The sequence below is a fragment of the Myripristis murdjan genome, chromosome 2, assembly GCF_902150065.1.
Source record: "Myripristis murdjan chromosome 2, fMyrMur1.1, whole genome shotgun sequence".
NCBI classification, from domain to species: domain Eukaryota; kingdom Metazoa; phylum Chordata; class Actinopteri; order Holocentriformes; family Holocentridae; genus Myripristis; species Myripristis murdjan.
The window spans coordinates 7,974,886-8,259,910 of record NC_043981.1 but is presented as its reverse complement, the minus strand read 5'-3'; the positions used below and the strand labels follow the sequence as shown (position 1 = coordinate 8,259,910).

General features: G+C 42.0%; 20 protein-coding genes and 2 long non-coding RNA genes across 36 annotated transcripts in view; 6 read left to right on the top strand and 16 right to left on the bottom strand.

Moving 5' to 3' along the window:
- LOC115375878 (trace amine-associated receptor 13c-like) overlaps window positions 1-205 on the top strand; it is a 999-nt gene extending 794 nt beyond the window's left edge. Inside the window, exon 1 of the mRNA XM_030075464.1 lies at window positions 1-205. This exon is cut by the window's left edge and continues 794 nt beyond it. Within this exon, the coding sequence (XP_029931324.1) occupies window positions 1-205 (205 nt within the window).
- A 2,781-nt stretch (window positions 206-2,986) lies between these two features.
- Window positions 2,987-11,175, top strand: LOC115375432 (stomatin-like protein 2, mitochondrial). Its single transcript, XM_030074823.1, has 10 exons — window positions 2,987-3,144; window positions 3,984-4,136; window positions 4,322-4,421; window positions 4,692-4,750; window positions 5,381-5,482; window positions 5,578-5,712; window positions 6,250-6,394; window positions 8,020-8,099; window positions 8,207-8,335; window positions 9,272-11,175. Exons 1-10 carry the CDS (start codon window positions 3,103-3,105, stop codon window positions 9,380-9,382), a joined length of 1,056 nt encoding a protein of 351 aa, XP_029930683.1. The 5' UTR covers window positions 2,987-3,102; the 3' UTR covers window positions 9,383-11,175.
- Window positions 11,176-16,983: 5,808 nt separating this feature from the next.
- On the top strand, window positions 16,984-31,779 carry LOC115375423 (vascular endothelial growth factor C-like). The gene is made up of 8 exons (XM_030074815.1): window positions 16,984-17,231; window positions 21,562-21,829; window positions 22,379-22,569; window positions 23,531-23,661; window positions 23,766-23,869; window positions 25,101-25,235; window positions 25,883-26,084; window positions 29,629-31,779. Exons 1-8 carry the CDS (start codon window positions 17,130-17,132, stop codon window positions 29,738-29,740), a joined length of 1,245 nt encoding a protein of 414 aa, XP_029930675.1. The 5' UTR covers window positions 16,984-17,129; the 3' UTR covers window positions 29,741-31,779.
- On the bottom strand, window positions 18,213-24,301 carry LOC115375443 (uncharacterized). Its single transcript, XR_003929711.1, has 3 exons — window positions 24,211-24,301; window positions 23,503-23,645; window positions 18,213-18,466 (listed from the first exon to the last, which is right to left on the bottom strand). It is a non-coding gene; the product is annotated as an uncharacterized LOC115375443 (long non-coding RNA).
- Window positions 31,463-50,674, bottom strand: znf654 (zinc finger protein 654). The gene is made up of 10 exons (XM_030074808.1): window positions 50,518-50,674; window positions 48,252-48,397; window positions 44,942-45,023; window positions 44,054-44,189; window positions 43,306-43,508; window positions 43,021-43,157; window positions 42,435-42,576; window positions 41,898-42,179; window positions 40,699-41,373; window positions 31,463-31,535 (listed from the first exon to the last, which is right to left on the bottom strand). The coding sequence occupies exons 1-10, from the start codon at window positions 50,641-50,643 to the stop codon at window positions 31,479-31,481; spliced, it is 1,986 nt and encodes a 661-aa protein (XP_029930668.1). The 5' UTR covers window positions 50,644-50,674; the 3' UTR covers window positions 31,463-31,478.
- Window positions 50,675-51,947: 1,273 nt separating this feature from the next.
- On the bottom strand, window positions 51,948-64,761 carry LOC115372867 (cystathionine beta-synthase-like). Its single transcript, XM_030071030.1, has 15 exons — window positions 64,629-64,761; window positions 61,024-61,314; window positions 60,703-60,809; window positions 59,871-60,005; window positions 59,118-59,197; window positions 58,501-58,705; window positions 58,066-58,157; window positions 57,759-57,884; window positions 57,332-57,416; window positions 57,102-57,207; window positions 56,542-56,619; window positions 56,288-56,422; window positions 56,062-56,170; window positions 54,831-54,915; window positions 51,948-52,806 (listed from the first exon to the last, which is right to left on the bottom strand). The coding sequence occupies exons 2-15, from the start codon at window positions 61,305-61,307 to the stop codon at window positions 52,676-52,678; spliced, it is 1,758 nt and encodes a 585-aa protein (XP_029926890.1). The 5' UTR covers window positions 61,308-61,314; window positions 64,629-64,761; the 3' UTR covers window positions 51,948-52,675.
- Window positions 64,762-66,112: 1,351 nt separating this feature from the next.
- Window positions 66,113-73,713, bottom strand: LOC115372877 (splicing factor U2AF 35 kDa subunit). Of its 4 annotated transcripts, XM_030071053.1 has the most exons (10): window positions 73,609-73,658; window positions 73,163-73,316; window positions 72,153-72,240; window positions 71,081-71,147; window positions 69,895-69,961; window positions 68,803-68,852; window positions 68,075-68,173; window positions 67,667-67,800; window positions 66,521-66,613; window positions 66,113-66,423 (listed from the first exon to the last, which is right to left on the bottom strand). In XM_030071053.1, exons 6-10 carry the CDS (start codon window positions 68,830-68,832, stop codon window positions 66,303-66,305), a joined length of 477 nt encoding a protein of 158 aa, XP_029926913.1. In that variant the 5' UTR covers window positions 68,833-68,852; window positions 69,895-69,961; window positions 71,081-71,147; window positions 72,153-72,240; window positions 73,163-73,316; window positions 73,609-73,658; the 3' UTR covers window positions 66,113-66,302. The 4 variants fall into 4 exon arrangements, with proteins under 4 accessions (XP_029926913.1, XP_029926905.1, XP_029926900.1 ...); XM_030071045.1 differs by lacking the exons at window positions 69,895-69,961; window positions 73,163-73,316 and having other exon boundaries at window positions 73,609-73,713; XM_030071040.1 differs by lacking the exons at window positions 71,081-71,147; window positions 73,163-73,316 and having other exon boundaries at window positions 73,609-73,713.
- Window positions 73,714-79,879: 6,166 nt separating this feature from the next.
- LOC115373150 (uncharacterized) lies at window positions 79,880-85,471 on the top strand. Of its 2 annotated transcripts, XM_030071424.1 has the most exons (6): window positions 79,880-80,363; window positions 82,380-82,697; window positions 82,902-82,943; window positions 83,205-83,333; window positions 83,500-83,534; window positions 83,645-85,471. In XM_030071424.1, exons 1-6 carry the CDS (start codon window positions 80,258-80,260, stop codon window positions 84,008-84,010), a joined length of 996 nt encoding a protein of 331 aa, XP_029927284.1. In that variant the 5' UTR covers window positions 79,880-80,257; the 3' UTR covers window positions 84,011-85,471. The 2 variants fall into 2 exon arrangements, with proteins under 2 accessions (XP_029927284.1, XP_029927292.1); XM_030071432.1 differs by lacking the exon at window positions 82,902-82,943.
- A 5,218-nt stretch (window positions 85,472-90,689) lies between these two features.
- LOC115371546 (uncharacterized) lies at window positions 90,690-110,383 on the bottom strand. The gene is made up of 8 exons (XM_030068991.1): window positions 110,202-110,383; window positions 108,086-108,169; window positions 107,817-107,946; window positions 106,804-107,127; window positions 104,418-104,747; window positions 102,375-102,662; window positions 101,213-101,314; window positions 90,690-92,834 (listed from the first exon to the last, which is right to left on the bottom strand). The coding sequence occupies exons 3-8, from the start codon at window positions 107,884-107,886 to the stop codon at window positions 92,830-92,832; spliced, it is 1,119 nt and encodes a 372-aa protein (XP_029924851.1). The 5' UTR covers window positions 107,887-107,946; window positions 108,086-108,169; window positions 110,202-110,383; the 3' UTR covers window positions 90,690-92,829.
- A 2,791-nt stretch (window positions 110,384-113,174) lies between these two features.
- On the bottom strand, window positions 113,175-119,316 carry LOC115371565 (OX-2 membrane glycoprotein-like). Of its 2 annotated transcripts, none has more exons than XM_030069025.1 (7): window positions 119,213-119,316; window positions 115,652-115,990; window positions 114,170-114,478; window positions 114,020-114,058; window positions 113,823-113,922; window positions 113,555-113,596; window positions 113,175-113,294 (listed from the first exon to the last, which is right to left on the bottom strand). In XM_030069025.1, the coding sequence occupies exons 2-7, from the start codon at window positions 115,977-115,979 to the stop codon at window positions 113,225-113,227; spliced, it is 888 nt and encodes a 295-aa protein (XP_029924885.1). In that variant the 5' UTR covers window positions 115,980-115,990; window positions 119,213-119,316; the 3' UTR covers window positions 113,175-113,224. The 2 variants fall into 2 exon arrangements, with proteins under 2 accessions (XP_029924885.1, XP_029924877.1); XM_030069017.1 differs by lacking the exon at window positions 119,213-119,316 and adding an exon at window positions 116,820-116,923.
- A 2,396-nt stretch (window positions 119,317-121,712) lies between these two features.
- LOC115371554 (OX-2 membrane glycoprotein-like) lies at window positions 121,713-141,667 on the bottom strand. Of its 2 annotated transcripts, none has more exons than XM_030069009.1 (8): window positions 141,646-141,667; window positions 127,119-127,216; window positions 126,052-126,390; window positions 125,344-125,652; window positions 125,188-125,226; window positions 125,004-125,088; window positions 124,562-124,621; window positions 121,713-122,522 (listed from the first exon to the last, which is right to left on the bottom strand). In XM_030069009.1, exons 2-8 carry the CDS (start codon window positions 127,168-127,170, stop codon window positions 122,399-122,401), a joined length of 1,008 nt encoding a protein of 335 aa, XP_029924869.1. In that variant the 5' UTR covers window positions 127,171-127,216; window positions 141,646-141,667; the 3' UTR covers window positions 121,713-122,398. The 2 variants fall into 2 exon arrangements, with proteins under 2 accessions (XP_029924869.1, XP_029924860.1); XM_030069000.1 differs by having other exon boundaries at window positions 124,562-124,624; window positions 141,646-141,666.
- LOC115371577 (OX-2 membrane glycoprotein-like) lies at window positions 130,408-134,506 on the bottom strand. The gene is made up of 6 exons (XM_030069033.1): window positions 134,261-134,506; window positions 133,800-133,889; window positions 133,121-133,372; window positions 132,580-132,912; window positions 132,033-132,120; window positions 130,408-131,881 (listed from the first exon to the last, which is right to left on the bottom strand). Exons 1-6 carry the CDS (start codon window positions 134,298-134,300, stop codon window positions 131,830-131,832), a joined length of 855 nt encoding a protein of 284 aa, XP_029924893.1. The 5' UTR covers window positions 134,301-134,506; the 3' UTR covers window positions 130,408-131,829.
- Window positions 137,549-147,600, bottom strand: LOC115371587 (uncharacterized). Of its 2 annotated transcripts, none has more exons than XM_030069042.1 (4): window positions 147,025-147,600; window positions 140,626-140,937; window positions 138,977-139,034; window positions 137,549-138,632 (listed from the first exon to the last, which is right to left on the bottom strand). In XM_030069042.1, the coding sequence occupies exons 1-4, from the start codon at window positions 147,194-147,196 to the stop codon at window positions 138,446-138,448; spliced, it is 729 nt and encodes a 242-aa protein (XP_029924902.1). In that variant the 5' UTR covers window positions 147,197-147,600; the 3' UTR covers window positions 137,549-138,445. The 2 variants fall into 2 exon arrangements, with proteins under 2 accessions (XP_029924902.1, XP_029924909.1); XM_030069049.1 differs by lacking the exon at window positions 147,025-147,600 and adding an exon at window positions 141,349-141,495.
- Window positions 147,601-147,720: 120 nt separating this feature from the next.
- Window positions 147,721-159,324, bottom strand: LOC115371534 (motile sperm domain-containing protein 2-like). 2 transcript variants are annotated; one of them, XM_030068969.1, is made up of 15 exons: window positions 159,229-159,324; window positions 159,077-159,134; window positions 158,381-158,536; window positions 157,840-157,926; window positions 156,806-156,960; window positions 155,253-155,313; window positions 155,028-155,066; window positions 154,496-154,620; window positions 153,034-153,183; window positions 152,408-152,505; window positions 151,718-151,811; window positions 149,655-149,751; window positions 149,409-149,538; window positions 148,769-148,883; window positions 147,721-148,167 (listed from the first exon to the last, which is right to left on the bottom strand). In XM_030068969.1, the coding sequence occupies exons 1-15, from the start codon at window positions 159,292-159,294 to the stop codon at window positions 148,039-148,041; spliced, it is 1,560 nt and encodes a 519-aa protein (XP_029924829.1). In that variant the 5' UTR covers window positions 159,295-159,324; the 3' UTR covers window positions 147,721-148,038. The 2 variants fall into 2 exon arrangements, with proteins under 2 accessions (XP_029924829.1, XP_029924837.1); XM_030068977.1 differs by having other exon boundaries at window positions 154,496-154,617.
- Window positions 159,325-159,792: 468 nt separating this feature from the next.
- gemin8 (gem (nuclear organelle) associated protein 8) lies at window positions 159,793-164,645 on the top strand. Of its 2 annotated transcripts, XM_030074411.1 has the most exons (5): window positions 159,793-159,871; window positions 160,219-160,262; window positions 161,681-162,050; window positions 163,345-163,612; window positions 163,646-164,645. In XM_030074411.1, the coding sequence occupies exons 2-4, from the start codon at window positions 160,260-160,262 to the stop codon at window positions 163,602-163,604; spliced, it is 633 nt and encodes a 210-aa protein (XP_029930271.1). In that variant the 5' UTR covers window positions 159,793-159,871; window positions 160,219-160,259; the 3' UTR covers window positions 163,605-163,612; window positions 163,646-164,645. The 2 variants fall into 2 exon arrangements, with proteins under 2 accessions (XP_029930271.1, XP_029930263.1); XM_030074403.1 differs by having other exon boundaries at window positions 163,345-164,645.
- Window positions 164,646-165,825: 1,180 nt separating this feature from the next.
- LOC115372587 (neuronal membrane glycoprotein M6-b-like) lies at window positions 165,826-213,515 on the top strand. 2 transcript variants are annotated; one of them, XM_030070627.1, is made up of 7 exons: window positions 165,826-165,884; window positions 203,294-203,480; window positions 204,546-204,705; window positions 205,552-205,720; window positions 208,737-208,810; window positions 209,636-209,701; window positions 210,842-213,515. In XM_030070627.1, the coding sequence occupies exons 1-7, from the start codon at window positions 165,881-165,883 to the stop codon at window positions 210,992-210,994; spliced, it is 813 nt and encodes a 270-aa protein (XP_029926487.1). In that variant the 5' UTR covers window positions 165,826-165,880; the 3' UTR covers window positions 210,995-213,515. The 2 variants fall into 2 exon arrangements, with proteins under 2 accessions (XP_029926487.1, XP_029926480.1); XM_030070620.1 differs by lacking the exon at window positions 165,826-165,884 and adding an exon at window positions 181,226-181,652.
- Window positions 208,037-214,525, bottom strand: LOC115372600 (uncharacterized). The gene is made up of 3 exons (XR_003929462.1): window positions 214,440-214,525; window positions 208,656-208,946; window positions 208,037-208,290 (listed from the first exon to the last, which is right to left on the bottom strand). It is a non-coding gene; the product is annotated as an uncharacterized LOC115372600 (long non-coding RNA).
- Window positions 214,526-216,263: 1,738 nt separating this feature from the next.
- On the bottom strand, window positions 216,264-221,226 carry LOC115372969 (ras-related protein Rab-9A-like). The gene is made up of 3 exons (XM_030071142.1): window positions 221,073-221,226; window positions 218,831-218,864; window positions 216,264-218,093 (listed from the first exon to the last, which is right to left on the bottom strand). The coding sequence occupies exon 3, from the start codon at window positions 218,018-218,020 to the stop codon at window positions 217,415-217,417; it is 606 nt and encodes a 201-aa protein (XP_029927002.1). The 5' UTR covers window positions 218,021-218,093; window positions 218,831-218,864; window positions 221,073-221,226; the 3' UTR covers window positions 216,264-217,414.
- Window positions 221,227-222,987: 1,761 nt separating this feature from the next.
- tceanc (transcription elongation factor A N-terminal and central domain containing) lies at window positions 222,988-226,111 on the bottom strand. The gene is made up of 2 exons (XM_030071130.1): window positions 225,976-226,111; window positions 222,988-225,626 (listed from the first exon to the last, which is right to left on the bottom strand). The coding sequence occupies exon 2, from the start codon at window positions 225,619-225,621 to the stop codon at window positions 224,569-224,571; it is 1,053 nt and encodes a 350-aa protein (XP_029926990.1). The 5' UTR covers window positions 225,622-225,626; window positions 225,976-226,111; the 3' UTR covers window positions 222,988-224,568.
- A 36,175-nt stretch (window positions 226,112-262,286) lies between these two features.
- LOC115373694 (thymosin beta-12) lies at window positions 262,287-265,011 on the bottom strand. Its single transcript, XM_030072201.1, has 3 exons — window positions 264,866-265,011; window positions 263,432-263,544; window positions 262,287-263,250 (listed from the first exon to the last, which is right to left on the bottom strand). The coding sequence occupies exons 2-3, from the start codon at window positions 263,529-263,531 to the stop codon at window positions 263,222-263,224; spliced, it is 129 nt and encodes a 42-aa protein (XP_029928061.1). The 5' UTR covers window positions 263,532-263,544; window positions 264,866-265,011; the 3' UTR covers window positions 262,287-263,221.
- Window positions 265,012-266,216: 1,205 nt separating this feature from the next.
- On the bottom strand, window positions 266,217-278,492 carry LOC115373687 (ribose-phosphate pyrophosphokinase 2). Its single transcript, XM_030072192.1, has 7 exons — window positions 278,177-278,492; window positions 274,059-274,242; window positions 270,974-271,072; window positions 269,741-269,865; window positions 269,454-269,627; window positions 268,476-268,635; window positions 266,217-267,370 (listed from the first exon to the last, which is right to left on the bottom strand). Exons 1-7 carry the CDS (start codon window positions 278,296-278,298, stop codon window positions 267,278-267,280), a joined length of 957 nt encoding a protein of 318 aa, XP_029928052.1. The 5' UTR covers window positions 278,299-278,492; the 3' UTR covers window positions 266,217-267,277.
- A 6,296-nt stretch (window positions 278,493-284,788) lies between these two features.
- Window positions 284,789-285,025, bottom strand: part of LOC115373657 (histone deacetylase 4-like) — a 66,306-nt gene continuing 66,069 nt past the window's right edge. For all 5 annotated transcript variants that reach the window (XM_030072159.1, XM_030072152.1, XM_030072174.1 and 2 more), the window contains one exon: window positions 284,789-285,025. This exon is cut by the window's right edge and continues 236 nt beyond it. The gene's annotated coding sequence lies outside the window, so the exon portion shown is untranslated.

Genomic DNA, 285,025 nt, shown 5'->3' with positions numbered 1-285,025 from the left:
CTATCCCTCTCTTGCAGGTGAAGACACTTCTAACAGCCTGACATACTTTGCAATGTTGTCTTGGATCATGATGCTCAACTCTTGTATGAATCCTCTGATCTATGCCATGTGCTATCCCTGGTTTAGGAAAGCTGTTAAATACATCATCACTCTGAAGATACTGCAGCCTGACTCCCACAATGCCATCATACTGTCAGCCACCTGAAAACAATAGGGTTGGGCTGTGTGTGTGTGTGTGTGTATGTGTGTGTGTTGTGACAGGCATGAACAGTGCAAGCATTGCTGTGTTTTCAGTGTGAATGGCACCTTCGGGACCCAGAGGCGGAGGCCCTGGCCTTGAGGTGAGGCTGCAGACCTTCCCGCTCCCCATGAGAACAGTCGAGGCCGTGGCTGCAGTATTCCTGCACAAACACACCTCATTATAGACGTAGCAATATCAAGCATGGCCGCATTAGTCTGACAGCAAATAGATAAATAAATATATGAAAATTACACATTAGAAATACGCTAGCAAGATCTCATTTTTCTTCACATTTCTTTTTTCCCCTCATATTTTAATCATTGCTTGACTGTCAACACCATATCATATAAAACAATTACTACATACTGTGATGAAGCTACATGTCATGCATATGTATACTTAACAGAATATGTACATGCAAATGCATTATTTGTCTAACAGTGTGCCAACTTGTGCTTGCTTGTGCTTGATATAAACATAAGTGGAGACGTAAGATGTTACAACAGCGTATATGAATAAGTCATCTGCTGGTAGATTGTGATACAGTAAATTATAATTCATGCATTGCAATCAAGCAGGCTAATCAGTCGGCCTTGTTTCTCTCCTCAGAGTCCCTGCAGCCTTTGTCGCTCTGCTTCCTCATAACCCGAGTCAGCTTTCTGTTCGGCAAATTAAATTACATGAGGCTGAAGTTTACAGTTCAGTCTTACTTCTTAACACCATAATGTGTCTGTACTTTTATGCACTTTCTTTCTTTATAGCAAAATGAGGCCATATCTCATCTGTGCTGTCTGGGAGATTTATCTACATTTATCTATCTGTAGTCATTCTTTCAAATATATCTTCCTATACAAAATCTTGAATGAGCTCCCACAGATCAATAACGTCTGTTACAAAACTGAAACAGGCCCCGAAACCTGATCTGATGGAAAAACCTGTAGCCGCTAATTTCAGCTCACACACACCATCTGACTCCCTCCACCTCTCCCCTGCAGTGTCTGTGTCGCTGTTACGCTTTGTTTGTCATTTTGGTTTTGTGATTGTTTCTGTTTGAATTTGTATTATGTAATTTCGTCTTTATAATATAATATTTTCCGGTATAACAATAATAATAAAATTAAATTAAATGACATGAATCTGTGAGTTTGATCATTTTTCAGATTTGGGAAATCTGTGTCAGTCTTTTTTTTTTTTTTTTTGAATGAATGAATGAATGCTACAATCTTACCCTCATTTTCTGCTTTACACAGAGCTGATTACTATGAAAATTTTTACTGCTGGATTTTTTTTGTACTTTATTATGCTTAAATCTTTGCATCACTGCCATAAACTGCATAAAGTTATACATTAAAAAAAGTACATATATTGTGATGAAATTAAATGCACTTTAACCCCATGGATACCTATAATATATTAAATATATTTATGTTATTATTAGTCATTAGATTTTAATGCAATTACAAACTGTGCTTGTCAAACTTGGATAAATATAAGTTCAGATAAAAGAGGGGGACTGATCAGTGAAATCACCTGCTGGAGTTTCTGGTTGAAATGAAAACCTGCAGTGTGTCAGCTCACTGTGGTACATGGTTGCCTACCCCTGAACTAAAGTCTTTTAACTATTACCATCATTATGCATTTGTATTTTTACACACTTTTCTTAGCAAATTTTGTTAAAAAATTTAAAATCTATGCTCTATTTATCTTGTGCATTGTTTCAGATGGCAGTACTTCCCATTTTTTAAAAATGCAAATTACTGACTGTTTACCGAGGCACATCTGGCAGGAGCACTTCAGTATTTCTGACAAGAGTCTTGAATGGGGAAATGAATGTTAGACACTGCATTTAACCTCCAGTGGACAACAGAGGACTTTTTCAGGGAGTTGGAAAAACTGAGTGTGTAAAGGAAGACATTGCTGCTTTTATTTTCTGGGTAAACAAAATCTGAAAAACAGCAGAGCTGGAGATGCCTGCTGGCACACAGTACCTCTAAACAGCCACAAGGGGGCCTGGTGTTACACATGATACACACACTTGCTGCTTGGCTGCTCATGTAAGACTGAGCAAGCTGCACGTGGGAGGGGCTGTAAGCAGGTGAGAGGCATCCTGCAGCAACACTACATCATTATCATACACATTTTTTGACAGGCAAGATTTACACAGGAGGAAGTGAGAAAATATGAGACAGGAGGCTATTATTACAAAGTCAAGGCTGGAATATAAACATTAAAACTTGAACCACAAATATTACAGCAAAATTCTCAGCAACATATAATATACTGCAAGAACCTGCTAGGAATTTAATGGTCACAGGAGAACATATCACTGCTGACTACTACACATGTGCCCATAAAGATTATTCTGAGAACATTATAGTGTTTTTTCTTTTGGGATGCTTGTGAGTCTCCAGAGCGGTAGTGCGTGATAATGCATGTTAACTTTCGATGGTTAGTGATATTACTAAAGAAAGAAGACACAAGACATCACAAGAGGCAGAATCATACCTGTATTGTAGGAAATCCATGAGCATTTCAATTTTACAGAGTTGATCAATATAACGTATAACACATAATTCCACAATTCTTATATTATAGGTATAACATCTCATTTTATTTATTTATTGCTAATATATGCATGCATTATTTTTTCCTCTTTTCATAATGTTATTCCTTAGTTCCCCTTGCCCGTCGGTAGGTGGCGGTAGTGCGCCCGCCAGTTGTTTGCCAACCGCCAGTGAATGCAAAGCAGAAGAAGCTCGAGCCTGGCAGAAGAAGACATGACCCGGCGGAAGGACTGGCTCTGAGTCCAGCTTCAACCTTCACACTTAGACACATTTTCAACGTTTCCTCATATCTAAAGTATGTTACGAACGTTGTACCGGGCCGGCGGAGCGCTCTTGAAGGTGAAGCGTTTTTTGCCTCACGCGTTATTAGCGCTAAAATGGTCTTTTCGAGCTTGTGTAATGATGCAGTGCATGTTACTTAATGCTAGCTTAATGCTAGCTGTGGGAGCTAGCAGCAGTTGTCAAGTGAGGGGGGGAGATGTGTGTGTGTGTGTGTGTGGGAGCATCACTGTGCTCACCATGTGTCTGTCCCTGACACGATCAACCTTGTACTTTTTTTCAGGACTTTTATTTTCCAAGTGGCAGACAAGGTAGTTAGCATTAGCTGTTGTTGTCAAACTGGTCTGTCCTTCCTGGTTGCAATGCAAAGTTTTGGTTTCGTATTAAAAAAAAAAAAAAGACGAGACGTATCTACAGTTGCCTCATGATCTGTCGGATCTACTTTAATTTATGTTATAGTGGTGACAATACTACTTATTCATAAATGCATGGTTGTAGGCATTCATGAGTATTTGTAGGTGCCTCTTGTTCATGTGTCCTATCACAGTATATTTCTCCACCTCTGTTAGTAACTCATACTCTCTTATTCATTTATTTTCTCTATCTGTATACTCATAATCAGGGCTGCAGACTCTCCCAGCATGCACTGGGTGAAGGTGGGCAGGGGAACAGACAGTCACACACATTTCACTATGAAACACAAAACCCTTATTTCCACCTTAAACCTCCCCCGACACACATCACAGTCTTAAGACAGGTGGACAGGTTCAGAGCCCATCACAGGACAAACACACACACACACACACACACACACCCCGCAGTCCGCCATGCCAGCCATGCCCTAACCTCAGTAATGTAACGTGCTGACTGACATATTGTCTGCTTTTCTGTTTGTGAAGACTTCCCAGGGGACCGTGCCCAGGCTGTGGGTAACTCCAGCCCAGCGGCGATGGGCCTCCAGCTTACCCATGAACACCGTGGTCCTGTTTGTGCCACAGCAGGAGGCCTGGGTGGTCGAGAGGATGGGCCGCTTTCACCGGATCTTGGACCCGGTAAGCCCTCTCAGTCTTATTGAGATGTTTGGTGAGGAACTGGCTGCTCTGTCCACGTATTCATCTGTTTATCTGCTTGTAGATAAAGAGCAACACCCTCATTCACATCCAATTTTACACATTTGTCATTTTTTTTTTTTTTTTTTACTGAATCTAAGATCTTTCCAACTTTTCATTGACTGTAGGGATTGAACTTCCTCATTCCCATTCTTGACCGGATTCGCTACGTGCAGAGCCTTAAAGAGATTGTGATTGACATCCCTGAACAGTCAGCAGTGTCTCTTGGTGAGTAAGGCTGTTTACTGCCTCTGTGTCAAGGGAATTAAGGGTGTCATAATATCAAAATATCAAAATATTGTGTATTCATTTTCTTGGGGGCTTTATTGAGATTTACTGGTCAATATTTAGCAAGCAGAGATGAGTTCAGTCTTTAAAAGAAGACTTAAGTAACATAGTAATAAACTTTGATATTCATGATGATTATAGTAACAAACTGTCTAGTCACTTATGATCATGTATTTTACACATTTACATATCTTGTTGTATTTTCTACAGATAATGTGACGCTACAGATTGATGGAGTCCTTTATCTCAGGATTTTGGATCCTTTTAAGGTATGTTGGTAAGAAGATAACTGCTTCCAGTGCTAAATGTAACATCTGTATTCTCCCATCAGGCCCTGGTGACAGTTATCTACCTCCCACTGGGACTTGACTTTGCTGGGGCTTTTGTATATTAATGACCACCTTCCTGAACTGTATCCTGCTTATTTCATGGCAAATGGCATCAGTCATGAAACAAAATGCTGATTTAAATTTATATTATTACAAGCTTTGGTAATTTACAAGGTTCTGCTAAAAATAGTTCAACAGGACTGCAGCCAAAGAAATCCTTGTAGCTAGCATCTACTGCTACTCTGCAGCAAAACTCTGAAAATATTACTGTTTAGTCTCTGACCACCAATGAGTTGTGCTGCACATTTTGGATAAATCAAAAGTAAAATTGAAAATATATTCATGTTTTAAACCTAGGTTAACCATGTGTTTCTCTGCAGTAACCAAGGATTAGTGTATTTCTGACACAAGGTGGCGCCAGTGAATTTAACAAGAAAACAAAATCATGCAAAATAAACCACAGTATACCTTCATTGACAGATCAGAGTTGAACATTGAACAAATCCATCTAATAAGCAGATATAATACTCTTGATGGAGACTGAAAAGCCTTGTGTTTATGTCTGTGCAGGCCAGTTATGGGGTAGAGGATCCAGAATACGCTGTGACCCAGCTGGCACAGACCACAATGCGCTCAGAGCTGGGCAAACTCACACTGGATAAAGTATTCAGGGTAAGACACCGCTGTGCTCCATTATGTGTGTCACTTTGCAGTAGGTAATGACAAGCGCTCTAAACCTGCTGTCCTGTGCTTGTCTGCTCTCCAAGGAAAGGGAGTCTCTCAACTCCAACATTGTCCACTCCATCAACCAGGCGTCAGACGAATGGGGAATCCGCTGCCTGCGCTATGAAATCAAAGATATACAAGTTCCACCTCGTGTCAAAGAGTCCATGCAGATGCAGGTAAAATACGGCCATCAACTTGGTGTTTGTGACCGTCTGCTCAGTTTTCTCGCTTTGAAAAGCAGCGGCAAATGTTCGATTCCAGACCAAGCCCTTTGCCCTGCCTTTCCTGTCTCTCTCCACTGTCACTATCAATTAAAGAAAAATGCCAGCAAAAAAATAATCAACTTTGAAAAAACTCAAAATAGATGTTGTTGCACATCATGTTAGAAAAGTGTTGTCAGTATGATTGAAGTTCAAATTCAAGTTTATTTAGATCCCATAATCACAGCTGCAGTGTCAAAGGGCTTTGCAAAACCACACTTTACACCAAACCTCCTGACCTCAACTCTCATAGTGATCCAGAAAAACAAAAACACAAGAAAAATGTGTGAAATAATGAAAGAAATCTTGGGAAGAATCACAAAGTGACGGAGGCTCCTTCCAGGCCAGCCAGGAGTGCAGTGGGTGCCAACTGGGCAATTATAAGCGAATCAGTTACAATTAAATGAGTAACTCTAATGAAAACAAATAAATTGGATTTTATTTACTGTGCAGGTGGAGGCTGAGCGTAGGAAGAGAGCCACCGTGCTGGAGTCTGAGGGGACAAGGGAAGCCGCCATTAATGTTGCTGAAGGTGGCAAGCAAGCGCAGATCCTGGCCTCCGAGGCCCAGAAAGCAGAGCAGATCAACAAGGCAGCTGGTAAGTGCCACCAAAGCAGGGCTGGCCAAGAATCACAAATGCCTGTGAGTCACTCCCTGACTGACTGTCCCCCATTGTTGAAACACACAACATGCCAATGTCCACCTAATTAGACCAAGGCTTGAACTTTACTTGGCTAACTATAACTAGATGAGATCCACCAGGGCTAAGTCAGTGTGGGCATCTGTTCAGTTATGGAAATAGCTTGTTCAGTGTGACCATATTACAGTTCACTATCCAGATAATAATACTGAAGCATCCCAATTGGAAAAACTCCAGCTCTGGGAGGTAGAAGAAGATGAAAGGTGTGTCTGGCAGAAGGTTGAAGAGGACTGCTCGAGGAAGCCCCAGCAGGTCAGCTGCTCTGGCGAAGGAGAAGGAGAAGACGGAGCTCCCAGGAGCCGTGTAGTCCTCTGTCCGGTGCAGCTGACCTGCTGGTTGTTTGAGTAACTGCACGCCTCCAGTTCAGCTGTGCTGTACTCTACACGCCTTTGGAAACCAGCGCTGTTGGGCTCTTCTCTTCTGAAGTGCAGAAAGGCCTTGTAGTGAGCTGTTACTAAAACTGATCAGAACAAATGGTCGACAGTAACTCTTCTGGGAACTCTTCTGCACACACACACACTAGGAATGCGGATTTGCGGAGGAGAAGGAGTTCTGTTTCAGTGATGCGCATTGTAGTAGTGGTCCGGCTAAACCTGGCCTGCCTAGTCTTGTCACGATAAGATTGTATTTAACTGGAATTTTCCATTGACTTAATGGTGTGCATGATTCATATTTTCCAGATAATCTGTACATGATTATAGGTCTTGTCCACCTGCGTGTTTCTGATGCACAGTTCTTAGACTGTGGCCATACTTCACCCACAAAGCATTTGATTAATTTAATTAACTGCCTGCAGACGTCTGCACAAGGATCCCATTGCTCAGACATTAAAAAAACAATCCTGTGGGTGTTGATTGTAGTTGTACATTGGTTTTCTTCACAACTCTGACTTTTGTGTCTTATCAGACAGGAAGCAAGCAGCTGTGAGGGGCATCATTTACTGCTGACATTTGATCCCTTGTCTTGAAAAAAAGGCAGTTAATATCTCACTTGCCAGCATGCGATCACACCACTTTACACAAACTACTGCTTGACTGGCTTTCACTTCACTGCATCAGGCACATTTCAAGCTGAAACTCTGAGTTTCAGTAGCTGCTTGGCTTTACTTCATGCCATCAAAAGCAAAGTTGTGCTGTTACACTCCTTTTGCTTCCGTCCAGTGAATTTGCATGCATTGCCACTTCTCTTTTCTCCAGTAGCCTATGTGTTCTGAATGTAGGGTTACTCTTTGAGCAGATATGTAATGCTGTCTTGCACTGAAGGTATGTTAGATAACTACTGCGACTGATTAATTTCGTCTACTATGCAGCACATACTGGTGGTCATACAGTCTTTCCTACTTCCAGTTGCTCCATGTCGGTGCCAACACAAACTGAACAGAGTCAAAGTTTGAAATATAGCCTCCAAAATGACTTTAAATGAAACTGTGCTGGGGCGGCTGTTCATTTGTCAGGGCAAAGCACATAAATATGTTCAGTATTTGGGAAACCCTGGTGATCCTGGTCCTGTTGTGTTCCCTGCAGGTGAAGCTCAAGCCATCTTGGCCAAAGCAGAAGCCAAAGCCAAGGCCATTCGTTTGCTGTCAGAGGCTCTGGCTGAACAGGTTAAACACATTCTATCGCATCTTTTATTGTAGCATCACAAAATGACTGTAAGCTCTGTGTTCTTGAGCGTATTCACAATATGGGGTTTTGATTGTGTCCTGGACAGAACGGAAATGCTGCAGCCTCGCTGAGTGTTGCCGAGCAGTACGTCGCTGCTTTCTCCAACCTTGCCAAAGAGTCCAACACCGTCCTCCTTCCCTCGCAGACCGGCGACATCAGCGGAATGGTCACACAGGTATGGCTGCACCCCTGCATTTCTGTTCTCCGCTCTCATCTGTCACCTCTTACATTGAGGAATGTTTTAGGAATGAAACGGTTAACAAATTCCAGAGTATAGGAAAGTCACAAACGAAATTGCTGCTAGTCATATATTAGTCATATTGGCGTCTTGATGCTTCACTGTGTAACTCATTATTGTAACGTAGCCAGAGCTGGAGTTGCAGTCATGCCTCCAGGCCTGTAAATCAAAATTAGAGCACATAAGCGTACCATTAGAACAGGTAATTTGAAATTAGCATTTCATTGGGCTGCTTTGTTTTTCACTTGAATGCTACAGGCCAATATTGCACTTGCAACTCTGTCTTGTTATTGTAATACAGCCAACTGCATATGTTTCAGGACTTGAAACCCAGATTTTCTGTTTACTTTTTAATGTTTCTAAATCATTTTCAAATAAAATGCTGAATGGGAATTTAGTTTGTGGCATGCTATTGAATCAGGTATCAAAAATCGCAGATTTTTCCTGTCATTGATAAACACCCATATATTGTAGTGTCATAATATTCATGTTCCTTCTAAAACAAGTGCTCTTTTCTTTGTCATGTTTCAGTTAGAATGCAGTATTATGGCATCATTTCTAAATTAGTACGCTCACAATTAAAGCTTGTTCTAGTGGTTTAATGGTATTTACTGTGTGACTGGCTGCACTCAAATAACCTAAGAAATAAATGTGGCACTTGTTAAAGAACTACTACATGTGCTTCAGCTGATCACCACAATTTATTCAAATGACTGGTGCTAAAAATTGTTTCACTTCCATGTTAAAACAAGGAAGCTGTAACGGAAACGTTATGTCTGTACAAGAACTTCTTTCAATACAGTTAACTACTGATACATATCTTCAACCTGATCTATAATGGTAACAGTTTCCATCCTGTTCTCCCGCCCTCAGGCCATGACTATTTACGGCACATTGGCCAAACCGACAGTGAAGAGCATTAAGGCAGAGACAGAGCAGGAAAAGAGCGAAGAGCCCGCAGCCCAGTCAACATCGGCCCAATAGCGGAGGATGCCATAAGTCCTCTAAACTGTCACTGACACAGAAGACAGAGGAAGCCGTTTTCCAGAACCACGGGGCATAAAGGCAGCGCTGTGTGAGCTGCGTCACTGTCTGGTGCAGAGGACACATTTTATCTACTGCAGAGCACGGGATGCTAAGACCGAAGGACAGCAGAAAATAACATTTGAATAAACAGAGGGGATGCTTAGCCTTGTGGAGCTGGGAAAATCACATCTTACAGAGAGGAAATGCACCATTCATGCCACTGTTTAGATTGGTCAAAGGTTGTACTTGAATTCCTGAATTCAGTGCGGTGAATAATTGCATCTGTGGTCAGTTATAACTGCTCTGCAAATACGGTGTCATGTGGTGGTAGAGCTACACACAGACAAAACAGAATGGGATCTGGAGCTTCTCAATAGCCTCTCCTGATTTGAATGGATGTTCAGTGTCAGTAAAATTACTTCATTATGTGACTTAATATTTCAGTCCACATACGCCTGCCTCTTTTACAGATTTAACCAATATCACTCACGTTCTGGCTGGTCAGAATCAAGTCGTAATTGAATATAATTTCAAAAGGCAATTATTCCTGCTTATTATGTATTTTTGTATATGGCATTAAGCCCCTTTAAAACTGACTATCACAGATAGAGTTTGGGATATGGTTTAACTGAAACCTTCACAATGCGATTTCAATCTGTAAACAATCCTGAAACTAATGTGTGCTTTGTGGAGACTCGGTAAGACATAATGATATAAATCAATAGAGATGTTGCTATATTCAGCACTTTTCTCCATTCCAATGTTTGCTGCCAAAATAGCGTGCTGGAGTCAAGCTCCTCCCACTGCCTGCCCGACAGTTCAAAAGAAGCGCTGTCCCCTCCCATTGTGGAAAATTCACAATGAAGGAATCCATGAAGCAAGGGAGCGCAACAACCGAGGCAAGTGGTGGGACTGAGCAGAAAAGGCTGCATTCGGAGAAGAAATATAAGAAATGTAACAAACTCTTTGCATAGTCTGTCCGAGGCTGGCCTACATACTGTTGTAGCGCAGACTTTTGTGTGGCTTTGCAAAGAGTTTACATCTAAATTTTTTGCTGACCTCCTTACCATCTAATGGTCAGTTTAAATCGCAAAGTGCACGTTTACAACTGAAGTGACTTGACCAGAGACAGGATTTGGGATATGGTTTAACTTAATGTCAAAGCATGTGTGTAAGAAAACAGTGCGATTGTATAGGGACAACTTTTCTTTTAAGGAAGACGGGAACTAATAAAGTATTTGGGATGTTTGTGTTGGAGAAATGGGTCATACTGTCAGACGAGGAAAAATATATTCGTTGTAAAAGACTGGTTTCATCTGTTAAGTGGATTTTGGTGACTCCAAAAGTGACAAGCAGGTTGATTTCATGGGGTCACCAGGAAGCTGCAGAACTTTAAAACATGTCTTATTGAACTCCAGGTATTACAAAGAAGGAGCTGTGAACTTCACATGCATATGTGACCCTTTCACCCATCAGAATAGAAACTGACTCAAAGAACAGACATGGGTTATTTTGATAGATATAGATAGATATACTTTATTTATCCCAACCAGGGAAATTCTGTTTTGGCCTAAATTACCATCTAGAAAGACAACAATTCTGCAAACAACTTCAGACACCAATTTCTCCATAAAAGCAAAGGTAGAATAAGTTCAAATTGAGCCATAATGAATGCAATGGTGCAAACAAGAGCAGCCCGACAGAACTAAGAAACATCTCCAGCATTCATTCAGGATTCTGGCATCATCAGTTAAGGAGGACAACTTCAAGGAGTCAAACATACAGATGTTTTTGTTTTTTGTTTTTTTTTTTTCCGTCTAAGTCTGCAACAGAAATGTTTACAGGATTTCTGTTTTGTGTGAGTTGAGCTGATTCATTGGTTTGCTCTGTACATGGTGCCACAGAGAGCAATAAAAAAAAGATTATGTTACAAACATTGCAGCAGTATGGTTTCTCCATTACAAATCATCATATAGTCTATTGGCACATTTAAATGGTATAGATTGAAATGAGGCCAAACAGCGTGAGTCACAGTGTTGGTGTGTACGGGAACATCTCACCTCACAAGAATAAAGAGAGAGGAGTCGAGATGGCAAACAAGGACACAGGTGAGTTGGATTGTGCTTCACTAGATCTCACTCATCTCTGACATGTCTCCTGCAATCACAGCAGATATTTGGTCTTGCCTGTATGAACAGGGGCCAGGAGGGGATTTTTATTTCTCAAGCCAGCTTTTGTGAAAAGGTATTTGAAGATAATGGCCTCACCCAATACTTTAAACGCCAAAATTCTGGTTTACAATTTAGATATAGTCGGTGCATTTGATCCTCTCGGTTGTTCAGCCTGTCACTGTCTGAGTTATATCTACTGTTTCAAAACCGAGCGGTATTATTCACCATTTTTCTTGCCATCTTGGGCCAAACCAGATGAGCCAGAATCGCGGGTGGAATTTGAAGGCTGCTTTGATCCTGGTGAATGCAATAATATCAGTCAGAATTACTCCATGCAGGCAAACAGGCATATTAGGAGCAATCATTCACTGGTTTCCATTCCTAATATGCTCCTGTCACAGTTTTCAACGCGGACAAATTTCCAAAGATGAAAGCTAGGAGCGGGAATCTGCGCAATATATCAGATCTGGGACCACCAATACACTTACATGACTTAATATTAATAAATACTGCAGATATAACCAGATGCCAGGACTTAGTCATGTGTTGACAATTTATTTCGGATTACTGGAGCTGAATACAAAGCTCGATTTCAGAGCATTTCACTCATAATGCGATAAATGTCACAGGAACAACAAAGAGCACAGTGGCTTTGGAAATAGTAATAAAAAATTATCATGAGGAATCAGTGACATTGGCTGAATTGATTTCTTTTTATGTGAGTGTGAACCCTTGTGCATTAATCTTTTACAAGTACAGAGATTCTACAAAAAATGATTTTATGAGAAACAATGCAACCGTCTGGTCTCTCCCCAAGATTCAATTGGTGACTTTGCTCTAATTATTGCAACTGTAAGGTTTCCCTCCACTGTAATCGTAACTAGGCTGTTTTATTTTAACAAAGCATGCAGCTATATGGTTTCCCAGCTGATTGACTCTCTGGTCATAAACGCTACAACCTCTCAGATTCACATCAGCAGCACAAACCAGTTACGACCACTGTATGCACAAAACACCGAGATTAGCCAATCAGGAAATAAAAACCTAGAAATAATAAAGAAAGAAAATCCATTGCAATAAAAAGCGCTGTTGGCCTACAAAGTCACATTTAATCACATTTTAACATTTTTTTTTCCTGCCCAGCTCAGTATGCCATGAGGAATATAGCCTTGAATAAGTTCTTCAACAAAATGACTTTTTTTTGTTGTATTTTATTGCAATTAAGTGTCATCATACAAGGAAATAGTCCAAAGTGGAAGTTTCCCAAATAGCAAGTTTCAGGCTCCTAAAGTGTATATATTTATAGATGTCTGTAGTTGAATGAAACATTTCATATTTCATTTGTATTAAGGGTGCGTATCCGTATCATGAACTGAGTTTTGAATTCCTTTTCATCGACTCCATCAGCACCTGAGCTCAGAGAAAATGTTTTTTTTTATGGTGGAATCGAGCCTTTCTTCAGTGGAATATTTCTGTTAAATAAGACATCACACACTTTCTGCGTTTTTATGTGTACTTTACATTTCACAGGGGAGGTTCAAAAGGCACCTCAGACCAGGAATGACCCACCACTTGAATAATTAAAGGGAAGGGATGATATCTGATGCAGCGGGCCAAGGCTCTGGCTTTTTCAGCGAAGGCCTTGCAGTAGATGTAGTTAAAAATATGTCTAATTAGCTACTGGCAGAATCAGTAAAATGAACACATTATGGGCTCTCTGTTAGGCGGGAACATTAATCTACAGACATGTTTATTTTTATCTTAGCTTGTATAATTTATGACATTTTGATTTGTTAAAGCTGCCAAATCAGGGAAATAATTGAACAAGTCTAACCTTGCCATGTTATCACTGGTGATTTCCCATTCTGCAGCATTATCAGCCAGGCGACTGGCACACACTGGCACAGGAATGTTAATTTATTCCCCACTGTGTTACCTATTTTTGGTCAGGATGTTTTAATCTGGGGTGGGGTCACTTGCTTTCATCACATGACGTTAAGAGACTTGACCTTGATTTTGCTTTGGTTTGTTTGTTGTAAGCCTTCAAGTTACCATTTAAAGTATTGCTTGCATGAGGGTCATCAGAGTTTAATCAGGGAGGTTCAGATTCTTTCTTAAAACCCTCAAAAGGGAATGCAAACACATTTCCCGAGCTACATTTCTTGCAGCAGGTGAATTAGTTGTTCCTTTTCTTCCCTTTTGCACCCCAAAACTCCTTCATCACTTGGCCTGCGGGTTTGTAGGTTACTTGGTCGGTGCCAATAGAATTATAATGGCTAGAATAAAGCCTGTATTGTATACTAATAAATGCCCTTTCTGTCATCTCTAATTCTATGCTGGGAGCGTTCGGTTCACATGATGAAATGGAGAAAGCAATGACTGGAATGTGGAATTTGGTTGCACAGATTTCAACACATAAAGCGCACTGCAAGCAGACACTTGCCACGGTGTGTGTGTGTGTGTGTGTGTGTGTGTGTGTCTTTAATCCCTGCACAGGCTGGCAGCGATTGGCTAAAAAATCGGATGTTTTCTCATCCAAGCATTTCCCAGGCACACCTCTTTCTCTCACATTGTCTGCATCTAACTCACCGGCTCCATCTTCTCACTTTCTACTTTTTCTTTCCCTTTCTTCTTCCCCTCCTGTCCCTTCTCTCCATCTGTCTGTCTGTCTGTCTTACTGTCTCCCCATAATTTATTTTATGGTTGTCGGTAATTGCTTTTCACTGGAAGGAAAAAAAAAAAAAGGTACCATAATTTAGACAAAGTCTTGTGTGTGTGCGCTCTTTCTGCTGTTCACCTCTTCTTAACCCCCTCCTCCTCCTCTCCCAAAATGACACACAGACACACATGCACATAGCCTCGGGGCAGTATAGTTAAGGAGGTATGCAAAGTTTTTCTTTTTTAAGACCTTGAACAGTGGAATCAGAGGGAAAAGAATGGATAAAGAGCAAGCGAGGGGGGGAGGGGGGCAAAGCGACAGATAAGGGTGATACATAAAATGGAGCGTGATGGGGTGGAAAAGCAGAAAAGCTGCTTGACGTCAACGCTGTGGTTAACTTCACAGTTTCACAATAAACTACGTGTTTGGATTTGAGCCGCAGGTGTGAGGCCAGTCGGAGGATTTTAGTCAAGACTTTCTCTTTTGCTCTTACACACACAAACACACACACACAACTGGCCTTGAGAGGGAAATATTACTTGTGGTGGACGTTTTTAAACAGGAGAAAAAGAGAGACAGCGGTAGAGAAAGAGAAATGGGGGGAGCAGCAGACATAAAGCAGAGGCAGACAGAGAGAGAGAGAAAGAGAGAGACAGTAAAAGTATTAACAGCTCATAAAAAGGCACTTAGCTTCACTGTGGTTAGTGAAGTCACACATTCATCACCATTCACTGCTACTGAGCACACACACACACACACACACACACACACATACACGTCCTCTCACACATACACTACAAAAAAAAAAAATCTCATCTTCAGTGTTAAAAGTCTTGTTTTTCTTTAAATGTGATGAAATAATGCCACTTGTGTCCAGTGCAGTTTCATTTGTTTCAGTTTTTGTTTTTTTGGGTTTTTTTTTGCTGGGAACAAAAATAAATATGTTGAAACAAGACAGACTTTGGCAGATCAGCCCATGAAAAAAAAAAAAATCAAGAAAATGACACTTGAGTCAAGAAATGTCTGCAAACAAGTTGATTAGTACTGGAAACAAGGGAGACTACCTCATCCCACTGACGAATTTTTTTTTTTTTTTACACTGTTTGGAGCAACACACTGAATATGAGAGTAATTGACAGGATTTTTTTTGCAGTGCACACACACTTTCTCTCACACAGACACAGAGACACACACTTTCTCTCACAGACGTGTGTACACGCATAGTTCAGGGTCTTTACGAAAGCTCCTGCCATTAAAGGAGAGATTACAAAGAGGGAAGGATAAAGACGAACAAGATAAAGAACGTGTGAGAAAGGGAGAGAAAAGAGGGGAAGAAAAGAGATAAGGAACCAGGGAGTATAATCAGATTTTATCTTTTTTGCCCGCGAGGGTCAAACCTGAGATCAAAAAGGCACCGCGTGCCAAGAATAACCCCTCTGGTGGATTTGAATCACATATGAGGACAATGATGACATGCATTGTGAGGAAAATGGCATGCCAAGGCAGTGGCTATTTTGGTCAAACACTGTATAGCCTGCAATTTTAGGAAAAAGAAAAAAGCAGCATGCCAGTATAATCAGTTATCATGGCACGAATCATGTCTCTCAGATGCTTCACTCCGCCCACATGACACAGTCCCTTCCCGTCTTTTAGTTTTCCCATTCACTCCACTAGGACGTCTGCACAGGCTAAGCAGGACGCAAATCCCTCTTTCAGTCTTCAATCCGGTCGGACACGCACTTAAACCCCAAGCAGGGCACTTTTTCTTCTGCTTTTCTTTTTCAACTCCGTCTGAGCAGGAGCAGGATTTGGAGTAAGCTTTTCCACACAGCTCCCAGACACTTTCTTCTCTCTCTCTCTGATGCTTTGCAAAGGACCAGAAAGTTATGACACATATAGAAAGTTTGCTCCAGAGAGAACCAACTTCCTGTGCCTGAAGGGGTCAGAGGAAGAAAAGAAGAGAAAGATAAAGAGGCGACGATAATCTAAGAGAGAGACAGGAGGAGGGAAGAGGACAGCTGTTCTGCGGAGGGAAGAAAAATTCACAGAGACCGGAGGCGAGACACTGTGTGAAGGGCAAGGAAAAGATAAAGAGAAGAGAGTGAGGAGGACAACTAGGACTGAAGACACAAAATTGAGAGATAAACGTAGGGAGGGAAGGCGAAAACCAACGGAAAAACAGTGAAAAACAGATAAATATGCAATGAGGAGCAACAGCTACTTCAGAGAGATAAGCAAGAGGCATGCAATAAATGAAAGAGTGATAAGTGAAGTGACTAAGCGAGCGCTTTTGTGAATGAAAGAAAACTCATTTACTACACTGAGCTCAGCTGACCACTGAAAGGACACTTGAGATTTTTTTTTTTTTTAAATGGATGATCTTTAAGATTCTTTTGAGTTTGCCACTTTGATTTATTCTCTTTCATGCAAAAGACACTTCCATCTTGATGATCTAAAACAGCAGGGATGGAGGCACAGGACAAGAGGAAGGACACAGTCTGAGGAACACAGACAGAGATGAGAGGCTGCCCTTGAGAGCGACAAGAGAAGAGAAGAGAGGCTTTACTCATCATGTTTTCTTCAGCCAATTCAGCTAATTCAAACAGCCCCTGCCCCACCGGCAAGTTTGTTCCTGGATAGAATGAAGAGGGGACCAAAGAGATCCCAGCGGATTCTGTGAAACCTCCTCCTGCTCCTGGTCCTCTTCTTCACCTCTCCTTTGCCCTCCTCAATTCATCCACCTTCCTTTCACTCCACCACCACTAGCCGCCCTCCTCACCTCTCCTCTCCTCTCCTTCCCTTCCCCATCTCACCTCTCCATCCCCTGTTTTCTCAGCTCCTCTCCAATCCTCCCCTCTCCTCTTCTTTCCCCACTATGTGGGCACTAGTTATGCTCCTATGGATTCTTAAGATCAGTCATTTGTGCTTTGGACAAGACTACGTGGACTATTACCAAGCTGGAAACATGGGCACTGAGGTAAGACTTCATTTTGTGGTGTTTAATTTCTGCATACTCTGGCCCCAGAACCAGCACACACTGAGTGGGCTGAAACTAGATCCAGGTGTTAATAGTGAGAGATCTTTAGCAAAACACTGCCATTTTTCAAAATACCCACAAGACTGTGGTTCAGACCTCTGTGGAATTCCAAGGCTTTTTGTACATATTATTTGTCTGCGAGTCCCATTTCAGCCCCACGTGTGCCAGTGTTTTGAATCTTAATTCCAATATAAATTCCTGTACTGTTAAGATGCCTCTCGTTGCTGAGGAGAAAGAGCTCGTTTCTGTGGCGACGCGGTTTCAACAGGAAGTGTCCGTACCACGTGGTCTAAATACGTTGATTTAGGATCTCATTCATTAGTATTAGTAGTTTACTGTCTCTTGATGCTGACGCCGCTCCAGGGAATCTCATTTGTCCTGGTGTGACTGGGAGGTTATGGTGTGACATACAGTCTACTGCACAGCGAATGCTGCTTCTGGGACCTTCTGAGGCCACCAGGAACCAATTTCCCAGGAAAACGCTGGCATCCATAACCTCTAGTTCTGACAAAAAATGACGTCAGCACTTCTCTCTCGAAGTCTCTGTTGTTGAGTTCAGTGATTCCGATGAGTAAAAGTTGCAACACCGAAGGGTTTTTCTCTGCCAGTGACTCCATTTGTGATTCATGGAACACAGTTTTATTGACTGATGTGAAGCCAAAATAATGACATGACCTGCGTGATTGAACTGTACTTGCCGCCTCACTGAACACTGTATCCAGACACACTGGGAGTGATCGCAGTAACAATCCTTTCGAGGTTAAGCACTCTTGATGGATGAAGTTTGTGTGAGTAGCTGTGTTAAAACCCAGCATGTGAATATGGGAATGCATCTTCACTGAGTCTGATGAATGAATAAAGGTACAACAGCTGATCCAGACAGCGTTTATAAATTGCCACCTTTACTCTTTCATGCACATACTTGCGTGTGTAGGTTTGTATGACTGTGTATTTAAGATAGCTTTATAAATGCTGTTTATATTGGAAGACAGTCTAACTGACAAATGAATGGGTGTGTTCATATGAGTGTGTGTGTGTGTGTGCCAGCAGTGTGTGTGATGACACACCCCAGAAGATTGGCCAAATTCTCGCTGCCGACCGGCTATTCGTCCATCATGACCTCATGGTCCCACAGCGATGACCTCACGTCATGTGATCTCACGGCGGCCCACACACTTAGAGAGAGCGAAAGAAAAACAGAAAGAGAGGACAACCTTGAAAGAAACATAAAGAAAGAGTGAGAGAAACAATGAAAGCAAGAGGGGAGGGAGGGGGAGACTGAGAAAGACGTAAATGAAGAGGGAGCCTGCTACATAAACCCTCTGTCCTTCATGCTGTTGATATCATAAAAAGCTGGCTAAGTGCATAATTATCATTATCCATCAGCAATATGATAAGTTCTATTGTCATATCACATCAACAGAGGCGTCTCCTAGCAACCACATCTGGTCCCATTATGAAGGTCCACTGAAGAACTGACAGTATACAAATTACAACAAAATACCTAGTAACCCTGATAGAAAAATCATAAAAATATTGTCGTGTTGTGGAGAAATTAATTCAGTAATGCAATAAGTTAAAGGCAATGTTTTGATGAGGATTTGTTTTCAAAATAAGGTTACTGTCAGACAGTAAACTGCTTGCCTTTTTCACATGCCTCTATGCCAAAGGATTACAAGTTGTAGCTTGAAAAGCATCAGCTCAGTTAACCTGACGAAACAGTTTGGGTTTGTCAGCCCTGTGTCTAATTTAGCAGACAATAATGTGAACACGCAACTATTGCACACCACTGTCATCAATCAGATCTTTGATGTGCCAGGCCACACTGTCACCACTGCAGCTCCTGGCTGTGAATATGATAAGTCAGTGTCATTGTCCCCCACCCAATGAAATCAGAGGGAGGGGGACTATGTCCATCCATTTGTTATTCACACAGTGGCGTAACTTATAAATGGATGCTTGGATTTCCAGCAAATTTTGTGGCAAGGCTAGTCATGGACTAAAGAAGGACGTTCCAAACTTTTCATGCCCCTTGGCCCAAAGGGAGCATGGTAGTGGGCGTGACGTATTACGAGGCATAACTTCCACACTGACGCTAGGCACTAATGTGATAAAACAGTGAGAGGGTTTGTTAGATGCTTTGCATTGCAGGGTAGATGAGGAGAACGATCTCATTACTGGTGGCTGCCATGCTTAATACAGTCTACGACTGCTTGACCAAACCACTGAACCAGATTGGGAACTAAGTCACAAGGTGTCAGTGAGGAGTCGGGTCATTTCAGGGATACATCCTGCTGTCACTGTTTCTGCAAGATACATGAACTGGTGTGCAAATTATACATGTTTACAACAAAAGAGTGATGGTTAGCGTTTTAATTTTGGTGGTAGACTGCCAAGCTGTAATTTAAAAAACACAATCAGCTGTTTGCAGCCATTATTGTTAAACAGCTGTGGACTGCCAGTGTCTTTTGCCAGCAGAGTGAGAGGGAGAGACAACAGGAGATGAACGCAAAAGGATGTCTGATGCCTTTGTTCTGATGTGCCAGTATTCTTGTATGTTTTCTGCTAACTGGTTTCACTGTCATGTTTGAATACAGTTCCTGCTTTGGCAACAGTGTAAATTTACAGTGAATACATTATGAATTTGAGTTTACACAGAGAGGGGTGGGAGGCGGAGGGGAGAAATATGTAGAGGGACAGAAATAGAGAGGTAATGTCAAGAGAGACAGATGGCGAAGGCGAAACAGAGAGATTGGAGAGACTGGAGGGAGGGAAGAGAGCGATAAGAGAGAGATCTGGTTTCTGTACAGCTCATGCCAGCTGTGCCACTCTGCCCTTTCTCAGCCTGGGAAACAAAACAACAGCTCCAGTTCCCCAGGGTCAGAATTAATATGCGACGCTCAGAAGACAGGTTCCTGGTTGACATTTATTTCCGCGCAAATGACACAGCAGCGCCTTTTGAGCCAGTCAGGGAAACACTTAACCTTTCTTTTATATGAGCTAATGAGAGCAGAGTCATCGGTCTGCGTGACTGCTGGGAAATCATTATGCGAAGACTCTCAGCAGACGGGGACGAGATTATTTAAGCAGTAAATAACTCATTATCTGAGAGGCCCTATTTATAAAATAAATCCGCTCTGTGAAAAATGTTGCCTCCCCATCTTAAATAAAATGGTTGTGCACTACGCTGGAGAGTCTCCAGTCTGCCTTATCCATTCATGCAGGCCTAATGATGCCTTCAGGTTCTCCTTATAAACAGTGTAACTATGATGCATTCAAGTGCATTTAGTTGGAAATAACTAACTGGATCCTGCAATAAAAGTAGTTTTTGGTGGCTGTTGGTTCACCTAAGGAAAGGAAACACGTGGCACCAAGTGAGAAAAAACCATAATAGCTATATAACTGATTTTCTAATTCATTTACTTAAATAAATTACATAAAAACTAAATCATAAACTGTATGAAACAAATAACACTTTTCCACAGGATTTGATAAAACTAAATTTCTACATTTTTCTTGACCCCACTCCACTTGAAGATGAGAGTTCAGAGTCAGCTAGGATTTCAGTGCCTTGCTCAGCGACACGTCTGCAGGGTAGAGGCTTGAGGGACAAACAGAGAAAGAAAGATAGGAAGAGAGCGGAGAGAGAAAAGGAGCTGCAGACCCTGTAGGCTGCATGCATACTTGAATGCCACATCCACGTGTCTGTGTGTCTATGTGTGTGTGTGTGTGTGTGTGTGTGTGTGCAATTGAGGAGAAGGCACACTAACCCATAATAACTGCAGTAGCCAACAGCAACATGTTACAACACATTGGCAGCTGAGGTATTCCATGTTTATCCAGCTCCAACAGGGAAAGTTTACAATGGAAATTCTACAGTATCTAATAGTTTTTCTCCACACCGCAAAAAGTGTAAAATTACCTTGAATTCAATCAGATCACAATGTAAACAGACAGTTTGACTCATTGCTTTCACTAATGACACACGCATTCTCATTCTTTTTATATTATTGTTACAAAGAGGAAAATACCTCAGCTAACTTTAATCTGCACTGATTGAATTGCAAGGTAAGAGTGCCGTGTCCAATGCAGCAAAGCTCTGCAGTGACATATTTAAGGCCACATGTCATTTGAAGAAGGACGACTGAATGAATTTTCCATTATAAAACTCTCTTTGTTGCACAGCAGAAATGTGCCCTCTCGTCACCCCTCTTCTTCTCCCTCCTCTGTTCTTGTATTTTGCGTTTCACTCCGGTCTCCTGCCTTCTAGGCTCCGGTGTTGTCAGACGATCAGCCCCAGTTGGAGACAGTGACCGATGTGGATCAACTACTGCAGCTCTTATACCCCGAGTACAGGGTGCTTCAGCAATGCCTGAGGAAGAAATCATGGCACGCCACCTCCTCCTCCTCCTCCTCCTCTTCTTCCTCTCCTTCTTCTACCTCTTCGTCCTTTCCTCCACCCCACCACTCGAACGATGACGACCTGTGGGGTCGGCCGAGGGAGGTGGCTCTGTTCAAAGCTGACGGGACACTGGCAGGTAAAAACGAAGCCGCTTTCCAAACATACAGAACTCGAGTAGTAGTCTTCCCTCCAGTGTTCATGAAAATGGACCAGCGTTGCCAGCATTGAGTCTAAAATTTTGGATTACTGGACGTGTATAGCAACCATATGTCATTTGGACCTATAGTTCACTACCAAGCTAACAAAATCAATCAGCATCAGTTGGCAATCTCACATTTCAGCTGAAAATGTTGACTTTTGATAACAGTACCATCAGCAGGTAATTTGTAAATGGTAAAATACAACACAAAACTGCTTTGTTTTGGAGAGTCAACAGGAATATTTCATTTGATGGATGAACTTACATATTTTATTGTCTGGGGGACACAAATAAAAGCACTGACAGAACTGAAGCCTAGCTGGAAGGCATAATGGAAAATCATGGAATCTATGATTAGATTCATCACTGGATAATTTGCTGCCACTGGCCAAAAATTTCTAGTTGAAGACTCCGAAAACCCTTTGTGCTCAGATACAAACGGAAATTTGTGTGTGTGTGTGTGTGTGTGTGTGTGTGTGTTTCCAGTCATTCTAGAAGAGATCCAGCAAACGGCATGTCGGCCCAGAGAGGTGTGCGTCGAGGTCGCCAAAGAATACCCAGAAGCCACCAGTCAATTCTACCTCCCTCGCTGTGTGTCGCTGCATCGCTGCGGCGGATGCTGCAACAACGAGGCTTTTTATTGCACTAACACAAGTCACACGCTCGTCAACAAGACAGTAAGTGACGCAGCGGTGGCTTGGTTTAATCTATTCCATCACTTCTCAAAACGTATTACACAATTTTGGGGTAATTTGTCCTAACTTTATTCTACTTTCCTCACATGAAACCTGATGTTAATCCGCATCTGGCATTTGTTTATCTGTAAACTCTAACCCTGTTATTAATAATGCCAGTGATTATTGTTGTGTAGTATCGAGTAATGATGCTCCAGTACACCATGACACCGGTGCTCTGTTGTTGTGCGTCAAACTGGCTCAAGAAAGAGGACAGAAACCAATCTACCCTGTTATGCAACAAACTCATCTGTGTTATAATCCACCCCAGTGCAGTGGGACTTCTATTTGGCTTCAAATGGACATCAAGCCCATGCACACACACACACACACTTGCATAATCTCGCAATCATTACATAACCGTCTACACTTATGGCACTTAGCGAACACACTTACACCAATAATGATGAGTGCAACAGGAGAATAAATTTTCAACCCCTCAATTACTAGACCACCAACATTAAATTTAAGTAGTAGTCAGGAGCACAGGGGTCAGAGTGTCAGCACCCTGATACAAAATGGAACAAAATATTCCTATGACCCTACAATTATGGATAATAGAGAAGCTGGTGTTGCTGACAAGACACATTTAGGTCAAATGGTTGGCTTTTTCTGGTGATACAATGAATTTATATGAAGCCACAATTATATATGAAGTCCAAGAAAGAAAGGAGAAGATATTAGCGACTAAGGAAAGTGTTAACGCCGTGGCCGGAATACTATTTCATCGAAATGCCTGCAAGCCCCATCACGCTTTGTTTACACTGACACTTCACTGTGTATTACTGCGCACATACGGGAAAACACCTTGGATAAACACACACACATACCTACACACATTTACCGTCACACACACACACACACACACACACACACCTCTGATCTTCATCTCTCTTCCTGTCAGTTGATGGAGCTGTCCCCGCCCAGGATGGATCGCACTGTTGTCATGGTAACCTTCGTCAACCACACCTCCTGCGAGTGCCTGTCCAAACGGCCGCTCCACTCCATTATAAGGCGAGCTGCAACAGATCACTTGTGAGTGTGTGTGTGTGTGAGTTTTCATACATTTATGGGTCTTTGTGCATTTAACGCGGGCATCATACGTGTGTGTATGTGTGTGTGTGTGTGTGTTTTTGCAGGTGTTCTCCTCCCCAAGTTCCCTGTGCTTCAGGGCTATTATGGGACCCAGTCAACTGTGTGTGTGTCCCTAGTGACAGCAGTAACTACTCTGACAGCGAGATCGGTAAGTGTGCACGGTCTTGCATCATTTATCAGAAATCCGGGCTTTGTTATTTCCTCTTTCAGATTTGGCTCCGGTTTGGGCCTCAAACCATTTATCAAAACAAGTTAAAACGAGCTCACGGCTTGTTTTGCGAGCTGCGAGCATCTGTGTATATGACAGATATGACAGCTAAAAAAAAAACCGACACAACTTCTACAACTGAACTGGCATCACTGGTTACATACGCTTGGCAAAGACTACTGGAATGCTGCATCATCAACAAAGCCCAGCAAGTGAAAGTCCTGCAAACAATATGAAACATCTAAATTAAGCTCGCTCGCCTTGTACATGACACGATTTACCTCAAAGGGCAAAACAGCAGGGGGTTCGAGGTGGAGGGTCAAGAGTCTGCAGGTTTTTACTGCAACCACAGAATACAGCAGGTGAGCTCACTGATTGGCACACCTGTGATTAGAGAGGAGGAACTAATCAGAGGAATGATGGTGCAGAGTTTGGCTGCACAGAGAACATGCATGCCCTTGACCCCTCATGGCACACGGTTTGAGACCCTTGCAGGACATGTTACACACACACGCACGCACGCACACACACACACATCTCACAAAGGACCTTTTTAAAAGAAAACCACTGCCTGAAACTCGCAAGTGATTTTATTTTGTTGAGTTTTACTAGAATCAGGATAATATGACAAAATTGTCATCCATAGCTGAATAATGTATCCCACTCAATGGCTACGACTTAAAATACCAATGAGCTGCAAGCTGTGTTGTGGAAATTCGATATTTCCTTGTTAAAACTCTTACCAACAATCTTATGATAATATCTGAGCAGTAAGTGATATGAAATGTTTTGCATCAAATCGCCCCCAAGGGAATTTTAATCCAATTGACACAAGAAGTTATTTATTTATTTTTCAGATTGGATTTTTCTGGTATTTTACCTCAAAAATGGACTTAGCACTGGTGTCTTTGGGTTTACATTCGGGCAATAACAGTACAACTGTGGTTAGGATTTGGCAGCTAAAACAACTTTATTTAAGGTTAAGGTTAAGGGATAACAAGGACTTAATGAAAATCCTACAGTCTCTTAGTGACTTCAGCATGTGAACTGTAGATAATTGCCCTTCAAGCAACAACAAGTGATGAACCTTTGAACAGACGTTTTAGAATAGAAACTGACTAACTGGAAAATAAGGATTTTTCCCCCTTTCCTCTACATGTATGGGCTCCAGAGGTTCTGGACTCGGGGCTGCTGGCTCTCTGTGGGCCCAACAGAGTTTTGGAGGAGTCAACCTGCGAGTGCGTCTGTCGCAACGGACTCACCGAGGCCAGCTGCGATCCAGGCTGGAGACTGGACCACAACACCTGTGAGGATGGGCAAAGCTGTTGTAGATATTTAAAAAAAAAAAAAAAAAAAAAAATCATATCACAAGTAAAGAATTAAAATATTTCAAAAAGGCTGTAGTTTTTAAAAAGGGGTTATTTTTCTAGGGCCACATCTGGGCTTGGCTTCCTTTTTTCAAGAAGAAACTAATGAGAAAAACATTTCACAGCTGACAGGTTAAATTTACCAAAGCATTTTGATCTGTGGATGGGAGCGTGAGTCTGAATGCAACCAGGCAGGATTTAGAAAATCAAGCCAGAAATGGCACACACAGGAAAAGTAGGACAAGTTAGAACCTGAGCACAAAATATTTATCCCAATAAACTGAAAAGATGAATTGATGAAGTCTTTCTTTTTTTGTATTCATAAAAGGACAGCGGGTCTAAAGTCGGGAGGGAGTAGAGACAAAGACAGATTAGAGGAGACATAGCAGTGAAATCTCCCACAGGATTGAATATCAGGCCAGTGGGAGCACACGTGAGGTTTTAGAGGCATGAAAATTAACTACTAGACTATCTGAGCACAATGAAGTTTTCTTTTTTTTACTGAAATGTCCACCATATTGTAACCTAAACCCCTCTGTGCTGTTTTGCTCTCTCCTTCATTGTGCTGTGCTCTCTGCCTTTCCAGGCGAATGCCAGTGTGAGTTTCAAGGAGAAGGGAAGCGGTGTCCCCCAGGCCAGCGCTGGGACGTGGAGTTGTGTGGCTGTGTGTGTGAGGCACAGTGTCCCGGGAATCAGCCCCTCAACCCTGACACCTGCCTGTGTGAGTGCAGAGAGAGTGCACAGTCCTGTCTGCGGCAAGGCAAGAGATTCAACCGTAACACCTGCAGGTAAGCTACTGGAAAGAATCAGATCAGCTAATATCGATGAGCTAGTCTTCAAGTCATTGTGATGATAAATATCTATCCTGCTTAAGTGTCTTTGAGCAAGACACTGGATCACTTATTTCTGTGCTCTGCTGGACTCAGAGCGGAAGAGTGGGCGAAGCAAGACGACTACTTCTCCTTTGGGGGATTAACAGAGTACTCCCCCCCTAAAAAAATACATTCTTGGCCTTTGCTATCTAGGGCCCTAAGCTTTCAGAATGTCCTTCCTGAGCAGCTTAAAGAGCAAATCTGCACTAAATCATGTTATCTGAGCTATAAAAATGGTTATATGTTTTCCATATAGTGAATAACTTTCGGAAATAAGTTCTGAATTTGCTCCTGGAAGCAGAAAATCATTCTGGCATCAGTCTCTATGGGCTCTGAAACATGTTGCACTTCTAGCCACACCTGATTCCTTGGTGTCAAGGCAGGTATTTTGCCTCTGGCAACATAAAATTCTTTGTCAATCAGAAAATTGTTACTGCCCGCAAGTAGATGCGGCTGATCCATTATCACTGACACACCCCAATTTGTTCTCACTCTCCAATCAAATTTTTGGCATCTTTCAAAGTTGTGTGTTATGAGTGAATGTGCTCTTGTAAGAATCTGATGACTCAGTTAAACTCTGGGTAATAGTGTTTGAATTTGGTTTCCAGGCTATAGTCAAAAGGCCAGATGAGTCACTGGCTCCTGTGTTTTTTACTTACAAACTCCATTATTGCACAAAACTAAAATCCACACTATGAGGTCAACTTTAAACCAGAAATTCTGAAACAGTACTCCACTGGTAACTAGAGAAAGCTCATTGTACTACATAAAGGCATTTACTGGGGGCAAAGACACAACTGACTAACCTGTTGAGAGTCCCAGGACACGCTCCTTAAAACAGTTTCAAGAGGACTTAAAGTATGTCACTGGCAATGAAGGGCTTGTGCGTGATATAACACATCCACACCTACAATTCAGAGTTTTCCAGCAGATGCAAACTCTAAAAACAGGACTGTTGCCTGAGTCATAGTGACCTAAATTTATTTATTTATTTTTTTTGTAGCCTGGTTGTTATATATTTAGCTATTACTTGTAAATGGACCTCCATGATAGCACTACACATGGCTGCAAGATTTGTGACCCAACTAAAAAGCCTCTGTAAGGGGGAAGCAACTTCCCCTTTCCCCCCAAAAAGTGCCAGGGCCAAGTTCCTTCAACTCAGTCTTGGAAGAAGGTACCAGGAGCAAAACTAATACTGCACCACGCGAAAAGCAAACGATATGCAAGTAAGGAGGAGGTATCTAGCCATTCTGCAACAGTAAAACAGTGAATGTGGAACATGTTGAAGCTATCTTTATATTATGATTATCATTATTATCACCTCAGTTGCAGGGACTGTTTTGGAGGTCATAACGAAACCCCCAGGTCCAAAAGACAGACTGGCTTCTCTGGTGGTAACAGAGATAAGGATTCATGGTTCCTCAAAAGGGTCCCTGTGTTTTGGAGAGACTTACAGTGGAAAATAGATATATGGCAGTTCATCAGGGTACCTGTCCTGCTATCAGCTACCTGTCCCAATAGTCTTTGCTGGGACAAGTGGCCCTCTCCACGGTGCTGAAGGTGTTATCTCAGACATTTAGGCTTTGGAGTGCTACACAACCCCCAACTTATCCAAGTCTTCACCCCAAGTAGGAAGAACTGCAAGAGAAAGGGATAAGGAAGACTGAGAGAATAACCAGAGTCTTGAGAGAAGGGCTTCAGAAGGGAAGAAAGCAACAGACACAAGTCTCAATGGACATGTCATACATTCCACACTTGGAAGAAAGAACTCCTTCTCTCTCTCTTTTCTTTAGTTCACCCTCTCTCAGATGTTTCCATAACCTTTTATGGACATCAAGGGTCCTAAAAGTCCTACGCTGCTCTCAGCTGCGTGTATGTGCGTGCTTGCATGCGTGTAATGTTCCCACAACCAGCATGCAAGGGATCAACCAACCCTTGACCCTAAACTACAGGCCTAGAGAGAGACGGATAGAAAGAAGGGGGAGTCAAGTCAGAAAGATGAAGAGAGAGAGAGTGTGTGTGCTGAGAAGACTTGATGACAGCTGGCAAACCAGCTATCAGGCTGACAGGCGGGCACAAAGAAAAACATAAGCAGACATAAGCTTTGACAAGAGTGGCATCCTAGTAATCTCACTGTAAGTTATAAAGAGGGTGGTGTTGTAAAGCTGTGTGGCACGCTTCACTGAAATACATAAAAAAGGCCTTTCATACCAAAGGTTCTTACATTTTTCCAAGATGGGAGAGGCCAAAATGAAAAAAGGCGTGTTTTCACCCAGAGACACAATACAATTTATATTTACAAAACTTCTCTTTATTTTCACAGTTTCCATCTGTGACCATTTTGCATCTGCCCAAGTAACCACTGGGTTTAATTTGGGTTTAAAATCAAGATAAATCCCAGATAATTCTCACCACAAAACATCCTCTGTATCTTCTTTTACTGTTCATTCAGGGGATACAAAATCAGCAAACACAGTTTGTTTTTTTGGGGGGTTTTTTTTTGTCTGAGATCCATACTGATGAAAATACAGTGACAAAAGTCCATCTGGGACTTTTTTGGCCCTTCTCTTTGGACTAGATAGTCATATTCTCACATATGTAGTGTCAGTTTATTTTGTAATATGTGATTTGGTCTTTTATGTGCTGCAGAACACAAACATACAGCAAAACAGCTTTTACCAAAGTCAGGCTGCTTTTAGACTTTTTCCTGCACAATAAAAATAAACAAATAAAATAAAACGAAAATCCAGCATGTATACTTGTTCACTCCTTCCCTTACATCATACTTTTCATTGTTTGGTCTTTTTTTTTTTTTAGTTTGATTCAACATCTGGTCACAGGGGGTGGTACACTCATACACACCAGGGGGACTGTACACCTACTGTGATTTTGAAGGGGCCATTTCCGAGAATTGGCCATATTCCTGCTTAGTTTCTTGGGAAATGCACACACACACACACACACACATGCAAAGATTTGTATACACTAACAAAACTTGGATCACAGTTTATCCAAAAGGGATGTGGAGGGAACTGGATAATCCACTGCCTTACTCTAGGAAAATATAATCGTTTTTTTCCCTTGTCTTTTCTCTCTCGCTTTCTGTCTTTCTCCCTTTGCCTCTATGGTTTACTATTCTGTCTCTGACCATCTACTCCTCTTTCATGCCCCTCTTATGCACCATCAATATGAACCTTCCTCTTCTTCTGCCTTTCACTCCTAACAACCGATCTCCTTGTGTCTACAACTCTCTATTTTCTCATTCGTTCTTGCTTTCTCCCATAACTTTCCCTCTCCTTTTGTTCTCAATCTCTATCCTTTTCTGACATTTCTCTCCTTATATCTTTTTCTGTCACTCCTATGTCTCCATCTCCATCCCAACCTCCGGTTTATCTCTGCTCCCCCGGCTTCCTCTCCCATTTTTTCTGTCTCTCTGCTGTCCCTCTATTTCTCACTCTAGTTGTTACAGGTTGGCTTGCAGAAAGCCCAGACGGCTGTGTCAGAATGGGTTTCATTACAGCCATCAAGTCTGCCAGTGCATTCCCGACTACATGCGGCCTCAGTGGAATTAACCAATCACAGGACGACGAAGAAGCAGAACTGGCTGTCAGCGGACTGCGAACTGGGATTGTACTCGGAACAGCAATTTTCTGGCTTTCATCCCAAAGGCTAGAAACTCTTTGTCCCACCTGCCCAGTAATGAGGAGGGGCAGGAGGGTGGAACTCCTCATTCACGGGAGGGCAGGAGAGTGGAACGAGACAATAACATGTGGTATAGGTGAGTGGAATTGGATTTCAACGGGCTGCAAGCAGCACAAGGGCGGGCTGATGGCAACAATGTCTGTGCTCTGACCCTCTTTGTGAAAGAAAGAAACTCTCTGACCCAGTTTCCCTAAGGGACTATGCGAGAGGGGAGCTACCGTCTGAAATCAAAGACCAAAATGGCCAGGTGCGGCATGGCGGGCTTAAGCACTGAAATGACAGAAGACAGGCCCAATCACATAATGAGACAATTAGCTCAGACCAGTCACAAGGACATGGTGCTGAAAAATGACAAACAAAAGAGCGATGACTGACAATAAAACCTTACCGCCAATGAAAACAACATCATGGAGTGACCTTAGCCAAGAGAGGAAGACAGATATCTGACTGTGGGACTCTTTGCAAAGAGGGAGAGCAGAGTGGACCAACCTGATAGACCAGAAGCTTACTGAAAAAAGGACCACAGTAGGGAACTGGAGTTATAATGCGTGCGGGCATGTCCTGGCTTTGTTCCCAAAGCTTATTACAAAAGGCCTGACTGGAACGAACCAATCACAGCATGAGGGCAGACTGAAACAGGCTAGTGACAGACCCAATTCCTATGATGCAGCCGGTGTCCATAGCTGCTTTGACCACTACTGGGCCTTCAATTTAGTTGTCTGAGGTGAAGATGGTGAAAAAAAAAAATCTTTTGGTAGCATGTTCAGCCATCATTTGTGAGTCCAGCTTTCTGTGAACGGAGTGATGTTTAGGACGAGTTTTGTATTTTGTTTTGATTTGTCGCTTCCTGCTCAGAATAAAACCCAACACTCAAATTTCAATTTGGCATATAGGGCAAAATCTACAGCATCTCAATTGAGGGAGGATGATAAGCTCATCTATGTCACAACTCTAATTTGTGATTTAGGCTGACAATACGGGTGTGTTTGCATATGAAAAGCACGGAAAATCTAAGATTGTCCATTCAGATCAACTGTTTCCTGTGGTGGGATGTGCGTACCAAGTAATACCAGTCACACACCCACAATCAACCTCATTTCCCCATAAAAAGTTTGATTCTGAGTGTAGTGGGATTTTACGTCAGATCTTCTCATGAAATTCAACTACTCACATTCTCCAGTCTGTAAAATGCCTGTGTCACCTCTGTGTGTCATGCAGGGCCAACAGACTCCAATTTGTCACAGCAGATGATTAACTGGTTTATTTTAGTATCTATCAGGATACAGTTCTGGGTCTCCTCTTTATTTCACATTATATGCTCTCCTAAGTAATATTAATTGAAAATATTTATAATTTTAAGCATATTTAAAACACTGATACTTTAAGGACAAAATCATCTGTAGTTATAAAATATTTAACAATAGATATCATATGTTTTCCTAAAATTAAAGGAGCATTTTGGAATGAAACCCTTCATGACTTTTACTTAAGTCACTCGCTCGGTTCAGGTTTCAGTGTCTGTAAACTAGAGCGACTATTACAAATCAAAGAAAAGTGAAGGAGAACGGATGCTGTTGTGCCGATGTGTCTGTCCATATTTTTGTAATATCAGTGGTGATTGGGAATAATTTTAGTTTTTGTTTCTGCTTTTATACTAAAATTGATCTTAATAATTCTCCTGAACACTGGTCCTGTTCTTTAAACTAAATATTTTTTGTTCTTTTTTTTTTTTTAATTACCAGTTTTTCCCAGAAACACCTGCAATGTTTTTGCTGTGATAACTCGCCACTGCTTAATGGATGTGGGGGAAAACATGATTTCAAATACATTTTTCTTTATTTTTATGCCATTACCGAGTATTTAAAATAGTCCTGATTGACTCAAAGTACTGATTAAAAACCTTGACAGACTGAAGTGTACTTGTGTTCCTGTGTTGTTTCTTATGAAATGCATCTGTCAAAATACTGAGAACCACACACTCTTCATGTTTTACAAGTATCGTCAAATATCAGATATCCAGCGCTGAACTTGATCAAATGCTGCTTTGCACAGACTCCAAGTGGCAGTGCAATGATGGAGCAAAACTGTGAACTGATACATTACCTTTACAAGACTAATATGAGATGAATCAAGGTTAAAATGTGTGTCTGCATTCCTTTGAAAGATCTAATGCACGTACCCTTCAGCAAAAGCATGTGAAATATGCCATATGTTCATAACACCGCACTTAACTAATGACAATCCACTGAAAACAGGCACACACACCTGTGGGTAAGAACTTGACTCTTCTCTGTCGTCTCCAGTTTCTTCTCCCCCTTTTTCTTCATCCCCCTCTCTGTCTGTTCCTACCACAATAAACAATATTGATTCATATGAAAAACAGATCAGCTTTCAATCTGGCTCTAGTGTCTGTCTGCATGGGCTCTGAGTAAAAGGGTTTAACAGGAATCACCGACTTAAGACAGAAAGGCTCCGCCAGCTAAAACAAAGCTGGTGTTAGATCTATAGTATCTAAAGCTAGACATCCTAAAAATTCAAGTACTGAGACTTAAGAGGTGTAAATATCCACATTTCGGCTGCTCTACTGACAATGAGAGGCAGATTCCTTTACACCTACAATGAGGGTTATTTCATAGTAGTGCTAAGAGGCATGCACCAGAAAATGTGCTCATGTCGCTGTAAAATTACCCTGGTGTGTCTACAAAGTTTAAGACAGAGGAAATCTCAGCCTGAAGCTACAGTCAGCGCAACAGCAAGTCATGGCTTTTGGTTGCAGGTCTGAGTACAGCTCCTTTTCAATGCCAACCTTCTAGGCAATTAGTTGTAATTACAAATCAAACATTTAAATACCCTCAAGTCAGTGGCCATAATATACAAACTAATTCATCAATTTGACTATTTGCTCCAGGCCATTTTGTAAATGAATATGAGCATGTTTTAGCAATTAGATTAATAAATACATCATTTCAAATCCATGGTTATTTTTGCTTCAATCAAGAAATGAAAGGTGGAGTTGGTCCTGATTGGCACTCCTCCCTGAGACACTGCGTCAGTTCAGCTAATCAGTAAAATTTACAGCGCATTCCAGCCCCACTGACTCTCATATCATCTTGATAAGTGCTGACACTAACAGTATAAATGTGGACGACCAAACTTGTGCACATGCATTTTAACTGGATTTCGAGGGCTGACAGCTCAGGATGAAAATGGCTTGTTAAAGACCTGGCTTACCTGTTAACACTGCCAATTTATGCAATGGCTGAAAGTATTTTATCCCCCCTTGCAGCACTTTTTACTCTAGTCCATATGATTGTTTTATATGCAAAATGATGTATGCTGTTGCACTGGCATTACTTTGGAGCTTGTTAAACGACATGCCACAGGATGAACATGTGAGGATTTTCACAATTCTTTGGGATCAGTCCAAATTAATGTAATGCAGCTATGGCAGCTCACTGTTTTTAAGGTGGAAGTTGTGATCTATGTTGCCATTTTCTATGCTTCCAAGGCCCTTTTTTTTTTTTTTTTTTCAGCCCATGGGCTCTGCAACAATTGGTGTTACCTGTACCCAATAATATTGTATTTACTCCTCTTGGAATGGTTCAAACTGCAAGCTAAGACAGAATGTGGGACTTTCCATTACTTTGACAACAGCATAAATTTCTCCCATGTATTAGACACTCATGTTACAAGGCGGCAAATCAGATGCCATTTCAAATAAGTTTTATTTTTTACTTCAACAGGATATAAACCCAGTTCCAACACCCATATATATAAGCCATTCAAACTCTTCAAATATTTACAAAAGGTAGAAAATAAAGTGTATAAATAAATAAAACCTGCCCCTGCTCAGGAAAGACTCACAGTCTTGTGTGGCCTCCCAGTAACACTTATACTGTAGTAGTTTATGTCTACCAGCTCGGTTTCTCTTTGAAGCAAGCCTTGAAGAGAACATCCACCCTACAAGAGAAATCACAATGTTTCTATGGTCTTGGACAGTTCAGTCAAGATACATCAACATGGACAAACCTCTGTTGAAGTGAACAAAGAGCCAAAAGTCTTAATGTCAGCTGCTCCACTGACAGAATGTGTGACAACACAAAAAGCATACAGCATGATCATATGGGGATATGGGCACATCTTCTGTTTCATGGTACTTATTGCTAAATGAAATAGAGCTCATTTTCATGTTTGGTAGATCAAACAATTTAATGAGTCCATTAAAATGACTGATAAGAGTAGAGCAGCTCAGATTCATGACTCCCTCCTTGTTAAAGACAGAGCATACAATATATTATAGTCTGTTATTAACAATATAGTTTGCAAGAGCAAAAATCTGTTTTCTGAGTGATGAAATCGAGTGTCATGGTGCACACTGACCCCTACTGGTTACTCATGGTGCAGACAAAGTAATGCAATATGTAAATAAAAGCAGCAGAGATCTATCAACTCCATTAGGAACTGTGTATATGAAATAAAATTAGTCTTAACAAGAGAAATATACATACAAACTTCTCAAAGATCCATCAATTTTCATTTTTGATGCTTAATTATACATTACAATCCCAATCTTTTGTTGGAGTGCCAACAGACAACTGAAAGAAGTAAGTTTATCTCGTGAGGAAATGACAGAGTGCAAAAAGCAGACAGCATGATCTAATATTATGGCTTACTGATGCAAAAAATATGTGTACTAGCAAAAGCAGGAGCAGCCCTGTTGCGTCTATTTTTTTTTTTTTTTCACAGCTTTCAAGAGTCCAGACTTTGAGCCAGAATGCTTAATCTCCGTACCAGGTGATGTAGCTGGAATCATTAAGGTTGGTTCCAGGGCAGGCACTTCAACACTCGCCGTTCTGCAAACGGTCTGACTGGGATTCAGTTCAGTAGTCTTTTACCGATTGGCTTTTTCACATGTTCTGGCTATTTCAGGGCCTTGTGTTAACAGGCACACACTGTAGCATAAGTCAGGCATCCACTTGTCTCCTCTTGCAACAAATCCAGGTGTACAAGACTTTCCCCGCAATAATGAACAAGTCACTGAGCGCGTTGAGCTCTGTCAAGGTACAGTCCGTCAGATGGGCTCTATTCAGGTCCATGTGTCAGGTCATTATGCATCTGAAATATCAATTCTCTTCAAATCGACTGGTTGTCTTAATTGCCTGAAAATGTGAAAGAAAAAAAAAAAACAACAGTTGTTGATATGGAATAAAATGATGCATTATAGTCCTGTATATTTGTATTTTCCTGGCTGCACCTCTCCTAAGGCTCTGCAGCCATCATTTGTTCTGGCCTGATACTCATCTGCTTGCAATAGAAGTCTCATCTGTTCTATTGTTCAGTCTATACTGTGCTTATATCAGTTCTTTTAGTATGTCTCAATGTGGATTCATGATTTAATTTCTCTGCTTGCTTCATTGTTCTCTGCCTGCATATGCAGTATGGTGACATCGATGTAAAATTAACTTTGCATTTTTATGTCAAAAATTTTCCAATCAGAAAAATTCCATGCACAAATCATGACTGCCTACTCACCTTCATCATCAGAATCAAAGCCGAAGAGGTTTGAACATTTCTTCAGCTGGAGATGAGTCTGTAGCTCTGCTGCACTGCTGAAAGTAACAAAACAGTTGGCACATCGTTGCCTCTGCGGAGGTGCGATGGCAGAAGCCTGCTGAGAAGACAGATTGTCCTCAGAGGAGTGGAAAAACATTGACATCTCTTTTCTTCGTTTTGGCATGGTGGTGAATTTCTCATCAAGGTATGCTGTAGGTGGGAGACGAATGTATGGCCTCTTCCCATATGGAAGATGGCAGTCTGTAGGTGCTGGTTTAGCTTTTTCATCTTCAACATTTGCCACACGAACTTGAGGTTTTTGTGGTTCTTTTATGTCCCCAACTTGTCCATTCTCTATTACAGAATAACCAGGGCTGGCCATTGTTGAGGGTGGTGGCTCCACTTGCTCTTTTCCTACCTCACCTGCAGAGCCTTCTGCTATCACTGCCTTGGCTTCACTTGGTTCAACCTGCTGGACTGTAGTTTTCGGCTCATGCTTTTTTGAGATTGACGGGGTTCCTGGATCTTTGCTTGGGTGTTTTTTCTTGACAATCTTTGGGTCTCCTGTTGTATTTCTAACCTTGTGCTTCTTGTTTGCCTTGCTGGCATTAAAAGGAGTAGTTTTGCCCGCCACTTGTCCATTCTCTATTGCAGCATCACCAGGACTCGTACCTGTGGAGAGTGATGTTTCCTTTTTCGCTTTTCCCGCCTTGCATGCAGGGCCCTCAACTGTCGTTTTGGCCTCACCTGGCTTACCTTGTTGGACAGTAGTTTTTGACTTAGGCTTTTTAGAAGCTGATGGGGTGCCTGGATCTTTGTTTGGGCGTTTTTTCTTGACAATCTTTGGGTCCCCTGTTGTATTTTTAACTTTGTGCTTCTTGTTTGCCTTGCTGGCATCTAAAGGAGCAGTTATGTTGCCCACCTGTCCATTCTCCAATAGAGAATCACCATGGCTAATTGCTGGGTCTGGCGTTTCCCCTTTTGCTTTTCCCACTTGACCGACAGATTCCTCTAATACCATTTTGGCCTCACCTGGCTTAAACTGAGGAACTACAGTTTTTGACTTAACAGGTTTTTTTGAGGTTGATGGGATGCCCAGATCTTTGCTTGGGCTTTTTTTCTTGACAACCTTCAGGTGTCCTGTTGTATTGTTAACCTTGAGTTTCTTATTTGCTTTGCTGGCATCTAAAGGAGTGGCTACGCCCACCTCTTGCCCATTCTCTACAACAGAATCACCAAGGTTGGTAACGATGGAGGGTGGCGTTTCCTCTTTCACATCACTTGCAGGGCCCACAACTGTTGTTTTGGCCTGACCTGGATTACCTTGTTGGACAGTAGTTTTTGACTTAGGCTTTTTAGAGGTTGACTGGGTGCCTGGATCTTTAACCTTGTGTTTCTTTTGTGTCTTACTGGAGTTTACAGGAGCAGTTGTAGTATCTCTTTCTTTACCGACACAGCATTTTTTTGTGACATGCAGTTTCTTAGTGTTTCCCTTAGCTGCTATCTTCTGTGTTTCTTCTGCAGAGGTAGTGGGTTGAGGTGCCAATTCATGTAAACTGTTACCTGTATCAGCAGGCATGAGTATACTATCTGAGACATCCTTGTGTTTTACATGATTCTTCTTAATCTGCTTCTTGGGAGACAACTTAGATTTTGACTCTCTTAATTCCAAGATGCTATCAGTGCAAGTAGTTTTGACTAAATCTTGGATCTGCTGACTCTTTTCTTCTGTTTTTGGCTCACTGCTCACTTTTGACGCCCGCTTTGTTTCTGAAGGGCTGGAAGGCCTCTGAGCAGGTGTATGGCTATTCTGACCCTTCAGCAGATCAGTTTTCTCTTCAGCAGTGTCATCCTTCTGATTTGTGCCTGCTTTATCCTCACACAGAGCGTTCTTCAGTTTAGCTGATCCAGGTGGACATCCCTTTGTTTTGTGACCTTTTAGGCTTACTTTTACCTGCTTTTTCTTTAACCTATTCCTCACATTGCCATTTGTTGTTACTATTGAAGATAAGACTTTGCGAGTTTTGGGAATGGACAGACTTTTCTTTGTTAATTGCTCTTTTCTTAACTTCTGCCTAAATCTCCTCGCTGTAACGGTGGGGTGTGCAGAGGGGCCCTTGTTAGAGTGATTCTTTGTGACATTTGAATTTTTGGGCTGATTTCTTAGCTTCAATGCCTCTGTCACCAAAGCTGTTGTGGCAGTTGTGACAGGAGCACCCATATCAGGATTTCCTAACTTATTAGATCCCTTTATACTTTGATTACAATTTACAGTGTTGACAGGCATCACAGCAGTGCCATCCTTTGGTTTACGACCCTGTTTCTTCCCAACCTGCATGCTATTACCTTTGTTGCCCATTTGCAAAATTGCTTCCTTGACCGTTTGGGAGGGTTTGGAGGCATAGTGCTCTCTTTCATGTAGGTTCAGTGCCCACAGACATATAAAGAGTTGAGAACATCCAGGGAGGCAGCACACTGCCTGCAGTGGACTATGCCTCCTGGTGTGGCGTCTCATTTCTATTCCTGTTTTGAACCTGGCACTACAACCTCGATGAAGGCAGGGATGTCTTGGGGTGAGTCTATGTCTTTCCACATGGTGCTGGTAATGTTGAAAACTCCACAGAACTCTCATGCAAACACCACATTTGCTGTTTCCAATGCGGAATGCCAATTCTAAAGGTTTGACATCACCATAGTGATCTTCCAGAGCATGGTACAAGAGTGCAACACGGTTTCTAGATAGGTCTGAATACCAAGCACATCCATTCACAGGACAACAAACTTTCTTCTGTGTCTCCACAGTATTGTCTTCAGCAGTTCTCTTGTCTTGCTTTGTGTCATTCTTCAGGACCTTAAATGATTCTGTCTTCTCAATTTTATCCTCAGTGAAACAGATCAATTTGTTCTCTATCTGAATTGGTGTTGTAGAGGCACCCCCCTCTAGGTCTCCAGTTTCTGGAAGCAAAAGCTTTTCAGCTTCATCATTCCCTCGTTCTTGATAAGAGATCTCCTGTGTAAGCCCTTCCATTGTCTCGAAGTTCAAGGTGTCCTGTTTGTCTCTCATAAGCACACCTTGTGTTTTGCCTATATGTCCGTTTACCTTGTGAACACGACTTTTGCTTGTAGAACACACTGACATGTTTTGTTCCTTTTTGTTTATCTGAACATCCACTGGATTCCTGCTGGATCTTAACTGAATCCTGGATTCAGATGGGCTTGAATCTGAAAGGTTAAGACATTTAGGGCGGGCACCAGATTTCCTAGGTCTTCCTCTATGATGCACAGTAGATGAAGTAGTGGTCTCAGCTTTGGTAGATGTCCTGGGTGTGCAGATCTCTTGGGACTCAGAGATGCAGTTTTCTTGGCCTTTATTACTTGCTGGCTCTTTGCTTTTCTTTAGCTTCTCTATATGTTCAGACAGATGCATCATGGCGAGGAGGTCATCTTTGAACAACATTCCACAGAACATGCACTTATCTCTACGGTAGTGAACCATTGCATGTACTATCACACGTTTACCCTTAAACACTTTGTTGCAGAGGGTACAGCAGTACTCTAACTTGGATTCCTCTGATTCCTGTGGGGTTGCCATGGGATCTCCATTCACAGACATTTCCACAGCGATGCCCTCGCTTCCACCCTCCTCTTGAATATCAGTAATCACAGTGGCTCCCTGTTGTGTTACAGAGCAGCTGGAGGTAGTGAGTATTTCAGAAGGAACATCAGGCTTACTTTCAAGCACTGGAGTCACCTCCTCAGAGGCACTGTCCTCTTTTATTGGCTCTTTGGGGCACTCTGTATCCTGAACAAATGCTTCAGGTCCAAGTTCAGTGACCACCTCTGTTACTAACGTAAGAGCGCATAGGTCTTCTTTACTGCGCATCTCTTTAGGTACACAAGTAGCTTCTGCCCTTGATGTCTCTCTCAGAATACCCGAGTTCTCAACAGGGATAGTCTCTTTTTGAATAGTGATGGTGTCTGTATCCATCCTCTTTGCACCGTCTTTGCAAGGCATGGATTCTTTTGATTTTTTAGGTGAGATCTCCACGACAGCTGACTCAATTGTGCTACTATTTGCAGTGATATTTGACTGTTTTGTATCATTAGGAGTAGTGTAAGTCATAGTTTCTGTTAGATTATCAATACCCGAAGTAGACACGATAGTGACAAATGCATTTGGAGTGTTGGCTGTACTTTGGGCCAAAGGATTTTTGCCACTTTCAGGTGGAATGGAGAACAGGCTTAATTTCTGCCCACTGTTTCCATCAACAGGGGATTCCTCATGTCTAGCAATATCATCCCATGACTCTGAGCTAATCTGCACCACAGCTCCAATATTTGAAATCCTTTCTGCAGTTAAAATTGGAGGGACATCATCAGTAGGCACCATCTGAGAGATAGTATCTGCAACTGAGTTCTGTGATGGTTGAGCTGAAGGTGTGGTTTCAGAGACCCCCACTGTTGTTTGAGCTTGAGAGACCATATCCAACACTGGGGATTGAGTTAGTGCAGAGATGTTATTTGTAGCTACCATCTCAAACATGCTCTCTGCAGATAAGTTCTGACACACTTCAGCTGAAGGTGTGGTTTGAGAGACCTCTTCTGCTGGTTGAGCTTGAGATACCATATCTAACACTGGGCATTGTGTGAGCGGAAAAACATCAATATTAGCTACCATCTCAGAGATGCTGTCTACAGCTATGTTCTGAGACACTACAGCTGAAGGTATTGGTTCTGAGACCTTTTCAATAGTTTGAGCTTGAGAGACCTTATCTAAAATTGGGGACTGTGTCACTTCAGACCCTGCCTGAGTTTGTGAGGCAATGGTAACTTTCATCTCAACAACAGGTTTTTCACAAAGCTCTCCTGATGGAACTCTGGGCGAACTACCTTGCACAGAGGAGCGAGTGATCGTTGACACAGAGGCTTGAATGTTTGAAACACCTTTTCCCTTTTGTCGGCGTGCATAACAGTGCAACTGCTGTACAAATGTACTCGTGTCCCGTGCTCTAAGAACCACCTCTTTCCGATGTACAGTTTTCACAGGTTGTGTTGTGAAAGGAAGCTTCACTGTAGGTTTGTACAAAAGCATTTGAGGGTATCCTCTCTGTCTGTTGCAAGTGTCCTCAGTAAAAGTACCCATCAGTTCATTTTCTGGCTGAGAGAGCTCAAGAATTACATGTGCAGGGGAGGGTGGTTTGAGACAGCCTACAGAAAATCCTTTCTGATGCTTGGCTACATTTTCCTTTGCTTTCAGATGAGAGTTTACTGAAGTTTTGTGTTTTGCATTGTTCTTGACCTGACCAGATGTAGACCTCTTCACCACAGCGGTTCGATTCTGCTTTTGATGCTGAGGTTTCATCACATGCTTTTTGACCTTTGGAGGAGCATTATTCTCTTCGAGAGTTCCTGAGTCTTCCATAAGCCACCTGGGTTTTCTGATCTTCCGTTTTGGAGGATTCTTCTCTGATAGCCGTGTAATGCGTCTGTGTTCGCCATATGAACACTGCAAGGCTAAGTTCTCCTGTCTTTTGTCTAGCTGCCAAAATGATCGCCTAAAAGATTCAGACGACACCTCCTTCATAGATCGTGAGCCTTGGTTCCCCTTCTTCTTTGCTCCATGGTCAGACATCTGTGTTTTGCCTGGGCACATCTTAATTCTTTTTGGTGCCATGTGATTTTTGTCCTCTTTATGATGTACATCCTCTTTATGGTTCCGTTTCTTCGATCCTGCTTGCTGTGTCACTTTAGCTCCTTTCTGACAGTTGGTTGTACAAGGGTTTGAACGGAAAGTGGGCTCTTTGGTGCAGTAGTTAGGGACCCACTTTTCCTCCATGATTTCTTCCAGGGCAGCACTCACCACCTTCTCACTCATCAGCTTCAAGCAGTTCGTCCGCAAAGCAATGAGGTTCCAGAACTCAGGATCAAAATACAGGCCCTTCTTCAGAACCTGAAGAAAGACACAGAGCGTCAGTCGCTATGTTGTGTACCTAAACTTATAACCATTACATTTAAAACATTATACTTACATATTCTAAGTGCAGTTATGTAACCTATTATGGCTGCCACACTAACTATGACTGGACAATTTTCCTGATTTCACTTGTTTTTATAGGGCTGTATAAGGACATCATTCAGCACATTTTTGCCTAATGTATAATATGCCACTGTACGAAACAGTTGCTGACTATTTGTTTTGGTATGTTTTTGCTTTCAAGAAACTAAACACCACATAAAAAGGTAAGCTGAACAGAAAACTGAGTCCGAATATGGCCCATGGCCACCAAACAAATAGAATCTCCATTGGATTTAAGGCTTCCTTCAACATCCAACTTCAACAATTCAATGTCTGGTCTACATCCATGTATATGTTGCGTACTAAGGTTTCAAAATATTCATCAGAAGTTACATTTTAGAATCAAGAAACAACAATGCATTTCCTTTGGCATGATTCATTTAAAAAAGGCCCTCTACCTGCAGGGTTTCAAAGCGAACATGATTGCCAATAGGACTGGTCTCTGCATGATACTCCTGATCAGGGTGTGTGTAGAGAAGGTAGACCATCTTGTAGGCCTCAACAGTGCGTTCGAGGAAGAAAACCAGGAGAGCACATGCCCGGCACACCTCCAGATCGTTGGGCAGTAGGCTGGCAATAGTTTTGTAGATTAGGGACTTGGTGACAACATCACAGGGGAGGCAGGACTGCAGGGCATTAGCACAGAGCTCCACACAAAACTGGAACCCATCTTCATCCAGCTAAAAAGAAACACACACAAGGAGCCATGAAAGACTGGAATGAATTTTGAACTGAAATTTTCATCTAATGAAAGCGCAATTGTATTTCCACAATTACTGCTTGAGCACAGCTGCCAGCCAAATTCAAACAATATTCAAGCACTGTCATGCAAGTTCAGTTCCAATGTCTTTGAAAAAAGACGGTATTGAGCTTCACATTTAACATTTGTTAAAACTACATAGTTTTGCTCTAATATCAAAGCAAAAATGTCTCACCTCTTCCAGGATGACTCTAATGAATGGGAAGATTGAGTTGACATTGGTGGCAGACAACATCAGCTGGTGACTCTCCTCAAGGAAAGCTTGTTTGGATGTATTCAGCCGACTGTGGAGTTTACTCCATATTAAAACAAGGTCCCTGCAATGAAGACATTTCAGATGACAAATATTCTTACAAGATTACACTTTTATTTTATGAATTTCTTGTACTAAGATAGTGTCCCTACATATTTTCTGTGTAAATTCTATTTTTTTTTTTTTTACGGACCCTAATTTCTTGAATGAACTGGAAGACTGTAGAGTGTGTTCAGCATGATGCTTTGATGTATGCTGAGATATTTATTGCTCTATGCAATAAATATCTCAACATACAAGGGGATGTGTGACTTTATAAAATTTGCACTCATATCAGGACTTATTTTCTTTTCCAAACTTCGAAGACCAATGCAGACCCTCAAGTAAATTCAGTCAAGTTCATCATAATAACACAGTGATTTATGGCACTAAATGCAGATGATAGGACCTGGTTGGTCTTATATGTTCCCCTCTTTGAATATTTAACATTATAGCAAAGTTTACCTACCACAAATAGTACATGTCACCCCTGCAGAGCTGCTGGGAGAGAAAGGCTCTGCTAAGAGCTAGCAGCACTTCATCCTTTTCCTCACTCTCCAAGCTACAGATGATATGCACTGCATCCTTGCCATTGAGGTCGGCCACCTAAACAGAAAACAAACCAGACATCATCAGTTTCAACCTAAATTTATAAGACAGATTTCATAATTAATATATTAGTACAGCAGAGTGTATGCTAAAAAGCAACAACATGTGCCCAAACAAATTTCTATGTTCAAACCTCACTACCCACCTCTTTGAGCAGGTGGTCATGCTGGGAAGTTTTGTAAAGCCACGTGAGGTAGACCTGGAGGAAGAACAGGTGTTGCCCTGCTGTGGGGTGTCGAGCACAACACTTAGCCAAGGCCACTGCCTCACTGACCCGCTCACAGGCGAACAAGTAGCGCACCCGCAGCTCAAAGAAAACTGGCAGCTCAGAGCTGATATACCCGTCCACTGTGGGAGAGTCAGGCAAGAAAAGAGGCAGACATTCAGTGTATTTTCATATTGCTAACACTGCAAGTAATCTGAAGGACAAGGCAACAGCAGTGATCTCAGATTTTTCCAACCAAGATTTAGGTATTCTGTAATCTGCTGATACTGATCTGAATGTCTTGAGGTGACTCAAGACTTAACTCACAATTATATTCTGAATATAAGCACACAAATGACATCTTGTACAAGCAAGTACTATGAGGTTTGCTGAAAAAATCATGACAAAATTTGCTTTGCACTGATACTAGACTTATAGAAGGTAAGCACTGTCCACTGATAGCTCGTAAAGAACATAATGCATTTGGTGAAGACGAGGTGAAAAGCAAAGCAACACGCTGAGAGCAGTTGGCAGAAATGGCTTGCATTTGCATGTGCTGGGCATGTTTCAGTGAGTGAGTACATGAATAGAGTTATACACATTAAAAACAAAACAGAGTTAACACTGACACGTCGAGATAGGCATGTGATGACCTCAGAGTCAGGCAAAACAGAAACATTTTACCAACCTTCATTCTGAGGTAAATTGGATTCTGCTAGAATGGCCTGCAGGGCAGAGCTCGCCCACGGCCCGCCGCCCTGTACCAAATTCTTCACCTGATGAAAATGCACATTCTGATGCTTTGCAATGGCCAAATGACATTCCTGAAAGACAGCAGCAACATAATTAGTGACCCATTGTAATGTGATGTAACAATATTTTCATAAGAGAGTCAGGTAATGTTAGATAAAGGAGGCTCAATGTTCTTGATTTATCATGACGTTATGCCCTCAAGTTCTGAGGACTAGAAATGATACTGATGTGTACCGTGGCAAGTGGTAGACATCAGTACCTTCCTTTTTCTTTTCTTTTTTTGTGGCCTGGCCATGACCCCCTCCCCCACAGTTTCAAAAAATCCTGGAGGAAACCTTGATGTTACACCAAGTACTCTGAGGATCTGTAAATCATGTTGTTCAACAACATATTTAGAGCAACAAAAACAAAGGAGAAACAATTTAAAAAACATTTCTGGAATTTTGATACTTAAAAACTTTATTAAAAACTCGTCCACGTTCTAAATAAAGACGTAACTGAGATTCTATTCCACATCGGTTTCAAGAGAAACACCTGCAGCTTCTCCACTCATGATTATGCATTTACAGCCTAAACAATTTTAGCTGAATGTCTCAGCAACGGATGGCAGAAATGTAAACTAACTTGTTGCACACAAATAGGATCCTCAAGACTGTGTAGACATAAGAGGAAACTTGAAAAGTTGTAATAACCCAGTTCAGATATTATGCCACTGGGCACTGTTGCCCTTGCAGGTTAGTATACTTTATAATTAAAAATTTAAAGTAAATAATAAATAATAAAAAATAAAATGTGACAAAGACGGTCTGCACTTCATTCTCACCTGGAATGTAACAGTGAAGTGTTTGAGTGGGTCCTGATGGAAGTCCTTCTGATCAAAGAACAGCAAGAGTTCAAAAACACTCCTGTGAGGGGATTAAAAAAAAATACTGATCAGTTTTTATATATTTTGCAAAATACATATTTTAAAGATCTTGTGTATTCTCTAATGTTGAAAACACTTCATTTTAAACTCAAGGTTAGCTTGAGTTTGAAAAAAAGGATGGTTAATTTGTACATGGACAGGACAACTGTTGTGCAGTGACAACAGCAATCTGTTTAACATAATGCAGTGTTATTTTCAAATTTAATAATCTACACTCTGTACACTTTCATATGATGTTTAGCTCTTAGTAGAGTCTGAGAGTTTATGTAAAAATACTTTTTTTTTTTTTTTCAAATGTCAGCTTAGTGAACTGCCAATCACACTGTACTTAAAACCACTAGCCCTGACTTCTTTTGACCAAGGTAGACAAGAGCCTATGCAAAATGTGCCATTAATTCCAAACAAGTTAGATTTGGCATTAAAAGGACAAAAAAATGACATGTTTAAACATCAAATTAGATAGGTAGGTAAATGGCATTGTCTTTAACTCCCAAACAGCTAGAAGGCTGGAGTTGCCCAGTGGAAAACAGCAGACAAATGGATGTAAAGGGCTGCTGCAACATGAATATGTTTAATGGTATGAATCTGACGCAGTGTAGTAATAAAAAAAACCCGCATTCAGTCAAATTGTCCCTGGATAAAAAAAAAAGGTTTTAAAAGACCCTTAAGAACAGGATGACAAGACAGTGAAGAGCCTACAGAATAATATATCGCCTCTTAACTCAAGACTGTGATTAGTGTTTTCCACCCACATTCATGACAATTTGTACAGTTTGTACAGAGTGTGTACTGTTTGTGCATTCTTGATGAAATGTGCAAACAGCAAGGACTAAATTAGGCTGAGAACAGACCAAGCACACTTTTAGCAGCTGGGGGTGTCTTTTTCTGACCGTTTTCAATGTGTTTGAAGCATTTTGCAAGCTGCTTTTGTGCACTAGGCACCTTGCATTTAACCACTCCAGGTGTCTCACTTTTTTAAAAAGGATTTTTAGGGCATTTCTGCTTTATTAAATAGGCACAGTGCACCGAGACAGGAATGACTAGGCAGAGAAAGGGGATGACACACAGCAGCAGTCCCAGGACAGAAGTGAACCCAGGCCACTGCAAATAGGGCTTTGTCTCAGCAGTGTATGGTACATGTAAACAGAAAAACAAAAAATATGACTGGTTTCTCTATACAATCAATCATAGATCAAAATGGGTCGGATGCTCTTGGAAACAGGGAAAACAGAGTGCTTCAAACGAGAAGGCAAAGGGTCAGTGGGTTTGCATCTTATGGATCCCAACGACAGATAAAAGTTGATCAACCCGAATTTTGCTCAACCTAAAATATTGGTGGTACCATAGATCATCAAAATAAGTCATGCTGCCCTTGTTCTTTTTTCCCCATGGACCCAAGTTGGATTTTTTTTGTTTTGTTTTGATAGTTTGTCTGAGATGGATTTTTTTGGTTTGTTTATTTTGTTTGTTTGTTTCTCAGTTGTCATTTTTGTTGCTCTCTTTCCCCAAAAGATGCAAAACAAGTGCTCTCTGCCTGTCCATGTTTATGGCAAATAAGAGATCAGTTTCGAGTAACATTAGTTAACATGCTGCTTGACAAGTGAGGGACAGGAGCTGAGTATGGTTACCAAGCAACAGTGAGGAAAAAAATTAGACACTTCTGATGCCTCCCGAAGTGCTTCATTTATTTAAAAAAAAAAAAAAAAAAGGCAGTGTGGCACGCCTTGCTTTTTGCTCACTGTTAGTTCTTCTGGTTTGATCCCAGCCTTACTCCACAACAATGAAGGGAGTCACATCAATGCTAATATATATGTTTCCCACACACATTATAATTGGGCGCCCCGCCTAGGTATATTAACGGCAGTCCAAAAATAATTCAGCCCATTCAGGGTTTCCGATTAGCGACCCCTTGAAACAGCAGTTTGGTTTGCTGAGACGCAGACGCACACAGTCTTAAACATGTTCTTAGTTGGGCTGACTATCAAAATTTGGTACTTTTATGGGGGATTAAGTGCCTTGCTACTACAGAGTATTTGACAAAAGAGGTGTCATCCGATATGATCGAGGATTTAACCATTTTGTTATTAATGGTCTGCCTCAGCATGCAGCTCACCTGCTGCTGTTCAAAAGGAATGCCAGGTGAAAAAATCCAAGATGTGAGTTGTATTTTTTGGGCAAGTTTATTAAACACACTGCAGGCAGACAAACAAAAGCAACAGAGCCAACACACACAGGGAGGGGGAGTGAGACAGTAAGAGGTGGGGCGGGGCAAGCTGATGTGTGTGCAGTGAGGGACCACAAAGTGTAGGTGTGTGTGCGTGGGAGTGAAAACTGAAAGGAAAAGCAGGGTGAGCATGTTAAAATAGTTTGAGTAAAAACAATACAATAACAAGGACAACTTGTTAAAATTAAAATGGTGAAATAGGAAATACTAGAGACAAGCTAATGCACTCTTTGACAGATTTAGACAGATAATTGCATTCACACACCCCCACCCGTTATGGGAAGGTGAAGGGAGCTTTATGTGAGTTGGTATGGGATGGTGAGATGAGCTGTGTTGGGGGAGACAGTTTGGTGAAACAGCCCTGGAATGGGCTTAAATGAGGATTAAGGCAACTTCATGGAGGGCTAATGGATGGAGGCTGCATGGTTATCATCTCAGGGTTATTATCTCTTTTTTTATCGATACAACATGTTCTAAATATTTCTATCTTCACTGCTATGGTGTCCTTAAGAAATACTTGAATCACAAAAAAGTTTTACTGGCCAATTAAACTGAAAGACAGATGTAAACACACCCTTTCAGAGGTCAGGGTGTAGAATCAGCCATACAGCCGCACCCGTGGAACTGGAAAAATTTAATATCTGAGGCAGAGGAGATGTCTGGGTCCGCTGAAATACATTCTGTCTCATGTTTGCGCATCACGCCAGTGCCATGCAGTTTTCATTTACATCATTTATACTGTACTTTTTTTTTATACTAACTCTTCTCTAATATTTAGCAGGGTGCAGATTCTCCAGGCCTTCCTCATTTCACACCAGCAAGTTACTATGTTTAAAGATGAATTATTGAGTAAACCAGCCTTTTCTCGTTCTCTACTATTTGTTTACCAGAGCAAATGTCAGTTGAAAGAATGAATCAAACCGGTGCGCTTATCAACTATGCATGTGCAGACTCAAAGCAGTGGTCTGGGCTGCGTGTACTTACAAGGCCAGACTGCTGAGTGTGTGGAGAACATGGTCACAGTTTGACGAGAAGAAGGAAGAGGCTCGGACGAAGTAGCAGAAAGCCATCTCAAGGATCCTGAGCTGAGGCAGCGGCACCTGCCAGTGAGAGGTATACTCCTCCACCAGCTACAGAGAGAGAGCAAAACAATTTCACTCAAAAACAACACTGAAAGAATAGTGTACAGCTTGTAATGTGTCTCATTTTTAGCTTAAGATAGATTTATCGGCTGCAAGTGTGTTCTTTAATTTGATTATGCAATAGGTACAAAGCACAGCTGAGTTTATACCATACTTATTGACAGCTTTTTGGTGCTTTCTTCACAGTACTTATACTTAAGAATTACAAACGTGAGGAAACAGTAAAGACTGCTATTCTGTTCCCAAATTACCAACAACAAATAGAACACAAGTACTATTACTTTATGGGTATTGCTGGCACGGTTAGACAGTCTTTGATCAATCAATTTGCTCGACTGAAACCACCCACTGTGTAATGAATGAGGATTAGGCACAGTTCCCATCTTGACTGGAACAGCTACATCTTTGTCTCGCCCCTCACACGGACTGTAGCACAACACACCAACACAGAGAGGAGTCAGCAGCCTGCCCACAACTTAAGTGGGGTTTGGTGCAGCTTTACACCATACACACTTCTGAAAGTTGAAATCTGAATTCTCTGAAACCTAGCGTGCCAATATTGCCCTCTAATGGTGGAGATGCAGGAATGCCACTTTTGTGCCTGCTGGAAATTGTGTGGATGTTGACTGTGGTCAAGCTGCCCTCAGGGCCTCAGTTCACCCAGCACCACCAAAAGCTTCCAGCAAAATGAAACTAAAGCATGGCCTCCATCACAGAAAACAAAATCTGAACACTTGTTTGACAATTCGATCAAAGCACGGTGATGGAAAATGATCAACCATGCCTAATTAAGTTCAAGTTCAAAGCACTGCAGCCGTGTCTGTGCTTCTGCACCGAGTTCACACTTTGAGTTAAAGCTCAAAGGCTAGCTATGCTTTAAAAAAAAAGTCAAATTGCAGGCTCTGAGATGTATGCATCTGGAAATACTGCAGCATGTTATACTGAAACTTTCTTGTTACTCTGTAGTCTATTGGCTGTGTTTCATGTGTAAGCTATATTTTCTACTGGCTGTTTCTGGTGTGTGAGATGCACACAGCTATCATTAATGTTTCTCCCTTACTTTTGTTTACCCGTGAGATATATTTTACAACAATCAGCCAAGGTTGACATTAAAGTCTACATCTCACTGAGATGTACTAGTCTAGTTCAAAGACTGGGTGTGCTTTAAAAAGGGCCAGTTGCAGGTTTTGTGAGATTTATGCAGCTAAAACACTGCAGCACGCCATTTTCAACGTATTCTCCTGGTACTGTGTAGTCTCTTGACTGTGGCTGATGTGTAAGCTATATTTTCTACTGGCTGGGTTTGATGTGTGAGCTGTATTTGTACAGACCACTAATGTCTCGCCTTGACTTTTGTTTACCTCTGGGATACATTTTTCAACAATCCCAAGAGGTTAGCATTAACAATCTACATCTCATTAAGGTGTGCTGTGAAACTGGGTTAATTTCTCCTAACATCTGAGGGCTTCAGTGTGTGAGTGGCACATTTGGCGAGATTAATTTACTTGCGACACTCTGCAACACGCAACTTACATAAGTATTTACAACAGGGAGTGAGCCTGGTTGCGAAGTTCGGGTAGCTAAAAATATGTTGGGTAATGTTAGTAATCACATGGCAACCTTGTATACAAGATACCCAACAATTTCTTTGCTATTAAGTCCGTGAAGTGTCTAACACTCGTACTGTCCACCCATAAAAAAAGTTATGCAGGCTTTCTTGGGTCTGGTAAACATGGACCATGCTAACTAGCCTAACTTACAGCTAATTGTGAGCTAGCTGGACAACTGGCTAAAGCGATTAGCCAGGCTAGCTAGCTAGCGGTGCAGTTGGTGGCCCATTTCGCTTCCCAAATGTGATGAGTTGTGACTATTTGGGGCTCATATGTATTGTTAGCACGCCCCGTGATGCCAGACACAGCATTAACCAAGTGTTACGGTGCTCCATTTGTTTCCCACGGCGACCAGAGCTCATTCTTAGCAGCCAGATGCTAACGCTGCCGCTAGCCGTGCGCTGCGTTCAGCTGGCCAGTTCTGGGGGAGGGGAATTTACCTGACATGTCGTATCTTCGATAACAAACCAGTCAGCGAGTTCAAGTGCGGCTCCTTACCTTGCAGAAGTCTGAGCAGAAGGGTTTACTGTCGGCCTGCAGTTCATCACTTGGATAGCTGCTCAACAAACTCTCTAATTGTTTCTGAAACCTTTCTAACTCGAACACACTGCCCTCTTCCGCCATACTGCTAGTGGAGCCCTGCGCGTAGCTGCCGCACAACATACATCCCGACGGTCAAGGCTGCGTGTTGCATTGAACGCACTGATTGGATAGTGGCAACCTATACGGGTGCGCTTCTTTACCGCACCAGCGCACGCCGGTTGTTCCAGGAGAAAGACGCGGATCACATGGCTGCTACCAACACAAACACAGCTGGCTGACAACTATTGACACCACTGCTTTCTTTTTTAAAGCGGGTTCAACGAGTTTGCCAGGTGTTTAAAGGTGTTACAAAAATATCTTCAGGAATTAATTAATCAATAGCAATCATCAGCGTGGATGTCTGAATCGTAGAGCAAACATTTAGGTTTTGTTTTGCAGATTCAAATCACTGTAGCACGGTCTTTTCCCCTTGTTCCACACGCTTTGCAAACTGGAGGAAAGTGCTGCTATATTGCATACAAAAAAGAAGAGGAAATGTTCACTATGTGGTATTTTGTGCCATTATTCTTGATTTCCTTGGTCGCTCTAGTCATTTACATTTTTAATCATAAGGAGTAATTTAAGCAATGTCATTTGTCAATCACGATGGTGCAAAAAAAGTGCATCAGTGCAAAAAAACAAACAAACAAAAAAAAAACTATGATTTGCTCAGTTTTAATTCCTTCATTCATGAGCTAAGAAATGCATTCACCAGTTTGGGATGGGTTGAGGTTACAGGTTTGGAAAGTAAAGCCTAGAGGGCGCAGGTTTCCCCTCTTTCCAGCATCCTGAAGCAAGGAAAAAGAAATCATTAAGAAATCATTCAAAATATATCACTCTAATCTCAACAAATCAACAAATTATATACTGCTCATGGTGAAAGGTTTTTGACCGCTAAGTGTGCAGAGGGAGTAAAGACTTTTGCAAACTTTACTGGATTTTTTTAATTTTATTTTTTAAAATTGTGCTCCATGTTGACTGAAGGGAAGATTTCAGAACAAAGAACCCAAATAACTGCATTTAGAGCTAATTATGCATCAGTAGAAATTGTGCAAAAGGTCAAAAAGAGATGAGTAATTTTTATAAGCAGCTCTCTAAATGTGTGTTCACTGACTTCCTTTAACTTTGTGCAAACTGGTGTGTTAGTTGTCCATTCATCACTGTTTTGACACGGGCATACAGACAGAAGCAGTGAGTCATGTGCTGCATTCAAATCTGGCTTTGAATAAGGCTAATGTAATCCTTCTCATTTGGCACCAAAGGGAAAGCAGGGAAATTAACAGTCTTGTGGTTATCAGCGCAGTGTTACACTCACATTAACTAGGCTAAACACCTGCTTTTTTTCCTTTAATCTTTATTTAATAACATTAATCAGGGGGAAATCATGCATCATAAAATATTTCCTTGTGATACAGCCAAAGTAACACAGTCAAACATCAGTTACATTGTCGGTACAGCACAAAAACAAAGTGTAACACTGTGGAGCAAGGGGAGTGGGGAACCAAATTCAATAGCACCTAATTGTTTTAAGAAGATTACAGTATATTCAATGTGTATTTTTATATACTAATACACAATTAAAAAGCAGCATACAGTGAGCAGCACTGTAAATATACATATATATATATACAAGCAGAACTACAGACAAACAAAACTGCATTTATCATCCCTATAAACACAAGAGCAACACAGATTTGTAAGGGCCAAATATAAAAGGAAAGCTTTCAACAAATTAAAAACAGACAAAAGATGTTTTTAAACCACAAATCATAAACGTGATAAGCAACAATTAACTGTTTCAAACATAAAGCAATCACAAATTGACTGAGTGGTGTTACATTCTCCGACATATCTTGCTTTTATTTAATCAGACTCAATAAAAAGTGAGACAAACTGATTAAGTGGGGAAATAACTTACAGTACCTCAGTCAAAAACTACTTTTTTTGTGTGTGTGTGTGTTTTTTGGCCTTTGTGCGTCTATTATAACTTATCCTTGATTGTGTGTCTAAGTGTTAGCAAGTGCAAGAACTGCTCAGGCAGCAAATACTGTCTGCGTGTGTGTTATTCAGCCAGTCAGACGTCGTCGTTGCTCTCAGACAAGTATCTCTCTCTCTTTTCCCGGGCTGTGACGAAGTTCAGCAGGTCGATGGCCGTCACCACACCAAAAACCATCTGCTTCAGACTGGGAGAGCCGTCGGTCAAGTCTGGAGGGAGGAAAGAGCCAAAGAGATAGTGATGGAGAGGTCAAACAGAAAGAGGAGCAGCTTTACTGTCAAGTATCTTTATCCTGAACTGTAACCATGAACACACCTGATAATAATATATGGGTGGAAAGAAGAAATTCCAGTTTACCAATATTTTCACTCTTTCAAATGTAGAGTGGAAAACAGCACATTGCTTTAATATTCATGATAAATGATGATTTCTGCATTATTATTATTATTATTATTATTATTATTATTATTATTATTATTATTATTATCATCATCATCATCATCATCATTATTATTTGCCCTGCCATAGGATTGTCATGGAAATTTGTTAAAAGTTACATGTGGTGCAATGACTCAAATGCTAATTTATACTTAAGACTGTATGTGTCTTAAAAATAACAAGTAAAACCCCAGAACATATTTACATTTTAATTAACCAGTACAGTGCATACAACACTATATTCAAAATGTAAAAATAATAATAATAAATAAATAAAATTTTAAAAAAGAGTCAAATTCTATGTAAATCTGAATATTGCCAATACTGTGATGTTTTCAGTCTCTCTCCTCATGTCAGCTTCATGAATCATAAATTCAGCTGTAAAGAGAGCCTGATGCACACTCACACTTTCAAGTGTATTTACCTTACAGGGAAATACTGCCCCCTGTTGGGCAAATAAAGAAATTTAAGAAATAAATAAATGCACACTTGTTGCAAGTTGAGGGCATACGGCCAATATAGTTTGTGACCACTAGTGGCGCTGTAGTGCACTCCAGGAAAAGCAGGTCCCTGTTTTGTTTATACATCATGTTCTTTCAGCACACCACGATGATAAGAGCGACGTATTACACATGTCGATGTAAACAATGCAACTTCCAAACTATTCTATAACAAGGTTTTGCAAATGCCAGTTTGAGGTAGGAAATCCATTTGAAATGCAGAGTGGAAACAGCACAACAATTAGTCCATAGTACCACAACAAAACAAACACCTCAACATTAGAACAACCTAAACTCTATCAGCCCCTAAAACAATCACAGGTCCAGTTTTTCATAAGTTGCCTAAGTTGCACGTAACCTCCTTTCCATTTAGTAACCAATAAACAGTGCCAGGCTTGACTCTAAGTTAAATTGTGTTTACCTCCGACCTGTGGTAAATGTGAACTTCAGTCTCTGTTTATGCGTAACAACGTGAAACAATGTGTCCAGTGGCTTCACAAAACGTGATTACAGGCAGTTACACAATGCTGACAGGTGCTGCTCAGCCAGAAAAAGCACATTAGTGGGCAAGTTTGTCTGTGTGAGCAGCTGCCAAATAGTGAACTCCTTCCAAAATCAACCACATCCCTTTGGTCTCTGTCGCTTTGAACCTGGACTTTGATACTTGGTGTGTCCGAGAGCACAGTGTCCACTCAGCCCACTCGGATGGACCAATCTTGTCTGTGGCAGACTCACAGAGTCACGGGTTCAACAACACTCAGTGTGTGTCCACCAGCAGCCACGTGTATCTGAGACGTCACTGACCGCCACCCGCCCAGGTAATGTGCGTTCAAAGTAAGGACAGTGTTTGATTGTCTGAATGTGAGCATGTAGCACATTGAACACTGCAGGGCCAAGTATAAAAATGACTACCATGTTTGGTATTTATTTTTTTAAGGCAGAGACAGACAGGTTCCTAACCAAACATTTCACAATCTCCGCACCAACAAAAAATGTCATTGTTCGAATGAAATTATGTCCGTTGCCAGTTGGCATGACAAAGCAACGGCTTTCACACAATTTTTTTTATTTATTATAATTATTTTGCCCTGACTGCAAGCCTGGTGGATCGTTTTGCCCCCATTCCTTGGTACTTCATTTACAAATTCCTTATTATTTTCTTTCCATATGTGTGGGTAAACACACTGAAAATTCAAGTGTATGTTCAGGATGAAGACATGACAACAAAGTGTGTTTTGTGTGTGTGTGTGTGTGTGTGTGTGTGTGTGTGTGTGTGTGTGTTGGGTAGGACTCACATTGGATCTGTTCGTGTACCACCAGGGCGAAGTGGTCAGTCTCCAGGATGCGGGACAACTTCCCCAAGTTGTCAGTAAGACGGATCTGAGAACGACCATGAGGAACAGTTCAATAAATGCAGCAATCGATATTAATGCCAAAATATACATCAATACTGTGAAATGCAGTGCACTAGGGCTGCCTGATTAAAAAAAAAATCATTTGAATGTGTGTAGTACATAAACTGACACAGGGTATCATATTTATTTCAATCATTAAAGCCATGAGATTTTTACCAAATTAGGGGTTCAAGCATGTCAAGTGCCCTACTGGAGCTTTAAAGAAGTCTAGTAATGGGCATATCGGTCTTTAAGCAAGTTTTCTGAATCACAACTGGACTTGGTGTTAATTTGCACCCTCAACATCGTCCTAATCAAGCCAATTTGCAGCATGTGAACTGCGAAGTCTTGACTGAGCACATTTACCATATTTAAATTACAGCAAATACTGGGTATCAACCAACCAAGAGTCCAGAGACCAGAGCTTCTATTGGTCAAACACAGGCGCGTCATGCCAAATTTCAGCTCACCTAAACTGAACTCTGCATGAAGGCGAGACATGAAATTGCTATGCCACAGGAAACAAATTTAATTTTAGCCCCTCTAATTCCCTAACTGAATTAGAGAGAGAAAGTTTTTGCAGCACTAATGTGACTGCTGTTTTAGTTTTCAGATAAATTCAGTTCAGCTCATTCAGGTCAACCTTGAGCCAACTATTAGGATAATAACGTCCCACATATTTTGCACAGACAGTACCCTGAGGATATTTGAAGACAAACTCACTGAAACTGAATCAGATCCATATTTATGTCCAAATTGTGCAGCCTGAGCCACACACACATACACACGCACGTTGGTTTTGCTATCTTTGAGAGGATATTGTATTGACTCATTCTTTACAGCTTTCCCCTAATCTTACCTATAACCAGTTTATGCCTAATCTTAACCCCAACCTAACCCTAACACTAATTCTAATCTTAAACCTAACCTTAACCAATAAGCCAAAATTAGCCTCTCTCCTTTTTGGGGACCAACCAAAATGTCTTCATAACCCAAACTGTCCTCATTAAAAGTGGTTTCTCAATAGTAGTCTTCGCAATAAATAGCAAAACACACACACACACACACACACACACACACACACACACACACACACACACACACACATTCTGTCTTAAAAATGTTTCCTGACCTGTTTGAACTGCTTGTAAAGCACCTTGCTGACCGGGTCTGACAGCTTGACTTTTCCTGCCAGCACAGAGGCCAGCATGTTCCCTAAGGTCACCATGCCCAGGATTAACCTACACACACACACACACACACACACAAGGAGAAGAGACACACACAAGTGAGTGCTGTTGCTTTGGCAGGACATGAAAGGCAGGTTACAGGACTGCTCTCTGTGGCGGGACACACACCCAGCTTCGTCCACCACGGGCGCCTGGTCGAAGCCTTTTTCCTTGAGGATTTTGATGGTGTTCTGGCAGGTGACGGTGGGCAGGACGGTGAGGGGGGCCGACAGGTTCAGACCCTGCAGCTTCAGGTTCCACCACCTGAGAGAGAGAGAGAGAGAGAGAGAGGGAATTAACAAATGTACTTGTACACACAGGACACATGCTTAAGAAGGGGCTGTACGCTTTTGTCTAGAGAAGAACAACAAAAACACACATACCAGGGTTTGGTCACCATGATGTCCTCCTCCCTCAGGAAACCTTTCTGGACCATCCACTTGTCACTCAGGAACTTGGACCTTGAGGGAGAGAGCAAAAAGGCAATCATCAAATTTGCCTCATCTATATATAAATGTCCTGCGACTTTAATCAAGTCTACAAATAAGTGGTGCCGGCTGCATTTTTAGCCAAGACCAAAACTGGTTTCCATGTCTGTTTAATTTAATATTGTTTCCTGCTACTTCTGTATTTCCCGTGAGACTCTACATAATAAAAACATGAGTAATTTCTCGCCGTGCAAATTACTTCAACCAGTAGAGGAGAACTATAATTCAAGTTAAGAATTTTAAACTAAAACTAAAAACTAAAAAAAAGTCTAATCAACACACAACTTGTGCTCTACAAATATGTACTATAAATCCTAGAAAAAGATTCACCACAATGTATCTTTCCATTTTAAACATTCTGAAATGCTGTTTTCCTCAAGTGTGGTATATCAAGTACTATTTTTGTAAATCAGAGAATAGCACCGCCTGTTAATTGGGTGTGTGGTGATTCTCACATGTAGTTGCGGATGGAGTCTGGCAGGATGACCACACAGCGCTGACCCTCCTTCAGGTCTTTGGCGACCCTCACCGCCGCTGCCATGGCAGTGCCGGAGCTGCCTCCTGTTGAGGAGGAAAGCAGGTTAGACACAAGGAAAACAACAACAAAATGGGCAGAACCCACTTCATAATTTCACACAGATGTGAAATTCTTTGGGCAAAGTACATTAGCAGCATGTGGACCTACCGCACAGCAGGCCTTCTTCTCTGATCAGCATACGGGACATATTGAAGGAATCTTCATCGTTGGACTTGTACCATGTGTCTACTACCTGCAGACATGAAAATATCAATAACAACTGAGTGTGAGCAAACTAGAAATATATTTGACTCTGAACAGACAGTGCAAGGTGGGAGCTGACCTGAAATGGGGACTGACAAAACATGAAAATCTGTGGCAACATGAACACAACCCTACAGAGAAACTTGACCTGACTTAGTCATTGATTATTATGCTTTCAGTGAACAGTTTTTCATCCATGTTGGAATCTGTTATTTGCCTTTGGCACTTAGTAATTTTGCAAAACTGAATTGAAGCAAGTGAAATCAAGAGTTATAAAGACGGTGTGCAGAGAACAAAGAAAAAGAAATAGAAAAAGCAGAATGAAACGGACTTTTCTGTCTAAGACGGTGGGGATGAAGTCGTAGCCGATGCCCTCCACCTCGTACTGGGTCTTATCGGTCCTGTTCAGCTCATCGGGCTCAGCCAGGATGGAGCCTTCAGGGTCCACACCAACTATCTGCACACAGTACAAACACACAACATTCATTCATTCAAATCAAGAGGAGCAGAGACAGTATCTGCTGCATATGTTCTTCTTCCTTCCTGACCTGCTAAACAAATGAACTTTGATGACTTTACACCCTAAAGATATTTTAGAAAAGGGTGATTTGCTGCTTTTGGACAGAGAGGAGGCTCACCTTGATGTTGGGGCATCGTTCCTTCAGTTTGCGGGCGATGCCAGTGATGGTGCCACCTGTGCCAGCTCCTGCCACTAGCATGTCCACTTTACCTGGAAGGAGGGGAGGGTGAAGAAGTCAAGAATAAGACGGAGAATTGAGATGCATTTACAGTGAAGATGCTTTCATTTACTTGGAAAGACACAAGAAAATCCAAACACTGCATCAAAACTTCTTTCTAAGACATGTGGGACTTAGTGTATGTATGAATATTCAGCTCCAGTGTAAGGAACTCAATAGTTAAGTTTAAGGTTTAAATTTCAAAAGAACATTGCTTGTAAGTCCCTTTTCTTAAGTAGACTCTGTGATATTAACAGACATGATCTGCAGACCATGGTCCTCTCAGGTGCTGTTCACCGTGATGGAGTCTGAAAGCATCTTATAAGAGCTCCTTACCGTCACACTGCTCCAGGATCTCCTCAGCCGTGGTGTCGTAGTGAGCCAGCGGGTTGCTCGGGTTGCGGTACTGGTCCAGGATGTGTGAGTTGGGGATCTCGTTCTTGAGGCGCCAGGCCACGCCCACATGAGACTCCGGGGAGTCGAAGCGAGCGCTGGTGGGCGTACGCACAATCTCGGCTCCGAGGGCTCGCAAAACATCCACCTGAGTGACAAAACCATGAACTGTCAAAATATTAAAACCACTGACTCCTATTCCTCCTAAAATATTAGCCACACTTCATTTGGACAGTCCAGTGTTAACATTCAACTTTGTAACAGTGAAGTGTCACAAGTGAGTTGTGAGTTTATGCCGTTATCAGGAATTTATGGCAGTAAGGAGCCTCGACTGCAGAGTGTCTAAGGTTCATGCAAATAAAATCCCCCAACTAAAGAGGCCCACATCCTGGCTTCTCAGCGCATATAAATGTACCCAGTGACACCATGTGGGACTGGTGTCTCATTTTATATCTTAAAGAATTATTAATGTCATCTAGCTTCATGAGGTCAAACCCCATGAAGTGAAACTGTGAAAAGTGTGAAACTGGGTAGACAGACAGTCACAATGTATGGCTCACCTTCTCCATGCTCATTTTCTCAGGCATGACTATGATGCAGCGGTATCCTTTCACAGCAGCAGCCAAGGCCAGTCCAATACCTAGCAAACACACACACGCACACACACACACACACACACACACACACACACACACACACACACACACAGAAATTTACAATTGTAATCTACTATGAAGTGAGCACAGTACAGCTGTAGCCTAGATAGATTTTTTAGCGGTAGTACTTTCTAGTACAAATGTAAAAATAGCATCTTTTATGTGTATACATATTTTTGCCCAATGGCCTTTTCATTCATAATCCATGCATGTGTTTGAATACATTAGAGCTAATTCAACATTATCTTATATCATTTTTATATGGAGTCATACTGTAGTGAAATTATGATACCATAATGTGATTACAATCAGTGCTGTTGCCTAATTTCATGATTTGAACTGTATATGGATATGATTGCGTATTATTATTGCATATGGTCATCCAGCCAAAAGATTAGGTTTACTTGTGTTTTATCTGCTCGTCACATTAAAACCAAAAAGTTCCAAGGCACATTGGCATTAAGTGCATGTATTTGAGGTGTTTTAACTTTCCTCAAAAAGTTTTTCAGTTAGAGAGAGACAGTGGTTACAGAAAGTGGTCTGATAAGAGCTACGTCTAATCAGCATCTGCTTAGAGATGTATCTCTTCCATATCGCCTTCCTCAAGCTCACAGCTACACATGCATGCTGACACACACACATACACACATATATTACCTGTGTTTCCTGAGGTAGGCTCTATGATGGTGTCTCCAGGCTTGAGGACCCCAGCTCTCTCAGCGTCCTCCACCATCCGCAAACTGATCCTGTCCTTCACACTGCCACCGGCATTGAAGAACTCACACTTAGCCACTACACACACACACACACACACACACACACACACACACAAAGACAGGGGAAGATAAAACACACATATTGGAAGACTTAAAGGTTTGTCATAGAATTGCATTTAAAAACAATTTTTTTGCCATCGATTCAAAAAGCAAAGACGACCAATAAACCCAACATGATCTTCATTTGATCCAATTACAGTCCTGGGCATAATGAAACTCAATCAACATACACAATGAACTTGTTACTCAATCTGTGAACCATCTGTTGTAACCACTGCTGTGCTTGTTTACGTGATGATGTGCTGAGATATTTAACTCAGACACATCTATCCTTGGTAAACAAGAACTGGAAATCAGGGCCAAGGAAAAAGTTTATTCACACCTATAAGCACAACAATGAAACACCCTTGCATTTTAAAATCCCCTTCTTCCTGTCTATAAAATTTACCAAGCAGACTGATTCTGTGAGTCAAAGTTCAAACATCTTCACGCTCTGTGTCTTTTCTCTAATAAAATGCAATGAATGGTTCAGTGTTAACCAGTATTAGTCTATTTGTATTTCCAAATGCAGCTTAATGTTTCTTGTTACTGAATGAATTTTAATTCTGAATCCCATAGGGCTAGCTGTCATGCAACTATATTTAGTTCATGAGGATCTTATATTCATACTTTCAAATAAAAGAATGTCATGACTTGAAATTTCAGTGACTCACATATTTCACACTTGAGGCCAAAGGTTTTTGGGATCTTGTTGATGCGGACTAAGGGAGTGTCCCCGATCCTCTGCAGGATGTTGGGAAGAATGTTTGGGACAGCAGCTCTGGGAGGACACAGTCATGAACAGCATGTTTCAGGAAAGAGAAACAGATTTATATAGATACACTGACAAAACTCCCTCAACAAAATTCTTAAAATTTATTTTTCCTCTTTCTGCTAGTGAGGGAAGATAGTTCCACTTGTTGAGATGTCTCTCCTTACCGACAAAAAAAGACCTTAAGACTGAATTGAACACAATCCAAGACCCTGAGTCTTACTTAACACAGTGTGTGTGGGGGGAGTCGCTGTTGTTGGCGTCCAGGCTCCATGTGCATTTGCTGGCCAGGTCAGGCCGGATCCACTTCCTCTCCGCAGTGGTGCTCTGTGCATTCAGCTGAATGGGTAGCTCGGCCTCTTCCGCCTCAGGCAGCTTGCCCATCCCGTTGTGGGGGAACGCACCCTCACGCTTGGAGTCTCCATTGGAGTGGGCAAGCAGCTTGGCAGCGTGTGGGCACATGGGGCCCTTAACAGCGGTCTCTTTGGAGGAGGGAACGGAGGGCATGGCTTACCTGGGAAAAACACACAGGGGCTGGGGTTAAACTAATGATGCACAACAACATACTTCCCTTGTCACTGACTGAAACAACACAACGATGTATCTTTGCTGGAAAAAGACCCATTCGTGCACCACGTGGTTCTTTGTAGGTTTCTGATTGGTTCTTTGGTTAGTCAAGGTGACTGAGGTGGAAGTTGCTGCTCAGTCACTAATTAAACTGAGGCACAAAGGCAGATCTCCCCTTATTTAAGTATCTGCGCCATCTGCACAAGTAGTTTTATTTGCTTCAAATCGTTTAAAAAAACTCTTGTTACAGCTATGTAATTTACAAACTAACTATGTTTTGTACCTAAGTTAGTCAAAAACCTTTATTACAGCTATAATCATTAGGGTAATCAATATGCTCCCCTCTGTATGTTAATGGCAATAATTTTGTTAAGACTGTAAAAAGGTGGCAGTGTTAATAGTAAGCACAGTATTTCAGTTTTGAATCATTTGCACCATAATCTGATAAGTAATGTCAGACAGAAATCTGAGCATCGTTTTTCACAAGGTGCCTTCAAATGTATAACAGAAGCTTTTACACAAAATGTGGGAAGAGCAACCTTTCGACGTGATTGGCACTAAAGTGCTCAGCTTGGAAATAACAACAGCAACCTTAAACATCATGGTCAGCTTTAGAAATTTTTTGTTTTTTTTCCCAAGGGGTTTTATACAAAAGACCAAATATCAAAAATCTGCAGAATGACAGGGAGTGATTTTGCTGCTTTATTAGAAAGCAACCATTTTTGCCAACTTGAAACATCGCAACATGGAAACTTGGTTATCAGACTCAGACTTCAGATATACTTCAGATGTATTTCTGGATTTCCACTTGTAACTGACTTTAAAGAGGCACTCATATGCTACAAACTCATACAGTAAATAAAATGCAGTTTAAAGCACAAACAGCAAAGGTTCTAGTTAGAACCATTTGTCAAGGACGCCATTACCAGCCATGAAGCACAGGTGTCATATGGCACCAAAAGTGGCTCCCCTGTTATTACAAGCCAGCAAACCAGACTGGGTACTATTCCAAACCTTTACAGGTGATATCCACATGACCCTGTGTGGGCTGGGGCTGTGACACACAAATGAAACCCACTCCCTTATCCTGCCACCGGCACACAAAACAAAAAGGCAAACATGCTCGATCATGCATTACTAGTTCACCTGAGTTCACCTTTGCAGTGCAACGTGGTTCTCTGCCGCTCTTTCATCACCTGTTTTTTTTTTACAGTTACTTTCTCATGGTAAGTTGTCATACCAGTTCTGCTGTGCTTCTCGAACCAAGAACTGGGATGACAGGACACTCTAGCATTCATTCTATCTAACACAAAACATCAATTCAAAGGGTCTCTTTCCAAAATAAGATGTTTAAATTTATTATTTATGAAACAAAATTGTGCAAAAAGTGCTTCCAAAAAATGATATTGATTCACTTAGAATACATCAATAATAAACTAATCCTAAAGAAAATCTCTTTCGAAGAATCAAACTGGCCACCTACAGTAGTAATGCTTGTTGCTGAGACATCCCAAAATAACAAGCACTCTATATGTTTTCCAACCCTTCAGCCTGTCAACACCCCCTGACATAAACTCTGCTCATCTTGATAATAAGTAACCAATTCTTCTCCAAAGGCAAGCGATCCATTCGCCTCTCCGAGCTGAACACTTGAAGCGGTACCAGATGAACCCTCACTAATATGCAGTGCACACATGGAGGCTGGTTGTTCAAACAGGCCCCTCGCTGACTTGGACAGAATCAACAAACTACGCCTGACCGCCTCATTTCTAGATGAGCAGCACATATCAAACCAACCTCTTACATGGGACACACACAGCTAGCTCTGCATGGGCGGAAAGTTGTGCCTTATGACCAGCTGTAACCTCCAGAAGGAAATCATCCTACAGTAAATTACAACCTATGTAAAAACTCAAGTATATTAGTCAGGCATGACGCAATGCTGTTGTCCTTCAACCCACTGGTGTATCCTGCTTACATAGCAGATGAAACTGAAACAAGGTGGGATGAAGAGAAATTCTGGCTTCTTTCAACATCCCAGTCCCAAATAGCCGGTCGTAACTGAGGGTGTGTTGTGCAAAATAACCTGATGAATAATAACTGGCAACACCAAACACAGCCTGATGAAAAACCTATCAGTTCCATGTAGAGCAGAGCAGATTTGTGATATTGAATAGTGACTTTATCAGACTTATCCCTTGTAGTATCATGATAAGATTCTTGACTTAAGGCTCTTTAAATGCATCTGTGGTGGTCAAAAGTCATTTTAAAGTGGCCTTAACATACTTTGTGGTTTAATGTGATTTATTACAGGACTTTTTTTTTTTTTTTTTTTTTTGGACAGAAAAGACTTTTAGTCGGTTGAGTCAGAAGACTCAGTCCATAACAAGAGGAGCCAAAGTGTCAGGTCTATAGGACCAGAACAGCAGACTATAGTTACTCACTGAACCATAACCAATGTGAGCAGCAGGAATGCCGGCCATAGGAGCACAATGTAAAAATGCACACATGTCCACCTGAGGCTGAAAAAATTAAAAAAAAAAAAAAAAAAAACTGAACAGGAATCTAAAGGTTCAGAGCAAAATCTGAACATCTTTGAGCGGAAAATTACACTTGTACATCCACTTATTGTGTACAATTACGACAAATATCTATAGGAACCATACCAGAAATGATAGAGGCGCAGTATACATATTATGACAGCAAACTACAAGTTAGTGTGTTGGTACTGTGATATAAGGCTTGCTCTAGAATGAATACTTTTGCCTTTTATGTGCACTGTAACGCTAAGTATTTGTTGAAGTACAACTTGAATGAATGACGAAGACATTTAATGGCGTATTTTTCCATTATAGTAGCCTGTTACTTCTTTTAAATACGGATTTCGGCACTTTTCCCCCCACCAATGCATAAACCCACTATAGTTTACCAAAGTCTATACAGGACTGTCATAATGGCTTCCTGTTAGAGTAGAAAGGCTTTCAGAAATCAATTCACGTCCATTTGACTTAAAGTGTGTTGCCTTCACTGTGCAGTATGGGAATGAGAATCTACAGGCTTTGAACAAAAAACAGCTATCAAAACATCAATTAAAAATACTTTTACAGTATACAGTTGTTTTCTGATATTGTTAGCAATGTCTACCGGAACAGCGGAAAAAAGCTCAGTCCCGTAACGGTTTACTACTAAATATGACAGACCACGTGGTTGTCGGTCATATTTAAATGCTGCACTCCATGTGGACGACTGGTTTCCACTCACCTGGTGTCTTCACTCTGCCCGAAACCTGAACAAGTGACGGCTCCGGCACGGACACGGCAACAAAACTCGTGTCGAAGTGGGTGAAAAAAGACTTGAGTTTGATTCAAGCCTGACTAACACACTGAGGAGGAACTGGGCAAAGTTTGGGCCGAGCTCTGATTTGCTGCGCTGAGGGCGTCCATTAGCCGCGCTGCACCAATCAGAGCGCAGCACATTGCTCAACATGGGCTTTGGGGAAAACTATGTAAACATTATGAGACTCCACATGTTCAGCTTCACATTACATTAACACCGCAGGCAAGGCTGTCCGCGGACCCGGATGACCAATAACAGCAACTGTTTCATGCTGTGGAAAAGTACACTGCTTTTTGAAAATGAGCCAAATGACTTAATCATCAACAGCCTCTGGCTGTTAACTGCATTTTGGTGATTTTCAAGTTTTCATTCCGATTTATGGATTACACACTGATTCTGGGCTACTGAAACACATTTCAAAAACTGACTGAAAAAAGTCTTGTCATCCAAATGAAAAAAAAAAAAAAAAATGAAAAAGGCAGCTTGGTAGGCAAATTATACTGCAGTCTTAAAGGAGAAGTCCACCCAAATTGAAAAATTGGTCCATTTACCTTGTTATTCCTATATTTGCATTTCATGCTATATTAAATAAAATATAGGGGGTAGATACTGGATTAAACCAACAGTGAAACACTATGGTTGTTGGGCTCCAGAGGCTTTCTAATATGGAACAAGACTGAGATGAAAAAAAATCTAGATTAAATTGTTCCCTGTTCAACAAACAAACAGAGAGGTTAATGGACAAATTTTCATTTTTCATTTTAGGATGAACTATTCCATTGATTTCCTTATTTGAAGACTGTAGTGTTTACTATGACACACGCAGATAGTTATCGTGCTCCTACGGCTTATCACAGATCACAGGATTATTAATCAGAATAACAGCAACCATAACGATATGAGCTGGAGTCTAAAACTGTTTAAAATGTGTTGTTCAGTGTATACAGGGACAGTACAAAATGTTACCACTTTTCTGTTTCCCTGAAGTAACCAAACTTTTCAGACCGTAGAAATTCTTAATTTTTCACTGTGCATGCATAGTTTACTGCTACTGTACAGACTCCTTATACACATCACTCTTAAGTTGTACTACAGAGCCCCACTGGGGTGAGCTGAGACAAATAAAAAAATTAATCTGTACCCACAACTTATAAATCTGTGTACAGTTTACAAATTGTCCCGTGATTCATAATCCGTGCCCTCGGATTGCACGGGCAAATCTGTGTGCACAGATTCGTAATCCGAAGGTACAGTTTACAAATCTGTGCATGGATTATGAATCCGAGAGCACAGTTCGTAAACTGTGCACACAGATTTATAAACTGAGGGTACAGATTTACTTTATTTTTTCAGCTAACTCCCAGGGATTCTCTGTATTGAATGTTAATATATGCAAGTGGACCAAGTACAGAGTTACAAATGTGTTTTATTGCGAAAGCGACACAAGCTTGTCTTAAAAAATGAGAATAAAAGAAAACAAATTAAACACTTTGAATATTTCACCAAAAAAAAAGAAAAAGAAAAGAAAAACCCATCACTGGTAGGGGCAGGAGAGGAGGGAGGGGTATTGGTGGGACACTGGATCAATCTTGGCTTGGTTTAGAATCTCCCAGAACGTTCCCGGTCCCTTGACCTTCGCCGCTCGCGGTCCCGTCCACCTCCACGTCCACGATCCCTGGAACGGGAGCGCCGATCCCGGGAACGTGAGCGAGAGCGGTGCCTGGAGGGACAAGATGAAATATAAAAAATACTGCAAATGCTGCAAAATGATAAATCTCAGAGGACCACTGGGTACAGGGAGATCGCAAAATACAAACCTTTTCCTGCGGCGGCCGTACAGTTCCCTACGCAGTTCCCGGGATATAGGTTTGAGGTGCATGAAGTTGCAGAAGCCGCCTCGAGTGCACTCCCTGCCGGCAAATAGCACATGAAGGGTTCGGGTTAGGGTGGGCTGCTGGCTGAACTTTTGTTTGTGTCATGAGAAAAAGTTCACTTGCAGCCACCTGCACATGCTGCGCGGCCTGCCGGCACCCTGTCCTCCCAGCTGAGGACTACCTCAACTTTATCTGTATCACGACTAAGTTTATCCAACAACTGACAAAGCAAACAACATGCAGACTGACAAAAAGTCACAGTGAGTCATGCTGGAGAAGATCACGTTTACCTGTGTGTGTGTGTGTCTGTGTTTACACATTGCCTCTGTAGCTGGCAGCTTCACGCACTTAGCTGATTCCATTTCGCATAATATTACAGTGGATGCTATAATTGTGCATTTAAACAAATTCCACAGATATTACATTATCCCAGCTGATAATGTTATATAGGCTGCATAATGGAATACTGTGTAAAATGTATCATGTCCCTTTAAATGGGTTTAAAATACAATAAAACCTGTTAATGTAATTAAGTCCCTAATATGAAAACTGGTAACTGGTAGTCATTACATCACAAGTGGTGCAACATTTTTTTTTTTTTTTTATTGATGATGCAATAATAATAACAAAGGCTGATCAGGTAAAAACTTGAGTTGAGTCACATTATTTGGTCTGTGAGAAATTCAAACTGGGCTTTGCTGGGAAAAATCAAACAGAACTGATGGTTGCCAAAGTTTAACCTGACATCATATTAAAGATAAGCAGACATATAAAGTGTTAAATCATCTAATCATCAACTATGCTACTATGCTACACTATCAACTATACTGTGCCCTCTCTTATGATGTAGCCTAGTAATTGCCAACTAATAATGTGTCTTTTTCTTAATATATACGTTATTCAGGAATTTACATTTGTAGAGTTGAATACATTTTCAAATCATTAATGTAATATCTGCAGGATGATGGAATAATGTGTTAAAATGTAACACGTCCCTTTAAGGTTTGAAATTTTACATGTTACTGCATTATCCAGTAGTTCCTACATTATGAGTTGATACACACCTGACCAGGTCTCTGAGACACTCACCCCATTTCATACTGGCGACAGCAGGCTTCCCTGAAGTCAGTGACGGGCGACAGCTCTGCGTGGATGGGTTGGCCGTTAAACCAGCGGTTGTTCAGGTCCATGACTGCTTTTTCTGCGTCCTCCTCGCGACGAAACTACTCGCAGGAAACAAATTTTTTAAAAACTATTGGTAAATTTCCATCATACAAATCCAAAATACGAAACTAAAAGGGAATTGAAAAACTGACCAAGATGTTGATGGTGATTTTTGAAATCATGTATTATGCTGGTTTTCAGTCAGCTCACGAAATACATTTTATCAGTTCACAAGCATTCGTGTGACTCTCTTCAATTGTCAAGCATTTCCATCATCTATCTTTGAAATCACTCCATGTGCCACTCCTCCTGACTACACTCAGATTCACAGACCTTGACATAGACGTTGCCAACAAGGTGGTCTCCCAAGTTATCACATACGTTCATCTCCTCCACCTCCCCATACTTCTCCTCCATCTCTGTGAATACTTCCTGTGTACAAAGAAGAGTGGAAAACAAAAATTAATTTGTGCATCAGACAGAAACTATCAAGTGCTGAGTGATGCAGAGTGATGCTGCATGATGTGTAGACTCTTGTCTTTGGGATTTTCATGAATTCTTTTAAAATGTTTCACTTTGACATTTTATCTCAGTGCACCTGTAAAAACCTTGTCCGTGTCAAATGAGATTTTCATTGCATAATGGATTAGACTTTATGTTTCCACATGAGCCACATATCTTAAGTTTGTCTCTTGATTCAGAGTATTCATTTCTAGTCTAACCATTTCAAAGGGTTTGGACGTGTATTTTGCTGGGATTATTATTAAAAACAAAATCTTATCTTCTTAACACCAAAGGACAACCTGACAGTAAAAAATAAACTAATTTTGTTAAAACACTCATTTAGTCTCTGATCTCTATGTGAAAGGAGTAATAGCTGACTGCATGTTTCATGTTCCTGCTGTGTAATTATTTGCTCTTTAACCAATACATGACTCTTGCATCATTAAAATCTGGGTCGATATTGTTAACGTCATATGGTTCCTGCTAGTCTGCACGGTAACACAACATTACAAAGCAAACTGAGAACCTCCTGACTGAAGCACAAGCAGCAAACGCACCTCAAAGAACTCGTCGTAATGCTCCTGCATCTCCACATCACTGACAGCACCTGCATGGTTTCAATGAAACAGAGTCGAGACAGTGAGAAGGGCAGTGCTGGAAAAGGAAAGTTTTCAAAACAGATGTGTTACATCTTAATCTTTCAAATATCATGACTAGCAGCAGAGCATGGTGCTTTGCTGTGACTGCTAAACTTAAAACTTATCAAATTTACTAAGCATGCATAAAATAAATGGGCATCATGTTTCCAATCATGGATGTGTATGTTACTGGGTGCTACAGTGACCACCATCCCTCTTCCCCAGCCTTCTTTTAATAAATAAATTGGCAATTTGACTTTCACAAATGCAATATAAAAAGCTAGACCTGTCCCCTTTAACTGTTTGGTTGGAAAGGATTTATTCAACTAAGACTTCTTCTTTCCTTAATTTAAGAATGTTTACAAATACATGTTCGTGTCTTTTAATAAAATCTATCACCTAGTTCAAAATTCAAAACAGGGTGAGTAATTGCAGAAGGGAAACTGTGTAAAAAGATGACAATTTTATCCAAATTGACTATGAAAGGGACTTTTCAGCTGGCTCATGAGTGTAGTGACTACTGGATGACTAAGGATTTTTTAACTTGGGTGTAGCCCTAATCCAAATCTGGCCTTGCAGAATTGAAAGTAAAAACTGTACACTTAATGTGAAACAGTAACTGGTAAAGCAAAATAATACAATATGAAAAAATAAATTAAGGCTTTTAGGTCTATCACATCTGTTTCACATCAGTAAAAAAGGGAATGAGGGTCTATGCCAAAGCTGTGCACAAGATTGCACCACATTTCCTGAAGTACTTTGAGTTAGGCTGACAAAACATGCAAAACAGCATGTGGTCAGTTACAATTTAGGCCAAATAAAACCAAATGGTGTCTTGAGGGACTTAAATGTTTTATACAGGAAAAAAAGGAAAGAGTCAGAGGAGCCTAGTTTGCATGTTGCTACCCTGGGCCAAAGAGGGCCTTAGCCAGTTTCAGTGTGGGGAGGTGTGATACAGAAAATTAAGTGCAGTCAGTGCTGCAGGGTCCTGCATATGAAGGGAGAACTTACAGTGTAAACCATCAGCAGACTGGGCAGAGTTTTGAGGGTTACGGTAAATGTTCAAGAGGGCAATGGTCTGAAATACAAAACGTACACTTTTGTGACACAAATCAAGCAAAATATGGAGATGGGGAGGGAAAAAATTGTGATTAGATATTTGAAATCAGCTTTGAATTGTGGTCCTTAGGTATTGCAGCTCCTGAGTGCCAGCTAATTGTGTGTGGGGTGCTTGAAAAAAAATAATAAAATCAAGAGGTGTACAAATAGCTGAAAGAGAAGGGAACTTCTTTCAGGTGAATTCTGCCAGGGCATCAGATGAAGCTGCAATCACAAGGATCTCAGAAACAGCCATTCTTTTCTCTTTGGGGACACTGATTCACCAATAAATGACCTTAAAGTGTGCATATGTGTATATTATGTTTCATTAAAACTGGAACATTTATTAAATCTCAGTTGTCAAACAAAATCCCAGACTAAAGCCTGTATTGTTCATCAAAATCCTTCTAAATCCAAATGGTGCATACTTTAAATAAACAGGGCCCAAAGGGGGAAAAGCATGGCAAATTCTAAAATCCTTGTTTAGAAAAAGAAGTCAAATGTCAGCACAACAGAGCAGAACAGCGCCACAGTCTGCAAGTCAGACCAAAGCCTCCATAACCCATCACACACACACACACACACACACACACAGACACAGACACACACACACACACATATAGACACACATGCGCACACACACGCACACACCTACCTGTGTGAGAGGCTGTGCGTCAGCTCTGCTAGACTGGGCTCAGCATCATTACTGTGCACGCCTACGACACACTGCTCTAAGTACAAGTAATGTGAGGGCTCGGCTAAACTTCTGCTCATCTATTCAAATGTAGAGAAAAGAAAACGAGATGTAGGATTACCGGTCAAGAGTTTGTGCATTTCTGTTAAGTGACCAAAGAGGTGCATGAGGCCAAAGAAACAAAATCCTGAAGCAGAAAACTACAACTAGCTATAACTGAGCGTGCATATTGGACTTTGTATATAATGTGGTCATATGCTGAAACAAGGCTGGCTCTCCCACTAACAGGGCCGAGGCAGTCCCTCACACCCAGCCTGCTGTTATGTGAGCTATTTTTAAAGAACAGGGGAGGGAGAAAAAGAGGGACTTCTGCACCTCAGAGGCTAACAAATCTTTAAGACTTACAGCGAGAGGCGTCGGCCGTCTGTGCACTGTTTTGGGGATTACGGTAGATGTTTTGAATCAAGATGGTCTGCAGAGGGAAAAATAAAAAGATACAAGGTCAGAGAAGATTGTCTGATGAAAGTCTACTTCTGATTATGTCAATTTGGATGCCCGCTATGTCCAACCAGTGCAGCTTCCTTAGATCTTGAAATAGTGTACGATTTATAGAAGCTGTTAGCAAACAAAAGGAACAAAAAGAGAGAGTGTGTGTGTCTGGTTGCTTGTGGTCCACTGAAGGGTTAAGCTCAGCCTCGCACCCTGACATTCTCCTAAAACCAAAGTTGGGTTATATTGGCCTGTAAAATGGTTTCCAGGAAGTCTGCAGTGGCGTGAAGTTGGTGGATGGTAGGCAGTGCCACATTTTAACCATCTGTACATACAGGCCTAAGGCAATTCTTTTTCATAAAAACATTTAGTCTTTCAACAACTAGACCGTGCAGTGAACCAGCCCAGGTTCATCTTCGCAGGGCTGCTAAAAAGTGAGACTTCACTGAAAAAGAACAAAAACACAAAAATAAGAGTTCATAATTGCAAAACATGTGATGTGAAATGCAACTGCTAGCATTAGGAAATGACGATGAAAATCGGAAAATGACTGACATGCTGTGTCTATTGACAAATTACTTTTGCTACTGTTTATAAACTCAAGTGATTCATTTGAGACTTGAAAATGAAACTTTCTGTCATGTCAGTATTGAAAACGACATTTCATAAAGCTTAATTAGTAAAACCAAATGAACTCCACTGATAACTGTGAGGAAAATTCAGTTTACTGACTCTTACGTCAAATTAAACTCTGTGATTCTTTAAAGTTTTTAAAAAGCTGAGATTATGATGATATCTTTGTAAAACAGAACAACTTGATATAGTGTTCTGGAGTACACTAGTTAGATCAACAACATAATTCAATTGGTTAGTAGTTCATCAATCAAAACCTTTCACAAACAATTGAATAACTGTAAGCATGCTGACATGTGTTTTCCAAAAAGATATAATCTCATTTTAAAGAGAACAGCATCGCTGGAAGCCTTACCTGGCTGAAGGTGGGTTTGTTGTGCAATCTGGAGCAGCGGTCCCCATGTCTACACGCTCCGATTTTGAAATAGAACGAGCAATTAACCCTGGAAGAGATGCATGGCATCAATGTCAGGATCAAAACCAACCCCGTTACCTTCAAATTAAACACTTTTTAATCATTTAAGGTCAATTTGACCACAGCAACTAAAACCCCCAGCAAATTATTTTAAAATTAATACCCAAGTTACCCAAGTTTTTGTCAGACACTGTACAGATACTGTCTTTATGTGTCTTGTTGACAACGTAGCCCTTAATAGCCCTTTAGCCCCCCCAATACATCAGTTCTTGATGTATAAGGAATCATGTTTTTCCCTCCAAAATGCAAAATTCACTATCAGTGGTTCTCATAACACTGTAGCTGTGATTATTTTACTATAGGTGTTACTACAGGTGTTACAACGATACTACAGGTGTTACTACAATACTACAGGTGTTACTACAGGTGTTACAACGATACTACAGGTGTTACTACAATACTACAGGTGTTACTACAGGTGTAGTCATGATACAACAGGTGTTACTACAATACTACAGGTGTTACTGCAGGTGTGGTCATGATACTACTAGTGATATTAGAGTTGCAGTTATGATACTACCGGGGTGGTTATGATACTACAGTTGTGGTTATGATACTACTGGTGATATTGCAGTTGTGGTTATGATACTACAGGTGTGGTTATGTTAAGTGAGGGCCTTAAAGCAGAGGTAAGTGTCTGAAGATTATAAATATCATGACATAGTTCCTCGGTGTCATCCAAAACAACTAAAATAAATATGTGTAAGGTGTTGTTATTTCTTATATGTTTTATACAGCTAAAAGGGTTCAGACCCCACTCAAACACAACGTGTTTATGTTTACCCACTTCAACTTCTCCCAATTAAATTAGGAAAAGTCAATCAGTATGAAGCAAAAATGATGCTAATTATGTGTTTAGAGCCATAAAGATAACAGGAGGGCTGCCACACTGTCCTAGGTGCTGAGAGCTCTCATTCAGTCAAAAAGGGGCTGCAAATGTCCCGGGGACCTTCTGCTGCACTCCACCGGCCACTGCAAACAACACAAGCTGCTCCGCTAACACGCTAACCAACAAACTCGGGACTGGGGAGCTGAGGAAGAGACCTGTGATAGAAATGTGTCCAGTCTAATTCAAGTGCATGCAAACAAACTAAAGGGAGCGCTAAACGCGGCGTCTAATAGTTTGTTTAGCAGCAGACTAACACACCTTCCTGGGTTTCATTCAACCTAGTTAGCTGTCTCCCGCTAGCTTGACCAGGACATGAGGGGAGCTACGCCCACAAATGCAGCCTCGCAGGAGCCGCGGCGGCTCGTAAAACCAGACTATCACCTGCACACTTCCCACCCAAAGCTCTGCTTGCATGCACACCCAAATAAAACACTAATTTAAACTTACTTGTCTTTCTCTGTACCGAAAATGGATGCCAGGTATTCCGCCATTTCGGCTCGTTAGCGACGCCGAGCGGGCACGTCATACATAAAGCGACGGACAGCGCGAGGAAGAGCGCACGGTGGCGGTGACGACATCGACAACTTTTTTTTTTTTAATCGATTTATTTGATTAATTTCAAGTCAAGTAGATGAAGTCTACATGTTCCATACATTCATCAGAAAATGCTGCAAATATCCTTAAGTTAAAATAAATAAATAAATAAATAAATAAATTATAATGAACTGAAATGTAGAAGAAAGAAAGAAAGAAAGAAAGAAAGAAAGACAGAAAGAAAGAAAGAAAACTCCTCAGGTTCTGCTAACTAATTGGAGTAAATATGTCTTAGAAATGTAATAGCTTTTGCCAACTTGTGTTTTCAGAGATTTAAAGTTTACATAGTGGTCAAATATGTTTTAAAATCGGAATCTTTAAAATGCAAGAGGAGGACCATTATTTAGGCCAAATCGTTTTATGGATATAATTTTTCTAAAATGAAAATTACATTAATGATATAAGTTTCATCTGCTGAAAAATTGCGATTGCTAAGCATGAGTAATACATCATTCTTTGTTCATTCGTTTTTGTTTTGTTTTGTGTGAAATGATTCTGTAGGCCTAAATCAAACCAAGCAGAAGTAGCAGCTGCGCTGTTTCTGGACTCCACACATGTGCGTTGTTGTTCTGTCATAGTGTCAGGAACATAATGTAGGCCTAGCATTTGATATTCATTAGGAATTAATTCTCAGCAGCGAAACTTGGCCTCCAGGTGTCGCTGCAGCTCCTTTTCTTGTACATCTGAACAGGAGCAACACCTCCAGGCTGCTCCTCTGCTGTCCTGGCTGCCTGAAGCAGTGGCACAGGGACCACCAGGGGCCCTGAGAGGGAGACGAGGGGTCAGAGGAGAAATTCAGACTGAAATCAGAGCTAATTCACGACTTGGAAAGCTGAAATCCCATTTCATCACGTGGACTGGAATATCAGACAGACTTCTTCTTTTAAGAGGACCCAAAGCACCAAGACAGAAACTGCATTCCATGCCTGGAGGGCTTAGCAAACAAATTCAAACACACATCACAAGTCTGGGAATGATTTTGAGAGTCTGATTTAAATTTAAACTCTCATTTTAACAACAAGCATCCTTCTTTCATATTAGAAATATCACTTTATTCATATCTTTTTTTTTAAATTCAGAAACATGCAGAAATCCTCATTCATTCCTGTATCACTATTGTAATTCCCTCTTTACAGGGTTACCTGAAAAATATATAAGACATCTACAGCTAGTCTAGAGTGCAGCCACCAGCATCTTGACTAAAAAAAAAAAAAAAAAAAAAAAAAAAAAGGCTCACATCACCACACCACACTGGCTACCTGTACCTTTTACAATTGATTTTGAAGTTCTTTTGCTTGTTTGGAAAGCTTTAAATGACCTTTAAATCTTTTTTTTTCATGCTCCAGCCAGATCACTGAGGTGTGAAGGTTTTATGCTCCTAAACTGTGGGGCACACACACTCAGCCCCTGGATATCAGAACGACAAACTTACTTGGCATTTTTAAAAGGAAACGAAAGACCTATTGTTTTAATCAGGCTTTTATTTTGACATAATATTTCAACATAACACAGAACTGAAGAAGCTTCTTGGATGAGAAGTGAAACGTTGCCAAGAATCTACAAACAGGCCAGTTGATCTTCATTCTACGGAGCCCCTAAAGGGACATGGAGAATTTTTTTTTTTAGGTTTGTTTCTCGTGCGCACGAGATAGTTTCTCGTGCGCACGAGAAAACACATGGGGAATTTTTTTTTTTTTTTAGGTTTGTTTCTCGTGCGCACGAGAAACTATCTCGTGCGCACGAGAAACTTTCTCGTGCGCACGAGAAAATACATGGGGAATTTTTTTTTTTTTTACACGTTTCTCGTGCGCACGAGAAAACACAAGGGGATTTTTTTTTTTTTTTTTAGACATGTTTCTCGTGCGCACGAGAAAGCATTGGATGCGCGCGCATGCCTATATGACACGTCCTTCCGCTCCACGGCGTCAGCCACCACATAAACCTCCGGTTTGCGGCTACCGCAACAGCAGCAGCTGCCTTTTTCACCCGCTCCCTCCTTGATCTCCCTAAAATTACTGTGACAGATGTTAACCGAATCATTCAGGCTAATTCCGCCACAGCCAGCAAGAGAAAGGACAAAGGATTTACACTCTACGTGTCAAATTACGTCCAGAACTATGAAGGTAAGTTAAGTGTTTTACGTTATCCTCAGACTAGACTAGCATACATGTTAGCGAGTGGCTAACAACGTTAACCTTCAGCGGCATCAGCTGCACCAATGATGTTACTGTTGTAGTTTGTCCGGTGTCTTTTTGATATAACGTATTTAACCCATATCTACATGTTGATCACAGTTTCAAACAAGGCTCCGACAGGCTAACAGGTAGATGTCAGTGCTACAGGTCAGTGAGGAAGAGTCAGCCTCCTCACAGCCTGAGTGTAAGGGAGAGTCCTCATGCAGGTTCACTTCAAATTCCCGAGAAAACAACCTACTCACATCAAGTTTTTGTGAGACATACCATTGTGATAAACGTCGGTTCGGCTTACAATGGATTCAACTAGTCTTTATTTATTTATTCTTAACAGTTTATGGTATTTATAGAACAGGAGGCTAGAGAATTATAGGGGTCTTATCAGGTGAATGCTCCTGTTTATTTGCTTACACATCTACTCTTTATGCTCACTGTAGCTGTAATGTGTTGCAAATGCAGTATTTTCTTTTGTCTTAACATGTGTGTATTGTAACAGAGTGTACTGAGGGATTCACGTCCTGTAGAGCTGACAGCTGCCAGTGTTGGTGTGTGGCCGGCCCCGCCCTGTGGAACCACGGAGCAGCTCTCTTATACCAGACTGCCCACTACTCCCAGAAGAAGCTCACCTCTGTCCCAATTGTTTACACACAAGAGGACATGTTTATCCAGAGGATTACCTGTGACAATGATATCACAAATATCATGAAGGAGAGGGTTGACTTTTTCTTTTTTTTATGTCTTTCTCAGCATATATTTGTCTAATTAGTTTTCCACTATAAGGCAAACAGATCCTCCGCACACTGACGCAAACTTTTACTTAATCACTTTATTTCACTGGACTGTCTGTGTCAGTGTGCGGAGGATCTGTTTGTCTTAGTGTGTCGCACGTTCCTGCTGCCTTCCAGCACCTGACTACCTGTGGCTGTGCGAGATTTCATTGATTGTAGTTTTCCACTATGTTGACTGAATGAAATGTCATAAACCTCCAACTATGATTTGAATTAAAAACATACTGATTGAATTACAAATGGCTGGTGTTGATTAGTTGTCTATCAAATATACAGATATGTGCATATTTTAAAATGAAGTAATGAGAAAATATGACAGGCCTTGATACCAAAGTGTTTATGTCAAAGTACCAAAATGTTAACACAAAAAGCAGTAAAGTTGAAGTTACATTAAGTAAAACATACACATCAGTTGAAAAAGAAACAAGTATTTCAACAAATAGTAGTTAATTCAAAGTTAACAATGAAATATCCTTAGTAGGTGAACATACAGATGACAATGAAAGAAACAGTGATGTCATGTGATTGCATTGAAACTATTCTCCAAACGCACACAAATTATGGTTGTTGTCCATCCACAGACTTCTATGTTCTAGTACAAAGCTAGACAAATTAATATGGTACACTTCCAGCATGTAGTAGTCTGGCATAAAGACACACAACAGTGTTCAGCAGTTGTACCAGATGTTCGCTGATATTTGAACTTTCTCATCTTCTCTGTGGTAAGGATAGAGTTGACTAGCTTTGCACTTAACCATATGAAGGATGCAATGGTTACTCCTGTGAAAAAAGGGCAAAACAACGCAAAGGTCAGAAATTTGAGCATTGAGGTCAGAAAGGTCAGACACTGAGGTTTTCATCACCATGTAAATATACTGTAGGTCATTACAGCTAGTTGCAATCAGACTGGGAAATGTGTCTGCTTTTAAATCCTCATAAAACCAAAGAGACATTGTGATTCAAGTTTGACAGCATTTAGGTGATACAGTAAGTAACAATACAAACTTTATGCCTTAACCGGATCTGGGTTAATACCTTGCAGTGAGATAAGATAATTATTTAAACACACTATACACACCTACACACAAATACGACTGTCTAGTCAAGTTTAACAAGTTACCATGGTTCTTGGCTTGTGCCACCTCTGTTCTGACTCTGTGCAGCTGTGCACTGGTGGGACAGAGGTGAGCTTCTTCTGGGAGTAGTGGGCAGTCTGGTACAAGAGAGCTGCTACGTGGTTCCACAGGGCGGGGCCGGCCACACACGCCTTGTTTGAAACTGTGATCAACATGTAGATATGGGTTAAATACGTTATATCAAAAAGACACCGGACAAACTACAACAGTAACATCATTGGTGCAGCTGATGCCGCTGAAGGTTAACGTTGTTAGCCACTCGCTAACATGTACGCTAGTCTAGTCTGAGGCTAACGTAAAACACTTAACTTACCTTCATAGTTATGGAAGTAATTTCACACGTAGAGTGTAAATCCTTTGTCCTTTCCCTTGCTGGCTGTGGCGGAATTAGCCTGAATGATTCGGTTAACGTCTGTCACAGTAATTTTAGGGAGATCAAGGAGGGAGCGGGTGAAAAAGGCAGCTGCTGCTGTTGCGGTAGCCGCAAACCGGAGGTTTATGTGGTGGCTGACGCCGTGGAGCGGAAGGACGTGTCATATAGGCATGCGCGCGCATCCAATGCTTTCTCGTGCGCACGAGAAAGTTTCTCGTGCGCACGAGAAACATGTCTAAAAAAAAAAAAAATTCTCCATGTGTTTTCTCGTGCGCACGAGAAAGTTTCTCGTGCGCACGAGAAACATGTCAAAAAAAAAAAAAATTCTCCATGTGTTTTCTCGTGCGCACGAGAAAAAAAAAATCCCCATGTGTTTTCTCGTGCGCACGAGAAAGTTTCTCGTGCGCACGAGAAACATGTCTAAAAAAAAAAAAATTCTCCATGTGTTTTCTCGTGCGCACGAGAAAGTTTCTCGTGCGCACGAGAAACATATCTTAAAAAAAAATTTTCCCCATGTCCCTTTAGGGGTTCCGTATCATTCAACCCTACATGGATCTTTTAATTTCTATTTTCATCCTTGTGTCTTATGCTATTCTGTTTTATTTTAATGGATTTATTTTTTTACATGTTGTAATTATTAGTCTAGCATAATTTTTATTGTTTATTGTTTTGTTTTTGTTTTGTTTTTTTGCTTACACATCTTAAGATGAATTATCACTCATGTGAACACATTACACAATTTTTTTTTTGCCATGGTATCTTTGTATTATTGTAATTTTTTGTGGTATTGAGGTCAAAATTGTGTTACATAAAGATGACTGTTTTTTATTATTGTACTTCTAATTTGACCTTTGTGATCTCCCCACCCAGCCACAAAAACTTCTCAGAGGTGATTTCTTCGATGCAAAATCTTCTCAATTGAGGGCCTGTGGTCTGCTGTGTGTCTATTTTAGGGGTCCTGGTCATGCAAAATTCGAAAACACCCAACAGGCTGAAAGATAACCCGCCCACCCACATCAGCTAACAGTAACCACAGCAGTAACCCATTTTAGGGGTCCTGGTCATGCAAAATTTGAAAACACCCAACAAGTTGAAAGATAACCCGCCCACCCACATCAGCTAACAGTAACCACAGCATCACCAGTGGAGTCACACGTCCTGCAGGCAGATAAAGCCCCTCGTGACAGCATCCTCTCTCTGTTTAATTCATGGAGTTCGCTCATGAATGGGTTATAGTGCGACCCACGGATTGCCGGCTGCAAGAGGTCACGGCGACAACCACCTCCTCTTTGGCGTGCTCAAACTTTGTCCTCCACCGTGCACAAAGCCACTCACGCTTGCAGGGAGGTGGAGGTGGTTAAGATGATAGGGGGGCTGAGGAGAAAGGAAGTCAAGCGAAGACGATGAACCACAAACACTGCCAAGAAGTGACGAGGACAAAGTACAAACTTGGCTGCACGTTGCATAAAATTAGACGCGGGTTTGACAGAAGACAGTCGTGTGCGACAGTGATTAAGAAATTGAGATAAAGAACTGTGAGCTATTTATAGATCAGATCTTGCATTTGCTGTGGCTTAGCACCTGATAATTGCCCAGGGGGTTAAAGGAGAAGAGTAGGTGGCATTGGGGTTCGTCACAGGGAACCCCCTCACCTCAGAGGTTTCACAAAATTAGGCCCAAAACACCTGCGGAAGGCACAGCAGTGAAATTTTTTGGTTTCCCAGAATCTCCTCTCACCTTCCTCATTTCTGCTGCACCCACCAACCTACACATCACATTCACTGCATTCTTCAAGGAGAGGGAGGCAGAGGTTGGACGAGAGCGAGCAAGAGACACAGAGGCACAGACAGAAAGAGGAAGTGCGTGTCGTTCAGAAGCATCATCCCAGGCGACGACGACACTTCTCTTTACTGTGCAATCGACAGAAAGATGCACTCTGAGGAGCGTTTGGTGGTTGACTTGGCTACCTCTGGCCACAGTACGTCCAGTCCTGCTGACGCCTGCTGAAGGACGATGAGGGGTGGCTTTCCGAGCACTTCCACGATGAGGCCTGGCCCCTGTCGGACCGTCCTGCAGGTTACCGTCCTAGCAGTGCTCCTTCTCGTCCTGGGCGCTGACAGTAAGACGCTGTTTATCACTTATTATCCAAAGCATAGGAATTCACTTGCACATGCAGTATCACTTCCTTTCTTGTGTTAATAATGCATCATTTAGTTGGTCTGGATTGAGTTGTCGAGGGTCAGCTGAAGTGAAGACCTCTTAGATTCAAACAATAAAAATTAAAAACTGTGAAATAAGCATGTAATTTGATGACAGACAGCTCTTTTCAGCTTGTCTATGTACACTGTATTTCTCCCTATCAAATAAGCCATGAATAAATGCATAGTTTCGATCGCTGGCCTTACCCACTAGTAGATTACTGAAGGTCCTCCCTTCAATTGACAATTGGCAAATTTTGCACACTGCACCTTTAATTTCAGTTAATTTAAGTTGCTATAGGTTTTTAGACAGATAATGCTTGGAATCATTATTGTCTTAATACTGTGCTGCAGGGGTTATATAGGCCTGATGTCGGAAAAGGTGATGTGTGCCCGTTCACACTGGTTTTACACTAACTAAAGTGTGTGAGTGTAACTGTGACTGCATTACAAAGCAGTGTGCAGTCCCATACACAAGCAGTGGCTCATACAATCATAAAGTTAGACTGAATATGAAGGAGCCCGGAGTGTAATTTGAAAGCTGAGCCGAAGCTTAAAGTGTGTCAAGCAGGAAAAACAATTCACCTTGGGTGTGACCTGTGTGTCGCAGCATACAGCAGAGGAACACACAGCCTCTACTGGCTTCCAGTACAAGGAAAGATTTATCATGAATGGCTGCTAAACCCACAAACAGGCTGTAAGCTGTGGGATGTCTGTTTTGGATGCTAAAAATGCAAATTTCTGTTGTGTTTTTTTTTTTTTTTTTTCCTACAGTAGAGGGTATGTGGCAGACTGTGTGGGAACTTGATGGAAACAATTAGAGATACAGTTTATAAAAGTGAGGCATAATTTTTTTCTAGGCTTTTGCTATTACTCAGTATCCTTGCGAGTGGCTTGTCTGATCCTATTATTTTCCTTTACTTTTCTTCAAGTGTTGATTACCTCGCACTGATAAGACACAATTACAAAGTCTAGGCAAGCCAGAATTAATGCTGACACTACACATCCATCTCCATTTGGCATGTGTTTGTCAAATGATGTTTGTCACAGAACCTTAAAATCGAATCCACTTTAAAAAATATTTCCAAAATGATGCCAGTAATATACACATGCCAGCATAAAACGCTACAACTTGTATTTTATAAATGTAAGCTGGCCATCAACAGTAGTGTGATTCATGTATTTAGTATTTTTAGCTCAGGTTTGATAGTATGCACTGTGGATCCTTTTTTTTTTTTGTGGCGCAGTCTGAGGGTAAAGTGGGTAACATTTAATGATGACATGGTGTCGTACAGTTGGCCATATAGATTAAAAAAAAAAAATCATTATAAGGATTATTCCAAATCAAAGTTCCTTAGCCATTTGAACAAAAGAAAATCCTGTTTCAAACAGGTGTTTACAACCCTGACCCTGAGTGTTTCTATAGAGCCAGTGTGCTGTAGGTGGGGTTGAATCTCAGTTCCTTTTACCTCTGGCCCTCATGCAAATAGTTTTCCTACTCATCACAAAATGAAATGCCAACAAATTAGGGATTTTTTTCTCTCAATTTTTCTATTTAGTGTTATCTTTTTGTTCGTCATTATCACTTTTACTGAAGATGGTGGAAAATGTGACTTGACTTTCAGTCGTGTACCTCAGCGCTTCATGGTGCTTTTTTTTTCCTTTTCGTGCCACATGTACAGTGCCATTAAGAAGGAACTGGGCTCCATATGCAAATAGTTGCTCTTGGTAGCAGGTTTGGCACCATGTGGTGGTTTTGTACAAGAAATCTTCCTTTTGTGTCATGATTGAGATTTAAAAACGTCTTAAACTGGGTCGAAATAAAACTTAATTTTCTGTCAGCATTGGCTGGTATCACACTCACTAGCTATATTATCATGTGAGGATAAACTGACCAGTCATTTATCTTCTGTTTGTTGTAATTTTTCCCCATGCAGGTCAAGATTTGAGCTGTCAAGAAGCACTGAAAGTACGACGGGGCACAGTTCGTAATGTTTCACTTGGAAAAGAGCTTCAACTCTCCTGCCCATTTGTCTTCTGCAATGGTACACCACCAGAGATCTCCTGGCTTAAACTGGAGGAAGACATTCCCATCTCCATCTCTTCCACCAGTACCACTAAAACTCTAACAAAAGAGGGAAATCCAGAAGGGATATCATATCTGATTTTTCAGAGGATACACAGAAACGACTCAGGCCTTTATCAGTGTAAACTTGGAGCAGATGTGAGTCATTATATCAATGTCTCTGTCATTGGTGAGTATGACCCTTTCCACACAACAGGACAAACACCTACACTGTTCTTTACCAGCCCAGGAAATTCCATAACAGACATTTTCAAACCGCTTGAGAATGATAAACGGATAAAGCAGCACTTCATCCTGGTTTCATTTACAAAGTTTATCATATTAAATTACCCTCTGTGTTTCTCTATCTTAACGTGATTCTCACGTCTTTCAGATAATGTTGAGCCCACCACAGTTACATGGAAGAATGAAACAAGTACGGAAAGTTCACACACTTTTTCACAGTAATATTGGTGTTCCACGGTGTGATTTTTAATTATTTAACCATTCTCCTCTACAATAACGGCCTGGCCACTCAGCTGAACTCATAAGAGAAAAAAATAAAAGACATCATGTATGAGACATATGATAGAGACAGTAAAAATGCATTAATTGTAACAAATATAATGCCCTTGATTACATAAGCAGTACACAGCAGAAGAAAAACACTGAATGCCCCGTTCTCTTCCTTTTGCAGACAGCACGCCAAGTCCTGACGCTGACTTCATGGCTGAACTGTGGCCGTATGTGTACCCTGCTGCTGGGATTGTGGCGTTTGTCATCATTGTGATAATCGTATCTGTTGTGGTAATGCGCGGCTGTAGAGGTGAGAAGTTTGGATTTTTGATATAACTCAAACTCCTACATTGGGAATTACTTTATGCCACAGTGTAATGAGAATACATGTATCACACAGTACATATTGATAATAATGTTTCTGAGAAGAGTAAAATTTTGCTTGCTTTGCTTGCTTCAATGTGTCCATCATGCAGGGAAATCCAAGAAAGAGAAAGAAAACGAAAACCAGGTAAAACACAACAAAGCAAATAAACCCCCCCCCCCCCCCCCCCCCCCAGACATTTCATCCAGTTTCTGTTTCTGTTTTTTTAAAACTAAAAGATGTATCTTTGTTTGCAGTACATGGCAATTCCCATGTTTGAGCACTCAACGCCCGCCAGCATCCCGCCTCCCACTAGAGGAAGCCCCATTTCCCAGCACGCTTTGCCCAGCAGAGGTGCTGAAAGGATCTATGATAACGCACCATGTCAGCGACCTGCCCAGACAAGCGCACCATCCCTGGGAGCCAATCAGCCGGCGGCCTCAGGACACACCGAGCACGTCTATAGCATGAGCAAACGGAAAAGAGAAAAAAAGAAGAAAGCTGAGGAAGAAGAGGAGAATCCGGTCGTGTATGCCGCTCTCAATCACCAGCCAGCGGCTCACCCCCCGCCTCGGAGACCCAGAGAAGAGTATTCAGAGTATGCAGCTATCCGTGTGCCTTAAAGCTGCAACGGGGAAGATTTTAAAGAAAAAATAGCCCACCTGGGATCAACAGAATTGACCCATATACAATTTCATCAGTTTGGAAGCCCACCTGGAAGTCCAATTAAACAGAACTAAATTCAAGGTTAACCATTCAACATGGCCCTCAGTTTTGATATTTTTCAGTCAATATATTCCACAGGGACTTGACTACACACCAACTGGCAGATGTTTCTCCACTCCAAGCTACCCAATATGATGCAAAATGCAAGGAATCAGATTTTTAAAATGAGAATTTCACAGATTCCTGAATTTTCAGACTGAACTGTCAGGTATTCCTCGCTGTGTTTTGGAGCTGCCGATGTGTGGAGACGCCTAGAGCAGCTTTCACTTCTGCATGGTTGTTCTGGTGCTACTGGCGCTGTCTGATCCTAACTCATACAATGACAACTCTTACAATTTGATTAATTTTAACTGCACACAGCTAATATGGATTCCTTTGGGAGTGTATCTATGTTTCCAGGATCCTGTGTTCCCCTGTTCAGTATTCTGTTAACACATATAAATCCTAACCCTAATTCTCCAAACACAGAGCTGGGAAAAAGGACCCTGGGAACATGGAATCCTGGGAGAGCACATATATAGAACTGTGGAATATAGGACCCAGGGAGCATAGGACCCTGGGAACATGGGACCATGAGAACATAGGACCATGAGAACATAGGACCCTGGGAACATAGGACCCTGGGAACATAGGACCCAGGGAACATAGGACCCAGGGAACATAGGACCCAGGGAACATAGGACCACAGGAACATGGGACCATGGAAACATAGGACTTTGGGAACAAGGAGCCTGAGAACATAGGACCCTAGGAACATATGACCGTGGGAACATGGGACCCTTGGAGAACACACTGGGAACAGAGGACCCTGGCAACAGAGGACCACGGGAACATGGATGCAGTCAACATAGGACCATGGGGAAGTACATGAGTAGAGCTGAGGAATATTGGAGCCTGGGACCACAGGACCTTAGGAACATAGGACCCTGAGAGAATACATAAGTAGAACCGTCCAATATGGGACCCTGGGTCCATAGAACCTCATTCTCCCATTATGTGCCATAAAAATCCTGGGAACATAGGGATGACTCCATCCCAGTTTCTGACACAGATTTGAATGTTTTATTGGTTGTTGATTGGTCAGTAACAACACGTACTCACTTTAAAACTGTGACTTTGTGCCATTGCACGCACATGACTTGAATTTACTCCGTTGACTTAGATTGTGCGATGTTAGTTTATCACCATCATCACCATTTTCAGAACAGCATAATTTATTGTAATCTTTACAGTTTATCATTAGTTCCTCATTATTAGCCTGGCAGATTAGAGTGAAGTTAGTCTCCCAAAGCCAGTCTTCATTATACTTTTCCTTTAATTTAATAATCTTTGAGAATTAATGATTGTTTTGCCATAAGGATGAGTTTTAGAATGTAACTATGACATGATTTTTTTGTGCAATCAAACATTATTGTTAATTTGTCATTACCTCTGTGATTACTGTGCATAAAAATCATTTGAAATATGAATGACTGTGATGCTATCATTTCAATCTTTCTGTACTTTTTCCTGTAAATCAGTTTCTGAATGCCATAAATGTGATATTTGTCACTTGAAAAACCCCTGTAGTGGTGTGGGGTGGTGTGTGTGTGTGTGTGCGTGTGTGTGTCTGTGTATGTGAGTGTGTGTGAATGTCAGGTTGCAAGGAGTTTCCTGTCTTGTGCAGGTTAAAAAACCTCATGTCACACATCCTGTAACACTGTATACCTGTAAAATTCTGTTTTGGAGTGAATGTGTGCGCATGTATTTTGTGCATCCTTGCACAGTTGTGCGTATGTTACATGTTAATATGCTCAGTTCATACTGGGCGAACTTGATTCTACTTCACTTATATGCAGTATGTGCATTTGGGAACAGATACTTCAGGTTACCGTGAACAGGAAACAGGACTAACCACAAGTTGCACGAACTTACAGTCTACGTGAAAATAAAGCAGTTGTTATAAAGCAAAAGGTAAACAAAACAAAAGCCTCAGCACTCCAACTCAGCAGACTCCACGTCCACTTTCTTGTTCTTAGCACAGTTAAGGAACCATTTGGTGTGTTAATTAGCCATAGTGTTTCCCCTGAAACTCACTGAGAACTCACTGAGAACATTTGCGTCACAAATCTCCCAGCAACTGCAGTTGGAGCTGCCTCGGAGGTCAAATGGGGAATTTCTTTGCACAAACAATAACTAAAGCAACCATTCAGGCTTAAGAAAAACAGCTTTTCTAAGGTCTATGCCGACAGTGTAAACCCATTCAGTAACATTATGTTTATGGTCTCACATTCATTTCCATACTGTGAGTACTGATTTGAGTGTTACTATTGTATTTTGTCTTCTTCTTATTCTGACTTTATTGTTATAATATAGTGAGATGGACTGGAAATTAAATTTGGTTAGCCCGTCTACACCTGAGCATTGTTTGAGCTGAGATGAAGAGATCATTAAAGTCCGCAGCCAATAAATGCATAAATGTTTTAGTGTTTCTTCACAAAACGCAGTATCAAAACAGAAAATAAATAGTCATAAGAAGACCAGATATTACAAGAAAATTCTTATTTTTTAGATAAAAGTTGTAAAGATACAGTATGAGGTATTTCATTTATGAGGTTTTATGTGACAACCCAATTTGTTGTCTGATTTGATCAAGTCCTATTAGTGAAATAATAGTAAAATAGTGAACAGTTTTTTTTTTTTTATTTTTGTTTTACTGTTTTCAATGTCCATCAACTATCTGTTTAAATATCTGTGAGGATACGACTGATCACTGCGGAGAGCTGCAGGTGTGGCTGGAGAACAACACTTTTAACTTATTTTAAGATAATTTTGTGATTCTTGTAATGCTCATTTGTAAAGAAAGAATGTTTAGGAAGAGTCAAGCAAGGTGGATGCTGTTACTCTGAAACTTTTATTTTCACGTTTCAGTTCTGTTTTATGCCAAAAAAAAGCCCATTCATGAGGTCATCGCTAATCTTCCATACGTTAACAGAAAGCCTTTGTTTAGTTTTAGTTTCCGGATTTGCTTTATGCAAAAAAACCAAACAAAAACGCAGCGGAATTTCCAGTGGAGCTTCATGCATGACAACCTGCCTCCCACTCCATGTCCTGCAGATGCCAGCATCACACGTTCATGGTCCCGAGGGCATTCACCTACAGCAATTGAAAAGTGTGTGCTGCACCTGAATGGGCTGCTTCCATCACTGTTTATTTTCTAAAGCCCAGTGTGTCAGTGGATCAGCATTAATCTCAACCTAATACATGCCATGTTTCAGTCTTAGTAACTTACAACCTGCACGTGTTGACACTTTTGTAACAAGAAACTCACTTTTACTCAGACGGGTGGGGATACCTTGTGATTGCTCTATTTTAGTTCCTCTCAAAGGTCAGCTCTCTCACATTCGACATCCTCCCCAAATCCAGGAAATGAGACCTTTCGCTTTGGACCAAGAGCAGGCAAAAATATAAATGAGCACTGAAGCGAACAGCTCCACATCTTCTTCTCTTGTGAGATCTTGCATCAGTGGTTCTCACAGCCTCTTAATAATGGAAGGCTTTTACTTCTGCAATAGGAACCACTGACAGAGGAAGAGTGCATTCTTCAAAAATGATTTCATACGCATTGACAAAAAAAAAAACATGTTAAACTGATCACATCATTAGGCTTAGATCCAAGACAATTTGTCATGCTTTTAAGAGACACGGGGATGTCAATAAGAGCTGCTGCTTAGCAACAACAAAACATGATTAGCCTCTGGAAAATTCACGCCTTTTTTGTTTTCCATGTGTCACTCAGACGAAACCGCAGTGCAAATGGACAGACGTTGAGTGGAAGAAACCTTTACCTTTACTTAGCAAAAGATTTAACACAGGGAACCAGCTGCTTTATCATGCATATAGACAGTGACACTGGAGTTGAAATGAAAATTTAGAATTTGCATTTTAGTGAGCATTTCTTTGTTGTCTTGCTCAGGGACACTTCAGCAGCACAGGACACATACGGCTGCCTGTGGAAACACATTTCAAACCTGTGATCTTTTGGCAACACAGCAGAAACCACACAGAAGTGTAAAATCCTGCCAGTCCCATCACTGGGTTTATAGTTTCAAATTCATGCTGCATGACCCAGCTTTGTTGAAACCCACAGAACTTTATTTTAAATTCTAGTGGAGATCTCAAACTTTCCAAAGATACCAAACATGTTCTGCTAGATTACAAGGGAATGAGTATAAAATGATGTGCAAGACATGTAGATATTTTCTATTTGATGTGATGCTGCAGCCATAAAACAGTGGCATGTTGGTGTTGAATATTTCACCCATTATCAGTGTAATTCAGCTTCAATGAGGCGTTGCAACCGGCAGATACAGTATATACATGAGCAGTTGTTGCATAAACACAATTTTGAAGCTATCTCAGGTGAAAATTTAAGGGAAATTAGAGTTTAAATGGCAAATGTTTTTGCTAGGAAGATTGTATGTAATAATGCCAAGATTTAAAACATAACTGGCTTCTCTTTGAGTTTCTAGCTCAAAGTTGAAGCTATGGAAGAAAGCAGTTGCCAGCTCTAGCTCGTGAATCAGTGTAGTGCACTATCAGGTAAATTTTCAGTGTAAATTTAATGGTGTGAGACGATTTGCTGAATTAGTTGACGGGGGGAGAATAAAGGCGCAGGGGGCACGTGGGATGTGCAAGCACTGTGGTTTCAAAGTGCCAAAGGCTTAGGTAAAGTGCAGCATTGTCTGCATACGCTGGTACAGACACTCCCTCTCTCTCTCTCACACACACACACACACACACATTCACAGATTCACAAATTCAGTCACACTCCGGCTGTCACGTGTGCACCCACCAAGCACTGAGCGTAAACACTTGACTGAGCTTGACCTGCCACCTGGGAGAAGACAAGAAGTGAGTATAAAACTGGATGAATGTGTGCATGTAAATGAATGCTTTCGGTTTTCTGCTTCACAGGGCTGCAGTCTCCTCTTTACTTAGATTAATTTAAGTAAGCAGAAGGTTGTAGAAGTAGGGGAGGAGACACCTTTAAAAAGTATGGAGTCGTGTATGCTCAGTGGCACATGCTTGTTGTTTGACACAGTCGTTTCAAAGCACTTCAGTTTAAATTTGAGCGAGACTGCCATCTAGTGGAATGAAGTGAGCTTTTTAATGCCCATGGTTAAGTCAAGAATAGGTTTATTTTCATACAGTCCTTTTCCACAGCGCCTTGAAAACGCCTTTCCCATCTAAAAAATAAACTACACAATCACTAACATCATTGTTTCCTCGCAGTGCGGCTCAATAAATTTTAAAGGCCATTGAGGGACCAAAAACAAACCCCACTTGAGGTTTTTTTTTCCAAATCCATGCAGTGTTAGCAGTCAGTTTCCTCTAGATAAGCCTCTGTTTTCATTATTAATCCAACTGCATGGGTGTCAATGGTAACAATCAAAATCATAGTTTATTTAATGCCATTCATCGCCTCCAGGAACAAGCAAATCGGTTTCCCTTTCCTGGCTTTGTGAGTTTTCTTGAAACTTTGGGCCAAAAAATGTGTTTATTGCCGTCAAAAGGATTAGGAGAACATCAAAAAGGGCCCAACTCAGACTGTAGACTTCATTTTAACAGTGTAAATCCATTTTGAAGGGACCAAAAAAGAAATTAATAATAATTAAGATAATTAAGTTTGAAGTATAGTTTCTGTATGATGTCAATTATTGTCAAACAAGGACTTAGGCTACTTTACTATTACCTACAAATGAAAAAGTGGTATAAAATAAAAATGAAAACCTTATTTCAATTGTGTGTGTGTGTGTGTGTGTGTGTGTGTGTGCTCATACAAATTTGACATGGCCTTCAGTCTACATGTCTGCATTTTTTCCCATCTGATTTGCTCAGGAAACACTTTGAAAGTCCAGTTCACAGACAGAATCAAGGTTTTAAGGCGCAGGTTACATTTCAAAAAGGTTTCTTTTTTGGGGATTTTTTTTTTTTAAGGCAGTCACATCTTTTAGCCCTAACACGTTTTGAGTTTTTGTGCCAAGAACCATTGGCACAAAAACTCAAGTGTTTCTCCAAAGGTGTGTACATTATTTTGACCTGAAACTCTAATTTTCTCCATGACTCTTTCTTGACTCACACACGCAGTACCTGAAACAGCATATTGTGAAACTGGGTGTGTGTTTGTTTTAATCTATTTTGGACATCTAACCCTTGCATCACAAAATGTGATGGAGATTACTCATAGATAATTTAGGAGTGCGCACGCCAACCCCATTATGCCACTCACAGGGTCCAAGCCTAACAAAACAAATTCTTGGTAAATTGTAGAGTGGGCCGTGGAAAAATATGAGTTTCATGTTGTGTAGGTTCACTGTACCACCCACGATAATATATACATATTCAGCATCTGAACTTCTGATCACATTTCTCAAAATCCCCAAAATATGGATGCTGTCTGTCTGTCTGTAAATGTCAGTTTGTCTACCAGACTTACATATGTTCACACCGGCCAATAAAAACTTCCATAAATAACTTATGTGTGCCATCAGCTATAATTGATCTATCTAAAATAAACAGTCAAACAACTGCAGGTAAAGTCTCAGGTTTTATTTGTTCCAACACATATCAAGCTCTTCACCTTTAACTCATTTCATGCAAGAAACTCTTCTTCAGCTTCTTTAGCCACTACAATCTTTAATATGACTAATAAAAAAATAATAAAACACTGTTACTGACGACAGGATTATTTAAACTGAAAAGAAATGAACTGTCAGAAGGTGAAAGGGTGCAGTGCAAAACAGGACATAGTTAATATAGGTGGCAAGGTGTAACTTTCCATGTGGCTTCAGCACCTAGGGCTGTGAACGCTGACGTTTTTGTGACTGTCTCTAAACCAAGGTTGCATTTCAATATTAGGCATTTATCAAGACTTAAATATTTTCATTTCTCTCAGTGGTCTTGGGTGTTGAAGCTTGATAGTCTCAGAGAACAGTTGTAACAATCCACTGCCAACAGTTATGTTTAATTATTATTAAAATACATGATATTTGTTCCTATAAACGAGGTCTTCTACAGAATCGAGCTATGATGTACATGGTACACAACATTATATTAATATTTTCCCAAGTCTGCAAAAAGAAGTTACATTTTTAACACTGGTGCTCCCTAAAGTTCAGTGCTGTAAGTCAAGAAATATATTACATCACACCCACACACTCTCAATCTCACTTCTCTTTTAAGAAAATACACACACACACACACACACACACACACACACACATTCACACAGAAAAAGACAAACAGAAACGCCCACAGCGTACACATAAACTCACAAACTGTGATTCACAAAGGCATAAACAGAGTTTACCCCCAGAGAAGTCATTTTGGGCAGTGTTAACCAGCGGGTGTGTGAAGGTTACGGGCAGACCACCCTTCCCTGCTCTTGCTCCCTCCAATAACAGAGGGGAGAGCACCAACATGGCAGCTTAAAATAACAAACCCACTCAAACCATCCCTTAAATCTTACTCACAACGGGCTTGTTCACTAGAATTCAAATTTTATCCTTTCCCTGCTTGTTTGCTGTTAGCTGTCCTGTAATTTGTGATCATCGTTCAAATCTGAGAGCTGTTCCTGTAATTATAAAGTTTGTCTATTTCACAGTTTACAGAAAGCTCTTGTCCCATTTAGAAGTCTCGCCTCATTGAGACTCACAAGTTGACTGTTCATCATCTCCCAGTTAGTGTTTCTATGTCCAAAAAACCTGAAGGGCGATGTTATATCTACCATCCACATTGGCATCAGAGGCTCTGTCTAATACTGTGTTTATGTTACATTGTTGCAAAAGTAAGCACATCCTCTCCCTACACATAAATTACTATTTACCACTTGGAAACTCAGGATTTGCTAACTCTACATGATGTTAACAACACAAGTGACTTGTGCTTTTTATTCCAAACTGACAAACTTGGAAAGCTCACATATCTCTTAATTGCTCAAGATGGTGGCATGTGTTACCTCAAAACAAAACCATGGATAAAGAGGACTTAAAGTTGACATAACACACCCTCTGGTGGCCACACTGGAGGACCCCTACACTTGGACAACAGTTGCTATAGTAGTGTTTCTAAAACTACAACCTGGCTGCCTTAAAAAATGACACACACACACACACACGTACACAACAGGGAGCTGATAACTGCCCCGCTGACACTCCTGGATGATTTTGTGTTAGCTACCAGTAAATTACCGCGCATGTGACTCTTTTCAGGCTACAACTCTGTGTTTTGGAGAAGGAACCAGCTGGCTAAAGACATCAGTTTTCAGTGTCACTGTAGCCTAAATTTTTTGGAACAAATCTACCTCATCATATTCACCTTTACTTGCGACATTATTGAATTGCCAGAGACATTTTTTAGGAGATCTGTGATACAATGCAAAGCCTCTATTCATCACACAGACTTCATTAATCTTCAGAGTGACATATCTAGCAGTATTTTTTTTTTTTTAAAGTCATTTTAGTTTTGTTTACCCTATGATAAATGAGTCCACACTAACTTGTCTTCCCAAATCTGAGAACCAGAAACAACGGTGTTTATCAGCTCTGCAATAGTTCTGTTCCCTTCATTTGTGCTTGTCTCCAGCGAGCTGCCGGGCATGGTGGTGAGCAGCTAGGTCAGCCTGAGCGCTGCTGGACCCGCATCAAGGCAGGCATGTCCGCTGGGCTGGAATCAGCTAGTCTGGAACCAGGGAGGGGGAGAGAGACAGAGAGAGAGAGACAGTCAGTTAGTTGCTCAATAATGCCCAAGCTTTGTTCCAAGACCACCACTTATTACTAGAAAGTTTCCACAGTGTTTCATGTCCCATTTTTGCACCAATCACACTGAGCCGGGCTTCCTCACCAGCCTTCATGTCCTGCCGGGCAGCAACACCCTTTTCCTGACAGGCGTCCGCGAGATCTCATCAGTGAGGGCACAGAGTTTGTGTTTTAAAGGAATACAACAAGTTTTTGGGAGTCCGGTGTATTGGTCAGTGTAACTGTGCAGTGACAACGATGAAGACAACAAAAATCATTCATGTCTTTCCGGTAGATCGATCACACATCAGGGCTGTGAGGTGACTTTGAGGTAAAACTGTCACTTTGCACTCAGAGAAGTTACCATTTAACTTTAGAGTTGCTACATGTTTTCATTTTCTCACTTCTGAAATAATTCCAGTAATGTTTTATTTTTCAAATCAGCACATACCAAGGAACTAGCATGGAGCAACAGAGCAAATGATCTACTGGGGACACATGATGATTTTTGTTGTCTGGTCTGGTAACTGAAGCAGGCAGTGGGGATGGGGGTTCACTCCAACAGAGTCAGTTCTCGATTCAGTCATGTTGGTTCTGAGAATCAATTTTAAAATAAATGGAATTGGAAACACCTGCAGCTACATTCTCGACTCCAAATCCAACTTAACCAAAAACCACAAAAGCATTGAGCAATACAAATACACAAACAATGGAGATATCATGAACATGGAAGGTAAGGTAAGATTAAACATTCAGATTGCTGGATTTTTCTCTTGGAAAACATATAAATAAGTTGTTAAAAACTTGTTAATGTTGTCAAAACTGTTACAAATATATATAACACACATAGAACTGCCCATCCCTAGCAGTCATTTCCTAAAAACCCATTTGAAGCGGTCCCTCTGCACGGTGCCATCTGTTATGTCACAATGCACGGTCCCAAACAAAAACAAACTTCTTACAATCACGCAAAGCTCCTTGATAATTGGTCTCCCCAGTCCCAACCAAACAGACCTCATCTGCACAGCCACAACACACAAAGCATCCACAATGACACACAACCCTGAAAACCCAGTCCTCTCTGCTGGTTGTAAACACAGGCTCCTCAGGTGTAGGGGAGCTCATTTACTGCCCGAGATGTGTTGTTGATGTGTTGTGGTGTACGTTATATGCTGTCCGCTGTCTTCTTTTACTGTGTTTGTCACACACCAGCTGTGAAACAAGTAATAATAAACTATCAATCTATTCTTTTACGGCAGAGATCAGGGATAAATACTAAAAAATGTCTCCACAGGAATGCCCAGTCAATACTGCAGGGTTGTACTGAAAATGTCACATCATCATGGGAGCAGGCAACATTTACTTGATATATATTACACACTGGAATGCAACAATGGGCACACATGCACACACACGTCTGGGTGAACAAATACACACACACACAGAGTCCCCAAACACCCACTTGAGAGCCAGAAGACCACAAACACAATCCAGTGAAACATTGCAGGGATTCCACAGTCATAATTAAGTGCCGGCCACACCTCAGTGTACATGTGGCAGCAGTGTGAGTTATTTAGCAGTAGCTCGCTTGAACACACATCTATATACAAGTAAATAGGATTTGATACGCGTAGCCTGAGGCCATTATTAAAGCCACTACTATGTGAAAAGATGTTTTGATGAAAACGAAGACACCACCAGCTGTCGGCAGCTGTGTTGTTCACAGCTAATCAATGATTTCTTTTGCAATATGCTCTGAGGGCTTGAGTGACTCATTGCTGCGTAAGAGCTCAGGTTTAAATCTGCCCCACTGGAAGAGTTTTTTCTTTTCTCTTATGTTACAGGAATTAATATTTTAGATGCACTATCACACTAAATGACATTGTATATATGGTTAAGTTTTGCAGTGCAGTAAACTGAAGTAGAAATTAACGATATACATTTAGTCAAATAGGGTACTCACGCACAGTTTTCAAGAGTTCACACTTCTATTTTTCCCAAACTAATTTAAGAGGGACTGCACTACATTTAGTCTGACAGCTGTAGTTACTATTTACTTTGTAGGAGAAGCTTTTTCATGTAAAACATCAAATGCGATGCATTGTTAAGAGTGTAAACTAGCTAACAGGGATATGAGGCAGTTAGAGTTCCAACATTAAAATACGTAATGCACCAATAATTCAACACTCTGAAAGGAACCATTCATCAAAATGACTACTTTTACTTCATATTTAACTACATTTTACTGATAACACTTCTAGATAACATTTTGAATGCATGTCTAGTGGAGTATTTTTCTATGATGATATGAATGATAAAAGCTACTTAAGTGGTACTTAAGTGAGCATTTATAAACCACTAATTACCAGCAGGTGTCTCCATGTAGCATAAACGTAGGGTCTGTCATGCCACCACGCTCTTATGTGGGTCGGCTTATTTTTAAGATATTATTGTGGTGACTCTGTAATTTATCTCTTTCTCAAACTGTTTTTTGTTCTACTAATCTCTCAGTACCAATCAAGGTCACTCTGTGCACTGCCCTCTCTGCGGTTTGAGCCGAACATGTTTGTGTGTCGGACCGGATGAGGTCGCTCCCCCACACTTCCTGTGGAGTTGCAGATTGAAAGGTGCCCCTGAAAATATTCTGCTAAGACATGAGACAGGGCTCTTATCTGTGGTCAGCCTCCTCCCACTGCGCCTTGTAGCTGCCACCATGCAGCCTGTTTCTCCACCTAACCACGCCACAAATTATGGCAATGTACAAGATACACAGGGAGACAAAAATAGCCTCGCACTGTTTTACTGGAATAACCTCAGGCCTCGGTCCTGTTTCCCAGCTGTGTTTGAAGCCAGCAGAGGCCGAGTACACACACTGATTCAGTAGGAGCCACGAAAGCATACATGAGGCCGGCTTGCGGTCCCACGCAGCCGCAGACATCACAGCTCCTCAGACTGTCCATATTGGGTGCGTCTGCACTGCAACATCTCATGCACACAAGGGTTAGGGTTAGAAATGACTTTTGCTTTCCAGTGGCTGCTACACCACGCAAGTTTCACATTTGGATGTCCTCTAGTGATTTAGAAATCCTGATTGGTTTCATTGGAAAAGATGGACTGCAAACATTATCTGGTAGTGTAGACAATGGGACTTGTCTAGACATCTGCAAGATAGATCTCAAACAAGTTAGGCGGACGTGTTGCATCAACACATATTACTGCCAATACATACCTATTTTAGGTCACTGAAATGAAAAGCTGCAAAAACCCCTCTGGTAAAACAAATCAAAGTTACTTCAGTATCATAACTTACTTTAAGAAAAAGCAGATGCACCTCCACCTCTAGCTCCAGCACACAGCATGCTGACTGTGTCTCTTCAACCAATGCTTAACCCAAACTGCATTAATGTTCATACTGAAACCATAAAATTCCCTTGAATTTCCCCTAAGCAGCTTCAAAGATAGAAAAACATTTTTTCTGAATTGCACAACAATGTCACATGCATAATATATTCTCTATCTGCTGGTTGCAATACGTTATTAAGCTACGTCACATTTATACTGAACGAAATATTCAAAGCTAAAATGCCATTGTTTTATGGCTGCGGCATCACATCAAATACTAAATATCTAGATGTCTTGTGCATCATTTCATACTGTAATTCAGCAGGACAGATTTGGTCTTCGGAAATCTCAGGATCTCCATCTGAAATTACAATAAAGTTCAATGTGTTTGAATGAAGCTCGGTCATGCATCAATGAGATTGAGGCATATTAATGCATGTTGGTTAGACTGTGAAGGTTCCTGTGAGACTGCAGGTCCTGATTTGCTAACAGGTTACTTGGCTTAATGTGTGGATTGCAATTTATTTTCAAAATCAGTTTGGATTTTTAAAAGGTTAATCGTGTGTTCCCAGAAGTAACAGCCTCTGCACCAACAACACATGCAGATGAGGTGTACAAAATGAAATATAAGACTTAAAACATATTGCACAGTAATAAGAACTGCCTCAACATTGTGTTCCCCCAAAACACAATCTGAATCCAGCCACAGTGAAAGCCTGCGTTCCTCCTCTGACCCCTTGATGAATTTGGTAATGACACATCTCAGCCAAGGCTAGGAAATGTGCACAGTACATTGTGAGAGGGGCGTTGTTATCTACTGGGCACGCTTTCAGCTTTGGGCTGTGTCCCCTCTTGTTGCTGCTGCTCCCTCCTCCAGGCCCCTACTGTCTGTCTTCCTCCACAGTGCACAGGATTAGACAGGAAGACAGGGTCTTTTCTTCTGGGTGCTCGCTCTCCACAATCAGTGAACCCACTTGTTATTCTGCTCAGGATCCACAGAGTCAAGAAATGAGGCGACTCAGGAGAGGAGAGCAGGGGAACAAAGATGTATCATGATGAGAAAATGAGAAACACCTTTTGGTGTCATTTGACTCAAAAATTGTAGCGTTCATGAGTTCACAGTAAGTCAGTTTCCAGACTTGCATCTATTTGCTATGTGCTGCAGTCATTTGCCATGACACAGCTGCAAAGCATTCAAGTTATCCCAAGCTGACTTTGGGCAGACACTTAAGCAAGCATTGGTCCGATAAAATGCGGTAAATCAGACGAGCAAACAGACATGCAAACACATTCTTGAGCTGTCAAGAGTGCCTTGAGGGATTAAGGGATGTGAGTAAGAGATTCTCTTAAATCAGCGGCACGATAATGACCTTTGTGAGTGATGTATGTGGGCGAATGTTGATTTTGGAACGTGTGATGAAGTGACCAACAGAATAGGAACTGAATAGAGGTTTGCATTGTGAAGAGCCATTACAACACCATCTTTAAGACATCAGGAAAATGGGAGTGTCGCCCCTTGACTTTATCGCATTAGGAAAACACAGACAGGGAAAAACAAAAGGAAACAGGAAACTTTAATTAACCTGTGCTTTGGAGCTTATGTTTCAGGTTCACTACTTTCATGAACTGAGACAAAACATGAAATGAAAATGGGGACTTAGTGGTAATGACAAAAAAGCTTAAAAAAAAAATGAGACTTTGCAGCTATATGCAAATAATTTCTCCCCCTTAAATGTGAAATTATTCATTCCATACCTCCTCTTTTAAATCCCTGAAATATAAATGACATTTCCTCTATTTCTTTCAAAAATATTCAAAATTTGATTTTTGATATTTGATTGATAAAGATGTAATTTTTATGGATATCACAGACTCTTGTGGCAATTTTAAAATATATTTTAAACATTTTAATATTTTGTTTAACATTCATTTTTAACATTTTATATATTTTATACATTTTTTATATTTCAAATTAAAAATATTTACATATATACTGACATATTGATTTTCTTTGACTTTCTTAATATACTATAATATAGACTGTTTTTGTTGCTTTTTTAAAATTTAATTTTGTTGCTTTTTTTCCCAGATTTTTACTACCTAAAAATTCTTTTAAAAAAATTGAGTTTTGTGCTTTTCAAAAAAAAAAAAAAAAAAATTTAAATTAAAATAAAAATTAAATAAAATAAAGAACTAGAAAAAAATGTGCAGTGGTGGAGGGCTAACTTTGGTCAGTGCGTGTGGCACAGGAAGACAATAAGTCTGTATCAAATCTACTTTATACTTGAGTGTTTGTGACATGCCAGTAGGCAGGGAGGCCACCCTTGCCAAAACGACAGCACCCGTGGGACCGGCCTGACCTTGACACAAGCTACAACTCTTTTTTTTTCCCTTTACTGACACAACTCTTCTTTGGCCAACAGAAACACTATGTTGGCCAAACCTGCTGGCACTGACATGATAGGTTTATTTTGCTTGCGTCTCCTTGGTGGGCAGCGTGGACAGAAAACATTTACTTTAAAGGGGAAATGGGCAGTGGTCCACACGCCACAATACACTGCCACCAAACTGTTTCCAGGGCACTTTGAGTAAGTCAGGGAGGAGTGTGGGAAAGGTGTTAACAGGAGTCAAAAGATTGAAGAGAGTCAAGGGAGAGGAGGTGACATATGACTAGCGTCTGCCGCCATCACCTTCCTGTGGAGACGCAACTCCACCAGTGTGAAAAAATGCTGCATTCTCAAGGGGTTTCCAATTTGTTTTCACACAGATGTGAGAGATTTCATGACGTGCTCGCTTTTTTTTTTTTTTAACCAACTTCCCTCTTCCTCTGAAATCTTGTTCCATAAAAGAGAATCGATTACCCAAAATAAAAAAAAAAAAAAAAAAAAAAAAAACGGTTCATACCGAATCCTGGTTTTATTTTTTATTTTATATGAATTTTTCAGATACCTCAATACCGGTGTGTGTGTGTGTGTGTGTGTGTGTGTGTGTGTGTGTGTGTGTAGAGCACATAACGTTGGGAACAGCACACAGAACGTAGTGCCGTGGGACATCGTTGGAGGGGGGACTGTTTTTGCAGTTGCACTCACTAAGCAGTGGGGAACTCAGAAATGAAGCTGAAGAACTTTTACCAAAAGAGGAGCTGTGTCGGCTGTGTGGAAGTTCTTCGGCTCCGTCTGGCAAAAGCAAAGAAGATTTCCAGGCTACTGCAGCGCACTGACATAGATTGTGTAACAAAGCGAAGAGTTGCCACTCCGCTCTATTGTCTATGTTTTCACTGGCTAACAGCAGCACACTGGCTTAGCTTGTCTATTCAGAGAAGAGGTATCACTTCGGCTTATTTTTCAATCTATGTTATCACATGCGTACTACTGCTCATTCATTGGTAGCTGAATTGTTAGGTCTATTTGATAAGTAATTCACATTTTTAAAATAATAATAATATTTTAACATATTGTTAAATCAGTCAAACCAGTCTGCATATTAATGCAAGTGGCCTTAAATTTGCATAATAAAAAGGTTCTGTATTTTGACTGCAACTGTCCTGCATTCTGATTCCTTCACTTAATTAGAATCATGAGTGCCACCTCTTTGCATCATTTTGTGTTGCCATGTAAACCCGTATTAATACTAGGGTGGACAACTTGGACATTAATGTCCAGTTGTCTGGACATTAATGTCCAGTATTCATTCCTCATGACAGTAAAATAGGTCATTCTAAGTTAATTTACTGCAGTAATTCTTCTCTAAATCATTAGAAAATGTGGTTAACACCCAGTCGTGCATGAAAAAAGAAAATACCATCATATACCGTGAAAACGATATAATTTTGAAAAATACCGTGATATACATTTTTGGTCATACCGCCCAGCACTAACCCCTGGTGCAATCTATAATTCAAAACAGTTTCCTTTACCAGTAAGAACAAATCAGAGGTAGATAGCGTCTGCAGGTGTTCTTCAGCAAGAAACAGTTCCAAACTCTTTGCTCCAGAGGGCTGTGCATTATGTTGGGCATCCGGCTATTTGTTTTTGCTGTTGAGTTTTTCCAAATGTAAATTTTTTTCAGTTTGAGTTCCATAAAGCAATACCCATTCAGCCCTGTTGTACTGGGGTGAAGGGAGACAGATTGGACACCTTACCAAATCACATAGAAACTGTATGGATGAATACACTGGACAAGGGTTAAGTACGTAAATTCTTTAATACAGAAATTTGTCTGAATTTTGCCAAACTCTTTGCCTAAATATTTGTTTTAAAACACTGTAAGATTCTCTGAAAACATGATCCTAAAAGGTTAGTTTATGGACTGGAATACACCCTTTCACAGAGACCAACAAGAAACAACACAGCTTGTCATAATCACAGGCGATGACAAGAGGCACTCGAAACTTGGCCAGCCGAGAGATCATAACTCTACTGCTGTATATCAGCTGGAGAGTGTTTTTTCCGAGGACAGAGATCACAATGGTCAAAAACAGTCCAGAGGAGAGAGATACCATCTACAAGGCTCCATGTATGTTGTCCAGCCTCAGACTCTCATTCTCTTAAAGTGCTATATAATCAGCATTTTGTAAAAGAATACATTACAGGGTTCACTATGTGACAAAGACCCTCAAGTTGCCTCATCTACTTCCACTTCAGTTACTTCACCTCATCTGCATTTGGCCTATCATCCACCAGAATAAAAAATAAATAAATAAATAAAAATACACAAACAACTAAAGGGACTCAGAAATGCAAAGCATATCACCCGTATATTTTAATTTTGTATTTTTAACAGTGTGGAAATATTTTAGGGTTGACTTTTTACAAGCAGTGAAAAAACGCTCAAAAATAATTTGGCACATAGTCCAATAACATCTCAAAAGATGGAATAAAGCAACATTAATGAGCATTCGTGAACTCACTGGGGTGAAGTGAATGCCACTTGCAGAATTGGGACACTGGAGGGAAGTGAAGCGGAAGAGCTGGTACTCACCATTGGTGCAGATGAAACACTTGCAGAAACACACACACAGGCACAGCAGGAGGACGGCTGCTACACCGCACACTGAGATGAGGATAACCATGGCTGGACTCACTGCAACACACACACACACACACACGCACTTTTACTTCAAAATCTGTACATGCTTGAAAAACTACTTTGTGACGTGTTGCATCTGGACAAAACATGTTAAAAAATGTAAGAAAAAAAAACCTATATTCTTTCCCGTATACTGTAACATTACAGGACTGTGTGCCCCTTCAAAGCACCCTTAGATTACCCAATGACTAAAACAGCTAAGAATATACATATGTGGAACAAAACCCTCAATTCAACTGCACCTCATGGGAAAAAAGGATGAGAAAGGCATTGCTGTGAAACTTCAAAGGCGATTAAAGTCATTTCGACAAAATTTTGAGGCAATGTAGGTGGGTTGTTTGGCCAAAAATGATGGCCTAACATAAATTTCTTCCATTCATGACTGCAGATCATGTTATCCACACTGATTTGCATCACTTACAGTATAGGCAGTGTTGCCAGTTTAGCTTTCCTGAAAACGTCCGCCACATATCAAATACCCAGAGGTGGTTTACAAGCATGTTGGGAAAAGATCACTATGTTTCCTCTTGGCTTATGGTTGATTTTTCTGATTCATTTCCAGTGTTGCAATACACGTTGATAAAGTCAAACACAGATTCTTTTACTGTTGGCCAGTCTGCGTCTCACAAGGAGCAACTGGGTCAAGTGTCGTAGGCAAGGGTGACTTAGTGGTCATGGGAAGAGGGGAGCACTTGCAAAATCTGGGTGCATGAATAATGCTATCTGGAGATTTCACATCACAGTGTTCGCTGGAACAACCCCACTTCCAACTCTTAGTCATTTTGTCATATCATTATATACAACTTCATCCAATGTTTTCCTGTAAAAGATGCAAAACCTTTCTCCAGTACGATATCTGTGACAGATATTGAATATCAAGCCAGTCCTTATCGCAAAAAATAAGTTCTCACAGGGTTCTTGAAGACAAATGTGAAATGAATCAGTGCTGCAATGACCATCGGCCCTGACATTATCCCACTCATTACACAGCTATGCACCAAAGACATTAATCAATTGGAATAAGATACTGAGTTTAAATTGTCGTTTCACTCACTCCGTGTGCTGAGTGCTGACACTGAGATGGGTTTCTCCAGGCCCTCGTGGTGCACGATGCACCTGAGGGACCGCTCGTTGAGCGCCCCTGATTGGAAGAACAGCGTGCTCGTCACCAGTGTGGTGCCGTCCCCCTGCTCGTAGGAGGAAGAGATGGGGGGCCCCAGCGTTCGGTTGTCCCCCTCGACGTTCCACGTGATCTCTGCCGCAGGCCGAGACTGGGTGGTGCAGTTGGCCTCGACCACCCCTGAGGACGAGGTCGTGTAGATCACCTCTGGTTTGGGTAAAACTGCAGGAGACAAAAGAGACATTATGGCAAGATAGTCAGTTACATCTGGTGGCTGTATTTAAACGAGGCAATTCCAGGAGGAAACACATTTGCAGTATAGCTGCAGCACAGAGCTGTACCCACTTTAGTATACAGGATAATACGAGACAAGACAACAGGACATAACAGTGGTATGATATGAGATGAGATGATGTGTAAAATGAAGCATATTTAGTGCAAATATCATGGTCATTCTTTTTTCTAACATAATATAGCATAGCATGATAAAATTTCTTGAGTTAAAGCATTAAATCTGGGCAAGATTGGTTGAGTAATGTTCATCTTATGTTGAATTTGTTTTATATTATTTGTGTAGTGTGAGGCAGCTGACGGCAGACAACAGACATGACTGCATGACAGAGATGGAGTGACGGAGTCGCCGTCTGTCAATCTCTCCGTCCTTCGGACACAATGACACACGTCAATCCCCGACCGGCCTGGCAACACAACTCTGTTACAGACAGAGACCAGAGCGACAGCAGCTTTTGCTTATAGAGTGTGTGCTTGTGTGTATGTATGTGTATGTGTGTGTGTGTGTGTGTGTGTGTGCACGAGTGTGTGTCTGTCCTTGGTTCAGTCAGTGTAGACAAAAGCAAAGATTGTTGAGCCGGGAAAGGAGAAGGGCATGTGTGTGCATGCACGCACGCACACACACACACACACACACACACACACACACACGCGCGCGCGCGCGCGCGCGCGCACAAACACAAACACAAACACACACACACACACATGCACACACAAACACACGCGCACACACACACACACACACACACACACACACACACACACACAAACACACACACACACACACACAAACACACACAGAGGCTTTGTGTCTAGGGAAACAGTGGGCCACTCATCCCCAGGGCTTTCACCCAAATTAATCACCCCTTTCCCTTCAATGAAACCCCCTCCCTCTTTTGACATTATCACTCCTCACACACACACACACACACACACACACACACACACACACACACACACACACTCGGATGAAGATCAACAACCACTCACTCTTTTGGGATGTTTTTCCACACGCTTGGGACTTTTAAAACTCAGTAAAATCAGTGAGGTTAAGCTCTTGTTGTAAATTCAGATAGCAGTGTGGCTTGGACAGCAGTAGCTGCTTTCAAAGGGAAAGAGGGGCCGAGGTTAAGTAGTGGGAAGGGACGTGGAGCAGCATGGCCAGTCTCCAGAGCGGGTCAGCACGGTGGTATAATGACCCACTCCAGTGACTCGCACCACAGGGCCGCCTGCGGTTTGTTTACACACAGTGTTTCCCTTTCCTGTGCTATATGTAGGATGCTAGCACACACACACACACACACACAGAGGCAGGAACACCCACACACACACCTCATGAATCGACATTTCCTCTGAACGCAACACATATTACTTTTGTGCCAAAAGTGTCCGGGAAATAATGTCAAAGGTTTCACACTGGAAAAGTGTGTGAACCTTTAATGACCCTTAGCAGTAGAGAGTAATTACATCCAGTTCAGACTGTAGCAGCACAAAAAGTGCCTACATTCACTTTTTTCTAACTTCATAAGACGGCTACTTTGTAATTGATTCCTTGTCGCAAAACAGGCAGTTGATATTTTCCTTAGGTGTTTACACACAAAATGAAAAATTAAATGGCCCCACATACATCATCTGCAGTGTTGGGAGTGACATGTAACACACACATAAACACACCAGCAGACGCACCGTAAACAGAGAGGCAGGCGGTGGCACTCCTGGTGCCTTCTGGGTAGGTGTGGAACTCGCAGGTGTAGCAGGCCTCGTCCTCCGTCCTGACCTGCTGGATGGTCAGCTGGGTGTCTCCCAGCGAGCGGCTCAGGCTCACCCGACCTTTGAACGGCTCCTCCACGATCGGCTGGCCCTGCTTGGCGTACGAGGCCACGGTGGTGGTGTCGCCCTGCTCTGCCGTCTTCCTCCACAGCACCTGGCGCACCCGCTCCGGGAGTTTGTACCAGCAGGACAGAGTGGCCTGCTTCCCGCTCACCACCGTCTTGTTACCCTCCATACCCGCTTTTACTGGCAGGAAAGTAGAAAGGCACAATCTAAATCAGGTGTTTTCAAATTTCTTCATGATTAGGACCCCTAAGTTGACTTTCATTGAGCCGCAGACCCTCATGATCCTAATATGAAAAGGTATTTTGGTTTGTGCAAAGTATAAAATTGTTTACAGGTCATACTTGAACACTGACAAATCGACTCAAAATGCAAAGATTAAAACAATGTTTAAATAGTCACTCATACGTTTTTCTATCATAACAACTTCTTGTGAACTTAATCTATTTCTCATTTTGCTGAGGTCCCCCTCAAGCCACAAGCCAGGGCGTCCCTGGTCTTGTGCATCTTTGACTGTTCCCATGTGGTCTGAGATATCATGTTTTTATCTGGCTGAGCAAATAAACTTTTAATTTTTTACTTTGGGCAAGAGTAACAGCTCTTATCTGACAAATTATGCCATCTTTTTTATGTTTGTACCTTCACTCAGTATTGGTAGATGTGCTGCCTGTATCAGTGCTGTGAAGAAACAATGTCTAATGTGAATGTGAGCAGGGCTCTATATGCAGATACTGGATTAAAAAGAGCTGGTGTCAGACAAGACTGGAATGTACGTATACATCAAAATGTGTACAATAAATTTTTTTACAGGACTACTGCCTCTGTGTTGGAGCAGGGATAACAATGAGAGATCTGGGAATAATCAAAAACAGAGACACATTGTGTGAATGTCTGTGTTTTGGTGGTAAGAACAGGAAGCACCAAGGCTGGGTTGGTGAGCTCTGACTTTGCCTCTTTCCTCCTGCTTGGGAGTTCAGACCTTTGCCTACAACTCCTTGTTTCTAAAGGCATTATGGGACTGGTGAGCCAAACCAAAACACTCCCTGGGATCCCTCATACGGCAAGTTGCCAGGTCAGAGATTGAGAAACAGCTGAGCTAGTTAGAAAATACAGGCTTGCCACAAATAAACACACTTGCAGGAGTCTTTGTCTTCACAAAATGAGGAATAAAGTTCAAATGTGAGCTGTGGTGCTTAAAAGGCTGAAAACACCTGGTTGGTGGTAGAGGCTGCAACAGAACAAGCTTCTTGGCCTGTTAGGGATTCAGGGACTGATTCATAAAATGCACCACTAGATCTACCATGGTGGTAAGACCTGACAGTGGTGCAGTGTGTTACCAGCCTTTTTTCTGTCTACCACCTACTTTGCTCATTTGCAGGTACGGGTAAGCAATTGATTAAACCACACCACCACGCCAAAAATACTTTTTGTCAGGCACTACATTTTCCTGTGTGCAATGATTTTTTTTCTATAATTTCTCTATAAAGTCATCAATAAATTACATACTTAATATTAAGATAATTAAAAAAATTAACCCTAAGTTAATGACTCATATAAAAGGAATACTTTGATCTGCTTGAATAGAGCATCATGGCCAACATTACATAGTTGTGGGAGTCGATGAGAATGAGGATGACTTGCTTAATGACTACAGATTGCCATGAAGTATTTCCATGAGAAACTTGTGAGCAGACTACATGCTTTCTTTCTTTATTAAAATGTACTTGTTTACTGATGTCTTTTCTTTCTTTTTTAAGCTTTTTATCCATTTTACACCTGTAAGTCAGTGCTGCACAAATAAACTGTCTTGCCTGCAGGCAAAACAAAAGAGAGGAACAGAAAAAATAATTCACTATTCTTTGCCAGCATGTCTCTGAAAATGTAGCGCTCAGAAGCAAACAGGTGTGGTTAGCATGCCTATTAAATACTAAACACCTCATTAGTATTTTCATCAGCTCTCTGTCAGCTGGGGCAGACTGTTACATTCTGCTGTGGGAATGCAATATAAACACTCTAATTATGACCACAAATTACGCTTGATGAATGAATTCAGATTACCACAATCACCACACAGGAGATTTAGCATGGTGCTGTGCCTTTACTGCTTAACTGTATGAATCTGGGCCTCAGTGACTCAGTATTCAAAGACACTTCAGCAGGGTAAACTTTTAGGAAGGTGGCCCCCCAGTGAGCTTTGAGAAAAGAAAAGCCAGAAAAGCTCCAGAAAAGCCAAACTCACCGGTGACACTGAGGCAGGTCTTCCCCTCTTGTGCCCCACTTGGGTAAACATCGAAGATGCAGCGGTAGCAGCCCTGGTCGCTGGGCCGCGCGCTCTTGATGGTGATGGAGCTGGTGTCGTACTGGGACGGGGTGAGCTCCACGTTGGGCAGGCGTGTGGTGATGTGGGCCGGCTCGCCCGGCTCATAGGCCAGCAGTACCTTGCTGTGCATGTCGAGCCAGCGCACCTGCCGCACATCATAGTTCGTTCCCATGGTGATGTTACAACCCAGTGTGATGGGATGACCCTCCACCGCATTGAGACTGGCTGGAGCCATGACCTCACCTGTCACACACACACAAACCACATGAGTCAGCAGAGTCAGGAACTGGTATTTACCATAGAATGCGGTTATGTGTTTGTATATCAGTTTCAAAAGAGGCTAAGTGAGGCGAGTGCTTACTACTTTAAAAAAAGCTTTACATTTTAGTGCAGACTAACCCTCCAGATACTTTCAATGTGATTTGGCGAGGTTTCCGATGTCTCAATAGCAATAGCTGTTGCTGCTAAATCTCAACTGCAACATCTCTCTCCGAAAACAATGACACGGATACTCAACCTAATCCAACCCCCATGAGACTGAAGAGATTTGTTGGGGATTATGATTTGTTTCCTGCCAGAGAAGACCAGCAGTATGAACTCATTGGCATTCTTTGCCTCCTTCTGGGTAGCTTGCAATTGTGTACCCATCCAACCCCATTGCATTGGAGAGGCAGGATACAGGGAAGATCATGGTGAACTTGAAACCTCGCCAAATCACACAGAAACTATCTGGATGGAGAAATTTCCCTAGGGCTAAATTATAGTTGACTCTTGCTGCCATTTGGACCCGCTAACATCCACAATTATCTAGCGCAGTGTTAACTTAATCTACATCTTAGAAGAAGCTACTGTTGATGTAATAATAATAATAATAATAATAATAAAAAAACAATAATCGATAAAGATATAAGTTATTGGATACTGATAGGCACCTTGTGTTCTGGAGACAGTCACTGCCACTATCCAGAGCAGCAGGCATCGCGGCAGGGCAGATCCACACATGGCACACCAAAGCAGGGTCACCAACTCTCTCCTTCACCCAGTATCACATCCAGGCTGCAGCTGCAAACACCCAAACAAGCTCATTTCTCACCATCGCCACTTTTTTTTTCTTTCTTACAGGCGTTTTATTCATCAATTTGAGTATAGTTAGATCAACAAAGAATTAAGTCAGAATCAAGAGACCCTGACACAGACGTACCCCTGTCAGTTGTCCAGTGTTGTGATTTGTTGATTTGCTGTGGGTCAGTACAGTGGGAGCCTCATTTTACTGGCACACTGGCTGCTGTAATGGGAAACATGGAGCCAGAGGATGACATTAGCAGTGACAGCATCAGCACAGCATCATAGTTCAGTCAACAGATTACACTAAAGCTTGGAAATCCAATAATAACTGGCTAAATTTGCTGGTTTGCCACCATCTCTTGTTGTGCATCTGACACCAGGGCTTGTTTGCTTTCGAGGTGATTACCATGGTAATGTAATGTGCAGGCATCAACAACAAACAACAATAGCTGCTGCTTCATGAAACTCGCCTGGGGTCTAAATGGTTTACATGTCAATCCACAGCATGCGTCCTTCCCGAGAGGCCCATAATCATCTGGCAACCACACAAACCCACTTTGATGTCTAGACAGCTCCAACCATGAGATTTCAAAATCAATACTTCCGAAATCCAGCCTCAAAGAAATTACAGTATCCAGGTGATGACAGGAGATGTGACGAGAGGGTATTAGTCACTGAAATGATCACAGCATGCTGTCCTGAGAGACTGGAGGTATTCGGCAGAAAGGAGGTGTGTGTGTTTCTACTGTAAGTGTGTGTGTGTGTGTGCTGAGAGTGCAGACACCAGCCGAGCCCAGCAGTCGAGTGGCTATTAAAAAAATCACTTTGTGGCGAGCAGCTCCTGTGTGTGCCTTGCCGGGAAAGGCACTTGTTCATTAGAAGAGGCAAAGGAAGGAAATACAAGATGCCACTGGGAGTTAACGCGCTGCACTGAGCCCAGCTGACCAAATCCCAGACAGAGAGGGATAAACAGCAGGGGGTCAGACATAAATTTGCTTTTGATCAGACTTTGAACGTGAACTGGACGGGGCTGAGAAAGAGAAACCAGCCATAAGACAGACCGGGTCTAGACCTCAGAGCTTTATGGGTGTTTTATTGGTTCCTTTACTGTGCCCAACCATCTGGTTTCCAACATGCCGCCTGCCCCTGTCAGGCACCGGTTAAATCACTTTTCCACAACAAAAGCTGGAGTGATTTATGACAAAGGGATTTGAAGGGAAACACAGCTGATGTTGGCTCATTAACATCAGAAAAATAACAAAATCAAAAACCTGCTAGAAACTGCTTTACTTATCAAGGGAAGGTTGATTGAAACATGACTGCCTTGGCTCACATTCACAAGCATCTCTATTAGAAGTATCAAATGCCTTGCTCAAGAGCACACCCAGTACTGTAAAATACTATGAAAAATGACAACTAAATTATAAGAATATTCTCCAATTCACGAGGAAAAGTGAAAGCATTTTACATTAAAAAGCAAAAAGAGGAAAAAACTGATTTTGTCCATGTGCAAATTATCTGAGCAAACTGGAAAAGCTGCTACAGTCCATCAGCTCAGTTTGTACGGGTGGCAAATCTTCAGGTTGGCATGCAAACTACAGGGAAAATAATCATGAAAACGAATAAATAATCACCATTCGAGACTTGTGACACACGACACATACACCACAGAGTCATTTTATACAGTGTGGGCTATAAAACTGACTAATGAAGACGGAACATTTTCATTTTAAGACAAGTTGTGAGGAAAGCTTGCAAATAAGCTGGAGTGCTGTGAGAAGAAAAAAAAGAAAAAGAAAAGAAAAAGTGCTGATTTAAAAAGGTGTGACGCCTACAACAGGTGCAACACACCAAGCAATTAGCCGCGAAATTCATCTTCATTTGCCTGAGACAAATGAAGACAACATGAAACACGACAATACAGGATGGAAAAGAAACAGAGAAAGATGCTGGCTCGTGTAAATAAAACTATTTGAATTCTATATTTTAATTACTGGCTTGTCTGTTTTATACTCTTCTGTTTTGGTGTAACATAAGAGCTCCGGTCTATGAACTTTCTGTGGCGCTAAAACCGGGACCTCCATTAGCTTTTTATCTTTTAGGTGTGAAAATATTTTTCACACCTAAGTCATTTTTTAAAGTTACTTAAATGGCCACCGAAACTACCATAATCTCAAAAAACGTCACTGCTTGACTTGGAATTGAAAACTAGAGTAACACCTACTGTAAATCCACAAAGCAGCCAGACTTACCCGCTGATAGAAAGAGGTCCGCCGCTACAAAAAATGTGAAGTAAAGTGCGTGAGAGTGTCTGTTCTGCAGGTAAACTCAAACTGTGGCAAATTGCTCCATGTTACACCGTACCAAGTCCTGCAGGATGTGTGTGTGTGTGTGTGTCTTCCCTCGTCTGACACTGCACCGCAGCGACTCCTCCTCAGCGCACCTGCACGGCAACAGCGACCTCTGGTGACACTGTGGTGCAACTACAGCTCACACTGAGCCTGGACTAACCCACACTGGATTATGCACATTGACAGTTTCATGAAGATTATTTGATAGCTTTAGCCTATTATTATTATAACTAGTAGTAGTACTAGCAGTAGTTGCAACAGTATGGAAATCCATTTTATTCCATATCCTTGATATCAGTCTGACATCAAGGATATGGAATAAATGCTCAAACAGCTTTCCATAAAGGAGTAGTTGTACTGCTAATGATAGTATTATCTGTAGTATTAGTAGTAGTTGTTGTAGTAGTTTGCTGTGAACCCTTTCACAGCAAACTGATGATTTGTTGGACTTCCCTTTTATGTGGGAAGAACATGTGAGCTCTTACAGTATGACTTATGTCCCCCTTAATTTCATTTTATTATCTTATGATTGCCATAATTTAGTTCCTTAGTACCTTTCATTTTTGCATCAGGATGTAACTAAATTGACCAGCAGACACATGTCGGTATCCAGCTTCAGATTTTTGTTATTTGTAGGCAAATACAGTTTCCAGTAAGGGACATTTCTGCACAGAAATGTGTTTCAAATGTTGCCCACCTCACACCACATGGTTATAGGAACATATCTCTCTATTACCTAAATAAGTCTTTTTTTTCTTTTTTTTTTTTTTTTACAGTACATCATGTGAATGACAAAAATAGGTAGACATATAGGCACTGTGTAAAATTATCTTGGAAGGCCCTTTTTACCATATGAATGATAAAATACAAAATGAAAAGAGTATTGAACCATGCAGGTGGCAAAAAATTACTTTTCAAAAATCTGATATCAAAAGAACAAATGACAGACATCATATCAAATCAAATGCTATAAAATAATCACATTTTGAGGCAAGAAAAAATATTACACATGTGCAACAACATACAGCAAAGTGAATATCATAAAAATGCAAATGGGAAGCTCCATGATATTAACAGATACAGATATACAATATAAACAAACAATCAACATCCAGTTCACTTTCAAAGTCAAATAAACCAAAAATGGATATAACCAACTATATTTTACTATTTCACAGTAATATTCAAGGGCTTCATACTCACTATCACTGAAAGACATAGGATCTACGATTAAAATGTTTTTAAAAAGTATTTGGTCCACAAATGGTATTCATTAAATTAAATTAAATAAGAGCAAAACATTGTTTTGATTTGTACAATCACTTTTTTAAATTGCAGATATCAAAACATTCTTCACATTTAATTTTGCATGACAGCAGGACTGTCGTACAACTGAGTGCAGATGAACCTGCTGGCAGGAAGTGAACACATTTTTCGGGGTAAATGCAATAAACTGTGTGCATCATATCTCTCTCTCTCTCTCTCTCTCTCTCTCTCTCTCTCTCTCTCTCTCTCTCTCTCTCTCTCTCTCTCTCTCTCTCTCTCTCTCTCCTCTCTCTCTCTCTCTCTCTCTCTCTCTCTCTCTCTCTCTCTCTCTCTCTCTCTCTCTCTCTCTCTCTCTCTCTCTCTCTCTCTCTCTCTCTCTCTCTCTCTCTCTCTCTCTCTCTCTCGTCTGCTGAGGCATGGCATCCCACTCTTCTTGAAGGGCGGCCCTCAGGACATTGAGGTTCTGGGGTACAGAGCTCCGAGCCTCTACACAGCGACTCAGCTGATCCCATAGGTTTTCTATGGGATGCAGGTCTGAGAAAGTGCAGGCCACTCCATTTGAGGTACCCCAGTCTCCAGCAGCCGTTCCCCAATGATACGACCTCGATGAGCTGGAGCATTGTCGTCCATGAAGATGAAATTAGGCCTGTGTTGTTCATGCAGGGGCACAATGACTGGATTAATGATGTTATTCAGGTAGTATGGGCTTGTCACTGTACCATTCACAAAGTGTAGGGCAGTTCTGTACTGACGTGTCGTCTTGGTCTCATGATGTCAAGATGTGAACAGCATAATGAGGAGGACTGTTTAAATGCCAATTCTAATTGAAACAGTAAATTTATTGGTTGATTCATAGATCAAACACCTGATGTGAATTTTGCCATTAAAATCCTTGTTAGAGAACAGCAACTTGTGCAAAAAGTACTGAAACACTGAACAGTTGGACATGTGCATTCAAAAGTTTCACCTGTAAAGGTTATAATGCATTTTAGGTTCATCCTGAAATTTCACCCGAAAGCCAAATATCCCTAACTTTTTGTGGGAAGTGTATATATATATATATATATATATAAAATGGTTTTTGTACACACACACACACACACACACACACACATATATATATATATATATATACATACACATATATATGTACAAAAACTATCAATGTCCAGTTCACTTTCAAAGTCGACTAAACCATAAATGGATATAACCAACTATATTTTACTATTTCACAGTAATATTTAAGGGCTTCATACTCACTATCACTGAAACACACAGGATCCACTATTAAAATGTTTTGAAAAAGTATTTGGTCCATAAATAGCATTAAATTAAATTAAATTAAATTAAATTAAATTAAATAAGAGCAAAACATTCTTTTGATTTGTACAATCACTTTTTAAAATATTAAATTTTAAAATTGCAGATATCAAAACATTCTTCATATTTAATTTTGCATGACAGCAGGACTGTCGTACAACTGAGTGCAGATGAACCTGCTGATTAGGCAGATAGGCAGGAAGTGAACCCATTTTTCGGGGTAAACACAATAAACTGTGTGTGCGTGTGCATCATCTCTCTCTCTCTCTCTCTCTCTATCTCACACACACACACACACACACACACACACACACACACACAGCTTAAATCCAGTCAGTTCAGTCGAGTCCGATGTGTTGAAGATGTCTCATCTGTTGATTCTCCTGTGCGATCAAAGGTACATCAATCCTCGAGACAAACAAGAAAAACAATTATGTCTCGTCTTATTGGCAAATTCTCTCAGTCAGATATGAACAGACTTCCCACTCGCTGAAAACATGGAGAAGCCTGGACATTTGATTTGAGAAGAAATAGATTTCCTTCACAAAAAACTCAGTTTAGGCCTCCCTGTTGGAGAAAAATAATGTTGGCTGACTCTTCATTTAGTTCACAGTTCAAATAAGACTATAATTTAAACATCATATAACAAAAGCATGAAAGTGTCTTACTTCTTGAGAGTCACTGGTGTCTTTTTCTTGTCTTCTTGTTGTCTGGTGTTGGAACATCAATAAATCATTACTACATTCCTACATTTACTTTGAGGGGAAAAAAGGTGCAATAACAGAAACACGAGTGTGAAATAGAGGCTATCAATGTCTCAACCATGGTCCCATTTGTTCACAGAAATTATTCTTGGTTATTATGTATTTAACAATGATAAATTCATAGTTAAACTTTAAAAGAGATGTGAACCAAAGACTGTGTCAGTTCTATTACCTGTTTTTTGTTCTTTTCCGGATTAAGATGATGCAGACAACTGCAACAATGATGACTACAGCCACAACAGCAGCAGTCACCACACTGATCACAGTGACACCTATAGGATGAGAGAAACATGTTGAATTCAACATTCAGGGAAAAAAGCAGCTAGAAATGTCAAAAATTGAGTTGCGACCACTTGAACATGAACTTACTGAAGCTTCCCTCATCCATTCCAGACTCGATTTCTGAACCTGGAGAAAATAAACTTCAAACATCAGCATCATGAAGTAATGACTCAAATATTGTGCACTGATATATTACTTTGTCCTTCTCACATCTTAAATCCAAACTGTGTTTCTCACCAGCAGCTGAGCTCTGATTGTCTTTGGGGATTGTTGTAAACAACTTCCTCACAGCTCCAGAGGACAGTCGCACCTCACAGCCGACCCGAGTGCCGTTACCATGGAAACCTGACAGTGTAGCGGTGGCAGTGACAGTGACTGTACCGTTGGGGTTGGTGACCCAGACAGTGTTGCTCTGTGAAGAGTTGAGGTCCCGTTCGGGGAGGACCAGTGTTACTGCTGGAGCTGGACGTCCTGTGGCCGAGCAGGACACAAGAGGCTCTTCAGAGGAGTTTGACCTGCGGACGTGCAGGACGGGCTCGTACTGCTCTGGAGGGACAAGACATTACAAAGATGGCAGCTGCATCAGCCCTTTATAAAGTAGATGTATCCTTAACAAAAAACTTCAGTATTTTAGTTTGCTTTTATGAAAATGTTTGATTCTTATTTTTCTCTTTCTCTTTTATGGACTGGTTTGAGACCCTCTCTTTGAGAAAATAAGCACAGACTGAGCAACATTGTAAGAAGGTGTGGTGAAATTGCAGGGATAAAGCTTGAGGAGCTCTCCCTCCTGTTTAGAGCCAGAGCCACTAGGAAGGCCAAAACTGTCCTGTCTGAGCAGAGTCACCCCTGGTCTCTCCAGCATAGACTGCTGCCATGTGGTCGCAGGAACATTGTACCAACGTGTAGGACAAAGAGGTACAAGACCTCATTTTTCCTGGTCACTACTGGCCTCATTAATCATTAATTAGAATAGAATCAGAACACCTTTATTGTCATTGCACAAACTGTACAACAAAATTCAAATGCAACTCCTTGTGGCAAAAGATAAAAACAAACAACACACAACACACAACAACAAGTTCATAAGTCTGGAAGTGTGGGCCTGAATGGATCTATAGCGCCTCCCAGAGGGCAGCAGTGTAAACAGGCTGTATCCTGGGTGAGAGCAGTCCCAGGTAATGTTTATTGCAGGCTGTCAGCATGTGGCACTGTATATGTCATTCAGAGAAGGGAGCTGTTCTGAATAGTGTCCTGTGCTGACCTCCTGACTCTCTCCAAGGCCTTTTTGTCAGCTATGGTGCAGATTTTAAACCACACCAGGATGTTGTGGGTGATGATATTCTGCACAGAGCATTTGTATAAAGACAGCAGCAGTTCCTGGGACAGTCTGAGTTTCGTCAGTGACTGCAAAAAATACAGAAGCTGCTGTGCTTTTTGTTGATAGAGCACCAGGCAGTGAGTTTCTGGACTTTGTCTCTGCTAATTACATCTGTAAGTTTGGGTATGAACTGTTGTCTTTACGCATTTATTTATTCTCTACTGGCTCTATAATGAATTTCCCCATGGGAATTACAAATTTTACGTACTTACTTATCTGCACAATGAAGCTTTAAACATCATGTGTATAGGCACTTCCACATAGACACACACACACACACACACACACACACACACACACACACACACACACACACACACACACACACACACGGCTCTTACCATAGACTGTCAGGCAGGTGCGGGCAGTGAGGGCTCCATCAGGATAGGTGTTAAACAAACAGCGATAGCAGCTCTCGTCCTGCGTCGTCACCTTCCTGATGACGATGGAGCAGTTCTGCAGTCCGACAGACTCAAAGTCCACTTTACCCTGAAAGGGAGGATTGACTTTGGCTCCAAACTTTTTGTTGTAAGTGGCAAGATTTGTTTCCCCATCAGGCAAAAGCCTCTGCCAGGTAACTTGAAGAACATCTTTGGATTGTGTGAGCCAACAGTTGAGAAGAGCCTCCTGTCCTAACGCTGCCATCACAGTCTGCTGGGTGTGTATCATCCCTGTTAGACCTGGGGAAAAAATGTTCTGTAACTCAGTATACCTAAAGCTACTGTAGTGAGCAATGAACTAACAAGGAAGGAGAGTGAGAAAATTGATGTCTGTTCGCTCCTCGGAGCCCCAAGCTGTTTCCATTCATCCTGTCTCCACTTTTACATAAATGAGCAGATTTGCAGACCTTGGGGACAGCGCCAGAACTGACTGACAGATGTAAAGCATCGGCCACATCAACCGGGAAGAGGCTGTGTAAAGAGAACAGGGGAAATGCTGACCAAGAGCGAGGAATCATTTTGAACAATGTGACCTTTACAGAGGAAGTCGCCAACTCTCAACATGAATAGTGTATTATTCATGTACATCACTATGTTTCTAGGAAAGAGGACCAGAATAGAGATACCGGTAATAACTGATTATGTCCAATGACCATTGAACTAAACACTGGACCCACTGGTGCAGCTTGCAATACTTTTGTTATCCCAGCATCCACAACAATCAATACAATTTATTTGGAGCTGTCAAGCCGTTTCTATCTGCTGCTGATTCCTGCTCCATTACTGATGTACTGTTTTACTGCATTCATAATCACATGGGCAAATCAATTATGTGATCAAGTGGGAAAATGAAAAAAGGTAAATAAGCTTTTACTCCCAGGCTGTCTTTACTATAAACAGTAATACAGTCAAGTATAGGCTCCTATCAGAGCAGCTGCAACCCTTTTCCATAGAAGACCATGTCATGAGACGATATCTGTGTAACATTCAAATCATTGTAAGAACTAAAACTGAACAATGTTGGGTTGCTGTCTACATAATCTCTGTTTTAAACCACATCACAGCCTACCTTCCACCAGCAAGCACAGGAGTAGCAGGATCCACAGCATTTTTATAGAGAGCTTCAACCCCTCAGCTCCGTGTGACAAGTCATTTGATGAGTCCAACGTCGAAAGCCAAACCATCAGATTAAAGTTCGGTAGGGAAATAATGGCAGACCAATGACAGCACAGCCAAATTTACCATGACCTCATTTTGCTTTTCAAAAGAAGATAGGCATGGGGGAATTTCATTGGTATTTTTTTTAGTTTTCTCATGACCTCTTTGGATGCTGGACTCGCCTTTCTGTTGGCTCCAAAGAGAAATTCAGCGGTAAGCTTCTGAGCTTTAATTTAGGAAGAGTAGCTTATCTCAGCAATTTGAATACTTTTTTATTTTTATTTGCTGCTAAGTGCATTTAATGCAGCTTGGATTTCACCTGAATATATGCAGGTGTATAGACCACTGTGCGGGGGTTTCCTGTGTACCTACCCACAAAAAGAAACAGAAAAACATCAGGAAATTTGTTTGTGTCTGTCTAGTGAACCAAGGCCGCATCAAATGACATGTTCAACTGACTTACAAGCTTAATGTGATCTTTCACTTCTGTCTTGTGCTCTCATGTCATGTTTTGTTTTTTTAATGACAACAAATCAAGACAGTGCAAAGATCCCCAAGCTAAATATGTGGTGTGACGGGTTGTGTGTCATGTGTTTTTGCCTCATGTCCACTTGCTTGTTGCCACATAGATGATGTGCAGGTGACATTTTAGTACTTGAAATTCCACTAATAGGTTTTTGGAAGGTGCTATGTAAACGCTGAAAGAAGAATTATATACATACATATATACACACACACACATACATATATCTATACCTATACATACATATGCATGATATATAGATATGTAGATATAGATATAGATAAATACAGTTGAAACCAGATGCTTACATACACTATAAAAAGACACATAACCCTTTATTCTCACTGTCTGACCTTAAATCAGAAAAAACTTTCCTGTTTTAGGTCAGTTAGGATTACCAAAATTATTTCTGAGAGAATTTGAGAGAATTTTCCAGATAATTTCTTATTACTTTCTTCAAAGTCAGAAGTTTACATACACTAAGATTACTATGCCTTTAAGCAAATTGGGAAAGCCCAGATGATGATGTCATGGCTTTGGAAGCTTTTGATAGGTTAGGTTAATTGACAATATTTGAGTTAACTGGAGGCACACCTGTGGATGTATTTTAAGGCACACCTCAGAAACACTGCTTCCTTGTGTGACATCGTGGAAAAATCAAAAGAAATCAGCCAAGATATCAAGAAGAGAATTGTGGACTTCCTCTTCATCCTTGGGTAGAAATTCCAGATGCCTGAAGGTGCCACGTTCATCTGTCCAATTATACGCAAGCATAAAAACCATGGGAATGTCCAGCCATCATACCGCTCAGGAAGGAGATGGTTCTATGTCACAGAGATTAACCTGTTTTGGTGCCAAATGTGCGTATAAACTCCAGAACAAAACCAAAGACCTTATGAAGATGCTGGCTGAAGCTGGTAAGGTAGTGTCATTATCCACAGTGAAACGAGTCCTGTACCGACATGGGCTGAAAGGCCACTCAGCGAGGAAGAAGCCATTACTCCAAAAGCAACATAAAAAAGCCAGATTATAGTTTGCAAATGCACACAGGGACAAAGACCTTCATTTTCAGAGACATGTCCTGTGGTCTGATGAAACTAAAACTGAACTGTTTGGCCGTAATGACCATTGTTACGTTTGAAGAGAAAAGGGGGAAGCTTGCAAACCTGAGAACATCATCCCAAAATAGACAAAATAGATGGCATCATGAGGAAAGAACATTATGTGGAAATATTGAAGCAACATCTCAAGACATCAGCCAGGAAGTCAAAGCTTGGGTGCAAATGGGTCTTCCAAATGGACAATGACCCAAAGCATACCGCCAAATTAGTTACAAAGTGGCTTCAGGACAACAAAGCCAATTAGGCCGGGAGCCAGGTCCACCCCTCAGGATGTTTTTTGCTAAGTTTTTTTCACTATGATTTCCTGTTATCTTATAACTTATCATCACTTTCTCAAGTAAATATCCTGGGATTGTGTAATGGTTGTGACGTGTAAGTGGATTTGTTTATTGACATTCCTATTTGGAGCATTAATTTTGCATGTTTTATTGAATAGGCCACAACCAAGAGAGGCAGGAAAACCTTAAGAAAATAGGGGATGATCTGCGTCAAAAGTCCCAGGGAGCATTTGAATCTCTGATGTTGTGACTGTGCCTCAACCAGTTTTAGTAACTTAAATGTCTACCGAAACTACCATAATCTCAAAAAACGTTATTGCTTGACTTGGAATTGAAAACTAGAGTAACACCTACTGTAAATCCACAAAGCAGCCAGACTTACCCACTGAGAGAGAGAGGTCCGCCGGTACAAAAATGTGAAGTAAAGTGCGTGAGTGTCCGTGCTGCAGGTAAACTCAAACTGTGGCAAATTGCTCCATGTTCACAGTACCAAGTCCTGCAGGATGTGTGTGTGTGTCTTCCCTCGTCTGACACTGCACCGCAGCGACTCCTCCTCAGCGCACCTGCACGGCAACAGCGACCTCTGGTGACACTGTGGTGCAACTACAGCTCACACTGAGCCTGGAGTAACCCACACTGGATTACGCACAGTGACAGTTTCATGAAGATTTGATAGCTTTAGCCTATTACTATTATAACTAGTTGTAGTACTAGTAGTAGTCGCGATAGTATGGAAAGCTGTTTGAGCATTTAATCCATATTCTTGACATCAGAAGTCAGTTTCCTCCACTAGTAAACAAGTGAAAGCCAAAATATTCACTTGATAATTTTTTGTCTTTTGGCTTTACTAGATAACTAATGAGGCTAAACTTGTTTATTAGTTGCACCAGTGTCCATTAGTGAAGTGCTGCAACTGTCCTCCATGTCAACTAGTCAAACTGTTTCACATCGCAAGGTGAACCAGTAGCGGGTACATGTTAACTAGTGAGCAGTTTTGTCCAATTAGTAAGATGAAAACTAGTGTGATGAGAATGTCAATGGCTGCAACAAAAAGCCCACATGTCCAACAAAAGTCTCAGTAGTGGTACACACACACACACACACATATATACAGTACAGGCCAAACGTTTGGACACACCTTCTCATTCAATGTGTTTTCTTTATTTTCATGACTATTTACATTGTAGATTCTAACTGAAGGCATCAAAACTATGAATGAACACATGTGGAGTTATGTACTTAACAAAAAAAAGGTGAAATAACTGAAAACATGTTTTATATTCTAGTTTCTTCAAAATAGCCACCCTTTGCTCTGATTACTGCTTTGCACACTCTTGGCATTCTCTTGATGAGCTTCAAGAGGTAGTCACCTGAAATGGCTTTCCAACAGTCTTGAAGGAGTTCCCAGAGGTGTTTAGCACTTGTTGGCCCCTTTGCCTTCACTCTGCGGTCCAGCTCACCCAAAACCATCTGGATTGGGTTCAGGTCCGGTGACTGTGGAGGCCAGGTCATCTGCCGCAGGACTCCATCACTCTCCTTCTTGGTCAAATAGCCCTTACACAGCCTGGAGGTGTGTTTGGGGTCATTGTCCTGTTGAAAAATAAATGATCGTCTAACTAAACGCAAACCGGATGGGATGGCATGTCACTGCAGGATGCTGTGGTAGCCATGCTGGTTCAGTGTGCCTTCAATTTTGAATAAATCCCCAACAGTGTCACCAGCAAAACACCCCCACACCATCACACCTCCTCCTCCATGCTTCACAGTGGGAACCAGGCATGTGGAATCCATCCGTTCACCTTTTCTGCGTCTCACAAAGACACGGCGATTGGAACCAAAGATCTCAAATTTGGACTCATCAGACCAAAGCACAGATTTCCACTGGTCTAATGTCCATTCCTTGTGTTTCTTGGCCCAAACAAATCTCTTCTGCTTGTTGCCTCTCCTTAGCAGTGGTTTCCTAGCAGCTATTTGATAATGAAGGCCTGATTCACGCAGTCTCCTCTTAACAATTGTTCAAGAGATGGGTCTGCTGCTAGAACTCTGTGTGGCATTTATCTGGTCTCTGATCTGAGCTGCTGTTAACTTGCGATTTCTGAGGCTGGTGACTCGGATGAACTTGTCCTCAGAAGCAGAGGTGACTCTTGGTCTTCCTTTCCTGGGTCGGTCCTCATGTGTGCCAGTTTTGTTGTAGCGCTTGATGGTTTTTGCGACTCCACTTGGGGACACATTTAAAGTTTTTGCAATTTTCCGGACTGACTGACCTTCATTTCTTAAAGTAATGATGGCCACTCGTTTTTCTTTAGTTAGCTGATTGGTTCTTGCCATAATATGAATTTTAACAGTTGTCCAATAGGGCTGTCGGCTGTGTAGTAACCTGACTTCTGCACAACACAACTGATGGTCCCAACCCCATTGATAAAGCAAGAAATTCCACTAATTAACCCTGATAAGGCACACCTGTGAAGTGAAAACCATTTCAGGTGACTACCTCTTGAAGCTCATCAAGAGAATGCCAAGAGTGTGCAAAGCAATAATCAGAGCAAAGGGTGGCTATTTTGAAGAAACTAGAATATAAAACATGTTTTCAGTTATTTCACCTTTTTTTGTTAAGTACATAACTCCACATGTGTTCATTCATAGTTTTGATTCCTTCAGTGAGAATCTACAATGTAAATAGTCATGAAAATAAAGAAAACACATTGAATGAGAAGGTGTGTCCAAACTTTTGGCCTGTACTGTGTATATATATGTGCATATATGCATATATATACATACATCTATGTATCTATCTATATAATTAACTAAATTAAGCAGGTCCACCGAGAGTCCTTAAAAATATTACATTAATAGAAAATAAAAACAGACATGACAAGACATACTGGATTTGATAGCTGCATGTATTATCAATACAAAAATAATGCAAAATATTTACATGAAGAAAATATATTACAAAAGTGCCACAACTTATAAAACAGTTCATGACACCAAAAGCAGCAAGAGGGAAACTGAAAATAAAATAAGACAGAAAAAACATTTACATAACACGTAATTTTCAGTGCAAAAGTCAAACGGTGTAAGGAAAAAGCACTAAACCTCGAAAGGGAGACATGGAAATATGTTACACAAGGTCAAAAACATAAAATCACAAGAATGCAGCAAGGGAAGCTCAGTGATATCTAAACCAGACAGATAAAAACAAACATACGGCTTTCACAGTTTTGACAAAAATCTTAATCTGCCAATCCACCTAAATGATGATTCAATGGGATAATCTGTGTTATAGCTAAACATTTACAGTCATGAAGATTAAAAACATAATGTACTTTGATGTGGAAAAGCAAGGCTCATAAAATAAATGCAGCAGTAAAATAAAAACTCCATATTTCATTTGCAAAATCCAAGACATCCTCTTTGAAAAACAATCTTAAGATTGAATTAATAACTTGTCTATGTCTGAAACATTTCAGAGGCTATGCTGCAAAATGTAGACATTGGTACATTGATGAACATCGTTACTTTAAGTGCAATAAGTTGTTTTGACATCACAGAATCACTTTGAATCCAATCAAAACCTGAGTGACCTGCATGCGGGGAATGATGGTTTTGAGACAGTGGTTTGGCTTTCCTTCTTCTCTGACGACCGCTGCCTGATCTGTTCGTTCTCATGTGTGAATAGAGGCACTTTGGTCCTGTGGTGGAAAAAAGAACAACAGTTAACACATGGCAGCTCTTGTAAGCACATTATGTATGACTAAGTTTATATTTTCTGATGCAGAACTATTTTGAAAGTCACAATTTATTATTACAATTATTACATGTCGCTCTGAAAAGACAAGTAATCATTTTCACTCATTGTTTTCAAGTCAGTCTCATTAAAACATACTGAAGGATATTTGACTCAAGGAGAAGTGATGGAAAATGTAGTTCCTTAGGAAAAGGGATAAATAGGGATGCACCATTTTGGGTGGAACTGGTACTGGTGCTGATACTGGCCTAAGATGGACAATTGGCTCAGGACTAATGTCAGATATCACAGGCCCTGAGAAACATGTCAGCAATAAAAGCAAACTGTCTTGATTTTCTGCATTTCTGGAACACAGAAGCCTGTGTTTCTCAAATGGTGGGGAAAAGAAGGTTTATATACTAAACAAGACACCGACCACATATTATTAAGTGTAAAAAGACACATTTAACCTGTACCAGCTTAATGAAATATTTTCTCAAACTGTCTGCAAAAAAAAAAAAAAAAAAAAAAAAAAACAGCTGCACACTTGTACCAAAGCCATTAGATTTAATATTTAGTAGGGCCTCCTTTGGCTTTGATGACAGCCTGCAATCTTCATGGCAAACTTTCAACCAGTTTATGACAAACATCTCCTTCAGTGTTATTCCAGATGTTGCTCAGTGTCTCCTGCAACTGGGTTTTGTTACGTGGTGGATCACCAGGCCGATCTCTCCATCTCTTCCCAAAAACACTCAGCTGGGTTCACATCTGGGCTTTGTGGTGGCCATTCAAGAAGCCTGATGCATTTTCTCTTCAAAAAAAAAAAAAGAATCAGCCAGCTGCTTTGCTTTGTGTTTCAGGTCATTGTCATGCTGAAATATGTAGCTTTGATGCAGAAGGTCCCATCTGAGCTGCTAGTATGTCCTCATTCATCTCTGCATTCATGATGCCATCATGAAATGAAGATTTCCAAGACCTCCAGCAACCATACAAGCCCAAACCATCACAAGACCACCACCGTGCTTCACTGTTGGTCTCGAGCAGTATGGAAGCAAAGTTGAATTTGCTCTCATTGGACAAAAGTGTTTCCTCCCAGAAAGCAACAGGCTTGGTAACATACTTCTTAGCAAAGGCAAGGCGTTTCCTCTTGTTTAACTGGCTAAAGCAAAGTTTTTTCCGGAGCACTCTTCCACAAAGGCCTGTGGCTCTCAGTCTGTGGTGTTACACCTGTACCTTTGGCCCAGTTTTTCTGTGCCTGTGGCCTAGTTGTTGTTTTTTTTAACCTCAGTAACAATTTGTGCAGCAGAAATTGTGCGGTCTTTCATTGCTAGATGCTCAATGTATCTGTCAGTTGTATTAGATGTCTTCTTTTTTCTACCACAGCCATCTACATTTCCAACAATGCCAGTCGTCTTGTATTTCTTGATGATCTACTGGACAGAATTACATGGCACATCAAGCCTAACACCAATTTTTCTCACTGACATTCGTTCTTGATGGTATTTAATGAGATTTAATGACAGCTGTATGCTCATTTCCTTAACTGTTGACCTTCTACACACTTGGTGCTTAATTGATCACCAAAATTGTACTGTTGTATATCTTTAACAGATGTATCTATAAAGTCTGCAAATCATTTTTTGCCCACTGTATATCATGTTGTCAAGTGACCCCAAACTAACTGTCCAAACCAGCACTTGGAGGTAATGGAACACTTTAGTACAGTTTTCAGACAATAAAGGAAGTTTAGTACTTATTATCAGCATTGAATCAGTACTGGTTCATGACTACTTGAGAGGAAAAGGGGATAGGGAAAGAGCAATACAGGTAAGAACGCAGGTGTATAAATAAATGAGTGGCTACAAATGTGGACAGAAGGAAGATACTTTTCTCCTGAAGAAACTGACATGTCAACATCAGCGTGACAAAGCACAGCAGAGGAAACATAAGTAACAGAAATAAAAACATGCCAGTGTAACTGACAGCAGGATGACAGTGTCTTACTCTTGAGGCTCTCGGGTTGGTGTTTGGAGGGTCATGTTCTTCTCAGGCTCCTTGTGCGACCTGCTGGAAGATTTACAGTCAATCTGTCAATCCTGAATAAACTACATGATTCATAATTATAGTCAGACCAGGCATCTGCTCTGAAGGTGCTCTGTGTACTATTTTAACATCAATAAATCATTGCTACATTCATTTTGAGACATTATATTATACTGAACAAAATGAGACAATCATCAAGAGGATTCAAAGCCTCACTCTATTTTACATTGTGTGCCACCAAAGAGGAGGTGGTATCTGAAAAGGACAGATGCTGATGGAAATGTCGCCTTAATTTTAAAGGAAAAAAGTAGTTAATATTATGAGGTATTATTAATTTGACAATAATTATTTATATTTAAATTGCAAGATAGCTGTGAGCCATAGACTGTGTTAATGATGTTACCTCTTTCGGTTTTGCAGGATGAAGACTACAACAATGATGATTACAGCAAAAACAGCAGCAGTCACCGCACTGATCACAGTGAGACCTCCAGGATGAGAGAAAAATGTTGAATTCAACATTCAGGGGAAAAAAAGCAGCTAGAAACGTCAAAAATTGAGTTGCGACCACTTGAACATGAACTTACTGAAGCTTCTTTCATCTGTTCCAGAGTCCATTTTTGAACCTGGAGAAAAGAAAGTTCAAATATCAGCATCATGAAGTAATTACTCAAATATTGTGCACTGATATATTTCTATTTCTTTGTCCTTCTCACATCTTAAATCCAAACTGTGTTTCTCACCAGCAGCTGAGCTCTGACTGTCTTTGGGGATCGTTGTAAACAACTTCCTCACAGCTCCAGAGGACAGTCGCACCTCACAGCTGGCCCGAGTGTCGTTACCATGGAAACCTGGCAGTGTAGCGGTGGCAGTGACAGTGGCTGTACCGTTGGGGTTGGTGACCATGACAGTGTTGCTCTGTGAAGAGTTGAGGTCCCGTTCAGGGAAGATCAGTGTTACTGCTGGTGCAGGACGTCCTGTGGCCGAGCAGGACACAAGAGGCTCTTCAGAGGAGTTTGATCTGCGGACGTGCAGGACGGGCTCGTACTGCTCTGGAAGGACAAGACATTACAAAGATGGCAGCTGCATCAAACTTTTATAAAGTAGATGTGCCCTTAACAAAAAACTTCAGTGTTTTAGTTTTCTCCAGTTTTGCTCCACATTCTCTGTAAACAATTGAGTGTATTCCTTCAATGAAGTCTCTTTAGACCACTGTGAATACAAAAAAAAAAAAAAGTTTTGTTTGCTTGTTATAATATGAAATGTCCTGCTGTCTCCCAAATGGAGACAGCAGGACAAGATTACATATTATTAATAAAAACAGTAAAACATTATCATCTTAATAACGATTCCAAAGACATACAGGTCTTTAAGGTCTACCTGCACAAGAAAGCTTAAAACATCATGTGTATAGACACTTCCACATGGACACACACACACACGGCTCTTACCATAGACTGTCAGGCAGGTGCGGGCAGTGAGGGCTCCATCAGGATAGGTGTTAAACAAACAGCGATAGCAGCTCTCGTCCTGTGTCGTCACCTTCCTGATGACGATGGAGCAGTTCTGCAGTCCGACAGACTCAAACTCCACTTTACCCTGAAAGGGAGGATTGACTTTGGCTCCAAACTTTTTGTTATAAGTAGCAAGATTCTTTTCCTCATCAGGCAAAAGCCTCTGCCAGGTAACTTGAAGAACATCTTTGGATTGTGTGAGTCGACAGTTGAAAAGCGCCTCCTGTCCTAACGCTGCCATGACAGTCTGCTGGGTCTGTATCATCCCTGTTAGGCCTGGGAGGAGGAGCAGAGATGAAGGAAACGTGAGGTGTGCATCACTTTTATTATTGCAGCCCTTCATCACAAATGCATGTTTCACACTTTACAGAGAACAAGCCTACCTGCAGCTAAATCAATAATCAATCATGCTCAAGATGCAATACAATACGGAGCCTAAGAAAACATTATCAACAGCACAGCATCATCACGTTCAAACAAGGAAACAGAGTTAAATATGAAAAAAGTTAACTGCATTTAGTTCAAAAGGTAATGACCAAATTCTTAATTCGTGTATGCAGCTGTTTCATGCTATATTGAATTATTCATTAAATTATGACATTAAAAAGCCTGTTGAAATATAATAAAGGTATGTTGCATGGCCTTTCTTGAGTGAATGAACTGAATAATTGCAAATATGTAAATAACCTCGCGCAGCCACTAACAGTTAACCGTCGTGTGCAGTGTAACCCTGAGGATATTTTTGCCCACCAAGAGTTTGTTATAGCTTCAAATGACGTTCATATTCTCGAAGCGGAATTTAATGAAGTATTTTGCTAAAATAGAGGTGCAGTGCTAATGTCACCACATGGTGCAGCTCTGCACAGGAGGCTCCCCTCCTACCGAGCGAAAAATATACAACTACCATCCACTCTTGTAATTAGTGCAATGTGCGTACAAGCAATTGCTAAAATACATACATAAATACGTAGTAGATAGATAAGCTACTGTAATATTTGCCTCACCTGTGTGAAAGAGTCCGAGCAGCAACAGAGGCACAGCTCCGCCACAAGCCATTGTGCGTGTGGACAAACTTAAGTAAGTAAGCAGATAAATCCTTCACCCGTGTAAGGTACTTAAGAAACTTAAAAAATTCAGTCCTCCCGCTGCAACATTTGAACTTAACCAATCACCTCCCTGTGTGCTTCTTGGCAAACATTGAATAGTAGCATTACCGCCACCTACTGGTTTGGAGTGTGGATCAGTATGACTACCTCCCCATACAATTAAATAAAAATAAATAAATAAATAAATAAATAAAGTAAATAAAGTTATATCCTCCTAATTAAATCACTTCTTCTCAAAAACTCAAACATGAACTCATAACTCTTATTCCCTGACTGTTGTTGTAATATTGTCCTGATGTCAAATGGCATTTTATTGTCTTTAAGCTGTTTAATCCATTTTTGTCTGTTTATTTCATACCCCTGACAATGTATCATTACATGTTCTATGGTTTCTTGTTGCCCACATTTCCCACATACCCCTGTATTGTGTTTTCCCATTTTTACTAATGTATTATTAAGTGCAGTATGTCCAAACCTAAGTCTTGATATTATTGTTTCCTCTCTTCTGTTCCGTCTTATAGCTCTCATTCCTCCCACTTCCCTTTGTATTGTGTAAAACCAACGCCCTGTCCTGTCTTCCTCCCATTGCTTTTGCCATCTACTCCTCAATCTTTGTTTAATTATATTCTTGATTTCTGATTTACTAATATTAATTTCCAATTCAATATTTCTGCTTTTTGTTGCTTCTTTCGCAGCCTTATCTGCCTCTTCATTCCCTTTCACCCCAATGTGCGCCGGTACCCATAAAAACACCACTGTAATCCCCATCATTTGTATTCTGTATAGTGTTTGTTGTATCTCGATCAAAATAACTGACCTACTGTGTGACTGACTGTTTTGTAAACTGGTTAGTGCTGAACTTGAATCTGAACAAATCACTGCTCTCAGTGGCCTTATTTCTTCCACCCACTGCATTGCTAATAATGTTGCCAACATTTCCTGTGTACACAGACACTTCCCCACTGATCCTTTTCCTTACTGTGACTTGAAATTCTGGAACAATAAACGCTACTCCTGTCTTGACTGAATTCTTTGATGCATCTGTATATACCTTAACTTAGCTATAACCTTCTATGTATATCTGAATGGTCTGAAAATTATAAACACCCTTTCTATCCTTGCTTTGTGTTAGTAGAGTGAAATCCACTGTGGCATTTGGCAATATCCAAGGTGGTATAGCTGGCAATGGTACTGTCTGACTCACGTTTAACTGGAAAAGCTCATACACCCTATTTTGACTTTTCCTGGAAGCACTGATCCCTGAAACTCCAGAAGAACAGACAAACTGTCCACCCTTTCCCCATCAAGTGTTTTCTGCAGTGTCTTTGCTCTACTTACCTCGCCCCCTACAATACTCCTTTTAATCCTGTCCAAATCTTCATCCACCGGAATCCCTGTTATTACTCCGCTTACCACTTTATTCTCTCCCAGAATCCTTCTTTCACTAAGTACCTTCTTGCAAACACTCTCCATTGCCAAGGCCCTTTTCTTCTGATCCTCCGATCCACATATAATCAACAAGTTTCCATCCCTGAGAGTCTTAGCCGTCTCCACCTCACCTAATTTCTTTCTCAATTCCCTAGACAGCACTACCGGACTCAGATTAACATGCTTATCTTCCTCTCTGAATTTAAGGATTATTTTGAATTCCTCCCTTACCAGTTTTTTCCGAGCACCTCTCCTGTCTTCCTCTGAACTATTCCCGTTCCGGTTTCTTTTACTATTTTGGTTAATTCCCTCACGCCTGCCTCTTCCTCGCCTTCCTCCACTAGAAACTAGAGACCATTCATCAAACTCCATTTCATCATCATCATCATCCACTTCCACCCCCTGATTCGCCATCCTGATCCAGTCACAAACTCTCGCAGCCTCTGCGCCCTCCAGTGGTTTGCCTTGGGAGAAAAACAAACTACAATACTCTTCCAAAGGCTGTTAGTTTTGGTTAGAGCTGCGGGACCAGCTCGCAGATCCAGTCACAAACTTTCGCAGTCTCACCAAACAAACTCCACCTGCACCATTGGTGAGATCTTTGGGAAACCCCACAGTTATTTTGCAGGTTTTCATCACCTTCCTGTGTTGTCACACGGTTGTACTTGGCATTAACATTGGAGGCATTTCTCACGTGACCACTCGCTTTCATTTCTTACCGTGCCGTCCTTCCTTGTAATATCATCAAAAGCACAGCAGATAGCTATTTTCCTAAACTCTGTCCCATCCCACAATAGCTCCTCGTCCCATCTGCTGCAGCAGCTTTTCAGCCCAGGTAGCTCATTCATAATGCCTCAGCCTGTCTTGAACAGCAATACAGCACGAATGACTTGCTGCTGTCAGGAAAAGTGGATACTGTTCATCTCACCTCACCTGAATTCGAAGGTAGATAAACTAAAATAACAACAACAAAAAAAAAAAAAAAAAAAAAAAAAAGAGAGAGAGAGAGTTTTTGCCTTCCAAAATAATGAGTGTTGGCCATATGGGCTTACTGCATAGCCATTTTAGGTGCTGTGTGATAATTTAAGTCTTGCTCAAGTCAGTATAACGCAGACAGGTGACCCTTTTTTTGCCTGTCCACCAAAGAAACATTTCGCTGGCATTATATTATAGTGATCCACATGTTGAAAAAAAAAAAAAACGTGTAAGTATTCTTTATCTGCTAACCCAAACAAATGGACATAAGACATAACATTTCCCAGCACAGGAATTTTGTTTACAAACTATGTTTTGCTATTTGGGAAATCCAGTCTGTCTGAAAAACAAACAAACAAACAAAAAATCTTTATGAAAAGATCTTTATGAGCATATCAACTATGATTTATGAACTTGTTTCAATATCTATTTGTTTGGTTGGCTCTAGCTGCATGCTTGTGCATGTAGGTTGTGTATGTGTGCATCTTAAAGAGCACATCAGTTGGAGTTCCGTAAAACAAATGAGCAATAAATAACATTTAATAGATCAAAGCTTTCACAGATATTGAAAATGTGCAAACATGCTAAAGATGAGCTTATCATTACACACAAAACATGATCAGTAACAATAAATTAAATACTAATACATTCCAGTGCACTTTCATTCCAACACAGTTAAATTATCAGCAATTCACTGCTTCATACTTCAAAAATATAAACTATATCCTCTGCAATATTCCTAATATATTAATATATTGTGAGTTCAGTTATGTTCTTTATTGAGTTTTAATTTTTGTTTTGTAGAGGCAAACATTTAAGAAAAGTCAGTGCCACGTCTTTTTGAGTGCGAGAGTAAATTCAATTCCCATTCCCTTTCTTTCTTTACATTCCCACCAAAAGGAATCCAGATGGCGCTGTCACTCCATTTTTGCTTCCCTCTCCTCACTCACTCAGAGCAACAGTGACTCCTCTGTGACTGGCCTCTCCAGCTTTGGTCTTACTATCTCACTCACAACGCCTGAGCCTGTCCTGTCTCCTGAACTTCCCAGGTCTCCTCTCTGTGCTCCTGGAGTCTGGGAGCAGTGGCAGGAAAATATATAATGTTGAGGTCCGAGGAGGATTTGTGCCCTCATTTTCACTGTTTTCTATGAACAGTTCCAAGATTTACATGAACAAATTCACAGCTGCCCCTCAGTTGTTTATAATGAAACAGTTCAGGACAGCAATCCAAAACTACTATCTTCATCGCTGTACACACTTTTCAGGTAAAACACCCTTCTTCAGTGTGCAGTGGTGATCTGTACGGAAATTTAGATAATTACTGGAGTGCTGCCCTGAACTCTATTTCTATTTCATATTTTGAGGATTCAGAGCCCAATATTCAAGATATTTAAATGTAGGCTGGGTGTCTTTTTGAAATGTCTATGATTACGATGTTCTTCCCGACAGTCTGAAACAGTCTGACTGTCACGAGAGTTTCATTCTTCTCATTCCTACAAGCTGTAGTCATGACCAGCACACACCCTGTGCTTCCCCAAGTTGCACTAGCAGAATGAATCTGTAAATCTGTCCCGCAGGCCTGCATCACAACAGTCATTCCTTCTCTTTATGTCATTTTAAGTACTTATCTCTTTTCCTGTGTGCGCTCTGTCCCCTCTGAATCATATGCCCTTTTCAGAATTCTTCCCCGACCTGCACAGAAAAAGCTCTCCTGCCTGTCCAGTGCATCAAAAACCACCTCTCTGACTCATCTCTCCACTTAACACTTCCCTAATGATTACCTTGTAATGCTGCTGATGTAGGAACTGAGTTAATACAGTTCATACATTCTAAATGTATTGTACATTTACCATTGACTTGTCCCACTAAGCCCATGAACCTGACACCTTTAGATCCTCAACTATTCAAAACGATGTATGGTAGGAACTTGTTTTGGTCATATCAAGCCAGTCCTCCGAACTCCCTGCTCTAAAACTAAGATGTAAAGTGCTATCAAGTGCATATTTGCATTCAAAAGAAATGTGAATGGATATTAAAAACTATTTCGGCTATGCATTTCTCCTCACTAACTGCATTACAGATACAGGTGATTTGGTGTCCATCACTTGCCCTTCCAGACCATCTTAATGCGGGAACATCACTTACATGACTACAAATCATCACTAAAATGAGCACAGCTTGAAACAGATGTCTAAAAGGCTGTCTGTTATACATATTCGTCCATCTCCTTTGTGTTGAGAGTGCTGTTGTATTGCTGCCTGTCAGAAAGAAAGCACAGTTTATTATAATGTAGGAGGCATATAACATAGAGATTGTGCAACTAGGCTTGTATTCCCCCATAAGTGCACTAAATATCTCACTTCTACTGATAAACATTCTCTTACATAGTTTTACCAAGTGAAGTCTCACCTTTTTTTCTTCACTAAAACATAAATCACAGCACAGGAAATGCATATAAGGCCAATTACTACTGCTGCAATCCACGGGAGTCCGCCTCCTAGAAAGTAAAGCACAGAATTCAGGTCAACTGAAGTAATACTAAGCAATACTAATACAGTAAAACACTTCCAAAAGGGAAAGAAACTGAGACAGCAGTGTTCAGCACAAACTTGAGTCACCTTAACCCTGTGTGATCAGCTGTCTATCAGCTGACTTACCCACACAACTGGGTTTTATCTACATAAACAGTGTCATTTTCTTTTTCCCATGAAATGAAACTGGTGAAACTGAAACCAAGGTTTCAGAGTGATGACTTCATGACAATTTAGTAAGTAGGGACAATAGAAAATGAACTAGGGAGAATGAGCATTGTATAGGGAATTCTAGCATCATCAGAGAACCTATTGTCAGTTGTCTTTGAATGAGTTTACTGAAACTTAAATCGTGACAAACAAGGTCATGGTGTGCACAGCAACAACGGGTCATGGATGAAGATATCCATCAACAACATACTTACCCCCCTCATCCACCTTGTTCTTCTGTCCTTCCTCAGAGTTATCAGTGATATGAATCTCCTTACGTATCTGTTTTCCCATCTCATTGTCCAGCAGACAGAACACCTGCCCGTCCCATTTTACCGGCACCGTCAGTGCGATGCTGCTGTTGATGTGAAATGAGCCGTCATCATTCGGCACCGCCTCCTGCTTTGGTGTTGTTGAGCTGACACCAGGTGAGATGTCCCACTGAATGGCCGGGGCTGGTTTACCTGTGGCTGAGCAGCTCAATACAACCTCCACGTCTGTGTCAGATCTCCTGCTGGAAGTTTGCTCTGTTTTCACGTCCGTTATGCCTTGGTAGATATTTGAAATTGATCAATTTGAGTGCCACTGCCAGTTCACGAGCCACAATGAAGATTTCATATATCATTTGGTATTCCTGAGATTTCACCTATTCACCTGTCTTTTACTTTGGAATTGCGCTGTGACCAAAAGATGTGCCACTACTCTACTGTGGGCTACACTGGATACAACAGCTAAAATTATATACTTATGCTGTACCTTGCACAGTGAGGCAAATCTGCTGTCCTTTGGAGCCATCGGGATAAGCATTGAATGAGCATATATAACAGGCTTCATCGGTCCATGTTACATTCTTCAGAGTGATGGATGTCGAGCTGAAAGATGCCTCTGAGAAGACAACTTTGCCCTGGAAGGGCCCATTAACTTGTGTACCGAATTGTTCGCTGTATGTTGCCATGTTCATTTTGGGCTTATCTTTATACTGCTTCTGCCACATCACCTGGCGCACACCTGTGGGGACATGGGTTATATTTGTCTGATTTAGGGCAAAAAATTTTAAATATTTAAAAATAACCATAGAAGTAAAAGCAAAAACCTACAGCAAAAAAATCAATGCCATTACCTTATCTTCTCTTTAAAACGTAATAATTACAGCTGTGTTGCTCATCCACATTCACTTTAATTATTAATGTTGTACCTCACCATTCATTCAATAATTTAGGCTAATCACTCAAACTTCACTGTCCCATAGGGGTTTGCAGAGAATTTACAGGAGACAGAGACCAACAATCAAACCATACACATCAGACAATAGTGGTGCCAACAGTACTCCGACTTCCACAGAAAAATCACTTCCATGGGGCAGGAAACACAACGCCAGCCCTGACGGTAACTGCTGGGGAAATGAAATATGACCCATTTGGCTTGCCCTACAGACCTGTGGGATCTCCCAGAGCGCACGTATACTGTGCGTCACTGCCGAAAACAGCTGAGGAGTCTCCATGTATGGTGAGCCGACCGGAGACAGCTGTAAACGCAAATAAATAGATACAAACAGATAAATACATGTAGAAAAAAAATCATAGCCTACAGTTTGTGCATGTAGACAGACTGGACTTTTTAGTATAGGCAACTGAGCTGGAAATTATTGCAAAAAACAAACAAAAAACGAATAGGCTATAATGTAAACACGCATATCGACAGGCTACTGTATAGGCAGTTTCCATAAAAGCTTAATTTTGTACATTCTCTTCATTAAAGGCCATTAGGCGCTCCGTTTAATAGATTTTAATAGTTACCATCATGCACTAAATGGTCAAATTGGAATAAACGGTAGCCTAAAGCAAAGGCGGATGTGCCGGCCTGAGGTGTGCCTGGTCTTTAAAGAGTGCAGCTTACCTTTAAACAGGCAACACGAGAGCAACAGGACCTGCAGCATGATCACAGAGCGTCTGCTTGCACTGCTTTCAGTTTTGCCTTGGACTTGGATACTTATATAGCAGCCGACTAAAAATGAAACTTAAGGGGGAACTCCTTCACAGACTAATTAGTGGCTTAATTAAAGTCTAACGCATTTATGACAGCTTCACAACAATTTTATTACTACTTAGCCACGCTACCAAGCACCATATTTTTAGAAAGTATAAAAAAGGACTACAATGCTATAATAATTTTTAGAAGGCTATTATACAAGTAATACAACAACTTATGATAGCCACCACTATAGAGGGTCACTGGGAATATTAAAGACGTTTTTGCAATGAGGTCTGTACATATAAATATGAAGAGTTCATTTGCAAAAACAGATAAAAGCCATTCTTAAAATGAATACACCTTTTTCACTGATACTGCTTGGAGAACACACACACACACACACACACACACACACACACACACACACACACACACACACACACACACACACACACACACACACACAAAGCATGATTTAGGATAATAAAAATTATGCCAGGCTAAATAAACATATAAAAATAGAAATAAATATAAAGTAAATTTTAATAAAATTCCAAAAAGTTTAAAAAAGGTTTTAATAAATTCAAATGGAGATATCTGATTTTGCAAATGAGCTCTTCATATGTAAACTATAAAAATGGCATTTAAAAAGCCTTAGTGTAGGATTATGTCAACTTCACATGAAAGTGGCTCATACTGCATCTTTCCTGATGACACCAGACAAGATTACAGTAAGGGCAGTGTAGAGTCAGTGGTGTCAGCCTTGCTGAGAAATCTTAAGTGGTCAGAAAAAAAAAATCCCAGAAGGAAGTTTCTATGATGGTGACCTCCCAGAGGTTTTCATGACATAGATATATTAACCGATGTCACGTTCTATACAAAAAGTGGAACTGAGTGATGATTACCAGCAGCTGGTTTTGATAACAGTACAGAACAGGTGGGGTGTTGGTACTGTGCTTTCAACATGTTCCCTCAAAGACCATCTGTATCCTACACTTTTTGTTTTGAGGCACACTCAGGCGGTAGAATGGACTACAGTTGTGTGGGCATTAAACATATCAAAAGATTAGAGATGAGATTTCAGATGGACAATTAAAAGGAAAATACCAAACACAGATTTGAAAAAACAAAAAGGAAAAAGGATATATAAAAAAAAATCAGGTAACCCTCGGGATGGGAAACTACCTGGAGGCGTAACAAACTGGATGATGATGATGTAAGACAATCCAGTAATAGCAATTCATTTAGGGTTAGGGTTAGGGTTATTTCAGATGGAACACTGGCTTGCTTTAGCAAGTAAGATTTAGCAAGTATTCAGACCCCCTTGGAGACTTTATTAATTCACCAGAACCAGCAAATGTAGTGACTTCTTCTGATCTTTGGGAGATTATCTGTGTGTATTTGGTCCACCTGTACAGTCTAATGCAGTTCAGGTCAGCAGCTCTGCCATAAATTCTACCTTTTAACAAAGTTGATAATGTTCAGTTTTTTGTTGACATTGTGGAGAATGTGTCAATTTAATTCTGTGTTTATTATTGTGGCTGTAGTTTGCAGAGGTCTTGTACTGGACTACATTATAGTGAGAGGTGTTTCTAATTTTTTGTCCTCCCTATTTATATACATGAGGGGGACCGAATAGTGGAAACACCTCTCAAGTCAAGTCAAGTCTGGTACAACAGCAATCTGGCAGCAACCTGGGAAGCATGCAGCATTCAAGTAACCAAACACTGTATGGTATCTGATGGTAACTTTAATCTATTGGACTGCAGTGTGGTGACTCTCCACGCCCATCTTATCTGCATTCCAATTAAATCTGATTAAGGTGTACAGTTTGACACACACATTTCATGCAGACATTGTCAGACTGAAACTTACTAAGAATGTTATCATCACTTCTCAAGTAAATATCCTGGGATTGTGTAATGGTTGTGATGTGTAAGTGGATTTGTTTATTGACTGCATTCCATTAATGTTTTGCATGTTTTATTGAATAGGCCAGAACCAACAGAGGCAGGAAACCCTCCAAGAATGACATGTGTCAGAAGTCCCAGAGAGCATTTGAATCTCTGATGTTGTGACTGTGCGTCAACCAGTTGAGCCACCACAGAGCGGATGAGCGGATGGCTTATTGTTTAAGCACACAATAACAATAATTTCATATGGTGTTGTACGCAAAGTCCAGACACTGTCAAAGGGAAGTCAGAATTCCTCTTTAGTGTTTCTAGCTGTAGGAAAATACCTAACTACTCTCCAAAAGAGTAAGCATCACCATGTGACTGTGAGTCAGGGATTATTTGAATCACAGCCTTGAAAAAAAAAAAAAACAACACTGCATGTTTGTTGTACATGTATGATGTGTTTGATTCAGAGATAAGATATCTCGTTTTGACAAAAAACTATTAATAATAAAATATATACATATTAAAAGAATAGTAAGCAACTTAAGCTCTGTACTGGCAAATTCAGTCATCTATAAACACAAATTTGAATTTTCACCGGGCATTGCACACATGTAGTGTAAGTTTGACATAGTTCATAATCCAGATACATGCATGATTGATGGACCAGAATGCTTGTTTCAGTCTTGTGCTTCAGGCGATTTTACGATAATAACAAGGAGAAGGAAAGGCCTGACCTTTAGTGATAACCACAAAGTGTCCATGCTTGACGGCACAAGCCACACGTGTTATATATCTGTCCAAAATGACTCATTGCATCATACCTTAAACGATTTTAGCTTGTACGGAGCGATACATGACCTGATGCAGTATTTATTTATCACTCCATCTTTTCAATAAATAATCAGAGCACCAAAATCAAGTGCAAATGCAAATGCACTTGATTTTGCTGGCACCTCTGGTGATCCGCAGTTTCTTTTGCGAGATGCACTCTGTTACAGCTCAGGCTTTGAAATAAAAAAGGCACTGCACTTTTTATGTACGTTCTAAAATTATATTTACTCTAAACAAGCGGTAGTTGCTTCTATGAATGTCAAACACAACACTTCCTGTGCAGCAGCTGGCTGTACCAAAGAAAAACACTCCCACACACACAGGTGTTAAGAACTGCTTATGGGCAGGGCCAGACATGTTCATTTATGTTGCATATTTCAAATACAGAGGCAATTCAAACTGCTTTATAGTATAATAAGATAAAATATGTAACAGTTACATATAAAAAAATATATCATTATAGGTTGAATCACTGTTGTATGGTGTTAGTTGGTGATAAAGAGCTGCAACATGGACATACATATGAAACATTTGCAGATTATTATTTTAAAATGAATCATGTTATTGGGCTAAGTTTGCCCCAAAATTTGTATTTTGACTCATTTCAAAGCTTTTTCTCTCAACATACAGCCCACCCCACAATAACCTGGCTCAAATGAGATGTAGCAGTTTAAACAAGCAACATATAACTTTACTTTATGTAATTTGATCCTTTTTTTCCTGTGATGCCGAACGTATCCTGCACGTTTTGTAATTGTGGTCCAGTGCTTCTGCCTGGAGGTGCCACTCCAGTGTCGAGTTTCATCATTATGGGAATCTTTTAAAAGTTCTTTATAAACCAAAAAAAAAAAAAAAAAAAAGAAAAAAGAAGAAAAGAAGAAAAAACTCAACAAGATGAAAGACAGGGAACTGCTGAGCCTAAATGCTGTCAGTATAATATTTATGACTGGAAAATACCTGCGCTGGCAGCTGACACCTGTAACTTTAATCCCCCTTCTTGAGTATTATGCTGAAGTGATATCTTGTGGTTATGAAACTACATGCAGTCAACAAGAGCCAACACGTGCCACAGCAGTAGCGCCATAAAAGCAGGTTGTGGGTGGACAGAGAGCACTCTCTGCCCTCTAACCTCCTTACAAATTTCATGCTGCGTCATGAATAATAGCACATTCTGGGAAGAGTGGATGTCCTTCCTTTCCAAAATACAAGTGTGATGAATGCTATTTAAAGTGTCTGTCTGAGAAAATATTTTAATTGATTTCAACTTCACTAATCCTGTGTATTAGCATCATATGTTGCCCCATTTATGCATTAACCAAAGGGTTGATTTGTATGGCAACGTTCAGACATAAAATAAAATATTGTCTTGTCTTTCGGTTTAAGTGTTCTCACAGATTTTGCAACTTGACCTGCTGTGTGGCTTGAAATCGGTCTCTTTTCTCTTTATTTCCTGGCTGATCCAACTGGGTGATCGCTGTGTTGCTATTGGCTGGATTTGCCAGAGTTTGGTAGAGATCAGCGTCTGGGTGCTGCAGTGTGGCGTAAGGGTTTTGGCCATCTTCATCCTGCAAAAACATGTCAAACTCTTAGATGATATTGGGTCACTTTGATTGACGGCAGAAGGCCCAGCTTTTAAAAGAAACTGTCTGTGTCACTGTTTCCCAACTTACTCACTCCAACCTCGTTCCTCTTACTCACACACATCGCTCTCAAAAAATCTATTTTCTCCTCTCTTTCTAGGTTTTAGTTTCTCTTCACAGCACTGATTCATAATCAGCCAGGAATTCTGTCATTGATCTAGAACTGAAGCCCTCTAAATCAGCTAAATGCCTGAAGTGTTATGTGGAAATGATTGAATTCATTAGGTACTTTCTAAGAGGAAAGGTGTCAAAACAAAACAACTGCTTACCAAAGAAGGGAGAGTTTCAGATTGGGGTAATCCATACGCGTTTGACCTTGTGTTTTTTCTGTAAATGACAAGAAATCAGAGTTTAACACAAGAGTACCAAAGGAATCAATGCTCATCTTGCATTTTTTCTTAATTTTCTTTTTTATTAATTGGTGGAGCATTAGAGTAGGTACAGAGGAAAAGATTTAGGAAAGGATGCAAACTCCAGTAAGTTGTGTCTAAGACTTGATGAAAGCCACAAGCACTGATGGAATTAGTAGTGGACAACTTTTCTTCATTTCACACATTTATCTTATAACATCAGAACAATTTCTCATATAAAATCTCCATGCAGGAAGTATGTGGCCATGCAGTCATGTTGTGAGAATGTTGCTCGAGTGGTTTTCGTAAACCAGACGAGGCATGAAAGACCATGTTCCGCTTCACTTTTTCAGACCTAAAATTAAAGAGGTCGTCGTACAGAGGCACCGTTGTTGTTTTTTCTAAAATAAAAGCTCATCCATTTGAGCTTTGCAACGGTGACACCTTTGGTTATGAGACGATGGAGTGGAATTACAATAAATATTTGTACTTTACAGCATCATTGACATTATAAACTTATTAAAGGATGAACTTAAGGTCGTATTTGTTCACCAGAACGTAAAGCCTTAATTGTTATACACAACAAAAGCTGCAAAGCTGATATCGCTTCATTGCTGCAATTCAGCCACTGAATATACCTATTTATAAAGCTTAATTTAAGAAAATCTATCTATCTATCTATCTGAATCCCAGGATAATTGCTGTTAAAATGACAAATGCAGTGACACTGAAAACAGTTGTACTGATGGGCACTGATGTGGAAGCGCTTCCTTCTTCATCATGATCTTCAACCTCTACAACATACAGGCAAAAACAAGAACTATATCAGGACACAGAGTCATGCTAAATCAAATATTTAATACATGACCTGAAAATTTGATTGGCATTCATTAAAATGCTTCTCTTTTCCTGATTTGACATCATTAAGCCATAAACATGTAGCAGCCTTACTTGAGTTGTAGGAAGAGAGTACAGGCTACTGTAAATTACAGTTGTGTTTACCTTCCACAGCGACACTTTACTTTACAAGGTTTACGTTACTTAAAGCAAATTTCTCACCGATGATGACATTTGACAAAGATGAACCAAAGGATAGCTGCAGTTAACATGATGAATGCAGTGAAACTCATTACAGTTGTAGTAATGAACATTGTGTTTGAGGGGCTGGAGTCTTCATCATTCTTTTCACCCTCTAAAACATTGTAAAGGGAAAACACAAAAACTGTCATGGAAAATAACATCAAATAACATCACTTCGGAAACAAAAATTACTACCATATTCTGTCTCATACATAGTATCATGCAATGTTCAATTTCTGACATTTCCTCTAAATCAAACACTATTTGCAACCCAACATTTCAATTTGACATTCATAAAATCTGTTTCTTCATCTCTGATCAGTAGGTGTTCAGCTATCATATCAACGCTGGAAGGTTGGTTTTGTTAGCCTAATTACTCTGAGCTCAGGTGAGTCTGCTTCTTTCCCCTCGAAATACAGTGATATTGCAGGCATATGGCAAATGATTGAATCTATCAATTCACAAAACAATATATGTCACATATTTACCTTCCACAGTAACACTGAGACGAAGAAAATCCATCCCTCCATCATATGCACACTCACAGGTGTAGTTCCCACTGTCTGCTGGTGTTAAACTGGTCAGGTGCAGAAACACTGTCTGATTTTCTTCTATGAGTGTGATCCTGGAGCCACAGCCCTGTGCAAAGCCCCTCTCCTCCCGATACAGCAGGAGACACTCCTCTCCCCTGTTCTTTTCTGTGGTGACATTACATCTTAAAAGCATGGTGAGATTCAGTGGGATATTGCTGCAAACTGGAGTGACGTCTGGTTCTCTCCCGATGGTTTTCACAAGAGTCACTGCAACAAAACGTCTTTCAGAGAACTGATGTATTCATTTTGTAAATGACATGACCTATCACGTTTTGCATTTACATTGCCGTAGAGTGAACATGTATTGTTTTAGTTCATTTGTTTTTACTGTATAGTTTTTGCAAAGAAACATGACTCATCACTTTATAGATTTCTGCATACCACAGAATGAACAGGGCAGTAAATAAAGTAAATGTTTCTGTATCTTTGCAAGTAAACATGCCCCACAATTACTCTATTCTATAAAGAAACATGCTTTCTAATATTATTTCCAATAATGATTTTTTTTTTTTTAAATCACTGTTTGCAGTGTACCAAGTGTTTTGCCACACTTCATGTTAGCAGGCCTGTGACTTACAGCTCAGTGCAATATTTGTTTGAATGAGAAACATCTCTTACCTTCCCTGGCGTGGCAGACTGCAACAAGCAGAATCAACATCACTTTAAGAGCATTTCTACCCATACTAATAAACAATTTAGAGAAAATTTCCTTGGTCGATTATAAAGAAGGTGAAATGACAAAGTGGCCTTTGACTGTGATATAAATGTGTTTCTTCTCACAGCCCACCACCACCTCACCACAACTTCCTGTGAACGTTTGGTCTGCATCTCAACTTGATTAAAAATAGGATGTTTGAGGTGAAACAGATTCGTACTCATGAAGCTTCTCATGCAGCTCCACCTTCCTACATATAATCAGTACATATAATTTAAAATGTAAAGTTGGTCAAAGATACAAGCTTCAACCAAGCAATCATGAAGCTAAAATCCATCCTCAGATAATCTGATGCACTGTCAGATGTCACTGAGATGATCAATTCATTTCAGGAGTTTTATAGTCCAGAGTTGTAGTTTACTTTTTTTGGTGTGGCCTCTTTCTCTGAACCTGCCTCACTGCCTCAGATTCAGTTGGTGATTTCCAACATTTCCCAGAATGCTTTTCAACCCCCTTAAAACTTGTGCTGTGTTGGTGAAAAGAGTGATGGCACACTAGGATATTCAGTGTGTGAAGTGAAAGTGAAGGGAGAACAATGCTTTGGTTTGTGATGTGTGGTAAACATCAGTGTTTGCTGACAGTGGTGAATTTGGTATCTCCCTGTTCTGCGGTTGATTTTCTCCCTTTATTATTGCTGAACATCGGTGCAAAATTCAATTGCTAGAAATAATGCTTTCAAATCCGTTTCTCCCAATTTAATAAACTTAAAAGGAGCCATGGGTCAACCTTGCCTTAATTATCTTTTTACTTATTAATGTGGCAAACAGTATATGACTCTTCTTATCAAAAAACACTACATCTAGGTAAAAAATGCATGAAAAATAAATAACAATTAAAAAAAAAAAAAAAAGATAGCAGTGTATAATATTAAATCCACTGATAAAATAGGAAAGGGTCCTGCAGCTGACTGTAATACTTGTAATGGCAGGTATATACTTATGCAACAGTGCCACCTTGAGGGGAAAAAATGCACAAAAATATTTTTAGTGGCTGCAAGGTACCTTGTGTTCCAGTTGTTTAATTGTAAAATCTGAATCATCAGTAACAAGTGGTCATAACAGATGATTTAAGTATCAGAGAGGTTCACTTTTCCAGCAGAATAAAGCCCATGTTCTCTAATGAAGGTGCTGCACTGTTCAACATCTAGTGATGCCTGCAGAAGAATAGATAGGTTTTCAACAAAATAATGTCTTTTTTCAAAATCAAATGAACAGTAAACATGAAGCAGCTACATCTTGTTGTACATTACCATGCTTAAACTTCACACAGACATTTTAAAGCCTTTAACGGATGAAATTAAGGTAATACTTGTTGCGTGAAATGGGTAAAGTCAGTGATTTCAAGGTGACAAACTTCACTTGTACAGAGAATTATATAATATAGTAATGTGCTTGGCAGAAAATGCTGCAAAGTTAAATTAAGTCTCTGAGCAATTGAAATTATAGAGCTTTATAATGTACATAAACTGTAAGTCTTATTTCACAAGAATCTCTCAGCCATGATGACTGTTTCTCAGATTAAACCTAACCAGAAATCTGATTAAAATGATGAATCCAGTGACATGGATCATGACTACTGCAATATACACTGTTGTAGAAATGCTGCCTTCATCATTATCATGCTCTAAAATACAGGAAATGAGGAAAACTGTTAATTGCAGCTCTACTTTGTTTCACCCACAGCATCTTGCAGTGGTGTTTAAATGATATCTTTAAATCAAGCATTATCTGCACCCAAATTTTATTTTGACTTTCATAAAATCAGTTTTATTTCTGCAATCATGAGGAGTATTGAGTAAAATCAACAAACTTAATATCCAAATAGACTTAAAAATATAACTCAGTGCCACCATTTGATATGCCAGTACTGTCGATGTTTTGGTAGCGTAATTACTCTGAGCTGAGGCAAATCTTATATCAGGTGTAACGCAGGCATCATACAAAACAAGTGAAACAACACTCACTAAAAACAATATAAACCATCTTTACCTTCCACAGTAACACTGAAACGGAGAGAATCTGTCCCTCCATCATATGCACACTCACAGGTGTAGTTCCCACTGTACACTGGTGTTAAACCGGTCAGGTACAGAAACACCGTCTGATTTTCTTTTATGAGTGTGATCCTGGAGTCACAGCCCTGCTCAAAGCCCTTCTCGTACCCATACAGCAAGAGACACTCCTCTCCCCTGTTGTTTTCCGTGGTGACCTTACATCTTAATACCATGATGAAATCCAGTGTGATATTGCTGCAAACTGGAGTGACGTCTGGTTCTCTCCAAATAGTTTTCACAAAGGTCACTGCAACCACAAAGAAACGCAGTGTTTCAATGAGTTAGTGTTTACATACACATGGTGTAGGTTTTGCAAGAAAATATTACCCATGATTTTAGAGACTTCTTCCTCAAACTTCCCTCTAATTATGAAGAAAAAAAAAATCAGTTTTGAAAGTGTCACACTAGATGTTGGTAGGTGTGACTTTCAGAACAGTGTGGTATTTTCTTTAAAGATAGACATGTCTTACCTCCCCTGGTGTAGCAGACTGCAACAGGCAGAATCAACATCATTTAAAGAGCATTTCCACCCATACTGATCAATCATTTGGAGTAAATTTCCTTGGTCTACTATGAAGAAAGTGAAATGAGAAAGTGGTCCTGCTTTCTGACTGATGATGATGTGTAGCAGTGGCCCCTCTCATGGCCCACCACCACAACTTCCTGTGCACGTTTGGTTTGTATAGACGCTTGACAGAGAAATGGATCTTCATGAGAGAGGCCTCACAGCGGGCCTCACTTATGAACTTTCTCAGGCATCTAACATGTGATCGTTTTAGCCGAGCACCACCTGCTACATAATCTAAGAGTTAAAAGTGGTGAAATACACAAGTTTCACCTCTCAGACTCAGTGATGTTGAAGATAAAATCCATCCTCAGACACTTAGATACAGTATATCTATTGAGACTTTTTTTGGTGGACAAATTGGTCTTCCTGCCTCTTGCACAATGGATTTCTCCCTGTGCGACTGGAAAACATCTGCATAAAATGCCAGCTTTACAACGAAACACTTGCCTTTAGATGATTAGGGACTGACAGAAAAACCTGATGTTTAATGTCGGCATTTAAAAAAGCTGAGACACTTCACTATAAAACTCCATCATAATGTGGTCAATGACATTTAAGTGAAATATGTGTTCACTTTGAGTCAGATTTCTACTCAACATAAAAAGAGGATTTTGGTGTGACCTGTTGGGGTGACAGTCCATATAATGAATAAATATTTGACTATTGGGCTTGCAAACTCACTATCTGCCATGAAAGGAGGTGACAGTTGGTTCTGATTGTGCATTTATTCATGCATTTAATCATTTGTTTATCTATGTAGACAACACATCACTGTTCCTGTGGTTGAAAACAATGACACATAAATAAAATACACACTGCACATTTAATAAAAATGAATAAATAAAGATAACAGCATTTGAGCTCAAATACATTGTTATGGAAGGAGTGCTGCCAATGAGTGTAACATTTAGTTGTATCTAAATTATGTCACAAAGCAACAGTGTCACCTTGTGGACAAGATGTTCTAAAAACTAATGCAAATATGCCTGTAAAGTGTCTTCTATTTCAACTGTTCAGTGGTAAAATTTTGTATGATGAATAACAGATGTTTTATGTATTGGAGCAGTTCACTTTGACAGTAGAATAAAGACCATTTTCTCTCTGGATGAAAATGCCGTACGGCTCAACATCCACTGGCTCCTGCAAAGACAAGATATATTTTCAAAAAACAATACTAGATATCATACAGCATTGTACAGTACAGGCCAAAAGTTTGGACACACCTTCTCATTCAATGCGTTTTCTTTATTTTCATGACTATTTACATTGTAGATTCTCACTGAAGGAATCAAAACTATGAATGAACACATGTGGAGTTATGTACTTAACAAAAAAAGGTGAAATAACTGAAAACATGTTTTATATTCTAGTTTCTTCAAAATAGCCACCCTTTGCTCTGATTACTGCTTTGCACACTCTTGGCATTCTCTTTTGGCCTGTAGGCCTACTGTATATGAAATAGCTACAACATTTTCCTGTACAGTACCATGTTTGGAGGTCTGCTCAAAGGTCTGTGCTGTTTCCTGTCGGGTGAAATGGCAAACAACAAAAAATTACAGACGAAACTGAATGCGTGTATACTCTGTGCTGCAAACCTTGTTTGTCCAATGTATTTTGATAGACAGGGCAGGAAATGAAAGACCATTTTCCACTTCATTATTTCAGGCATAACCGAAACAAAGTCAAGCCAATCGTACAGATATAGATACGTGTGCAGTTTCATTTAAAAAAAGAAATAGATGACAATGACCTATATTTGCAAAATAATGAAATGAACTTGCAACTGACAATACTATCGCTCCCCCAAAATAGGTAATAGTTCATGATGCTGAAATTGTAATTGAATTATAATTTCATATCTATGTACTTTCTCTCTTACTTTACAAGGTTTAAGTTACTTAAAGCAAATTTCTCACCGATGATGACATTTGATAAAGATGAACCCAAGGATAACTGCAGTTAACATGATGAATGCAGTGACACACGTTACAGTTGTAGTAATGAACATTGTGTTTGAGGGGCTGGAGTCTTCATCATTCGTTTCACCCTCTAAAACATTGTAAAGGGAAAACACAAAAACTGTCATGGAAAATAACATCAAATAACATCACTTCGGAAACAAAAATTACTACCATATTCTGTCTCATACATAGTATCATGCAATGTTCAATTTCTGACATTTCCTCTAAATCAAACACTATTTGGAACCCAACATATCAATTTGACATTCATATAATCTGTTTCTTCATCTCTGATGTGGTGTTCAGCTATCATATCAACGCTGGAAGGTTGGTTTTGTTAGCCTAATTACTCTGAGCTCAGGTGAGTCTGCTTCTTTCCCCTCAAAATATTATACAATACTGCAGGCATATGGCAATTTATTGAATCTATCAATTCACATAACAATATATGTCGCATATTTACCTTCCACAGTAACACTGAGACGGAGAAAATCTGTCCCTCCATCATATGCACACAGACAGGTGTAGTTCCCACTGTCTGCTGGTGTTAAACTGGTCAGGTGCAGAAACACGATCTGATTTTCTACTATGAGTGAGATCCTGGAGTCACAGCCCTGTGCAAAGCCCTTCTTGTACCCATACAGCAGGAGACACTCTTCTCCCCTGTTCTTTTCTGTGGTGACATTGCATCTTAAAAGCATGGTGAGATTCAGTGTGATATTGCTGCAAACTGGAGTGACGTTTGGTTCATTCCCAATGGTTTTCACAAGAGTCACTGCAACAAGAATGTAGTGTTTCAGCGAGTTAGTGTATGCTGTATTACGGATTACATTTTACCCGTCATTGCACTAGAGCGCACACTGCATAGAAAGTACTGGGCTGCCTGCTTTAAACCACAAAGTAAAGAACATTATCAAGGAAAACACGACTACAACAAAGAACAAAACTCAACTTTTAGTACGTTTAAGGAAGAAAAAGCAGAGTTTCTGTACACTACCTTCTCCTGCGGCAGAAATGCTCAGTAACAGAAGCAGAGCAGAGCACAGCTCACATCCTCCCATGCTGGTCAGTGGATACAAACAGTCAAATATTTCCAGACAGTGTACGGCACACTGCACTGAGGGAGGGCAAACAATGACACCACCCTGTGCGTTATCCTTTTGACACATACATCAGCACAAAACTCTGCAAAGGAAGAGCTCTGTTTTCACATGCGATAACTATGGGCTGATGTGTTATAGAGGAAGTGCAAGACACGACTACTTCTATTTTCAAGACAAGACGCTCTGTGGCTAAATGTCAAATGCTGGTCTCACTAAAGAGCAACAAAGCTTCATTATTGATCAATCTATAGCAACTGTGTTGTGTAAAAACCTTTCTCCAGACACAGGTGCAGGATTCTCACATTTAGACATCAAATTCAAAAACTTTTCAATGACTTTCACAGTTTTGTTTTGTTTCGAGGACCCGTGATATATTTTTGGGGAGACATAATGCTGGTAAAAATACATTGTTGTATTGTCCTGTTTTTTTACTCATGACTTTGTGATGTTATTACATCCTAGTGAAATTATTCATTTTAAAATCTCCGTCACGGGGGTTTCCTCAGGATGTCAAGTGTGAAGTGAAATGTATCATTGTGCCTCACCTCATTCCAAGGACAAACATGAGTGCTATTATGTAGTTTTATAAATTGTTTTCAGCCCTTAATTTATTGCCACACAAATCCACAAGGATTTTCAACAGAGAAGTGAGAGGTCTGTCACAGAATGAAATGTACAAACCATGAATAATTACAGTTTCAACTATTGAGTTATCTGTATTTACACATTATTTTTCACAAGAATGAAAATAGTCAGATGGGTAGTGCAAATTGCTGCATTAAATCAGGAATGTCCACAAGGCAGATTCACAAAAGCTTGGTCCACTTTTCTCCACAGGTGAGTGACAGATGAGTTGTTCATCCCCGCCCCTCTGAATTTGGTGTCAAAATAGTGATTTCATCCGCATGCTACATGTAGAGGGTGGAGCACCACAGTGCTGCCAGTGCCATTACCAGGACAATAATAACTTTCTGGGTCCAAAGGCAGCGATCCAGCTTCTGCTCCAGGCGGCGGCTGCTGGCCATCACCTGCAGAAGCTGAAGACGGCAGAGAAGGCATTAATTTAAGTCAACGACACTGGAAAATTCAGTTCACTTAGTCACGTCCTTTAAATATCAGTTGCTTCTCTTGTTTTTCAGAGGAGGTGTAAAACTGGTATGGGATAATGTACAGCCAAACAAAACAAACCCCTTCAGGATGACACACAACCCCCCCATGAATTTTAAAGTCTGCACTTCAATTACGTCTTTATTACTGTGGTGGTGTACACGGGCAAAATTATTATTATTGTGTCACTGTCCAAATACTTATGGACTTAACTATAAATCAGACACACGTGAAGTTGTGGTCCATAGCTTCCAGCAGTTATTCATATGAACGGTGTACATCCATAGCTTGCGCTTCACTGGCCCTTCCTTAGTTCTGAAAGTTCTGAAAAGGTGACTAAGAACTGTTCTCTTGCTCCGTACATAACAGTGAGTTTATTTTATTATATCACACTGGACAGGCACACCTTAGTCCGTAGCAGCCACATAGTCAAAGTCAAACAGCAAATTATTTTTTGGGTTATTCCCATGCATGCATGCACCCTCGCATCCTCCTCGTGACCACAACCTGGTTTCTATGCAGACAACTAACCGTGGTGTGGATGTCTTGGTGGCCGTTTGTGCCATTACTGATCGCTGGGCTGTTGTAGTTGTGGTTATCGAGATTGAGTGTGGGCTTTAGACTCTGCAGGATGTGGCACTTCAGTCTGAAAAGAGACAGAAAAATAATCCATCACCAAGCATCACACTGTCAGCGTAGTAGGAGATATCAGGGCTTGATTTCCTCCCTCAAGAAGAAGCCACTGTGGCCATTCATTCTTGTACAGCATGAAAAGCCACTTCTACATCACAGTAAACATGAAGTGTTTTCATATCAGTATTGCATTACAGGAATGAAAGCAAGTCACTGCCAGGAATAGTCTTTAAACAATGCTGCCTAACAAGCTTTTCTATCACATCCAAGACTTTTTATTTATAACGGCTTTGTTAGCAGTACATTTCAATCTACACTTGACACTGTACAGTTTGTTATTAAATTAGGTTAATGTGACAATAATAATTACATTCAGCATGGATTGCAAAATTATTGTGGTAATACAAGGAAGACACAGACAGACGTAAACAGGCTATAACTCTATCACTGGTATTCTGTTTTAACAGCATAAGCTAACAAATACACAACCATTCCAAACCTTCTGTGGTGCTGTGTAAAAGTTAATCCTCAGTCTGACCTGCGCTCCATGACTTTAGACTTGGGGATCTCCTTCCAGAACTGGGCCAGGTCCTGGTTCGCTCCTGTGACAACTGGTTCCATTTCAGCAGCCATGATGAGGAAACGGTCCTGAGGAGCCGACTGAGAGCCTGGGGAGACGATCAAAGCAGTCGACAGTCAAGTCTAAGAGACAATCACAGCTGCAGCTACAGTTCGATCAAATGTGTTTTGAAATAGATGTGTATATTGCATGTTTCATACCTACCTCCATGCAGTGAGACTGTGATCTCCACACTTGTCCCTGCGGCACAGCTGCCACTGCTGGGCTTCACCCTGTACTTCTCTGGGGCTGTGGTTCTTACCTGCAACCACACACAGGACAAAACTCTGCTCACACCACAAAACAAGACACTGGTCAAACAGACTTTGCTCCTGGGGATCAGAGGAATCAGATTAGAAAGGCATTTGGTATAAGTCTCTGCAGTATGCCTCCTGTTGTGTTGTCTTATTTAATCAACTAGGCAGAGATTCAAAGTGACCTTAGGCCTTGTGTGTACTGGTCTTCAGGAGGAGCATGTCTGTTAGAGCCAGGCTCTGTGTGTATATGTGTATGTGTGTGTGTGTGTGTGTGTGTGTACGTGTTAAGTTTGTGTATTCATGTGTAATGCTTTTTGCAATGCACAGTGCTTCGGGGGATCATGTTACCCACTTTTCAGGCTGTGAAGAGGCCAAAGCGCCCTGAATAAGGGAAATCCAGTCAACATTTTACTTAGTGATTTACAACACTGTGCTACACAACACTTTGGTTCTAATAAGTGGACATTTTAAGGACTGTACTAGCCCTATTTTGACGTTTTCCTTGAGAGCCGTGATTAAGCTCACTCCCATTCATGTTTAAAAAAAAAAAATTAAATAAAAAAGAAAAAAAAGAAAAAGAAAAAGAAAAAAAAAATTGGGGGAAGTGCTCCATAGTTGCACACAGGTATTTCTATATTCTTATGAATATTTGGCTAGGATGTTAACTGTGGCACTGAAACTTCCAGTGAATATATGAATATTATTATGAATATATGCTTTTTGCACCCTATAGATATATATAGACACTTGAAAGCTGTGAGACCATCACATCCTGTGAGCGACAACAGTGTGTGGGAGGTGTGGCCTCATAGTTACGTGGTTCATCTTGCAGCCAAAAGGTCACATGTTCAATCCACTATGTTCAATAAAAGTCAAAGGGCCCTATCTTGTGCCACCCGCTATCCGCTGCCACGACCCGCTACCCGCAAATTGCGGATTTAGGAACTTCCGCTATCCCTAAACGGTATCTTGCGCCACCCGCTATCCGTTATGCCGACTGCATCATTTGCGCCTGGAGGTGCCTCGTGGGCGTGTTTCATGCGCTATCCCTAAACTTGCTATCTTACGCACACACTTTAGGGATAGCGGATAGCGGGTGGTCCTGACCAGCCGCTATCCGCTATCCCTAAAGTTTGGGCTGTTAGGAGAGCGCGTCCAGGCGGCTTCAACGCGCGCCCCGACGGAGCCTCACCACACACACGGTCGGACTGATACCGGGACGCCGCCGGAATGGACTGAGTATATTACTCATACAGACTGTTTAGAGGAAAGACTGTTTTAATTGGACACTTACGCCAGCACGTTTTATTGTTTTATCATAAGCCAGCAGCTGTGCTATATTTTTATTTTTAATATTTTATTTGCCCAATCTACCTTGTCAATAAATTAGTTTACACATAGTTCCACCTCTGCCTCTTGTGTGTCTGTGGTGTGGCCTGGGGATTTTACTAAATCAGTACAACCTTGTCACACGTCCACTTTGACACATGTGGCTCCACCTCCCGAATTAACTCGCCTATAATATAATATATAATATGTATAAAGCCAGCTTGCTTTAGCCTCAGTAGAACCCCTGAGAAAATCTACCTCCCTCTCTCCAGCGCGGGTTTAGGATTTAGGATTTAGGATAGCGCATCCTGCCCTTAAAGGCAATGGCACCTGGCACACTGATTGGTTTAACTGGCGTAACGCCCAAAACATGCCTATGCATAATATAGCGGGTAGCGCAGGTGTTTTGCGGATAGCGGGAGGTGCACAAGATAGCAACTTTTACGGGGGAACGCCTCTTCCTAAATCCTAAATCCGCAAATAGCGGGTTTAGGGAGTCTGGCGCAAGATAGGGCCCAAAGTGTTCTTAAGAGAGACTCTTAAACCTGACCTGCTTCCTCGCTGTAAACCACTGTAGATGACACTGTCAACAAAGTGGCTAAAATGTAAAAATGTAAAGTAAATGCATTTTGCAGAGCTGACCTTATAGGCCACAGCATTTTTGGTGACATTTTGTAGGATGATAAGGCATCTCTTCTCAGCCTCTCTCAGACCAAAGCACAGCTCCTCAGCTGGACTGCAAACACACAGATACTGAGAGTTCAAACAAGACAAACCAATATTAGAGAGAGACAGGCAGGCTGAGAGATATTTTGAATTAAACGCAAGCCTAAAATGCGGATAAGTGGGCAGACATGCAGAGAGGTAAACCAAAGGGGTTATGAAAGATGCAGACCTACGATGAAGGAGGGCTTCTGTTTGTACAACAACTCTATATCACCGAGACATCAAGTGTGTGTTAAGCTGCAGGTTTGAGGACTGTGGTTGAACTGGGAAAAAAAACCCTGCAGTGTTACAGTAACTTGATCACTCTACGTAGCATAAAAGTAGGCCAAGTATCACCCACACCACAAGCATAAGAGAAGCATGGTGACAAACTGTATTGTATGTTTATGTTTCACTGTGATGAGAGAGAGAGAGAGAGAGAGAGAGAGAGAGAGAGAGAGAGAGAGAGAGAGAGAGAGAGAGAGAGAGAGAGAGATATTTGATTGTAAAGTACCACCATTTAAAGAATCACTGAGATTAACCACTTGAACCATAAAGAAAATGAATCATTATAACTTTTGTGATTGCGCAATGATTTTCTTGCACATGTAAGAGAGACAGTCTGACCTGACATGGAGCAGAGAGCTTTTAAATGTTGTGTTGGGTCTCCGGGTGGCTCGGCCTCTGCTGCCAGCATCTGTACCTCCATCGTCTGCAAAGCACACCTAACACAAACATGAATGAGGTATCAGATTCACTCACTAGGAATGAAGAAATTCCAATTTCAACAATCTGAAAAGTAAGACACTAATCTAACAAACTGATTACTGGTATGGAGGTGAAACCAGCTAAAAAGACTGAAGTTAGGAGCTGTCTTGTGCTTGTAACCTACAATTTCATTGGCTAAATTTTTCTGACAACCCTGCAGTAAGACTCTTTAAACAAATGAATCCACCATTAATGATTATGTTTAACTGCTAAACTTCACAAAATAAAAAAAAAAGTGTTGGTTGTTTTTCTACTAACAAAGATGTTATCAGGTCCTATCAGTACACCTAAATTTGGTTTTAGCCCATGGGCGTGTTTATAATTCAGAAAGCATAAGCACCATGCAAAAAGCGTGATTCACTTGAAAGAACAAGAAAGTTCAGTTCCTGAGATAAATAAAATAAAATAAAACACAATACAGCGCCACCGTCCTACTATTATATGTTATAGTGGACTTAAGTGAAGTGAGAGATAACGCACAGAACCTTTCGGGGTCTTGGTGCTGGTTCAAAGCTGTCTGTGCTGCCCACATCTCCATCCTTCAGCTCAGTCTCGTCGTCCTGGCTGGGCGACTCCGACATGGGTGACTGGAAGTCCTCGTCAGGCAGAGGCGGGTAGCTGTAACTGAAGCCATCCTGGATATAAATCATAATCTGGGTCACATGTTTTACTGAATATACTGCACATGTAAAGCAAAGCAACATTGGTGTGGTGACAACTAAGAGCAACAATTACACATCAGGATCAGACGTGAAGAGATACTCGGTAAAAATGCCTTGTAAGAACATAATACATCTGTCAAGTTCAGAGGAATCGCTAGAAATTTTTTAAAGTGAACGTGTGATTCTCAGGTCTGGAACCAGGCTAGAAAAGTTTGCCACTCTGCACCAAGCTACCTGTACCAAACAGACTGTACTCTCAACATCCTCAAAACACACCCTATCTACATCAACATGTCTGAAAGTAAGTTGTTGTTTTTTTTGCCTGTAGAAAAATAAAATTTTCTATAGGCAAACAAATGGAGACTGCTTTGTTGGTGAAACTATCTGTGGTGAAATGACAACAACAAATTTAGCACAGGCTAAATTTATAAACTATAGTTGGTTAGAGCAAATGAAACTGTATGATAGTGAGCATTTCTTAGCTGGTCAAAAACTCTGGGGTTTTCTGTTCTCAGCTGAAGCCTCTTCTCAGCCCTCCTCCTGCCCTCATACTCTGACTTTGTCAGAGATGAGAGGGTGAACCAAAAACTCTGCAGCATATCTAAACAGGCCCTGAATTTACTGACTGAAATACATTTTTAAACAATGTTTAGCTGCACTGCAAAAGGTAGCAAAGTTGCCTGTTAAAAGTTAGGTTTATAATTTATGATTTGTGCCGATGTCAAAAGCCTGCAAAGACATGTGGCAATATGTTGTAGATAATTCACATAAAGTTAACTAATGCTTCTGTGACAGGATAAACTCATTAGTGTGCTTTGCTGAAGCAAGCACACTAATTATCAAAATTTAAGGCCCTGAAAACATGAAATCTCTTAAACACAGTCATTAGGTCTCATTTTTTCAACATACAATCTGCATAGCCACCCTTAGATAAAATACAGAATAGGTAAGGGTTTGTGCAATATGCCTAAAATGTGTTGTTTCATTATATGTGCTTTAGTAAAAAATAATCAGACATCATGTCCCCATCACTGTTCCTGGTTCAGGTTCTAACATCATTTCAGGGAGCAGTTAAAAGGTTAAAAAGTCTTGTATTTGCCTCTTTAAAATCTGCAGGTACCTGGTGATTAATATTCATTTAACACATCTGTGTTGTGCTGCATGACATAACATCATGTCATAGGTGTGAGCCACACACTAAAGCTGATTTATCTCTGAAAACATTTTTGTGGTCTTGTGTGTATTAAGTGCGAAGACAATTCATTTATGATGTGTGTGCACATACCGTTCCTCCCATGTGAAAGGGGAGATGCTCTGCATCGATGTAGCTCTGGATGTCACTTCTGGAGACAAACCTCAGCCTGCTGATGGCATCTGGGCCCAGCCAGCTCTTCACTATCCTCCAAGCTGCTGCAGTGAACCAAGCACAGATGTATGAGGGATGATAGTTAATAATAGCAAGAGAAAGTTTGAATTAGTTAATTGTACCACAGCTTTTTACTGTGATTGCCATATTAGGTGTAGGTGGCTTTAATATACCATAATGTAAAACATTTCAGTTCAAACATTTCAAACTGAAATGTTTTCTTCAAAGAGAAATTATGTGCCTCAGAATAAAAAGAAAAGAAAAATGATTGCCAAGTAGCTGTCTGGTCACTATAAAAGTTGGTATGGCAGCCAACAACAAAAAAAGAACAATGAGCATGCACTGAATTCATCTTTGATCAGTCAGACTGCTTGGCTGAAACTACCCATCAAGTAATGCCCATATAGTTTATTATACATTAGAATTGTCATTCTCCTCTTGTGTCACTTACCATTCATGATCCATGGTATTTCATATACTAGCATTTTAGCTGAAAATACAAAAGGACAGAATGTCATTGATTTTAAATTTGCATAGTATGGCTTGCAAATCAATAAAATATTTTTTACATCCCTGAGTGAACACTAAATACAGCTCCAGCTTAAGTTCATAACACTATGTATTATCCACTCTAAACTGACACTGACATTTATGATGTTATGTTTCAAATACTTACACAGCAACCTGGGGTAGTACACTTGGAAACAATTAATGATATACTTAACAAAATCCATATCCTGAAACACAGAGAAAGAGAGCCATTTTAGTGTATTGAGACATCAGTTCAACATCAAACCACAAAGGAGGAAATTTGTTTTGAGAAGGCACATCTGTCTTCATCTCCCCTGCCAGATTTGGAGCCTCAAGGCAAAGCGTGACCCAGATACACAATAAAACATCAGCACTCAGAGACACTGCCAGTCTGTTTGGTCTTACACCCCCTGATTCTCTGAAAATATCACATTGTCCTTGCTCTTACGGTGTGACATTTTGGCCTCCTGTGTTTTGACTCCTCTGTAAGACAAACATTCACACAGGCATGCTATATTAATCATGTTTTTTTTTTTTAATAATGTTATTTGAGGAGTGATGTCACAGGATTTTGTTTCATGATTTACCTGTTTTATATTAAAAAGCTGAAAAATGTAAGGACTGGTCATATGCCCAATATGCATTTATCACACCTGTAACTACTTAACTTTGTTGAGCAAACCTGAAAAAGCTATGGGCACAACACAGTGTTTGCTCCCAATAAAGTTACAGTAAAGTTACTTCAGTGTGTGGTGGTTTATTTTTGTCTTCACTGAGATGTTTCTGGAACCCACCAGCACCTTATTACAAATATTGGCTGTACAAGGGGAGTCCTGTTCACTGTTATTTAAACAGGCATATTTACCAACTCTGATTTGGGGCAAGGTGTGGGATAGTACATCCTGTTTATCTTTCAGCTCTCCGACACAGTATTTAATTATGGACCCTGGTCAGCTAAATATATTGATATGATACCTGTCGTGAAAATGTCCTTTAATTTAAAAAAGAAAAATGGGCTCTCCTCCAAAAGGCGTGTTGACTTGTTCTCATGGCTTTCAGGGTATTCTACTTGACCTCTGACCCTAAAAGCGATGTGTTTGGGCACATCACATGGTCCCCCACTACATCAGCTGATGTCTGTGTGGGGAGGATATGTGTAGTTACTGCACTAACAGGAATGTTAAGCAGCACAGAGGAAGTGAAATGAAGTGAGAGAAAAACACTGGCCATGTGGAAGGCAACAGAGAAATACTGAAACACACAACGCAGAATGCAGTTTTGATTTGATAAAAGTTACGAGGCAAAACTGCTGTGAAGGCATTACATGACTTGTAATATGAGCAACAAGACTAAAGCCTATTTTTCTGTCCTCAAGTAATGCTTGCATGACTAAAATAAACTGACACGTGCAGTCTCATGCAAGATCACGGGGTCCAAAGCAGCAGCCCACACCTGGAGACGACTGAACAGAAAAGATTAAAGTTCCTTCCCATGCACATACAAACCCACAAACAGGCACCTTGTCAAGTCCATGACTATCCACCTGCTGTTGTAGCACTACAACCATGTTCACAGCCGTCTATGAAGTGCATATATTTTTTTATTGGTCCAGATTTTAGTGCAAATCCGTGGAATGAAGAGACACAGAGCAAAGATCAACAGAAGCACATGCACAGATGAAGAGTGTGGATTTCTTACTACATTACTCAGGCCAGAGTCAGTCATGTCGAAGACGACGGTGAGCAGCGACCCTGGCTCCCTCCGGACGTAACGCTCCAGCCAGAAGGCCACGTATTTCTTCTTCTCCTGCAGGAGTCGCACATCCTTAACAAGCAGCTTCACCCTGAACCAGACTGGAAATTAACAGAGTTGACTTACAGCAAGTGACAGAGCAGATCAAAACAGACAGGGCTGCACAAAGACAGTTTGATTCAGACTATAGGTATACACTGATACAGAAAGTTAAGCTAATATTGGCCTTTTATTAATTACTAGATATCAGTCAGTCGTTTTGTCCATCTCAAATACAAAAGAGGTCTGTAAAATCTGCAACAATTTCTTTAAAATGCTAATTTTCACTTTATATTCATTTACTTTTTCAATTATGAGTTATGGTATGTTAAGTAGCAACCCTCCTGAAAACATCTAATAGTGTGATTTTTATTGCAGAGGATTTCCCACCATAACAAAACCCTTACAGAAAACAATAAATACTAAATAAATATAAATTTTTTGGCACAAAACGGCCATATTTAAATATTTTGATGGGACAAAATATTGATATTGGCAAAAAATAATTTCCAGGAAGAAAAACATGCATGCCAAACTCAATTTTCAGGAGGTGCTGAGGAGCTGAATAACCCAAACAATTAAAATGCTGTATGGGAGCAATTTGGTGTGCAGATCGATCTGTTCTACATTTGTAAGCTACTTTCTGAACCAATCCCCAAATCAACTTGGTTGTGTGATATGCATGTCATTTTCTTTGTTTTATAAGGAGTTGAATAACCCACATCAATCTAACCATGATTGCAAAGCAGTTTGGATATAAGAATCCACAATATTTTATGCAATGAAAAAGCAAAAGACCCCAAACTTTGCATACATTTGAGACATTCCTTAATCTGACTTATTCATGTCAGCACTGTCTTCTTTGTGGGTCAAAACAGAGGAACAGATCCAAAAGACAGTAAAGCCCCAAAGGTCAAGCAACAAGTGAAAGTGCAACCTACACAATTTGTTGCCTTCCTTATCATAGCCGTGGAGATAGTGCATCCCAGACTCCAGGAGAGATTTCTGTGTGCAGCTTTCATTGATTTCTGCAAGAGGAGAGGAGTGGAGATCAGTGAAAACAAAATCAGGGTGCCAGTGTTATGAAAAGCTAAGCTGTGGCACTTAAACACAACAAATGCTTATTGTTTATATGCATGCCTCAAACTCAAGAGAAAGAGAACATGATCATGTGAACTTGGACTGGGTTCGACAAACAGTGACTTCTCTATTTTGATATACATTGCTTTCATTGTAGACTAGTCTTGGGTATTTCAGTGACACAATTTTGGCCTCAAGTTGCAGCAAAAGGTCCTTTTCTGGTAAAGGACATAATTACAGAATAGTTTATTTTGCTGAGGGTGGGAAGAGGATGTTTACTGGCCACATCCTTCCTTTACCCTGGTCTGGTGGGACCGGTGCCAATCATTTGGAAACCTCATATCAGATCTCTGTGACTCTTTGGAGATGTGTTAGTACCACAAGTTCAGGCCTTTTTCTTACCGTTCACGTTGAGCTCTTTCCTCCACCGAAGACTCTCATCGATCATCTTCAAAGCATCTTCCACAACAAAGTGCCTCCACTCCAGGTAGCTCTCCACCAAGCCGTCCTCCCTCCACAGCCTCTCCAAATCACTGCTCTCATACCTGTCTGTGGGCTCTGGACAAAGTCAGATAAACATTCACTGGCTTTCATAAGCACTAGTATTGCTGTTTTTTTTTTTTAGTTTTTTTTTTTTTTTTTTTAGTTTTTTTTTTTTAGTTTGAGCAGTTTTTAACAAACACCTACTCACAAATACTTTGACAAACAGCATTCAGCAATGTCAACCTATTTTTTTTTCTACAACAGAGATGAACTTTCACCTCGTATTCGGAAAACAACTCGCGGGGCTATTGAAACACATCCAACTTTTTTAAACATGAAGACACACACACACACACACACACACACACACACACACACACACACACACACACACACACACACACACACACACACACACACACAAAATATTTTATGGATACTGCCAAAATGTCGTTCCAACCAATGTAATTAATATCCCAAACTTCGAAAGTGTCCAGTGTCCAAAATTTAATAAATATTAATGTTATCTACACGTAGCCTCCAAATGTAACTTTTCCATGTTTTAGCCAACATATTTGTTGCCAACTGTCAAAGTTAACTTCAAGTCCAACGCACCTTGTGCATATTCAGAGCGGAACTTCTCCCGAGTTTCTTCAATTTTACTTTGGATACTCTGTGAAAATAATATTATTCTCAGCTCTTGATACTGAACAGAAACCAACAAACCATTTAGACAACATGACAAACACTTATATCCATAAATGTACCTCTTTTAAATCAGTTGAGCCATCCTCCGCCATGGTTTGCTGCTCGGCAGCGTCAAGGTAGCACATGTTGACAGCGCGAGATCAGAATCCAGTGATTTTACCTTCAAAATAAAACAACAATAAAATAGTACATTATGTCGCTACTGAGCGCAAAGCAGCCAAAATGTTACTAAAATGTTATAACTGCACTAAAAATAGTCTAAACTCCAACAAGGCTCAAAATTATCGTTGAAGTATATCGTAAATAGCCGTTTTATTCGTAATCGATGATTATGAGTGGCAATAAGGATTTTATTTTGAAAACTATGACCAGAAAATGCTTTTTTAATCTGGTTATCTTGACCAGCAGAATGACTCTAATAATACTACTTTGTAGTACTTTATTTGGTTTTTGAAGACCAAATGCTTTTGAATAAATGAAAAATACAACTAAATTAATATCTACTTTAATTCAGACTTACATATCACATATTATGCGAATTCACGGGTGCACTGCCCTGATCATACACGGTTTAATTGCATGCATTCAATGTATCCACTAGATGGCGCCACGTGGACAGGCTATTTCGCTTATTTCGCTTTGACCCAAAGGCTGCTGGGAAATTATTGTTGAGGAAGCATCATCGACCAAACAGGACGTCAGGTAATTCAGTACCAGAGACCATTCAGGACAGAAATGTTAATAACTGTATTTAGAGTATAAGTTATTCGACTGCTCTGTGCACTGTATGTATGTATAAATAATAGTATACAGAGCTTGTGGTCGAGTCTTCCTCCATCTTTGTTTTGAGGATGCTAGCATGTGCCTCTCACTCCTGAACACACAACCCGCCTACTAATAAAGAAGTTAACACAGATAGGTTTTAGTTAAAGGTTATTTCATCCTCTTAGTTTTGTTGTATCCTCAGCTAACACAAGGTAACCCCTGTCTAATGTGTGCTGCTGGTTGTTTTCTTTCTTTCTCACCGTCCACATGTTCAATGCTTGCAGATGAACTAGTTGGGAAATCCACTGAGCTGCAGGCATCTGTCATGGTAAGTCAACTGCGAGGTGATGACCTGCTGGGTCAGTCACAAAACTTCTCTTTTCTGCTGTGGATGAGCTTGCTGAACCTTAAACCTCCACTTGGCGAGACTTTTGTGTAGAAAATATAAGTTTCATCAGCCTAAACCACAAAGTAAACCTGCCACCCTGGCTAACAGAGGCTTGTTTATTCCCTCTTATATGCTCAGATAATATTCAAACGTAGAGTATGGGTATTTTCTCCACCCACAGCAAGTGATGAATCAAATCTGACGCACAAACTGAGCTCACTTGTCTCTTTAGATTCCTGTGGTATAGAGCATCACAGACTAACAGGAGCATGCTGTGTGCTGCTTACTGACATGCTTTCGTCACACTGATGGCAAAGAGTTTCAAACGCTTGCCCCTAGCCACTGTTTGGAGCCTCTAACATGCAGAGCCGCAACTTTAAAGCCATTTAAGCCAATTTACACGATTCAATGAGTCAGCGAGTCCATTAGCTAATTGGATGTGTAAGATGACATATGTATGTTCATTGGGAAATAAAATATATTGGAACCACTGTTGTCTGAATACCTCAAAATCAGTACTGGTGACAACTGGTTTAATCTCAGTTATGTTTTGATGAACAGTCGTTAGTAATGTTATTAGGGCTGGGTTGATATGCTTATTTCTCGATTTGACACTGTCACAATACTTGGGTGACGATTTGATATTGGGATTTCTAAGTATTGCGATTCTACAAGTATTTTGATTCAGTATGACAGTTTATTGCAGTCTTTGCTTTTATCATTCTCTGGTTTATAGAAGTAAAGTTTCATGAAGCTGTGATCATTTTAAAGGTCACAGTGGATGATTTTATACAATGATGTCAAGTTTCAAAAAATAGTTTCACGATAATGAAATGGCTACTATGGGGGCTAACATCATCACACATGGATAAAACTGGGCTCACTGAATCAGAAGAGTCTCAGCTTGTGTGCACCCAATTTATGCATCTCCAAGACTGTTTAGGCCCCAGTCTGCACAAACACAATGTTTTTGAATAAACCAAAAGATCACATTTATACAGCATGCAAAAACCTGCATGGTTTGTGGCCCAAACTGCATGGGATTAGCATAAAGTGGGCATTTCTGGAAAGGGGAGAGTCGTGGCTGCCCAGAGAACCCATTTCCATTTAGATATCTGGAGGTCAGACGTCAAGCGACACCTTTGAAAATGGCCATGCCAGATTTTTCCTCGCCAAACGCTTATGTTATACCCTGATATTCTGATATCTAAAATCCCAGATGATCTCTAATTTCATCACAATATTGACATATCAGTATATTACCCAGTTGTACCCCTGGCTGCCATATGGAGTCGCCCACATGCACAGTTTCCTTGTGTGGCTTTAAGTTTTGCACTGATTTAACCTTCTCTTGACAGGACGAACTTGGCAGCATGAATTCCTGGTTTGCCAACCCCGTGTACGGGCGCTACTGGCAGCACTACCAGCAGGCCATGGCCTGGTACCAGAGACACAGGCGTGCCTACCGAAAGGCCTTGGAGGCAGCCTACGGCCCCGGCTGCTACCACCCGCGGTTCCCCAGCAGCCCCCAGCGCTACGCCGACTGGCACGATGGAGAGGGAGGGGGTACGGTCCCGGCCGAGGAAGAGGATAGTGAGGACGGCGAGGATGAGGAGGACGAGGAGAGTGGCTCAGACAGTGAGATCGAGTGTGATGTCAGCAACATGGAGATCACAGAGGAGCTGCGGCAGTACTTCGCCCAGACGGAGAAGCACAGAGAAGAGCTGAGTAAGACAACAGAGAGAGTTTTGTATCCAGTTTAGTCTCAATAACAGCTGTTTTTCTCGTGTCACATAACCTACAGGAGTGTTAATTGTCATTTTGCCCACATAATACATCCCCAAAAGCTCATAAAAACCTGAGGGCTGTGATGTTTTTCCCAGGCAGTGCAAATTTCTGGAATTCTCCCACCCACAGCCTCCCCCGCACTCTCTCCACAAACATGCTTCAAAAATAAGCACAGCTTGATCAGTTGCTTTGGCCAGGAATCCACCATTTATTGTGTTTTATCACTCTGTATCGTGATTTTAGCTTACAAGATGAGCAGAATATTGGCGTATCGGCCATCTCAGCCATAATCGTGTGGCACCAGCATGACCTTTTGCAAATATCAGGGAGATCAGCCGGATTGCTGCGTCAGCTTGCACTTAACATCCACCTGAGCCCTGTGAATGAGTGCTAGTAAAATCACTATTCCTTGCCTGAGAGGCCATTCCAGCTATGCTGCTCCTGAATAATGAATAAAGTGGAAGCTGCAATTAAAGGGACTGTCACCCAGATGTGGTGAAGTGGTTAAAGGCTAAATAAACTTGTGGCTGCTCCTGTAATCTTACATATCATCAGTTTGTGATGCTCAGTTCATTCCAGGTTTTGTGATGAAGTGTGGAAATTTACTTTTTGGTGAGCCCGCTTTCACTCACCCTGCTTTTGTCTACTGTCCTGGAATTCCCAAAATGATTTGTCACTCTGAAAGAAGGGGTGTGTACTTGTGCTCAGTTGTGGTTAATGCATGTGGATTGGGAGAGCAATAGTGATAGTATACTAGCAGCATCAAAGTTTCAATGCAAACATATCTTGCAGTTGAACTGTATTACTTTTGAGCACTATCTTCTTCATTCACCCAAATTTCAGAGTTCCGAAGTCAATAACTGCAATAAAATGAAGTTGTAGGGGCTGCATTTTTAACAATAACCCATTCCAGCAAGGATGGGTGGGCTTTAATTCCCCTCATCAGGTAACAATTTTGTCTGCAAGAAATTACTATTTTTTCTAGGTTAAATTTCTGCCTATGTGCCTGAATGTTGATGCAAAATTGTCTAGAAAGAAGCTGTTGCTCTGTAATTGTGTGGGACTACACCAAAACATGTTTACTCTTGATGTATTACATTGCAGTAGATAACATTTTTCTGCCCTACTCCCCTGTTACTCTGTATTTTTGCTCCTTAATGATGTCTAAATTAAAGAAAAACACTACCAAAGCTGAGTGGACTGCCTGCACTGACATGCTGTTCTCCTCCTGCAGAGAAGCAGCAGCAGCTGGAGGCGGAGCAGCAGGACAGCTACGTGCCGGCCGACCGGGACCTGCACCAGGTGTCCTGGCAGAGCCGGGTGGCGCCGCCTACCGAGCGGCCCGGGGAGAGACGCATCGCCGAGATGAAGAAGCTGTATGGCGAGGACGCGGCCAAGATCCAGGCCATGGAGACGGCCATGCAGCTGACCTTTGACAGGAACTGTGACTGCAAGCAGCCAAAGTACTGGCCTGTTATCCCACTGAAACTCTAACGGCCTGTGCGGAAAAAGGCGAAAAAATTGTTTGATTTGGAGGACATTTCCACTGTGATCTCTTGGTGGGACGTCAAGACTCGTCATGCAGTGGATTTTGACTGTCAGCCCTGCAGATATCGGACTAAAGTTTTGGCTTTGCTGAAGGCAAGAAGTCACTTGAGTGCTTACTGAAAAGCTGAGCCTCTACTTTATCACTGAAATGTAACTTAGATTCCTGTTCCTCATCATCACCGATCTGTAACCTGACACTCCAAATGAGGAGATATTTTTTAGATAATACAATTTTGTAGGGATGCACCATATTGGATTTTTTGTCTATCTGATGTGCCGATATTTTCCAACTCTTTTTGACGATTGCCAATGCCAATATATATACTTTTTTTTTTACCCAATTGGAGAACATCGAGTTTCTCATGTAGTGGAATTAACAAATTATTATGCCAGCTTTTATTGTGAAGGCCCACTGGAAGATGCAGACATACAATACAATTCTTTTCACACATCATTTTATTTCAAAGAACACCCCCAATTAGGTCCATATTTACCTATTTCACATATCAACATGTCATATTGGCAGACATTTTTCAAGAGCAGTACTTTATTTTTAAGCCAACATCAACTGATGCCGGTGGCGTGCTGATATTATCATGCATCCCTACAATTTTGGGCTGTTCCACTTGAACATAGTGCACCACTCAGCAGTGACCTATATCCAACAGACTGCACTGTTTGTTCCTTTAGACTCCCTTTCTCCATTGTGTTTCCATTATTCCCTTCTTTCCTGGACTAGGCAGCATGCAGATGTGAAGGAGGGAAAATGTGTGTCAGTGGAGGGTCTGTAGTAGAGTAAAAATGCAGCCACAGGTGATGTAAATGGATTCAAACAACATGTGCCTGTGTGTCTCCTCCTAATCTGTTTTTGTTTTGCCTCTTACGCCTGTCAACTTGTTTTAACCACAATCCCCCCCCCCCCTGCACTCTGTTCAAATTTAGAAGCGCTTCTGCTCGGCTGCCTCTGAAACCTGACTTCTCGACACACTCGGGGAATGAGTCGTTGTCATCGTCGTTGTTGTGCAAAAGTGCACCTTTCTGATTCTGACATTTGGTTGGGTTCAAAACCGCCCATGCAGTTTCTCATGAGGGATTGTTGACTATTCTGTTTTATCTGCTGTTCAGAGGGGTCTGTGCACCTCGCCGCACCTCTCTGTTCACCGTTTTCACACTGACTCACTGGTGTTTTTATGTCGCTGCTGCTGAAATGGTTTTCTAATAAAGATTTCTACAACCGGATAAAAGAAAATCCATCCTCAGATTCTCTTACACTGTTACATGTCATCATGTTTGCATTGCATTTATACATCGAGCACTCCTTTCTTCTGCTTTGCACAAAATATATGAATCCTCACAGTGGAGTAAAACCCACAAGCGGAGACTTATAGCTTAACTCCAATGTTTCGAACCCCACGGGGTCTTCATTAGGACTCTATTTCTATCCTCCGCTTTTCATTCACATTCACACTGTGTCATGTGACTTTTGGATCTGTAAGCCTCAGAATGACCGATGCTTTTGACTCATTATGCCACGGAAGTACCAGCTCAAAAAAACAATCACTGTAGCCTTCCCATAGGGACTTACAGTGCATCTGCTGCTCAATAATGAGCTCATAGTGACCAGATCTCACTTTTTTTTCTTTTTCCTGATGGTATCATAACACTCCCAGGCCTATACGGAGACCTCTCCAATTTCTGCTGTGACATTTGTATAGTCCTTCTTTAAGCTGCAAATCAAAACAAACAAAAAGTTATTTTTACTGGATGCAGGCAAAGTATGAATTTTTGGAGTTGTCAGTATAACAGAGCACACCACCATCTAATTTAAGATTATATAAAAATGCAGGAAAATGTTTATCAATACTATAATAAAACAAAACAGAACAAAAAATATAAATAAAAAGCCTGAAAAATAGGCCAATAGTTGGATTAGTAAAAAGGCTCTCCATGGAAAACTTCACATTTTTTAACATTTTAAAACTCCTTTTGTTGAGTAAGCCTTAGCAGTCGAGCCATTTCCCATACGTAATAAACAGACTACACTGAGGGATGTATAGATTACGAAGAAGCAAACTCCCCCGACGTCACGACCCCCATCTGCCCCCCTGTTCCAAGACGGGACGTCCAGTCGTCCGCGTGCTGCCCCCCTCAATCCAAGAAAGCCGAGGCCAGCTGTGAGCTGTGTGACAGAGTCTCGGTGCCAGTTTCCACGGGGCTTAAAAATGGGTAGGTGATCTGTTTTCCAGACTTTTTTTTGTCGTGCATAAGAAACTGGGTCACTTCTCCATTTGTCTCTCCGTTTGTTGTGTTTGTCAGTGAGTTTGTGCGTTTCGGTGCGGTTGCTGCAGGGATGTAGAGGTTCGTGCGCGTTCAGTATGAAATGGGACTGAACGTGCGTCTTTATTCGGCGCTAGTTTACTCAAATTTGCATGTCGGCTAATCAGTTTAAAGGCTCAAAGCGTGTGGGCAACTCCTGCAGCCTGTTGAGCTGCACGGCTCCACTCGCAAAAAAAAAAAAAAATCTCTGCTGAGACATACACAGTTTATGATTTACTTGTGGATGTATTTATAATCCCCTCATAGCACAGTTTTATATTTGCGTCATCCAAGCATGCGTGTGCGCGCCCGTGCACGAATATCCCCAGACTATATGTATATATATATGATATATGTAAGCTGGGGAATCTCTGTATGGCGTTTGTTTTATTGATTGATGCCAAACTGTGCCTGCAGCAGAACAATCCATTTGTTTCTGTGCATGGAGAGGGAAAGAAGTGCATGTGCACATGACTGTGTGTGTATGTGTGTGTGTGTGTGTGTGTGTGTGTGTGTGTGTGTGTGTGTGTGTGTGTGGGTGGGTGGGTGGGTGGGTGGTTGAGGGGAGTGGGGGGATGAAGACATGATTACTTAACCAGGCACAGTTTTCTCCTTATGAATCAACCCCAGTGTGCCCATGGACATGCCATGTGAAGCTTACTCATTGTGTGTGTGTGTGTGTGTGTGTGTGTGTGTGTGTGTGTGTGTGTGTGTGTGTGTGTGTGTGCGCGCATGACATAGTTGCAAGACAATGGACATGGCACTCAGAGGTTAAAAAGCTCTGTGGACAGTAGCATGTTGTGGACAAAGTTTCAATCCTTTGTTCCTCTGTTTTTGTCTGTTTTCACAATTTTAAATAGACATTTTGCCATCACTTCCCAAGATTTTACATTTTTTTGTTACCTTTTATCCTCAAATTGTAATTATCGAGGAAAAAGCAGCCCTTTATTGTCAGATACTCTACTTTCAGAGGTTGATTTCAGGAGAATATTGCTGTAACAGCTTGCACTGACATGGCCTGAGTGATAGCAGATCAGCAGGGAAACTTCACCCCATCCTCCCAACGTCAACTCCTCATGTGAGAGTTGATGCTGATTGGATTAAGTGGGAGTGATCTGTTCCCTTAGCTTGGATTATACAGGCTGGATGAGCTTGAGACACGGAAGACAGTTGCTGTTGTGTGGGAGGAGTGGAGCTGCAAGATCTGAAGGCTTGCATCCCAAAACTGGACACATTCAGTTGTGGAATATGACCACTAGCTTAAATTTAGAAATCAGTATTTCAAAAATATGAGATGATCGAATCCTTGAAACTCAAATGTGCCTACCAATATTACAGTTTCATGCCAGAAATTGTCTTTCCAAAGTAGATTTGCAATGTCTCATTTAATAGTTTCACATTATCAAAATGCACAAATCCATAGTTTTTTCTATGCAGAGAGAATCCAGAGAATGTATTTATCCTACAAGGTGAACTAAATCCCCCCCCATCCTTGATGGAGTGGGTTACTGTTGAAAATGCAGCCCCTAAAACTCAATTTTGTATGCCGTTATTGACTTTTGGAAACTCTGAAATCTGGGTTAATGATGAAGACAGTACCCAAGAGTAACTCTAAATAAGAAAATCCATTTTTTAAAACTGGATTTACAGTCCTTTTAAGCCCCAAGTTGCTGTTTTGGCCCATTTTTCCAAAAACGTGACAATGAAGGATTTTCACAATAAGAGTTTGTTCACACCAAGCACCAAGTAACAGCACTGGGATGGCTGAAAATTGGAGTCTCAATCCTCTTCCAGCACAACTTAAGTGTGGTTCATTAAGGAGTTAAAACGTAGCTCAAATTTACAACAGGAAATGGCCCCCTAAGCACAAGGGTTTATGGGTATAAGGAGAGTAACAATGCCATCTGAAAGGCTGCAGGTCCTCGTGCATGAACCACCTATAGTATTGCAAACTGCTGTCTGGACTGCTGCTCATGCAAAGCTATGAATATGAAGAGCAAAGAAGGTAAATTTCAACAAAGAGGTCAGACAAGTCCGAGAAACTCCATCATGTTGAGCTCAAGCCACAGAGACTGGAATCAGATTTGTTTCGACTCCCTTTGCTGCCAAAATCTCCAATCTGCCGCGATGACGGGTCACTTTAAACTCCGTCGACTGCACAAGCTACTTCTGAGTCCATGTGACTTTTACTAACAAACCCCAGTTGGCTTCGAATGGCACAGTGTGAACCTAATTGTACCAAAAACAAACAAAAAGAAAATGCAACAAAATTAACTTCTCCACTATGGCTTGGACCAAAGAAAACAAATCGTGATTGTGTATGTGTGTGATTGAGCTTTTAATTTGGGCCAAAATCTAGTAGTGTGTGCATCTGCCAAACCAAGAGGAGCTGGCAGGACAACATAGCTGCTCTCTCACTGGAGGCCGGCCTAAAAACAGAAGCGCTCCGATTTTTGCTGATTAGGCTGCAGACTTCTTTTTCTTTTTATTCCATTTTCAGCCTAAAAGCCATTTCTATCATCATCCGTGTCTATGCTTTTGCCCCTCTTCCTCCTCCAGGTCTCCCTCTCTGTCTGTCTCTCTTTGTTTATACGGCGCTCTCCGTCTCTGTCCCATTCATAACATCTGTTTTCAATAAGGCGGCAGCGCTGTTTATTGCCTTCGGGCCGGTGAGAAGTTGAGAACAGACAGGATGTAACCAAGTGACATGATTTACTGTGAGGGCGAATGGAGCCATTTTTCTCCGGGACGCCGCCATAAACTGCTCTTATTCCAACCCTCCCCGTTATTCCCCCAGAGTGCCTGTGTTTGGTCTCATCATCTCCTCCGCCACCACCATCATCATCATCGCCCCATCTTTCATCTGCGCGCAGCATCTGCTCCTCTCATCATCTCTCCGCTCATTGTCTTCATCACTATTCTTCCCCCGTTTCCCTCTTTTCTCCTCGTCCTCTCTTGCGAATTCGCCTCGGTCCTCCTCGGTTCTCTGTTTCCTCTCTTCCTGCCTGTGTGTGAAAACTGAGATCCCCCTCCTGTGGTTTCGCTGTGCTGGTTTTCAGAATGGATACTGTCTGGTGGATACCGGGCTTCAAGGGCTGTTGGTTTTAAAGGGGTGCTTTATTGTGAGAGAATAAATGATCAGAGATGGTGGGTCGCCAAACAGGAGAAACTGCAACAGCCCAATGATTTAATTACAGTAACTTTAATAATACTGTAAAAATAATAGTCTGAAGGAGTTTTTGAGCTTTAAATATTGACTTTGTGCATCATCAATCTATTGATGTAAATCAGGGTTTGACTGATACGGTTGTTTGAAAGCCAATACCGATATCAATTCAAAAAGTATCATTTCAAGTGTTAAAATCTTGTTTTTCCTCATATAGGGTAACAAAATCTGCCTGTAGGATGAGATAATCCTACTTGCATCGAAAGCGGATTCACTTGTTTCAGACATTTTTATGGGAACAAGTATAAAGATGTTGAAGCAAGGCAGAATAAGCCCCCCTAGTATCAAGAAAACGACCCTTGATTCAAGAAAATTCTGGAAACAAGTTAACTGGCACAAGATGGGCCGCCTTATTCCGCTAGCAGATCGATTTTAAAGAGGCATATTATTGTGAAAAAATAAGAAAAATCCAATTTTGCGCTGACAGATTGAATGACTTTTAAGATTTTAGATTTTTTTTTTCTTTTTGCAATTTGCTATTTTTAGATTGAAACTGTGAGATGGCCAGTATTTGACCATTCTCATGCCAAAACATATGGGCTAAGGATTCAGAATTTCCTCAAGTATTTTATTTTTGCCTGGTTGGAAAATCTTCTGAATGGGCATTTAGACCACAACAGGACACTAAAAAATCTCTACTGAAATCCAAACAATTGAAATTTCTTTTGGGTTTTCATCTCCTAAAGACATTGAGCCTGAGATCTGAGATCTTGGATGGAGTTGAGGAGAATTCAAAGCGGAGATGTTTATCCACTCCCAGAGCTGTTCAAAACAATCTAAAAGTGTTAATTTAACTCTGATGAGTGTGGACTTACATAAACTCTGACATAGCTGTTGGTTTACACTCTCACAGTCAAATTAACACTGACGATTTTGGAATCTGCTGTGGGTTGGCCTGGAGTGTGGAGTGATTTCTCTGACTAATGCCGTCTGCCTCAGAAGGTCATAAATGATGGAGGGAAACAGTGCTAAATTTGTGCAGGCTGTTATTCACCGAACCCATGTGCCCATATGGATATAGGCAGGTGCACATTTGCAGATTTCTGTCTATCTGCACTGCTAAAAGGCTATTGGAGTTCAGGCATGAAAATAATTGCATTGTTAGTTCTATGAGTCTGTCCTAGTTCTATATTTCTTCTACTGATTTTACTCTTTTCACTTTGTAAAGTGCTTTGTAACTATGTGTCATATAAATAAATATTACCAGTAGTGGAAAAATCATTCCAAACCTTAATGTGTCTAAATATGTGTGAGAAAATATACTCTATTAAAAAGACCTACATTCAAAATGCTGACATATTAAAATGTAGTTAAGTATGAAGAGTCTTTGTGAAGAATGTTTCTGTTCAATTATTGATGCATAACCTGTAAGAAGCATTTTAATGTTGTAGCCCTAACTGCTTTATAACCTATTGGCTAGTTTACGCTATAACGATGCAGCATGTTTGACATTTTGGTTGGAAAAGCTTCTTCTGCAAAGTAACTAGTAACTCCAGCCGTCAGATAAATGTAGTGCAGCAAAAAGAACGTTTCCCCCTGAAATGTGTTGCAGCAAAAGCAAAAACTCTACTACTAGTCCACAAATTGGTACCTGTCCAATCATACGTGTGGATGCACTCACAGAAAATTTGCATGGACATAGCCGGCCAATCAAGACTTGCCTACGAAGTGTGAGCTTAACACAGTTTATAAGGGCCCGCCATCATACTGTTCTCTTCAGTAAATGGTGAGACAACAGCTGCTCACTGAGATGAAGATATACTCCTCAGGACTGGAGGTGCCATTGGAAACCAAGGAGAGCCCATCCTGCCCCGGCTTGTTCACCGCTACTAACCCACACTCCTGCAGCTTCAAGTGCCTCGGCCTCGAGTGACTCATACCAAGATGAGTGTGATGACACTGCTGCCCTGCCTGGACTGCCGGGAACTTCCTGACATTGGACGCCGGCAGCGGTGGGATAGTTTCCGGCGCTTCACTGACAAGCTGCTGCTGCAGTGCGACAACGGCGAACCAGAGATCCACAATACCAACCCAGAAGTGACCCCCTCCCAAGTTGGCTGGCAGCGCTCTGACACCGCCACTGCCATGCCCCATAGATGTACTACAACATACATGCAAATACCTGCAATTTTCATTGAGCGAGTCCATGTGTATGATTGGAGAGAGCTATTACCCAAAGAGTCCAGAGGAGGGCTCTGCCTGTGCTCATAGAACTATGGTTACAATATCATAACCGTCTTCACTTTCCACTCCTAATTATGTCTTTTGCCTCTTGCTGTCCTGCCAGAGCAATCAAAATAGCCATTAGTCCTAATTAAGGCGTATCAAGAAAGGCAAAAAATCATGCATTCCGTCTATACACTAACCCCCCTTCTCTCTCCTACAAAAGCAAATAATGCGATTTATCTCCACCACGGCTACGGCTACACCCCCTCTTGTCTCCTGCTTGCTTGCAGAGAGTTGTTTAAGCTCAAGCCGACAGCTACTCTGATGTGTGTGGGAATCAGCCTGGCGAGAGGACCTGTTGCCATGGTGACGTGGCGATGCATAGAGCTTGAGGCTTCATCTCAGTCCCGTCGTGTGTGAACAGTCATGCATCTGATGATCACAGAGCCCACACGGGCAACAACAGGCGGGGACAAAAACAGCATAAAGCAAGGGGAATGCCACTCTCTTTTGCATGTCGGCCCCCTTCCCCTGCTTCTGTGAGGATGATGATGATGATGATGAGGATGATGGTGATGAGCCCACCCTGCCCTCTTTCGCTCTGCCGTCCTCTTTTTTTCACACAATGAGTCATGATTCGCTGCATGGATGAGAGCAGTTTAGTACAGTAGATCACAGGTGCAGCTCCCGAGTCACATGACTGGTCATGACATGAGGTCATGTGATGGAGGTGATCTGGGAATGGGGAGATGGCTGTGTGTGTGTGTGTGTGTGTGTGTGTGTGTGTGTGTGTGTGTGTGTGCATGCTAAGGGGGCTGGATGCAATTGTAAGGATGCAATGATGATGACAGCGTAACATCATGTGGAGTGACGGGGCAGACTGCGGCCCGCTATCTGGGCCAGCGGGATTAGAGGCTCGTCGGATAAATTGCTGGGTGGAGGGGAGGGGCATGTTTGTGTGTGTGTGTGTGTGTGTGTGTGTGCGCAGAGGTGTGTGTTTGTGGTAGGTAGGCCAGGGCGAGGTTAAGCCATCCGCACAGACAGGAGTCAGATTGAGTCAGATAGCATAAATACGGCGAGATCTCAGAGATGCACTCCCACTTTGATCTCTTCACCTACTTCCTGTAAGAGGAGAGGGGCGGAGTCACTCAGGCATGATTTTGTGTGTGTGTGTGTATGTGTGTGTGTGTGTGTGTGTGTGTGTGTGTGTGTGAATTCAAAATAGACTAAGAAAGAGAGAAAATGACCAAGAAAATGCAGAGAAAGAGTGAGACTATCCCGCCATGTCTGGATTAATGTTCTCCGAAACCATTACATGAAACCTGGAGCCTCATGATCACATGCAAATTCTGGGAGAGGATGAAACATCCTCGATACTGTGATGAGTTTGCATGAGTTTGCATGAACTCGTCCAGGTGCCTGAATCCGCTTTCAGGTGTGGGGTTAGTTATGGTGAGGAGAGAGAAAACAGGAAGACCAAAAGAGAAAGAAATAGAAAGTGTGTGTGTGTGTGTGTGTGTGTGTGTGTGTCCATACCCATCAAATACCTCTCCTTTAAGCTGATAAACAAATCCCATTCAGTGTTGCCAACATCAAAGCAATGACTTTATGATTCTCAATCTCAATGACTTGAATGAAGTAAATGTCAAAGTGTTTGCAGGTACCTTTCGACTGTGTGTGTGTGTGTGTGTGTGTGTGTGTGTGTGTGTGTGTGTGTGTGTGTTTGTGTGTGGATTAACACCAGCCAGCATCCCACGGTTTCGTTCAGGGATGAGAGGGAGGCGTCTCCTTGGTGACCAAAGGCTGAGGGCGGGGTGCGGGTGAAACTGGGTCATCACCACTCCAGATTAAGGCCCCAGATCTGGGCACACACACACACACACACACACACACACACACACACACACACACACACACACACACACACACACACAAATACCTGCTCTTATACACACTGTCCATAGATAATTTAGAGAATTTTTTGAGGTGACGGAGGCAGGACAAAGCAAGGTGCAGCACGCTGATGTCCTACTCTGCCAAGGTTTCCCTATTACAGGAAGCCAGAAGCCCATTAAAATGGCAAGGATTAGACTAAAGCGACAGCGGGAGGCTCGTAAAGCCGGCCCTGAGACTCTGTGGCCGTGTCCGCGCCTGTGTGAGTGTGTATCAGTGTCTTTGCCTGTGTGTGTTCGCCTAAGTGATGGCCTGTTGCCAGCATTACTGATAAAACACCTCTATTTGACTAATGGATAAGATAAACCAATAGCCAAACGGCCAGACAGAAACATTAAGGATGAGACAGGCAACGCGGGGGTAAAGCTGTGTCAGGCCACGATCAGACAGACACTTTTTTAAAACTCCCCATCAGCTCTAAAGAGCAGTGAGTAACAAAAAAAAAAAAAAAAATCATCATTCTTGCTGCTAGTTATCAACAATAATCGCTATGCAAGCCTTGTCCACAACCAAGGATGTATAGTGTAGGCCTATATAGAGGTCAGCTGCTTTTTCGGACACAAAAACTCAAAACACAAAAAATTTAAAGAATGCTGTTGTCAATTTCAAACGCCATCTACATCACCCTCAAAAAGGATGTTCTGTTTGAAAAAAAAAACATTTACTTTCTGGTTTTAAGTAAGCATATTTGGAACAGCAGTGGACACAGTCAGAGGTCTGTCATGCTGCTGATGTGATGCAGCTGGTGTGGACTCTTTGGGTAAGAGGCTGCTTACCTTCCTCCAGGCTCTGCTATTTCTTTTCTCCGTCTGACACTGTCGTAACACGCAGCAGCGCTAAAGCCGGGCGAGACGTGGACAGTCAACTCGGAGTGCCCCAAAATGTGTTGCGTCCACATTAACAGGCACATAGCTTGGAGAAACCATACCCCTGTTGCATGCAAACAGCTGAAAATAACTGGGGAAAACCACGCAGGCCCCTGTTGATGACTTTAGTTCACAAGGTAATGATTCTAAGCCAGTGGCCTTTCAGAGCCTGACCTTCAAGCCTGCATCGGGGTAGAAGGTCAAAGACAAATGTGTTAACCCTTTCAACCTCAAAGTGTTAACTCAAGGCACGGGGCGGCAGATACTGTAGGTCAGGGCGGGGTTGCCCTCGGAGATCAGAGCTTGACACTGATTGTCAAGCTTTGAATAAATGGATGCTCAATGGTCTTGAGCCGGGTGTGAAGAGTTAAAAGGTCAATGTGGCGAGCCTGTAGCCTGAGGTCAAATCTCAGTCTGGAGCTGGATTTGCAGACAACAAGACGGGGAGCGGCATCTGAACCTGAACCCTGTTAGTCTCCTCCCGACGTTTATTCCCTTTAGTTTTTGTAAATTTTGTCCTTTCTCTTTTTGTCCTTCATGCAATGAAATCAAATGAGATTTTGATTAAACTTGGAATGGTAATGTATGCTTGCAGCTGTATTGGTTGAGGGTGTAATTAAAAGGTCAAAATTTTGAAGGCATAGTTACATACAAAATGACTTGTTAGCTAATTTTCCATGCCTAAAATTAAAATAACTAATTTTGATTTTAGATTTTTTTTTTTTTTCAAATATAAAAATCCCATTACTTCTACAGTCTGGAGAGCAGTGTATCCTCAGTGGTGACGTCATTTTGGACCAGAGGGCGTGAACAAAAATTACAGCCTATAAGGACATCACATTTTTGAACAAGCATGCCCCTCACATTGCATAAAATAAAATAATGCCTTTCTCCTCTTAACTGATCACCCAATGGTTTACACTTTTGAAAGATGCCTATCTTGAGAGTATTATGTCCCACTCTAGCCTCCCATTTCAACAGGAAATACATCACATGAAGGACACAAAGGCTCTAAAAACACAGCTTCATTGTGGCTTTAAATTCAAATATGATATCTGAGGTATTACTAGTTTGATTCAGATGAAACTTGAAGGCATGATACAGATTGGTCCCATTGGTGCTTGCAGTATTTGTGAGGAATGACAACAGCAACATGAGGAACATCAGCTCCATGTTGCAGGGTTGTATGTCTCAAGGCTTATTAGTCTGGTCTCTGGCTCTTGGTGGATTCAAGCCGTCAGTGTGGCCTCATGAGAAGCTTTCTAAGAAATGATAGCATCACTTAAGATCTGAGTCAGTGCAGCTTATCAGGAGTGTTGCACGTCGCCACGGCAACAGCTATCCATGAAGCATATCATTTTGAATTCAGGCTCCTCTGATGCTCAGGATGGGGCCGTGATGAGAGTCCCAAACTTGTTGTGTGAAGCTTTCAAACTGAACATGATTTCGGAGTCTGAAATCAGTTTTTAGACCAATTACGCCTGCATTTGCAGGGGCATCCCAGTCCAAAACCAGGCCGCCATGTTCTCATCTTCCTCTTCTTTCCTCCCATTAACTTTGCATCTGACGGCATGAAAGAGCTGCGATGTCCTCATTACGGCGGGACGACCCCATTTTGGCTCCGGTTTCTCTCTGTTTCTCCGTAATGAGGGAGGACAGGCGTTCGACAGGCGTCCATGGCTCTCCCTTTTAATGGACGCCAAGAGTTGAGGGAGCAGATAAGAAGGCAGGAGTTTCCACAGTTTGTGAGTCCTCAAGCTAATGACCTGGGCTCTGACTGAAGCCACGTGATTGGATGAACCCGAGGGATGTGACATGACTCAGCAATACGAGAGGCTGAATAGGGCAACATCGACCATGAGTTTTCAATAGCAGAAAATATGCTTCTAAGACATTTACTGCCATTACACACATGAACACACATCCACTAACACACCAAACAAGGCTCACACTAAAGGACTGTGTTCACGGATTTATTGTTTGGTGTTTCTGTCTCTGTCCTTTGTCTGGTCCAAATCTCGCTTTGTTGTTACCAGTTTCTGGATAATACAGTGCACACAGGCTTAGTCATATGGCTGTAGAGGATTATATATGGAGCTATACTGAATCCTCTGTGAGGACAGCCCTCCCCCCAACATACACACACACACAAACACACACAGAAACATCCTTTTTCAGTATGCATTCCTTTGCCAGGAAATGCATCAAGCTAGAGAAGTCACGGTGGAGCTTTTGCTTTTGTAGAATTTATTACGGCATCGCTACGGCTGCTGCCATTAACCGTTACAACCAGGAGCAGACCGTTTTTATTTTAAGTGGCTCAAGACTTTTAGTGTAATTTCACCTTTAATTTTCAGTGATGAGCTCAATGTCTCATGTCCAAATGCAAAATTTAATCCGATAATCTGCAAACTTTTGCCCTCGATGATCAATGATTTTGATGGAATGAGGGATTTTGACCCTGAGGTCCGGCGTTTTTCCAAGTAAATTTGATTGGCCCGCCGCAGCACCTCCAACAGGGCTCAACGCTTCGAGCTGAATAAGTCAAACTGCCAGGTCAAATTTGATCAATCTCTGGGGGATGATGTGTTTTCACACTGATAGCCTGTATCTGCAAAATTAAATTGATCGGGACATCACAACGCCACCAGCAGGCCGACAAACTCCACAAGCTTCAAGCAGCACTGACTCAGGCACCGAACATTACACATTCAAAACAAAACAAAGCAAAAAAGAGTTATAACTAAGGCGATTCACATCAGTCCTGGCATGCTGCATGTCATGCTCACTGTTGACTTATTCGACTTTTTCCTTGGAGTTTGACACTGAATTTCCATCATTTCCATTTTTGTAATCTGTTCAGGCATGGTGGCTATCACTTCACATGCTTACTGCCCAGTTCTTCTATTTGTTCCAAACAAATCACTCTTGCGGCTTCCATAAACATCAAATGCAGAACTTCCTGTGTGTTATACAAAATATGTAGCTTCTGGGGAATTTATTGGGAGACAATTAATCTACAGCCTGACAGTGTTGTTGAAGAATCAGTTGACTCTTGTGGTTTGAATGTGATCTCTGTTCATTATGAGGCATCTGGGATTTCAGTGGGCCACTATCATTCTTCATAATCCCGTAATTTCTTTTTAAATCATTATTTAAAGCAATCCACCAAAAGTGAAATTACTTGGTTGCTGTATTTCTTCCCTTGTGTGACATTCAGGTGAAGACACCCCATGAGCTGGTTATAGTTGAATCACTGTTGTGTTACATCAATCAACGATAAACAAACACAAAAATAGATATTTATCTATATGGGAAAAAAAACCACAGATTATCACTTTAAAAGACAATTATGACCACAGTGAATCTCAATTTTCAAGAGTGCCCCTTCTCTTATCTGAAACTTCCTGTGGAAAACAGCTAGCATGTGACTCATTTCCCTACTTTAGATGACATTTGCTTTCACTCAACTCCCAACCACACTGAAACCAAACTTCCCAGTGATACTGAAACCAAATGACTAAGAAACGTACACAAACTAATTAAAGCTATGGAGTGCTTTGCTCAGCTGATGCAAACGTACATATGGAAAATTGCACTCGCCACCTTGCTGGTAACGGACCAGTGAGTCAACTCAACGTTTTGATGAGTCCAAAACCCAGCACTAGTTAGAGGTTAGAGCTAAATACCGAACACTGGACATGGTGTGTGTATCTGCGTGTGTGTGTGCGTGTGTGTGTGTGTGTGTGTGTGTCCCTGAGAGGGTGATGGCACAGAGTGCCAGAGAGCACTGTATCTCATCTTCTGGACAAGTCCTTAATCTGTGTGACCCAACAAGGGATTATGGGGTACTGGGGGAGGAAAAACAGGACTTGAAAATCGTCCTTCAAGTCCGATGACCGACAGTTCAGAGAGTTTGTGTGTTTATGCGTATGATACAATCTGTCTGTTACCACAAAGGAAGACTTGTTCTTCCTGCAGATTGTATTGACCCAGAGAATGATATAACGCAATTTACCCCTTTCTCCATCTGTCTTTATTTACCATGAAAGCATTTTGTGGTAATAGCTAACCAGTGTGCTGTGGCGAAATTCAAAAACAAAGTAAAATCACTGTCAGATGCAAATATACTGGACAGTTATGACTCATCAACTAAGTCATTTGTTTCTCACATAAAAATAACTTAAAAGCAAAGGAGAAAAGCTCCCGCCTCTGTAATAAACAATATTAAAACAATAATACTGACAAAAGTGGCCATCTGCAGCTCACAGTGCCTCAGACTATATATACATACAGTGTCACTGATTATAAATGAAGCTGTTTCGTGAAGCAGCTGCAGTGTTTCTGCTGCTATATTTAGGGTTTCTTCTGCTATGGGTGTCTTCATACAAAGGATTTGGTTTTAATGGATGAATGTCTGAGGGATTTATGACACCAGACACTATCAGTGGGCCTGAATGGCTCAATAGATAAAACATGAGCCACGTGCTGCCATATCAGAGCTCCGGTGATGGCCTGCTGGATGGAAATGTTGGCTTTAATTTAACTCCTTTAGCTTTATTTTCACATCATGTCAATTTTTTTTAAAAAAAATCCACGATCTCAGCTTCTTAATGTCCTCATTTGAGGCTTGATATTCTCCCCGGTTAATGTAATGGCCCCTTTTATTTCCTTTGTGGTTCCCAAAGCGGGGTCAAGGGATTTCCAGGGGTCCTTGAGGCAATTCCAGGAGGTCCCCTGAAAAATGGGCAGTAATTTAATTGAACTATTATTTCAATCCACAGAAGATACCATAATGAAAATATGAATAAGGATTATTATTTTGCATGTTCATGTTCCCCCTGATGGCATCACATTATCAATTCTGTTATATCTTTCTGTCCACAGTCATATCTGACTACTAAGTAATACTAAAGTACTTAAGTAATACTAAGAAAAGTAATACTGAAAATCCTAATGATGGCATGATAGAACAAGGGCTGGTAAACTAGCAAAAATTCTTCTAAAAAATTAAAGGGATGGAAAACCCTGTCAAAAATGTGGATTTTCTTTAGTATTATTTAATAGTTTGAGTAGTATCTTCATCATCTACCACGATTTGACAGTTCCCAGAAGTCAATGATGGCAATAAAATGGAATATTAGGGTTTGTGTTTTCTACAGAAATGCATTCCAGTGAGGCTGGGTGGGCTTTAACTCCCCTTGTAAGGTAACAATATTGTCTGGACTCTGGTAAGACCAACCAGCTGTGCAGCAACATAAAAATATCCTTTTGTCTGTGATATTGCTGTGGTTACTGTATTTCTGCTGGGAGGAAAAGAGACTGTGTTCTGATCAGATCCGATCAATACAGTAGAAATGACTTGATTTCACCCAATGATGACAATTTCACACACATTTCACATACGGTGTGTTAAATGAAAACATCTTCACTCACATGATGGAGCTTGTAACTCATCATGAGGTGAAACTCAACTCAGTATAACTGATACATTCAAAGGTGTACGGTCTCAGAAATGCTCCCAGCTGGTGAGACGGGTGACATTCATTGATTTTTTTCCCCCCCCGACTAGTCATATCTTACCATTATTCATTTGGCCTTTGGTAGGCGTTATAAATTTCGGCCTCGGGGTAAATGCACCCGCTGAATGTCATATTTATGTGTCATGTCAGCTGTTTGTGTAGGATCAAAACATCGGGGTTGTCACCTCTGTCTGCAGCCCAGGGGGATTTCCTGGACAGTTGTGTGGGCTGACTGAGCTTTGTCTGCTCAGCTCTGCATCAGGGCCACGTGTGCCTGAATTAAAACCTTATTTAAGAGGATTCGGGGCAGATGGCGTCCCATTGTTTCAGGATGTTTATTATTAGAAAATGAGGTGAATGGCGGAGGTGGAAGGCGCCCCTCTGTTTGCCTGCCACACCCACTTTCAGTCAGATCTCACTGGAATCGGGGTCTCACCTCATTTGCTTTCTCATTGGAGCGTGTGAGCCTGCCATCGGCCAATCAGAAGCCTCTCTGGCAGACAAAGGGCTGGACCAGCCCACACTTCAATAAAGCAGGTCTTATGATTATTACAGTCACAAAGAGGCTCTTATTGGTTAAAGGAGATCCAATCAAAATTTAAATTAATTTTGTTTTAATTGGAAGTTTAGAAATGATCTAATATGATCTTTGTTTTTGCCTGCTTTCTGGATTCCCACTGGAATAATATGTTGAGGATAATGGAAATAAGTCAGACTTTGCTGTGACATCCTGGATGATTTTATTTACACTGAATCTGAATTTAAAGTCATTATGTGACTATTTTTTGTTTTTTGTTCATTTGCAGGGCTGATATGGCTCTGAAGCAGCTGTTCAAAACCACTGAAAGTGTTAAATTAACTCTGATGGTTTAGGTTTATGTTACATTATTAACCCTGGCATACTGTTGTGTTGGTTTTAGACTGCTGGGAGTTAAATTACCACTGACTGTTTTCCAGGTACAGACATTATGTATCCTGCTCCTCAGCCTCACCAGACCCTCATGGCCGCACAGGAAAAAAAAAGTAAAAACTCTGATTAGTCTTCCCTCCTCCTTCCCAGAGTCTTACTTTTATCCACCTTCTGCTCACAAACACTCACAGCACAGACCATCTTCTTTCTCTCTCTCTCTCTTTTAAGCTTTCTGTCCCCCTCTGTCTCCCTCTGTCCCGCCCTGACTCCTTCTCTTTCTCAAGTCACCAGATGGCAAGGGGGTGGTGTGTATGTGTCTGTGTGTGTGCGCGTGTGTATTCATACTCCTGCACTCATGAGTTTGCATATTTACATCAACAGCACATTTTGTCCGATACAGCAGCCCCTCTGACTCATTATGATAAAAAAGAAATTATAATAACCCAGCTGCACCTGCAAAACTGAGACAGACTGATGAAATAAAATGAAATTTAGTGCTGACAAAGTGGATAAGGGAAGGATATGACAACCCCGCATCATCAAGTAGGACATTAGGGAGGGAGGGGGGTCATAAAATACAAAACATCCCGCCATCAGCAGCGTTTTCATCCTCGGCCAAAGTGGGATTGCAAGTGACGTAGGGGCCAAAGCGTTATCTGGCATCGTTTGGGGGCCGCTAATCTGCATGTGCAAAAATAAATCCAATCTGACAGCGCCTTTGCATCTTGAAACGGGATTGTTAATATAGAGGAAGAGAGTGCTAAGCTTTGACAGGGAGAGAGAGAGAGAGCGAGCGAGCGAGGGGGAGAGAGAGAGAGAGGGTGTGTGCGAGGCGAGAGAGAGAGAGAGAGAGAGAGAGAGAGAGAGAGAGAGAGAGAGAGAGGGAGAGAGAGAGAGCACCAAGTCACCAGGATATAGCATCCAGATAGGTACAAGTGCCACAAGGAGACTATTTACCAAAAAAAATGGATGGGACAAAGCCGGCCATGGAGTCCAACGCGGAGGAGACTCAAGACGAGGGACAAGAGAGCAAAGGTACGCACAATCAGCCGCTGTCATTTGCGCGTGTTTTGTGTTTTTTAGGCAGATATGCGCGCATTGTGTACGCTGCCAGTGTGTATGCGTGTGTGTGTGTTTGCGCGCGCGCCAGGCTGAGCGGTTTAACCTACTTGCAATGGCTTCTCGGTGCGCGACACAATAGCGACGTTTTCTCCTGCGGCTCAGGCTGGGGCCCCTTCACCTATTTGCAAGCCCTTTCTGAAAGCCAGTAAACACCTCTCCGGTGCAGCCGGACCGACATTATTCCCATTTCCAGCGCGTAATTTTGCGTTTTTGCGCTTCATTGTGCGCGTTCAGAGGCTGCTGAGGGGAGGGAATCGAGGGGTGGGTGGGTTACAGGGCTAGGGAAGGTGCACGATCTGCTTTATGGTGCATATTAATCCCAATTTGCATTTGCACTGCCGCACCATCATCACAGTAAACCTAATGAGGGGAGAAATAAAGGGCTTGATATGTATGTGTGTGTGTGTGTGTGTGTGTGTGTGCTGCGCCCTGCCCTGCGTTATATTGTTTCCGTCAGGTGTGGATCACCGCCGCAGAGGAAGACAGCTCCACGGCTTCGATTATTATCTGCTTTGGTGTCTGATCGATGAGCAGCTCGATGGGTCGAGGGTGTTGCGAATTTTGCAACAGGACGCCCGTGTTTTGCTCGATGCCCGATTTTATTTCCCTGCAAAACACACAAAGGATCAACAGTGGTAACACTTGACGCAGAGGGAAGGTTATTATGTCCATCACTTACTGCCCGCCACACGGCCCTATTAATGTAACGTCCTTAGGGTGCGCGCACACATACACACTCATACACTCTCTCTCACACACACAAACACACACATACACACGTACACTCACTGAGCTGTGGCTTTGCAGTGGATGCTCTAATTGAAATAGTGGGGTGATGCTGTGAAATGGGCTCCCATTAAATTCACACGGCTTACTTGAGGGATTTTTGATTTAAAAAAGCAACAAAAAACACCATAAAAGCTTAAATCTCGATGTCATGTCATGTGTATGGCGCTGACCGTCATTACATTTGACTAACAATCCGAATTTACACACAGTAAACTCTTGCTCTGGCTATAATCCTATTGAATGATATTGCATTGGCAGAGGTGTAGGTGTGTCTTTGTGTGTGGGAGGTAGGCGGGGTGGACTTGACGCCCATACAGAGTGCTAGTATCTGATTTGTTTTTATTGTGGCCTGGTTGTAAAATCACACTCACCTATGTTGGAGATGGAATTGTTCATGTAATATTATTACTAATATCACTGCAATAATATATTGTAATATCACCAATGTGTCAGGTAAAAAGAATAAACCCACCAAAACACATTTCATATTTACTGATATTTGCTGAACATGGATCTTTATGATTTATGTTGCTAGTGTACATCATGGTAAGTGGCGCTAGTCTGTTATAAGACGTATAAGGATGCAAAAAAATAATGTTTTTACAAAGTAGTTGGTTCTGGTCACCAACTGGAGGTCAAAGTTCACCCACATTTGTATTTGCAGCTGATCTGGCGTGACTCCCATCTGTCCAGTCAGCTGCAGAGAGCAGGATACACAAAGTTGAGCCCAAGTCAGCGCTAATGGGCCAAAGGGGCTTTACACACACTCTCCCCTCACAGCAATGTCCTAATTACAGTGTTCCCCGGCTTTTTTCCTCTTCCTGTCCTGCAGTTTTGCCATCAGTTTTCACATGGACCAGTGTGGGAAATTGAAGTTGTCGCTGTTCTGTTGTAATACCTAAAATTAATTGCTCACTGTGAGAAAATGACTTGATTTTGTCCCTTAAAATGGTACTATTTTGGATGCAAGTGTCATGATTAATCTAAAAGCTTCAGTAATATTCCAATATGAGTTGCTGATAATACACAATGTCACTTTTTAATAATAGATATTTGTAGATGACCTGATCATATCCTTATGGCGGGCCTGTTTTAGACCACAGCCCTCACATAATTTAACTTGAAAACATCTTTAGAGTAATTTACGATTCTTCCTGCATTAGTTGGCTGAGATAATTCAGCCAGGTCATGATCTATATGGACAGGTTTTTCTGCTCCAGAGCCATGACGTAAGGTGCAGAAGAGCGGGGTGTCCCTCAACAGTGATGTTTTAAAGACATTACATCATCCCCTCCTGAGGCACACCGCTACGCATAGGCCGGTGTCCAATGAGAGCCCCTGCCATGGCGTTTCAGATGATCGAGTGGGCGAGCCTGTTTGAATCAGACACTCCAGAGAGCAGCCATTTTTAGACGGAGCAATTAACCATTTGAATCCCATAATCACCATTTTATGTTGATTACCACGGTGAGGCATTGCACTTTGCGGTTCCGTGGGCTGTTGCGCTCCAGGTGCACTGTTGCACAACCGAGTCCACCCACACCAGCAGCTCTGCGAGCCTGCCGAAATAGATTGGATTTGAGGATGGCCTATTTGTCGGTGCTATCATTTGTGTGTGTGTGTGTGTGTGTGTGTGTGTGTGTGCCTTTGACATCTGGAATGTGACCATCAGCTTACAGCATCCATTAAGATGCTGAAGATTTACAGTGAGGGCAAGAAGGCAAGAGCATGCATGTAAGAAGCTTGCGTTTGTGTGTGCCAGCGCTACTTCCTCTGATTTGGTACGGCGCATTTGTGGTTTAACAGCTGTATTAAAGCAGGTGGATGTGGTTTTTGGTGTTTTCCATGCTATATTTATGAACCTGGGGGAATACACAGTATACACAGTGTCAGCTAGAAGATGTGGGTTTTTCTCCATTGATCAGTTGACCCAGTAACTTTTGAACTTTTAGACTTGGAAACCACAAAACAGATGCTTTATTTTTCCGCGTGATAACAGTTTCACCTTCAGGGGCAACTATATGGAAACTAGAAGCCTGAAACTTGAACTACTAAAAAGACAAGTCTGGCTCAGCCCTGAGTTTAGTAACAGTTTGTTGTCTGAATGCTAGGACTATATTTGCTCCATCTTCTAAAATGTTTCCTGAAAACAAACATTTGCCATTCGTCGAGCTGTTTTATTCAGCCGATTTAATAAAATTTTATCCAGTACCATGGTTGAATATGAATATATCATTTTGCAGAAACAGATAAATGTCACTCCTAGGATTCCAAAATCCACTACTAGTATTGGTATTATCCAATAATAGTTTGTAGAGGTGAATACAGTCTAAAATCCAAACTTTTGGTGCAAAAGCCAATATTACCATGACTTTTTAATTGATATTAACTGGAAAAACATGGTCTATAGAGATGAATACAATTGGAGATAACTATTTTTGCAAGAAAACTTCAACATTTTTGCAACAAGTTCTCCTCATGGGAACTGAGCCCGACTGAGCTGCACAAAAACACTTTTAGGCTTCTGTACGAGTAATGTTAGTCTCAGTTCTCGTGTGGTGATCCCTCCAGTATATGGCTTGGCGGGAAACAGTGCACTCTCCCAGCATGCACCAGCATCAACGACACGTGTTCACACTTTTCACCGTAAAGATCGCGTTCATTAGAAGCGACTACATTAGTCACCTTAATTACAGTAAACAGTCCGCGTTCTTGATTGCGGATGCTCACAGGGAGAGAGGAGCGTCTCTGTAGTGTCTCTGCATGACACTGAGCCAAGAGTAATTATAAACTGGAAAATGAACACAGAACGCGGGCTTGGTTTATAATCCTAGAGGGGGCAGAATAGGGATTGATCTTTTTGCATGATTGCTCGCCATAATCTCTAGTCTGTGCGTCTATAGATGTGGACCGGGCTCAGGACTCGGATAAAGACACACCAGCCAATGGTATGCTCTCTTAGGTGCAATTATGTTTGATTAGTCTGAGGTATTTTGGGCAGAGACAGACAGAACCTCCCAGGTGAGCTACAGACATTGTTAGGCTCTAATTCTGGCCACACACTAGGATAATCTGATCATTTTAGACCCAAACTGTCCCAAATTGTTGGGGCTGGTCCTGATTTCAGACTTTCAGACTGGAGTCGATTGTCTGCCCAGACCATCACGTAGCATAAGGGCTTTACAGATCGGAAAAGTTGCATCAAATAAGTTAAATGAACAATAATGAGTCATAATAATGCAGGGGTAATAATTTGGAACACATCAAGCCTAACTACCATTACCTTTTTTCCAATGAGCCCTACTTACTGTACCTCAAATTCTCTCTAAGAACCATTCAGGCCATGTTGCTTTGTTTTTTTGTTTTTTTTGGTGCATGTTATGTATTTTAATGTGCATATTAATAAATACTGACTTATCATTAAGGGATATGTGTGATACCACATCTGCCTAATAGCGTAGTGTGTGCACATCTACGATTAAGAGACAGGACAACTTGTGAAATCTGTCATTAGGTGTGCAATGTAGTCTATTCTCCATCTATCTCTATCTGGTTGGTTGGTTAGCACACACCTTCCTTTCCACACACACACACACACACACACATAGATGTGCGCCCACTCTTACGTAACTCCGCGCTGGGCTTGTTGTCCTTGGTTATGAGGTTCAGATCAAAATAGTGAGAGATTACATCATTGTCTGGAGAGGCGAAGGGTTTTGTCGCTATTTTCTGCAGTTGGGGGCAGAGCAGTCGCACTCGCCGCCTCTGAAGCTCAGCACCCTGAAAGATATCTGCTCTTAATCGCTTTTAAATTTCCTCACAGAACGCTGAAATCAGGGCTGTTTGACTCGCGCACCCTGCGGCTCCGTCTTAGCAGATTAAAGTAAGAAGTTTCAGGCCGACACGTTGAGAGGATTGAAGAGGCAGTCGCTGATGAAGTTATGGTGGCTGATTTTTATTGGCGCCACCTGACCAAAACTGTTTGGGAACTCTTCGTGATGCATTTTGCTCCCCATTTAATCGGTTACTTGACTGAAAAGCACAGAAAAAGTCACAGTTTCCTGGTCTTTCACTCTTTTTGAGTTTTCATATTTGAGGTAGTGTAAAGGTAGTGCAGTAATTCCAGAGAAAATGTACTTTTTTTGTGAAATCATCTCTTTCTCATATGCCTGCCTTCATAGAATCTGACAAATGATTACTGTTAAGTGTCTACATTTTAATCTTCCATCTTTGTGATATTTGCATAATCCTATGGTGTTACACTGTCCTATTTATGATAATTTCCCAGTGATGACCCCATGTTAGCCTAATACAACATTCAGTGGTCCAAATGAGATCCTACAAACAAATTCTTAAATGTCTGTGACCGCGATAAAGCAAGTGGAGATGAACGGGGGTGGCATCAGGACATCAGGAAGAGGCCGCGTGGGACAGTTTTGCAGGGAAGGCTGGGAGAAAAGCACCGGGAGTACAGGCCAGCTGAGTCCATGTTGTGGCCTCGTCTCTGAAGGCCAACCCCCGTGGAGCGATGCTGTGTGATGGTCATCAGTCGGGTCATGAGGCAGGAGAGAGAGAGGGAGAGAGAGAGAGAGAGAGAGAGAGAGAGAGAGAGGACAAGAGCAGTTCCTGTTGGTTGGGCGAATATCCTTGATGATATTGCACAGATTCTCCTTCCTTCTTTTATTGCCCAAAATCAATTTTTTTTCTCCCTATCATTATTGTTAGTAGCAGTCTGGTCTCCAGGATGTCACCAAACTACTCCAACCACTCAGTTTTGCTCATAAAATAAAAATGTGTGGCTCTTTTCACACTTGAGGTAATGCAAGTGAAGTTAAAACTGGGTGCCCACTGGTGGCCTGGCTATTCTTGTGCTGTGGTAAATGGATTTCTTACCTATGTAGGCCATATGTTTCATGTTATTCGACCTTGTAATCCACTTTCCGTGGAAATAGCGCAAGCAGCTTTCTCTAGGCACCCGTTTCATGAATGTAAATTATCAGAAAAGACACTCATGGAAGTAATTAATGTGTAGAGTATACAACATTTTTGCATTAAGCATGTAAACACAGCTGAAAGCAGCATTGCACGCAGAGTTACTACAGTTGGAGGTTTTCCACATTGTGCAGGGAAAAATGTTTTGCCATGAGTTGGGAAGGTAAAAAATTAAAATAAATCAATAAATAAAAAGCCGTAAATTGTTTCCCTTAATGATGCAAACAAAACTTCAAGTACTTGAAGCTGGCACACTGTCAAAGCTTGTGTTACAGTTTGCCAGGTTTGATAAAAAAAAAAAAAAGGAAAAAAAAGAAACGATTATTTTTAGTATTTGAGCTGTCCCTTTATTTTTTTTCTTTATTTTTAGAAATGGGAAATAGTTGTAAACCAGAAGCAACAGCTGATGTCTTTTCTTCCTTGACATGTGGCTTCTTTACATAGCTGCTCGCTGTGGCTGCTAACACCCTCCGGCCTTGAAATTCCCTTTTATTCCTCGAATCGGACGCACCTCGCGACTAAATTTCCATGAATTTCCCAAAAATTTCACCAGCAGTCGGAACGCTGATTGTAATAGGAGCTGATTCGACAGGGGACATTTTCCACTTGGGCAGACTATAATTACGCAGCTGTCTCTCTCTCTCCCTCTCTCACAAACACATCCTCACACACACACACACACACACACACACACACACAGTGTTATTCCTCCACCTAAACTCTCTTAAACTCACTGTTTCCCCAAGTATTTCCCTCTCTCTCTCTCTCTCTCACTCCTCGATGTGTCTTTCCCCTCTCTCTACCTCCCTTGTTTGTTATTGCTCTCTCACACACGCGCACACACACACACACGCGCGCACCTCGCCTATTCTCCTCTCACCCTCAAGGTGTATGAGGTTGCGAGAGCATGTGAAAGCCGTCACACAGGGAGAGGCTCATGTGTTCCTCATTTGAAGCCATTTGCCCAAAGCATGCTGTCAGCCTCCATCTGGATACGTGTGTGTGTGTGTGTGTGTGTGTGTGTGCGTGGGCGTTTGTGTGTGTGTGTGTGTGTGTGTGTGTGTGTGTGTCAGTGTGTGCGCTTGTATTTGTTTACGTGTCAACGACCAGGAGTCGTTCAGGGGAATGTCTGTGTCGGTGCAATGGTTGCGCTGAAGAAAGGGTCTATTTTTGTGCGCACATGTGTGGGCGAGACCATGTGGTGCGCTATTGTGTGTTCAGATTCGGCTTTCTCACTCCACGCACTGCGCTCACATTTACATTTAAAAGTGCTTTTTTTCTCCATTTGCATGCTTACAAAGCAAACAATATGTGATATGATTGCGCACTAATTGCTATGTTAGGTATGCAGTTTTGGGAAGAGTCCCATTTAAAAGGTAATGAGTTACTTTCCCTGATTACATAACTAAAAAAGGAACTGATTACATAAAGTATTCATGGATGGAAACTACTTTTGCATCTCGCTCTTAAGGACCCACTCCGATGAAAAATCAAGTTTTTAACCTTGCTAACATGTCCAGCTGGTGTTTTTCATTTGCTACAAGACAGATCAGGAGCCAAATAAGCCTCTCCACTTTGAAACGGGAGCGTGCAAAGGACAGATTCAAAAAGAGACTCAGATGGGCAAGGCTCTTGACGCCATAAACCTGAGGAACCAATCCCATCAACTCATGGGGCGGTGCTTTCCATGTCATTAGGGTTTTATTTAAAAAAAAAAAAAAAAAAACAATCAACAAGACCTGGAAATGGCTGCTACACATGAACAATATCAGTGTAACTAAGAGTTTTGCAGAGAAAAATATAGATTTTTTAAATGTATAGATTATCAACTATGATACAAGTTATGAATGAGTGTGTAAGCAGGCGCGGGGTGGAGACGATCAGCATATGAATAGGGCTACATGTGCTGGAATGCACTTGTGTAATGATGCATTTCTCACTTCCCACCATCCTATATCGGAGTATAATCAAATGAAGAATAAGCTGCTAATCTATTTGTAACAATGTTTTCCAGTCAGCAGATATGCTTTTCTACCAAAAAATTGTGAGCGAAAATGAAAAAAAAAAAATGGGGAAAAAAACACAATGATGGTGTTCCAGCGTTAAAACGTAGCCAATAACAGATCACAGGAATTGCAAGGCGGACGTGTCTGCACAAAATAATGCATTACCTCAACGCTGGCTCCGTGCTTGCCCCTGTGTGTCTGCGTTAGTCTACAGCGGGTATATGAATAGCAGCAAGTGGCAGGTTGGCGCAGCATGCCTTGTTCCTGAGCGATGCCAACCTCCTCTGGCCTTCCTCCATCACCCACTGATGCCCAATCTGCTCCTCTCATCCATATCCCATAAACCGCCTGATGCCGATTAGCACTCGTCATCATTAGATATGACTGACATCAATAGATGGCCCCGCCTGTACTGTAACGTGGTGTGGCCCCGGTGACTTGGGGACATTTTGGCTCCGGGCCTCTCTGTTTTGGTCCTGGTTTTGGTTCAGCTCACAGCAATAAACCTGTTGTTCTTTGGATACTTTGTGTCTTATGTTTACACTTGCATCTCATATCATCATATTTATGTTGGGGCTTTTTGGTTTGCGGTTGCCTTGCATGGTTTAATGAATATGGAAACACTGAATTGCTGATGAAAGATAAACAGCCCCAGAAAAAATGGTGAATTGCATATATTTCTTTTTTTTTTTTTTTTTTTTTTTTTTGCTATCTAGCACAGAGCCTTCGAAGAAATTGTTCCTTTTTTCATGTCCTCATTGCATTTTAAGTTCTGGTTTACCATCTGTTTACCATTTTTAATGAATAGCCACAGCAAAGACCTATTTTCTGTATATAAATACACAGGTTTGTTTTTCATATGTTACCGGCCTGTGCAGAAAATGTCTTTGTTTTACAGTAAATGAGACTCTCCACAGTGAATCATATTTGAGAAACCAAGCTCATTTGGACACCCGCGCCATTGCACCACACACACACACACACACACTAGCGCACACACACATAAAGTGCATACCCAGGCCCTGAGGCTGCTGGAAAGTGAATCTCCATAATCACATCAAGGGGAGGGGAGTGGAGGCGCAGGGGTCCATGGGAGGGCCACCGACTTCTTTGACATCGCAGGGAAAGCAACATTAGCCAAGTTGGTTGCGTAACTGCAGAGGCAGTGACTTAGCCGGCACTGCTGGCCAGAGGGGCCATTTTACATTTAGGTGGGACAGGACTCAGCGACTAATAGCGCTCCTTACGCTCCGCTGAGTCGGCCGATTGCGATGCGGGACAGACAGGTGATCACGTGGCGACTGTGGGTTTGAATACAAGATTGCTAGGAAAAGAGGCGGGGAGTAAAGAGAGGCCCGTTTCGATTAAGAGACTTTTGACACTGAGGAGATCAGAGTGTAGGAGGTCAGTGGACGCCCTGCCACCTCACACTGAAGCTGTGCGAGTTTGAGCTCCTCTAATGATGTGCGATTAATTGTGCTTGCCTCATTATCTGAAATAACTAAAAGGAAGCGAAGAGTGTTAGATGAAATAATACAGATGATGATAGTGGCTCCATGGAGCACACTGAAGAAAATACCAGGAATAGGCCGATATATTGGCTTTAAAAACATAATTTTATGCAGATATGAATTAAAAATAGTTTCTTATAAGGCGGAGAAGATGTTGGAGGAGGGATGGATTGAGGGTTGAAGAGATGGAGGGATGGGGGTGAGCGATGAGGACGTGGTCTTTGTTCCCCAACTTAGTTATAAAACATCATATCAATATTGGCTGATTGGGAAATTGGCACTCGTATGATCATTTTTTTCCAGGAGCATGTCATTTAATACAACTGTAAAATCAGCAATGGAGTAAAACTAACATGATCTTTTGCTTTAAAAAAACAAACAAACACATTTTTTAAGACAGGCCTTTCTGAAAAGCTGAACCTGTTTTGCATCTGCATTTGTATCACAATTCTTACAAAAAGCCATATCGGTATTGGTTATTTTGGGTAGGAAAATATCAGATATTGGTATGGGCATTAAAAAAAAAAAAAGAAATTGAGTGCATCCCTAGAAATCTCCATTCATGTGCCTCCACAGAGTGGCATGTGCAAGCTGTTAGAGCTTTCTGAAAACGACTTCAAATAAACTTTGACCCAGGTCCGTCATTAACCTCCATTTACCAGTCTTAGTGTTGTCAGCTGTTGGATTATATGTCAAAAACACAATTTTTGCATGAAATGGGAGTTAAAGTCTGCGGCCGCTATCAGGACTAGCACCTTCATGGTTTTAATCTGACCAGCAGATTAGAGCCCTGCAAAGGTTTTTAGGTTACTTGTGGTGATATTAGACCAGGGTGGGTAAGTACACACAGGCGGGATTAGAAAACATTATGTGACAGGGTGGCCGGGTGGGGGCGAGAAAACCGTCCCACAAACACTCTGACTTATCTTGGGGCAGAAATAAAAAACACGAGTTTCACAGAGGGACGGAGCTTTTTCACAGCAGCCATTTTGACCTGAAATAGCAGGTAAACACAGGTTTTACCAATGACATTGATTAAGGTTTTCTTTCATTTCAGTGTAGCACAGTCTTTCCAATGAGCCCGCATGCACAAGAGCAGGACCCTGGCTCTGTTAGACCTAAATGGAACACAGCCTTCATTAATATCATCAGCAACACATGTTTACCTGCTATTTCATGTGAAAAAGCTGCTGTGAAAAACGTCTATTCTCAAAGACACATAGTCCTAATTACAGTGTGAAGCAGTTTCTGTTATTGGCAATTACTGTAGACGTCAGTTTTGGAGATTGGATTGAAGAGTTCATCTTCAAAGAACTATTTATGCATTTAAAAACTAAAAAAACAACTCATAAAGTCATTATCTGAACCTCATTGTTCAGTATTGCAGTATTGCACTTTATAGGTCAAAAGATTAATGGATTAATCCGTTAATTGATTAATTATTCCACCCCAACGCTGATTAAAAAAAGGTATCACTTTCTCAAATCAAGACTTAAATTAACAACAGTCCTTTAAAAAGTGCTGTGCTGTGTTTTTAATTGCAGATTTGTGAGATTGTGTTACGCTCTTATTCAAACACAGTGAAGGAGTGCAGAGCGAGCTGTAGTCCCACACTTTGCTGGATCACAGGTGGATCTATATCAGACAGATATGAAGTGCTGCACTACGCTGCACTCCCACTCTTCCCAGGCAGCGGAGGAGTGTGAAAGCACTCCAGCTGCAGCTCAGCTGGCCTTCACGCACCAAGCGACAAGCAGCGGCACGGAGACAAGGAAATGCACCTCACCTCCCCGACAAAACATGAATATTTGATGACGCAGAACATGACTGTTGCTCTTTAAAGACTAAATGTATGCATAGCCAGTTGTGAAGTGTGCTGCACTCATTTAAATAGTTGGAAATAGTATAAATATTCAGTGTTAAAATCTTGTTTTTCTTTCAAACAAGGAAAAAATCCACCAGTGGGATGAGATAATCCCACTTGTTTCCAATGCAGTTTCACTTGTTTGAGGGGCTTTTTCCTGGGAACTAATACAAATATGTAGAATAAGGCAGATTTTTTTCTACTCGTTTAAAGAAAAACAAGATTTAAACATTAATTATAAGTCTTTTTCTTGCAGTGTAAGTTGCACTGATTGCTGTTTTCCCGTACTCGCACACTTATAATTGATGCTGCATGCAGAGGCGCCACCACTGAACAGGGTGCTTCAGATGCAAACATACAAGCAAGCTTACTGTAATTTATGCCAGATGAAGAATTTGTTTCTGTGTGTGTGTGTGTGTGTGTGTTTGCATCTGTGTGTGAGCATACATGTCCCATCAGTGTATGCATTTCTGTCTATTTGTATATAATTTTTTGTATATTCATTATGTATGAGTGTGCATGTGTGTGTGTGTGTGTCTTGGGAGTTGGGGCTGTTGCCCAGCTGTCAGAGTTGAGCCCAGACTGGCCAGAGAGAGAGAGAGAGAAAGAGAGAAAGAGAGAGGGGGGATTGAAGTGGAGGATGGGTGGGCAGCAGCAGCGCAACAAGGCCTGCAGATCAGCAGGATGAAAGTATTGATCAGGCAGCAGAGCCAAAAACGGGATTTGAAAAGCCGTTCATTTCATCATGCTCGGTTTCGCCGGGCCAGATGCTGACCTTGTGGCCTCGGCCTCCATAACGCCGCATAACCAGCCAAGGGTTTCTCACAAACAGAGGATTAGGGTCAGCCATGCACCGTGGGAAAAGGTTTGTGGTCGGGGAGCGGTGATGGCCGCTGGGCATGATCCTCTTACCTGGCGTGGAGCATATTGTCACCTCTTGATCGACACTGCAAACAAGCCGATTACTGGAAGCATTTTTCAGATGACTGTGTGTTGAATGGGAGGAGGGGAGAACAGGAACAGTTGCGAAATGATTTATCGCAGGAAATGAAAAGGAAACGCAAGTTCAATACCCTTAAAGCTTGTGTAGGTAACTTTATACAAACGCTCTCCCACCCCTCCCACCTGAGATTCACCACCTGCACTGTGCACTGTGTGTGTGTGTGTGTGTGTGTGTGTGTGTGTGTGTGTGTGTGCAAGACATGCTTGGCACTAATGTAGTGACGCCTTCTTGAGGTGAGTGGTTGTTTAATTCGCACCAAAGGGATTTTTAAGAAACGTTCAGCCCGGAAGCTGTGCCGTTAGTTTGTCTTAGACGCCCGTGTGTGTGTGTATAATGTTGACTTGTCAAAATCGACTTTACTGCAAAATCTTTCAAGTTGAAATCATGTGGCGTGTATGCTGGAGTTTATGGTGAAAACCTCATATCACCAAACTGCCAGCTGTTAAGAAACTGGAGCAGCCTATAGTCGATATTTTGTGGCCATAGACATTATCTTTAAATTTGAAAAAATCGATGCAATATTAAAAAATATTTAAAAATAAAAAAAAATAATAAAAAAAAAATTTTAAAAAGAGACCGAGATAATGATAACTTAATTTTGGAAAGGAAGGGGAAGACATGGATACGCTGATATACTGTATTTAAAAAAAAAAAAAAAAAAAAAAAGACAGATCAGTTTGATTATATTGGTAAAGTGATAAATCAGTCTGAACCTACTTTTGCTCTTATCTAGTGGGTTGTGAAAGAGTTTCCTCAGCCCAGGGGGTCTGAGAGAGTTGGAAAAAAAAAAAAATCTGTCAGGAAACCCTTTTCTAAAGTCAAAGGTGGAAACATCAACACCATCAAAATCAGAGAGGTTTTCACACAACATATGAGCATGTGTGTGTGTGTGTGTGTGTGTGTGTGTGTGTCGTCATGCCTGTAGTCCGCTCTCATCAAACAGATGGGGCTTCTTTTTCATCTGCAACTCATCTAAAGCAGGCAGCAGCCATTTGAATTCGCTCATCAAGAGATGTACCCTTCTCTCTCACACACTTTTATTTTCCCATACCTCTCTCTCTCTCTCTCTCTCTCTCTGGTCCTCCACAACTCTTCTGGGAATCTACCCACAATGCACTGTGAGGAAATTGCCCCATAATGAATACGGTGCTTTCTAAATTGGAGTAGCGCCCCAGGCAGGGACCAGACCGGCCGCTGAAACATTCGCAAAGCTTTATTAACGCTGTTATTCCTCGGCAGATGCACTGTGCATAGTAACAGTTGGGGATAATCACTGGGTTGTACAGTTTATGGCAAATCATTATCTGTCAGCATCGTCGATGTAATGTTCTCCGTCTCCCTCTCAGTCGTAGTTAAATCTGCTTTATAGGTACGACGGACGGGGGGGGGGGATCTATGTAGCCAGAGCAATATGGTACATCAATTGAGGTAATATTACAGCCATTAGTAGATGACAGGTAATAACTGCTATTAAAGGAGAACACCAGGGTCACTTACAGCTACAGCCCATTCACTTCCATCCAGCTTACCTCTCTTGAATACTTTAGGAAATTAGATTTTTTCGTTAACATTTACGTTTTTTACCCTCAGCATTTTTGAACTGCAACCTCTACAAAATCAAACTCAAATTAACTTCTGTCCCGGCCGATTAAAACTCCCCGAATGGCAGTGTGACAGGTTTGCAAGGCGACATGTTTTGTAATTTCTTGGCGGCGACTTCTGTTTCTTCTTTATTTCTTCGTGCCGGCGCCAAGGAACTTGCACATAATCAGAGTGGTAGCATAACCAAAGACTGTGGATAAAAGAAAGAGTGCCTGCTCGATTCGGAGAGCCTGGCAGAGTCGCCGTCTGACCAGCCGACCCATCTGATGTTTGCTGCAGCCCTCTCCAAATTTTGCCACATATTTAAAGCCACTTGGAAAAAACGTTCTCGTCTTCTCCCGAGATGCTTTTATTTCTTAGGAACATGCAACTTCTGCACGACTTCTCCCAGTCATTAACATGGAAGAGCATCGTCAGAAATGATACTTGAGCAAACGCATTAACGCGGTCATGTCGAACTTCTGCTCTCTCCAATATAACATAAAATATAACATCAAATATCTGCACTAACACGGAAAGTTTTACAAATTTTCCCGCTGGTTTAGTTGTGTCAGAAAGTGAGCGCCAAGTCCACAAGCTTTATATTTTGTATTTCATTGACAATCTTTGACGTAACGGGTTGGTAGCAACTGGTCAAAGGTCTTGTTGACATCCTGTGTTTAGATCGCGGTCTCCCTCATCCAATCAAAGAGCTTAAAATGTTTTCTCGTCCAATGAGAAGCTTCGGATCGCACAAAGTGAAGTTTTTTTTAAGATTTAAACACTGAATATGAGATGAAATGACTTGTTCATTTTTTTTTTTTTTTTTTTGTCTTTGTTTCTGAAGCTCTCGGTCAGTTTGTTGTCTGGGTCGGGTTCAAATCTCCGACGACCGCCACCGTTTAGCATCGGCCCGTGTGCTGTGATGGAGGTTACATCATGCTACGTTTGTGTGTGTGCGGAGGGTGAGATGTGTGTGTGTGTGCGAGAAGAGCAAAGCGGCTGCGAAGGACTACGCTGCCGCTTGAACTGGGTCGTGGGTAACACGTTGCCATGGCAACTGCTATTTGCCGGCCCCGGGGCCAAGAACTGCTTTTTCACTTACACACACTCTCTCTCTCTCTCTCTCTCCGTCTTCTACTTCTTGCTCTTCTTCCTGCTTGCTCGCTCTGCCTCTTTCACCTTCGCTCTTCTTCCCTCCTTTTGTTCCTCTACTCTCTGTCTCTCTCCTTTTTCCTCTACCTCCCTCTCCCTCCTTGCTTTCTCGTTTCATCCTCCTCTCTGTCTTCCATTTCCTTCATCCTCCTCTTTCTTTCTCCCGTCTTCCTCTCTTTCCCTCTTCCTCCTTCTCCTCTGTCTTCCTCTCTCTCTCTCTCCACATCCCTGTCTTCATCACTTTTCTTTTTACCCCCTCACATCACCTCGCCCCTTCCCTCTCTCTGTCCCCCTTTCTCTCTCTCTTTCATTTCTCACCCATTCCCTCCATCATTTCTTATTTAGTTCAGTTCAGTTCAGTGCATTCTGCCAAAGCTCTGGTGAGCATAGTAATAATAGTAACAACCGTAATAGTAAATAAAACAGTAATCGTAAAAAAACAGTATAGTATCAGTAATTGTAGTTTGAATAATAATAATTGTAACAATAATATAAAAAAGAACAGATTATAGTAGCTGAAAAGGTGTAGTAGAATAGATATATACTAAAATGTAGCAATATTATATGTAGTTTTTTCTCTTTTCCTCTCTCTCTCTCCCTCTCTCTCCCTCTCTCTCTCTCTGGCATCATAAAGCGTTTGGGCTGAGTGTCTTGACAGCTGAACCACTGTGCTGGAAGTGCCTGGCGAGTTCACCATCAGGAAAAACTCTCGCAGCGTTGCTGGCAGAAAAAGGAGAAAACAAAACAAGTGGGGCTCTCTCGTGGCGCTCTCTCAGCGTCGCTGCTTAATTGTCACCCACAGCCGCCGACTCAGATCCTCTTTTAAGCGGGGCGACGTTCTCCAGTTCTGCCCTGCAGGCCCCAACAGTTGAGAGTATATCTTACCAGCCAGTCGCACATCTTTTTGTTAAGACAGCAGGCTTTAACAGCAGGGGTAGCTAATCCTTAAAGGAATAGTTCACCCTAAATACAAAAAAAGAATGTTTTCCCACTTTCCCCGAGTTCCGTCTATCCATCCAAATCGTTTCTCTGTGAGTTATTGAGGTTTCCAGTCTATCCTCCTTCACCCTATAGGACAACGGCGCTGGATTGTCTTGTTTTGTGGAGCTCGAACCATCAACGATTTACATGTGAAAAACTCTTTCCAAAAATGGAACAAACTGCATCTATCCACAATTCCAAATTAGAGGTGCATAGACACAGATTGCCAGATTGGAAAACCTCGCCAAATCGCACAGATAGATTACACAGGCGTTAAGACAGAAAATGTCTTTGATTGTATTTTTGGTGAACTGTTCCTTTAATCACACTGAGATTTCTCCGCTCTTGTTCTCGGGTATTGAAACGAATACACATCCCACAAAATGGCAAACGCAGCGCCCCGGCTTAATGGCTCTTGGGTGTGAGTTCGTCGCGCTGAAATATGATCCAGCATCTGTCCAGGGTCTCGGCGCTGAACTCAGCTGTCTCACTGTAAGTGTCTCTCGACCCCGCAGTCATATTTCACCTGAGGGAGATGCAGCAGAAAGAGAGAGAGAGGGAGAGAGGGAGCAGAGGAGGTAGCGAGACGGAGCGAGGTAAAGTGAGAGCGATGGGCCAACCTCGCCGTGTCACCTAAATTCTACTCTAATGAATAGCCCATTGATTTCCATTAGGGCCGGCTGGAGCTGACCGCTGCGGCCTGTCTGTTTCCCATTAGCGCACTTTTAAACTGCGGCTGACAAACAGTCGGCAGGCATGGCCGCAGGCAGGCCGGATGAGGGGCCCTTTCACTGTTTAAACCCAGGCGGGGAATTCATCCATGAAGCCGCTGCAAAAACAAAACATCTGTCTGAACAACTCATTTAATCCGGGATTTCTTCTTAAAAATCATGTTTTTTTTTTCTTTTCAAAGTGGAGTGAACAGAATGGAAAATCGGAGACAATTTTGTTTGTTTCCAGTACCATTTGAAGATTTTCATGACTTTTAATGAGGCGCATCACTCCACTGGTTTCAAAATAATCCTCCTCCTCTTGATTCACTCTTGCCTCGCATTTACACAAAATCTCCATCAGCAGTGATTTCGTCTCACATTCAGCGTCAAAACCTTGTTTTTTATTCAAACAAGTGAAAAATTCCTCCAGTGGGATGAGATTATCCTGCTTGTTTCCAGTGGTAATCATTGTTTCCAGAATTTTTTTGAATCATTTTCTTGATACCAGTGCCTAATCTGCTTTATTTCAACACATTTACGTGTGTTCACAGAAAAAAAATCCCATGAAAGTGCACTGGAAACAAGTGGGATTATCTCATCCCACTGGCAGATTTTTTTTTCCACTTGTTTAAAGAAAAACAAGATTTAAAAACAAGAATATGAGACTAACTGATGGAGATTTCTTTGATGCAGTGGGATTGTCGCACCCTAATGGCAGATTTTATTCACTTCTGAAGAAAAGTAAAGGCTCAAAACGCTCGATTGCTTGTCAGGACGGACCTTTTTGCAGGATGAAGTGTGAGGCGGCTCCAAACAGCCCCCCGGTCGTCCCGTATCGACCGGTGAGTCCATTTCAGCCCCCTGTGGCCTGGCCTGCTTCTCAGCTCGGGATTTTCGAGCCGCTGTGCCCCTGCCTTATCAGCTCCACCTCTCCCCAGCCTCGCTCCTTCATTAACATTAATAGGATTTGGATCTATTATGCAACGGGCCTCCACTCCGTTACGCAACACAGAGTCTTCATCAGCGGCACACTTGGAGAGGAGAGCACGGTTGCATCTCAGATGGTTGGTTTCCCGTCGCTCAAACATGCAGCGCTTTGCATCCCGACATATTTTTACAGCACATTCACAGTTTTTTTTTTTAGGCCATTATGCAGTTTTTGAAAAATTTCAGCTTGGCTTTTGAAGAGGTTTTATAAACTCGAGCGTTGTAGATTTTCTCCACCCACACAGGAGCATGTAATCCTTCCACTGGCTTTAAAAACATGGCAATAAGCAATACTGGAGTTAGGAGGTTTTTACCCAACAGGGACAATATCTCACCATGTGCTCCAACTCATCCCTCAGGGCGGCAGAAATCAATCTGCTCTTTTAAGCTGGTCAGCGCGTGGCTTTGCTGCACTTTAGAGAAAACAGGAATCAGTTTTCTTTTCCAAATTAATACGTTTATCCATCTATTTTGAAAAAAAATCTGTCTTAACAAGTCATTTAGTCTCATAAAATCTTGTTTTTCTTCAAACAAGGCAAGAAATCCGCCAGAGAGACGAGATAATCCCACTAAAATGAGGATTTTTATGTGACATGTTGAACAACTTTGCATCATTTTTGTGCTTTGGTGAGGTTTTTCTCCCACCGTGCCTGTGTTTTTGTGCTGCTGTTAATTTGAGACAGGCGTGGTGTGGTTTATCTGGAGGCCCGTCACTCAGATCACTTAGTGTCAGCGGCTGTCAGAAGGTGTTGATCGAAGCCGAGGTCGATGCAAAGTGCCACAGGGTCTTCGCCCCCCCTACCCGTGTTGTTTCTCACGAGGTTGGAGTGGATCTCCTCGTACTCACAGGCTCTTTGACCACAGACGTCACACAGCGGCTTTAGTGGTGTAACGTTAAAGCCTATCGCTGCAAAAAACGAGTCATTTCGTCTCAAATTATGTGTTCAAATCTTGTATTTTGCAGAATCTGCCAATAAGGTGACATAATCCCACTTATTTTCCATGCACTTTTATTTGTTCCAGGTTTTTTTTTTTTTTTTGGCAGAGGCAGATCAGCCCACTAGTATCAAGAAAAAGACACTTGATTCAAGAAAATTGTGGAAAAATTGATCAGCATTAGAAACAAGTGGGATCATCTCATCCCACTGGCAGATGTTTTACCTAAAACTCTGAAAAAAAGAGACGAACTGACTTGTTAAAACTGATTTTTTTTTTTTTTTTTTTTTGCAGTGTAGCAACAATCTCAGCAGAAAAGCGTTCGCCCGTCCCCTCCTCACCAGAAATTTCAGTTTCACTTCCTCGCAGCTGAATTTACATTTCTGCATGATGCGCGCTGCAGATTATTTCTTTTCTCAAGGCTTTGCTTACAAAATTAAAAAAGCATTTACATTCAAAAAATGTCTGAACATGAAATAATGATGCTTCAGAGTTGCCAATTGGAGCAGGTTGTCATGGAAACAGCAAAGTGGCACACACAAGACAGTTCAATTTTTCTTTTTTTTTTTTTTTCTTTTTTTTTTCTCCTCTCTCCCGGAGTAACTTCCTGCTTTGCCGGAGGAGCTATTTTTAATGCCCGTTATATAAGATGCAACTCTTGTGCTCAATATAATGTGTTTTTTTTTTCTTTCTCTCTCTTTCTTTTCATTCCTTTTTATCCTCCTGACTGTGATGGGAGCTGCCTGTTTGGGAGCTCGTCTCCGATACCTGCACCACACACACACACACACACACACACACACAGACACACACACGGGCCGAGCTCCTAACTCACCGGGAAGCTTCATGAGCCGCCGCAGTTAATGGAAAACAAATTTTTATAATTCATCATCATCGCTCGGCAGAAATTGTTTCAACACGGGGGATAAGTTTCGATCATTCATCATCATTCTGCAGTCGTGTGAAAAAATAAAAAAAATTGAGAAAGACACTGGAGAAAACTGAAAAATGCCAGGTGCTCGTGTAACTTTTAGCTTCTCTGCTTTCTCTCACAGATCCATCTTTTATTTTATTGCATCATTCCTGATCATGTAATATTCCTCTTTTGACCTCATGAACTCAAACCCAAGATGCCACTGTTTTATGGCTGCAGCATGGCATCAAATAAAACAAAATGTCTACATGTCTTGTGCATCATTTTACACACATTTCCCTGTCATTCAGCCGGACATGTTTGGTATCTCTGGAAACTTTGGGATCGCCACTGGAATTCGAAATAAAAAGTTCTGCGGGTTAAAAAACAGACTGCGGCTAAATCGAAAGCATCTGGAAGGGTTGGACTCCTAACGAGCGCCACTTCCACGTCCCCCTTCTCCCATGCCCTAGAAAACGGCTGAAGTCATCTATTTTGAAATCATTTATTTAGAATTAGATCATGAGTTATTTATGCAATCTGGTAGGAAAAAAATAGTTTTCAAATGTTTCTTTAAAGACAAAAGGAAGACGGAGGGATGGAGGGAGGGAGGGAGGGAGCGGCGCTCTCAGAGAAAGAGGGGTTGATGTGAGCGTGTAGCGCGGCTCACATGTAATATTCAACACTCCCGGCAGAGCTGGGAGTGTGCGCATACTAACTGGGGAAGCTGCTATGATTAGATGGCTGACATGGCTGACAGGGAGAAGTGCTGTTCTCGTCTTGTCGGCTCTCAGGGAGGAGCAGGACGGGGAAGATCGCCCAGTGTGGCTGCAAAAATCTCCATTTAGCGTCTTCTTCGGTGCTAAAATCTTGTTTTTCCTGGAAAAAATCTGCCAGTGGGATGAGATAATCCCACTTGTTTCCAATGTGAATCAACTTTTTTCCAGAATTTTCTTGAATCAAGTGTCATTTAGCTTGATCCTAGATGGCTGATCTGCCTTGTTTCCACATATTTATACTGAAACTGCATTGGAAACAAGTGGGATTATTTCACCCCACTGCTGGATTTTTTCCACTTTTGAAGAAAAACAAACTTTTGACGCCGCATGCGAGACCATAGAGATTTTTCCGGTGTAATTCCAGTTGCCGCTTTGCTTTCCGTGGATGTCTGATCAAACAGCAATGGGAGGAAAGAAAAGCCTCTCGCTGCAGCATCGCACGAACAAAACAGTGCTGTTGAGGGGCGAGCGTTGCAACGGGGTGTCATCACCAAAGCTGAACCTCTTTATCACGATTTTTGTCGCAGTGCTGAGTCCACCTCCCACTCACTTAAAATCATGAGACTGGTTCGGGCTTTTACACCAGTCATGCACTGTCAGATCTGCACTGGATAAGGAGCAGCAGTTCCCCGCTCACTTCTTTCAACTGTTTTAGGCTTTGTTCTTTTGTCTGATCCCGTTCAGAGTGGGATTTCAGCTCATCAGTGTTTCCTGTGGAAGTTTTTATAGATTTGGGCCCGGATTTGCTCTTGGAAACATTCCAGGATCAATTCCACTAGGTGCAGTTAACCCATCAAACTCTACTTTTACCTCAAATTTCCCCTTTAGTGGCTTCAACAGTAGAAAAAAAATTTTTTTCTCCATATTGTACAACAATGTCACATACATGCTCTGTATCTGGTGGTTTTAATGCTTCACTGAAGCTACATCACACTTAAAGTATGAAATATTCAAACCCGAGATGCCATTGTGGCATGACTGCAGCATTATATCAAATGGAAAACATCTACATGTCTTGTGCATCATTTTATACACATTTCCCTTTAACTCAGCAGCACATATTTGGTATCTTTGCAAACCTTGGGATCTCCAGTAGACTTTAAAACAAAATTTGGACATGTATTTGTAATGATAAACCACCAGTGGGACCGGAAGAGGTTGCAATTGTGCTGTAACTGGCTTAGCAATAAGATCAGATGATGACTTGTCATTGTATTTATATTTTTGTAGCTGTGAGAACAGGTTTTCCAGCGACTGCATCAAAACAAATGCAAAGAAAACCAGTCAAACCTTTTGCCCTGTGCCCCCCCTAATTAATCCCACTCTCTCTGTCTCCCCCTGCAGGATGCTTTGAGTGCTGCATCAAGTGTCTGGGTGGGGTGCCCTATGCCTCCCTGGTGGCCACCATCCTCTGCTTCTCGGGCGTGGCTCTATTCTGCGGGTGCGGCCACGTAGCGCTGACCGGCACCCTGACCATGCTGGAGAACCACTTCTCCAGGATCACCAGCGACCACGCCACCCTCACCTTGGTGTAAGTCGTGCAGAGAACCTGATATTAACGCTTTCAGGGTGGAGGGTTTGATTCCCACTGAGGCAACCTGCCTCAAAAATATGTGCACTCACAGCACTGTTAGGGGTTTCTGATGCAAGCTGCAAGCTGTCAGGTTGCAAAACAGAGTCAAGTCAGAGGTCATTTAACACGTCTCAGTACACTTTACTGCAATAATAAAGTCAGAAAACAAGGGAGACAGAATAAAAAAGTACAAAAAAGAGGACAAAAACACATGAAAAAAATATAATAAATTGTTGGAAATAAAGGAGAGTTCCCCATCCCCACACAAATTGAAACCTCACAGCATCATGGGCCTAATTTGCCCAAATGAAATTCTGGTGTCAGGTATGGTCAAGTCTCTACCCACAGGAGGTGTAAATTCAAGAGCACTATATCCACAGAAAACAGGATTTTATGTCCTACCCTTCTTCGGTCTCATTTAAAGTGAAACTGAAAAGAAAAATGGTGTTTTCTCCTTTGTAACTCATTTTAACTGTGGTGCCATACACCTATTGCACAAATTCTGAAAAAATAAAAAAAAAATAAAAAATGGATCTTTGTTCTGGAACATAAAATCTTTGGTTGTGACTTCAACATGTACCAGCAGACGTACATACAAATTCCAACCAATGAAAAGAAAAATAAAATCAAATTGTTAAACAAATTTTTGACTGACTTACTTTCTGTGCATTTGTCTCTCTAATGCTCATCGCACTGGTTTACCCTAAGACCACTGTCCTACCCTAATAACCTGTTTCAGCAGGAATTACATCACATCAACCACATTTGGCTTTCATGCTTTCAAAATGTGGTCTCAGTTTGAGTGCAAGGCGACCACAGACCAGCTGGGTTGGGAAACATCCGCGGGGCCCTAACCCTCACCAGTTTACCTCACAATAATATTGGGGATTGAAGACAAAACATTTCAAACTTGTTGCTGCCACTGTGCAAAGTTGAATGTTCCTGTATAGGATGAGATATTTCTCAAATAAATACTTGACACATAACCGCCACATTTGTTCTCTGTGTGTGTGTCTTAATCAGGATTCAAATCCTTCAGTACATCATCTACGGCATCGCCTCCTTCTTCTTTGTCTACGCCATCGTTCTGCTGGCCGAGGGCTTCTACACCACCAGCGCCATCAAGAAGGAGCTGCAGAGCGACTTCAAGACCACCGTCTGCGGACGCTGCATCACCGCCTTCGTACGTCAGCACACACACACACACACACACACACACTTATCAGGCGATTACCTCCGCACGTCATCACACCCACTGCCACGATCACACTGCTGTCTTGTTTCCAATGCAGTTTCACTTATTTTCTAGAAACAAGTGTAAAGGCAGATAGCAGATCTGTAGTGGCAGATCACTCCACTACAACAAGAATTAATACGCTTTATTCAAGAAAATGCGCAAATCAAGTTGGCTAGTGTTGGAAACAAATGGACAAATCACACAGAAAAATGATCTTTTTGGTATTTTGGGTGAACTGCTCCTTTAAGAAAAATAAGAGTTCAAAGCTCAACACTGAGATTAAAGCCGGGATGAGGGTCTCACTGCATTGTTGGACTAGAATGAACCCTGCAAGTCTCTTGAGTGTGCAAACACAAGACGCACACACACACACACACCACACCTCTGCACATCTATACATTTATATGCACACAAATAAGAAAAAACAGACGTAGGCAAACAGTTGTGAACATACAGACGTGCACTCGTGCACACACACAAGCCCAGTTAAGCCCTTGAGGGTAACTCTGGCACAGTTTGTCCTTTCTAGCCTGATTACTCTAATTGCTGCAGATGTCCAGTAACATTAGCTTAAACATGGTCTCCCTTTGTATGCGTGTGTGTGTGTGTGTGGTGGGTGAAGGTCCTTAAGGAATAATGCTAACCTATTTTTTTATTTATTTATTTATTTTTGCAATGCAACATTTCGGGATGAGAATCACAACGACTAAATTAGAATCTCTCGTCTAGTCGCTTCTGCTGCTGATTCTGCTTTTCATGTCTGTATCTGTTTCGCCCTTCCCGCTCCTCTAGTTCATGTTCCTGACCTACATCCTGGCCTTGGCCTTCCTCGGCATCTTCGGCTTCACGGCGATCCCCGTGTTCCTCTTCTTCAACATGTGGAACACCTGCGCTGCCATGAGGTCTCCCACGGCCAACATCACCTCGCCCGAGTCCATCTGTGTGGACGTCAGGCAGTACGGTGAGCGGCCGGCCAGCCAATCACAGCCATCCACTGTAGTGTAGTCATCAAAGTGCCGCTTGATGCATTTTAGAGCCGGAAACTTCAGCGATATCCCGTCAACTTGTGTCATTCGGTGCATTCTGGGGTCATTTTTTACTTCTGCTTTAGCGGGTGATTTCATACATTTTCCAGAATGACTTTCAACATCCCAGGTGTGAAGCAGGTGTGAACTTGTCACTGTCAGTCACAGATGAGCATATGGAGTTTAATATAACTATTTAGCCAGCTAGTGTGTGAAAGGTGGGGGCGTTTCTGCGAGTGCAGTTGCAGCCCGAACTTTGAAAATTGCCTTTAGAAAATTGGTATGATGTATTTCTACATTGGACTGTTACGTCGGTGTAAAATGAACAGACACAAGCTTTTACTTCAAAACCTGTTTACCATGTTACAAAATGATTTAGGGTGGAGATTTCCTTTAAAGGAATAGCCCGACATTTTTGGCGTTTCTTGTTAGTTTAGCATAAAGACTTGAAGTCTACGGGAGTATTTATGGGGTATCTATCCAAAACATTGGAGTATTCCTTTTACATCAATGAAACATGACAAGATCAATTTGAGATGTTTCTGTACTTGCTGTAAGTCTGCGGCTTGTAATCTGAAGGATACAGATTCAACAGCCACTTGAGCCAATGTGCTGAGTAACACAAAGGCTTCAGCCAAATCAATGCCGCTATGCAAGTGAATTTAGTTTTTCAAATTGCTGGCAAAAAGGAAGTAAAAATCATTGATCATATCTTTCTCAAAGCAACATGCAAAAACATATTTTCAGGAGTAATGTGTCAGAATAAAACACTTCATGTCAGGTGTCTTATGTCTGTTATGAATGACACCTGAACGACAGAAATTTCCCTGATGGAGTCCACCGTGCTGCAACACGCAGAGCGGCCACAGCAATGAAGCCATTTAACTTGACCACATGAAAGCCCGTCCTGTGTCTCACACTGTTTTCACACACACAGCCCGGGCTCGCCTTCCAGACACCGAGATATATGACTGCATCTCCACCATTTTTCCAGATGCAGCCGTGATCTGATTATTTCCTGAGTCGCCATATATCAGCGAAAAAATGACATTTTTGTATCCGGCTCCTGGGTCACGTTGCTTTATATATGGTATCCTGCACAGGAAGAGGTCCAAAAATACTCTTGAGATTATTTTAAGGTTGATTGGTTCGCCACATGGAAATCCTCCTTTCATGCAGGAATTACAGTTCAGCTACACTCTCCTGTGATCATTGCAATCTGTATGACGATCTAATGTATGTGACCCACATTTGGATGACAGCTGGCCTGCTTTTGAATTAAAATGAGGATCGCATATGCTTTACTGCCAGCGCTGCGCTATACTGCATGAAGCATTAACCTCACTTATTGGCAGAGCTTAAATTATTATCAACGGCTTTTACTGGCAAGGACGAGATGCCCCGTTGGCCCTTGCCAACCGCAGAAATAGTGAAAAACACCTCAAATAATAATGCATTCAGTCTCCTTAAAGCTAAGCTAAAAAAATAAAAGTATCTTATGCATTTTAAGGACATACATGCCATTGACGTAAACACCTAAAGCTGCCTGTGTTCAGTGGAGTGTGGTGTTTAGCTGACAGATGCTTACAGTGTGACGGCACCGAAAGTTTCATTTCTCAACCACACTAGTTTCAGATCTGCAGTGCATTAGAAAGTTTAGAGGGAGGGATGAGGGGTTGAAAGTAGCAGCTGTCAAACGATTACATAAATGATTATAGAGGGTGATAGACGCAAGGATGTTCACCTACTTTTGATTTTTAAACCCTAGAAATAAAGATTTATTAGTTATGTACAATATACACTCTATTTGAGGAAACACCTAGACATTAGTTATGTGAAAACAACATGTTGCTGATCGCTTTGAGCAACACAACCAAACAAACACACACACACTCACACCAGGGAGTGTGATCGCTGCCAAAGCCTCAAAACCTACTGACACACATGGAGCGCCAGGCAAGGCTGCTGTCTCTCACCCAGCCCGGTCTCCGTAAGCTTAAACCCCCTCGCTCGAAAAATGAGGGAGACTTTCAACTGAATTCGTGTAAAAATAAGAGTGTCTGAGCCGCACGGCAGCGGTGTTGTAGGCAGGAAAGTGTGTAAACATGCAGCCACACGCTCAGCTGTCTCAGGTGAGATGTCGTTCAGTGACTGAGCCGCTCACTTCCTCTTTTAAAGCAGAGAGGGCGGGGCTTCCACAACACCGAGGACTCAATTAAGTAAATGTCAGCACCTGCTCTCTGCTCACTGATTGACAGCACAACAGAGGACTGAATTCAAATGATTGACAGCTCCTAAGAAAAAAGCCAGGGTTCATATTTCTTCTAAAACATCCGAGTTTGTAGCAACAAAAACGTACAGCTTTTTTTTTTTGCATGTCATTTATTTGATTCATTTTTATTTGTTTGATTCATTTTTTCTTTTCAAGGGACGATAACAAATGTGATAATTGCGCTGACATTAATGCTTTCTGCCAAGCTTTCTTTCATCTGGTCTGATGGATTACCTAAAGAAAAAAAATATATGAGTAATATATTATTATTATCATCATAAGTTAGAAATAAAAAAATAGGTAAAAAAAACAAAAAAACAGGACAAGCAAACATTGTAGGTGCTTGACGAGCAGTTAAATGATAATAAATAAAAACCTATAATCTAAACAATAACAAAAAAATGTACAAAAACAGCACGGCACAGGCAGATTCAATTAGTTAAAATAGGTCAGAAAAATAATAAAGTCTGTCTGCAGAAATGTTTTTAAAGAAGTGAGTGACCCATATTTTCCCCCGGGCAAGGCGTCCCGCAGCCTGCGGTCCCAGATGGTGACGGCCCCTCTGCCTTTAATCTCTATCTGAGCCCAATCCATAATACCTTCAATCATAAACTCTCAGGCCGAGGAAAATGCCGCTTGTCTCAGCTGAAGTGAGATGCTTCATCTGTCTGATCCTGCAGGTATTATTCCCTGGAACGCCACACCGGGGAAAGCTTGTGGATCCACACTGGGAGACATCTGTAACACCAGCGAGGTGAGACCACGCTCACTCTTCTCTTCTTCTCCTTTCTTTTCTATAATCTCTCAGCCTTCAAGTGCAAGTTGGAAGCTCGCACATCCAAATTGGGAAGTACGAGCTTCAGACATGGTAGGCCTTTAAGGTCTCTGCTCTGAAATACCAGGTTTGGGATAAATATATAAATGTCGGATAACTTCTATCATGAAATGTCACAACTCATGACCTCATGGGGGCGTTCATGTACGGCTAACTTGTAATGTTTCATGACAGCAAACATGACACATGCATTTTATTGTGAAGCCACACCCACTGCCACGCCCCACTTTGGCCACTCTGTGCAAAATGACTCTGCTCTTCCCTGAGCAAACTTCTCCACAGAGTTTCATGCAAATCTGCTCATAATTTGTAGATATCTTGCAAACAAAAGGGGAGAAAGACAGAATAAAGTGAAAATAATACAATAAAAAATATATAAGAGAATACATTGTCGTCTCAGTGAATGAAAACTAATGTAGGCCTACCAGGTTTGCATTCTCTGCTCGTCATTTTGCGGACAGACGAGAGAGCAACTTTGAGATGTTTGATGTTTGTAGGTGTGTATAAAACCCATTGATGGCAGATCTTGAACATGGCTCATGATTGATGCTTTTAGGTTGCCATAGTTACCCGATATTTCCGACCGTAGGCTGCTTCCCACGCTGCGTGTTGGAGCTGCCGACATGCACTTGAAAGCACTATCATCTCCTCCGTTTCCTCTCCTGTCCTGTCCTCTCCACTAACAGCGTTTTCTCTCTCTCCCCCTCTCTCCCTCTCTCTCTCTCTCTCTCTTTTCATTCACAGTTCTACTTGTCCTACCATCTCTACATCGTTGCGTTTGCCGGCGCTGGAGCTACTGTCATTGCTTTGGTAAGCTTCTTCCGTGATGCAGCTGATAATGCGCTCAAAATATGCACGTTGCCATGGCACGCTTATCAGTTGCCATAGGAACGCCGCCTCTTGTGTTTGTGAGTATGTCATCCTATGGGCTTGGAATTTTGCCCTGCAGCCTCGCAGTGTGTGTGTGTGTATGTGTGTGGACAGGGTCACTGATTTCACTGTGTTTACTGTAAAGAGGATTTTTTTTTTTTTTTAAAGATTATTTAAAAGCAGGATGGTGCTCCGGCTTGTGTTGCTGCAGGCAGAGCAGAAGGTCAATCAGTTAACCACACAAACCCGACACTAATCGCTGTATCCAATCAGTTTACTTAGTGGGGACACTTTGCTGTTAATTGATTGATGAAGGCCCACTGACCTTAGTCTTCAGGGTGTGGCAGCAGGCTAAATGTATATTGATGACGTCTTTTCCACAACACTGTGTAATCAAATCTCTAAATTTTCATTTTGCACTAAAATTAGGCCGATATACACTTTTCCTGTCAAAAAATTGGTTGGCTTTATCACATATAGTTAGTATCAAGTTGGATGCAGCACTTGTTTTTTAGTGTACTGAAAAAATTTTAATAGGCAACGGGAGAAACAAACAAAACCACAATCTACGTGCCAAACCGAAAATAGTGCATTAAATGGGAAAAAATAATGTGCATGCCAGAGGTGACTCGCATGGCATTTTTATAGTTACCACCACATATGTGATGCTTGCTTATGGTTAACTAGCTAGAATATATATATTTCCTTGTAATGAAAGAATCTAAAAGGGACAAAAAGAGTAGCTTGCATTTTTAATTTTTAGTGTACAAACATTATAAGTTGTGTAGGATGTAGAAACTTTGGCTTTTCTCAAATAATAAAGAAAGAAAGATGAATAAAAATAATATACAAAAAATATTATAGTAGTCTGGTCTGATGGTATTACGCTGCGTTCACATCAGCTCAGAACTTAGAAGGTCTGGTTCTCACTGTGAACAAGAAGATTTGTTTTCTGTCATTTGCTCTGACGTCACTTAAATCAAAATTTGAGAATCTTTAGCTCTGAAAAAATACTGTCCAACATCTGAACTGCATGAGTGTTCAAGTTTTAGCCTTCACTTCCTCTCGGTGTCTCCTCAGATCCACTACCTGATGATCCTGGGTGCGAACTGGGCCTACCTGAAGGGCGCCGTCACCACGCACGAGTACCAGGACATCAAGACCAAGGACGACCAGGACCTGGAGGCCGAGGCGCGCTCCAAGGAGGGCCAGAACTCCTCCTCCTACTCATAAGGACAGACCAACCCCCCCTTCAGCCTTTTGCCCGTCTTCTCTCCACACCTTAACCCCCCTCGCACCTGAGCCCCTCCGCCACCTGAACCCTCCCTCCGTTTAAAAACAAACCACCTCCGTCATGTTTGATCGCCCCCTCCGACTCCCGATCCTCCATCCTCTTCCCCCGTTCGAGGTTTAGCGGCCCGGCGTGTGAGAGTGGTGGGTGCCGAGCGCCGACGCCGGGGGAGAGAATCGAGGATCAGGACGCGATGGCAGGCCCAAGCGGAGGCAGATGCTTCAGAGTGGACGAGTTCCCCCGGTCGGTCGAGCTCGGGTACATCAGTCCTGAAGCGTCTCCTCCCCATGCTTTTGGGCGGCGGCTCGTGAACGTGGCCCGGCTGTGATGGCCGCGCGCCCTGAGCCAGCACAGCTCCCACCACAGATCCTAACAGCCTAAAAAAAAAAACCACTAGTCCACTGTCTGCTGTGACCCCCAGGGAAGCCAGGCAGCAACCAACTTCCTCCTGGTTTTTTTTTTTTTTTTGGTGTTTTATATGCATATATATATGAATATGAATATATTGTGCGAATGTGTACGAATGTTGTTGTTTTTTTTAATACTCTCTCTCTCTCAAAAGTATGCCAGGTACTCTTACAATCTCTTCTTTTTTTTCCGCGCTCACGTTTTTTCTCCTTTACTTCCTTTTTCTTCTCCATCTTCTGTTGACTGGTACTTTTTATTGGTAATGCTCGATACGTTGTTGCACTATTTAAGTAAAAAAAAAAAAATTTTTAAAAAGAAAGAAAAAAAGGGGGAGACTGACACAATCCCCTTCCAAGACAAAGCACCCCAGCTTGCTCCTCTCTCCCCACCTCCCCCCATAGAAATAGCTCTCTTTTTAAAACTCCAGTAGTGTAATACCCGAATAACTCAAGGATTTCTTGTCCGTTCCAACGATCAGAATCGATCCACCGCGATGTTGCTTCGGAGGCCAGAGGTGTAGCCGACTTTTCCGAGAACCCGAGACCTCCGTGGTTTTGCTACACTCATCACCAGCGGCGCGAAAACAGCAGCAGAGATCAAGGATAAATTGGTCTGGTCTTTCTATGTGAATTCCATAATCACCTCAGGTATCAAACCAAATGATTATTCTGATTTTTAGCCAGTTTCTGTTGCAAAGCCACACGTTAGCTCGAGGCTCACCGTGCAAGCCAACCCCCGACCGACCCCCCCCCCCCCCCTGCCGAATTTGGAGTTTCGAAACACCCTTTTCTTTTGCGAATGAAGTTCACTTGTAAATAGATGGATCACCCTAAAAGATCTCGAGTTACACCTCTCCCAAAACGAGGAGACCACGCTCAATGTTTTTGCCATGCTCTTCTCTTTTTTTTTTTTTTTTCCACGAATATGTAAATGTACCCTTTGGGATATGTGTTTAGCATTCAAATACTAGTTCTGCATTTGATATAATAATTGTAATGTAACATCTTAAATGATATGTCGTGAGAGGGATACAGTGCAGTCATGATATGATATGATATGATATGATATGATATGATAGATTGAGGTGCTTGATGTGACGTATACATTTGAAAATGTGAAAAAGAAAAAAAAATGGAAATTGATTTTTAACGTTTTATCAGTTTTAGGCAGCTGAGTTCTTCTTGTGATTCAGTACTAATAATTTTACGGAAAACTTGTTTGCGCTTATTTTACGACGGCCAGCCAAATGAGTGACTCGACGACGCCAAAAGTTGAGGAAGTCACTTTTTTTTTTTTTTTTTTTTTTACTTTTTTTGTTTTCTTTTCTTTTTTCATGCCTGTCATATGAGCCACAGAGACTGTTTTTGGATGTTTACACTATATGAATAAAAACAAGTCAGGAATTTTCATACATTAATTTTATAATCAGATATTGTTTAATAATCATGAACTATATTCTATATTGATCATCACTGGTTAGTTTAACCCTCGAAAAACACTGAAGATGACAATTTTGAAACTTTCATGAGATAAGCATGTCAGTATCGTCCATGTGTGCAGCTGTCTATTCTGTATAAAAAAGGACTATATTGCCATGTGTGTTATGTTTGATATACGTGCTTTGCCGCCAGGTTGATGTAGGCAAACTTCAATTTCCTATAAGACGATGCGTGTCAGGGTGTTGTTGTTTCCTCGTTATTTGCATGAAGGAGACATGACTGTGTCTTTACAGTTTTTCAGGTGATGTGTAGTCAATTGTACTGACAACTATGGTAGGCGGTGTTTGCCCCACCCCCTCCTCTTCCTCTTCCTCCTCCTCCTCTTCCTCCCTCCACTCTCCCTGCCCCCCCTCCTTTCTCCCTTCTCTCCTCCTCCCTCTCCCCTCCCCTCTCCACCCACTTTTCTAAAGAAAACTCCATTGTACTTTGATGGCATTGTAGTCCCTGTAGGTGTTTCATTATGGTTTTATTTTTTAAGTTGGAAATAGTTCTATGACTCCTATATAGTGATTTTTGTAACCTTCTCTAGTAAAACCGATATTTTTTATTATCGTGACACCGTCGTCTCCTGCCTCTTTCTTGGGTTTGGGTCTCTGGAGTGTTTCAAGTTTTGCTTTTTTTTAAATTTCCTCTTTCCTTTTAAGTATGTAAGGGATAATGTACAGCAACTTAACCTCTCATTGAACACGACATCATGATTTAAACTGAATTTAAGCTTCTGCTATAAGAATAATAATACCACACAAATATTTACAATGGTAATTCAGCAGCAAACTGACCATCTCAAACCATAGAGATCTTATCAGCGATTAAAAGTTTTGTCCTCTCCAAGTGAATTAAAGGGAATATTGGGGAAAATGGTCCATGTTTGTAAATCCGGTTGGCCGAGTGTTTCCCTGCAGTAACCAAGCAGTAAAGCTCTGCTGGCACAAGGTGTTCCTCATTAGTTTGATTGCATGTCAGCTAATGTCTTGATTGCAGAGTGATGAGATGAAACCGACAACACTGGCAACTTTTTTTTCCAAGATTCACTAGAAGTTGCCAAATGACAACTGATTAATTTGTATATTTTAGCAGAGGGACTAGGGAAATTGTGTATGAGGCTCACTGTGGCTGTCAACGTTTTGCAAAATCCCCCTTTTCTGACTCACAGAGACTGAGAAACAATGTATGATGCCATTTTCACCTCTGTACTTCTGGTGTTTTGGGTCCAATGGGTAGAAATTCATGTTAGAGTCTATTAAATGAGCCAAATCAGCACCAGTCCTATGGATTTGCTGCAAAATGCACCCATCAGCAAAGCTCCCCAGGTTTCGAAGTCACTAAATTTGTGGTTTTCTGATTTTGCAACACAAAGGGGAGTCTGACATTTACTAAATACGTCAATGAAATCCACAAATCTGTGATAATCTCCTTTAACGCCAGAAATCGCATGTTAAACTCATACATTAAGCTCCTCATCAACGATACAAAGACTGACCTGGGACTCCACACTGAAAAGCACGGCTCCAGTGATAATAAATGGAAAACTGAAGTTCAGGATGTAAAAACGTCCATCGTGCTGCTCTCAGTCAGTCATGAACCCACTGATCCACCTTTAATCAGTGCAGTGTCAGCTGATATAAGTTAATATCCACTACAGTTCAGCAGAATATCAAAGTCATAAATTATGTTTCAACAACATACTGACATCTGTTTGATGAATTATAATAAACATGTAGGCCTAGTTGACGTTATTACATTTTAAAAGTGCTTTTATGAAACCCACCAGAGTTCTGGGCAAGATAAAACCCCACAGGGTGAACGTTAAGGTCATGCTCAGTGAGGGTTTAAGTCAAGCCTGTTTTTATCCAATGGGCAACAGGCCAACAGATTTTATCACCAATCACAGCAGATGTGGGCTGTGGGATCCATAATATCCATAATATATAATGCTTTGCAGATATGTAATATAATTTCTGGCTTATTGATAATCCACTGAACACTTGTTGATGTTTAAATTTTATATCAGGCGATGTTCAGTTGAATGTCTGCAGGAGACTTTTTTGGGACTTAGCTTGAGACTGTCTTGATTGCACTTATGTGAAGTGAAAATCATATTTCTGGTGCAAAATATCACCATGAGTGTCCCAGTGTGAACAGGACCACGCAGATGTGCGGTCTTGCTGTAGGCAGCAGGCACAAACTGGGCGTTGTTCCTTCTAGCTTTTGATTGTACACAGTCGCCACCTGCTGGACAAAGTGCGATAACATGAACGTTATCACCCAGTTGTGTGTGTGTATGCAGACTCAGTGTAAACTTTGAGCTCCACCTGTACAGTCTAAGGCAGTTCAGGTCAGCAGCTCTGCCATAAATTCTACCTTTTAACAAAGTTTATAATGTTCAGTTTTTGTTGACATTGTGGAGAATGTGGAAATTTAATTCTATTTTTGAGGTTGTAGTTTGCAGAGGTCTTGTACTGGACTACATTATTGAGGTGTTTCTAATTTTTTCTCCTCCCTATTCATATACAATGAGGGGGACAGAATAGTAGAAACAGCTCTCAATAAAATGCAGTCCAGTACAACAGCAGCACAAACTATGAGCTCAATGGCAAACATAGAACTGAATAAACACTTTTATTACTGTGGCAAAAAGAAAACCTGTGCATTATCAGCATCATAAAAGTAAACTTTATGACAGTTGTATTGATGTGTATTGGGTTGTACAGGGGTACGTAATAAAGTGATAATTTGTTGGCCTGTTGCCCACTGAGTATGTACACACTCACATACACACACACACACACACACACATACACTTTATTCAGAATGTAACACAATGCATAACCAGACTGCTTTTTTCCTGTTTCATTGCTGTCCTGTTTTATTTCCAAAGTGTAAAAAATAAACAATAAAAATGGTGGCAGTCACTTGCAATGAAGAAGTTGGTACTTGGTGATCATGTGGACTTTATCCATAATGGCCAAAGAGCAATTACAGTCATCTGATCTGGGTCAAGATGCGTGCACAACTTTGCATAGTGAGGATGGTACATTCAGAGTTCAACCATGCTTATACAGTTTTTTCCCCCAAAATTATTGATTAATTCTTCATTATGAATCATTACCAGGGCCAGTAGCTTCTCAAATGACTTTTGCCTACAAAACAGTACAAGTTTCAGTGATGTGACTTTTGTGTGTGATGTGTGCTTTTTGATGCATCAAAACATTTTTCATTTCTTAATCGTTTTCCAAAACGGATGCAGCGCTCAAACAGCATGCTTTAATCTCGAAAATCAACGAGGAAAAATCTAGTGTCGCTCTGATCTTTTCATTCAAGGAAATACAGAGTTTATTTGGACTCAGTAGTGACAAAAAATAAGTTGTTTATCGTTGTTCTTGTTAAAAGAACTACCAACGTATCTGCATCATGGCATCACCGACACAAAAATGATTTAACTTACAAATAAACAATACTCTCTGCTTTAACACAGTCGCCCCAAGAGAACACAAAGTGATGGCCGTTTATTTAAAACACTGTAAAAACAACATCTGAATCATCAAAGTCATTACTTAATACAACTTCATCCTCATATGATTAGCACAGCCCTCCACCTCCCAGAGGGAGGAATGTAGACACAAAAAATCTGCACCATTATAGTCATTCTCATTAAAACTTTCCAGACAGGCAGTGGCTAAAATTAAACAAGTTACAGTAGCTGGAGAGTTTTTTTTTTCTTTAGTTGTGGCCTTTGTGAACCTGAATCTGACACTTTTTATTTATACCTGTGTGAAAGTCTTATTTTATCAGTAGTGGCTGGTGTGTGTAGAGTTAGACCATTAATTAAATAAAACACTATGTTGGCCAGTCATGTAGTCAGCCTCCAATTTCATGTCAATGCAGTGGAACTCCATTCAATTTCATTTAATTGTTTGACGGTTCATGAAAATTAGTTCCTCATTTCAAAGCCTAATGTATTCCAGACGTTTCCTGTTGTTGAACACGTCGGCGTTTTGTAAATGCTGTATCATCTTGAGGTGAATAATACAGAGATGTGGACTACTTGCAATTTTTTGGGCTTTCAAACGGTCAAACTGAAAAAATACTGAATACTGGCACCAAATATTGGCATCTTCACTCTACATACATATTGGTATCCGTCCTAAAAAGTTGATATTGGTCCAGTCCAAGTGTGTGAGTGTGTGTGAAAGAGTCTGACTGAGATGAGACTAAGATTTAGAGCTGACCGGTTGCACCACTGACCACAGTGGAACAAAAAGTAGTTCCTCTTTTTGCAGAGTCACAGGCCACAGCCCAGCCCAGCCCTCGTGAGGCCACAGTAGCAGCCACCAGCCAGATGGCTGCAAGAGGCTGGCTGCCATCGCTGCATGTGATCTTCTGTTGCGTCATTTTGACCGGTCAAGTCGAAAATGTTCAGCACACTCAGTCGTCTGGAGGTTGCGACGCGGCAGTTCAGCAGCAGGAGGAGTTGGAGTGGTTTTTCCTGTGGAGGTCCACCGTGTTGGTCGGGATAAGGTGCTCCGCTCTGTCGTCCAGTGCCAGAACTCGGCGTACCGCCTCCTCGAAGGCCGAGGCCACATTGGTGGCGTCCTTGGCGCTCGTCTCGAAGTACGGGTGTCCTCCGTTCTCGCGACACCACTGGCGCGCGTCCTCACCTGACACCTGGCGCTCGGGCACGTCCAGTTTGTTGCCGAGCACCACAAAGGGGAAGTTCTCGGGGTCCTTGACGTCGGCGTAGTACGTGAACTCCTTCTTCCAGTTGGCCAGGTTGTGGAAGCTCTGTCCGTCGTCCACACTGAAGGTGAGCAGGCAGCAGTCGGAGCCGCGGTAGAACGGCGTGCGGAGGCTGCGGAAGCGCTCCTGGCCCGCCGTGTCCCAGATCTGCAGGGTGACAGTGCGGCCATCCACCTCCAGCTCCTTGTTGAGGAACTCCACGCCGATGGTGTGGAAGAGGTGCGTGTCAAACTTGTTGGTGACGTAGCGGTTCATGAGCGAGGACTTGCCCACGCCGCCGTCACCCAGCAGGATCACCTTCAGCAGAGACGACTTGGACGTCATGGCCGAGGAGGGCGGGTCGAGCAGGGTTAGACGTGGGGCTCGGGAACACCGGCAATGTGGGAAACACTGGAACCTGGAAACAAACAACACTGATGAATACGCTTATCACACAAAAGGATAAAAATACACACACACACTAGGTCTGGTCTATCTTTCAAAATGATCATTTATTCAGTAGAATCTATACAGTGATCTTTGCACATTGTGATTCTGCTGTCCGGACTGATGAAAACAAGCAAAGTTTTATTTAAAATCAAACATTATGAGGGTAAGCTGGTGATAGTTTATTCAATATCTTTAGATTGGAAAATTACAAGGCAAAAAAACTAGCACTATGGTAAATCCTGTTTTAATGAAATGTTTGAATAGACAAAATAAAGATAATATTGTAAAAGCAAAATAATGTGAAAGGCACTGTCAAAAAATATTAAAAACCTGTTTTAAAAAATGGTTTCTTTGACATCAGAAAGGAAAAATGTGGAACTAGTGATATCAGATATTCAAAACATAGAGTAATCGTCTGTGTCTCATCCAATTTATAATTTTATTGAACCCGCCACTTCATCCCAGACTGACTGATGGTGGATTTTGTGCAAGGAAAAAAATCCTGACTGAAGCTGATGCAGTTAAGTAGTCGTAGCGCACTCATTAACTGATGCAACTAACAAGTTTCCTACAGAATCTGTAATATTAGTTATGCACTCAGCGCTCAGCGTCGTGCATCACATGGACGCTGATCACAGGACCAATCACTTGGCCACAGGTTGGAAGGTCTACCATCAGAAATATGATCTAAAAATAACGTCTCACCTTTATTTCTGGAGACAATTCATTTTTCTGGGGCCTACAGCAGAAAGGGAGAGAGAAAGAGAGAGAGAGATAGAGAGAGTGTGTGAGAATATTTAGCTTCACCAATCAACCAAGCGGCCGTCACAGAGACTTTACAGGCCCAACACTCACTAACTGAGAGATGTGGGTAATTCCAATCCTATTAGCCAAAATATTTGACTGGGAAAAGGTTACCTTGTTCACTGACCGATTAGGATTCAAGTGCAAATTTAATCTGGGGCCACACTAAAACACTTTTAAGGGTTTAGTGTCCATTCAGGCCGGTGGCAGCCATTCAACTCACATTCCCGACTGAAAAGTGTGAAAGCGTCCCGACCACAGGCCTCAATGCGAGAGAGCGGAGAGACAAAGTGCTTTGTTTCAGGATCGCCTCATCCATCACTGATTTGGCCAGCCAGCCATTGATAAACAATAGCTAATGGTACCACATCAGTTTCTGGTACCAATACTTTTATGTTAAGGAGTAACAAAAGAGACATTTTTACTGGCCTGGGATCACTCTTACAGCATTATTTGGTTTCATTTGGAAAAGCACATAAAAATGAATGTATTTAACAAAGAAAATACCTGATTATTACATGCTTTAACTCAGAAATGAGTGGAAATATGCAGACCACCATGACATCTGAACAACTGGAATGAGTACTGTTCTTTTAAAAGCCATTTCATCAATACCAGTTCTAAGCTTATCTGCACAAGTGCCTTCTCTGGAGCTTGACAGCAAGCTTGACAAACCGTATTGTTTTATGGATTCATGCAAATCGGATTACTCCCTTGTTAAAGTGGCGTAATAATGGTAGTATTCCACATCTGACATGGGTACGCCGTGCCGTCTGCAGCCAATTAGGGTGAGATTCACCAAATGCACCGCTTGTTAGGACGAGTTATTTTTGAGGATGAGGAGGAACAGCTGACGTGTTCATCAAAGCAGAAATCATGATGTTTATCTATGTGGGTTAGGGCTAACAGGCCTTTAGCCTGACCTGGAGAGCAGCGGTCATACATGAGCCAAACACTGTCTGCCTGGGATCCACATTGGACTGGGACCCAGGCTCATTTAAACACAGGGCCCATTAAACCCATCAGGAGCAGTGCTGTGCAAGAAGCACACACACAAAAGTACACACACACACACACACACACACACACACACACACACACAGTCACAAAGTCATGTGCCTACTTCAGCAGAAGCTCTGGGCTTTAAAGGGGGAGGCTCCTCTGCCATTGACTATGATTTGCAGATTTTTTTTTTTTTTTTTTGTTCCAAACTATTTCTAAACAACATGACTTCGTGGCCTGCAGCATTTCCCGTTCTCTCCAACGTGATCTCAAGTCACACCCTGAGCTAATTAACAGCAGAGGGCATTAAGTCCATTAAATGCACAAGACATTACAATACCCAGACCTTCCCAACAACACCTGCTGACTCAGCTGACACACCTTTCCTACCACAACAAACAGGACTTAAATGCCAGTGTGATGAATAAAAACCACCCAACCTGCACGTTTAAAACACAAAAAAACAGCTTTCCACAGCTCATATGGTTGGTCTAATGCAACACTGTAACAGCTAATTCAACGTGAAACACTCACACGTCGTTTACGTGACATGAAATGATTGAGTTTGCAGCCGACGCGCCACTTTGTTTCTTTGCTAATTAGCTGAAGTCAAGAGCTCTATAATCAGACAGGACGTCATTCTTAACTTTTAATTCATGGTTTTGCCGATATTATTTCTGTCCTGCATCACTTTTATTGAAAACATGAAGATAAACCCGCACTGACATGTTTTAAAAGCATGGACACCGCAAAAATACGCGTCCAAAGCCGGCTAGCGTGTGGTGACGCGCTATGTGATCATTTTCACTACAAAGCAGGTGTGTATCATCACAACAATATGGCGCACACATTTGAAAATCTCTGTAAACACTGTGGGCTGGTGAAATGTGTTCTGTCGCTTTCTGAATTTTACGAGAAATAAAGGAAATGGCGCGTAAACCGGTTTGTCCGATAATGGATGCCTAGCCGCACACGCTAGCTGTCCGATAATGGGCGCATGGATGTTCCCAGACCGGGCCGGGCTTGACAGCGGCGCTCCGGCGTTCCCACGGCATTTCTTATCGATTAACACGACTACTGGGATTAACGATACCACCGCCGCTGAAAGGTACACCTATCTCCCCACTTGCCCCGGCTGTACCTTGTGCTATCCGCGGTCACGGCTGGCTCGCTGCGGCTAAATCCGTCTCCTCCATCCCGGCGCGGCGCTCCGGCTGCTCGGTGACATGGCGCTCCGGTGCCACCGCTGTCTCTGGCCCCAGACCCGCTGATGACGCTCATATGACCCGAGTTTGTCACGCCTCCCGGTGTCATGCGCTTTCCTGCATGCGGGCCACACTAACTAACTGAGGCCACTTGTGTTTTACAGCCGCACATTTTTGCAGTAGTTGCAACAGTGCCTCTTTTTTTTATGGTGATCTTGTCAGTTTTGATCCCCACATGTGCGTCAGATGGGTATCTGGGCATAAGTGAGTGCTAATTAACCTACTGGTTATGATTTATAATGGCAACTGATGTTACCAAATCAAACAAAATTTCAGAATGTCTTCACTGGAATTGGATGATTTCATATTGCTGAGTTTGTGAAGTTTGTGAAGCATGTCGCCTAAGCACGTAACCTCAAAATGTGTTTATTTATTTTGCTTCCTTCAGCTTCTTGCTTGTGTCTGTGTGTGGGAGAGATGGGAGCAGGGTGAGTCAGGGGCTGACAGGCCACCATGACTGAAAGGGTGAAATCCCTCTCCCCACACAGCACACAGGAGATAAGGAGACACTCCACAGAGAAATGCCACAGCAGATACAACCAGGAGTCTGCTATGTGACTGACAGCATGGCTCCATATCTGAAAACATGCACTTAGCTGTGGGAACAAAGGTGGCTTTTGTTACAAGGACTCTTCTAATTGGACTTCCCTAATTTGTCCTGCTGAAACCCTAAGAGCTGACAGACGGAAATATCATGTTAGACCTGAAGTCAGGACCAGGGGAGACTCTTCACAGGCAAACAAGGTGTGCACGAGAAAAAGTAGTGATAAAAAAGTTATGAAAAAGTGTACACATTATTAAGTGATGAAGAGCTGTCATCCTCACCACTGAACGTGCTCACTGTGCATGAAGGCACAATGCAGAAGCGAAACAGTCTCATATGATGCTGACATGAGAGTACATCTCTATGAATTATTGCTGCAGCTGGCAGAAATTGTGTTTATTATTGTATAAAGCTAATGTCATTTTACCACAGAGCAGCAGCAATGATGGGTTTCACTTGAGTGTGGCTTTTTTTTTTTTTTTTTTTTTTTTCAAAAATCAGGAAAACTTAAAGGACACATTGTTGACTTGATTTGATCATTTTGATGTACATATTTGTAAATGGAAAGCAATGAAACCATTTTCCCTTCTTTATCAGTGATTTTACATTGTTACAGATTTGCAAAATAAATAAAGAATAAATGAAATTGTCAAAAGCTATATCTTAATACCTTTGATTTTTTCTTCTTTTTTCTTGCTTTCTTATTTTGCATGACTATTGATTGCTCTCTATTTGTAGAGTTAAAAAAAAAATTAAAAATGGTTTCATGATAAAAACCTTATAAGTGTAAGTGTAGAAGATTTCAGTCGTTTTCTTTGAACATTTTGAGCCATGACACTCACGGCTGATGACCTCACATGTCCATTAATTGGGAAAATAATGTTCAAATGGAGGCAGTGCAGGGTGGAGACTCTACTTTTCACTCAAAAACAAAAATGCTACACATGGAGAGATAACAGGATCATGTAACATGAACACAGGGAAAGCCATCACAAATAAAACAGTCAAAAACGAACCAAATAAAAGCCTCTGTAATTGTAAAGAGCAACTTAAAGGTTAGGTTCCCAGGCAGAGCTTCTGGCTCCTTGATATGATGTCATCACGATGCGTAAGTGAGTCACTGTGCCACGTCGACTCCACGGAGAATGGAGCACCATGGGATATCCACCCCAAAGGCAGATTACTGACTCACATGCTTGCTGTTTTCTCGGGTCACATGTCTCATCTCACTGCAGCCACTTTGCTCCAAATGAAAGGGATATTGTAGGTGGCCATGGCTGATTTTTTTTTTTTTTTTTTTTTTTAATGTATTTAGCTCACATGCAGCACCGGAGCAGAGTACGCTTCAATTCCAAGGCCACCAAAAACAATTTGTGGAGTGAATCCAAGAGTGCAGAGCGATAGTTGGCTCAGTGCAAAAATCTCCATTAGCTTCAATTTCACCATTAAAATCTTGTTTTTCTTCAGTCAAGTGAAAAACATCTGCCAGTTGGATGTGATTATCCCACTTGTTTCCAACGCAGCTCCACTTGTTTGAGGAATTTTTCCGGGAACAAGTGTAAATACGCGGAAACAAGGCAGAATAAGGCAGATCAGCCCACTAGGATCAAGAAACTGACACTGATTCAAGAATAGTCTGGGATGGGATTATCTCATCCCACTGGTAGAGTTTTTTCACTTGTTTGCAGAAAGACAAGATCTGGACACGGAAAATGAGACTAAATGACGTGTTTTCATTGTTCCTGTAACCGGAGAACAATGATGGAGGTGCAAAGTGCTGAGAGAAGCAAGTCAAGTACGAGCGTCAGAGAGGAGACAGATAAAAGTGATTGACTCAGAGCCATTAGAGAGCGCAGCGAGGAGACGAGGATGTGAGCGACTTGTATAAAAGACAAGACTTAAGAGGTGACTCAGCTTTTCTGACTGGAGGAGGGCGCTCATCCCACTGCAGAGGTTTTACTAATGGATTTACTGATAAAGCCTTTGAATATTCCCACAAGGCCTGGCGGCAGACGCGATGACCTCAAGAGACGCCGACCTCACAGGACGCTCCCGGTTTTTGGTGTGGTTAAGGTTAGGCCTAGGATGACGGTGCGCTCTGTGAGGTGGACGTTCTTGGAGGTTTTGCCCTTCTCAAATATTCCAAAAACTGCCAAATGAGGCCGATATAACGATATTATATCAATATCATGATATGAGAATTGATATCGCCTGGGTTTTTGGATATGGTGATATCATGAATGGCATGTGTGTTGTCTTTTCCTGGTTTTAAAGGCTGCATCACCGTAAAGGGATGATCTTTTCTGAACTTATTGTTCTTTTATTTGCCTCTACCTGCTTAGTCATCATATCCTCATTACTAATGACCGTTTATCTAAAATCTTGTGTGTAAATAGCATATGGAAGTTTTATTATCCTTACAATATTGTCACAATATTGACATTGAGGTATGTGGTCAAATATTTCCCAAATCACCCAGCAATCAGTTATTTAGTCCATAAAGTGTCAAACACAGTGACAAATGTTCATGAGAACTCAGCAGAGCCCAAAGTGATGTCTTCAAATTGCTTCCTGAGTCTAATCTGCAGCCAAAAACTCCCAAAGTATTAATTATATAATGATATAAACGGGGAAAAGTAAGACGGTCTTGATCTTAATGAAGCTGGACTAAGAAAATTTTTGGCATTTTTCTTGTTGAATGATTAAAACAATGAATCAATTATTGAAATTATGATTAATCTTTCAAATCAAAGTGGAAAATGCTTGCAACAGAGCAGTGGATGAAAAAGTCTTGTTGTCTTTGACTTGTGATACAATACACAGTGGGCTCAGAGGCACACCCAGGCACTGTGGTACCACTGCTGCCCACAGCCGTTGCAGGTCACAAAGGTCATGGCGTCCTCATCGGGACCGCCGGACCGCACCCACGCCGGCAAGAAGAGGGTTCCCCGGGACACCTGCGTCACCTTGCAGTCCGACCCCTCGCACCGTTTGCAGCGGATTTTCCTCGTTTGCGTCCCCTCCACTCCCCGCGGCAGCTGCCGCTCGCTCACACCCTGGGACGAGTACTCCTCCCTCAGCCGCCGCAGCTCTGCACCGGCCATCTCCTCCGTGGACATCCGTGCGAAGGCCTCGGGTGACAGGGAGCCGCTCAGGAGGCCCTGCCGGAGGTGTCCGCTTTTGGGGTTCCTGAGGTTGGCCACCTTGCTCCTGACGCAGGCTTTGTATTTGGCTTCACTGGCCCTGTGGAGACTGTGGATCTGCTGCTCGATGACTCCAGCCAGCTCTGCAGCTTGGGCTTCATCAGCTGCTTCGGACGAGAGGGCGCGAAGAAGGAGCTGGACACATTTGGGCCTGATGGATGAGAAACTCGATGGGGAGGCAGCATCTGCAGTGGAGGGAAGAGGTTTGTGTTCCTCTGAAAGGGCGTGGAGGGTTGAAGCTGCAGAAGACTGCTCTTGCTCTACTTCATCTTCTGCCACTAAAGGTGATGGCTCTTGTTCTGCAGTTGCCTTCACCCTCTGGGGATCCCCTTGCCTGGAAACTGCTGCGTCATCACTGCCATCTGCAAGAGAAACCCTGCAAGAGAGTGCCGCATCTTGATCGTGACTGTCCTCCGTGCGTGCTGTGCCACACGCATCTCGGCTGTACTGTTTCTTCCACTTGGACAGCAAGCGCTTGACGGCCTTCTTCACGCCGGCGTCAGGGCAGGTCTTCAGGAGCCTGTACAGCACCCTGACGATGTCCGTGGTCTGCAGCTGCTCCGACGCGATGCACGACTTGTCAAGGTCACCGAGGAGAGTCACGATGGTGCCGTAGCTTCTGTCCGTGGTCGATTTCTCAATTTGACGAGCGCAGTGGATGATTTGTTTTGCGTCCATGCCAGCTGCACGGAGGGAAGGAAAAGGGAGTGACTCATCTAAGAAGCTGTGATAACAAATATGTAGTTTAACACAGGATTGTTTTTTTTTACATACATGCTGTATCTAGAGTTGTTGTGGCCAAATTTCCCCAGGTAGCAACTGCAAATTAGTGACGTCAGACTTGATTTTAAATGCCTAATTGCCTTTGTACACTTTAACACCAACATCAGGAAAGAACTGCACACACACAACTGGCTGCAAGCTGCACAGGCAGGATGTTAGTCTCTTGTCCTGCACAGCAGCATGTTCCAGTGTTTGAATAACTCTACAGTCTTATAAAATATTTATCTGTGAGCGGTGGTGGTTTTTTACCTCAGCTCCCTCATGTTCTGCAGCTATTTCACACATAATCCCACACCGTCTACATGGAAGCAGCCATGTTGGATTCCACCGCCTAGTTGGGGAATGGGAGGTTATACAAATGTCCTCTAGATGGCGTTGCATCCTCACACATCCTGACCAGTTCGGGCTGGTTTCTCTCAAAGCCCTTATCATGAAACTGAGACGACTTAGAGCTTCTTGAGATGTTTTTTCATGTATAAGGACTTTGTTTTACTCTTATGTGTTGTTGTTTGATGTTGTTGTCGTTAAGATTCCTCCTTACTTGTCCAAGATTAACTGTGCACGTCTGTTTCCATGCAAAATATGCATTTCCATTTTTCATCTATGCCATAGAAATGTTATAACAGTATTTTTGCATAATGGCAATTAATGCCAAAAAATTTCTCAATCGTGTGGAAGATTGTCAATCCTACTACTCTTAATAAACAATAAAACAAAAAAAATATATATGATATATGATATTGTTATATGGGTTATATGTTCACTGCTTATAGCATCACAATCAAATGTTCATGCAGATATTTTAAAATGTATGGTATTTATGAAGTGACTTATGATTACTGTGGGTATTTTTTGTGAGATTCTGAACACTTTGCAATAAAAGTGTAGAATTTCTCTTTTCTCTGTATGGATGGTAACCGCGAAGACGGACCTTTTTTGTTTCGTTTTTATGTAACAAGTAAGTTTACAGTTTATGGGTATAAATTTATGGGAATGGGTTTATATTGCATTCTGCTGGATGATTCTGATGCTGATTGGTGATTTATTAGGCTGTAATGGAAAATCAGTGGTGGTCGTATGACAGCGTGTAAAAACAGACACAGACAAGAGAAAACAAGGCCTCCAGCCATGAAGCTAAAGTATGCACCTACAAGATGAGGCAAGTCCTTCGCTTCTTGTGAAAGCGCAGGTTTCTCTGGAAGAAAAGATGAAAATGTGTTGACAACAAGTCAGGGCTGTTACAGTGTGAGAAGCAATGTTTCCATGTAAACAGGCGGCTGGTTTTTCGGCTCAAAAGCTACAAATGCCCCCAAAGCCAACGGGAAATTGTAATAATGCCACACACTTTGAAATGACATGCACATGGAAAGTGTAGAAATTGCGGGTTAATGCAATATCGGCACGTGGAGTCGTGTAATGTCTTTGGAATGGAATAATGGAACTAAGTGTTTTCACCGCATGGCGGCCAGATTTGGGTTGCAATTAAAGGGAGAAAAACACTAAAATCCACTTTAAATCAATCATAATAAGTGTGTTTTATTATATTTTTAGATGTATGATTACATATTTTGATAGCATCACCGATACTTGTGAACAATAACAAGCAAAGTTGGAGTACAGAGAGTAAAACTTCTAATTTAGCACTACCAGGACTGCCCGGGAGTGTCTCCACTGACAACGAGTGGAAAGTTGACTTGGGAGGCTTAATCTGAACTTAAACCTGAATCAGCTTTTATACCTGAATGAACCTGAATCCACGGCACCACATTCCATAGTAAATTCATATGTGTAATTATCCCTAATCCAAGCATTGAAGGCTTCATGACTCAGAACAGATGAGCGGTGTGCCATTATGTAACTTACTGGCACAAAACAGCGCTGCTTACTGTGACATCACCCTCTTGATCTTGTATTAGAAATTTGCTTTCAAGATTTATTCAGCTGCAGCCAAATAGCTGTGGAAAGCCTGGGGGGAAATTGATTTGGTGTCTCCTAGCTTAATAGCTGTTGGCTCTGATGTCTTTAAACAGTGGCTTCTAAAAGCCCAACAGGAAGCCGATGCTTTTAGGAGGCTTTTAGCAACGTTAATGTTTAACTTTTCTGTCGGAGCGTGTTGGCTAAGGACTGGCGCATCCGTCGACGTTGGCATTCTGAGCGAGCAGCGTGCAACATCACTTTCAGGATGCATTATTCATCCATATAGGAGGAACGGGTTCACACGCGCCTGGACTGCAATTCTACATTTTCCATCTACCTATATCAGCATTGATTCTCTTATCTACAGAGAGAGAATGTGGATCAAGAGGCTGTGTAGTTCAGAGTCTTGCTCAGAGACACTTCAGCAGGGATGCTGGGGGGAGTGAACCTTTGACCTCTCAGTTCCACGAGGGTGTCTCATGTTTAGGCCACTGTCTTGCCTCAATATTTTCCAGCAGCTTAGGCTTGAACTGCAGATCAGTCGCATCTCAAACATCAAGCTCTCTGCAAAATGGTGTGTGTGTGTGTGTGTGTGTGTGTGTGTGTGTGTGTGTGTGTGTGTGTGGACAGAGATGGGTGGAGTCTCTGGGCCTTCGGTGAGCCTTTAAGAGAGAAAGAGAGGAAAAAAACTCTTTCAGCAGCCAACACACTGCAGGGCTTCTTTTTTTTCTGCACAGATGACTGGAATTCCAGAAAACACACACACACACACACACACACACACACACACACAAGGCTCCTCAGGTCTTATCAAGTCATTTGCCCTGCCTCTCTGTTGCGGGCCGTGCCGCCTGTCTGCACTTGTGCCTCTCCTTATCTGTGGGAATGGAATTTTACCAGAAGGGTGGCGCTGTGAGGCCGGGCCGCCATGAGGTGGCGCTCTCCGCTCTGCGGTGACTGCATCGGAGCCGTGTGAGGAAGTAGAAGTCCTGCTGTATCACATCCTGCTTTTGTCTCCGCCTCCTGTGCAGACCACGCCACACGCTGTATGCATGAGCACGCGCACACACGGACACACACACACACATGCACACACACACACACAGTACCCCGCCCCACCCAGTGTCTCGTCTTGAGAAATCATAAGGAGGAGGGGAGCTTTCCTTTTAAAGTCTTCATGACAACATGGTAACATCCCCTGTCAGCTCCCTTCCCCAACCCAAAAAGATTCACACCAGGCACAAGTGTGTGTGTGTGTGTGTGTGTGTTTGTGAGAGAGTGCATGTGCTCACAATGGAATAAAAGGCAAGAAACAGAATAATGCACTTCATTTTTTTGTCATTTTCTCCCTGATGCAGTATCACAGAAACTGCGATTTCACTCATTCCTCAGTTGACTCTCTCACATGAATTCCACGGACGATCAAATCGCTTTTTCTTTGTTGCTGTGGTGCACAACCATCAATTGTGTTCTGTTTTCAGTGGCGATAACGGCAGATTGTCTCGGCCCGCAGCATTTGATTCAGTTCGCTGTGACCGGGACGATGAGAATTGCATTCCCCCCCCCCACTCAGTTTTTGCCACTTTTCACTGCATGAGGCTTCATCGTGGCACCGGGGGAAGAGCCGCTGCAAAACCTGCACATGTGACAGGCTGCTAAAGGCTGCCACTGTATTATTCATGCTGCGATGCTTAGTCCTCAAGGATGAGTAAGATGGAGCTTGATTTTGTGCTGAATGCTTTTGGCAGGGCGTGTGTGTGTGTGTGTGTGTGTGTGTGAGGCAGGGTGGAGAAATGGGGAAGGATGGCAGCCTCCACCCCCGTCACACACCCACCCATCACAACCTTGAGGGTGATCACATTTGACTGAAGTGGAACTGCGCGTGCATGTGTGCGTATGTGTGTGTGTGTGTGTGTGTGTTTCCGTCTTTTTGTCGGTTGATGCGTGTGTGATATGTGTGTTTGTGCGTGCCAGTGTCCACCCAAATCCATTTCTTGGACGACACCGCGTCGGGTCAACAGTTTACACTCTAAATAAACTGTTTCTTTACTCGGGGCCTGGCGAGTAAGCGCAGTGTGATTGTGTGTAAGTAAGTGCACTTTTTTTTTTTTTCTTTTTTTTTTTTTTTTTTTGAACATTGCACACACACTGCAGTGCCTCATGCAGGAAATGAGATTCCCCAAACATGCAGCTGCACACAACCAGCGACTGTTATGTCTGCAGTGCATGATCATAATATTGTTCTTGCCTGATAAAACACTGCACATTCACAGCCAGAAATAACCGGCTGAGCACAAACATCATCCTGCTTATGATTTGGTCTACAGGGGAGCAACGAGTGAAACAGAACGATAACACACAAGTGAATAAACGCGAGAGGTTTTTATTTGAGCAGGGGGGGAAACGGTGTGGTTTATACAGCCACTGATAAGAAATTGAATGCAATAAACATGATTTTAATATGTAAATGTTGTGAAAATGAAAGCGCTGGTGTCTCGATGGGTAAAATATTTCTGCAGCACCTTTGCCACACAGATAAAGACATGGCACTCGGCTCTGCTCATAACTCGGACCCTAGCCTTTCACTTCAGAGCAAAACATTGCACTTTTTACTACATTTATTAACGATTGTTATAAAGTGGCACCAAAGGTCATTATCTGCAAATGAGCAAGGTCTTATTATTGCAATGCTGTCATCTGTGTGCCAGGTTTTCAGGAATTATTTTTATTTATTTAATGTGACAGCGGTTCAGATGCCCCACATGCTCTGCTTGAGCCGGGGATCCAAACCCAGAAGCAGCACAATCACCAAGTCAGCAAGTCCATCGATTTCCTTTACAGCTGAGCAGCCAGGCACAGTCAGCTGACGGGAGGAGGGTCAACATGCCTCCCTGCTTGTTTACTGAGAGCGGAGTTTTTGCGGTCTTCAGCTGACACCGGCCAATCGCATTCCATTGCCTTCCTTGTTTTGCAGATTTACCGTCAAAAGCTTCCCTGTTGTGTACAACCTTGTTTTTTTTTTTTTTTTAAAGACTGCAGTATAAAAAGATGCTCAGAGAGTGTGTTGCATCACTCATCAGGGGCTGAAGGCATGTTACTGAGTTTTTCTGTTGATTAACTTTCCCTGGTTAACCGTGTTAGCCCGCTGTTTGGATGTAATCATCGTAAACCCCCAAACCTGAGCAGTGTACAAGATGTGCCTGCACAACAGCAAAAGCATGACATCGACGCATTGGCAGCTGCTGGCTCCGCCCACATTCGGTCACGTTGTGAGCATGCCGAGGCCCGGAGGAAGACAGGAATGCTCACTGCTAACATTTAGACGATCCTGTTGCTCCACATGTTGGAGCACATGAGGCCATATGAGGTGTTGTGCTATCCCTGAAATGTAATTGGAGAATATGAGCATTGATTTCGCTATGCTGCACACACACACACACCTTGACTTCCCCCAGGAGGACGTGACGTGTCAGTCCCTTGTGGTTCGGACCATATGTCGCCCCCGCTGCACAAACAATTAACCACACTGATTCATCGCATTTGTCTTCTCATGAGCCCCCTCCTCCCCCTCGCTGGACACATGCTCAGACTTATGGGAAACCCCCCCCCCCCACCCGATGCCCTCCACCCTGCAAGAGCAGGCTGGACTGCAAACAACCACATCCTCCCACGTTGCTCACAGTTGTGCACTCACTGCCGGTCGAGCGAGCTCCTGGTGATGTGATCTCAGCGAGTGCACAGGTGTTTTCATGCATTTCAGGGTTCACTCGCACCACGGCGGCCCCGAAACACTCCAAAATGTGAGTTTCAGACAAAAAAAACAACAACCTTAAACAAGCCTGTTGTGCTTTATGTCAAGTTTCACCCTGGAATCACATTTGCTTTGATTTCCAAAACACCCACCCAATAATAAATTAGCTGCGAATGCATACATGGGACTTTTGTTTGCAAGCTCGGGCTCACTTCTTATTGATCATCGTGACCTTAAATCATGACACAATCATGAAAACGCAACAGAGTTAAGTCGGTTTCTGCAGGAATGATCCAAAGCGAGGAGAAACTATTTGGGCGCGACACGTCAGCATGCAGGGTTCATCATGGCTGTGCGAGCGGCGAACAGGAAGTCATACTGCGAACCTGTAAAGTCCCTCGTGTCACCCAGTTAAATATGTACCTGAGTGACTGGGTTTAAACAGGTGTGATTGATAGTGAAAGAAAGATAAGGGTTGAAACAAGCGGGCTTTGTTCGCAGAGGCAGCGCCCCGTGTGTGTAAATGACTGTTTTGTACCACTTTTGTACAGCATGGCCTCTGTCTTTTGTATCTTATCTTTCCCTCACTTAACCGAGCAGATAGGACACAAAACGTCTTGGCTTTTTAATGGATCAACCAAAAAATTCCATCCGAACAGAAATCCCAAACAAATTCTCCTGCAGTTTACGTTTGAATGTCAGGAAGTTGGCCAACGCAGGGGATCATGATTCATCTCCTTTCTGCTGAGGCATTTATAAAGTTTCGCTGTGAGAATGAGCAGGGCTCGCAACGATGGAACTACAAAGTCCTGCTCTCGGAACGGAAAGGACTGCAGCAGCATGTACTGTCCTTTTTTTTTTTTTTTTTTTTTTTTTACATTTGGACGCTGCTACACCCTTCCCTCCCCCCTCCCTCTATTTCTGGTTAATTTCCGCTGAGCGATCGAGCCTGAATTCCAGATATCCCACAGTTAAGATTCATGGGCCTGCGGTGTGTTCGCATAGGACGCTCACTTATCCCCGGCCACCTTTTGTTTTTCTCCACTGCCTCCTCTCTTCCCCTCTTTCCTCCTCTCTCATTCATCTCCCGTCTCCCTGCTCCTGTCGTTTCCTCCGTCCTCATCCCCTCTCCTCCCTCTCCTGCACATCACTACTCCTCCTCGCTCCCTTGTGCATTTCCCAATACATTCTTCACCCCCGCCTCCGCCTCCCCCTCCTCCCTCCACCGCCGCTCCAATCCCTCCGTCTCTCCTCTCTCCGCCGCCCTTCCTTGGCCTCCTTCGTCTGATCGATGCGCAGTGAGGAGCTCGGCGAGTCGGGGCTTGTTTTGCACGGGGCTGAGATACTTGAAAGACAGAGGAAAGTGGGGGAGGAAGTGTGTGTTTTGTGGGCGACATAATGCACATGAAGGTGTGCATGCGTTCATATACACACACACACACTCTGCCTGCCAAATACACACACATTCTTGCTTGGTCATGTGGCAAAGACATCAACAGGGAATTGGGAGCAAAAGAGTCAACTCATTTCTCTCTCTCTCTCTTCCTGACACACACACACACACACACACACACACACACAGAGAGCTCAGGTTGCACCAGGAAATGAGAAAACATTTCGCGTGACAGAGAGTGTCTAAAAAGTTGCGATCACACCTGCTGCTTGTTTTCTCTGGTCTTGAGCGGCGCGGCCCGCCGAACGCCGCTGCGTTTTCATATTTTGGTTCATTGAAGAGCCACGCCGTCCGATTAGAAGGGAACCAAAGCCTGCAAACAGAAGCCACTTGGACTCAGCAGCGGCCTGTTTACTGGACACAGTTTGGGTAACCTCATCAACAGGTTATCAAAACAAATCTGATCCCAGTGCCTGTAATTTAATCCCAGCATGACGAACTTGACACAATTTACCGTCTCCAATTTAAAAAAAAAAAAAGAAAGAAATAAAGAAACAGTTGAAAATCACTGTCATAATAATAGTTAGGCTTTGCAAGCATGAGTGGCTGTTGGCTATCAGGTATCAGGTATCCCATAAACCCTTGTGTTTTGATGTTTAATATCTTGTAGCTGGTATGGTTACATTCTCCTAAAAAACACATTACATTTTCTTGGAGGAACATAGAGACCTGAATCCTCAGGCTGGAGCATCATCATCATGTCCTCACCTGCCCAAACTGCCTGGAGAGATGGGAACATTCAAGAAAATTCTGGCTCACCTGGCTACTGGTTGTTGTTTTTTTTTCACTTGTTTAAAGAAAAACAAGATTTTACACTAAATATAGGACTAAATGACTTGATATTTGCAGTGTGAATGCATCTTAAATGAGCCTGAGTTCTAATAAATAAACTCTAAACCTGCTTGATGTGAATGCAGCTTAAAGGACCATCTTCCCGCTCCGCCGCCGCTTTAACACAACCCAACAAAGCGCTTGTTTTTGCCTTCCAAACCCCCTTCTAAACGTCCCTTTTGAAAACTCACAGCACTCTGCAAATACTTAACCTCTTGAACCGCCGCACACATGGAATCTGTTCTGCGATATCCAAACACGAGGGCAGGACAGGAGTGTGACCGTGGGAGGCGGCGGGCGCGGCTCGCGACGGCCCGCTCCGACGATGAAAGCCACTCTCTGGTGCTTTCAGGGAGGATGGCATGATGAATGCACAGCGCAGGGGCACACATGAGCACACACACACACCCTTAACCGGGAACATCTGAAGACGGCACGGGTCATGCTCTTTTCATTCGCCGTGCTTTGAACTGAGGACCTTTGTTACTTGGCCGATGTGAGGCGAGCCACACACGGCGCTGCGACGCACTTCCTCGCTTTGAGACATGCAACACTCGCCCCGTCCCAAAAGGGGAACATTAAAGTTAAAAAAAAAGCAAAAAAACATACACATTATAAACACTGTGCTTTAAGGAAGCTGCTTTATACATGCATTCATGCTGTAAACAAGTCATTTAGTCTTGTGTTTCACTTGTTTCCAATTCACCTGTCTTGAGAAAGATCATGCGCTAATACCATGAAATAAAGCAGATCACCACACTTGGATCACACCCGCATCACTTGACTGAAGCAAAAAAAAAAAAAAAAAAAAAAAAAAAAGGCATTTGCATTGGAAACCAGTGGAATGAACTGATGTTTTCCCTTGTTTTGAGAATTGACCATTTTAGGCCATGGTGTGTAAAGGGTGAGCGCAGACAAAACAGAGTGCAACATCTCTTCGGGTTAAAACGGCGTGCGCTCTGATACCGACAGCCAGTGAAACAAGGCAGCTGGGGCCGGGGGGTTGAACGAGGGGAAATGTTTTTTTTTTTTTTTTTTTTTTTTTTTTTTTTCTTTCCGCGCGGTGCAAAGGTTCACTATCTCGCCCTGGCTGCCTCGACGCGGTTACATAACAGTGAAACATGTGAAAAAGGCACGGGAGAGAGAAAGGAGAGAGAAAGGGAGGGGAGAAAAGCCAATGATGTCATCCATTTCATAGTAAGAGACAGGGATCGAATCAGCGCACACACACTCTCTCTCTCTCTCTCTCTTTCTTTCTTCATCTCTTTCGGGGTGAGAGAGCGAGGCGCACGCTGGCGGCCTGCTGGCCTCACATTTCAGCAGATGTGGCAAACTGGCCTTATTTGGCGTGCCAGCGAAGGGGAAAAAAAAAAAAAAAAAAGGAAGGAAGGAGGCGAGGGCCAAAATTCCACATCGGGTTTTTATCAAACCAAGACTGATGTGGAGTCAGTATCGCCTTTCAGCCTCGGCTTGTCTGCTGTGTCTGCTAATAGAGCCGAATAACAACAGCTCGGGGCCACCAAGCCGGCCATTTTGAGCGTATTTCCAGCCGTGTGGTGCGCCCGCCGGTGTAAACAGTGAAACGTTCCTGACCTGACGTGGCTTTTCTCTGTGCTCCAGAGGGGGAATAATGATGTTTAGCCCATATATGTTTAGTGTGTTTGTCTATTGTGTCGACCTCGGGGGAACAAGCGGCTCATTCTGACACATAAAGACGCTTTGAGCCGCCCGGCAGACACAAATCGAAGCCGCACATCTGACAAAACAACCAACAGGAAGCAGAACAGACACCTCCTTGTCTCCTCCACGCTCGCTTGTTTTCAGAAATAGCCGCCCCTGCTGTTATCAACCCCGGGTCACGCTTCCTGCCTTTCTCTCCCGCTTGAATACGCGCCGGGGATTCTGGGTAAAAGGGGAGGTGCCTCCGCAGGCAGGCAGGCAGGCAGGCAGGCAGGAAGTCAGCACTCCCACTTCCTTCTCGGCGACGGTGAATGCAGAAGTGGAGATGGCTCAGGCGGCAGAAAGAATGCTCTCAGTTCTCCATCTTTCCCCCTTCGTCTTCCTCTTCCTCTCTGATATCGAGCTCTTTCCTCCTTTACACCTTGACACTGCTCAAAGTGTGAAAAGCTACCGTGAAGCTTACACTCTGGGCCCACGAGCAGATAGTATCAGATAGTAGTAGCAGATAGTAACACTGCCTCCTCCATGCTGGACAGATGATGTGCTCTGCCTCGGCTCCTTTCGCTCTCCACACTTTCTCCACAAAAGTTCATCTTGGTTTCATCCGTCCAAAGAACCTGTCGCAGATTCGGGCAGGCTTTTTTTTTTTTTATGTTTTTTTGCAAAGTCAAATCTGGCCTTCCTGTTCTTGAGTGACACCAGTGGTTAGGGTTAGGGTTGCTGCTCTATACCCTCTGTGATCATTTTCTCAGAAACGTCTCTTGACTGTAGATTTGCACAATAATAAACCTCCTCCAGAGTGTTTTTGACTTCCCCAGATGATGTGAATGGGTTTTTCTTCACCAGGGAAAGAATTCTTCACTCTTCCATGGTCTTTCAGGCCTTTTGCTGCTGCTGATCTTGCCAGTGCATTCCTTCTTTATCAGGATTTACCAAACCGTTGATTTGGCTTTGATGTTGTTGCTATCTTTCTGTGATAGTTTTTCTTTTACTTTTTGGGCCTAAAGATGGCCTCCTCCACCTGCATGGGCACCTCTTTGGATCACATGTTGAGGGTTCTGATAAACAACAACCAAATGCAAATGCAAACACTTGGAATGTAATACAGATCTTTTATTTTCTCAATTTGTCATGGACTAACAAAGGAAAAGGCCACATCTGGCCATGAAACTGCTTTTTAGTCCAGTTACTTTTGAGCCCCTGAAAATGTGATGAAACTGGCTGTAACTCCTAAAAGCTTAATGCCATATTTCTCTTCAACACCTTGAATTAAAACTGAAAGTGTGCACTTCAGTCACGTCTTTATTACTTTATTTCAAAGCCACTGTGGTGGTGTTCAGGGACCAAATTATTATTATTGTATCACTGTCCAAATATTTATGGACCTAACTGTAATAAATCAAAACTGGGCACCAGACCTTTAAGCTTTTTATACAATAACATTTGAATTACCTCAATTATACACAGTCTTTGCTCTTTCACAGGCGAGGCTCCACATAACTCTCTTACAACTATTACCACTAAGCCTCCATAGCCCTGCAAATCCACAGTCTTGTTTTGCTGATAAAAAGAGGATTATATATAATTTGAAAGTGTTTAGGAGTATAAGTTTTATGGGCCTGAGTTGATCATTTTTTTTTATTGTTACAACACACAAATAGTTGATAGTGTTGCTCGATTTTGCAGGCCGCAGCTCGGCTTAGTAAACATGACATCCCACCCACATTCCTGAAACAATGGCTGCTCTCTGTACCAAAAACAGTGGTTCTTTGGCTCGGAGGCGTATGGTGAGAATAAAAAAAAAAAAGGGAAGAAAGAAAGAATGAAAAGTCCCCCTTCATGTGGTTTCGCACTGTCCCTGCAATGGGCAGGTTATCTGACTGGTTTCAGTGTGAACAGAGGAAGGGCCGGCCCACATTCCTTCAAGCTGACCTCATGTTTGAAAACCGCTGTCAGGTTGAATCACCTCTGCCTGAGAAGAAGAAGAAAGAAAAAAAAAAAAAAAAAAACACTTAGCTGATGTGTAACTCGGTAAAAATGACAAAAGCACGTACACCTGCATGCCTGGGTGAGCGTGGCTTCAGGGGGATGCATTGCATAGTTTCTTCAGTTTTACAGGGGAAGGAGCCTCTTGTTGGATTAAGCCTTTGCTGCTTTGGGGTTTTATTATGTGTGCACTTTTAAAGAGGAAATGATCAAGGCACACCCAGTGTCAACCGTACTGTCACCTACTGTTTCCTACTGAAGGCGTGAGGTGATGAACAGGGTGTAACAGCAAAGACAAATTGATTTTTTCGAGGGTATTGAGGTGTTTTGTACTCTGAGGAATCAGTGTGGTAGATATAGTTCTGCACAGATTTCACATTTGCTTGGATTTTACTTTTTCTGAGGGTTTTTTCTTCCAGTATGCGATTCTATTCTTAGGTAACAGAGTGAGGGACAAATTAACTGTCTCATTATTCCTTATCCCCGCTTCTCTCTCTGAATCTTTCTCTCTCTATCTCTGCATAATGGAGCCAGAAGGATCTGTTATCGTCGCTTTGAGTGCTCGAGATAAGGGCCTAATTCAAAAATTCCTGCGCAGAAAAAATGGGGGCATGGTCTTTCATGTTCCTTTCACGTCCTAATATGGCTGTGTGCTGGCACTTTGGCGACAAGCGAGAAATGAGGTAAGAGAAAGGGATTTTTGAGCTCGCGTGTGTGTTCCACATGGGCGTCCCAGAGGAAAAAGGCCATTTTTCTTTCTTTCTTTTTTTTTTTTCCCTCGACGCCCTCGCCGTGAAAACAAAAGAACACAGCCCCCTGACCTGAGGTGGCATCTCCGAGCGCTGACATTTCAAAGAGTGAAAAAAAAAAAAAACCAAAGTGTTGATAGGTTTGTGTTTTCCACCGTTGGTGCAAAAAGCTCGCCGTTTGTTGTCGGTCACAAAGATGCCCACACACGAATTCCCACTCATGCATATTCATATCCGCTCTCTTCCTTTACCTGCCACAGTCGATTCATCACCAGGCTCGCTCGCACACACAGCGAGCCCACAACAAAGGCCGCTAATGAGCAGCGATGCCCACAGATCAGTGGATCAGCACGACAGCTGTCTCAGCAGGGGTCCCCTCTCATTGGTCGGCTGTTGTCCGCGGCCATCGGCGCCCCCCAATCAGACAATGGCGAGCCGGGCTTTTTCCCGCCACGGGCGTGTCAATACTGTACAGCGAGAGGTAGAAAAAGAACAAAGGGGCGAAAAAAAGGAGTGGAGGGAAAGGGGGGGGGGGGGGGGGGGGGGGGGGGGGGGGTGAGGGAGTCGCCAGATGCTGCAAAAGACGACAACAAGAAAAGAAAATCATGTGAGGAGGCGAACCAAAGCACTGACTTTGCCGCTTAAGTCCTCGAAGTTCAGCGGATCAATCCAAGCCACCGTGAACGTTAAAGGGTAAATCCGCTTATTTTCAAACGCAGCCCTTATTTTCCTAGTTTGTGCCATGATGACGAGTGACTGTCATCGCCGAGCTTCAGGTTCCAGCCTGAAACGCAATTAAAGGGCCACGCCAGGCTCGTTTTGGGAGTCACAGCCTGTTGATTGGTTTGCCTTTGCCTCCGAGCATCTTCATTCCGTGTTTGTCTTCCGGCGCCGTCACCCAGCATGAATTTGTGCGCCGTCTCCGCCAAACAATTGTGCCGCGACTGAAAAATCCACCGACGTGACAAAAACCTTTTTGAAAGCAAAGGGGGGGACGATTTTCCGGCCGTCGCTTTTCTTTCAAAAAGAGATAATTTTTTTTGACAAGATAATTAAGGCGGCATGTTTACTGTCACAGATTATGTCACCCGGGCATTTTTCAAGTGTGTGAGATGGTTTTCATACCAAGATGGAAATGAGTGACAGCAACTGGCCTCCACAGAAGACAGCGTGTCGACACAACTGGAAATTAAATTGAATGGAGGACGAGGCCGCAGCAATTAGCGCAAATTAAAAATAAATAAATAAATAAATAAAAAAAAGAACGGCAATGCCTTTTAAAGCAATTTGTCACGTTAGCGTGTTTCCAAACCACCGACATCTCTTTGCATGTGGGAGCTACATTTCATTTCACTTGTTGCCTTTTTCAGCGCTTTATTTGGTGAATATCTCCTCAGAGGATGACGTGCTGCTCTTCGTTTGCCATTTCAGAAATTCGGGTTCGGATATTTTTAGACGCTGAATTAAAGCGGATGGCATTTGGAGGTCAGGAAATAACTGACTTTGATAATAGCGTGTACAAACCCACAGGACACGCTGGAAAATGGGCTTAGCGTCTCGCTGCGGCCAGAAGGGATCCTTTAAACAATTTTACAGAAGAGCGAGAGGGAGTCGCCGCGCGCCGCCCGTGCCGCACGTGAAAACACAATTCACGACAGGCAACATAAGCCGAGACTTAAACGTTGCTTTTAATTCGGACGCGGTGTGTGTGTGATGACGTAACTTGGACAGGAGCGGTTACACTACAGTAAGTCCCATCTGCTGCCGCGGCCTGCTCTCATGTCTGAGGAATGCACAACAGGAGACGTCGGCCCGGCGAGGAGGAATGCTCATAATTACGGGGAGTCTGGGCGGACTGGAGGTGTGTGTGGGGGTGTATGGGGTGGGGGGGTTGTCTATGTGTGTGTGTGTGTGGAATGTGAAGACAGGGAAGGAGGGAGGAAAATGTGTGTCGCAAGCAGTTCAGTTCATCAGATAGCTTCCAAGACAAAACTGAAGCGAGCAATGTGTGTGTGTGTGTGTGTGTGTGTGTGTGTGTGTGAGAGAGAGAGAGAGAGAGAGAGAGAGAGAGCATCCCACCCCTCCATGCTTTGCCTGTCTTCACCGCGCCGCTCAGATGGATGCGGGGATTACATAAGCCGCGATCTGATTGGCTGCTTCCGAGCGTGACAACTGGAAGGGTTCGCACAGATGCCTCCCGGTGGATTGTGGGAAAAATATTGGAAAGTTGCATCGCGGGGAGAGAGTGTGTGTGCATGCACCGCCCGAGCTGTGTGTCACACCCCGTCATCATAATCTTATCTTTATTTGAGCAGATTTGCAAATGAGTGTATGTAGTGATCTGCTGTCAATCAATGAGCAGAGTAATGAAGTAACTGGAAATGAATGGCGGAATAATCAAATAATATAAACTGTTGGCATAAACACAGCACATTAACACAGTAGAATCAAGTGCATAAAAGCGAGTGTGTGAGTGATTTTAAGGGTTGATGCTGAATTTTAGACGAGGCTGAGCGGTCACACCCAGTTTTGACATAACTGGTATTTTCTGACGTGTCGGAGCAAAGAGGCAAAGGGTGGTGGGGCGAGAAACCCGAGGGGAGGATGATAAAGGAAGGCCTGCTGGTGCTTGCTCCCTGTCTTACAGTGCACATACACACACACACACACACACATATATAAGCACACGAGCTGAGAGCACGTCCAAACGCCGCTTTCTTGGGTTTGAAGCAAATCAGCGGATCAGCCACTTTGAGCCCGAGCCATTGATTTCTCAGGCCATCTGCTCGCTTTTTGGCCACGTCATCCGTCGCCACGGCAACACTGTGTTGATAAAATGGACGAGTCTTATTTAAGCCCGCAATCTGTTCACACGGCAAAGTTAATTCTCCACTGCTCCCTTTCGTGTGTTTATTAAAAATGACGGTCCGCAGCCATTGTCGTCCCACCGCTGACTTTTTAATCCAAATGTTTCCAGAGAGGAGAGAAAATCCCCGCTGCTGGGAACAAAAACACACATCTGCAAAAATGACGTTTTTTTTTTTTTTTTTTTTTGGGAATGAAAAAAAAAAAGAGTGCTTGGTCTGTCATTGACATCTATGTGTTTTTGGAAAATATGCACTGTGGCTTTATCAGGTTTCAAGCATAAGAGGCATGAAAGTTTCTAAAGGGCCTAACTTGTAGCTTGACCACCCTGCTTTTACAGTTTGTGCACTTTGGTTGTGAAAAAGTAGAGAATTTAGTCTGAAAAAAAAAAAAAAAAAAAAAACTCATCTAACCTGCTTTATAGTTCCACACTGAGACAATTAGCCAGACAATGCCGTCTTTTTTCCCTTGAACGCCTCAGTTTTTGCGTCATCGTATTGTTTGTTTTCTTCATAGTTGACCCTGTGTAGAGGAAGTTCCCGCTGGGGGAGACACTGGTTTTTGAAAACTTACCCCGGGCCCGGCCAACAAAACAAAACACGACCAGCGGCGCTCCAGTTCCCATGAAAACAGGTTCATCTCCTTTGTGCGTGAGGAGATCCTCTTTCCTGTGACCCTTTCTCGCTCATTTTAATAACAAGTTTTTAATTCCACCGGGGTTCCTCCACACCCTCCAGTGTACACCTCCTTTGTTGACTGATTAGCACGCTGGCATTCAACAGCAGTGAGACCTGCAGGGCCCGACGTCGCACAAATCAAGTTGACAGCGAAGGAGCCAGTCCTGCATGAGGCCTGCAGGTGTTTGAACCTTGCATCGAACACATGAGCCTTACAGCAGCAGGTCAGGCTAAAAGTGGCATTTGCCAATCCAGTTTGACCCGTCTCTGAAAAGAATGAGATCCAGAAAACAGCACCATTTTCAGAGGCGGCACTAAGCTGAGAAAGTGTTTTGAAGGATGCACAACAACACACATTTGTTTAGGATCCATTATCGCCGCTCTTTCCCAACCTCTGCTGTGCTAAATGGTGGAACTACTTTGTTTGTGTATCACTACGCAACGCCACTACATGCCATATTCATTCGCCACACATACAAAGACCAAGTGAATGAACAAATATGGGCTGTAACACTGTTGTGTAGTGATACAGGGGCACTTCTAGGAGAGAAAGTAGTTCCAGCAGCTCACATCCGCAATGCCTGTTGGTTGAAAGTAACTGAGGGGTTTTAGTCGGTTCATTTTAAATGTGTCTTCACATGTTGTTGGCCTCAAGCTGCAGCAAGAAGTAACAAATTTGGAACCAGAAATCACGCAACGTGACGTCAGTCAATTGCCGCCCCTATTTCACTGGAGCTTTTGTATCCATTTCTTTGTGCAATGAATTTTCCTTCACCAAACGTGGCTAAAACTACTTCCAAAAAAAGTAGATTTTGGTTGCTTTAGACAGCAAAAATGCATATCCAGGTGGGGAAAGGTTAAGTTCAGGCACAAAAACCACTTGGTTATGGATAGGTTTAGGTATAAAAACTGGAAACTGGACACAATCATTTGAATTGTATCTGTCGATTGAATATTTGAATATAATATCGACTGAATGCTTTAGACCAAAGGACAGCGAAGGGCCGAGAGAGACAAAAGATCTTATAATGAACCCTGCATTTCCTGGAAGAACCGATTACTCACTTTGTATTCTAACTTTATTTTGTCACGTCCTTTCAAAAGCTGCAGAAAGACTCCCACATACATACATGTTGCCTCAGACCTTTATCAGGCAGTTTTTACACACCTGTCTAATGGAGTAGGTGTGTGAAGTTTCCTTTTGATCTGTCATGTCCTGGAAACACAGCCATGCCTGACGCTAGAATTTAATTTGGGTACATCTAAAAGAGCCGGGATCAGGTGCTTCTTTCTGTTTCAACCCCACTGTGTGATTTAGGCTACTGAAGGAAGCGGACTTTTACTTTAAATCTTCACCAGTGCAGCTTCAAACGAGCCACTTTTTACTTACTCAAGCAAATTCCTACTCCAAAGTAACACTGGCTCCACTTCAATCAAATGTATTTCCATACCCTCTCCACGTGTTTGAGGGAACTGCTCCTGGACCGAACCCTCGCCTGCTCGGGCTTTTTGAAATTTTCTGTGCATGAGAGTGTCAGACAAAAGCCGAAAATGTAGCTCGCCTCGACAACAGAGGAGAGCAGACATGGGAGAGTAAGAGCCCCAAGGTGCCTCATTCTCCATCTGTCTGACTGTCTGTCTCCCTGTCTGTCATGGGTTATATAAGAGGAGCATTTCTTTTTAAAATCTACCCGGAGGACACACACACACACACACACACACACAGAGACACACACACACACACCACACACATACAGGAGCTTGACAGGACCTGCATGTCTGAGTGAAGGAGCTGGCGACTCTCTCCTCTATCTGATCAGCAACTTGTCAGGGTGGATTAGTGTGTGTGTGTGATTGTGTGTGTGTGTTTTCTTGGACAGTTGAGTCTGTGTGAAGGGAGGAGGGGGGGGAGAGTCTATGCCAATTAACACACATGCCTATTAACAGCTAATGTTGCACTTGGACTAACCTCCTCAACTCTGCCAGTGCCATCAGCGGCTTCATCGTCACAAATGCACGCTGAGCAGCCGAGTTTTGTTCAAACTCACAGAATCTTATCTGAAATTGTAGAGGAGATCCCAAGGTTTCCAAAGATACCAAACATGTCCGGGTATCTTACAAAAAATATCCATAAAATGATGCACAAGTCTTATAAATAGACATTTTCTATTTGAGGTAATGTGATGCAGCTTCAGTGAAGTATTACAACCAGTAGATACATTATATATAGGTCACACGGTCATATAATATGGAAAAAAATATATATATTTTGAAGTTTTGAGCTACCTAATGGAAAAGTTTAAGTGATTAAAAGCCCATTTTAACTGTGTTTAGGTGATTAGGCATGACTGAAAACCTCAAGTATTTTGCTTTTCTGTTAAAATACAATAAACAATATGATCATTTCTAACACTGAAGAAACTTAAATGCAAATTTCAGGGAAAATCAGGGTTTAATGGGTTACAGGCCGTTTTCCCCCGTGTTTAGAAAACCTCAAGCATTATGCCCCGCTATTAAAAGTTAAAATCTTCTTAACCGTGAAAGAGTGTTACGCCCACACCGCTGTCGGTAACACACATCAGCGTGTCCTTTCTACTGAACATAACAAGAAGAGAAAAAAAAAAAAATTAAAAAAAAAAGCCAGCGCTGAGTTTTCCAACATGCAGCCTTAGCTAGAAGCGCCCACTGTCCTATTTTTCCAGCACCGGGCCCGGCCTCGAAATCCGAATAAACCATTTTAGCCCTCTGGCAAACAGGCAGTCCAGTCGCCGAGCTGCTTGAATCACATGCGCGTGCCAGAGAGGGAATCCATTTAACGGCGCTCTTACCGTCACTGTGCAAATTGATTAGCTTCTAATGGGCGCGGGCTGTCTATGGGACGACGTGTCCGGTGGATGCAGGAATGCAAGAGGCCGCCTGTCCTCTAACATTAGCCTATTGTTTCCATATCAGACGCTGACAGGCTGATAGAGGCTGCATTGTGGCGGAGGGACTTGTGCGCTGACTTGATCACTGTCTAATCTCATCTCCCTGTTAGTCGGGGAGGAATGTAAATTTGTTGGAAACCTGGTTTAAAAAAACAAAACAAAACACAAAAAGGGGCATATATCCATAACACAGCCATTAAAAAAAGAAAAAAAAAAAACCTTCCCTGTTTTTTTTTTTTTCTTGTACTTCTCCAGCAGTTTAGCTTTGGGCTGTTAAAAATGCTCGCTGGTATTTGACTCTCCTCGCGATCGCAGTGTCAACAAACCATTAGCCAGCTCTTTCTCAATGTTGGCTTTAGCAAAAAGCACTTCAGACGAGGTACTGTATACATTCTGCGTTCACCGAGCCCTTTCTTCTGTGCTGCCTCACACTCATAAACCCGGTTTGTTTAGTTGATGTCTAATACATTTAACTACTCTGCCGGACAGGGATGGTAATTACTCTAAAGGGCATTATGCAACAACCCTGGTTTCGCCTTGGAGCTGCACCAATTATGGTAAATTGGGGGTATTAGTGAGACCTCGCCCAAGGAAAAGCCGTTTTAACTATCCTGGGTCAATCCACTGTCTCTGGCACCAGAAATAGTTTTCCACACTGAATTAAACAAACGCACATACATTAAGGCGATACAGCACATGCACGTCTTTGTGAACCTCGTGTGCAGAATATGCAAAAAATCTGCTAAATCGTGCTCAATATCTAATATACATCATCCTAAATGTGTTTTGTTTAGTTTTGGTGTGTGACCCTGATGTTTAAAGAGTAACTCTTGACCTTGACATGATTTTTTTCCGTCATGTTTTCATTATGCTGAGCCACTCAGACCAAATACCACGTCAATTAAGGGCCACTGGAGACTCAAAAACAGATTGAGAAAACTTCACAATGTGATGAGGCATGGGAAATCTTTAATATATTTTAAGACACGGCCAAAAACAGCAGTTCCCACCACTGACTGGAAGCTAAAATACATTTACAGACTTCCCATGCACGGCTTGGCTCTGGGGCAGCTGTTAGCACCTTCATATTTTACAGTAAGAACTCAAAGCAGTCCAGTTTTTGTCCTATAATTTTCATGTACAGCACCTACATCCGTCTCAGTGCAGAGTGAGCGATGAATATGTTGAAGGAGACATTCTTCACATGCTTTTCGGGTTGTTTTTGAGTGTTTGTGGCACTTTAAGACTGTATTGGAGAACTGCATGCAGGCAAGAAAGACTCAAGTAGCTCTAATGTGAATAGAGGTGGGGGAAAAATCTATTATCTAATCTAAGTATTTTGATTGTTTTTTTTTTCCTTACAATTTTTGAATAGATTTTTTCATTCCTGAATCAATCATTATATCAAATCTCAACACTTGGAGAATTGCAAGAGATTGAAATCGATTGTTATGATGTAAAATTATGGAAAATTGAGTCTAGGTTATGCTTTGTATAATCATGTTTAACTTGTTATATTTATTTTTCTTAACTTAATTTCAGATAACACAGTGACTTTTTTATTCCCCCAGATGATTGTAAATGTGAATGTTTGAATGTGAGTTATTGGTCATGGGTATTTACCCAGTTACACTAAATCAACACTGTGCAAAGGTGAGGAAAATGTGAGTTTAGGACTGTGGATCCTTGATTTGTGTTTCCTTTTATCCTCTTACATCACTCCCTTTTGTGTATTAAAATATGAAAACTTCAATAAAAAAAAGAAAAAATCTGCATCATCCATCGTGATGAAGACTGGAAATCTCACCAGCTGCACGGCCGCTACACTGCAGCCGACCCCGACCTCCGACCTCCCTCTGGAGGGTAAACAAAACAGAAAATCCCCCTCGGTGCATTTTGCTGCGATGCAGCCGGGGACGTTAATGCACAGTGTGTTTCTCTATCGACATATTGGACACACGGATGGCAGCAGCGTGGTGCCAAACACACTGCAGGCGGACGGCTATACATATCCTTTTTCACATCTACCTTCCAGATTCTGTATGTGTGTGAAAGCCATCCAGGGCTATCAGACAGAAGGTTTAGTGGCTGCGGGCCCAGAGAGAGACTTGTGGAGATTTGTGATGGAAAAAGAGCGAGAGAGAGAACGAGAGAGCGAGAGAGAGGGTGGGACTGTTTCTGGGAAGTAACCCTGAATGTGACCTCTGCGAGGGAGAGAGGAGCTGGGGGAGGACGGCCCGAGGAGGAGAGGAGGATTCTTTGGGATTGTTGTTGCCTCTATCCCACTCCCTCTTCCCCTTCCTCCTCTCTCTCTGTTTCTCAAGTTAATCCTCTAGTATTGCGGCTCACATTTCCCGTAGGGAGCTGAGTGCCAAATAGCGTTCATAACAGCCTCGTACCCGGCTGCACGGCGGAGAAATCCTCCCTGTTAATCAAATGAAAACAAGAGGGAGATCGCCTTGGGATCCACTCCGTTGGCTTTCACAGTGATGGGTGAATATTTGGCTGCAGGAGGGCACGGCCAGTTTCATTTACACACCGTCATACCCCGGGTATTTGTTCAGATTCATTCAGCTGCTTTTGTCAGGAAACAATAATAAGTGCTAGTGGAAATTCCTGGAAACGGACCCCATTTTGGTGTGGATACGTGTCTGTGCATGCGTGTGTGTGTTTGCGGAGGCAGGTAGGCCTGCAGGAGCCTGCAGGGCAGCTTGCTTCTCAAGTGGTGCTGCCTCCAGATCCACATTCATCCTCAGTCATTAAGCCACAGCCCATAAACCACAATAACCCTCAGTGCATTCATGCACTGTGAACCCTCATGAGATTAGCTGTTTAAAAAATATTTCAATTTCATTATCTTGGCCCGTGAAGATACAGGGTTTTTGGTTTTGTGCAGACTCGTCTGAATGTTGAGAAGCTGCACTCAAGTTAAATGTTTTTCACTGCCAATTTCACAGGCCAAAGTATAATGTTTTTAGAGATTTTTTATGAAAAGATAAAAAAGAAACCTATACAAGGAACAGCAATGCAAAAAGTCAAAATCTTACCAAGATTATTTGTCTTATTTCAAGTAAAAATGTCTTATTTCTAGTCAAAATATCTCATTACACTTAAAATAAGTCATGATCAGCTCAGAAATAACTTGTTTTTAGACAATTTTCACTTGTTTCAAGTGAAAATATTTCTGAGGTGATCATGTCTTATTTTAAGTGTACTGAGATATTTTGACTAGAAATAAGACATTTTTACTTGAAATAAGACAAATAATCTTGTTAAGATTTTGACTTTTTGCAGTGAGGTAGTTCAAAATAGAACCAATGTGTCAGATATCTCCATTTTTTTTTATTTATTACTTTTAAGAAATAAATGATGTATTTTTTCTTACTTATGGATAAAGTGGACCCGCATGGTTGTCCACATTGAATCACCCTGTGATCCACTTTTGGGCCGTGACCCTCCACTTGAGAATCAGTGCCTCCCTCTGTCCTCTGTCCCGTCCACCACTTCGTGCACGGAGATGCCCCGGGCAGATATGGGCCGTCCCGTCACAGCCGGTCACTCCGGTCCTCGGGGTCGCCCTCACATGTCTGACATTCCCTTCTCCCACTTCAGTTCTTCCCGCCCACTCCCAGCGAGCTCTGAACTCGGCTGGAATGCTAATCTGTTGTGTAACAGATGGGATACAAACCTCAGCCGCTCCTCTGCCAATCCAAACAGTCACATTTAGATGAGGTTTCACGGGATGAGGCCTGGATCTGGGGCTTCTACCTCTCCTCAGATGTGGTCTACATTTACTTTGTACTGCAGCTGCTGCTTTCACCTGTGGCACGGTGAAGCGTTACCTTGAATCTTGTACATTTAGCTCATTTATCTCTTGTCAGAAAATATAACAAATGAACTACTGTAAAAAAAAAATGCTAAAAACTGCTTATTCACTGCCACTTTGCAATGTTACACAGGAAAAAAATGCAATGCGACTGCAGTAGGGCTGCAGGAAAGTAGGTGATGAGCAGCTGTGATCACACGCTGCTTCACACATCAACCATCAGCCCATCTAATCAAAGCCAGGGCGACTGCTTCTCTGATAAACACTTTCAAACATACTGACTTCATTTGAGTCGTTGCAACAACAATAAAGGCCTGAGTGTTGCCCAATGTTTTCTTGAGAAAACACAGAAATGACTGTGGCGTGCGCGCAGATCGACTAGCGCTGCGATAAAGTGCGCAGCTCTCTTCAGTCTTGCACAAAACACAAACAAATAAGAAATGCAAAAATGCCTCCCTGAAGGCCTCGTCGGGTCAAACATGCACGGCTGTTTTAAAGGGGAGAGCTCGGCCAGGATGTCTCAGTCCAGCCAGTCTTAACTTTTTATTCTGGATTTTATCCTGCAGTTTCACGCTATGTGGTGTCTTTTTTTTTAAGCACAGGGTTTGCACAATTGATCAAATCCCTCAATCACGCCTCACTGCTCAAGCATGCAGATTTCTACCTTTTAAAGCTTTTATCTGTGCAGTATTACATCAGACAGAAACTAGCTGCATGTCTTGTGCATCATTCAGACACATTTCCCTGGACTCCAGCAGGACATGTTTGGTATCTTTGGAAACCTCGAGGTCTCCAGCAGAATTTCAAATAAAGTTTTGTGGGTCTGCTCCCCCTGTGATGATCGAGACAACATAATCTGCGTCCGCCGAGGCCGTGGCACGGAGCGCTCACCGCGTGCTCACTACACACGCGAGCGGTGACGCCATTGTTGTTGTGGCGTCCTGGCGGCGCGCCTACGCTGGGGCCGCGGGGAGTGTTTTCGGGGGCAAAAAGGGGCACGTGGAACAAAAGGGGCATGGGCGGCATTTGGAGCCCGGCCCGCGGTGCCAGGTGCCAGAGCAGGTCATGTGCCAAAATCTGCGGACAAAGAGAGAAAGAGAGCGAGTTGGTTGCTCAGCTGGGCAGGAGTCCAGCTGAACCCGGGGGGGAGACGGAGAGGATTCGAGGGGGGGGGGCAGGCGAGGGAATGCAGACACACGTCTGACCGAAGCCTTTATGTAAGGAGGGGGGCCTCAACGGACAAAAAGACACAGGGACCGGCTGTTTCCCCCCGCAAAGGCATCTGGGATTCTATTCACCCGGCAACGGTTGCAATCTTTTATTCAAGTGAGTGTTGGGCAGAATTGGACGCTCGCTGCAAGTCCTTGTTTTTAGCGGATTTACGGTCCACACAGGCAAAACAAGGCAGATTTTATCACCGCGTGTATCCAAGTGCAGGACGCTCATTAGCCCGGCCTCATTTCTCAACCGTTGCCTCTCCGCCCCGCGCCACCAGTCCTCAATTTGTCCCCTCGGCTTGTTATCATTGGAATCTCCCACTCCTATGAGCAGCCACCCTGCCTGCACACCTCCATAATTCAATAAACCCGACCTCAGAAACAATGCGCCTTCACCTTTGATATTCAGATGGAGGAAACTTGGCAAAAAGGCGAAACAGTGCGGCGCTGGCGAGCCAAAGAATCCCCAACGAAAACAGGAAGAGCAATCAGCTCCTTGACTTCCTCGCGCAGCGACAGCAGCGCAGGTCCAGTGGGTATTGTTTTTGCGAGGCAGAGCCTGCGGAGGCCTTGAGGACCGGTTTCCATGTCCAAAACTCTTCCACAAGTACAAACAGAAATGTTTATTGCCATGAAAAACATCAAGTACAAGTCATTTAGCCTCATATTCAGTGTTAAATTCTTTTCTCTTCTTCAAATAGGTGAAAAAATGTGCAAGTAGGACGAGATAATCCCACGTTTCCAGAATTTTCTTGAACCAAGTGTCACTGTTTAGATCCTGGTGGGCTGGTATGGAAAACAAGTGGGATTATCTCATCCCACTGACAGATTTTTTTCACCTGTTTAAAGAAAAAACAAGATTTTAACACTGAATATGAGACTAAATAATTCATCAACATGGATTTTTTTTTTTTTTTTTTTGCAGTGTAAAAATCTCCATCCACAGCAGCATTAACACACCATGCTGTGTGTCCATGCACACGCCCACACACACACACCCTATTTTAATCTACAGCGATATGCAGCCCTGACAAGAATGACTCACTGGACTTTAACAGTCCAGACGAATATGTGGAAGGAAATTAGGTCGCATTATCTTTATTGATAGCATATCTACCCAGATTGCACACCAACACCCACAACAGCACACAAACACACAATCTGTGAGTCGGGGATTTTCACACTTTATCAGTGTAATGAACATGCATATAATAATGGTAATTGTACCTAAGTGGTTCGAGAAGAAATAGCTGACCTAAATAAACAAACACACATTGGCACTGATATACAAACATAGAAAATATATGAGGTATATAAGGTTTTTGGCTTTTCCATTGATTTCAGTGGTTCGAGGCTGAGTGCAGTGCAGGCGCCACATTCTGCATGCAAAGTGAACAGAAACCATCTTGCCCTTATGCCGCGGCCACCTTTCGCTTTTATTCAGGTGGTTTCCTCGTGCCGTTTTTGCAGAAACACACCGTAATGACAGAGCATTGATGGATGAACGGATTAAGTGCGCCTCGAAGGAGAAATGAGGCATTCATGGCCAAAGAGAGAAAGACACGCAGACGGAGAGCGACAGGCTGCACACGATTTCAGCCACGTACCCAGAAGGGGTTTGCATGTCTGTTGCCATGGAAACAGAGTATAGACCACCTTGACTACAGTCACACATGAAGGGGGACAGTGCTACCGCCGCTGCTTATAGGAAGTAACACCATACAGACTGCTGGATAATGTAAGCACGGGTCAAAAAGTCTCTCTGAATGCATCGAAAAACCTGTTGATGCAATAACCTGCAAGGCTATTGGATTAACAGGTTACCAGGTCATTTTCAATCAACTTAAAGGGATATTTTACAACATTTTGACGTTATCTGACGGTTGCTGTCAGTTGCCACACCGCACCAATGACAATACAGTAGCACAACACTTGAGACACTAGGAAATGTGTTGATTTGCAACTTCTTCTTCCCTTTTGACTCTTAAAGTGCATCATGACTCGGTCCTCTTGCCGTGCGTGTTCTCGCGTCGAAAACCGAGCGTTTGCTGCATCTTGTGACCTGATCGCACCACGCGCAACGACTGTCAACTCTCTCTGCAGCGTGAAAAGTGATGCACAGCAATACTGAAACTCTGCTACCTAAAGCAGACCGGTGGTATTTACTGATACAGTGTGAGAGGAAGTGAAGCCCTGACTTCCCCTTTTTTGAACACAGAGTGTACAAAAGGCCTCATTCATCTGGGTTAAAGGGCCAGAAGCGCACAGCTCTGCAGAGGCATGCTGGGACATTCAGGAAGCCCAGCGGATCTTGGCCACAATCAGATCTCAGTCCTCCAAATGGGCAAGGACAAGTATAATGTACTTGAAAGCGTTGTGGTTTCGAGTCCAGCTCCCGACCTCTGGAGACATCAAACCCCTTCTCTCCTCCTTCCATCTTTCCTGCCATCACAGCCCATGTACCATGTTATAAAAATAAAGCTGAAATACCATCAAATCTAAACACTGGGCAGGGATCAGACCTAACATTAAACCAGCATCCAGATTTGGTGGGTGTTTGGTTGCTCGCAGAAAAGAAATCAACTCCCAAATCAGCGTTGTAAACTAGTGCGATCACAATCTGAGACTTAACTGGCCCTTGTTCCTGGTGGGAAGCGGGGGCGAATTTTGGAGTCGACTCTTTGTGGTGGAATTGATGGAGCTGGTTCTTCATTGGGGTTAAAGCAAAAATATTTGTCAAGCTGGAAATGGTTCTGGGGGAGAGAATATTCCAAACATCGCACACATTATCCCACAATCCATGAAAGTATGTGATTCCGCTGCTCGTGTATTTGTGACGGTCAGTGATGCATTGGTCCTTCCAAGTGGAAAACAAAATAAACACCAAACCAACACAACTGGACTCTCAATTCTCAAAGGCGCCAAACAGATCAGAACAAAGCAATCGTTCTCCACAAGTATACACCATTTAACCAAAATCAGTCAATTATAAGTCATTTAATTTTATAATCCATTCTCAAAAATGACGTGGTGCAATCGAGAATCCACTCTTTTGACTCCACTTTGTTGATGCACATGATGTATTTATTGCTGGCAGGTTGACTCTATCTTTCTGTTAATCTAAAGTTATATAACTGGGTTTATTTCCCCTGTGCCAGGAGTGTTTTCTAAACTGCATCTTCCTCATAAGAACCTCAAAGCATGGAAACCGCTTTAGATGTTTTGGAAAAGACTCTCTCAGAATGCCATCATTCATCGGCGGGGACAGTGGAACCCATTCACCGTGCCTTTTCATCTCCGCAACATTAGTATTTTTTTTTTTTCTTCTTACCAAAAAGGAGCGTTATCAATGAGCATATTCACTCCCTGCAGACAAGGTAACGTGCGGCCCAGAATTCCCCGGATGCCTCGGAGCGAGTGCATCCAGACGCCGTGTGCATGCCTGCGCTGATGTCCTTGACTGTGCTGAGTGACCTTGTGCAAACAAAACGTAGGAAAAAGATATCACATCTACTACACTTTGACAAGAGATGTGTGACATGCACTGAAAATTAAAAGCACCAACCACTGTGGGTAGGGTAGTTTTCTTCAAAGTTGTTAGAAAATATTACACCCTCTATAAGAATGACTTAGATAATGGGGACAAACTGTATCTTTGTACTGAGCCACTTGCTGAGCCTGTGTGCGCACATGTGTGTATGTCTATGTGCTGTGATATTGTGCGCAAAAAATGTTTCCAGTGTAGGTGAGGAGGTTTCGCTCCTAAAAAACAAACGACTGTATTCATGGACATCCAATTTGCAGCTACAGCTGAGGGAAAATGAAACAACACGAGATCAATTCCATCATTATATTCCCGTATACACACACAGCCCCGGTGCCCTTTGCTCAGATGTTATGGAAAAGCTTCAATAAATCCAGAAAATGCGATGAAATTCTCCTCTAATGAGAGGAAAACGCATCTTTTTCTCATCTTTAAAATATGCCGGCGTCCTTTGTATGTGACTGTGTTTCTGCGTGTGTGTGTGTGTGTGAGTGTGTGTGTCGAGCTGTATTGGGGACAATCATCCTCCCATTCCCTATTCAATTTCCAACACAGCAGACATTACAGGCTTGTCATCCATTTCCTTGCCTGCATGGTGGGGTGCCCGTGATGAGTTCAGCTCAGCAGTGCTACATTTCAGATCATCTTTGAACTCAAATGTCTGTGGCTGTGACTGCCTTCATTAAAGAAAGAGCCGTGCTTCCCTTCAAACACTGGCTTCCTGACCCAAATAGCCGCGTTTGTCGCCGATTCTGACATACATCTGTGATTTCCCAGATCCTCCTCTTGAAACACATTAGAAATGAATGGATTTCATGGATCCAGAGGGTCGTAGGTTCACTGAATGTAGCCTCAGTGGCGGACTAGCAACCAACTAACTTGTAATGCTGCATTCAGGCGCATTATTATGACCGTAAGTATGAGCGTCTAACTCAGGAAAAACATTCATATCTTCTCCGTAGTTGAATTTATTACCCGGAAACTGGGATTTGCTATTTCTGCACAATTTTGTTTGAAGTCTGTGGGAGTTGTTAGCCGAACTTTGTCAAAGTGAAACAAGAAGCCACGGTGCACCACGTGGGTTTGAAATATGTGGAATCCTTTTTAAAAAACGAGTCATTTTAGGAGAAGTTAGATATTTGGGATTATAAGCGCTGGACACATTTATCCCTCCATCTTGCACAGTGATCCACATACCGAACTGAACCAGTGGGTATACATTCCTTTTAAAGTAAATAAGTCCCAATCTAATGCTACTTTACTGTGCATGCTTCTTTTAACCTCAAACTAACTCTGTCTATTATAAAAATTTATATCACTAGCTTACTTATTGTTATTGCTGGAAATGACGTCTTCCTTGCTTGTGTGATGTGAATGCAGCGTAGCATAAGTGTCTGGATTTTGGACAGAGCAGATTGATATCATGGACAATGATCGGGAAACAGGTTTCCAGGTCAGAAACGGGCCGAGTGGTGCTTTAACTTTGTGTCCGCTCCAGACCGGGCAGAAAACCCCCCCTGAGAGGATGGCAGCGCTCCAGGATCCTGGTTGGCTCACCTTGTGCTGCGAGTCTGTTTCTTGGTAATGTTGATACAACTTGAGGCCGACCTTGGCCCGGCGTGACTCGGTGCCAGGCCAGCAGGCGTTATCACCACTGGACCGACCTCGCCACCAGGAAATAAGAAAATAAACACCGTGTCGACTCAATCTGTGATATGGTGTTAAACAGATTAGGGGTGGGTGTGTCTCGGCTGTGCACTATAACCCTGTGATGGGATCCAAACACATATGACTCAACGCAGTTGTCAGTGCATTCCCCTGAGGCCGCCCCATCCCCCTTCCTCTTTATGTGTCTGCAACTGAGTCTCACAGCCCTGAACACATGACTCATTATGGCCCGTGGTGATAATATCCTGCATGTATTTCAGACTCCAAAGAAGTGTTGCACAACAAAAGCCTTTGAGCAACCGGCTTGTTTGAGCAACTCCGTGTCCCATGTCACACACTCCATATGATGTAACGCCGACAGCGGGGTTTACCGTCGCCCTGAGGAGGAAAGTGAGATAAGAGAGATGCGGGGGAATGTTTGCACCGAGACGCCTTGAGCGCGATCTGCAGCGGAGCAAAGCGAGCATGCCATTAACCTCGGGGCCTGGAAACAAATATGAGGAACTGATAGAGGGCAAAAACACCCGATTTACACTGCAAAAAAAAAAAAAAAATCATCTCGAATCTCAATCCCCAAACAAGATTAATGAGAAAATCCCACTCGTTTCTAACACTAAATGAGCTTGTCTCCAGAATTTTTCTTAAATCAAGTGTCGTTTCCTTGATCCTAATGGGCTCGTCTGACTTGCTTCAACAGGTTCTCACTCGTTCTCAGTCAAATTCCTGAAGCACTTGTTTGAAGAAAAACAAGATGTGAACGCTGAATGTGGGAGTTTTTTGCAGTGCATGGGCCTGTGAGCCGATATTCGTGTTTGTCTTCCTTGTTCCTTGTTCATGTTTGAATTCCTCGGGGCCATGTGCAGAGAAAAGGAGAGGAACAGTGCCGAGAAAGACAGACATCCCGTAGCAATAGACGAGGAAGACGGAGACATTAAATTATGAGTGGGAGACGCTTCCCTGTAGGAATCAGTTGAGTTTGGCTGCCTTTGGAAAACTGAGTCATCAGTCGACACTTTGGGTTTACAGTAGCCTGTGAGACGTTCACCTGCATGGGGTCAAGGTTACAGAGCCACAGAGCCGCGGCCCGGAGCGTCGTGCCGGCGCGTCTTCCTCATGGACGCTTCTCGCTCGATCCCTCTGTTTGAAGTCGGAGATCTCCCGCCCCAGCTCCTCCATCCTGCCGCATATGAGTCACACGCTAATTAATGTATCCCAAATAAGGACACGACATGGCTAAGCTTGTCCTTAACGAGGCGGCTGTAATTAAAACCCATCCCTCCTGGGACGGCTGGGTGTAATTAACGCTCCTGATCAACATGCACCAGGCGACGGACAGACTCCAGTTTGAAATCTGGCTTTTAAAACAGAGCCGAGCTTAATTCGGAAGCGCCTCGCTGCATAAACTCTCCTTCTTAACCTGTCATTCTCATATATTAAGGGTTAAAATCCTGTTCCTGCCCTGTTCTTAACCTAAGTGATACAATCTGCCAGTAGGATGAGATAATCCCACTTGTGTCCAGTGCAGTTTGACTTGTTTCAGGGATTTTATAGTATAAATCCATTGAAACAAGGCTGATCAGTCAAGAAAATGACACTTGATTCCAGGAAATTCTGGAAACAAGTTGATTAGCATTGGAAACAAGTGGGACTGTCTTATTCCATTGGATTAACATTGAATTTTTTACCCTTTTTGAAGTACTTATCAGTGTATATCACACTGATAAGTAAGAACTGACAAACTGATCAAGCATGAATTCCTGTGTGATCGTGTAATGAAACGTTTCTGAACATCATATCTGTGATAATAACAACCTTTGAGCCCCTTCAGTCCATCCAAAGGAGCGTGTGGCTCAGTGTTTTGGTTGGTGAGATATTAAAGGGAGAGGTTAGCTTTCGGAGTTTGTTTTTGTAAGGGGGGCTGCATGATGATTATCAGTTTTGAGGCCTTTTCACTTTCACTTGCATTGACCCTGCAAACGACAGAAATACTTCTGCCTATAATACCACAGCGAAGCAAACACAACGGGTTATATTTTTAGATGATCTGAAGGTCAAACTCTAGTTCCTGTAAGTCAAACAACAAGGAAGCCACAGCTTTTGCTACAAGCAAAGCTTTCTCTCCACCGTGACAAAGAACTAACCCCAAATTAAGCAACACCAGCCCTAAAAATGAATATGCTCTGTGCTATTTTGTAAAAGAGAAAGTGAACGAGTGAGGGTCTCTGACTGAAGAGAGAGCAGAGCTGCAGAGAGCGCCACAGATCTGTCCCCACGGCGAGGGAGGAAGCCGCAGCCTCCCCGCACGCTGGAAATGTCAAGGCTGTCGCTCTGAGGGGAGCGGCCGCTGCGAGCCGCTCTGCGTTTACACCTCCCGGATGCTCAAGGTGACTCGCGCACAGCGGAAGGCGAGGCGTGCGCGCATCTGTTCAGAAGTTCATGCACACACACACACATGACGGCGCACGCACGGTGACATGCGAGCGCTCGTGCAAAGAGTTCACGCTCGGAGTCGATACTTTTCTGCCGGCGTGAGCAGGAGCACCTCATCAAGTCCCAATGGGTCAATCTGCCACGGCGCGCCATGCTTAGCTGACACGCCGCGCCATTGATCCCGCGCAACGCTTCGGCTAATGCGTTACAGTCAATGGGGAACAGTCAACACCATTTAGACGGCATTGATCGGGACCCCACCTGGGGCCAGAGTACTCGAGCACGTCCAAGATAATCAAACCAATTACAGAGAGACAGAAAACCCCATGCTGCACTGTAGCATCGTGCATGTTTTCCTCCTCGAAACCCGTAACAAGCCAGCTGTGTCCTTTCCCCTTCAGTGTGATGGTGTAATTAGCGGTGGCAGAGCTGTTGAACGTACTTTCATTTTTTTACCAATCCACAGGATCTGATGTAATTACCATGCAACATGGGGTGAGCACCTATGCCGAGGTCAGCATGTTGGAGTCACAGTCTGTTTGTTCTTGCAGAGGCCGGCGGTGCATGTCTGCCCCTTGTTTGTCCATGTGCTTGTTTTGTTCCCTTTACGTCGCAGCACTTTGTGTCTTTGTTCCTAAAAAGTGCTATAAAAAGTTAGTTCCTGCTCCTGCGCCTTCCTCCCGAACTCAGAGGACGGCGCTTTTCTGCGGCCACGTTGCACAAAAAGGACATGACTGAGCCCGATTACGTAAAAATATTTAAACGTGGGCTTTACAGAATGCAAGTGATTTGAGGAAGAAGATGACACTGTGCACTGCGAAAATATCCACCTTGGACTTGGTCAAAAAGTCCTTTTCTTTCCTCCACATATTCCAGCGTAGAATAATTTAACCCAGCGCAAATAAAGATTCAAGATTTTTTTGGGACTCATGACAGAACATCATACTACTCGCGGTGTCTCACTTGTTTTGAGGAAATTCCTCTATTGGACACAAGAGAAAACACCTAATCCAATGCCAGTGAAGTATTAGCATTTTTGCGGTGGACCATTTCAGAAAGCAAAGGGCACAAAAGCAAATAGATGGCTATCAGCGCAGCGGAGCGTCTCAAAGACAATAAACCAAACCGGGCAATAACACCTCATTCCATTCCTCGGCTCAGCGAAGGATTCCAGACAGGTTCGGTTTCATCCAGATGAGCGTGTGTGGGGGCGCCTCCACACTTTGATCGGTGTATAAGGTTGCAAGCTGAGGTCACATCCTATGAGCTCATGCGAAAGTGGCCCCGGGACCCCCGAGGACACGGCTGCTCATACCTCATGTGCTTGTCGGCGCCCCGGCCGAGCGGCTGCATCGCCATATGTCGAGGAGGAAACGCCAGTTGTGCCGCGGCCTCAGTATCCGTTGACGCACAGGTGGCGTTGACTGTCGGCGTTTTCGAGACTTTTGCATCGCCACAATCTTTCTATTTTTGTTGTAATCCTTGACAAAAATTGACATCTTATTAAGGGATTTTTATGGCCTAGTAGCAAGCTAGAATGAAAATTTTAACCCAGTTTCATGAGTTCAGTACAAAATGCAGTTTTTTTTTATTTTCGCCACTTCTGGATCAAAACGATCCGGCGTCTATATGAGAAATGAATGCGGTTTTCCGAATTCCCTCTAAATTAATTTATGACTTTTCTTTGTACATGATAAAAGAAAAAAAAAATCACATATGTTAGGACTTGAAAACTACTGGTGGTGTCGTTAGTGACTTGGAGCAACCTGTTGCACATGTCACACAGACCGGCCAAAGAAACCGACATATGCTGGCTTTTTCTTTTTTTTTTCTTTTCTTTTTTTTTTTTTTTTTAAATCTTGGCAAGCTGCAATAATTCTAATCTCTAAAATCAGTCTTACTCAATAGCCACCTGTGATGTGTTTAATGTGCGTGGCGGGCGTTAGCGTTTTCTTGGCAAAATAATTGGGACGATTTCGTTGGGAAAGTGGCAGCGGCCCCGTTTAAGAGAGAAAATATGACTGAAATGACTGTGACAGGGATGATTATGTGACAATTCCGTGTGTTTTCCTTATCTGGGACTCCAATTTCGCCCCTCAGGGATCAATAAAGTGTTTCATGTTCTGAGTCTGATTCTGATTTGGGCATATTTGACGTCTGAGGCCTATTATAGGTTTTTGGCATTGCAATGATTCATGTTTAGCATTAGCTGTCAGCAGACACAGCCGGTAGCCGACGAGGAGACCGTCGGTAATCTAAAGACACATGGTTTCAATGGGAATCTGTGGCCAGGCGATGACAGCACACCCCAGAAACCTGTTTTTCCTGCTCGGCCCCGCCTCTCTGCATGGACGCCGCAGTCGTGACCAATCACAGAGGAGACGTTGTGTGGTTACTGAGGATAATGGCCAGGTGCAAACGCGCGCCTCGGCTCCGCGTGGCCCGCCGCAAGCCGCGTCCTGCTTCATTACTGGCACCGAATGCAGCTCCTGGGCGGGTGGTTGCCATGGCAATGCCAGCCGGACCCACTGTTTTTCTCTTGCGGTGAGTGACAGAAAGATGATTGACTCAGACAGTCGCTGAGTCTGTGGAAATCCACCCAGCGTCTTTCAGATAACCGTTGCAATAGTGGAAGCCACGATGGTAAAAAAACAAAAAAACAAAACAAACACGTGCCAGTCAATTTGTGTGCCTCCAAAGTCACAGCAGTGCCAAAAAAAAAAACAAAAAAACACACAAACCCTGACAGAGGAGCTGGCACCAGCCGCCAACGGTCACCCCCATCCATCATTTAGAGCCAAACGCAAGGACATTACAGCGATGACCCACAATCCCCCTGTGCAACAGCCTGGGGAAAAACCGCCAGGGTCGCCATATTGGCTCCTGTGACGGCGTTCAGCAGCCATTAATCAATCAATCTCTCAATTAATCAGGACAGTTGTACGAGCGGATGAGATGCACACGTGCCTCTGGTGACTGCAAGATGGAGATGAGGCATTTTACTGATCAGACGTGTGCTTCCCCATCACAGTTTCACAAGCAGAGCTAATAATTTGTCTTTGTCGTCACTGAACTTTGACCTGTTCCACTGTGTTGTGGTTGTATCGAATCGTGAAATCCTGCTCCTAACAATAAAGATTTCCCCATGTGGAATACAATACACGGTGAGACATTTGGTGCCTGGGCCCATGGGGGGGGATAACGAGGATCAGCTCGGCAAACCAGGAAGTGACTCAGCAGCAGCAGCGGTTGCCGCGAGTTACCGAGCAGGTCGCCCGCGGGGGCCTCGGTGACACATCTGACCCCGGCGGCGCACCACGACTCTCCCCCATCTGCCGGAGCAGCAAGACGAGCATGGCAGTGGAGTCGAAGTCACACCACGGGGCGAGAGACAGAGAGACACAGAGAGAGAGAGAGAGAGGGAGGGAGGGAGGGAGAGAGAGAGAGGGCGATGGGAGGCGTTAATCCCATCTGGGCAGCGAGTCGCCATGCGCAGTGTGTGCAGCATGACAACAGAGGCTGGTCTACTTCCCTGCGCACTAGCCCACTGACCTCCACATCCACCCCTCCTCCTCCACACAGATTAATGCCTTATTAAGAGCAACTGACTTAGCACCAATCCATTTACACTAACATGGGCGATTAAGAGGCCTATTTCATGGCTTGAGATCAATTGCACTGTCAGCCTGGGAGAAAAAAAAAAAAAAAAAAAAGGCCCACATAGGCCTCGATAATGTCTTAAACCACGATTGTGATATTTATCTGCTTATCCGCTCGTTTCCCATGCGATCACGGCCCTCCCCAAAGCCGGGCCCTCTCACAATGACGGCTCGCCGCGCCCGTGCTGACTAAACCGAGCCGGGGATCTCAGCGCTGAATGGCTCCTTTTTTTTCAAACGTCTGGTTGGCATGTCATCGGAAGAAACCCACCATTATGTGCATTTCCATTTGGAGGAAAACGTCAGCGATGTCATGCTAATGCCATTAGGGATTTTGCAGGTGCGGGCTAATTTAGGATGAAGGCAGTTGGGCTGAGTAAATCTCCCTACACTGTGTACTCTAGGTCAGGGCGTGCTGTACCATTAAGCTCTTGCTCACCGGCATATCAAACCGGGAGAGAGATACGGCACGCTGATAGCATTCGTGCACCTTTATGACGACAAGTGTGGAGAAAAAACAGAGTACAGCAGACAGCTTTGAGATTATTCACTCTCAGACTAACCTGGCCATATTTATATATATACACTGTGCAAAATCTTCATCCTAGTGGGCCTTATTCTGCATTATTTCAACATATTTATGCATGTTTCCAGAAACAAATCAGTAAAACTACATTGGAAACAAGTGGGATTATTTCATCCTGTTTGCAGATTTGTTCTTATTTTATTTTAACCCTGAGATCGAGGCTAAATCATTTGTTGAGATGCTGAATTTAGCTTCTATCAACTAAGCTCTTTTGCATTGTTTGGCTCGCCCGCTCATGCCTCAAGTGAGCAAAGTTCCCCCACTGTTTACTTCACTGTGCGCAGCCCACTTCCTGGACCGTGGGAGGCTGGATTAGAGGCCATTTTGTTCCCACAGCTTAAGTGCGCCTCGGATAATAACGGGCTTAAAAGGTGAGGGTGGTGCTGACAGTGATATTCACAACATATTTAAGAAAAATGCCTCGCGTGACAGGTGGCCCAACAAGACGCTTTCATTTCCCCACCCCGTGCTCACAGCTCGGCTCCCGTTTGCAAATCCCTGCGCGGCCGCTCTGACAGCCATTTAAGCCTTTTATTAGTGCAACGGCCTCATCCCTTAAGTAACATTACAGGATTGTTGGGCATCTGCGGCGTGTGAGGTGGTGTGAAAAGTGGGTTAGAGTCAGATCAGGCAATCATTAACTGGAAAATTGCGGCCGCTTCAATGCAAGTCAAATATTTGTCAATAGAAACTGGGTTAAGTGTACCTCCCGATGGTAAAATGTGCTGTGAGCGTGTGTGGATGGTTGTGGGTTTGTGTTGCAATGCCAGGAGAAGCACATCGCAGTACACGTCTTAGTAACAAATTCTTTTTTATTACAACATTTCACGGTTTTCCATTACTGGTAATGGTTTGTGGCAGAGTAACATGACTGCTGGGACTTTTACAAAACTCCAAAGAATTTTTGATCTACGGTTGAAAGCAAACACATGGAGTCAATTTCCAGTATTTTTTTTTCTTTTTCCTCATTTTGAGACAATTCAGAGACAGGGTGCAACACAAAAGCTATCCCGAATCACACTGATAAAAAGGGTCAAAGTACAATACAATTACAAAAATATCAACGTAAATAAAGTCCATTTGAGTATCTCCCAGATCAAGGTGGATTCCTTTTTTTCTTTTTTAATCCTTGTGCACATAGAAAAAAAAAAAAATATTGTGACAGACAACGGCATCAATTTTAGGGTATTATGTTTTGACCAGCGTAAAAACAAATAAGTTGTGCATTTTCCGAAATTTAGAAAAATAAAAAAAAAAGCTCGACGCCTCGGCTTTTTGGCGCGTAAGCAGCCACACAGGAAGTTGGGTGGTGGTGGAGACGATGATGCGCTTCCTGGGACACAGGCCACGCCCCGTCCATCAGGCCTCTCTGCTGCATGTCGCCGATGGTGGGGAGGGTAAGACATGCACCGTCGGGGCCCGTCTTCTGCACGCTCCCTCAGACACAGCTTCCTCACCTCCACGAGAGGACAAGAGCATCACTTTAAAGCGGGATGGCTGCCAGCAGTGGCGGTGGTTCTTGTTCTTGTTGTTGTTGTTGTTGTTGTTGTTGTTGTGGGGACGGGGGGGCCGAGCGACCAGGACGTCATCCGTCCGCTGACCGTGCAGCTTGGTTGTTGTTGTTGTCCTTTCATAATTTCGGATACAAAGTTATACAGCTAAAAGAAGTGACTGAAAAGAAGGCAATGCAGGAGGAGGGGGTGTACAGTGCATGATGGCAGGGAGGGGCTTAACTCGCTGCCTTCTCCTGTTCGATGGCTGCAGAGAGGAAGAGAGAGAGAGAGAGAGCACAAGTGAGACTCCTGCAAAAAGCCTCACGCACCATCACCCAAACAATGACCATCAGCCGCACTACGGTGCACACAAATGGCCAAAAAAGCAACCTGTGCACACAACCCCGCAAATAATAATAATAATAATACTAATAATAATGCCTTACTTTCTTTTGTAGGCAGGGGGTTCTTCTCCTGCGTCTCTGTCTTCTTTAGCTTGGACTTGTCGAACTTGGTCACCTCGTCCAGGTCGGGTTTGTCAGACATTGTTGCAGTGAGTCTTGATTTGGAAGAAAAAAGAAAGAAAAGAAAAAAACACCAAGTTAGACAGCTCCTAACACACACACACACACACACCTGCTGCACCCATTTACGTATTAATCCGCCAACCTGAAATCACTACACTACTTATGCGTCGCCTAGCAACCGGTAGTTGGCAAGCCGCTGTTGAGGAACTATTCCGCGTGAGGGAGGAGGGATGATGGATGATTATGGATTGCGAAATAAACTGATTTAAGTGGCTTATTTTTTTTCTTCGACAGAACGTATACTGATTTGACAAGAGGCGACGCCCGAGCCCCTCCTTTTTACCTGCTCGGAAAAAGATGAAAGCACTGCAGCTAAAATCATCTAACTACATGCGCAACCGCAAACTAGTCCCCCTCCTCCTCCTTCCTCCTCCTCCTCCCTCATGTGCAAGGCTGCGTCCGCATTCTTTTGTTCGCCCGCGGCTCTGCCCAGGCTGATTTGCCTGCCGTCCGTCCCGTTATCCAGCACTGAGCCCGGGATGTTGCACAGAGGCACAGGCGGCACCAAACAATGAGCTCCATCCGCGGCGTTCAAACCCCGCATTTACATAACAATGGAAGTTCCCATGCTGGGGAGAGCAGGAGAGGGGCGAAATTTAAAAAAAAAAAAAAAAAAAAAAAAAAAAAAACCTGCCTGCCTGTGCAGTTATTCCTATAAAATCGCCTTGGAGAGAGTATTAAAATGATATTGGTGAGGTTAAACAGTTATTTGTGTGCGGCCAGCGAGGGACTTTCCACGTGTCTCACATCCGCAAATTCACTTGTCACGTACGTCTCCCTTGGGGGAACATGGGGCGCAATCTGGAGGAACCACCGCCCAGATTGGCATTATGCTCATCCATCGGCTGTTAAATCCAAGTTCAACTCCGCAAAGAAAAAAAAAAAGAAAAAAATGCCCACCAGCTCGAATACACCCGCTGGCTTTGCGAATAAAGCGATAAAAGGGCGCGCTGCGAATGGGTTTTGGCATCATTTTAATGAAACAGGGCTGCCTGCGTTTCAGCCAAACGGTAACAAAGGAAATAGCTTGGTAATGCCTCTGCCAAAGACGCATGCACAGCAACTAGATCTGTCAAATTGACGCGTTTTACGCCGAAACTATTCCGCTACAACGCAGGCTTCATCCTCTGAAAGCGCATATTATCTAATCTTTTGTCCTTGGTTACGTCTGAGAGAGGACTTCATCCTAATATCTGCACCCTCATCACATTTCTCACACCAATCGCGTCTTTTCAGTGCCGTAGAGCTGTATGAAATATACTGAAGAGAAATAATTTGTTTAATGGTGCTTACCAAAGTTTTGACTGGAGGATGGTAGGTCTCTGGTCAATGCGTTGCAGCAGTAGTGGCGCGTCTTTGCGCAAGCATCAGATATAGTCAGAAATATGCTAATGACATCTGACATCACCAGTTCCCATCCTCCGTATCCCCCTGCTGGAGAGACACACAACCTGCATCCTGATGCTCCTGTGTGAGCCTGAAATCTCACACACATGCACGATAAACCTCCTAAAAGCAAAATATAGCGCTGATAGTGGGAGTGTGATGCTCAATAGTGAGTTTTCATTGCTCTTACGGTGTTTAATGCTGTTCTCTATCTCCTTTTTTGTCAGTAATATGTCTGTCATGTCTGTATTATGCCACAAATTTTCATTAATCCATCACTAAAGCTCTGTTTACACCTTAGGACAACATTTAACACATTAATACATCTGTATTGGGTGTCACAATAGGTTACTTTTGACTTTAGTGGCGCAAAATCTCCCTTCATCACTTGTATGCACAAGCGTGTAGAGCGGGCTCCACCTGGTGGACACACAGCGTGCCTGCAGCTTAAATCCTCATCCTCTTCTCCATGTTACACTCCCAGTTTTCAGCTCCACATAGGTGCAATTACTAAGCTTATGTCATAAGCTTATGTCAGGAGATGATGCTGCAGTAAGTTTCCGTACATATAATTTGAGGCTGCAGGATGGTTTTGCGTGTAGGAAGATAACCCACATCACCTACGTCAAAGCCACTTGTCTGAAAAATTCCAAGCTTTTTACCTAGTTTTATTCATTTGTACAGATTGTTTATTTTTCTTGCTTTTGTCTTGTTTTGTGCTTGCTGTTACTGTTTTTATCTTTGCTCTGTGCAGAACTTTGAGTTGCACATCCTCAATGGTGCTTTATAAATAAAGCTTATTATTGTCAGCAAGCATCCACCCTCTTGAAAGGTCCTTGAGCAAAGGAACTGAAAATCTACTTGACTTTACCAGCTAAGGCGGCTGACCTTTGAACTTCCCTCCTGTGATAAAATATCCTTATATCACTATTGGGTTGTTTAAATTAGGAATGCAATTTATCACACAGTATTGCCAATCATCTGTCAAACAAAATGAAGGACACAGTAGCCACACAAACGTGGTAACTTGCACGATGTGTATTTGTTGTGTGTGTACAGAAGAGGAAGAAAATAACTCAAGGATAGACAGTACAGTGGATCTGTAAGCCATTGTCAAAGCTTTATTGTCAAACAAGTGGAAATGTTTTATAAAAAAAAGAAAAAAAAAGAAAAAAGAAATAATAACTCCATTATTTTTTCCACCTATAGGCTAACTGTGAAACCTGTCTGGTTTAAACAAAAGCTCCAAACAGCAGACCCACGACAACTGTAAGAATTACACTTTTTTTTTTAAGACTTTATCTTACATCCTAACTGAAATATACCCCCATAACCAACCTTTGGGCTCAATTAGTTGACATGACCTTTTGAAACATGGATTGTGCACCCGTGTGAAACCTGACCAATATTAGTAGCAACTAACTTACTTCAGTGATTTTTTTTTTTTTTTTTTTTAACCAAAACAAATATATTGACTAATGAAGGTTGTTGCTTTGTCTAGTAAAAACAGCAGCTCATTCAGGTGCAGAAGTTGTAACTGCAGAGGCAAGACACATCAGCACATTTGTTAAAGCTCAGTACTATTGGACTGAAAAGGTGAATATCTGAAAACACGTTGATGCAGTGTGTTGAGTCTGTTATTCCCACTCGGCCTCCTGTGTTGTGGTCTAAAGTACAAAACTATAGACAGGGTAGTTCTGCGTGTGGGAGCTTTTAGGCAATTAACGGGAACATTAATGCTCCTGTTTTCCTGATTTTAATACTGAGCATAAGCTATTAATCTAACTGAATACAGCGTCAGCTAATTAACAGTTTTACTAAGCCTGTAAGTTTTAATACTCTTTGCAGCAGTTAAGGGAACACTTAGGGAAAAGGTGCACCTCTATCTCGCACACACACCATTTTTCTTTTTTTCTTCTTATGAAGCAGAATGGGTGAAACATTTATCATCACAACATGGAATGCTTAATTCATAGCAAATTTACAAAAAAATACTCTGCTATTTAATGGACCCTTTTGGTTAAAGTGGCGGTCAGACGTTTGGGGTTCGAGGTCGGCAAGGCTGATGCTGAAACAAAAGAAGAAAACAATACACAAAGAGACAAAAAGGTGATAACTCATAAATAGAAACTTGTTGGTCTTCAAAATAAGGAAGTGATGGTTTGCTCTGCCTCCCAGGTGGAAATGTCAAATGATAATGCGTGGGGCGTGACCTTGAAGAAGTCACACGGGATTGGCCAAAACAGCCAGGGGCTTTAGGGCTTCCTGGCAGAGATGTGGCCAAAGGTGCAAGCCGAGCGTCCTGTCTCCTCGTGTCCTTTACAGGGGGACGTGGCTGAAGAGGTAGGACACTGACTCGCCGTTGTGGGTTCTCCTGATCGCCTCCGCCAGGATCATTGATATGTCGATGACCTGCGGGAAACAACACGGCTGTCACCTGAGCACCACAATCCAACTGGTTTAAACAAAAAACACCCTTTCTCCCCCGTGAGCAGACATGCTGTCTTGCACCAATTCAGCCTGAGCTCAAATGTGGACAAGTCTGAACGGAAACTGTCACCAAGTTTGAGTTTGAAATGGTTGCAGCAACTGAAACGGTTTTTATCAAAGACTTAATTTTCAGAAGCCATTACACTGTGATATTACTAATACATGGAGCAAACTGTTCCTCGTGTTATTTATGAAATGGTCTGTTGTTATATGGCACAAACCAAGATTATGAACATATTGTGAACATGATGAGAGCTTTCCTCTGCGTACCAGCGTTGACAAATCTGATTACCCCCAGACAAAGGAAGGTTTAATGCCTTTATCAGAGGACAGTTTGTCGTCTGAACTCGGCTGTATTTCATGTTTTATTGTTCCTTAAGATGATTTCAATGAAATATCCTCCCCCTTTTGTCAGTTTCATGTGGTTTGATGATTTTGAAAAACCTGAGCTGTGTATGAGGAGGGGAAGCTTTTTGTGGCAGATTTCACTTTGACAAGCTTTGGAAAGGAGGAGAAACTGCTTGCCATGTTTTAAGTTACACCACATGATGTCACCATTGTTTGCATTAGTTACATCTAACTTGGTTGTAACCTGGTAACTTGGCTACCAGTCCCTTCAGACTGTACTCGTTAAGACACTTCATGGTTTTAGACAGATTTAGAGTCAAACTTTCGTGTTTCAACCGTATCTGGTGTACACACTTGACAGGGCAACTTGTGACTGACACATTCAGCAGGTCAACAGATTGAAGAAGTGGAAAATGTAACCTCTATAAAAGCAGAACAGTGGGCGTCAAAAGGTTCACAAAAACCAAATGAAACTAATAATTTAATATGCATCAGTACAGTTACGTGAGCATTAAGGCCGTTCCAAATGCGGCAGTATATGAGAGCACATTAATCATACTGTCTCATTTGAGTAACACCTATGACAGAGGATAATCACTCAAATGTAAAAAATGAAATGCTGTATTGATTCAAGCGAGAGCTGTGTGTTTTGTGTGTGTGAGTGTGTGTGTGTGTGTACCTGTATTTTGGGGCACGACTTCATCTTCTCCTCCTGGGGGATGGTGTTGGTCACCACCACCGCCTCAAACGGGGCGTTGTTGATACGGGAGATGGCTGGACCAGAGAATATCCCGTGTGTGAGGATGGCGTAGACCTTTATTGCTCCGGCATCGATCAGCCTGGAGGGAGGAAGGGTCACGAGAGTTTAATGTGGTGTGTGTTGGCCCCATCATACAGAAAGCTCAAAACATTTCTTGCAGCTGCATAATCATGTTTGATGTGAAACCTGTGAACAGTTTAATCAATTATAAACGCAATAACCAAAATCCTCAGCTAACAGTTGTCCCTATATGTTGTGTAACAGCAGCACTGTGAAGCTCGTCTTGAAAGACTCATTTCTGGAGGGAATACGGTAATCAACAATTGCACACTTCAATCTTTAATCACAAGTGACTCTTTTATAAATGCAATGAGCCTCTATTCGGTTATTTTAGGACGGCTAAGATAATTTTAGACACAAGCAGTAGCTCTTCTTGCAGCTGTTCAGAAATCACTATGAAGCATGGCCTTGAGTGGCTTGTTGCCAAAGTAAATCTCATAGTGAGGGTGAAAATCCTTAGTGTGTAATGTATTCCAAGTTTCAGAGAACTACAAATTCACCTTGACCCTTATCTCATTGCTTAACGGGGAATGTTCATTCATCTCATCGAGGGAATCGGCTGGACTTGATAACGCGTGGAAAACAAATCCCATTTTTCTTTACAAACTTTATCTGCAGTGCTGATGCTGTAACGCGAAAATTATCAACATGCCTTATCAGTTTAAGCTCAAAATGCTGCAGCTGCCACATCAAGACCTCAAGTCCACATATATTTTGTGATCTTAAGAGATGCAAGCTGAGTGCTCCAGTCTGGTTCGTCCTCCACAGCTCACAGGCCACAGAGCTGAGCCACGTTAATTCTACTCGGTCAAAATAAGAACAAAAAAAGGTGCTGACTTGTCGGCGGCGTGGCAGATGGTGCCGCAGGTGTCGGCCATGTCGTCCACCAGGATGGCCACGCGGTCCTTGACGTCGCCCACCAGCACCATGCGGTCCACCTCGTTGGCCTTCTTCCTCTCTTTGTGGATGAGGGCGAATTCCACGTTCAGGCGGTCTGCGATGGATGTCACGCTGCGCCGAGGAAAGGAAGAGGACACAAGGATAAGCGACGGGTTCACTGCAACATCAACTGAATCTCAGAATCAGGGTTGAACTTGTCGTGGCGATGGAAAAAAAGTATTTACCGCTTAGCTCCGCCTGCATCTGGAGACACGATGATACAGTTTTTCCACTCCGGGATATTTTCCCGGATCCACTGGAGAACGGCGGGCTCTGCGTAAAGGTTGTCCACGGCGATGTCGAAAAAGCCCTTTAAACAGACACGACAGAGAACAGTCCTCATTTATCTCAATAGATAACAACAGTGTTTACTAAAATGCTGCTAGAAAAACAGTTTCAAGCCTAAAAACAAAAGCTTCATGTGAGCACGATGTTGGAAACGTAAGAAATCAGCAGAGAAGTGACAATAATTCTGTCATCTGAAATAAAAGTTTATATCTGATCCTAGACCAGCTCTTTTGGTATATCTACACTAAACAGATTATCACCACAGCTGATTATTCAACATTTCTCACAGTTTCTTCTCCCTGTCTTATGGCTTCTGGTTAAGTGATAAATACTGTAAGGATTCTTCTTATTTACAACGCGCTTGAGTAAGGGAAGTAACGAGATGTTCATTAGGAAACTAACTGTAATCTGATTACTAAAATTCAATTAAAACATTGTGTTGCAGGGAAAAGCGATCCAATTACAGTAATGCAAGTAACATCTAATTACACTTTGAGAGCAATTACTTAGCACGTTACTCCCAACACTGACTGTGTGTGTGTGGCGGTGAAAAGACAAATGATTCAACTAGTTGGATTATTTACAGAATATTATCACTGCGCATTATTCATATAATATCAATCTTTCATTTTTTAGGTATCAGTCATAATCAAGAATGTTACATGGTGACAGCCCTACTTGAAATGAAGCAGATTTACTCATTTATGGCATCTAACTTGAATAAATAAAAAAAAAAAAGACTGAAACAATTAAAGTGAAAACTTCAAACTCTCACCCAGGTGAAAGATTACCCCGCGTCTTTAACCAGATGAGCTAAAAATTAAACACGACATGCTGTATTCTTAATATATGACTAATTACAATGGACATTTTATGGCTGGTAACAACGTAACACACAACAGCTGTTGTTAATCAGTGGTAACAGTTATGTTAAGTTTCACTAAACCATAATTGATTTCAGTAATAAAGTTAAACATTTGTTTATTATTACACAACCTTGAAAACGACACACAAGCTACTTCATAAGCTACTGGTTTAAGGGCCTTCTTCTGCCCATTTACCCACACAGTTAATTAAAAGAACACTTAAGAGTCCTTCAGCTCAGTGGCTGTGAGGGGCTGCACACTGACCTGGATCTGTGAGGCGTGGAGGTCCATGGTTATTATGTGGTCGGCTCCGGCCACCGACAACATGTTAGCGACCAGCTTGGCCGATATGGGCGCCCGACTCTGGGAGATACATCAAGACATGCCAGTCATTTGAGGACAAGCCATTCATCCAAACTTCACAGCACTGCAAGTTTTTTCTCCTTTCAGGTGAAATGCTGGAAATCCATTGTTGTCACGAGTAATCAGCATCATTTTCTGGTGAATTGTTCTAGTGCCTGTCAAAGCTGCTTTTAGTATCAGGACTCATTTAAAGTCTGCCTGCCACTTAAGGTCTCCAAGACGGTGCTGCATTAGAAATTCTGTGGATTTCAGGGTTTTAATGACAAAGTAAAGAACCAAGATGAAAATCTTAATGAATAATGCACGATCTTCTCCCAGAACGACTCTGAAGTGACAGTAACTGCATGATTCAAGTAAGTGGCTTTCACCAAATAATGCACCAGAGTAAAATCAGGGAACACAGAGTTTCGAGGCAGCGTTAGCCTGTTACTCCTGCAGATGTGCTTTTTGTTTTTAGGGACACAGGACTGACACTGTTCTACCGAGTGACTTGGGTAACAGAACAGGTAAGACGCACGGTACATGGTTCTGTGATTTCACACCGCAAAGAAAGAAAAAGACTCTGAACTAACACGACGAGGGCCAGGCTTCAGGAGCTGTTGACAAAACAGGCCCTGTGGACGGCTGCTGAGCTGGTTTGATGTTGAGGAGGCACGCCAAAATAAAATGACTCTCAAACCAGACGCCTGCTGCAAGACTTTTATGTGTTAAACTGAGCAGCAGCTGTGTAATAACTCAAGTGTCAGACTGGTGAAACAAAAAAATCTCACTTTACACTACAAGATGTCTAACTTGCTGAAAAGTTACGATTTTATCTTTTCCAAGCTTTGATCCACTGACATTCAGCTGGTTTTGAAAGTACAGTGAGAGTAATCACGTAAGAACAGACTGAAGAATACTGCATTAAATACATTTGTATATTAAATTGGATTATTTAGTAAATTCAGACTAAAATCCAACTGTGGTGTCCTTGCAGAGTTTCCAGTTTCATTTTAGGTGATTGTTGTTTTGCAGTTGTGGCTGGATAATATCACTGTCAACACATCACGCTTAAAAAAAGACATGTTGAATGACATTCAACCCACGACAATTTAAAATGTGTGTCAAGGTTGAACAATATTTACTTTGCCTCATGAGAAAACTTCTGATTTTCCAGACGTGTGCAGAAACTCTGAAACTGGCCCTTTATAAAAAAAATAAATAAATAAATAAATAAAAAAACTCCTTCTGTGCACAACTGCATAGCAACCGTGAAGTGAGCACATGTGGCTGAGGCATGCCAAAGTGCTTGCAGAGCTTTTTTTTTTTTTTTTTTTGACCCTTGCATGTTGCACCTTCATGTGAGTAAAAGGCTCTTGTGCAGCCTGTGAGCTGGCAGAGGGAAGAAAAACTGCAGAGACGACACATAAGTGCAGAACAACGCTGCCATGTGCTAACTGGATGAAAAACGCAGGCTCTTTCTTGCTTCATGTGGACTTGGTATGCTGCACAGGTTACAATAACAACCGAGGCAGCGAGGGATAATGTTTAACAAGATAAGCAGGCAGCGTGGACCCGGTCTCAGTCTGCTGGAGAGACCGGCTTCCTAAGAACAGCGAGGCTACTAAAAACATGTAAACCTGCTGCAGCAACAACACCTCTATCCCAGAGAACAAAAGCTGCCAGGCAAGTTTTTTTTTTTTCATTAGTGTTTGGCTCCACGGAGGCACATTTTATCATTAAGACATCACAGCAAATTAGTTGAGACGTCTGCTTGTGAGTCTAAGGTGGAAAACAAAAGTCAGGTATTATAGACTGCACCTCCCAGTCACAGAGACCCTATTATCACTGTTCCTACTTGATGATTTGACTCATCTACTGGAAACCCACTGCAGCTGGCTATGAAGTCTGAGTCAAGTATTCATATTCCTAGATTACTTCTGTAATACTTCAACAGGGCGGCCTTAACCTGGAGCTGATCAGATCCTGTGAAGTTCAGGGACTAACTTCACCTCCTTCTCCACTGCAGGGAGAGCTGACCCTAAAGGGCAGGAGGAGCTGCAGGCGTGAGCTTTACTTTCTTTGTCTCCACTGTTTGGCTGAGCACTGGATGCCCTGTTCTCTCAAATACAGTATTTTTTTTTTATATTAATTTTTTCCCTCCAGCCACTGCTCTAATATTTTACTATAGATCAACATTTTTTTTTTAATTGTAAATCAGTGTTTCTAACTCCCAAGGTGGGATTTGTGCTGAATACTGTAATAAGTCAATTAAAAGCAGAGGAAGTTACTTCAAAACAGTCGTGAAGCATCTGGCCATTTAACTAACCTACTTAAATCTCCACTTGTTCAAAGATTACATCTACAAAGACTACTGATTATTAAAAACTCTAAATCTTCTTACTGAATGGCTCCATCTGATTTGACTGAGGAAATCTGGAGCGTGGTGGAGCCCTAGTAAAAACCACTGATGAAACTACTGATAAATTACAGTAATTTAAAAATAAAATGAGACGAATGAGAACTGCTGCACTTAAACAATATTTATGTATTACTAATGTTATTGTCTACTTTGTTTCTTGTTTGCTTAAGTTGATCTGCACTCTGTCTGAAGTACAACATCAACTAAAATATCCACATGTAATCAAAAAGACTAAACTTTGTAAAAAAAAAAAAAAGAAAAGAAAAAAGAAAAAAGAAAAAGAAAGAAAGAAATTTTTACTGTACTTCACAACAGCATTTACCCGCAGATACGGGGGAGTGCTCACATAGTTCCACAGCAGCAATTTTTTTGTTTATTGGCTTTGTGAGCACAGATATTGATCAATAAAGATTATGTCAAAATGCCAGATACCAGTCTGATTAATCGGTCTGTCTCTGGTAAAAACACATGGATGGAGAGGGCAGGTACAGACAGGTAACTGTGAAAGAAATCAATGTAGTGTGAGCACTGAGTCATCAGTGAAGGGTTGAGGAGTGATGCTGTGTGTGTGTGTGTGTGTGTTACCTTATCCTTCTTGTCCTGCCGGGCGTAGGGGAAGCAGGGGATGACGGCAGTGACACGAGAGGATGAGGCGATCTTGCAGGCATTGATCATAATCAACAACTCCATGAGATTGTCGTTAATTTCACCGCAGCCGCTCTGAATGATGTAGACATCCTCGCCGCGCACACTTTCGCCGATCTCGACACTGCAGAACAATGTGAGAACAAACCAGATCTGATTAGCAGAACACAAATGTCTGGGTGAAACTCCACAATTTCAGGCTGACAGGAGTAAAACAGCTCAACTGAAACCTTCAACTGCTAGAGCATTAACATAACGTGCTGCTGAGAAGCAGAATAAGATCATTTCTGAATGCGAGCCAATGCATTAGGATGTCCACCTGACTTCTGACCGAATGTAACCAGCAGCATTTACCATTTACACAATAACACAACTGCAGCTCAATGTCAAATGTAAAATTCTTTGTAAAAGTCTTTCTATGACTAAAGTTTAAAAAACACACTTCAGATTCTGGTATCTTTTTAAAAAGTATTTTTAGGTTTTTTTCTGCAGTGGACATGATCACAACGACTTTTCCAAAGAAATTTTTAAATTCTCTGTTTTTTCTCTGTCTGGAATAGACTTAAAAATTCCACGATTTTCCATAAGAAATGTTGAACCACTCAGGTCGGAGGCAGCCTCGGCCTCAGACACATTCTGAATCAAGTCACATGAGACACGAGTGCCTTGAATGTTCAGGAACAAGTCTGGGCCGAGTCCCATTGCTCATTTGAAGGTATGTGTGAGCAGCGTGCCCAGGGCACAGGCTGCAGTGTGAGGCCGGCTCCAGCAGCACGTGTCTCACACATTCCTCAGGGGAAGATGACCTCAGGCTCGGTTGTGTGACCGGCCGGCACACGGAGCCGTTACGGGTCAACGTCTGGCCTGCGCCCAGCAGCACAACGAGCCCAGGAGAGTTCTCTTAAAAGGCCAACACTTGTCATCTGATCACAATTTTTTTTTGGTTCGGACTGTAAAGGTCAGGCTCTCTTTTTTTAAAAATGTCAGCACTGTATGAGTACACTTTGCCTGAAAGTGGTTAAGCATTTCCGGTTTTATGCAATGTTTGTCTGTCTCTTTGCACTGCTTGTAAAGCTCTAATAATTACAATGCAAGCCTTAAATCCATCTGATAGCTACGTGAGAACAACATCTGCTGACCAAAAGCGACCAATGAAGAGGAGATTACTGGAGCATTACATCATGCAAGTAGAGTTAATGGTTACAACTGTAGTTAAAGCGTCTAAAATGTTGCTATTTATATTTACACGGTTCACACTGATTTTTCCATGACTATAATATACTGTACTACTATACTGTAAAATACATTTTTATCCCTTACAAAAATGTTTAACACACTTAAGATTCATAAATCCAAAGAAAGTTTATTATTCTCTTTTATTCCAAAGGGGAAGTGAACAAACCATGAACACAATGGAAAATAAAATGTTGCATTTGGTGAAAAATGATTTACTGTATTTTAAAATTGAGCCTGATGAAATTCCATGACGGTCCCAAAATGTATTAAATTCCCTGACATTCCTGATATTTCAGAGGAATGCCGTATTTCGCTCAGCTTGCAAAGAAGTAAATCCATTTGCAAATTATTTAATTGACACCACTTAAAACCCACCACTTCACACTGCCTTCCTCCATACATTTAACTCTATTTTTTATTATCTTAACTTCTGAATTAACAACTATCAACTTTCCAAACACAATGCAAATGACTCTTAGTAGACTTGCCCATGTTTGACAGAAACTGCAGGTAGAAATTATTAGGTGTAAGCATTTTTTTCAGGTAATTAGGTTAGTAAGCCACTGCCCATGTTGAGCAACATATTTCTTTCAGACAACGCTGAAATGTGATAGTAAAAAGAGACAGAAAGTGAGGACAAACAGGATACAGGCCTTTTTTCTGGAGCTTTTTTATTTCTGAAAAAAAAAAAAAAAAGAAAAAAGAAAGAAAGAAACACAACATGACATCCTGCTCTGGTATGTAACTCAAATTTAGCTCTTACTTTTTATCTGCAGTTTCATCAAAGTATTTAAAAGGGGAGTCAATACCCTCCACTCTTTTCTTTCCTTTGTTAGTGCATCAATTTATTTAAACTGAGGCTTAGTTTGTCTTCAAGAAAACATCCCATTGTTTGTGATCAAGAACAAAATATTGCCTAATTGGGTAGTTGTGACCCATTAAATGGCTACAACATGGTCAGAACAAATTTTCAGCCAATTTTGGGATCAAAACCAGCAGATTGGGAAACACTGTGCTACACTACAGCAATTACACTCTAACATTAAGCAAGACATTGTCAATAAAATCTTTATTTGGACATTTCTCCCTGTGCAAACAACAGCGCTAACCCTGATGTTTTATTCCCAGGAATAAGTAATCAGCTCCCGCTGCCTTGGTCCTTGACCTCCGCAAGTCAACCAGGCAAAATGTGTGCGTCAAAGTTGTGAGAAAAGAGCCACGATTAGCTCACTGTGTTCGCCTCCCCTTTCAGACAGCGAGGACAAGAAAATAATAATCTTGTTTCTTTGCACTTGGTGTCACCCAAACAGCTGCGTTCCCTAGAGACACAGCACAGCTAATCAGAGTTTTCCCTTGATTTTGCGAAGTTTGAGGTGGCAACACTGCAGCAGAGCGGGTCTTAAAGCAAAGCACAAGTAAATACGAGCGAGTGGAGCATTTTCACCACCCTCCTGTGTTGGAATGCATTCATTCATGGTATCATACGAGTAAAAGCATTCAAAATACACACACGCCATTTGTGCAGATGCTTTTATCCAAAGTGCATTACAGCACCGCGAGTGCATCAGTGACCCAGACAGGAATCAAATCCTTAACCCCAACAATGTTAATACCGTCCATCACACAGGGCTACAGGAGCACAAACACATTAATACTCTGCACATCTGCCCTTTACACAATCAGGGGGGAAAAACACACAGATGCACTATTTTAGGAATGAAATGAGCTCTGGCTGTGGGAGCAGTGAACCTCATCTCTCCAAATAAAACATCATTCATAAAAAAAAAAAAAAAAAAAAAAAAAAAAAGCAGTGAACTGGTGAATTCAGCTCATCCTGCTGGAGGGCAGAGGCTGAGGTCAGTGTGTAAAAAGGTACAAGCCCTGCAGGTTTGACCTCCCAGTTCAAGGCCAGGCAACATAGGCCGTTAAAGTGAGATATATTAATCCTTTGCAGAGCTGATCATACATGAAGATAGCTGGCAGCACTCACGGCAGATATGATCACAAATGTAATGCATGTGATTTAACTCTCCTCTGGCAAAGCAGGGGGAGAGCAGAGACCTCTTATTTAATCTGAGCGGCTGCTGAAAACTACTTGTTATTACACTATAATGTCTGGGCGCCTCTGTCGTTTCATTTAAAGTGGTTGCTGTGACTTTATAAGTGAAGTAGTAGGATTTTAGGCCGCTCAACACCGAGCCAGACAAGTCGTTTCCGTCGCCAAGTTAGCTACCGAGCCGCCCGTTACACTGCAGCTAACAACCGTGCATCCATTATCGGACAGGTCCCCGCCTTGTCGATGTGCGCGTTTCCCCTGTAGCACTCGTCTTTCTCGCAGTTTGGACAAAAACAGCGCACATATGGTCACTCCATTACTTGGAAAAACGGCTGCAGACGCATATTTCACTCGGAGATGTGGGAAATTTGTGTCGTCCGCGGCCAGCCGTCAAGTGAAAAGCAGACTTGTGCAAAGTAACGCCACACGGGCTGTGTTCGCCTACACTTTCTTCGGATGCTCAACGCCAATTAGCTAAAATGGAGGTGTTTAATGGAAAGTAGACGGAGAGACTACAGTGGCGCCAGTGTCCGATAATGGACGCAGTTTCCTGTTAGCCTGTTAGCCCGCTGTGTTTACATGTGGCTAGCTAGTCACGTGGAGAGCTCACGGTAAACTATTGTTAGCTTTGGGCTAACACACGCACATGTGATACACAGGGAGCCGTCGTGCAAAGCGCCTATGTGTGTCATGTTCACTGTAGCTACACGTTAATGTCAGGACACACACACACTCTCTCCGGACATGACTGTGAACACACACTCACCACGTCTCCTGGTTGCTGAATTTTTTAGTTATGACTTTCCCCAGCTCCAGTCCGAGGCGGTCCGCCACTTTCTGAGAGAGGTCGTGGTGAGAGCTCCCGCTAAAAAGCACGATGTTAGGCATGTCCGGAACAAACGGAGAGAATAACGAGGGAAAGAAAACAACAAGGCGCGGCGGTGGCGGGTGTGCTTCCCCCGGGTCAGGGCGCTGAGATTGGGCAAAGTGGTCGGGCTAACAGTGCAGCCTGGGCATCGCAGTGGAGCAGCGGAGAGCAGCGAGCACCGAGAGGAAATGTCACGTTTGTGTTTGCATGGAGGAGGCGGAAGTGCCGCGGCCTCATTGGACAGCGGCGCTGCCACGGTCAGCACGCGCACACGCACGCACACAAACAAACACACACACACACACACCGTTACAGTTAGCATTTAGCAAGTTACTGTTACAAGGAGTGTTTCCATAACGTTAGGAAAACATTTTTTCTTTTGCTTTTTTGATTCATTCATTTCTTTCTTTCTTTCTTTCTTTTGTCTTCCTCAATGATTCATTTAATTTTTTTCTTTCAGTGTTTTCTTTCATTCTTTCTTTTCTCCCATCCTTCCCATTCCTCTTTGTTTCTTTGTTTGTTTGTTTGTTTCTTTCTTTCTCTCAATGTTTCCTTTCATTCTTTTTCTGTCACCCTCCCTCTTTCTTTTTTTCTTTCTTTCTTTTCCAGTCTCTTCTTTCTGTTCGTCTTTTTCTTTCTCAGTTTAATTTCTTTCTTTCTTTCTTTCTTTCCTCCTCAGTGCTTGATGTTTGTGTACTCTGTACATGTGATGCACATATTTTCTTATTATTCCTATTATTATATGATCGACTGGAACAAGTAAATTGCCTCTGGCCACAAGTGAAGCGGTCACAAGTCATCAATTTTCCTGAAATCTCTGCTCCTCCTGGCCGGGGCCCTCGACATGCTCTCCAGACTCTGTGTGTGTGTGTGTGTGTGTGTGTGTGTGTGTGTGTGTGTGTGTGTGTGTGTGTGCAGCAGTAACAGTTTTGGCCCGGCTCCTGCAGCAGGAGAGCTTTGCTCTGTGTGAGGACTGTTACTTGATTTTTCTTCTCCCAACCTCGAGGAGCAGACGAGCAGATAGCCTCTTGGACTTTGCCTCGGCTAAATCCGGCAGCCACACTTGTGATACCGGGTCTGCTAATTAGATTTTCCTGTCAGAGGCCGGTCAGCTGAGACTCCATGCCTCCCTCATATCCCTCAAACGCAAGAGCCCTCCAACCTCCGCTCACGCCCCGTCCAGAGCGGCTGCTGTCATGTGCCGGCTCACTTGAATTAATTTATTCTTTTTCAGATCCAGCACAGGGTCAAAAATGTGAGCTGCATGTGCTCCTTTAAATGAACGGGCATGCCACGGTTTGGAGCTCACGGCCAAACGCTTGAATCAGATGTATGAGATGTAAAAATGAGAATCACACTCTGACATGTAAGGAGGTTTATTATTAGATTTGAAAGTTTGAAAGTTGGGGGTGGCGAAGAAGTCAGAGGGAATTGGAGCAGAGTCAAGATTCAAATTTGGATATTAGTCAGGCAAATCAAAATAAGGGGAACACTTTGTCCCATTAGTGTTTAGGAAAACTGATCTGGGAGCCTAAAAGGAGGATATGGAGTGATAACAGCTGTCCTGTGCTGCTTAACAAACCAGGAATTCCAATACAACCCGTGCTATTGACTAATTAGACCTGGCCTGAGCTAACATGGACTTTGAAATATCATTGAATGGAAATGATTAAGCTCAAACATGCCAAGAGTAAAACTGTTAGTCTGCTAATTGTCACTTTTTGGGCCCTGGCTCATTCGTACCTCGCGCTGACGGGACAGCAAAGTGAACAGTGACGTTTGAGAAAAGCTTTCCTGGCTTTTTCTGAGAGTCAAGTCTTTGGGAAGCAGTTAACAAGATAATAAATAATAAGATCATCTTGGTTGTGTTGTTATCACAGACAGGAAGGCACCGAGGTGGCTACCTCCATGTATAAACTGCTGCCAAAACTTAACCCTCCTGTTGTATTTTGGGTCAATATTACACCAGTCAGTGTTAAACATCTCTAAATGCAGAGTTGACATCGTGTTTTTTTGGTTTGTTCAATGACTTTTCCTAATTTAATGAGGACAAGTTTTAATTTAAAAGCCTATTCAGGTAGCCAATAAGAAACATGAAGTAACTGATGCATAAACTTGAGTAACAATTTTTATTACCATCATTTTCTGGAGGTTTCAATTACTGAGGTCAAATTGACTGCGGTTGATGAAAAATCTTAGTCAATTTGGAGGTAACGGGACGGTTAAATGGCTTGAACATATTTTTTGTCGCCCATCAAAGCACACGACTGTCATTCTTACATCTTTTTAAAAAATTATTTTTAAAGTGTAACTAAACCCCAAACCCAAATCTGACCTCTAGTGGTGAAAGGGAGGGGGTCTGGACTTTGGTGGCAGGTGATGTCACCACACACAGAGTACAACAGGCGGTGACATCACGTCTCACCACAGCCTTGCCGGCCCAGTTATGGGCAACCTATGGAATAAAAAATAAAGACAAACAAAATAACAAAAAAAGACGACTGAAACTCTGATGTCCCAGTTCAAGTGAATGCATCATGGTAGATGAAAACTACCAGAATGAGTAATCACACTAGCAACCAAACTGTCAGCCCCACCTATCAGAGCTGAATATCGTTATCATTATGTAGGTATGAACGTGTGAGATATTAATACCTCAAAAGGCAACAATGTGGACGATATAAAATTTAGGGTCAAGGTTACCCTTAGACAGTGATTGGTCTGTTATGATCAATGAAATATTTTGTGAAGTAGCCATATTTTCTATTTCCAGTTGGTATTATTATGCTGCTTTTTGAAGAAGGCTCAATTTTCACTGCTGCTGCACAGAAAATAAGTATGAACCCATTGTCATGTTGTCTTTCTATTGAGATATTTGACATAAATACCTATCGGACCCTGCAGGTCTTCTTTCTCATAAGCAGGACAGATCATATTACTGAATTTACATAAAGTAACAGAGTTCTTAGCTTCTTATGTGACGTCGACTTTGGGTAGCAGATGACTTATTGAGGACATCGCTTCATTCTTTTTGACCTGAGTTTTTTTTTTTTTTTTTTCATTTTGATCCTCTTCCCTCCTCAAATCCTCTTTTTTGTTGCATCTGGGACACTGATTTTCTTCACCCGTGCGATTCTGCTTATGATTGTGCAAATTTCCAAGTCTTCGTGCACCAGACAACGCAGAGGAAAATAACTCGACCCGAGACTCGTGTATTTTTCTGAAATATATTTTATAGATGATGTCAGAGATGAAATGTCCAAAGCGTAGGTCCCAAAGAAAGATAACATTTTTCATCAATAGAGAGACAAACAACAAACAAAAAATAACTTTTTTTCCATTTACATGTAAACCAAGAATTGCTCTTGAGCCACAGTGGTTATATATAGAACTGGCCGAGGTGGGTATGACAATCAAACGAAGATGCCCTTTTTCCAAACCTGTTTTCGTTCAATATCCATCAGTTCCCTACCGTAATAGTGCCCATTTAAAATTCTTTGAAAGAAGAACATTCTTTGGGAGAGTTGAGAGTCTTTTAAGGTGTGAATATACCAGAGGTTTGGCAGAGCATGTTTCTCTTAAATACAGTCTCATGTCCATACATCTTGTAAGTGCTAAATCATGTTAAAATCACTTATTGGAAACAATATTTAATAAGAACAATATCAAATATTTCGCAGTGGAGTCATTTGGACAAAGTCTTTTGAATTGTTTGCACACCAGAGAGGGAGAGTCAGTCCCGCCTGGTATTTCTGAGTTGCCGTGGGAGGTCTTAAGTCCTCCAGTGTTCTTCTTCTATTGTGCAAATACATTTTTTGTTACATAGACAAGCAGGCATGCTGACTCACAAACCATGCAAAGAGTTAAAGTTGGCGCGAGCAGACAGCAAAAGAAACATCTGAATAGTATTAAAGTTTCTACAAAAAATGCTAAACCTCAAATTCAGATTTAAAAAAAACCAAAACAAAAACAAAAAAAAAATAAGAATGTTAAGCCAAATTAAATGATAAAAAAGTGGAATGCTGTTTTTTTTTTGTTAGACATGAAAAAATATCAACTCAATCCCAAATTTTACAAGTTTACAAAATGATATCAAATGAAAACAAACATGATGGTCGTCATTAATCAAGTGTTTAACAAAGCAATCGACAGATGGGGAATAATTTGAGTGTCTTAATGTGTATCCATGGATACTGAATTTAGCATCAACTTATATAACCAAGCTGAATTCTAGGAGGAATAAAAGGGGGAGACACTGATTTTAAAGGAAATCAGACATAATGGTGCACTCGCTACCCAGAAAGCTCTTTTTAAAAATCGGGTTAGTGTCTGTGTTCCTCCAAAAGTGGATTTAAGTGTCACTTCCCGGCCACCGTACCTCAATACCCGACCATCCTGGCGTCAGTGTCCCCTCCTTTTCCTCTCCGGCGAAGGGAAATCCAGCTAGCTACATAAACTGGCCTCCAAACGATTTTCTTTCTTTTTTTTTTTTTTGTTTTTCGGAAGTGTGTGGTGATGTTGTCACAGTCGAGACGCGTGTGCATTCTCCGCCATGCACTACAGTGAATGTTATCAGTTAGGCAACAAAGTGATCAAATGTGTTTCTGAGGGTGTGGAAAAGCTCAATCGCTGTGCCATGAAATGCCGCGGGGCCACATTTCATCTCCAGGGCAGCTTCAAACAGTGCAGTCAATGACGAGTTAAATATGCTGCTGTTTTTTTTTTTTGTTTGTTTTTTTGCTGTTTTTTTTTTGTTTTTTTTTTTGCTTTTTGCTTTTTTTTTCTCGAGTTCATGGAGTAATATCATACGCCATACTGTTTTCGTTCACAATATCATAGCTGTCATTACTTAGAGTACATTTATAAATTTTCCATATACAAATCTCCTATAAACAGTACATGTTATAAATACACAATTGATGAAATTGCAGAAAGGCCTAGAGCCGTAGAAAGAAAGTGTTGCTCCTTATATTGGATAAATACAAGAAAGATAGACAGGAAGAGAGAGAGATAGAGAGAGAAAAAATAAGGCAAAAGAAAGAAAGGAAGAAAGAAGACAGAAAAAAGGAATGAAGAAAGAAAGAAAGAAGCAGGAAAGAGAAGAATGGAAAGAAAGCAAAGAGAAAAAGACAGAAAGGAAGAAAGGAAGAAGGGAAGAAAGAAAAAGAGTCAGTCTTGAACAAGTAACAATAGTACTGAGTATGTGAATGGCGGCCCTATAAACTATCCAGAAAACGGATAAAAACAGACACAGAACAAAAAAACTATGGATGAAAAAGTTAGAAAAATAATCTTATACATTAAAAATAAAAAGTGGACACGCTTACCAAACACGTTTTGATATTGTAAATTGACAACTCGATGTGGAAATCATACATGTAGTTACAAATGGGCAATACTCGATTATTGCCTTTCAAAATATATTCAATTCAATATACATGACTAATGTTTCGCTCACACTAGTAACCAAGGTAGTTGCCAACTGGCAAAGCATGGGAGGTCGATCAGCGTACAGAAAGAAATGCTCTCTTGATTTGTGACGAATTAAATCAATAAACAGTGAAGTTGGTATTGAGAACCTTAAAGAAAGGGCCAATACTAGAAATGCTCGTCGACTTGCCAGCTAGTGGTGTGAAAGGATTATACGCAAACTCATGCTTTGGCTTTTCTTGCTTGGCTTTCTCTTTTTGGATAACATTCAAATCTTGCAAAAAACAAAACAAAATAAAACAAAACTAACAAAAAAAAAAACAAAAAACGTCCGTCCTCTCTTGTTGAAATGCATGCCGTTATGTGGTTCACAAAGCAATGACTTCGGTTAAAGGGAAGCTACATAAAAGGCTAAACCTTTTTTTTCGACAGTGTTCAATCTAATTCCTTGTTGAACGTCTCCATGTTTGCACCTTTTCTACTGAAGCTGGCAACTACCTTTACAAAGCAGTTTTGTTTTATACAGAAAAATAGATCCATCCAAAAGTAAAGTAACTCTTCAAGAGAGGCTGTGAGAGACATAAATGTTGTCTGCGTCACGTTCAAAGTAAACATGCTGAAAGATTGTTTTCGTTTTGTCATTCTTCGTCCTCTGGGACTGGAAACGCTCCGTCTCCCTCGGTCTTCCGCACAGCGAGAAAAAATCTTTTGAGACTTAAGGCAATCTTCTTTTCCTGAACAATCCTGAAATCCAGCGGACCCTCGCCAAGGCACTCCTCTCATTCAGCAACCGCTTCCGCTCTGCGACGACAGGCTGGTCCAACGAGGTGACAGTCTCACCACCAGATCATCAAATTCTTTGTAAAGGCCTACTTAAGCTTCGGCCGACCAAAGTCCACAGTGAACATTATCTTCTAAAATAGAACGGGTTAGCTCCGTTTCCGCGATGCCCTTGTTTTGTAGGGAAAAATAGTTGAGAAAAGACAAAAGAAAATCCCCGGCTGCCTTTTCGACAGCTGGGAACGTCGACTGTCCCCGGTGTCCATATTTGGTCAGAGGGCAGCTATGTAAAGCACCGTGTTTTTCTGCGCAGGAGCGTGTTACACCCTTCTGCGACAAGGCCCGTTTGCACCACCGCCCCAAATCCACTCGCCTACTGCCTTCAGACGCGGTCGCTTTGCTAGCCCGCGTGGGCTAACGTGGGGGTGTGAAGACTGGCAGAAAATGTGTGTCTCTGAGCGAGTGCTGCGAAGCAACGCTGAGCTTTTGTTTTGTTTTGTTTATTTTTTGTTCCAATTCAGTCCTCTGTCTCCTGAT

Bases quoted from the DNA above. Each gene is read 5' to 3' on its own strand.
- LOC115371534 (XM_030068969.1), bottom strand. From the start codon at position 159,294: ATGTGCTACCTTGACGCTGCCGAGCAGCAAACCATGGCGGAGGATGGC. The intron at 159,135-159,228 runs GTACATTTATGG...TTATTTTCACAG, and splicing joins GCTCAACTGATTTAAAAGAG to AGTATCCAAAGTAAAATTGA. The intron at 151,812-152,407 runs GTCAGACTGTCT...GTGTGTTTGCAG, and splicing joins AGCTCTCTGCTCCATGTCAG to TCCAGCTGAGGAGCTGTGCT.
- LOC115371554 (XM_030069000.1), bottom strand. From the start codon at position 127,170: ATGGCTTGTGGCGGAGCTGTGCCTCTGTTGCTGCTCGGACTCTTTCAC. The intron at 124,625-125,003 runs GTAACATCATTA...TAAATCTTCCAG, and splicing joins ATCCTGCAAAACCGAAAGAG to CAGGTCGCACAAGGAGCCTG. The intron at 122,523-124,561 runs GTAAGACACTGT...TTTCCACCACAG, and splicing joins CCAACCCGAGAGCCTCAAGA to GACCAAAGTGCCTCTATTCA.
- LOC115372877 (XM_030071045.1), bottom strand. From the start codon at position 73,652: ATGGCGGAATACCTGGCATCCATTTTCGGTACAGAGAAAGACAA. The intron at 71,148-72,152 runs GTAAGGCTTCCA...TTCCCTCTGCAG, and splicing joins ACAAACCCACCTTCAGCCAG to ACCATCTTGATTCAAAACAT. The intron at 66,614-67,666 runs GTGAGTGTCTCA...ATTTGCCGGCAG, and splicing joins TGTCGCCAGTATGAAATGGG to GGAGTGCACTCGAGGCGGCT.
- tceanc (XM_030071130.1), bottom strand. From the start codon at position 225,621: ATGGACGCAAAACAAATCATCCACTGCGCTCGTCAAATTGAGAAATCG.
- LOC115371587 (XM_030069042.1), bottom strand. From the start codon at position 147,196: ATGTGTCAAAAGGATAACGCACAGGGTGGTGTCATTGTTTGCCCTCCC. The intron at 140,938-147,024 runs GTAGTGTACAGA...GTTTTGTTGCAG, and splicing joins CATTTCTGCCGCAGGAGAAG to TGACTCTTGTGAAAACCATC. The intron at 139,035-140,625 runs GTAAATATGTGA...TGTCATTTACAG, and splicing joins TCTCAGTGTTACTGTGGAAG to AAAAAACACAAGGTCAAACG.
- LOC115373694 (XM_030072201.1), bottom strand. From the start codon at position 263,531: ATGTCTGACAAACCCGACCTGGACGAGGTGACCAAGTTCGACAAGTCC. The intron at 263,251-263,431 runs GTAAGGCATTAT...TCCTCTCTGCAG, and splicing joins CCCCCTGCCTACAAAAGAAA to CCATCGAACAGGAGAAGGCA.
- LOC115371546 (XM_030068991.1), bottom strand. From the start codon at position 107,886: ATGTGTGGATCTGCCCTGCCGCGATGCCTGCTGCTCTGGATAGTGGCA. The intron at 107,128-107,816 runs GTGCCTATCAGT...TGTGTGTGACAG, and splicing joins GACTGTCTCCAGAACACAAG to GTGAGGTCATGGCTCCAGCC. The intron at 101,315-102,374 runs GTGAGTGAAACG...TGTGTGTTGCAG, and splicing joins GTCAGCACTCAGCACACGGA to TGAGTCCAGCCATGGTTATC.
- LOC115371577 (XM_030069033.1), bottom strand. From the start codon at position 134,300: ATGCTGCAGGTCCTGTTGCTCTCGTGTTGCCTGTTTAAAG. The intron at 133,373-133,799 runs GTCTGTAGGGCA...ATGTCCCCACAG, and splicing joins CGCTCTGGGAGATCCCACAG to GTGTGCGCCAGGTGATGTGG. The intron at 132,121-132,579 runs GTAAGTATGTTG...TTTACTTTCTAG, and splicing joins GAACAAGGTGGATGAGGGGG to GAGGCGGACTCCCGTGGATT.
- LOC115372969 (XM_030071142.1), bottom strand. From the start codon at position 218,020: ATGACGTCCAAGTCGTCTCTGCTGAAGGTGATCCTGCTGGGTGACGGC.
- LOC115375423 (XM_030074815.1), top strand. From the start codon at position 17,130: ATGTGGGCACTAGTTATGCTCCTATGGATTCTTAAGATCAGTCATTTG. The intron at 25,236-25,882 runs GTGAGGATGGGC...CTGCCTTTCCAG, and splicing joins GAGACTGGACCACAACACCT to GCGAATGCCAGTGTGAGTTT. The intron at 26,085-29,628 runs GTAAGCTACTGG...TTCTCACTCTAG, and splicing joins TTCAACCGTAACACCTGCAG to TTGTTACAGGTTGGCTTGCA.
- LOC115372867 (XM_030071030.1), bottom strand. From the start codon at position 61,307: ATGCCCTCCGTTCCCTCCTCCAAAGAGACCGCTGTTAAGGGCCCCATG. The intron at 59,198-59,870 runs GTAATATATGTG...TGTGTTTGCTAG, and splicing joins GCCTACCTCAGGAAACACAG to GTATTGGACTGGCCTTGGCT. The intron at 52,807-54,830 runs GTGAGTCCTACC...TCCTCCCTCCAG, and splicing joins GGTACACGAACAGATCCAAT to ACTTGACCGACGGCTCTCCC.
- znf654 (XM_030074808.1), bottom strand. From the start codon at position 50,643: ATGGCGGAAGAGGGCAGTGTGTTCGAGTTAGAAAGGTTTCAGAAACAA. The intron at 44,190-44,941 runs GTGAGAATGAAG...GCTGTCTTTCAG, and splicing joins ACTTCACTGTTACATTCCAG to GAATGTCATTTGGCCATTGC. The intron at 41,374-41,897 runs GTAGAGGGCCTT...GTCTTTCTTCAG, and splicing joins TTCGCTTTGAAACCCTGCAG to GTTCTGAAGAAGGGCCTGTA.
- LOC115373687 (XM_030072192.1), bottom strand. From the start codon at position 278,298: ATGCCTAACATCGTGCTTTTTAGCGGGAGCTCTCACCACGACCTCTCT. The intron at 274,243-278,176 runs GTGAGTGTGTGT...ATTGTTCTGCAG, and splicing joins TTCAGCAACCAGGAGACGTG to TGTCGAGATCGGCGAAAGTG. The intron at 268,636-269,453 runs GTCAGCACCTTT...TCCTCCCTCCAG, and splicing joins ATCTGCCACGCCGCCGACAA to GCTGATCGATGCCGGAGCAA.
- LOC115372587 (XM_030070620.1), top strand. From the start codon at position 181,583: ATGGATGGGACAAAGCCGGCCATGGAGTCCAACGCGGAGGAGACTCAA. The intron at 204,706-205,551 runs GTACGTCAGCAC...CCGCTCCTCTAG, and splicing joins GACGCTGCATCACCGCCTTC to TTCATGTTCCTGACCTACAT. The intron at 209,702-210,841 runs GTAAGCTTCTTC...GTGTCTCCTCAG, and splicing joins GAGCTACTGTCATTGCTTTG to ATCCACTACCTGATGATCCT.
- LOC115371565 (XM_030069017.1), bottom strand. From the start codon at position 116,859: ATGCTGTGGATCCTGCTACTCCTGTGCTTGCTGGTGGAAG. The intron at 114,479-115,651 runs GTAAGAGCCGTG...TTGTCCCTCCAG, and splicing joins CACCTGCCTGACAGTCTATG to AGCAGTACGAGCCCGTCCTG. The intron at 113,923-114,019 runs GTAAGTTCATGT...CTCATCCTATAG, and splicing joins AATGGATGAGGGAAGCTTCA to GTGTCACTGTGATCAGTGTG.
- LOC115373150 (XM_030071424.1), top strand. From the start codon at position 80,258: ATGAGGGGTGGCTTTCCGAGCACTTCCACGATGAGGCCTGGCCCCTGT. The intron at 80,364-82,379 runs GTAAGACGCTGT...TTCCCCATGCAG, and splicing joins TCTCGTCCTGGGCGCTGACA to GTCAAGATTTGAGCTGTCAA. The intron at 83,535-83,644 runs GTAAAACACAAC...CTTTGTTTGCAG, and splicing joins AGAAAGAAAACGAAAACCAG to TACATGGCAATTCCCATGTT.
- LOC115375432 (XM_030074823.1), top strand. From the start codon at position 3,103: ATGTTACGAACGTTGTACCGGGCCGGCGGAGCGCTCTTGAAG. The intron at 4,137-4,321 runs GTAAGCCCTCTC...CATTGACTGTAG, and splicing joins TTCACCGGATCTTGGACCCG to GGATTGAACTTCCTCATTCC. The intron at 6,395-8,019 runs GTAAGTGCCACC...TGTTCCCTGCAG, and splicing joins GCAGATCAACAAGGCAGCTG to GTGAAGCTCAAGCCATCTTG.
- gemin8 (XM_030074411.1), top strand. The intron at 162,051-163,344 runs GTAAGACAACAG...CTCCTCCTGCAG, and splicing joins GAAGCACAGAGAAGAGCTGA to AGAAGCAGCAGCAGCTGGAG.